The following is a 267,207-nucleotide window of genomic DNA, read 5'->3' as shown; positions in this document are numbered from 1 at the left end:
AACTTATGGGTGCGCAGTAACGCTTCCGTTTCCAACTCGCATAACATCCGACTTGCACAAGGGTCTGTGTAGGACGTGACCCTCACACAATTCGGGGGGGTCTGTACGCATGTAGATATGTACAAGTACACATCTGCAGATCAAAATGCGCATCCACACTCAGGACTCATAAGTACACATATACGTACAGAAAACATAGACACATTCACACGTTCACATGCATATCCATACTCATATCCACACGCAGATTTATACACAACACTAACATACACACATCTACACAGTGGCCTCCATAATGTTTTGGACAAAGACCCATCATTTATTTATTTGCCTGTACTCCACAATTTGAGATTTGTAATAGAAAAAAAAATCACATGTGATTAAAGTGCACATTGTCAGGTTTTAATAAAGGCTATTTTTATACAATTTGGTTTCACCATGTAGAAATTGCAGCAGTGTTTATACAGGGCACCATAAAGTTTGGGACACAGCAATGTCATGTAAATGAAAGTAGTCATGTTTAGTATTTTGTTGCATATCTTTTGCATGCAATGGCTGCTTGAAGTCTGCGATTCATGGACATCACCAGTTGCTGGGTGTCTTCTCTGGTAATGCTCTGCCAGACCTGTATTGCAGCCATCTTTAGCTTATGCTTGTTTTGGGGGCTCGTCCCCTTCAGTTTTCACTTCAACATATAAAAGGCATGCTCAGTTGGGTTCAGATCGGGTGATTGACTTGGCCACTCAAGAAATGACAATGTTTTAGCTTTGAAAAACTCCTTTAGCAGTATGTTTGGGATCATTGTCTTGCTATAGAATGAACCGCTAGCCAATGTTTTGAGGCATTTGTTTGAACTTGAGCAGATCGGATGTGTGTGTACACACTTCAGAATGCATTATAGTTGTATCACCAATGAAGATAAGTGAGCCAGTACCTTCAGCAGCCATAACACCTCCACCACGTTTCACAGATGAGGTGGTATACTTTGGATCATAAGCAGTTCCTTCTCTCCTCCATACTTTGCTCTTGCCATCATTCTGATATGTTAATTTTCGTCTCATCTGTCCACAAGACCTTTTTCCAGAACTGTGGTTGCTCTTTTAAGTACTTCTAGGCAAACTGTAACCTGGCCATCCTACTTTTGTGCTAACCAGTGGTTTGCATCTTGCAATGTAGGCTCTGTATTTCAGTTCATGAAGTCTTCTGTGGACAGTAGTTATTGACAAATCCACACCTGATTCCTGAAGAGTGATTCTGGTTTGTCAGACAGGTGTTTAGGGATTTTTCTTTATTATAGAGACAATTATTGTCATCAGCTGTGGAGGTCTTCCTTGGCCTGCCAGTCCATTTGCGATTAGTAAGCTCATCAGTGCTCTCTTTCTTCTTAATGATGTTCCAAACAGTAGATTTTGGTAAGCCTAAGGTTTGGCTGATGTCTCTAACAGTTTTATTCTTGTTTCTAGTCTTTTAATGGCTTCTTTGACTTTCACTGGCACAACTTTGGTCCTCATGTTGATAAACAGCAATAAAAGTTTCCAAAGGTGATGGAAAGACTAGGTGCTGAGAGCTCTCTTATACCTGCATTAAGGAGGCATTTAAACACACCTGAGAAGTCATGTGTCCCAAACATCATGATGCCCTGAAATGGGGGGGGGACTGTGTATAAACACAGCTGTAATTTATACATGGTGAAACCAAAATGTATAAAAATACCCTTTAATAAAATCTGACAATGTGCACTTTAACCACATGTGATTTTTTTCTATTACAAATCTCAAATTGTGTAGTACAGTGGCAAATAAATAAATGATGGGTCTTTGTCCCAAACATTCTGGAAGCCACTGTACATATGCACAGTTGGTTCACACATCCATGCACGTATACACATGCAGTACGCACACTCGTACGTTCACATTTGCACTTATATATGCACGCACATACACACGTCGCCACTCACATTCACACATTATACACATGCCCACACGTTCGTGCGTATGCACAGAATTACGTACACAGCGCATGTTCGTACATGCATACTGATCTGTGTACACACATGGAAACAGCAATGCACATGCACACACAAGTACATGGACATGCACATGTATGAAACCACATGTAGACATGCTCACACACTCGCATATATACACACACACGGAATTACGTGCATGCACACAGTATTTGCATGTACACAAATATATATAGAATATATAGAATTACGTGAAGCAGTCACGTAGACCAGTACATATGTACACACACCGCATGTTCACACACTAGCACATGCACAAACATAATTATGCACACGTCAATTCCTGCACTTAGATGCAAGATGTATACACGTACACATGAACTATGTACACAGCACTTGGTTGCACAAACTGTTGCAAGCACAGGTTCATGTACACACGAGTACAAGTGTAAGTGGAGATATGTGTGTTTACAAGCATGCGAGTGCATGCATGCGTCAATGCATATATCTGTGTAAATACGCGTATGCGAGTATGTGATCAGATTGACACTAGGATGGATCCCCCCCCATGACCCAACACACACTCTCTACCCACCGACAGAAGCCCCTTACATTTATTCCACTGTTTTTATACAATAATATACAAATATATATACAATTTGAACAGGGAGCTGCTGGGCCTGGACGACATACATTAAAGGAGACTCCCAGTACTGGGGTTAAATCCTTTTTTCTTAAACTGGATAATTCTGTTGAAGACATCCCCTGCTTTCCCTGTCCACACCAGTGCAGGTTGCTTCCTGTCCCTCGCCAAGTGCACGGGTCCACTCCAGGGGCCGGAAGGTGGCAGCCAGTGGTCAGTCTGAGGGACCGGCCATGCTTTGGTCACACTGGCACCGCCCAGCCCCTGGTGTTCACTTTAGCTCGTCTCAGACTGTGGGCCACAGGATGGCTGAAGGCCACAGAACGCTGACATCGTACGTCACAGTAGAGACCTTGTGCCAGAGCTCCTGCTGCAAGGTCCCGGACAGACCAGCACGGGTGGGGGTGGATACTGGATACCAACACTGGATACCGACACTGGATACACCACGTCCCCTCCAACCAGCTCACAGCTGCTACAGGGCATCTCCGACAGCTCGACACCCCTCACCCCATACAGAGGCCAAGGGTTCATGAGACACTTGATGCAGATGCTGGTTTACCAAAATGACACAAAGTGCTGGAGTGATTCAGTGGGCTGGGCAGCTTCTGAGTAGGAGGTGGACAGGCGACGTTTCAGGTTGGGACCCCTCTTCACGCGAAGTGTTATTCCACCCTCACTTCTTTGGGCGGCCCGGCTTCTTACGGCCCCACCAGCCAGAGCCCTGCCCTCTCCGCTGCCTCACCTCCTTCCTCGCTCTCGCCATGGTGAAGGTGATGCCGTGTGCATCCAGAAAGTCCACCAGCTTGTTCCGGGAAACCTTAATGCCGCTGTCTTTGAGCTGCTGTTGGAGGTCGGACAGCTCAAAGGGCTTGTACTGCAGGATGTCAGTGTAGAGCGAGGGGTTGGAGCGGATAAACTCCCTCATGGCCTGGGTAGTATCTCCCTCACGGACTGCTGCCTGTGACGGGGTGATCCCCACGTCCCCATCCTCAGAGTCTGTGCTGAAATTGTCGTCCAGTTCACCGGCCAGCAGCCTGAAAAACAGATGATTGTTCGTACAGTCAGACCAGCTGTAGTTCACTTTACCTTGGAGATACAGCATGGAAACAAGAGCTTGGTCCCACCGAGTCCAAGACACCCACCGGCTACCCGTTCTACCTCAAATACTTGGGATCATTTACAATTTTACCGATTAATATATTAACCCACATGTCTTTGGGATGCGGAAGGAAACCAGAGCACCTGGAGGAAACCCATGTGGTTGCAGCGAGAAGATACAAACTCTGTACAAACAGCAGCTGTAGTCAAGAAAGCCAAGTTTATTAGTTTAGAGATACCACACGGAAACAGGACCTTCAGCCCACTGAGTCTGCGCCGACCAGCAATCCCCACACATTAACACCATCCCACACCCACAATTTCTACATTTACCAAGCCAATTAACCTACAAATCTGTACGTCTTTGGAGTGTGGGAGGAAACCGAAGATCTCGGAGAAAACCCACGCAGAACACGGGAGAAACGTACAAACAGCACCTGTAATCAGGATCGAACCTGGGTCTCCGGCGCTGCATTCGCTGTAAGACAGCAACTCTACCGCTGTGCCACCGTGACCGCCCAGGTCTCTGGCGCTGTGAGGCAGCGGCTGTACCGCTGCGCCACTGTATGTCTGTCTGTCTGTCATCAACATGTATAGTCATCATTAATTAACATAGTCAGTTATCCCAGAGGTTTGGATTGATTTACCCAGCGTTGCCCACATTGGCTGGTGGCCGTATAACTTGGGAAAGACGTTTTGTGATTTGTTGACTTAACAACATGTGTCGGCAGGAGTAGGCCGGAGGTACACGTGACAAAGTATTGTACCTTACGGCGACCCACTAAAACTAAAACTAAGGACACAATAGGTGTGCCGTGAAAGTAACTACTTTGTCACGCAGTGGAGGCCGATATATGTATCGGCCTCCGTCCTTCACTCAGCGACACTGAATGCGACTCCTGGAAACCTGACACAGTTCTGGACATTTCACTGGGACTATCACAGCATCAGGTGAAAGGGGATGCTAGGGAGAGCTTTACATTTACACAAAAAGTGGTTGATTTCTAGAATGTGCTGTTGGAAGTGGTGGTGGAATCAGACACAATCGCAACATGGTTGATTACGCGGCGTTTAGGTAAGGTCCTAGTGCGACTGGCAAATGAGATTAGTTTAACTTGGAGATACAGCGTGGAAACAGGCACTTCGGCCCATTGAGTCCATCCCGACCATTCACTCAAGTTCTATGTCCTACAAAGGCCCCGGACCTGAAATGTCATCTATCCATGTTGTCCAGTGATGCTGCCCGACCCGCTGAGTTACTCCAGCACTGTGTCTTTTTGTAAACAGGCATCTATTTGTTATTCCATTATCCCTACACATGCGGGCAATTTACAGAGGGCTAATTAACCTCCAAACCCGCATGTCTTTGGGGTGTACGAGGAAACCGTAGCAAACCCACAAGGTCGCAGGGAGATTGTGCGTACTCCACACAGACAGCACACGAGGTCCCTTGGTAGATGGGTAAAATAGCCAGTGCGGACATGGCAGGTGTAGGAGCTGTACAACTCAATGATTCCACATGTTCAATACTCAGGAGAAAGATGTTTTGTTCAACCTGATTTCAGAAACAGGCTTTGAGAACAGATGCTGAACCTTGTAAGTAGCCTGATCCAGCAGTAGATGGACATACACTCTTCTCTTCAAACCAGCCCAGTGCCGAGGTGCAAGACCTCGCCGATCAATGGGTTGTATCTTTTCCTGCCCCAAAGTTTAACTCACCCACCTCTCTGAGCGCGAGGAGTCCCCGCTCGCTGCCGACGAGGAGGAGCTTTGAGACGAGGACAGCTGGTTGTCCACTCCGGTGCTGGTCGCTGCCTGGGGTCTAGCTGTCGCAGGACCACCGCCCCTCCCTCTCCGTCCAGCCGTGACCTGGAGACGTCCGTTGGAGGCCGGTTTGCTCCCATTTGCGGTCGTGGGTGTCGGGCGGTGTGCTGGCCCTTCGGTCGTCGATGGAAGAGCCTTCGACTGGTTCACTGCGCTTGTTCCTGGCCTGAGCTCCTGGCCCCGCGGCTGCGACGACAACACTTGCTTTGCTGAGCGGACAGAGTCCGGCTCCTCGCAGCGGTGCGTATAATCATAGATCTCTTTCAACTTCAAAATCATTTTCCGTTTCGGCAACGGTCGAACACCAAACCTGAAACAAAACCAAACACGTAACAGGCTTTGTCCCTCACCACCTTTCTTTTCCAGCTTTCTCCGTCTCCTCATTACAATCAGTCCAAGGAAAGATCCCGACCCAAAACATCGCCTATCCATGTCCTCCACAGATGCTGCCTAACCCACTGAATTACCCCAGCACTTAGTGTTCATTCTCTGGTTAGGAAGACCAGACCTGCACATATCACAGATATCTTGCAATTAATGACAAAGTACCATTTTTAGATTGTATCATTCTGGTTCAGGGACTTTAGCTCATCTTTTTGCTACTTATACAGAAGGTTCCATACCCCAAAAGTCACCCATCCATGTTCTCCAGAGATGCTGCCCAACCTGCTGAGTTACTTTTTGTCTTTTTTTGTAAATCAGCATCTATGTCTATCCCTCTGTCTATCAAAGGTTTCCTCAGTTTAATTGAGCGGGGTTTACAGTCACCCTCGTCTCTGACTCTCAGCATGGCTTTGTCTGGTCTGATCTGTTATCTTAACGTGAAATGGAGCAAACCAGCAGGTCAGGCAGCATCTGTGCAGGAAATGGACAGATGGTGTTTAAGTTCGGGACCCTTCTTCAGACTGAGGGTGGATCCAGTCCTGATTTGCCGCCTGTCCAGATCCTCCACTGGTGCCTGACCCGCTGAGTTTCTCCAGCACTTTGCGTTTTTCTCTAGATTCCGACACCCGAGCTTCCTTTTATCTGTTGTTTCACATTAATGTCATTATCCTGCTTCCCTGTGAAGCATCTCTGCTCATCTCTTCACCCGTGAAGTCTCTCTGCCCTCTGGGTGAAGAAACATCTCCTGAACCCCTGAGTGGTTAGTTAATTATTCACACAGACTATCAATGAGGAAAGCCGCATTCACTTACCTGGCCAGCTCTCTCTTTAGGCTGGGTGTGGCCATGGTGGAGTACAGTGGTTCAGGTGTGACCGGTGCCAAGGGGAGGTGACCACTCCGTCCGCTGACAGGCGCTGGAAACAGATGTAAACCAGTCAGCACAAATAGCAAAAGGGCGCCACGGTGGTGCAGCGGATAGAGCTGCTGCTTTACAGCACCGGAGACCCAGATTCCAACCTGACAACAGGTGCTGCCAGTATGGAGTTTGTATGTTCTCCCTGTGACCACTGAAAACAATGCAGTTTTCTCCAGGTGCTCAGGTTTCCTCCCACATTCCAAAGACCTACAGCTTGAAGGCTAATTAGTAGGCTAATCGGTAAAATAGTAAATTGTCCCTAGTGTGTAGGATAGCGTTAGTGTACGGGGTGATTGCTGCTCGGCACAAACACAGTGGGCCAAGAGGCCTGTATCCGCTCTGTATCTCTACAGTGTAAAATCGAAAGCAAAAATTGGATTGTTTTCTCTGGAGCGTGGAAGAATAGGGGGAGATCCAACAGAAAAGATAGGGTGAATGCACACAGGTTTAAGGTCAGAGAGGAACGATTTAATCGGAATCGAAGAGCACCTTTTTCCACTTCAGAGGGTGCTGCGTGTATGGAACAAGCTGCCATACAGTTGTAGATCAGTGTCACTCATGTTATGAGTCATACTTAGTAGCTACGCCCACTAGTTTAACAGACAGCTTTTCTGCCCTTTCTCTCTCACTTTTGAGTTGTGTGCTAAGATGAAGTTACCCGAGCTGTAACGCTAATAAAGTCTCTGGATCTTAATCACTGTGTGTGACTTAAGTTATTCCAACAGCAGAAGCTCAACAATAGTGGAGGCAGGTACATAACAGGATTTAAACAATATTTGTACAGCTACTTGGATAGGAAAGATTCACCGGAATATGGGTCAAACATGGGCAAATGGGACCATCTTGCTTGGCAACAATGAGTTGGGGCAAAGGCCCTGTTTATGAGTTGTATGACTCACTGGTATTTATTCCAAAAACTCAACGTTTTAGGCCCAGAGGTTCAGAGATTTAAATCTCCTGAACCCAAACCCAGCCGGTCTGATGTACTGGGGAGAGGGGTTGTGTGGGGCTGTGACACTGACCTGCAGTTTTGTGACTCGTCGCTCTCTGCCTGGATTCGGCAGGAGGCAGCATGTGAGTGGTTCCACTCAGCACTTGCGGAAACTCGTCGTCCTCTTCCCAATCTTTCCAGATTCTGGAATCCAGAAAGCTGGGATGCTGACTGCTGGGAAGAACATCCTCGGCAGCTGGAGGTGGGAAGGCAGTGATGGGGTTTGGCCTTCCTGGAAGCGGAGTGCTATTTCTATGCTGCCCGTTAGCGACGAGGTTCGTCTCCTCCCGGTTCTTGGGCCGACTGGCTGCCCCATGAGGAGACGTCTCTTCAGTACTGCAGCTTTCACCCTCCAGACGAGGGCTTCCCTCAGAAGGCCAGAACTCATCGTCAAAGGGCATTGGTGGCTCGGTGTCGAAAAAATCAGCTCCAGCGCCTGCCGTCTCCTCTTCCGTGTCGATGGCCTCCAGCACAGACCCGCCTGCAGCTGCCTTTCCCTCGGAGCAGGGAGACACCAGCGGTGTAATCTCTGGCGGAGATCGTGACGAGGTGTCCTCACTCTCCAGCTCGATAACAGAGGTCTGTGTGAGAGTGAAAGGGGTGAAATGAGGCGAATCGCTCAGTGACTCGCTGCTGGATAATGCCTCGGCTGAACCATCCAGGTCACCAACCAGCTTCCTCTCCTGAGAATGCGTCAAGACTCTCTTCTCTGGGCTCACTGTCACTGCCTCTGCTCTCCTCTGCCCAACACAGGTAGCGTTTGTCACAGTGGCCTCCTGAAGGACTGGCTTCTCTCCTCTTGTGCCCCTCTGTTTCTTTGATGGGGGAGAGTGCTTGTTCAGTGGCGAGCAGTGGGCGGACTCTGCTGACAGAGGGGTAGATGGTACCAACCACGAGCAGTCTGCGATCACGTCAGGCTCGTTCTGCTCACTGCTACTGCTCAGCCGCAGGGTTAGCTCACCGTCACCACCCACGTCCCTGCCTTGGTCACCACATTCTGCCGCCACGCTCAACAGCTCAGCCTTCTCTGTGCCGCCCGGCCTCGTGGGCGGAGTTCCAACTCCAATGTCACCTTCAGCCTCGGAGACTGATGCCATGGGTGGAGACGCCGATGGGCAATGGGCTCCGGTTATTTCATTCCCAACTAGTCCCGGTTCCTCATCAGAATCTATGACCACCACCTCACTGGACCTGCTGTGCAATGCAGGCGGACTGGAGTTGATGCTGATGGGCGACGCCAGCTCCTGCCTCTCGCGAGGTGGCATTGCCAAGGGACCACCAGGTGAGGGAGGGGCCGACTTCCAAGGCCACGGTCCATCTGAATCTCCTGGAGATATCTGAGCAGAGAGATCCCATGGCGCTCCAGGAGCGTCGCACTGCTCAGCACCGCTGGAAGGTGCCGAGATGATTCCCGATGTTTCATGGTGCGTGGGTCTGGGAGACAAGGCTGCTGCCGAGGCTGGACTGTGGAGTCGTCGTGTGCATTCCCCATCTATCTCTGGCGGTGACAGACCAACCACAGGGAGATCAGACACATGTGGACACGCGGTGGGGCTGTGAGTCTCACACGTGGGAGACATTCCGTTGATGCTGCGATTGGCAGGCGAACTGGTAAAAGGCTCCTCTCTGAACGGCTCGGGCTCACCAAAGCTCACTTCATGGGGCAGTTCCACGGACAAATCCGTCTCTGAAAAGAGGCAATCGCTGGTGTTGGAATTCACGTCAGCTTCAAGGCTGTTACACAAGCCTTGTGGCTGAAATGGTTTGACTTTGCAGGACACCTCTTGGTGTTTTGAAGGGAGCTGCTGATCACCAGCTCTTACATTTTCAATCACAGGAGATCCTTGGCTCACTGTCCTTGGTCCCTCCACACTCAGCTCCCTCTCTTCACAGACCTCAGCCTCTCCTTCAGTTCCACTGCTGCTGTTCTGCTCAAGCCTCACAGACTCTTTCACGGAGTTTCTCTCAGTTTTCCTCTGAGTTGCAGCAAACTGGTAGAGCTCGTCCAGCTCCTCATCACCAACGCCCTCGTCAGCCCCGTCCACACCATCGCTCTCTGCAAGCGGAGGAACAAAGGCAGGCTCTTCAACTTCATCCACCCACATGGACCTCAGCAGATCTTGCAACTTGTCCTCTCTACGTCCGTACTCTTCCTCTATCGTTGGCACAAAAGGATCTTGTTCCGAACTGTCTCCATCAGGCTCGGCCTCCACACAATAGGCTCTGCAGATCTCTTCCAACTCACTCACAGCAAACCTGATGGACACAGAGGAAGGTGTCACACAGAATCCATTTCATACCGAGAGCTTGTTTCACCAGCGAGCTGAGATCTAACCCCTTGCATCATCGGCAGGGCCAGGCCGTCCCCTGCAATGCCCATCCGGTGCCGCCGCCAGGACAACCCGCCTTTAAGGCCAAATTAAAACATTTTTAAGAACTTTGAACTTGAAGGGTACCTTGAAGTTTAGGTCACAATGTTATAGGAAAGATGTCGTAAAGCTGTAAAGGGTGCAGAGAAGATTTACGAGGATGTTGCCAGGACTGAAGGGACTGAGGTATAGGGAGAAGTGGAGCAGGGGCGTAGGAGGATGAGGGGTGATCTTCTAGAGGAATAGAGCAAGAGGAATAGATTGGGTAAACGCAGACTCTCTTGCCCAGAGTATGGGAAATCGAGAACAAGAGGAGTTGGGGTTGGGGGGGGGGGCAATAAACGAATTCATTATCAAATGACAAGCCATCAGCATTTCCAAATAACTGGATAGCAAATTATGAATCAGATTTAAAAGTTAATATTTCACCCATCTTTGATTACAGTTGACAAGGTTCTGGGAGTAAACATGTCCGCTAACTTCACATCTTGTTTACATACAATACAGGCCACATGAAAAACAGAAATACTTCCTTTCTCTCTCCTGTTAATCCACTCAAGTACTTTCAAAACTTGATCCATTTCTATTGGAATTTAGAAGCACAGTACAACACTGGCCACCAGTTTGTTCTGTACGCCCGATCAACGCCCAACCCTTCCTCAGACGTATTGAAACGTAACATGATCGTGCAGATTAACAGCAGCATTTCAACACTGACCTGTTAGCAAGTGCGTGGACATCAGCAAGCACAGCGGGTGAGAGTGGAAGGCTGGCTGTGTACAGGTAGTGCAGGAAGGAGAGGACAGCTGCTGCTGTAACATCGGGCAGCAAGAGTCTGCGAGTCTGGGCAGCATCATCCTCTTCCACCAGGAGCCCCTCATTGTGCACCTGCAAAACAGCAAGATGCCAAACTCAACCCGTGAATAACTTTAGAGATACATAAAGTCTAATAACAGGCCCTTAGGCCCACCGAGTCCGTGATGACCAGCAGTCAGCGCATACTCTAGCACTATCCTACACATTAGGTACAATTTACAATGTTACCAATGACAATTAACATACAAGCCCACGTCTTTGGAGTGTGGGAGGAAACTGGAGCACCCAGAGAAAACCCACATGGTCACAGGGAGAACAAACTCTGCAGACAGCATCTCCAGTCAGGATCAAACCCAGGTGTCTGTGCCAGTTCAACGGTGTGAACCATGGCGCTATAACGTCTTCTGTGCTAGTGAATGGTCAGCCATTCTCCACCCCCCAAAAGGTAGAGAGGTCCAGAACTAGAGGGCATACGTTTAAGGTGATAGAGTAAAGATTTAAGAGAGACCTGTGGGGTAATTCTTTGTCCTCACAGAGGATGGTGAGTATTTGGAATAAGCTGCCAGTAGAAGGTTAAAGCTGAAGCAATGATGACGTTTATTTAGACAAGTGCATGGACAGGAAATGGTTTGAAGAACATTGGTCAAAACTAAGCACATGAGGCTAGCTCAGCTCTAAAGCTCAGAGACACAACAAACTGCAGATGCTGGAATCTTGCAATGAACATAAAGAGTAACTCAGTGGGTCAGACAGCATCTCTGGAGAACATGGAGGCGATGTTTCGGGCAGGAACCTTCTACGGACCCAATGCCTCAACCATAAACTTTGCCTATCCATCTGCAAGACCCACTGAGTTACTCTAGCACTTAGTGTTCACAGCTATACAACATGGTCGGCATGGATGAGTTGGTCAAAAGGTCAGTTTCCATGGTTGATGACTCTATACATAAGTACTTTTAAACGAGCCATTTAGACTTTTCGAGATACAGCGTGGAAACAGGCCCTTCGGCCCATTGAGTCCATGCTGACCAATGATCACCCCGTATACCAGCACTATCCTACACACTAGGAACAATTTAGTTTTACTGAAGCCAATTAACCTACAAACCTGTACGCCTTTGGAGTGTGGGAGGAAACCGGAGCACCCAGGAGAAACCCAAGTGGTCACAAGGAGAACATACAAACTCCGTACCTACAGCACCTTGTCAGTATCGAACGCGGGTCTCTGGCGCTGTAAGGCAGTAACTCTACCACTGTGCCGGTTGCTATGTGATTCTTTGAGAGGGAAGAAATAATTTGGCGTTCCATTGACAGAAACAATTTCCTCACCACTTACAGTTTGCACGAGCTGTGGTGATCGGGCGTACAGAACAAACTGGTGGGCATACACCACCTGGCCACTGTCCACCTGCAACTGCACGTCACTCAGGTGAGGGTTGTTCACCATCGCTCCCAGGTCTGCCCTCAGCCTCCGCAGCTGCAATCAGAGCCCAACAAACCCAAAATAAGATCACTTCACAAAGAACATCATCGGTGACAATTTAGTCTGGAATCTCTCTTGCAAAGTGGTCAAAGCCACAGAAATCAATGGAGCACCATTTCATTTCAATACAATCAAACTGGTTTGCTTACTCCACACTGCGGGCTATTGACATGGCATCCTTCTCTCTGGGCTGGGACAAAGCCGCTTGGCACTATGTCATCTGTTGGAGACTCGCTTCCTGCGGGGTAAAACATTTGCAGTTAAAACATGGGTTTAGAATTATAGTAATGAGCTGGAATTACTTGCTGAACATTCAACATACATCCCACTTCCATCAGTCTGAAGAAGGGTCCCCGCCCGAGACACAGCCTGTTGATTTCCCTCCACAGATGTTGTCTGACCTGCTCAGTTCCTCCAGTACTTTGTGTTTTATTCAACCTGCACTTACTGCTCTCCAGTACTCAGTAGTGCTCTCCAGAAGTTAAACTGGAGTTTCTTTGAACTATTAAAAGCATCTGATAAAATGAACTATCACTGTCCAAGTCAGGGAAAGTCAAACAAATTAATTGGAGTTCAGACTCTAAAATAATTTATATTTTGAATAAGCATTAATCTCCCATGAGAATACAATTTAGTTTGATCATTCCAACAAATAGCTACTCTGCACAGTAATAATTATAATTTTGCTTCCTTAAACACAGTTACATATTTAAAAACACGTTATAATTATGCTTAGAGATTATGCACAGGCAGCACAGTTCGGAGCCACTGCCTCTCAGCGCCAGAAATCTGGGTTACATCCTGCCCTGAAGAACTGTCTATAAGGAGTTTGCATGTTCCTCCGGTGACCACCTCTGCGTACTGCGGTTTCCTCCTACATTTGTTAGTTAACTGGCCTCTGTAAACTGCCCCGAGTGTTTACGGAGTGGATGAGAAAGTGGGATAACATGAAACTAGTGTGAACGGATGATCGATGGTCAGCATGGACTCGGTGGGCCGAAGGGCCTGTTTCCATGCTGTATCTCTAAATTCTTATATAGATCAAGTATATAAAGTCTCTACGTACCGTTATCTTGCGCTGCCTCGCTGCCTGCTGCATTCTTCGTTTCAGACTGCCATTGTGTCAGCGTCATTCCCTCGCCTGCCAAGTCCATCAGATCCAACAAGGTGCATTCCTGCCGACTCCTCACCACGCGCTCTTCCTCTCCCTCGCTCTCTGGTGCCGAGGGCTCGCCGGCCAATTCTGGGTTGGGCCTGGGCACAGATTTTGTGGGGATTGCAGTGGATAATGTTGGTTCCTTACAAGCCTGGAATCCCGGTCTTTGTTCCTTCAACAAAAAACACACAGTACAATGTGTGTTAATTCTCTACCATGCTTCCCACTATCTCAGACAGCTTCCATTAGCTCATTCAAGGTTTTCTGACCACTGCTTTAAGTCTGTGCCACCAGGATCTGAAAGCTCTTTAATGAAGGAGCAATGTAGAACCTTGGATTCAGCTCAAAGCTGGAAAAATAAACCACTGGACAGCCCAGATTCTTTGGAATCTGAAGGCGGGTCTCGCCCCTTGTATATATGGACATCAGTAAATCATTCAACAAGGTTCCTTATGCTAGGCTGCGCTGAAACGTTAGATCATACAGGATCCAAAGAGAGATAGCTGAATGGATAGTAAATTAGCTTCATGGAAGGAAGCAGAGGGTGATAATGGAAGGTTGCTTCTCAGACTGGACGCCTGTGACCTGTGGCGTGCTTCAGGGTTCGGTGCTGGGCCCGTTCCTGTTTGTCATCTATATCAATGATTTGGATGAGAACAATCACGGCAAGGTTAGCAAGCTTGCAGATGACACAAAAGTGGATGGTTTTGCAGATAGTGGTTGTGAAAAATTGCAGCAGGATCTTGATCGATTGACCAGGTGGGCTGAGGAATGGTTGATGGAATTTAATAAAGAAAAAGGTGAGGTGTTGCATTTAGGGAAGTCTAACATGGGCAGGACTGGTAGGGCTCTGGAGAGTGTTGTAGAGCAGAGGGATCTAGGAGTGCAGGTGCATAGTTCCCTGAAGGTGAACATCGGGTGGTCAAAAGGCTTTTGGCACATTGGCCTTCATCAGTCAGAGTAGGGAGTATAGAAGTTGGGAGGTCACGTTGCAGTTGTATAAGACATTAGTGAGGCCACATTTAGAGTATTGTGTTCAGTTCTGGGCACCGTGTTATATAGAAAGATGTTGTCCAGCTGGAATGGGTACAAAGAAGATTTACGAGGATATTTCCAGGACTAGAGGGTCTGAGCTATGGGCAGAGGTCGAGTCGGCTGGGACTCTATTCCTTGGAGCGCATAGCTCACACCCTCTAGTCCTGGCAAAATCCTCGTAAATCTTTTCTGAACCCTTTTAAGCTTGACGATATCTTTCCTATAACATGGTGCCCAGAACTGAACACAATACTCTAAATGCTGTCTCACCAAGGTATTATACAACTGCAACATGACCTCCCAACTTCTATACTCAATAGAAACCAGAGCACACCGAGAATATCCACGCGGTCACCGGGAGAACATAAAACTGTGTACAGACAGCACCCGTAGTCAGGATCGAACCTGGGTTTCTGGCACTTGAAGGCAGCAATTCTACCGCTGCGCCACTGTGCCACCCATTTTTCAGCTACTGTGAAACTAGGTGGTGAGGCATCAGTACTTTGGCGGGATTTGCCTCACGTTGCTTCTTCTTCTTGCGTATGGTGTGCACAACCTAAAGTTGTAAAACAACTTGTTCTGTTTGATTTTCAGTTTGTGCACGCCAGGTTGACTGTATTCGTCGAAACACGATAGACCGCGTGAAGGTTGCAATCTCCCACCCCTCACGTTGCTCACCTGCTGTGAGTGCCAGGGGGTGATGGGAGGGACCAGGTCACTGGTGTAGAAACAGGCAGGTTCCCCGTCACTGACAACGGGCAACGCACTGCGACACCAGAGGCTGTTGTCTTCGGCTACCCCTGCCCGCACGTGCCAGACCCGCCGCAGCACCCCACCGGCGGAGAAAGTGCTGGTGGGGAGCCGTGGGGTCCTGCACGGCGACCATTCCTCTGACAGCAACAACGACAGCCGGTCTTGGGCCCGTCTGAGCGCCAACGCGGGGTCCTCCACCAGTAACACTGTCGGGCCATCTTTCCTCTTCTTCTGGCCTCTCCTGTCTGAGTTAGAGAAAAGAAACAGTTGTTTGCAATTTGTAAACAAGAGCCTGTTTCCGTGCCGTGTTACTCTATAACACAAAGACGAAGGTGCAATGTTGCAACAGTAACTGTTCAACTCTAGGGTGGCGCAATGGTAGAGTTGCTGCCTTACAGCGCCAGAGATCCAGGTTTGATCCTGACTACGGGATCTGTCTATACAGAGTTTGTACATTCTCCCTATGACCGCGTGGATTTCCTACGGGTGCTCCAGTTTCCTCCCACACTCCACAGATGTGCAGGTTTGTACGTTAATTGTAATTCACCCCTAGCGTGTAGTATAGTGCTAGCGTATGGGATGACCACTGGTCAGCATGGACTCGGTGGGTCGGAGAGCCTGTTTCCATGCTGTCTCTCTAAAGTCCTACCTGCAGCAGACACTGTTTTGGGTCGGATGAGGCGATGGATCTGCAGCCCCACAGTGTGCTCAGCCTCTTCCCGCCTCTCCTGCTCCAACAGAGATGCCGAGAGCGCCATGGCAACCATCGTGTTCTCGTCAATTTGCTGCCTGCTCTTCTTTGTTGCTTGACGCTCTTTATTTGAACCTTTCCTCTTCAATCCACCTGGTTGAACACTGGGCAAGGAGAAGAGAGGAACATCAGGCTTCAGAGTATAACACTCAATGGTTCAATCGTGCCTTTATCATCATGTGCACAAAGAGATTCTTTTTTGCATACAGAGAGTAAGATTATTGCCAACATGAGTACAACCCCAGCTAAGCACATAAGACATAGAAATAGCCCAGTGAGTCTCTCTGCACCAGTCAACAGGTTTTGGCATCATTTCAGTCCCAACTGCAGCTGGTTATGTGGGCCTATTATTGCCCTCAGTTCCATCCAACACTGAGCTCCAAGGCAAAGGGTTGTGGATTCAAATCCTACCACAGGCTCCGAGCTGACGCTTGTCGGTAATGGATGGAGAAACAAACTGTGAGAGGTACTTCAGTCCTCCTGTTTATTTGGTGGGATCTACGGTGGGATTGTTTCAAAATGTATAAGAGTTGGGAAGTTGTGTTTCTGCTTTGGCCAGCCCGCACCTGAAATATTGTGGGCAGTTCAGGTTACCCCACAGCAGGAAGAATGTAGAAGGTTTGGAGAGGATACAGAAGTGGTTTGTTGGGATGCTGCTCGGATTAAAGGATATTAGTTAGAAGGAGAGGCTGATCAGACTGGGATTGTTTTCTCTAGAATGGCAGAGGATGAGGGGAGACCTAATAAAAGCATATACAATTATGAGAGGCAGTTAAATAAACAGTGGCTCAGACTGCAAAGCCCACCTCCCCTGAATGAAGTTAAATAATTACCTGTCAGGAGGAGCTGATGGTTCAGGAGGCTGCAAGCTCTGTCTCTGGACAGCCTGCAGCAGTAACTGTGGTGAGACTTCCATTTCACTCGCACACCGCTTCAGGTGACTCACTCGCCCCTTGAAAGTTTTAAAACATTTGCCACAGATTGGACACTCAGGAACCAGAGGTGTGATGGCAGAGGTGACAGCAACTGCCTTCTTCTCTCCTTCATCAAGGCACCTGCCAGGTAAGGCAGACGGTAAGTAACTTCATTTCTGCTCACCAGACTGCGCTGTAAAGCCCCATGACTATGTCTGGCTTGATCAGACTTCTGAACCATCCTTCCTTATGCTGCTGTACTGTCATATTCTCCAACCAACCTCATTCTAGACATGGGACTTTTCCTCTGCAACTGTGTAGGAAGAAACTGCAGATATTGGTTTTTTAACAAAGATAGACACAAAGTGCTGGAGTAACTCATCAGAACAGGCAGCATCTCTGGAGAAAAAAGATGGGTAACGTTCAGACTCTGAAGAAGGGTTCCAACCCAATACATCACCCATCCTTTTTCTCCAGAGATGCTGCCTGACCTGCTGAGTTATTCCAGCACTTTGTGTGTGTTTTTTTTTGGAATGGGTACTACAATGCTGAGAAACTATATTCTACACTTTTCTCTCTTTGTTCCACCTTGTGTACTTGAGTTTTGCTTGCAGTCGTGTGCAGTGATCTCTTATTTGATTGGAGAGCACACAAACAAAAGCTTTCCACGGTACCTCAGTACACGTAACAATAAGGCCGCATTTAGAATACTGATTTCAGTTTTGGTCACCCTGCCACAGGAAGCATATCATTAATCTGGAAAGGTTGAAGAAAAGATTTACAAAGATGTTGCCAAGGCCTTGATGGCCTGAACTACAGGGAAAGGTTGGGCACGCTAAGATTTTATTACTTGGAGGGCAGGAGACTGAAGGTGAATTTTATGGAAGTATTAAAAAAATCATGAGGAGAACATATACGGTGAGTGCACAGAGTCTTTTACCCAAGGCAAGGACTATCAAGAACCAGAAGACATAGATTTATGGTGAGAGGAGAAAGATTTAATGGGAACCTGGGAGGGGCAATTTCATCATACAGAGGTAGATGGGTATATGGGACAAGCTGCCAGAAGAGGTAGTTGAGGCAGGTACTGCAACAACATTTACAAGACACTTGGACAGATATGTGTCTAGGAAAGGTTTAGAGGGATATGGACAGATGGAATCAGCTTACAAGGGGCATCTTGGCTGCATGTACAAGTTAGGCTGAAGGCCCTGTTTCCACGATTCATGATTCCATGATTCTAAACCTAAACTGTTTAAACTCTGTCTTTAACATGTCTGACGTTGTGCAGCATGGTGGCACATCAGTAGAGTTGCTGCCTTACAGCGCCAGAGCCCCTGGTTCAATCCTGACTGCGGGTATTTGTCTGTACGGAGTTTGTATGTTCTCTCTGTGACCTACGTGGGATTTCTCTGGGATCTCGGTTTCCTCCCACATTCAAGAAAGTCAGGAGTGTTTTATTGGCATATGTCCCGGTTTGTACGTTATTTGGCTTTGGTAAAATTGTAAATTGTCCCCAGTGTCTGTAGGATAGTGCTAGTGTACGGGGATCGCTGGTCGGCGTGGACTCGGTAGGCCGAAGGGCCTGTTTCTGTGCTGTATCTCTACACTAAACTAAAGGCATTCTCCCCTTGCTCAAATAAATTAAACCAGTACCAGGCCAATAAAGGTCAAACAAAATGGATGTGAATGTGTTCCCACCACCATAGCAACTGGTCCATTGAGATCATTAAACACCAACAGGGCAGCTCTGTAACAGTGGGCTTGGCTGCCAGGGTGCCCCTCATGCAAAAGCAATGCCTGGATTTATTTCAAGAAGGCTAGAATATAAAAACAGGGATTTAATACTGACGAAAGACACAAAAAGTTGGAGTAACTCAGCGGGACAGGCAGCATCACTGGAGAAAATGAATGGGTGACGTTTCGGGTCGAGACCCTTCTTCAGACTGGTTAGGGATAATAGAGAGAAGAGATATAGACGGTGATGTGGAGAGATAAAGAACAATGAATGAAAGATATGCAAAAAAAGTAACGATGATAAAGGAAACAGGCCATTGTAAGCTGTTTGAAGATGAGAAGCTGGTGTGACTTGGGTGGGGGAGGGATAGAGAGAGAGGGAATGTCGGGGCTACCCGAAGTGAGAGAAATCAATATTCATCCTGCAAGCTGCCCAAGCGAATTATGAGATGCTGTTCCTCCAATTGCCTCACTTTTATCCGAAGTAATACTGAAGCTCTATAAGGCACTGGTCAGTCCACATTTGGAATATTGTGAGCAATTTGGGCACCATATTTGAGGAAGGATGTGCTGGCTTTGGAGAAGGTCTAGAGATGGTGGACAAGAATGATCCCAGGAATGAATGGGTTAACTTACAATGAGTGTTTGGTGGCACTGGGCCTGTGCTCGCTGGAGTTCAGATGAATGATGGGGGACCTCACTGAAATGTACCGAATAGTGAAAGGCTTGGATACAGTGGATGTGGAGAGGATGTTTTCACTAATGGGAGAGTCTAGCACTAGAGATCATAGCCTCAGAATTAAAGGATGTTCCTTTAGGAAGGAGATGAGAAGGAATTTATTTTGTCAGAATCTGTGGAATTCTTTGGCACAGAAGGCTGTGGAGGCCAAGTCAATGGATATTTTTAAACCAGAGATAGATTCTTAATTAGTACGGGCATCAGGGGTTATGGGGATAAGGCAGGAGAATGGGGTTGGGAGGGAGAGATAGGTCAGCCATGATTGAATGGCGGTAGACTGGATGGGCCGAATGTCCGAATTCTGCTCCAATTGCTAATGATCTCACCTGTTGACGTGCTGCATGCGACGGACAGAGTTCATGTTGGAGAGATCTTTCTGACAGATCAGACAGAAGAAGAGCCCATTGTCCTCCAGTGTACAGGCAGAGGCCGCTCCCGATTCCTGCTGGAATCCCCAGGGCAAGGACACAGAGCTGGCCACACTTCCCTGCCAGTCATCAGCTGCAGACACAGGTAGAGGAGGCATTAACGCTGCATCAGAAACACCAGACAAACACAGCACAACAAAACACGTTAAAACACGATAGAATATTTAACAAACTGCAGATACTGCAGATGCTGCTGTAGATGGTCTATCCAGATATTTGACTCGGGTTTTAGTTTTGAACTTTGATCAGGTCTGAAGAAGGGCCCCGAGCCAAAATATCACCCGTCCATAGATGCTGCCTGACCCACTGAGCTTCTCTAGCACTTTGCGTTTCACCCCACTAATTAAATTTAACAGAGACAGTAAATTAAGAGATCTGAGAGATCAAAGGTGTACTTACGAGTGTTTGTTGCAGTGAGGGTCACTGCAGGTGGGTGACCCTGCCTTTCTCCACTGCCGGAGCTTGGATCAAGTGAGCCAGGAACCTTCCTCTCCACATCTTCATGGCTGGCCGGTTGCAGCGACCTTTCCTCATCGATACAGTGCCTGAGTCGCTCTGGCTCCTTCCTGCGAAACTGCTGCATGTTCCCCAGCACCCGTTCCTTCACGCCAGTGTGGCTAGGGGGCTGCTTCTGAGAACGGCTTGAAACCTTGGCCCAGAAAATGCCTGGAAAGGAGGCGCATGTCTCAAACAATCAGTCTGGGCAGCACAGTGGCGCAGCAGGTAGAGTTGCTGCCTCACAGCACCAAAGGCCCGGGTTCAACCCCAACCTAGGGTGCTGACTGTGTGGAGTTTGCATTCGCCCTGTGACTGCATGGGTTTCCTCCGGGTGCCCCGGTTTCCACCCACATGCCAAAGACGTGCGGATTTGTAGATTAATTGGCCTCTGTAATTTGCTCCTAGTGTGTAAGAAGTGGATGAGAAAGTGGGGTAACATAGAATTAAGGGTGATCGATGGTCAGTGTGGACTCAGTGGGCCAAAGGGGCTGTATCTCTAGTCTAAACGATTGCCGCTTGCCCACAAATTAATTGCTAGCACTTCCATGGGGGACAAAGTTGGAAAACAAGTGTGAGGATGGGACGTAGCCTTTCACGTGATAGGCCGGTACGTGAGGTTACCTGTCACGCCATCTTTAACCCTTTCAGTGCCGGGCTTCTGTGATGGTCGGGCGTTTGGCGCATCCTCAGGGGACACGTGGACTTCAGCGATGCAGCAAGAGACGGCTGGGTCGTGCATCATTCGTTCACCTCCCTCTGCCTGATCGTTGCTGGGGGTCTCGTCGCTGAGGCTTTTGCTCCTGATGACACAGCTCGGCACGCTGCCTGCCGCCTGGTGCCATTTTGAGCCTGCCTTTGCCGTGACAGACACTGGCGGGTCCCAGCTGACTGATTTGCAGCTTCTGCCTCCAGCCTCGGCCCCGCAGCCTCTCTTCCCCGGTGCAACAAAATCATCGTCAGATTCATCCATCCTCTCAGTGCGGGCCACGCTTACCAGGCGAGCGTACCAGGCCACCTCTCCAGACCATCTCTGCCGAGGTTCACCTGTGTCAGAGGCAAAATGGCAAGACTTACCATGTTGAAACGTGGCATCACTTTCCTTAATTACATAAGATGGCACCAGAGGTTGGCGGCTCTTCAAGTGCTGGTCCCAGAGGAGGATCTGTTTTCATCTGATACAATCTCCCCACTATTTAATCCCTTTTCTACCTGTAAACCTAGCACCATTTCTAATTGTTCTAATGACAGGCTCTTTAATTTCCCTTCAGATCTGCATTCTGTCTCTTCCACTTTGCTCTTCCTATTGTACTTGAGATTGACATGATTGTATTTATGTATAGCATTATCCAATCTGGTTGGTAGCATGCAAAAACGGATGGGTTTAAACTAAGCAGAGGGGAGGGGTGGAGTCAAGAACGTGGAAGCATTTGCGTGCAGTTAACTGGAAAGAGTGTGTAGGAAAGGCCACGTTTAAACTAACAGGACACGGGGTTGGGAACCAATGCAAGGAGACATAGGGCCATAGAAGGAGGACAGAAGCAAAAGATAGAAGGGAGATACGAAAAACATACCTGAAAGCTTTGTGCATTAATGCGAGGAGCATTCGTAATACGGTGGATGAATTAAATGTGGAGTTCGTAGCTAAGGAACATGATATAGTTGGAATTACAGAGACATGGCTCCAGGGTGACCAAGGCTGTGAGCTAAACATGCAGGGGCATTCAATATTCAGGAAGGATAGATAGAAAGGAAGAGGAGGTGGGGTGGCATTGCTGGTTAAAGAGGAGATTAATGCAATAGCAAGGAGAGACATTATGGGTAGAACTGCGAAATAGCCAAGGGCACAAAATGCTTGTTGGAGTTGTATACAGACCACCGACCAGCAGTAGGGAGATTGGGGGTAGCATCAAGCAGGAAATTAGGGATGCGTGTAGCAAAGGTACAGCAGTTATCATGGGTGACTTTAATCTACATATAGATTGGGCTAACCAAATTGGTAGCAGCACTGAGGAGGATTTCCTGGAATGTATAGGGGATGGTTTTTTAAACCAATATGTAGATGAACAGGCTAGAGGACAGACCACCCTAGACTGGGTATTGTGTAATGAGGAAGGATTAGTTAGCGACCACGTTGTGCAAAGCCCCTCAGCCATTTATGACTGAGATGAGGAAAAATGTCTTCACCCAGAGAGTTGTAAATCTGTGGAATTCTCTGCCACAGAAGGCAGGCAGTGGAGGTCAATTCACCGGGTGTTTTTAAGAGAATTAGATTTAGCTCTTAAGGCTAAAATCTATCTCTACTTCATCCATTGACTTGGTCTCCACCGCTATCTATGGCAACAAATTCCACAGATTCAGCACCCTCTGACTAAAGAAACTCCTCCTCATCTCCTTTCTTCTGGAACGTCCTTTTATTCGGAGGCTGTGGCCACTGGTCATAGATTCTCCCACTAGTGGAAACATCCTCGCCACATCCACTCTATTCAAGCCTGACATAATGAGGAACAGCTCAAAAAAATTTAAAAAAACAGTGTAACAAAAAGCCTAAAGTCCAGAGTGAAAGACAGCTGGCAATTGCCTGTGTCTGTGATGCTGCTGCCAGCAAGATTTCCACTGTAACTTGTGCAAAAGATCATAGACTGCACCTTGCCTGCTGCAGCTGCTGATGAAGGGCCTGGCGCTCAGGGTGAGGCGCAGGGAGGCCCGGGGACACTCACTTCACCATCTAAAGCTGAAGGCCGCAGGTTGCGGCTGCAGAGATTCAGTGGGGGCCAGGACGTAGCTGGCATCAGGGCCCCGCGCTCTCCTCTCCCGGACGCGCACTCTACCCTTCTACCTACCAAAGCTCTGCTATAGGATCTTTGCTACCTACCCTCACACTCTCAACGTTCCCATAGGTTTCATTTATTTCCCCTCTCCTCCCGCACCAGTAGTCGCTTCCCGTTGTGTTTCCGGCCGTTGCCCCGCACAAAGATGGCGGTGGTTTAGGGGGCACGTGATCGGACAGTCAGCTGGCGCGAGTGGTCACATGACGCGGGCGCGAGTGGTCACATGACGCGGGCGCGAGTGGTCACATGACGCGGGCGCGGGCGCGAGCGGGCGCGAGTGGAGCTTCTGGACTGCAGGTAATGCAGTGAGAGAGAGATAGAGTGTGTGTGTGTGATTGAGGGGGAAGCAAATGAGGGAGAGGGTACACAAAAATGCTGGAGGAACTCAGCGGGTGCAGCAGCATCTATGGAGCGAAGGAAATAGGTGACGTTTCGGGCCGAAACCCTTCTTCAGACTGATTGAGCAAATGAGCTGATTCAGCAAATGAGGGAGAGGGTCGGATGGGAGTGACCAAAGATCCTATTGCGGAGCTCTGCTATAGGATCTTTGGGAGTGACCAAGGTGTGTGGATAGACGAGGAGGAGAGGGAGGGAGTGAATGAGTGACTGAGGGAGGGGAAGGGATAAGAGGTTGGAAGCAAAGATCTCTCCGCTATAAGATCTTTGGTTGGAAGTGATTGAGGGGAACAATTGAGGGAGGGGGGCAAAGATCAGAGAACGGAGCTCTTTGGGGGAGAGACTAAGGGAGAGGAATGGAGGGTAGGAATGAGTGAGTGTGGATGGGATAGGGGGAGGGGAGCAGGAGGGATATAAGCAGAGGGTGTCTTGGAGTGACTGCGCAGGAGGAGTGGGTCAACAGGAATCAATGGGCAGACTGGTCTCCCGCATCTGAACACAGTCTGTTTGCACCCTTGGAGGCATGGACGAATTGGACGGAAGGGCCTGTCTACGTGCTGTATGTTTCTATGAATAATGGGAAAGGCAGAAACAGGAGTGAGGAGAAGAGGGAAGGAATAAAGGGGGGGGGTGAGTAAAGGAGGGTGAGGGATGGGATGAAGTTAGCTCTGTGGAGCCGCATGACTGCTGATTTGGAATATTGCCTTTAATCATTAAACTTTAAGTCGGGGACAAAATACAAACTCAGCAGGTCAGGCAGCATCGGTGGAGGGAATTAACCCCTCTTCAGACAGAAGAGGTCCATTCCCTCCCCAGATGCTGCCTGACCCACGGGGTTCCTCCAGCACTTTATGTTCCACTCCAATGGGCTTGACTTCCACTGTGGTGGTACCCAAGTCAGGAATGTCTGAAACAACAAACAAACACTCTGTTGGAGGAACGCAATGGGTGAAGCAGCATCAGCCAGACCTCAGTGTTTGCAGTTAGCCGGTGTCTGATACTGACCTGGGGCAAAATACACAGCGTGGGCCTGATTTCCACATTCAGCAAATGAGATATTGCTAATTGCTTGCACGGTACAAAGGTCATAGTTCTCTCCAAAGCTTGACAAAATGAGAATGGAATGAACTGCGGAGGATCACAAAGCACTGATGGAGTCTATTTGTCCCCTGATCTGAATCGCACAATCCCAGTCAAACTTGGATTGTTTTCTCTGGATCGTCAGAGGTTGAGAGGAGATCCGATAGATGGGTATAATATTAAGAAAACACAGATAGGGTAGACAGTCTGAACCTTTATCTGAGGGTGAAAATGTCAAAGACTAGAGGGTATAGTTTTAAGGTGAGATGGGCAACGTTTAAAGGAGATGTGCAGGGCAAGTTATTTTACACAGAGAATGGTGGGTGTTTAAATAATGTCATGTCCCTGCTCAGCCACTTCCATGGGAGGAGTTGGTTTTGTGTGCTGGGACTATAAATCTTGTTGCCTGTGTCGCTTTGACACCAGGAACTGCAGATGCTGGTTGCCAAAAAAAGACACACAGTCTGGGTGGAACTCGGGGGGGTCAGACAGCATGACTGGAGAACATGGTCAGGTGACGTCACCGATCCATGTTCTCCAGGGATGCTGCCTGACCCGGTGAGTTACTCCAGTACTTTGTGTCCTCTGTCTGCACAACTTGTTCCCTCATGACGTGGTTGTGGGTTCCTAACAGTTTCAGGTCAGGTCGGGGGCTTTCCCCCCCCCCCCCCCCCCCCACGGGTACCATGTAATCCCATGCGACCCGTGGGTCGGATAGTCAGCGTCTAAACAGTCTCCCCCACCTGGTTTGCCAGGTGAGGAGGGGGCTGTGGACCCCCAGCAGGACCAAAAACAAGACCTGACAAAGGGCGGATGAGCTTCTAGTGAGCCAACAGCCACAGTGCAGTAGAAGTTGCGATCACTGTCGTACATAGCATTGTAAGGAATGATGATAAAGCACACACACCAAAATCCTATACTTCCAGTGGCGGAAGTCAGCAGGAACTGGAGGACAGAGATATGTTGTGCGTCCGTCACCGTTCCCATTGGACACCAGCAGCACTGCGATGCTAATGCTTTCAATGGTGATGAATGAATGAATGAATGAATGAACAGTTTCATTACTTCTTGCACGCTGTTGGTGCCTCCCACAGATAATGCCATCCAATAAGTCGGTCTCAGATGCCCCCATTACCCAGTTCACGGACTGCCACATTCTGAGGGATCACAGGTTACAGAGGTGAGCGTGCTGTGTGCTACCCTAATCCCTGCCGCGTTCTAGTGCATTTTGTCCAAAAAACCCACTGTGTGCGAGAGATGGCAACAAGGTTGGGCCCAGACTTGTTGCCTGCTGTAGATGTGGAGACTGACGGGCGTCTCATCCACGACAGTGTTGTGGGAAACGCTCAGTAGGTTTAGTTTATTTACTGTCATGTGTGCCGATGTTCAGTGAAAAGCTTTTTGTTGTGTGCTATCTAGTCAGCAAAAGATGATGCATGATTACAATCAAGCCGCCCACAGTGTGCAGACACATGATAAAGGGAATGGCGTTTAATGCAAGGCAAATCCGATTAAGTTCCAGGAGCAGAATTAGGCCATTTGGCCCATCAAGTCTACTCCGCCTACTTCAATCATGGCGGATCTATCTTTCCCTCTCAATCTTCTTTTCCTGCCTTCGCCCCATAACCCCCGACATCCTTACTGTCAATTTCCACCATAAAAATATCCATTGACTTGGCTTCTACATCTGTCTGTAGCAATCCTCTCCACATTCACCAAAACCAGACATTTCAATATTGGTTAAGTTCCAATGAGGTCTCCCCTCATCCTTCTAAACTTCAGCGAGTACAGGTCCACTGCTGTCAAACGCTCATCATATGTTAACCCAATCATTCCTGTGATCATTCTCGTTATCCTCCTCTGGACCCTTGCCAATGCCAGCACAACCTTCTTCAGATAAAGGGGCCCAAATCTGTCCATAATAGAAGATAGTTCGAGGGTCTCCAATGAGGTAGATGGTAGCCCAGAACTGTTCTCTAGGCGTTGACAAATAAATAGACTATTGACTATTGACTATTGGTAGGATGGTTCAGAGAGCACACAATAGGCAATAGGTGCAGGAGTAGGCCATTCGGCCCTTCGAGCCAGCACCGCCATTCAATATGATCATGGCTGATCATCCCCAATCAGTATCCCGTTCCTGCCTTCTACCCATAACCCCTGAATCCGTTATCTTTGAGAGTCCTATCTAGCTCGCTCTTGAAAGTATCCAGCGAACCAGCCTCCACTGTCCTCCGAGGCAGAGAATTCCTCATCTCTCCATCTCCATTCTAAATGGCTTATCCCTTATTCTTAAACTGTGGTCCCTGGTTCTGGACTCCCTCAACATCGGGAACATGTTTCCTGCCTCTAGCGTGTCCAAACCCTTTATAATCATATGTTTCAATAAGATACCCTCTCATCCTTCTAAACAGCAGAGTATACAAGCCCAGCATATAACAGTCCTGCCATCCCGGGAATTAACCTAGTAAACCTACGCTGCACTCCCTCAATAGCAAGAATGTCCTTCCTCAAATTAGGGAACCAAAACTGCACACAATACTCCAGGTGTGGTCTCACTAGGGTCATGTACAACTGCAGAAGGACCTCTTTGCTCCTCTTGTTATGAAGGCCAACATGCCATTTGCATTCTTCACTGCCTGCTGTACCTGCATCCTTGCTTTCATTGACAGATGAACAAGGACCCCACAGATCCCGTTGTGCTTCACTTTTTCCCAACTTGACACCATTTAGATAATAATCTGCCTTCCTGTTTTTGCTACCAAAGTGGATAACCTCACATTTACTCACATTAAACTGCACCTGCCATGCATCTGCCCACTCACCCAACCTGTCCAAATCACCCTGCATTCTCATAGCATCCTCCTCACACACACAGCACCTGATTCCCATTGCAGACATTGGACTTTGTCAATAGAACGGGTGCGCTACAATGCTGAGAACTATATGCCGCAGAAAGATGCAAAATGCTGGAGTAATTTAGTGAGTCAGGCACCATCCCTGGCGAACATGGACTGGTGACGTTTTGGGTCGGAACCCTTCTTCAGACTGATTGTAGGGGGGCAGGGATGGAAAAGAAGCTGAGAGAGAGGAGGGGCAGGACAGAGCAAGGCCAGTAATAGGTGAACATAGGCAAGGGGGTTATTTGATAGGCAGGTTGTTGGACAAAATGTCTTTGCAAGAACTATATTCTGCATTCTGAATCTTCCCCTTTGCTCTACACATTAAGTGAATATGACTTGATTTTACTTATGTATAGTATCTGATGTGATTGGATAGCATGCAAAACTAAAACAAAAGCTTTCACTGCACCTCAGTACACGTGACAATAATGAACGCAAACCTTGTGTTTGTTTTCAGGGAGGATCTGTGGGTCCGAGAGGGGAAGATCCTGAATCCAGAGAAGTTGTTTTTCGATGAAAAGGGATTCGCTGATGTTCAGATCGACTGCAAGGGGAGCATCGTTGCCCCGGGATTCATTGACACCCAGATCAACGGTGAGCGAGCCGTCTACTGTGCCTCGGGAGAGCGGAGTTTTGTTTTAGTTTAGAAAGGAACTGAAGATACTGGTTTATACCGAGGATAGACACAAAATTCTGGAGTATCTCAGCGGGTCTGGAGAAAAAGAATAGGTGATGTTTCTGGTCGGAACCCTTCATCAATCTAAAGAAGGGTTCTGACCCTTCTTCCTGAGCCGCTGAGTTACTCCAGCATTTTAATGTCTATCTTAGTTTTAGTTTAGTTTATTGTCACATGTACCGAGGTACAGTGAAATCTTTTGTATTGCTTGCTAAGCAGTCCACGGAGAGCCTGTACATGATTGCAATTGAACCGTGCACATTGTACAGTTACATGAAAAAGGAAATAACACTAAGTGCCAGGTAAAGTCTGATTAAAGATAATCCCAGGGTCTTCAGTGAGGTAGATGGTAGGTCAGGACTGCTCTCTGCTTGTTGGTAGGATGGTTCAAAAAGCGCACACAGTCCTCATTCTGCACTGACCACCACCCCCCGCTATCCAACCCTCACCTTTGTTCGCTGGGACACCAATGGTTGCGGGAAGACCTGATAGAAGTATGTAGAATCACCAGAGGCATAAATAGGGTGGACAGTCAGAGGGTGGAAATGTCAAAGCTGAGAGGGCATAGCTTTAAGATGAGAGGGACAACGTTTAAGATGGGGGGGGGGGGGGAGATCATGGGCATTGCTGGGTGGGGATGGGGGGGGGGGGGCTGTTGCTGGGTGGGGGGTTGTGGTGTGGTTCCCTGCCTGACTGCTCCCCTCTCTCTGCTCCAGGCGCCTACGGCTTTGACTTCTCCTCAGCCACGGACAATGTGAAGCTCGGTGTCTCCTCCGTGGCCAGGAAGCTGCTCTCCACTGGTGTCACCTCCTTCTGCCCTACCCTCGTCACCTCACCCCCCTCTGTCTACCACCAGGTGGGTGGTGGGGCCACAAGCCCACCCTGGGGGGGGAGAAGGGGAGGGTGAGGGAAACAAGGAGGGCGAGGTGAGGGTGGGGGGATGGAGAGGGGGGGGGGGGGGGGGGGGGGAGGGGTGGAGCGGCAGGGGTGGAGCGGGAGTTTGCAGAAGATGGAAGGTGTGAGGGACGGGTGGGGGGGGCCGAGATGATTCGAAGGAGGTTCAATGGGACAGGGGAGGTTGGAGGGGGGGGGGTTGAAGAGAAGGGGAGGGCAGAGGTTTGGAGGGATGGGCAGAGTAGAGAGGGGCGGAGGGGATTGGCGGGGTCAGGCGGATTGTGGGGAGGAGGGATGGCCTGGGTTGGTGGGAGGTGCCGTGCTAGGGAAGGAGCGAAGGTGGGAGCAGGCGGAGGGAGGGGGGAGGAGGTGGGATTGTGGTGAAGCTCGGCGGGAGGTAGGGTCGGGCACTGGTGGTCGTGTCTGACGTTAATCAATGTCCAAACAAACCCCGTCTCCCAGGTGATTCCTCAGATCGAGGTGCAGAAGGGAGGGCCCGAGGGTGCGGGGGTTCTAGGTGAGTGCCCAGGGTGAGTGCCCAGGGTGGGGGGAGAGGAGTGGGGGGGGGGGTTGTGGGGGGGGGGAGGGAGGGGTGTGTGGGGGGGGTTGTTGGGGGGGAGGGACTGTGGGTGGGTGTGTTGGGGGTACAGGGGAGTGGTGTGGGGTGTAGGGAGGGTGACGTTAACATCACCAACAACCTGGGGGTGCGACAGGGCAACGCCTCCAGTGAGACTTGCTGGAGACTTTTATACAGCTGCGCTGCACAAAGCCTACTGTCGGTTGCATCACAGCCTAGTTAGGGAACAGCTCTGTCCAAGACAGCAAGAAATCACTGAATTGTAGGTGTAGCCCAGTCCATCACACAGACGCAGACTCCCCACCATTGACTCCATCTAAATTTCACGCTGCCTCGGGAAAGCAGCCAACATAATCAAAGACTTGTCCCACCCAGTCATTCCTTCTCCCCGCTCCTGTTGGGCAGAAGGTACATAGGTTTGAAAGCTCGCACCACCAGACTCAGGAACAGCTTCTTCCCCTCAGTTATCAGGCTTCTAAACTGTCCTTCCATAAGCTAGGGCACTGTCCGATTCACCTCTACCCCACTGCGGACATTGGACTTTGTCTCTGGAACTGATGCGCTACAATGCTGAGAACTATATTCTGCACTCTGTATCTTCCCCTTTGTACTTTAGTTGGACTTTATTGTATTTATGTATAGTATTAGTTTAGTTTATTGTCACAACTTTTTTGTTGCGTGCTCTCCAGCCAACGGAAAGACACACCTGCTTACAAACGAGCCGTCCACAGTGTACAGATACACGGCAAAGAGAATAACATTTAATGCAAGATAAAGTCCAATTAAAGATAGTCTGAGGGTCTCCAATGAGGGAGATGGGAGGTCAGGACCACACTCTAGTTGGTGATGGGATGGTTCAGTTGCCTGATAAAAGCTGTGAAGAAACTGTCCCTGAATCTGGAGATGTGTGTTTTTACACTCTGTACCATTTGCCTGATGGGAGCGGGGAGAAGAGGGAGTGTCAGATTTGCTGTAGATGGGTGCAGGTGAGAGTGATACACTGACCCTGAGGGTGGTGCCTTGTGCTTTGATGTCCCAGGTCTACACCTGGAGGGGCCGTTCATCAGCCGGGAGAAGAAGGGAGCCCACCCCGAGCAGTACCTGCGCACGTTTGCCCAGCGGGGCTTCCCCGACCTGCTGGACACCTACGGCTCCCTGGAGAACGTCATCATCGTCACCCTGGCCCCTGAGCTCCAGCGCAGCGGCCCCATCATCCAGGAGCTGGTGCGGCGTGGAATCCATGTCTCTCTGGGTAAGGGGGGTGTACTGCAGCCGGGGAGAGGGCCAGGGTCTGGGATCCGTTTGACCAACCCGTCACTGGGTGTAGGGTCTCCCTGGGTCTCCCTGTGTGGTAAGCTGGGGAGGATGTGTGTGCTGGGGGGGGGGGGGGAAAGGTCAAGGGGGGGGAGGGGGGTGGGGAGGGAGGGAGGGAGGGAGGGAGGGGCAGGGTTCAGCAGTGTCAGTACCAAAGACAGACACAAAGTGCTGGAGTAACTCAGTCGCTCACATCACAGATCAGGCTCACTGTCACGGGCACAAGTCCGTGAGCTACAGCTACTATGGAAATCTTGTTCGTGGCAGCATCACAGACACTTAGACTCAGACAATAAACAAAACAAATAGCACAGAAATCACGCACAAATTAGACATATATTTCTCTTAAATAACATAAATTATACAATAATCACGCAAAATTGTACCAAAATCACGCCCAAGTTACACATAAATACACAGTACAGCAGCACAGGTGGCAGGGCTGCTGCGTCACAGGGCCAGAGAACCGGGTTCGATCCTGATCTCGGGTGCTGTCTGTGTGGAGCTTGGATGTTCTCCCTGTGACTGTGTGTGTTTCTTCTGGGTCCTCTGGATTCTTTCCACAATCCAAAGACATGTGGGCTTGTAGGTTAATTGACCTCTATAAATTGCCCCTAATGTGTAGGGAGTGGATGAGAACGTGGAGTAACAGAACACATGGGTGATCGATGGTCGGCATGGTCTCGGTGGGTTGAAGGCCCTGTTTCCAATCTGTATCTCCAAACTGGACATAACATTTAAAAAGAAGATTGTGCAAAAGGAAATAAGACGTTACTGCAAAATCATTTTTATAAAAACAAAACCGATCCATAGTAGTGTAAGAAGTGATAGATGGTGGAATGTTGAAGGAAACAAAGTGCTGGAGGAACTCAGCTGGTCAGCCAGGGTGTGAAGAAGGGTCAAAACCCAAAACGTTGTCTGTCCATTCCCTCCACAAATGCTGCCTGACTAGCTGAGTCTTCCAGCACGTAATGTTGGGCAGTGCAAGAGGTGGTCTGTCGTGTTCTGTTGCTGAGGTGGGATTAGGGTTGTGCAGGTTGATTCAAGAACCTGATGGTTGTAGGAAAATAGCTGTCCCTGAACCCAATGGTGTGGGGTTTGAAGCCCACACTATCTCCTGCCCAACACTAGCAGTGAGAAGTGGACAGGGTGGGATCTTCCATGATAGGTGATGCCTTGAAGCGGTGTCTCATGTAGATGCTTCTCATAATGTGGAAACATTTTGGTATTCTTGAATGTACACCATAAGAATTCTCCCTCTCAACCCCATTCTCCTGTCTTCTCCCCATAACCCCTGACACCCACACTAATCAAGAATATGCCAATCCTCGCCTTAAAAATACCCAATGACTTGACCTCCACCACCGTCTGTGGCAATGAATTCCACAGATTCACCGCCCTCCCGTCCTGTACCCCGGGGGTGGGAGGGGCTGCCTGTGGTGGTGTGGGCAGCAGTGACGGCCGGTGTTTTTTGGTGACAGGGCATTCGGTGGCAAACCTGGTGCAGGCAGAGACCGCCGTCAGCCATGGGGCCACCTTCATCACGCACCTGTTCAACGCCATGCTGCCCGTGAGTCGGGGGGGGGGGGGGGGGGGGAGGAGGTGTCGATGGCCAGGGGTAAGAGAGGGGGAGGGAGAGGGAGATATTGGTGATGGGGAGAGAAGTGGGGGAGGGGAAGGGTGAAGGGGGAAGAGGCAGGGATGAAAGGGAGGGTGAGAGGTGGGGCAGGGAGGGAGGGGGTGGGCAGGGAAGGGAATGTCTGGGGAGTGAGATGGGATAGGGGGGTGGGGGGTTATTGTGAGGCAGGGTCTACAGATGTGAAGGGGTCGTGTGTTGAAGTTCCCTCAGTTGCGGGATAGTTGAGCTCGGCCCTGCTCTCTGACCTTTCCCCCCCTGACCTTTGCCCCCCAGTTCCACCACCGGGACCCGGGCATTGTGGGTCTGCTGACCAGTGACCGCATCCCCTCCGGCCGCCGCGTCTTCTACGGGATGATCGCCGACGGCATCCACACCAACCCGGCCGCGCTGCGCATCGCCTACCGAGCCCACCCCCGAGGTACCACCCCCTCCCCCGCCCGGCATCGCCCCCTCCCCCGCCGGGACCCTCCCCGTCTCCGAGGTACGTCCCCCCCTTGACCCCTCCGCTGGCCCTCTTATCCCCCCCCCACTGGACAGGCCCCCCCCCCTCCCAAGGTACCCCCCCCCCCACACTAGGCATCACCCCCCATCCCCTCTGGGACAGGCCCCATCCCCCCCCTAGAAGGTCCCCCCCCCCCCCCCAACTGGGACCCTCCACATTTCCCCCCCCCCCCCCCACTGGGACGGACCTGCTCATACGTCCCCCCCTTCCCCTTCTCCACCCCCCCCCCCCCTTCCCTGCTGTGTTCCTCTCCTATCCTCTCCTGTGGTTCCCTCCCCCTGGGCCCACCCCCTTCCTGCCAGGACCCTATCCCTCCTCTCCGACCATTTCCCTTCCCCTCGCACCCCTCCCCGCCTGTCCTACCTCTTTCCTCACCCCCCCCCCCCCCTTTTCCCCTCACCACGGACCAGCCCCCACATCAGATGTACGTACTCCATGTGCTCAACTTCATCAATCTCGACGCCGTACCACAGCTGCTCTGCTGGTTGTACTTGTCATAATCTGGGACCTGTCTGATGTTATCACCATATAAATCCATATCGAGGAGTCAAAGCAGCCGTCCTCCGATCCATCGCCCCCTCTCTGTGTAGCCGTACTCGACCGGTGAGGATGTCTCCCTGACCCCCCCCACTCACCCACCCACAGGTCTGGTGCTGGTGAGTGATGGCATCGCGGCTCTGGGCCTCCCCTCTGGCCGCCACACCCTGGGCCAGCAGGAGGTCGTCATCCAGGGGCTGCAAGCTCACGTGGCAGGTAGGTGGGGGGGGATGAGGAGGGAGTGCCTTAGACTGGGAGGGCTTGGGGGTGGAGGTGGGTGGGCAGGGCTGATCTGGAGCACCCGTGGGTGGGGTTTGGGTGGTGGTGGGTGGGCGGGGGGTGACCAGCAGCCCCCTTGGGTGGGTAGGCCAGTGGAAGTGGCTGGGTCGGAGGTAGCTGGGCGGGGGTTAAGTGGGGCACCCATGGGTGGGGGGTGTGGGTGGGTGGAGAGGGGTTTGACCTGGGCTGGCGGTGACCCCTGCCCCTCTCCCCCTCCCCAGGGACACAGACACTGAGCGGGAGTATCGCCACCATGGACATGTGTGTGAGGCACCTGGCACCTGCACCAGGTGGGGGGGGGGGGGGGGTCGGGGGGGGGGGGGGGGGGGGGGGGGGTAACCCAATGGCTGGGGGCGGGGCTTGGGGGACCTCAGGTGGAGGTGTGTGGGGAGGGAGGCATGAGGGAGTGGGTGGCGTGCGGGGCAGGAGAAGGTGCTGTGTGTGGGAGATTAAGGGGAGAGGAGGTGGTGTCTGGAGCATGGCTTGGGCTGTAAGGGTCAGGGGTGGTGTTTGAATGCTGGTGTTACCCAGTGGGTCAGGCAGCATCTGTGGAGAACATGGTTAGATGACGTCTCAGGTCAGGACACTTCTCCAGAATCAAGAAGGGTCCCAACCTGAAACATCACCTGTTTCTTTTCCTCCACAGATCCTGTCCAACCTGCTGAGTTATTCCAGCACAGTCAGTGTGCCTGTCCCTGGTGAAGGGCAGTGTGGCTGCAGTGGCGAGGCTGCCCCACCGGAGGGCAGCGATGCTCCACGTCAGACAGACCCTGGTCCCCGACTCGTCCCGTCAGGAGGTTTGATTCCCAGCGCGGCCACTCCTGCGCGGGTTTGTGGGTTAAACATCATCTGTAAATTGTCCTAAGTGTGTAGCGAGTGGATGGGAAAGTGGGATAACATAGAACAAGTGTGAACGAGTGACATTGGTCGGCGTGGGCCAAAGGGCTTGTTTCCGTGCTGTATCTTATAATCGAAGTGAGCTGCATTCTTGGCCGCAGGATGTTCGGTGGAGGCGGCTTTGGAAGCGGCTTCGCTGCACCCCGCACAGTTGCTGGGCATCGAGGGCAGCAAGGGAGCGCTGAACTACGGCACAGACGCAGGTGAGACAGCAGACCCCAGCCCTGGGGAATTACTGGACCCAAATACCTACCCTCGCTCCCCCTCCACCTTCCTTCATCCATCCTTGTCCTCATTCCCCTCCATCCTCCCTTGCTCCCCTAGACCTTCCCCTCCCTTACTGTTACACCCCCCCTACCCCCCCCACCCCATCACCTTTCCCCCACCTCTCCCCGCTCCCTCCCCCCCCTCTCCTCCCCCCCACGCCTTCACTCCCCTACCCCCCCTCTCCACTCCCCTACCTCCTCCCCCGCCTTCTCCTCCCTACCTCTTCCCCTCCTCTCCTCTCCCCAACCTCTCCCCCCTCCCACCTTTCCTCCCCAACCTCTCCTGCCCTCTGCCTTTGCCCTCTGACCCCCACCCTCTCTCTTCTCCCCAGCCCCGGCCCCCCTCAGAGAGGCGCGCGGTGCCAGTGAAATCGCAGCTTCCCGCGGGATTCTCCATGCTGTTCCCACTCACTGCTCACCTGATTTAAACTCCACAAACTTTAATTACTGCGATATCCTCCAGAAATAACACTTAATTAGAAATTAATCTGAAATTAGCAGGTGTGAGATGGGGGCCGCTGTGAAAGTCACTCGTTGAGGGCAGGGATCTGACGGGGATCAGCAAACTGGCAGCGTAGCTTTCTCTGGACTCTGACTCCCCCCCCCCCCCCCCCCCCCCCCCCCCCAGCTGCCCTCTGCCCTCCCCATGCTACCCCTTGACCCCCCCCCCCCCCCCACGCTTCCCCTTGACCCCTCTCCCATCGCCACTGCTGCCTTCTTTCCCCCCCCCTTGCCTTGACATAGACTGCCCTGGGGTCAGTTCCTGCCCCACTAGACTAGACGCAGTGAGGGGTGTCTGCCATGCCCCTCCCTAGATCCTCTCCACTCACCCCTCCCTCACAACACCAGAGACCTGGGTTTGATCCTGACTACAGGACGGCCTGTATGGAGTTTGCTCCTTCTCCCTGTGACCTCGTGGCTTCCTACCACTTTCCAAAGACGTCCAGGTTTGCAGGTTAATTGGCTTCTGTAAATTTGTAAATTGTTCCCAGTGTGTAGGATAGTGTTAGTACACGGGGTGATCGCTGGTGGGAGTGGACCCAGTGGGCTGAAGGGCCTGTAAACTAAACTAAACACTGTCTCAAGTGTTACTCCGGCACTTTGTGTCTTGAGTCTGTGTAAAGCTGTGGGCGGTTTCTCTTGCAGACCTGGTGCTGTTGGACGAGGAGCTGAACGTGGAGGCCACGTACATCGCCGGCGAGCTGGTGTGGACGGGCCGAAGGACACAGGGCGATGGGGAGACTGGCGATCCCCGGCTGTGACCCACGGACAGGCCCTCGCTGTGCGGCCCCGGAGGCAACGGACACCTGGGTGAAGCCCCCCCTTGCTCCCGCTGAGACCCCCACACCACACGCAGAGACGTGGGGGCGATCCCGGGCTCGGGACACCCACACCACTGGACACTGAGTGGACGTTGATTCTAATCAAACTCCTGAGGAATCGGAGAGATGGAAGGGGGGTTGGTTTTACCCCCGCCCCGGGCCACCAGTCTTTCCCCCTCCCCCACAAGGTTCCGTTCCCCGATCTGGCCACCTCCCAGTGTGCAAGGGGGAGGTCACTGCCGCCGATACAACCCTAATTGAGACCCCCCCCCACTAAGACAGCCCGCCCCTCCCATCCTGACCCCAGACAAGCTCACTGTCCAGAATCACACGACAGGCGGTGTGGGTGTGTGTATCTGGGTGAGGGGGGGGGGGGAGGAGGAGGAGGGGGGGGGGGGGTGGGGAGAAGGGAAGAAGGGGGAGGCTGGAAGGGGATATTCTCTCAATTTGCTCAGTATTTTTTATCCAATTAGATTTTTTTACATCTTTCACCACATTAAAGCAGTGATTATATAACAACGTCTTTTAGTGCTGGGGAGGGGGGATTGGTGGAGAGGGGGGTGCAGGGAGTAAGAAGGATGGGGATGGGGGGTGGTGGAGAGATGGAGGGGTTGGAGTGGGTTTGGGGTGAAGGGGAGGGTTAGGAGTGGGGGTGGTTGGAGTGGGAGGGTTGGAGTGGGAGGGTTGGAGTGGGAGGGTTGGAGTGAGGGGGGGGAGGAGGGTGAGGAGGGATTTGCCTCCATTTGCTCAGTGTTTTTATCCAAATGGACATTCTTCGATCTCCCACCACATTACATGCTAAATAAACAGCTGCTGCTGTCAGTGCCACACAGCACGGAAACAGACCCTTCGGCCCAACTTGCCCATGCTGTCCACGGTGCCCATAGCTGTTGATGACTGGGGAGGGGCCTGTGTGAGCGAAGGGGGGCACCGAGCGAGTGTGTGCAGGCACGTGAGATACTCGTGGCTTCTCTTGCTCCCTCACTTTCCCTCTCGCACATCCACAGAGCCTCACGCACATTCCCATGAAGCCTGGCACACTGGTGTGTCACACACCCTCTCCCTCAGGGCCTCTCCTGTCTTCAACCCCCGTCTCTCCCACAGTGGGATCCGGATCTCCTGGGCCGGCACCTCGCTCCACGGAATGTCCACATTCTCTGCCCCTGGTGGAGGACTGGATCATCGGACGTGTTTAACATGCATGTGGATAAATAATAGGCGGGGGGACAGTGGGTTTGTGGGGGAACGGACAGAGAGGAATTGAGGCCCGTGTAGATCACACTGTACGGTGAAGCAGACTAGAGGGGCTGAGTGGCCTATCCCTGATATAATCATGTGTACTCTGACTCTTCGTATACATTTGGACAGCTTCATGGACAGGAAATGTTTATAGAGGTATGGGCCAAACAGGCGTAGGATAGAACTGCAAATGCTGGTTTAAATCAAATGTACACACAAAATGCTCGAGTAACTCAGCTGGACAGGCAGCATCTCTGAAGAGAAGGAATGGATAACATTTCGGGTCAAGACCCTTCTTCAGACTGATCAAGTCTTCAACCGAAACCTCACCCATTCCTTGTCCCCAGAGATGCTGCCTGTCCCACTGAGTTACTCCAGCATTTTGTGTCTACCTTGGACCAAATAGGGCCAGGTGGGACTAGTGTGGATGGGGCATCTTGGTCAGCATGGGTAAGTTGGGCCAAAGGGCCTGTTTCCATGTTATATGACTCATTTATTCTACAACAACCCCCTAAGCTCTGATTTTGTTCACCAATCTCTTGTTGGAATCTCATTGTGAGGCTTTGGGAAATCCAAATCGTTTGATTTAAGGGTTCACCATTCTCCAATCTCATGGTACTTTTCTCGCTTCACACACATGTGCTGGCATATACACTGGCAGGCACATGTGTGGACATGCACACTGGCACACATATGGACACGCACGCTAGCACATGTGCTGAAACACTGGCACACATGTGACATACGCACTGGCACAGGCACTGACATGCGCACTAGCACACGCTAGCACAGACACGTGGACATACTGACACGCGCTCACTCATTGGGACAACTGCTGAAACACACACTGACACACGAGCTGAATCACTGGCACATGTATGGACACTGGCACATAAAGGGGCTTTTAGGTGCAAGGTGATTGGTGCAGAATAGGTTTTTAATTCTGAATCTCACTAAGTCGAGTGTTTAATTGTCATCTACACCGACAACGGAACAGTGACATTCTTAATTGCAGCAGCTTAACAGGCCTGGAAACACAATATACATAGATAACATAATAAACAACAAATAATTTATTAAATCTGAAGGAGGATCCCGTCCTGAAATGTCGCCTATTCGTGTTTTCCAAGGATGCGGCTGACGGGCTGAGTTACTCCAACACGTTGTGTTCTTCATTTAATTAATAGCTCCAATACTGTTGCAAAAAAAAAGCCCAAGTTCTTTAGTACAGCTAAAGATAGTTGTGTAAGAAGGAACTGCAGATGCGGGTTTACTCCGAAAATAGACACAAAATGCTTGAGTAACTCAGCGGGTCAGGCAGCATCTCGGGAGAAAAGGAATAGGTGACGTTTCGGGTCGAGGTCTTTCTTCGGACTGGTAGTTTAGCATTTTATTGTGTTCAAGAGCCTGACGGTTGTTGGGAAGAAGCTGTTCCTGAACCTGGTGGTTACGGTTTTCAGGCCCCCGTACCTTCTGCACGACGGTAGGAGTGAAATGAGAGCGTGGCTAAGGTGGTGTAGTCCTTGATGATGCTGGCTGCCTTTTTGAGTCAGCGCCGACTATAGATAGCTGGGTATATTTGATTCCTTAAATGCAATGTCAATGCACAGAAATATCTACAGTAAACAGGGGATGATTGTTTGCGTTGGGCGGGATTCAGCTGTGGAATCCTGCACCTTATAACCAGTAATCTTCTCAATGTGAGTGAATGAGTCTCCTGTGCAAGACTGACTGCTCTGAGTACGGCTGATTTGTTTGCTGTTCTACTGAGTGCAAACAGCCTCAGCCCCTCTAAAGACGATTGAAGGGCCCGTGACAAAGTCAAATTGCACCAAAATGATTTTGCTGTGAATTTATGCTGCACTGTCGTTTTCACCTGATGAGACTGCACTTCTATGGAATAGTGATGAGAGGGAATCACTGGAATTTGCAAAGCCCGGCCGTGTCTGTCAACGATGTGAAGACGATGTGTGGGCTAAGTTTTTGTAACAGGATCGCGGGTACCTGGAACGCACTGCCAGGGGTGGTGGTGGAGGCATATACGATAGTGGTGTTTGGGAGGCGTTTGGATGGGCACATGGAGGATATGCAGGTAATGGAGGGATGTGAATCATGTGCAGGCAGATAAGAGTTGGTTTTGGCATCATGGTTGGCACAGACTTTGTGGGCTAAAGGGCCTGTTCCTGCTCGGTATTCTATGTTCTAACCAAAGCTGGGAGATGGAAAGGTTCAGACTTGGTGGCACAGTTACAGGAACTGCTATCTCAGAGCGCCAGAGGCCTGGGTTCAATCCTGACCCTTGCAACTCTCTATGTGAAGTTTGCACGTTCTCCCAGGTGCTCTGGTTTCCTCCCACATCTCAAAGACATGCGGGTTTGTAGGTCTTTTAATCTTTAAAGATACAGCATGGAAACAGATTCTTTACCCCCCGGGTCCACGTCAACCATCGATCACCTGTTCACACTAGTTCTATGTAATCCCACTTTCTCATCCACTTTACACTGGTGGCAATTTAACCTACAAACCCGCACAACATTGGGATGTGGGAGGAAACCGGATTTGTTGGTAATTGTAGATTACCTTTACCTTTCCATGTCCTCTACGGATGTTGCCTGACTCACTGAGTTGCTCCAGCACTGTTTTTTGTAAGCCAGCATCTGCTGTTCCTTGTGTCTCCACTCCACCTTATCAGTGACTTTTATGCACCACATCCTCCAGTTTTACAGCTGAGTGAGCAAGCACACTTGTGATCTGTGGACCGGTCACTGAATTACAGCAAGTCAGGCGTGAAATAAGGAAGGTGAGTGCAGGGTTGTATTCGAGTGGGACTGGGAAATGACAGGAAGGATTCCCACTGAAGCAGAAACCTGCTCCGATTTTTAATTTCTCCAGTTCTGTAGATCAAGGAATGGTTACACATATATCCATGTCCTCTTGGTACTGCTACCATTGGGCAGGAGGTACAGAATCCTGAAGGGTCAGGAACAGCTGCTTTCCTACAACCGTTGGGTTCTGGCAGCATCTCTGGAGAAAAATGATGGGTGAAGTCTCAGGTCGGAACCCTTCCTCAGACCGGAAAGTTTCTCCAGAAAAGCTACCTGACCCTCTGAGTTACTCCAGCACTTTGTGTCTTTCTTCAGTTTAAACCAGCATCTGCAGTTTCTTCCTACACATTTTGTCTACACAACCTAAATCCTACCACGACAATGGAGCATCTTGTGGGCGTTTGTAATTCTAATTAGGTTTATACTCCAATGTCTTGTTTTTCTAACAATCTTTTTCTCGTCACTGTACCTTAGAATTAACGTATAAGTTATATTTTTGTGCATTGCCTGGGACTGTGTGCCAATGATGCTGATGCAAGTAAGATTATCATGTACCTGCACATCACCGGACATGTGCATATGACAATAAACTCAACTTCAGATCCAGATTGCCAACCGCACCTACACACAGGTATTAGTGATGACTTGAATAGAATTCAAGATCATTTGGGGTCAAGTCCTATCAAAGAAATGGTCAGAAAGCACACCAATGCCTCTACTTCGATTTAAACCAGTATCTGCAGTTCATCCGACACACCTCCACTTCCTTAGAAGGCTTAGGAAGTTTGGCATGTCCCCAACAACTCTCACCAACTTCTACACATACACAATGCAAAGCATTTTAACAGGATGCATGACTGCATGGTTTGGGAACAGTCCCATCCAAGACTGCAAGAAATGACAGATTATGGACACAGCCCAGGCCATCACCATCAAGAAAAAAAAAAAGAATGAGTCTTACCCCAGACACTCCCTCTTCTCCCTTCTCCCATCAGGCATGAGGTTCAGAAAGTATGAAAACGCACACCTCCAGATTCAGGGACAGTTGTTTTCCCCCAGCTGTTATCAGGCAACTGATCCATTCTATCACCAACTAGAGCAGTCCGGAACTAACATCTACCTCATTGGAGATTCTCGGACTATTTTTAATCGGACTTTAGTGAACTCTATCTTGCACTAAACGTTATTCACTTTATCTTGTATCTGTACACTGTGGACGGTTGATTGTAATCATGTATAGTCTTTCCGCTGACTGGATAGCACACAACAAAAAAGCTTTTAACTGTACCTTTGTACACCTGACATTAAATTAAATGCACATATGCGATATTGAAATGCTACATTTTGGCAAATATGGATAGGATGATTAACAAGGCAAATAATCACTTCACGTCCTTTGTTATTCAGGAGACATTTATTATATTGTTTACAGTGTACTATGTGCACATATTCTGTGTGCTGCTGCAAGTAAGAATGTCATTGTTCCATCTGGGACATATGACAATAAAACACACTTGGCCGTCTTGACTTAACATCAGAGACTGCAGATGCTGGAACCTTGAGCAAAAACCGACGGAGCAACTCAGCGAGTCAGGCAGCATGTCAGGAGAACATGGATAGGTGATGTTTTGGGTCAGGACCCTTCTTCCTACAGGGGCTCCCACTTAACTACCTGTGGAAGAAATACACAGACAATGTTCCAGGTCGGGATTCTTGTACAAATGACCCGAAACGTTGTCTGTACTTCCACAAATGCTGCCTGATCTCCGGAGTACCAACAGCACTTTGTGGTTTGTGATTCCAGTATCTGCAGTACCTTGTGTCTAAATAAAGAGGTGATGTGATGTAATTGAATGCCAGAACAGGCTAAGGGGGCATTTAGTCTTTTGCTATAGTATGTTCCCAATTTTGTGATTCAGGCATTTCATTTCAAAACAAGATGTAAGTCTGAAGAAGGGTCTTTACTTGAAATATCACATATTCCTTTTCTCCAGTGATGCTGCCTGACCTGCTGTGTCACTCCAGCATTTTGTGTCTATCTTTGTTGTTAAACCAGCATCTGTAGTTCCTTCTTGCACAAGAAGTGTAAGTGTTTCCCTGAGGGCTTAGTTATGTGAAGAATGTTGCTTTAAATTCCGCTCATGAGTGTAGTTTGGGCATTGCCGTTGCCTGGGATACCCATGTGCCTGGATGGAGAAGCGCACTTTGTGCTCATAGCTTTCTGTAGCCATGGCGATTTGCAGCACATCAGGAGGATCATGTTGGATGAGATCTGATGTAGTGATGGTGCTAACTTTACACAGGCCTACAATCTAATGCAAAATCAACACATTGGTCACAATACATTTTTTTCCATATTAATCAACAAATTCATCCACAAGCAGATCTATCGTGTTAATCATAGAAACATAGAAAATAGGTGCAGGAGGAGGCCATTCGGCCCTTCGAGCCTGCACCGCCATTCAATATGATCATGGCTGATCATCCAACTCAGTATCCTGTTCCTGCCTTCTCTCCATACCCCCTGATCCCTTTAGCCACAAGGGCCACATCTAACTCCCTCTTAAATATAGCCAATGAACTGGCCTCAACTACCTTCTGTGGCAGAGAATTCCAGAGATTCACCACTCTCTGTGTGAAAAAAGTTTTCCTCATCTTGGTCCTAAAAGATTTCCCCCTTATCCTTAAACTATGACCCCTTGTTCTGAATCACACAACAATGTTGCACAGTAGCAGGCTTTTCGGCCCACCGTGTCGGAGCTACACACAATGCAAAAATAATCTAATCTCCTTTGTCTGCACGTGATCCATATATCCCTCTATATCCAAGTGCCTATCTACAACCCTCAAACGTCACTATCATACCTGCCTCCACCACAGTTCCAGGCATCCATCACTCTGTCAAATGAAACCTGTTCCACTCATCTCCTTTAAACTTTGCCCAACACATTAAAGTCATGTCCTCAAGTCTGACAGTTCCACCTGGGAGAAAGGGGGAGTCTGGTCTGCGTAAGGCTGAGTTACTCCAGCCTTTTGTGTCTGGGCGTTATGGGTCGGAACCCTCTCCCTCTGTTATTCTGCACATTGTATCTTCACCGTTGCTCCACCTATTGTCCTTGAGATTGACTTGATTCTATTTATATAATATAATATGATTTGAGAGCATGCAAAACAAAGCTTTTCACTGTACCTCGGTACACATGACAATGATAAACCTAAGCCCGTTTCTTTGCTCAAGTTTTCGATCTGCTGGTTGACACAAAATGCTGGTGTAACTCAGTGGGCCAGGCAGTATCACTGGAGAGAAGGAATTTTTAAAATTTCAAAACAAACTTTATTCGAGAAATATATACAATTAGCCGATTAGGAAAGGGGGAGATGCAATGAGACCTGGGTGTCATGGTACACCAGTCACTGAAAGTAGGCATGCAGGTGCAGCAGGCAGTGAAGAAAGCGAGTGGTATGTTAGCATTCATCGCAAAAGGATTTGAGTATAGGAGCAGGGAGGTTCTACTGCAGTTGTACAGGGTCTTGGTGAGACCACACCTGGAGTATTGCGTACAGTTTTGGTCTCCTAATCTGAGAAAAGACATTCTTGCCATAGAGGGAGTACAGAGAAGGTTCACCAGACTGATTCATGGGATAGAAACATAGAAACATAGAAATTAGGTGCAGGAGTAGGCCATTCGGCCCTTCGAGCCTGCACCGCCATTCAATATGATCATGGCTGATCATCCAACTCAGTATCCCGTACCTGCTTTCTCTCCATACCCCCTGATCCCCTTAGCCACAAGGGCCACATCTAACTCCCTCTTAAATATAGCCAATGAAGTGGCCTCAACTACCCTCTGTGGCAGAGAGTTCCAGAGATTCACCACTCTCTGCGTGAAAAAAGTTCTTCTCATCTCGGTTTTAAAGGATTTCCCCTTTATCCTTAAGCTGTGACCCCCTTGTCCTGGACTTCCCCAACATCGGGAACAATCTTCCTGCATCTAGCCTGTCCAACCCCTAAGAATTTTGTAAGTTTCTATAAGATCCCCTCTCAATCTTCTAAATTCTAGAGAGTATAAACCAAGTCTATCCAGTCTTTCTTCATAAGACAGTCCTGACATCCCAGGAATCAGTCTGGTGAACCGTCTCTGCACTCCCTCAATGGCAATAATGTCCTTCCTCAGATTTGTCAGGACGGATGTCAGGACTTTCATATGAAGAAAGACTGGATAGACTTGGCTTGTACTGGCTAGAATTTAGAAGAGTGAGGGGGGATCTTATAGAAACTTACAAAATTCTTAAGGGGTTGGACAGGCTAGATGCTGGAAGATTGTTCCCGATGTTGGGGAAGTCCAGAACAAGGGGTCACAGTTTAAGGATAAGGGGAAAATATTTTAGAACCGAGATGAGGAAAACATTTCAGGGGGTATGGAGAGAAGGCAGGTACAGGATACCGAATGCCGAATGACCTACTCCTGCACCTATTTTCTATGTTTCTAATACATGATCCTTACAAAACTCCATCCGATATTCTCTGAGGCTATACATACATACAATACCGTTTCCCCAAATCACATTTAAACCCCACGCCTTTGCCACACATGTGGCCCACTGACGTGGAATCCCTTCCCTTATTTTGAGGGGCGTCTCCACCACACCCTGCCCCTCATGTCCAGCAGCGGAAGGACCCGAGACCGTGGTTGGGACCAAAGATCGTGGTTGGGACGTTTCGGGTCGAGGCCTTGGTCTCTCAACCTCCCCAATCTAATTGGACGGCGACCCTTTGACGTGCTTCTGATTTTCATTGGCTAATGTTTAGACGTCGTCGTGGTCATCCTCAACCTATCAGATTGCTTCACATGAACAGCGTCAAAGGCCATTGGCTGCCTGCTTCGCCGCTATTGGCGGCTGGACGGCATCGCTTCTTCCAATGGGATTATCGCCCTGGCCAATGACATCACAAACCTCAGCGCGATTGTCCAATCACGCGGTAGAGCTGCCTTCAGCGCTGTGGGCGGGAACCTGTGCGCATGTGCAGACTGGAGATTTAAAAATAACTGATGTTTCAAATTTTAAACAAATTTCACCTATTCTTCTGCAGACTTGACGGAAGTAAACCTTCAGCACAAATTCTGATGTTGGTTGGCAGAATCTCTGTCTTCCTTGCACAATTAGCACCGTTATTGTTCGCGAGCTGCGCCTGAGACTCCATTTCCCAGGTGGCGCCGGGGCTTCAGCGCATGCGCGTGTGTGGTTGTGCACGATTCCGGGTGGTGAGGGGTATGCTGGGACTTGTAGTCCTCCGTGCTTAACCGCCACTGAGCCGCCTCCTGTCGCCTCAGCCGCGTTCCGGAGGTGAACGGACCGGCAATTGGCGCCATAGCGCGGCACCGAGACGACGGACCCCCGTTTATTCTCGGGTACGGATTGAACAGGTCAGTGAGCAATTAGCCGCCCGGCGTCTGCTGGCGGCTCGGCAGAGCGAGCGGTCCTAGAGCCCGCCTCAGGCGAAGCAGCGCTGCCCGGCTTACTGAATATTGTGTGTGTGAGTGTGTGTCTGAGTATGTGTGAGTGTGTGTCCGAGTATGTGTGGGGGTCTGAGTCTGTGTGAGTGGATCTTGCCGTGTGTGGATAGGACTGTATTTTATGGGGCTTCGTGTATATGTATGTGGATCTGATTGTGTGGAGATCCCACTGTGTCTAAATCGTTCCCTGAGTGTGTAGATCACATCCTGTGTGTGTGTGAAATAATCTATGTACTGTATGTAAATCTTTGTGTGTTGGTGTTCATTTTGTGTTGTTATTCTGAGTGTGTCAGTTCATGTTCATGAGGGTGTTAATCTGACAGCGTCTGTAAATCGGATTGTTTGAATATCGTGCTCTATGTGAATCTGCAGCATCTATGGAGAACATTGATAGACAACTATCTGACTCTGTGTGTGTGTGTATGTGTGAATCCATGTTTTCTGTGTTAGTCTGACTGTGAATGTGTGTATCCGAATATGTATATGTGCCTGAATCTGATAGTATACGACATAGGAGCAGAATTAGGCCATTCGGCCCATTGAGCCTGTTCATCCACTCAATCTATTTTTTTCCTCGCAACCCCATTCTCCTGCCTTCTCCCCAAAACTTTTGACATCCTTATTAATCCAGAACCTATTAATCTAAATATCAATCAATATCAGTAGTATTTGTGTATGAAGGAACTGCTTATGCTGGTTTAAATATTTTATAGACATAAAATACTGGAGTAACTCAGCGAGACAGGCAGCATCTCTGGAGAGAAGGAATGGTTGACATTTCGGATCAAGACCCTTCTTCAAACTAATGTCAGGGGAGTAGGAGGTACATAGATAAGGAAGTGTAAGTTGGTTCTTGGACTTGGTTCTTAAAACAGGACAAAGGGAATGGAGATCAAGGATAATGTAGAAAAGATCATTGTTAGTTGGGAGAAGGTAACACCAAAGCAAACAGAGATGAAATGTAGTTGGAAACAGTAAGACTAGTCGGACAACTGGGATGGGGAAGGGGATGGAAAGAGAGGCAAAGCAAGGGTTACAAAGTTAGAGAGGTCAATGTTCATACCGCTGGGGTGTTAACTGCCCAAGCAAAATATTAGGTGTTGTTCCTCCAATTTGCGCTGGGCCTCACTATGACAATAGACAATAGGTGCAGGAGTAAGGCCTTCATGCCACACCACCATTCAAGGTGATCATGGCTGATCATCCACAATCAGTACTCCGTTCCTGCCCTTCTCTCCATAGCCCTTAACTCCGCTATCCCTAAGAACTCTATCTAACTGGAGGAGGCCCAGGACAGAAAGGTCAGTATGGGAATGGGAGGGGGAGTTAAAGTGTTTATTTGTGTTGGAATCTGACAATGTGTCTGTGAATCTGTTAGCATAAATATGTTTGCATATGATTTTGTGTGTGTATCTTTGTGAATCTTACTGTGTACATATGTATTTCTGTATAAATCTGACTGTGTGTAGACACAAGTGCTTGAGTAACTCAGCAGGCCAGGCAGCATCTCTGGAGAATCTGAATCCGCCATGACATTAAAACCTCCTTCTTTCACCTCCGCAACATCGCCAAAATCAGACCCTTTCTCACACCTCCCGCTGCTGAAAGACTCATCCATGCCTTCATCTCCTTCCGACTGGACTACTGCAACTCACTTCTCCTTGGCATCAGCTCCACCTACATCAACCGACTCCAACTGGTCCAGAACGCAGCCGCCCGACTCATCTCCCACACCAAATCCTGGCATCACATCACTCCAGTCCTCAAACAACTTCAGTGGCTTCCCATCTCCCACCGGATCACCTACAAAATCCTGGTCCTCACCTACAAAGCCCTCCACCATCTGGCCCCCCCATATCTCACTGACCTCCTCTCCCCCTACCAACCCTCACGGTCCCTCAGATCCACATCAGCCGGTCTCCTCTCCATCCACAAATCCAACCTCCGCAGTTTTGGGGACAGAGCCTTCTCCAGGGCAGCTCCCAGGCTCTGGAACTCCCTTCCCCAACTGGTCCGCAATTCCGTGTCCCTCACCATCTTCCAGTCCCGCCTCAAGACCCATCTCTTCACCTCTGCCTATCCTTAGTCCCACGTCCCCCTCCCTTTTCATCTGTGCTTGAATTGCCTCATATTGTGTTATGAATTGAATTCTGTCTTTAATTTGTGTACTAGTCATGTCTCTACTATTTATTTCATTCCGCATACATGTTTTTCCTCTACTTGCTAAATTTTTGTAAGGTGTCCTTGAGACTCTTGAAAGGCGCCCATAAATAAAATGTATTATTATTATTATTAGGTGTCCCGTGTCATGTTCTCCACAGATGCTGTCTGACCCGCTGAGTTACTCCAGCACTTTGTGTCTATTTTCGGTATAAACCAGCACATGGAGTTCCTTTCTACACATTGTGTGTGTGTTTGTGCATATCTAGAAACAAGGAACTACAGATGCTGGTTCTCCTGAGATGCTGCCTGACCTGCTGAGCTTCTCCATCGCTCTGTGTCTTCTCGTGTGTTTATATATGTATCTCTTTGTCTGTGTGAAGATGGTGCCAGAGTGTGGTGATTCCTTGCGTGCATGTTAGTGTACCTTACCACGTGTATGAGTTTGACCAAGTGTACACATTTGTGTGTGTTCCACTCTCTGTATGAGACAGACTGATTGTGTAAGAGAGAGAACAATTGTGTTGTCAGTACACATTATAATGTACAGAAACAACAGGTGTACCGGACAGTATTTGCGGAGTGGGAACTGGAGATAAAGATTTTAAGAAGGAACTGCAGATGCTGAAAAATCAAAGGTAGACTAAAGTGCTGGAGAAACTCAGCGGGTGCAGCAGCATCTATGGAGCGAAGGAAGTTCCTTCACTCCATAGATGCTGCTGCACCCGCTGAGTTTCTCCAGCACTTTTGTCTACCCTGGAGATAAATATTCATGTTGTCTCTCTGTTATATTTGCAAGACATTGATCTGAAACAGTAATTCTGTCTTTCTCCTCATTGTGTAATTGTGTAACGCTGGTTATTCTGTGTTGTGTTTGAATGGCCGGGAGAGGAATGTTTTGAATGACTGACCTGAGACAGCTACAAGCCAGTGTGCAAAATCTGTTCAGTTCCTCCAGCACTTTGTGTTGTGCTCAAGGCTCCAGTACCTGCTGTTCCTTGTGACCCTAGTACCTGTATCATGTATGTTGATGAGAGTGGGTAGAATTACACGTTTATGCACTTCTTTACCTGTGAAGTTTTGTATTAATGTGCTACTTGTGGGATTTTGTTCATTGCAAGACTTGAGCTAACTCCTAGTCACCATCTGTCTGTTCAAAGCTTTTCCTTACATTAGTGCTAGTGCAGTGAAAGAAGACATTGAGAATTCTCATTTGATTTTCATTATGGTTTATCTTAATCTATGCCTATTCTGATGCAAAAGCTGCAGCATGACGCGCTGATGTGAAGGCTAATGTGGATATATATTTGTTTAATCCAGATTTCAGACTGTGTTCCGGTTTTAATGCTCTGTAGCAGCGAGATGAAGGCTCCAGTTGAAGTAAGCTGTTGTAATTTGGACTGGCAAACAATTAATTTACGTAGACACAAATGTTAGAACTGTTGTTGTGTAGGGCAGGGGGAGAGGCAGTATGATTTGTGCGAGAGGTGCTGAGATACAGCATACCAGAGATGTGTAGTGAGAGATATCATTATACATAAAGTCCAGCTATTATCTTCCACCGAAGATAGATACAAAATGCTGGAGTAACTTAGTCACCCATTCCTTCTCTCGACAGATGCTGCCTGTTCCGCTGAGTTCCTTCAGCATTTCTGTGTCTACAGTGTAAACCAGTGCCTGCAGTTCCTTCCTACACTTATTACCTTCCACTGTTAAGTTTAGAACTGAGCTGACGTGGATACTGAATGGATATTATTACTGAAGTGGTTCAATGAATACAATGATTCATTATTCCATTGCTACTCAAAGAGGATTCTGTGTCTTCCATTCACTGACAAAGCATGTGTTTAATGACTTCAACAGTGGTGGTAAACTGCCTTTTTAACTGCAGCAGTCCACGGAGTCTCGCAATGTTTTTGGGAAGGGAATGCTGTGATTTTGAGACAATGGTGATGTATGTGGGAATGGTGTGGTTGGTAGCTGTGCTGCCTCTCTAGATGGGAGGGACCACTCGTGGGTTTGAGCTGTGCTGCTGTAAACCCTCAATTAGTTGCTGCATCGCAGTGTGGATGGCTCACAATACTCCCATTGTACACAACAGCAGCTTCATGATGCTCAATGGTGTTGAGTTTTCTAAGTGTCCTTGGTGTTATATTCACAATCCTGACTGATGTCTTGACAGTTGGAAAAGATCTGGGGATTCGGGAGACGAGTCCCTTACCTCAGAATCCCCAGCCTCTCAGCTGTTTGGTAGCCCTACTGTTTTAGATTGCTGGTCCAGGTACATTTCTGGTTAATGGAGACCATTTGGGATTTGAAGCTGGGGGAACTCAATAATGAAAACACAATTGAATGTCTTGGTTAGACTTCCCCTTGTGAGAGATGATGACTGGTGTTTTACCAGCCCAAGCCCATATGTTCTCCAGGTCTTGAGATACAGCACAGAAACAAGTCCTTTGGCCCACCAAGACCACGCTTACCAGCAACCATCCATTTACACTAAGCCTACACTAATCTAATGCAGCTTTATGCTCACTATGTTTTTTATATATCCCCCCTCATACTTCACTCCCCACATCCTAGGGGCAATTTACAGCAGCCAATTAACCTGCAAACTTGTACTCGTTGGGATGTAGGAGGAGACCGGAGCTCCCGGAGGAAACCCACATGATCATAGGGAGAACGTGCAAACTCCACAATAACAGAACCAAAGGTCAGGATCAAACCCAGGTGTCTGGCACTGAGGCAGCGGCTCTACCCGCTGCACCACTGGGGTGCCCTCCACCAACCCCTTTGTAAGGGAAACCCAGGCTGATTCTGCAAGGAATTGCGAATACCCATTTGTGATGATGGAGGAAAGATGATTGATGAAGCAGCTGTGGATGGATGGACCACTACTTATCCCCAGAGCAACCCAGCCCTCACTTTATCACAGATATTCCCTTCGTTTAGCTTAGAGATATTGTGTGGAAACAGGCCCTTCGGCCCACCGAGTCCGTGCCAGCCAGCGATCCCCGCACACGTACACTGTCCTACATACACTAGGGACAATTTTTACATTTATATCCCTCCAATTAACCTACAAACCTGTACGTCTTTGGAGTGTGGGAGGAAACTGAAGATCTCGGAGAAAACCCATGCAGATCACGGGGAGAACGTACAAACTCAGTACAGGCAGCACCCGTGGTCAGGATCGAACCCGGGTCACTGGAACTGTAAGGTAGCAGCTTTACCGCTGCGCCCCCTCATTCAATCTTCACCCACTCCATCCAATGTATACACCCACCCCATCCAATGTATACACCCACCCCATCCAATGTATACACCCACCCCATCCAATCTCCTCTCCCTCTCAAAACTGACCTTCTTTATTTCTCAATTCCGATGAAAGGGCTTTGAGCTAGAATATGAATTGTATTCCTCATGTTATATTTTTCCAACATTTCTTGTTCTATTTTTAAGTCTACCCATTGTTGAGCCAGGTCTCAAAGTATTGGATATCGCATCAAGAACTCAGCCTGGCCCACTATATAGTTAAAGGGGTGGGAGCCTACGAAGATTGTACAGGAATCTTTATATAAAGTGTCTCACAAGAGACTTGTTAGAGAAATTCAGATGCACGGTAGAAGAGGAAAGATAGCTGTGTGGGTTGTGTACTGATTGACAGCGAGTTTGTGTTGCTCAGACCGATTAGAAGTGGGCTCCCTCAGGATCAGTGCTGGTTCCATTTCCACTTCTTGACAGTTGGAATCTGGAGATTTTCTGACAATACAGGGGTGTGAGTTATGGCAGACAGCGGGGAAAATACTTCAGAAAACACTGACACTAAAATGCAGAAGATGCAATTAACAAATAAATGGAAGTTACAATATGAAGATAGACTGCTTAGCGTACCAATCCATGTTACAGGTGAACATTTACCTCTTTCCTATAAACCGCGATCATCTTTCCTTCAGCCACATTTTTTTGGTTTTGCTTTAATTCTTTACTTCAGGAGTGCGTTCCATAGTCACTGAAGACTGTATTAAGAAGGTTCCATTTGCTCAGTAGTCAGGATTATCATAAAAAGGAATCGGCTCACCCCATTCAAATCCCCAACCTGCTTTGTCATTCACTAAGATCATGGTTAATCTACCCTCAAATCTACTTACCTCTGCCTATAACCCTTGATTTCCTCCCTGTTTAGAATCTATCTCAGCTTTGAATATGTCCAGGCTCTGGGGCAAGCACTTCAAAACCTCACTCACTTTAAGAGGTCTTCCTCGTCATGATTTTAAATTGATACCTAGGAGTATAGGAAAGAACTGCAGATGCTGATTTAAATCAAAGGTAGACACAAAATGCTGGAGTAACTCAGCAGGACAGGCAGCATCTCTGGAGAGAAGGAATGGGTGACGCTTCTTCAGACTGAAAAAGGGTCTCGACCCGAAACGTCACCCATTCCTTTAAATTGATGCCCCTTGGTCTGAGACTGGGACCTCTAATATGGACTTTTTTACATTTAATTCTTTTCATACTATTTCTTCTGTAATCTATGTCTTCCTTGCTCATTGGAAACATTCTGACTCACCTTTTCCCAATCTGAAGTATTTCCATCAAATCACTGCATCTTCTGGTCCAATCTTTCAGTGTGCCTGAATTCTGTCATTCTTCCTGTCTGTCCATTTCCCTCCACAGATGCTGTCTGACCCTCTGACTTACTCCAGCTGCTCTCTTGTTTGTTTTACAAAACAAAAAACGGTAACTGCAAATTTCCTTCACTCCAGCTCCCCTCCTTTCCTGCTCCCCTGTCCCCTCCCCTCCTTGTTGGTCATGTATTTTAAGGATTTGGATGAGGATGTAGGTGGCAGCACCAACATTGGTGGTGTAGTGGGCAGTGAAGAAGGTTACAGCAGTATGGTCAACTGGGAAAGCTGGCAAGGGAATGGCAGATGGAATTTAACTGATGGGATAAAGTGATGTGGGAAATGGAAGTCAAACCAGGGCATCAAACACAGTGCATGACAGGGCCCGGTGGAGTCTTGTGGAACAGAGAGACCACAGGGTACAAGTACATGGTTCCCTGAAAATCAGAACACAGGTAGACAAAGTAATGAAGGAACCGTATTGTATGCTTGCCTTCATCAACCGAGGCACTGCATCCAAGATTGGGACTTCATGTTCCTGTTGTATAAACCATTGGTCAAACTACACTTGGAGTATTGCAGATAGACATAAAAAGCTGGAGTAACTCAGCGGGACAGGCAGCATCGCTGGAGAGAAGGAATGGGTGGCGTTTCGGGTCGTGACCCTTCTTCAGACTGGTTAGGGATAAGGGAAACAAGAAATATAGACGATGATGTAGAGACATAAAGAACAATGAATGAAAGATATGAAAAAAAGTAAAAGTAAATATGATAAAGGAAACAGGCCACTGTAAGCAGTTTGTTGGATGAATACGAGAAGCTAGTGCGACTTGGGTGGGGGAGGGATAGAGAGAGAGAGAGGGAATGCCAGGGCTACCTGAAGTTCGAGAAATCAAAACTAATACCACTGGGCTGTAAGCTGCCCAAGCTAAATATGAGATGCTGTTCCTCCAATATGCATTTAGCCTCACTCTGACAATGGAGACGATCGAGGACAGAAAGGTCAGTGTGGGAATGGGAAGGAGAACTAAAGTGTTTAGCAACCGGGCGATCAGGTTGACTCAGGCAGACTGAGCGAAGGTGTTCAGAGAAACGATCGTTCAGTCTACGTTTGGTCTCGCTGATGTATAAGAGTCCACATCTTGAACAACGGATACAGTAGATGAGGTTGGAGGAGGTGCAAGTGAACCTCTGCCTAACCTGAAAGGATTGTCGGGGTCCTTGGACAGAGTCGAGGGAGGAGGTATAGCGACAGGTGTTGCATCTTCTGCGGTTGTTGGGGTGGGTACCTGGGGAGGAGGTGGTCTGGGTGGGAAGGAATGAGTTAACCAGGGAGTTGCGGAGGGAGTCTCTGCAGAAGGTGGAAAGGGGTGGATATGGGAAGATGTGACTAGTGCTGGGATCCTATTGAAGGTGGCGAACATTTTGGAGGATTATGTGTTGTATGCGACAGCTGATGGGGTGAAAGGTAAGGACCAGGGGGACTCTGTCTATGTTTCAATGAGGGAGAGCAAGGGCGGAGCTGTGGGGTACCGAGGAGACACGAGTGAGGGCCTCATCTATGATGGGAGAGGGCAACCCCCATTTCGTAAAGAATGAGGACATCTTGGATGTCCTGGTATGGAACCCGAGTATTGCATGCAGTTTTGGTCAGCATGGTTTAGAATGACTATCGTTTAGATAATGAGGGTGCAGAAAAGATTCACTAGATGCCTGGATTGCAGGGATTGAGTTAATTGGAGAGGTTGAGTAGACCAAGGTTGCATTCCCTGGAGTAGAAGAGGTGGAGATGTGCCATACTGGAGGGATATAACTCCACAAGGGGTGTGGATTGGGGAGATAGTCAGACTCTGTTTGCCATGGTAAGGATGTCTCAAACTAGAGGGCATATATCTACGATACGTGCAAGGTGGTTTAAATGGCATCTGAGGGATACATTTTCCTACCGAGAGTAGTTTGTGTCTGGGACAAACGAGAGGAGGTGGAGGCAGGAACGGTAACATTGAAGAATAATCTAGACAGGAATGGACAAGGTAGAGAGGGACATGGAATGAATGAGCAAGATAAATATTAATGGGCATGATAGCAGAGAAGTGGGCTGAAAGGCGAAGAATATGATTTCCAGCTATCTCCTCCTCCTTCCTCACTCTCTCTCCTTCCCCTCCTGCCCCTTCACCCTCCCCTTCCCTCCTACAACCCTCACCCACCCACACCTCCCATTCCCCTGCCTCACCCTATCACGACTACCCCTTCAGTCCTCACCACCCTTCTCTCCCCCTCATTCTCCTGTCATTCTCTTCTCCTCTCACTGTCCTCCCCCCGCCCGCACAGCCCAGCCTCCTCCTCTCGCTCCCATTCCCCCTCCCTCCCACTCTCTCTCCCGCTGTCAGTCGGTGGCGCGGAGCGGCTGCTGCCCGGGTGCCGAGCGGCGGCCGGAGTCCTCGGGCTGCCCCGGGTGTGGGGTCAATGGGCGCCGCCTGCCCCGGAGGCTGAGACACGCGGCATGGCGCGGTGAGCAGAGCCGGGATCCGGGAGATGGGGACGTCCGCCTCCTCCATCGCCGCCGACACGGAGGCACGGGCCGGCCTCTCAGCCTCGGTGCCCCCGCTCTGGGCACCCGCGGTGTTCAACGCCCGCAGTCGCCAGCTCCAGCTGCCGAGGAGCCGCAGCAGGTAACCCGGGGCAGCCGGCGGGGCCGGGTCGGGGAGCGGGCGGGGCAGGGGAGAAGCTCCCGGGGTAACGGCCACCAACTCCGTCCCGAGCCGGGAATGCACGGGGCACAGACAGCAGATGGGGCAAAGTCTCGCATGCTCCTCCAAAGTCACTTGGAAGGCGAGATAGAAAATTCTGCCGATTTAAAAAGCGGGCTGGAGATAAAGGATGCTTCATTTATTTATATACAAGGTGTGGGTAAGCAAAAACAAAAATGACTCGGTCAAATCAGAAGCCAGGCAGAAAGTTAATTACAAGGAGTGATTGCCCAAAGCTGGAAGATGGAGCAGACCAATGCATTAAACATTGTGACTCGAGGAGCTGCAGTTGCTGGGATCTTGAGCAAAACACAAAGTGCTGGAAGAACTCAGCGGGGCAGGTGGGGTCTGGGGAGAGGGGGTGAACAGGTGACTTTTCGGGTCAGGACCCATCTTCAGACTAATTGTAATAGGAGGGGGGAGGGGAGAAGGCCTGGCAAGTAATAGATGGAGATACAAGGTGGGGGAACTGTAGGTACTGGTTTACAAAAACAAGACACAAAGTGTTGCAGTAACTCAGCAGATGAGGCAGCATCCCTAGAGAACATGGATATGTGACGTTTAGGGTCAGGAGCCTTCCTCAGACTGATTGGTAGGTGGATATGTAGGGGGGACAGAAGAGAGGTGAAAATGAGACAAAATGGTCTCAAATAAAGAAAGAAAAGGGGTGAAATTGAAATCCAGAGGGAGTAATATTGTGGAAGGGGATATGAGGGAAGGATGGGGTGTAGTATGGGATAAATGTTTGTACAGCGGGGTGGCTGGCAGGGGTGGGGAAAGATGGAGCACAGGAAAGAGAGGGGGAAGGGGGGCTGTTATTTAAAATTGGAGAATTCAATGTTCATACAAGGAATGATTGCCTAAGGCTAGATGATGCAGAGAGCCAATGAGTTGAACATGAGAGCCTGAATAATAGTTCAGAAACCGTGACTGGTGAAAAGCATCTTATTATCTTCCCCTTAAATGAGGTATTACTAGTATGATCTTTCTTGTCAAAATGTGCATTATGGGTCATGGCAACTAGTTTTGTTTTAATTTGCTATTATCTGGTGGCTATTTAGTGTGGCTGAGGGTAACAGTCTTGTGGAATGTGCAGGTATGTGATGAAGCCACTACAATAGTAACCGTTTTCCTTGGAAGGTGTATGAAGTGATCTTATCACATTTAATGCCTGCTTTGAATTCTAAGTTGTCATTTGAGTGTTGAAGCAATTAGCTAGTTTTACATTGCATTGTTTTGAGCATTGCTTTGACATACTGTGCTCCATGTATGAGGCTGTACAAACTAGAGTCATGGAAACATGCCCTTCAGCCCACCGCGTCCATGCTATCAATTTTCATCTGGGTTGATCCTGTTTCCCAGCACTCGCTCCCTCGCATTCAATGCCACAGTGTTTCAAATGCTCACCTAAATCGTTCTTAAAATATTGCGAGAGTCCTTACCTCCGCCACTCACTCGGGCAGAGTGGTGGAAATTCCAGCCAAACCTCTGCATGAGAAAAACATCTTCCTCAAATCCCCTCAGTCCCTTGCCTCTTATTTTAAACCTATGTCCTATGGTCACAGAGACCTCTGCTAAGATCGCCTCTTTACGCCCCTTTATTTTGTTCATCTTAAGGAGTTCACCTCGTCCTAATCTGCTCTGAAGAAAAGAAACCCAGCCCATCCTGGTGCATCACTCTGCTCCCCTCCTCCAGTACATCATGTTGTTCCTGTAATGTGGGGATCCCAACTACACACAATAACCCAGCTGCAGCCTGACTAATGATTTATGCAAAGATAAAGAACTGCAGATGCTGGTTTATACGAAATATAGACACAAAGTGCTGGAGTAACTCAGTGAGTCAAGCAGCATCAAAAGGATAGGGGTCTGAAGAAGGGTCCCGACCTGAAACGTCACCTATCATTTTCATCCAGCCATGCTGCCTGACCTGCTGAATTACGCCAACATTTTGTGTCTATCTAATGACATGCAGTGGTACCATAACTACCTTGCTCTTATATTCTGTGTTCTGTTCTGGCTAATAAAGGCAAAATCCTGGTTGCCTTCTTAACCACCTCAGCTGCTGCCGTCAGGGATTTCTGTACAGATATACCAAGCTCCCATTGTTATTCTGTACTTGTGGGCTCCGATCAGTCTTTATATAAATCCTAGCCAGGTCAGTGCTTCCAAAGTGTATCACCTCACCTCTTTATGTATTCAACTCATTTTGCCTTTTCTTTATCAGCTGATCAATTTCATTCTGTTGCTGAAGATTACTTTCGTCATTACCAACAACACCACCAATCTTTGTTTCATCAAGAACTTACTGAACATGCCTCCGACACATCATACCCAAATCATTAAAGTATTTAACAAAGAGCAAGGGTGTCAGCAGCAACCATTCCCTGGTCTACACGACTGATCTCAGTCTTCCATGTCCACTGTAAGAATGTCACTGTTCTGTTGTGGGAAAATACACCAGTTAAATACCCTCCACTCTTGACTCTCAATTCAGAAAAAAACTGTTCTTGATTGCCAGAATCGGTGGCCTGTAGCCATTCTTAATACAGTTTACTAAATTATGCAGTTAAAATCTGATCTGACCTGGGATTGCATGATAGTCTCCAAAAAGAGTCAGGAATGTATAATTGCTCATGTATTGAAAACAGAACTCAGAAATTCCTACTGGCAGCAGCTTAACAAGCCTGTTAAAGTATAACGCATAATGCAAAATAATAGTTAAAATTCAATAGATGAATACCCATAATACTAGCGCAAAAATTACCAAAATCCGTAGTGCAACTAAAGACATGGTCCATATGCTGAGGTTAGTGTGGTATAGTGTTCAAGAGCCTGATGGTTGGTGGGAAGAAGCTGTTCTTAAAACTGGTGGTCATTGTTTTCAGGCTCCTGTACCTTCTGCCTAGTGGTAGCAGTGAAATGAGAGTGTGGTCAGGGTGGTGTAGATCTCTGATATTGGCTGTCTTTTTGAGGCAACGCCTCCTATAGATCTATTCAGTAATGGGGGAAATGAGTTCCTGTGATGGACTGGGCAGTGTCCACCACTCTCTGGAATCTCCTTTGTTCACAGATGTTCGATTTGCCGAGCCATTCAGTCAATATTGGTCTCTACCATACACCTGAGGAATAGAGTATTCGTCAACGTAGCAAATCTACTCAATCTTCCCTGAAGTAGAGGTGTTGATGCCATATAGAGTGCAGTTGTGAGCATTGGTGACTCCTGAGTTACACTGTATTTAGTTAGGTTGCAGATTATTTTGGAATGTAGTAATCTATGTGTGACACAAAGTCTGCCTCACCCAGTAATGGGAAGTGACATTTGTGCAGGTTTCCCGTTAGTTAGTATTGTTTTGCTTCTGCTCTGGGAAGAATGTTTTTGTTTTAAGCGAAAATGTTTCCTGGAGTTTGTTTAGCTGTTTCCTTCTTCACAACTGTGGTTTTCACATGCTGCGTAATATCTTACTGTCTCAAAGGCTGAATGTATTATTGTCCAAACTGCTGTAATTTAAAAAAAAAAAGACTGTTTTTTAAAAGGCAAGAAAAAACATGCAATAAAGAAAAATCCCAAGTGGTTTTGTGTAAATATCTGATTAAATTGTACGTAGTTGAACGTGAAACCTTTGGATCTCAGCAAAATTTGTTTTCCACTTTTATAATGTTTTGAGACTAATTATTTGGACACCTATACAAGTCTTCTCCAGTGGATAGAGCAGGTCCAACTGTTCCGCAAGATACGACACGCATTGCTGTTAGCTCAACGCAGTTAGAAGCCTGCCATGACAAATGGCCTGCTTTTAACAAAATTACAGTTATCTTACCGGTGGTTCCCAGAACTCGTGAAGAAAGCTGTCTCCTCACGCTCAGGTGGTGGGAAAGTGACAGTTTAAAAAGCCGCTGGAAGTGAGCACTTGTGGGGAGTGGCGGGCTTAAGTGGAGCAGGTGACGGCGCAAGAGCATTTGGAGGTAGCGATCGTAATTTAGTTAATTATCGTAGGGCTCATCTTGCGAGGATGATATACGATTTGGCAACAAAATAATGAAAATAGCACTTTGAAAGCTTATCAGCAAGTGGAGATTAAGGATGAGGGAGCAAAATTTACAGCAGGCACCCACTGTGTGCAGAAAAAATACCTAGCCCTCTTCTGCACCCTCTCCTAAACTTCCACATCCATCCTGTAATGGGGAGACCAGAACTGCACGCAATACTCCAAATGCAGCCCAACCAATGTCTCACAGAGCTACATTGTGACATCCTGACTCTTATTTGCCTGTAGTTCTGGTCTCTTTATCTGAGAAAGGATGTTCCTAGCTATAATGAAGGTTTTCTGTACTGACTCCTAGGATGGCAGGACTGGCGTGTGAGGAGATATTGGGTCAGTTGGGCCTGTATTCACTGGTGTTTGGGAGAACAAGAGGGGATTTAACAGGACTGGACCACGAAACACAGGGCAGATGTTGCCGTGGCTGCAGAGCTCATGGCCTCAGGAGACAGATGTTCACTTCAGGACTGAGAGCAGGAGATGTTTCCACACCTGGAGGGAGGAAAACTGTGATATAAAAATCCTTTAACCTGCCGTCCTGTGGGATTCAGTAACACACTGTTTAGCAAAACTAGTGCTTTTCCTGAGAAAACTAAATGATTTTTCATTAAAACCATCTTTAGTGGGGAAGGTGTTTGTTTTGATCGTCATGTTGGTTGCAGTTCTGTTTCTAGTAATCTACACCAATTCATTGCTGAGTCTAGAAGCCAACCTGGCTGTAAATGAAAAATGCCGTACTCCATTTTTATATCAACCGTTAACTGCCTAAACAATGTTAAACCTCTCCCGTCCCAGGAAGTATACAATACTTGGTGTATGTGGGTATGTGAGCAAAGAGTAGGAGTAAACGGGTCCTTTTCACAATGGCAGGCAGTGACTAGTGGGGTACCCCAAGGCTCAGTACTGGGACCCCAGCTATTTACAATATATATTAATGATCTGGATGAGGGAATTGAAGGCAATATCTCCAAGTTTGCGGATGACACTAAGCTGGGGGGCAGTGTTAGCTGTGAGGAGGATGCTAGGAGACTGCAAGGTGACTTGGATAGGCTGGGTGAGTGGGCAAATGTTTGGCAGATGCAGTATAATGTGGATAAATGTGAGGTTATCCATTTTGGTGGCAAAAACGGGAAAGCAGACTATTATCTAAATGGTGGCCGATTGGGAAAGGGGGAGATGCAGCGAGACCTGGGTGTCATGGTACACCAGTCATTGAAGGTAGGCATGCAGGTGCAACAGGCAGTAAAGAAAGCGAATGGTATGTTAGCTTTCATTGCAAAGGATTTGAGTATAGGAGCAGGGAGGTTCTACTGCAGTTGTACAGGGTCTTGGTGAGACCACACCTGGAGTATTGCGTACAGTTTTGGTCTCCAAATCCGAGGAAGGACATTATTGCCATAGAGGGAGTGCAGAGACGGTTCACCAGACTGATTCCTGGGATGTCAGGACTGTCTTATGAAGAAAGACTGGATAGACTTGGTTTATACTCTCTAGAATTTAGAAGATTGAGAGGGGATCTTATAGAAACTTACAAAATTCTTAAGGGGTTGGACAGGCTAGATGCAGAAGATTGTTCCCGATGTTAGGGAAGTCTAGGACAAGGGGTCACAGCTTAAGGATAAGGGGGAAATCCTTTAAAACCGAGATGAGAAGAACTTTTTTCACACAGAGAGTGGTGAATCTCTGGAACTCTCTGCCACAGAGGGTAGTTGAGGCCAGTTCATTGGCTATATTTAAGAGGGAGTTAGATGTGGCCCTTGTGGCTAAGGGGATCAGGGGGTATGGAGAGAAGGCAGGTACGGGATACTGAGTTGGATGATCAGCCACGATCATATTGAATGGCGGTGCAGGCTCGAAGGGCTGAATGGCCTACTCCTGCACCTAATTTCTATGTTTCTATGTTGCAAAGCTTTCACACACACAAGGTGCTGTAGGACTGCAGCATCAGGGGAGGGAATGGACAGGCAAGGTTTTGGGTCGGGACCTTTTCCCAGCATGAGGGTGCGTTGCCAGCTTTCTCCTGCTTGCTGCTATCACAGTTATTGATGACCCTGAGGGAAGGTATCTGCCATCCTTACTGGGGCAGGTTGCAACATCTCCAGACCCACAGCAGGGTGTTCCTTTAGGAAGGAGATGAGGAGGAATTTCTTTAGTCAGAGGGTGGTGAATCTGTGGAATTCATTGTCACGGAAGGCTGTGGAGGCCAAGTCAATGGATATTTTTAAGGCGGAGATTGACAGGTTTTTGATTAGTTGGGGTGTCGGGTTATGTGGCGAAGGTAGTAGAATTGGGTTGAGAGGGAAAGACAGATCTGCCATGATTGAATGGCGGAGTAGACTTGATGGACTATATAGCCTAATTCTTCTCCTAGAACATGAATTGCCTTTCTTAATTGCCCATTTTGCCTATAACTGATGGCTCCCTGAAATGTGTAACTGCTTCCGTTCGAAGGCGAGGACGGGGCAGCAGTGCTGATCTTGCCGTTGAAAACCAAGCAGGGCATTACTTAAAAAACCTCCCTCGTTGTGGATGGTAGGTGGATAGGGATATGGGGAGGGTGAATCAGCCTTGGCTTCTGGCCTTGTGTCTCGTTACTAAGTCATCAGCAGAGCCAATTTATTGCCTTTTCTTTTGGAGATGTAATGGGAGCTGGGCAGAAGCAAACCGTCTGAAAGCAGTGCTGATCCCTGAAAATGATTGGGAATTTCACTGGCGACTGCAAGTGATCTACTGTGGCGTTGGATTTATCTGGAGTAAAACATTGATCGGAGGTCCCGGTCATTAATTTCTTGGATCTGGTCCAGGGGAGAGAGAGAGAGAGAGAGAGAGAGGGAGGCTGTGGGTGGAGTGGCTAAGTGGAAGAGTAATGAGAGGATGCCAGGAATCTCAGCTCACATAATGAACACAAAATGCAGGGTTCCACACACACTGTCGGTGAAATGGTTCCAGTAAATTACTAAAGAAAAATAGTCTTGAGTCTTTCAATTAAAACGGAGGCAAAATGTGTTGTTCTTCTTTTTACTTTGGCACGCTTATCATTCTAGAATGGGAAAACATAATTTTCTTTTCAAAGCTATAATTTACAGTTTCACGACATATTTCAGGCAGTTCAATGTTATATGTTTTTCTTTCAACGGAACTGATTGATTTTAGTGTAGTAAGAAATGTATCAGAATGTGCCGCTTGCCAAGGTACAAGTAATTCCATTGCACAGGCTGTCGAGAGAATTAATTCATTTGAAAACATTATTGTGATGACCTTTTGAATTAGTTATGATGTCTTTTTCTGTGATTCTGTTTCTCTCCCCCTCTGACTAAGTCTCCGGTATAAATTTTTTTTTTATTATTGCATTTCTTATCTAACAGTATTGCCCTGGCACAAGCTTTAGCTGATACAGTCACTGCTGCCTTTTGAAGGACAGCAGTGTCTTAGCCCTGCAGGATAAAAAGCAACGTTTTTTGTTAAAACAAAATTTTGCAATTAGATTAAACCCTTGAAGCCGTCTTCAATCTCGGATTTGTTCATGAGTTTATGATTTATTTCCCGATAATCAAGGGGAGAGATGAAAGATTGTGACTAACTTCTCGTTAATGTGTACGAGCCCTGCCTTCATCTCAATTTTAAATAAAAAATGAGCAGAGTTTAGAAATAAAACATGAAATCCTCACGGGGACAGCACAAGACCACTAGGTACCTGTTTGTACCTGTTTGGAATGACATTAAGTATCATTGTTGCTGAGTGTTATCCTGTGCAAGATATTAATGATGCGAGAGTGGAATTCTTGCTCATGAATGTTGAAGAAAGCTCATTACCTAGACAGCGTGGTTTATCCCCAACCTCCATTTGACAAAATGCAGACACGAGGAACTGCAGATGCTGGAATCTTGAGCAAAACGCCAAGGTTTGGCGTGATTCAGCGGGTCAGGCAGCATTTGTGGAGGGAAATGGATAGGTGACATTTCAAGTCGGGACCCTTTTTCAGACTGATTTTAATAGGGGGAGGTGGGGGAAGCTGGAAAAGAGTGGGGGAGGGGCAAAACCTGGCAAGTGCAATTTGGAGATTATAGGAACTGCAGGTACTGGTTTATAAATAAATACTCAGCAGATCAGGCACCATCTCTAGAGGGCATGGATAGGTGGTGTTTCCACCCTTACTTAATCTGAAAAAGGGCCCTGACACAAAGCATCACTTGTCCATATCCTCAACTGACGGTGGATGTAGGTGAGGGTGGTGTGATAGATGGATGAGTGGAGTAAGTCCATTGTGACAGATCTAGTGTCAAACTCTGACACAAAGTGCTGGAGTAACTCAGCGGGTCAGGTAGCATCTCTGGAGAACGTGGATGGACAATGTTTCAGCTTCGGATCTTTCATTCGACTGAGCAATTCAGCGGGTCAGACAGCATTTCGGGAGCACATGGAGCGGGTCACTTATCCAAGTTCTCCAGAGATGCTGTCTGACCTGCTGAATTACTCCAGCACTTTGTGCCTTTTTTTAAATAAACCAGCATCAAGTTGCTTGTGTCTACTCCGCTGTCAAACTCGGCTGGAATGGTAACTCCAAACTGCTGACATCATCTCTTGCGCTTTTGGTTTCTGTTTGAATGTGCATTTTCTTCTCACTATTTTCAAGCTTCATTTTAATTACATCGTTTGTTGATTGCAGGGAAGGGAAGATGGTATTTGATTTTTCAGACTCTGACCTATGGCATACAGTTGCAAAAGCTCATACTGGGGATGTATCACTTGTTTGGTTTCCCCTCCACTCTTCCGCTGTGCCGGCTCAAAATGGTGTGACCTTGCTCATCTTTTGTGGATTGTAATTGGGATTTAGTCATCAGAAGGAGGAATGTTTGAACTAAATCATGGCATGAATGAACACAGCTGGACTCTGTGCAGCAGCCCAGTGACATTTCTCACCTGCTGCTCGTGCTGTCAAGATGCACCGTCCCTGTCAGCTGCTCACAGTGGGGGGCGCCTGTCTCTCCCCTCGTAACTCATAATCTCTCCCAGCATTTCAGGGAGGGGAGAGTGAAAGGCAGGGACTACATTCACATGCAGATACAAGAGACTGCAGATGCTGGAATCTTGAGCAAAGCACAAGGTGCTGGAGGAAATCAGCGGGCCAAGTGGCATCTGTGGAGGGAATGGACAGACTGTGTTTTGGGTCGGGACCCTTCTTCAGTTTGATGGAGAGGAGGAGGGGGAAACAAAGCTGGAAAAGAGAGGTGGGAGTGGGCCAAGCTTGGCAAGTGATAGGTGGCTACAGGTGAGGGGGGTAGGGGGAGATGGGCGGAGTAAGTGACAAAGGTTAAAGGTGAAAAGGAGATAAAAGGATGTCGGGTACGGGGAGGAAGAGTGAAATGTGAAGCCAGAGGAAGGGTTGTGGTGGGGTGGGGGTAGGGGGGGGGGGGGGGGGGGGGGGGAGTGGGAGGGGAAAGATGGGGGAATAAAAGGGGAATGGGGATGAGAGATAAACGTGCCTTGTTAGTCTACCATTGCAAACAAAAAAATCATCCTTTCTTAACCTCTCTGTGCCAAGTCTGTTTGTTCTTTTCTACTTGTTTGTTTTTATAGATCTAATTTCTCATTCTCTACTAACAACATTGCCACTTTATTTATTTATGTTTTGATTGGATTTGCCAGACAGAACTGTTCTGTAAGGTGAGTAATACTTTGGAGCTACAAATCACTTCTTCCTTTTGAAAGTAAATATCAGTGTTACCTCGTTAAAGAAAGAAGCAAAGCATCTCAAACCCATATTTAATATTGTATTAAAAATAACTTCAATCCCGGCTATGTGTATTGTGTCTGAACGGTGAAACGGCGTGTATCTTCTTGGTAAAATACACAGTGCTGGAGGAACCCAGCGGGTCAGATTCAGATTCAATTTCAGATTCAATTTTAATTGTCATTGTCATTGTCAGTGTACAGTACAGAGACAACGAAATGCATTTCGTCAGGCAGCATCTCTGGATGGAATGGATAGGCAAGGTTTTGGGTCGGGACCCTTCTTCACTCGATTTCAGGTCAGGAGCCTTCTTGAGACCTGACCCAAAATGTTGCCTGTCCATTCCCTCCCTAGATGTTGCCTGACCCACTGAGTTACTCCAGAACCTTGTGTTTTATTCAAGATTCCAGCATCTGTGCTCCTTGGAGTTTGATGATACTTCAATTTTGCATTAACCTCGAGTTTTAAATATAAATGGATTACAATTTATATAGTTTTAAAAAACTGAAAGGATCACCAAACTATTATTTCCTCTTGGTTTGCACGAAGAGTGTTTGTGTATCTTACTCCCGAAGTTGTGCAAAAGTGCCAGTAAACATTTAGACTGGGAAGCCCTTCAGCTGGTGAGTTCAGTGGGGTTGGTTGTGAGGAACCTCCTGGAATGAGATGGTTTTCTCCAAGGCTTCCATGGAATTTCTTGTGAGAGCCTGTTCATTAAACAAATTTGGGCTCCTATCAAAGAGCAACAGTGAGCTATTTATTCAGATTCCAGAGCTCACGGATCTGATTTTTTGTGTGCAACATTTGCTTGTTAATAATGGCAGCAAGGTGTTAAAGATTGGTCCTGCGCTGCTGTACGAGAATTATATCCTGAACTTTTCAAGAGGATAAGTAATTATATTTTAATTCCTAGCTGTGTTAGCAATAGCATTTCAAACCTTTTTAATCTAAATCTTGTAATGAGGGAATTAATCATAAAGTGAGTTTCCTACAACTTTGTAAATTAACTCTCCTGCCCGGACCTTTTTCCTTTAATCTTCTCTCTCATTTGCAAAGTTTCCCCTTCTGGTAAGTTACCAGACATGATCTTTGTGGGTGTAGGATGGTGTTAGTGTACAGGATGATTGCTGTTGGCCTGGACTCGGTGGGCAAAAGGCCTGTTACTGCGCTGTATCTCTAAAGTCTAAAGTATACGATGCTATGAGAGGCATAGATAACGTAGACAGTCAGAAACTTTTTCCCAGAGTGGAAATTTCTAAGACCAGGAGGGCAGGGCTTTTTTTAAGTGGAGCAAAGTTTACAGGAGCTGTGAGGGACAAGTCTTTTTACACAGAAGGTGGAGGATGTCTGGCAGGTGCTGACAGGGCTGGTGGGTGAAGGAAAATATGGCAATGGTGTTTAAAAGGCTTTTAGGTAGACACATGGATATACAGGCAATGTTGGAATATAGATCAAGTGTAGGCAGGTAAGATTAATTTAACTTGGCATCATGTTTGGCACAAACATTGTTGGCCAAAGGGCCTGTTCCTGTGCTGTATTTTACTATGTTCTGTGTACAAAAATACAGGCAGGAAGATGATCATCTTTGCTGGTCACAGTGTGTATACCAAGTTTTTCTTTTAACGTCCAGGATAAATCCCAGCTGGCCAATTATTGCTTGCATCAGTAAATTGGGGCTTTGTACCTGTGGCAGTCCCACCTCGTGCTTTGTGTGATCTGGGGATGAGGATAGCAGAGGGGAGAGCGAGTCCACCCACGACTCCACTGAGACTTGGTGCTGTTTCTCGTAGAAACAACATCGCACTTTCTTATTTTCTCCCTTTCTCCTCCTGTCCTGCGACTAGTTTTTCTTTTCTCTCCATCTGGAGAAAGAGGAGAAAATACGTGACAGCATAGTGGCACAGTGGGTAGAGATGCTACCTCACGGCGCCAGAGACCTGGCTTCAGTCCTGACCTCGGGTGCTCTCCGGAGTTTGCACGTTCTAACTTTGACTGCATGGGTTTCCTCCAGGTGCTCCGATTTCCTCCCACATCCTCAAGAAGTGTGGGTTTGTAGGTTAATTGGCCTCTGTAAATTGTCCCTTGTGTTTAGGGAGTGGATGAGAAAGTAGGATAAAATGAAACTATTGTGAACAGGTGATCGATGATCAGCATGGACTCGGTGGGCTGAAGGGCCTGTTTCCATGCTGTATCTTTCTATCGACCAATCATTGGAGAAGGATAATGCAGAGATTGGGTTTCTAAGGGCAAGAGCACCAAGTGTCAGTGGAGTGTTCGATTCTAAAGGTAACGTTCAGCATAAAACGTTCTGCACACGTGACCATTGCATGTACTGATTCATCCTCTTCCTATCAAATGTGCTTGCTGAGTCCTGGTGGACAACTTTCTACTGATAAATGGTTGAATCTACCTCTCGTAGCTTCCATAAATGGCGTTTTGTTCAAAATATGCATGCCGAGACAATGAATTACCTCTTCTACATTCAAAGATGCATTCTATGTCAAATAGATATAAATTATAGAGACACGAGGAACTGCAGATGCTGGAATCTTGATTAAAACACAAAGTGCTGGAGGAACTCAATGGGTCAGGCTGTGGAGGGAATGGACAGTTGATGCTTGCGTCTGAAGAGGCTCCCGACCTGAAACATTGTGTCCATTCCCTCCACAAATGCTGCCTGACTCACTGAGTTCCTCCAGCACTTTGTATTTTGTTCAGGTCTCAATTATAACCATGTTGTCTGTAAAGAATCACCTTCTGCTGTCCCATTGATCGGTGATTGTTGTTGCCTTCATGCTGATTTCTGCCTGTAATTAGTGGAGTTTGGGATCAGGACATCTAGGCTCCTGGCATGAATCTATTTCGAAGCCTCTCCAGGGTGGAAGGCAGCGTGGTATTATTGATTGTTTTCTCTGTCTGTAGCGTTGTCCCTCTCTCCAAGCGCCTTGAATCGTGCACAGCCTCCGGAGATGTTGCACCTGAATGTGGCTTGGGGTTTTAAAACTGTTAATGAGCAAATAGAGCAGGAAGTTTGAATGTCTCTGGGGGCTGTTTGGTGTGTAAGAGTGTGGGGCTTTCGTCAGTTTAATCCAATCGAGGAAATATTCCAAAGATTCTGCTGTTCTTTAGTGTGCATTGCAGCCTAGCTGCTTGACTGCTGGATTCCTGGATTGAAGTGCATTTCTTTTCTCTTGATTTTGCAAAGCAAGGCAATGTTTTTGTTGAAATAGAACACGGGTTTCTATTCTGGAATTGGAGAGACTTCCAGAGACTTGGATGCTGCTATTTGTTTATTTACTGACCTATATTTGCTGCTGATATAGTTTGGAGATACAGCATGGAAGCAGCCCCTTCGGTCCATTGAGTCAATGCCGGCCATCGATCACCCGTTCACACTACTTCTATGTTATCCCACTTTTGCAACCACTCCCCACACACTAGGGACAATTTTACAGAAGCCAATTAACCCACAAAGCCACACATGTTTGGGATGTGGGATGAAACTGGAGAACTTGGTGAAAACCCTGACAGACATGGGAAGAAAATGCAAACTCCATGTCGACAGCACCCGAGTTCAGGATCGAACCTGTGCCCCTGGCGCTTTAAGGCAGGAGCTCTACAAGCTGCCCCACTGTGCCACCATTGGTAGAAAGAAGATGATTCCTTTCTGCAGGATCTTATTTCTCTTTGACAGCTACCAACGTGATGTGAAGTTCGGGCAGGAAACACTAGATCTTTATGGTCCACCTTGGCAATGTCATATCTGCAGAGAGCTCCCACAGAGAAAATACATAACACCCCGCTGTGAAACACTAATATTAAATAATGTTATTTTCAAATTTAAAAATTGGATCTTGTCTTAGGTCATGCCAGCACTTTGTGTGATTTTCTTAAATGATTCTTTTAGACAGGAGAAGGAATTTGAGCAATTGTGTAGTTGTTCACTGCCTGAAGAGAAGTGCTTTTGATAAAGCTTTCTGAGCCGACAGGTGTCTTGTTTGCAACCAAAATCCCTTCAACCCAGCTGTTGTGAAATGATTCTCCATATGGTTTGGTAATCCCAATGCTGCCTGTGAACATTTCTTGAGCTTTCGTTTAATGGAAATAATATTCTAACTTCTGCATTCCAAGTCAACGCTGTCATGAAAGAGTGAGCATGTGTTCTTGCCAGTTGTAGTAAAAAAGGTTTATTCTTGGTCAGTGGATAAGGCCAGCACTCACTGCCCATCAGGGAGAGGTAGTGGAGTACTCCGTGTTAATAGCTGCCGTCTGTATGGCAAGTACCATCCAGGGTAGGACAAGACCAGAAAAGGCTACTAAGTGCTGGAGTAACTCAGTGGGTTAGACAGCAACTCTAGAGGACATGGATAGGTGATGTTTTGATTCGGACCCTTCTGCAGACTGAGGCCATTCAGCTGCTGAAGTTCTCTCCTTGGCTGTTCAACTTTCCCAGGCTGGTAGTGAACTGGTTGGGTTTTCGTTTGCTAGCAGAATATGTTTAAATTATATTGCTTAAATTGATCAAACACAACGTGTTGGATGAACTGGAGGGTCTGAAGAAGGGTTTCGACCCAAAACGTTGCCTATTTCCTTCGCTTCATAGATGCTGCCTCACCCGCTGAGTTTCTCTAGCATTTTTGTCTACCTTCGATTTTCCAGCATCTGCAATTCCTTCTTAAACAACGTGTTGGAGGAACTCAACTGGTTAGGCAGCATCTGTGGAAGGAATGGACAGACACTGTTTTGGGTCAGGATACCGCTGCATTTCCCTTTCCACTGGAATCTGGGTCTAGACCCGAGATGTTGCCTGTCCATTCCCTTCTCAGATGCTGCTTGACCCGCTGAGTTCCTCCAGCACTTTGTGTTTTGCTTAAGATTCCAATGTCTATACTTCCTCGTGACTCTTGCTTACATTGGTTTCCCCCTAGTTATTGAACTTAAGCTCCTTGGAAGGACCAAGGTACCAAATGAACCAAATGTCCTTGGTTCAATTGGTACTTAGTCAGTCCTAAGGAGCTTGTTTTTCAAACCATTCCTCTGGCAGTGTTTCTGTACGTTTAAAGTAAGTCATATTTATCTCCTTTGAATCATTGTAATGTATTTGTGCCCTTTTGAAGCACGGTGACTGAGATGACATGTCGGTAGCAGTGGGTTGTAAAATATGTACTCTGTTGCCACAAATTTTCTTACATTTCTTCACATTCTATTGGCCTTCATTCCATGATAAGCGTGCTTATGGACTGCAAATTCCTTGGGACAATATGATTTTTATCAAGTGACGTTGTGGGTTTATTGTCGTATGCGCAAGTACGGTGAGGTACAGAGACGATGAAGAGCTTATCTGTAGCAGCATCACGGGCCTGTACACTTTCTGGTCTTTCCTGTAGACATGTTGCTTTAAAAAAAAAAAAATTAATTGCAAAGTATTCACTGCATGAGGATTACATTTCACTCCTCAATTTGTCTCTCTATTGTTGAACGATTGTGAATCCCAGTGCCATTCACTAAAGGCCTCTGTCCATCCTGTTCTCCCTATTTTAGCGTTAGTAGCAATCTAGCAAGATTTTGATTAGAAACAACGGTTGTGTAATCTCTGAGCCATGAGGTACTCCACCCAACATCTTCCTGTGTCTCAGTGCCAGTTTTATTAAGTCATCATTTCCATCTTGTACTCTTGCTTGGTATTTGTTGGATTTTAAGAACATATAAAGTACAGCAAAGGAACAGGCCCTTCGACACACAATGTCTGTGCTGAACATGATGCCAAGTCAAACTAATCTCCTCGGTCTGCAAGTGATCCGTATCCTTCCATTCCCCACATTTCCATGTGCCTATCTAAAAGCCTCTTAAACACCACTATTGTATCAGCGTCCATTGCCATCGCTGCCAGAGCATTGCAGGCACCCACCACCACCCTGCACATCTTCCTAAACTGCCCATCTCACCTTAAAGTTATAGCCCTGTCCCACGGTACGAGTTCATTCCAAGAGCTCTCCCGTGTTTTAAAAAAATCAAACTGGTGGTAAGCACGGCGAATGAACGTAGCGGGTACGTCGGAGCTCGGGGACGTCTCTTAGCGCTAACGGCAGGTACTCGGGAAGACTCGCTAACAGCAGGTAAGCACGGGAAGACTCGTGAAGATTTTTCAACATGATGAAAAATTTCTACGAGAGCCCCGAGTACTGACGAGTGGCCATTACCGTAGATCCCTGAGTTCGAATCGGGGCAAACTCGGGAGTACTCTTGGAATGAACTCGTACCGTGGGACGGGTTTAATGCCCTCAAGTCTTTGACATTAGTTTGATTAAAAGCCTAGGTATGGAAATTTATAGAGATACAATGTCACATTGGATTAAGCCTCGGGATTACCAAACCAGACGGAGTGTATTTCAGAGTTTTAATAGATTTAATAATACTTTTGTTCCTCTGTATGGTTTCAATATCCGATACCGCTTCTGCAAAGGAACTTTACTTGTTGTCTTTTTTTGTCAACAGCCAGTTTTCCACCAGTTGCTAATTCTGCTGGGATCTGGTTTCACAAATCCCAGGGTAACTAGTGTTTGAAGCCAAGGAGATTTGTCAGCAGCATTTTCCCATTATTGTGGCCTCTGGTTGTAGCTGTGTAATTGCTCGACGAGAAAGTGAAAGTGCCGACACAGCTCCTTAAGCCAGCTGTGCTGTTCAGCTGGATTTGAGTTGATACGCGTTGTAACCCTGTCCAGCTTTTTTTCTAGAATACAGCACAAGAACAGGCCCTTCGGCCCACTATCTATGCTGAATATGATGTCAAAGCAAATTAATATCCTCTACCTGCACGTGATTCATTTCCCTCCATCCCCTGCATATCAATGTGCCTACCTAAAAGCCTCTTAAATGTCGCCATCGTATGCGCCTCCACCACCACCCTTTGGCAGTGTTGCCTTTGCTCCACCGATGCTGCCTAACCTGGTGAGTTCCTCCAGCACTTTGTGTTTTACTCAAGATTCCAGCATCTCAAATTCCTTGTGCCTACTTCTTTAAATCTGAATTGGGTTGAACGGATTGTTTTGGAACTCTCTAATAGCGCGTACAGCAGGAATTTTGTGGATAGTTTGAGATACATAGAGTGGGCTATGTTGCTGTGGATACAATGAAAAGAAATAGTGGTGAAGACTGCAGAGCAGAAATAATTCACACTCACCACTGGTCTCTGGTCTGTTGTGAGCTGGTGCAGTGGGCTGGGGGTGGGCTGGGACATGCGACCAAGGGGGTGGGAGTACTGCAACAAGGGACAGAACGTTAACACGGACTCCAGCTGCTGCTGCCCAGCTGCCAGCAGGGTGAGAGCAGAGAAGGATTTGGCTGCAAAGCTCCTGGTTCAATATTGTGCCAACATGACATGTCACTGATGTGTGCAAGGGCTGCTGGCATCTGTGACACCAGATCCCAGCACAGTTAGCAGCTGAAGGAAGGGCTGGTGAAGCCTTGGCTGTTGACAAAAACATGGATGGTGTCAGAGGGACAGCTTTTTCACACAGGGTGGTGGGTATATGGAATGAGTTGCTAGAGGAGGCAATTAAGGCAGGCTCTTTAAAAACATTTAAAAGACCAAACACAAAGTGCTGGAGTAACTGCAGGTCAGGCAGTATCTGGAGGGAATGAACAGGTGACATTTCAGGACAGTTTTGACCCAAAATATCACCTGTTCATTCCCTCCACAGATGCTGCCTGACCTGCTAAATTCCTCCAGTACTTTGTGTTTTGCTCAAGATTTCAGCATCTGCAGTTTCTTGTGTCAACATTTAAAAGACAATTGGACAGGTTCCTGGATAGTAAACGTCTAGAGGGATATGGGCCAGCATGGACATTTGAGACTGGCTTGGATGGGGCATCTTGGTTGACATGGACGAGTCGGGCAGAAAGGCCTGTTTCTGTGCTGCATGATTGTATGACTGCGTGAAGTTCCTTTGCAGAAGGTTAATAGGATATTGAAACTGTAGGCAGGATTGCCTGGATTCTTTTGAAATTTCTTTCAACCTCTAACTTAAATCATCCGAGTAAGTGTTTGTAATTGAGCTGATGTGCGAAGGGCCGGTCTGAGCAGTGATGTCCCTTTACTGCACTATTACTGTCAGCCACAACTCACCCACCATATTTTCGATAATTCATATGTCCAGACCTGGCACAAAATTCTCCAGCTACACATTTGGAGGAATTTTCCCACACTTGTAATGTTTCCCTGCTGATATCCGTTAATAATCGCTCTTCTGAAGTGGTCGACACAATGCGCACATCTGTAACCTCGAGGGCATCTGATTGAGATAAAACCAGGCTATAGAGGCGGACAGGTAAAGGGATGAACTGATAGAATAAAATCAAATGACGTAATTAACTAGAAAGAACACACATGCACCAAGAAGCATTTGCAAGTACACGGGGGAACGCACTCACCATTAATAAATGTGGTGATCGTATCTGGCAGATGCGATCACCACATTTATTAATGGTGCGCGCGTTTCCCCGTGTACTTGCAAATGCTTCTTGGTGCATGTGTATTCTTTCTAGTTCCTATTTTAAAATGTTCTGAATTAAAGTAATATTGTTCCAGTTTTTGTGTCAAGTCGAGTCGGGTCACATTTATTTATATAGCACATTTAAAAAACAACTCTCGTTGGCCAAAGTGCTTTACATTTGTTATAAGAATAGCACAACAAAACAAACTACATACATATATACATGTAGCCTCACTCAGAGGACGTCAGGAAAGGCTTGGGAGTATAGATAAGCCTTTAGTCTTGTCTTAAAGGAGTCGATGGAGGGGGCAGTTCTGATGGGAAAAGGGATGCTGTTCCACAGTCTAGGGGCTGCAACCGCAAAGGCGCGGTCGCCCCTGAGCTTATGCCTAGACCGCGGGATATTCAACAGCCCCAAGTCGGCAGTGTCATTAGAGCTCTCTGTGTCTTTTGGCAGGGTGAAACTTCACAACCCTACATTATTTACTCTTGTTGTGTAACAATTGCAATTGAGACTGCTCTGAAAGTGTGTTCTGACTGTAAAGTGCTGAGGTATATGCTAAAATGTTCCTCTGACTCCTCAGAGAGCATGCGGAGAAAGGAATTGTACAGGCATTAGAGGGAAAATAATTTCCAGGGCTATAGGATTGCACCCTGGAAAGCCAGAATGAACTTGATTGTTTAAGAACTGAAAATGAGTGATTGTGGATTATACATTTGGATGATTTCCTCGTATTACTGCAGCAAAAACCTGCGCTTCATTAAAATCACTCAGCGCGTCTCCTCTGGGTTCAAGGATAGTCATCGTGGCCAGTGTAATGTAAGAATGACCTGCAAGCACGCTGCTTCACTTTGTTCCTCTGACTGCCATGAAATGTCTTCTGTGATAATTCCACCGCCTACTGGAAACATAATCAATTATTTGACTGCCAGGAGCTTTTGGTAACTTGTTTCTTTAAATGGAAGCTGTAAAACAAAGTCCAATTGATGTAATATCTTCAAGAACCAGTCTTGCGTAGAAGACTGGGAGGTCAGCAAAGGGCAGAACAAATGATTGCACCACCTGGTTACACCCTGGGATTATCCATGTCTTGAATTCTTTGTCCCTGCTCTACCAGCCAACAATTATTTTTAAAAGACCTCTTCCTAGCAAGACTCCCAATGGTGGAGGTGTATTGAACGGGCAAAATCTTCAACAGTTTTGCGACATCATTTTGAATTTGTACGCTGGAGCTGGGTATTCTGAAGCAGTAATACAGGGAAATCATCCATGATATATAAACTACCATTACTAACCTTAATGTTCTTAAAGAATTCTAGCTTACTCGGGTACAATTCTACCTGAAGGCCCTGGAAATTATTCTCCCTCAAATGCCTATACAACTCCTTTCAGAAAACCCTGAATTACTTGGTTTCGTCCACCCTAAAGGGCCTGTCCCACTTACGCAATTTTTTTCGGTGACTTGCCGGCACCCGTCATAGTTGCAGCAAGTGGCTGAACATTTTCAATATGTTGAAAATCCGGTGGCGACCAGAAAAAGTAATGACTCTTTGGGCGACTGTTCACGACCATACAGGCGTCACCCCGCAACATGTCGGCCACCTGCTGCGTCTATGACGGGTGGCGGCAGTCGCCGAATAAATCGCGTAAGTTGAACAGGCCCTTAACACGCAAAGAGTTCTGGATCATAATCACTCTCCCCGCCGCAAAATATCCATTTGTTTGCTGCTATTCCTCAGAGAAGAATATCTGATGATATTGTGGCAACACAAGGAGCTGCAGATGCTAGAATCGTGAATAGAACACAAAGTAACTCAGCGGGTCAGGTAACATCTCTGGAAGAAATGAATAGGCGACGCTTCAAGTCAGATCTCTTCCTCAGACTGGAGATGTTCAAATATTATTACCACTCTCTCATTAATTCAGGAAAAATAACCAGCTAATAAATAAAAATAAAACTGCTGGCACTTTCAAAGATGTCTGCACATCTCTTGTTCCAGCTTCCTGTCTTCATCTACACCCTCAAGAACCAGGCCAAATTCTTTATTGTCTTTCCGTGTTTATTCTGTGAAAAAATATAGGCTGCCAGAAAATGCGGATGAAATTTAGAAGTGTAAAGCACAACATTTTGCCAGAAACAGGATAATGAGCATTATGGAGAACACAGTGCTTTACTGAGCAAATGATTACTGGAGCATATGGCATCCTGGGGTAAATAAACAGAGCCATAGACTTCAACAACTGCGGTGTCAAGCGTGGGGTAGGCCACGATTGGAGTACTAGTAATTGAGCATAAGGAAGGACAGGTAAGTCCAAGAGAGGGTGCAAAAAGGATTTGGTAGAATGATTCCAAGAATGAGGAGTTTCGACAATAAATCAGATCCCACAAGCTTGGGATTTAGATAGGGATCTGAGATTTGGTAAAGGTGCGCAAGATCCCCCCCAGTGTCCTCCCCCCCCCCCCCCCCCGCAGTGTCTGCACCCCCCTCTCCGGGATCTGCCCCCTCCCCCCCCCCCCCCCCCCAACACAGTGTGCAATTCCCCCCCCCACCCCCCCCCCCCCCCCCACCGTGTCCGCCCTCAACACAGTGTTCAAACTCCCCCCCCCCCCCCCCCCCCCACACACAGTGTCCGCCCTCACAGTGCTCCTGAGATTGCGATTGGGGAAGATTGTTGGAATGTGAAGGGTGTTGAGGCAAATGGGAGTGATGCAACACTACTATCTTTGCCAAACAGTGAGGTGCTGCTGTAGCGGTCTATTCGACAAACGTAATGGTTAGGTGTCACAGTGTATGGGACTGCTCCCTGTGCAGGTGGATGTGCTGACTCTTCAGACTATGCCACCCTCAGCGCTTGGTTCAATATCCGTGTTCCTGGTTGGAGATTGGTTGCAGCGCAATTGTCACCTAAAGTGTTCACTGCGGTGGCACCGTGCCTTGTCCCTGTGTAACGGTCCGCTGCTGCTGCCAGAGGGACGAGAACATATTGTTTTTATTTTTCCCCATCTGGACTCTCTGTATCCTCCACGTGCTCCAGTTTCCTCCCACATACCAACGATGTGTGGGTTTGTAGGTTAATTGGCCTCTGTAAATTGCGCCTGGTGTGTAGTGGGAGTGGATGATAAAGTGGAATAACACAGAGCTAGTCTGATGATGATCAACGTGGACTTGGTGGTCCAAAGGGCCAGATTCCGTGCTGTATCTGTAAAAGAATTACTTGTTTACAAAACCCCAAGTACAGCCATTCTTATCTGTAGCAGGGGAACCCTTCCTGTGGCGAAGTGTTCTGAAATCAATATACTGCTTATGGGGGGTTGTTGCTTCCAAGGATGCAGTATGATTAATTCTGCAGTGCAATATACAGAGGTGGTATCTTAAATGCAAAAAATATGCCAAAATGATTGGAATATCAGCTCTGATGGAATGCACGTCCATTTTTACTAAGTTTGGAAGTGTCATGGGTAATTTTACCCTGAGCAAGGATTAATAAGCAGCACACTATTCATTCTGTATCCAGAGTGCCTGAAAGTTGCACTTTCTTTATTCTATTCTCAGTTAGTTTCACAACAGAACTCTGCATGAAGGACTCGTCGTCAGAAAATATTTTTGATGTGACTGAAACTGCAGAATAAGAGGAAGGGTCCCAACTGTTCATTTTCCACCTCAGATGCTGCCTGTCCCGCTGAGGTCCCGTCGTCCCATTGCAAACAATGATATAAATCTGATGTTCCTTCTCTGTAACTTCATGCCTTTTTTTTTTAAGATCTAGGCTCTGTATGTTTCTTGATGTGTGTCACATTCTCTGCTGTAGTCCTGTTTTCTCTGCTGTGCCTCAGTGGAATATTTTTGAACTTTTTTCCCCCCACATGGTAGAGTACAAAAGCTATTCCTGTTGATTTATTTGAGGCCCATTGGGATTTTGGAAGTTTTTGTAATACGCAGTACAATATGTGATGTCGGTCGAGGGCACTTGCTTTTTGTATGAGTCTTGTAAACTGGGACTGATATCTTACAAACCGGTTTTAATTAACACACTCCCTTGGTAAAAAGTAGTGATGACTGAGCAATGACTAATGTTAAACTAATGACAAACGTACCATCTGTTAGTACAGCCTTATGTGGTGATAACCTTACATGAAAATCACAGTGAAAGGAAAGATCATGGCAATGTGATGAAAAATTGTCAAGTGATAGGCTTGAATTACCTGATGACATTTTAAACTTAGCAAGAGATGATGAGCACAGCTTAGTCTTTTGTTGTTAAATAAGATGCACCAATTATGTATGGTTTTGTGAAGACACAATGAACTGCAGATGCTGAAATCTTGAGCAAAACACAAAGTGCCAGAGGAACTCAGCGGGTCAGGCAGCATCTGTTTCACATTGAATCAGTCTGCAGAAGGATCCCAACCTGAATTGTTGCCTACACGGATGCTGCCCGACCTGCTAGGTTTCTCCGGCACTTTGAGTACAATTATATGCTTTACGCATCAGGTAGATTGCATATGTCATGTACTGTGAGTGTACTGAATTACCCAGGAACCCTTATAAAGAAGCCTCTGGCTGGTCAACTCGTGTATTAACAAGGTCGGTGTGATAGGATTAAATTTTCCTTTGTGTAGGAAGGAACTGCAGATGCTGGTTTAAAACAAAGATAAAACACAAAATGCTGGAGTCATTTAGCGGGACAGGCAGCATCTCTGGAGAGAAAGAATGGGTGACGTTTTGGATCGAGACCCATCCTCAGGCTGAAAATCAGTCCAAAGAAGGGTCTCGACCCGAAACGTCACCCATTCCTCCTCTCCAAAGATGCTGCCTGTCCCGCTGAGTTACTCCAGCATTTTGTGTCTATCTTGTATTTTTCTTCCTTTGATTCTCAAGGTTCATAACAGGATGTCTGGGTAGACAATCTGTTTCCTGGTAAGCTGGTGTCCACAGTGGAAAGTTGCACATTAATTTGGGAATCCCAGTGTGGGATGGTGAAGGTGGTGGGGGAGGGAGGGGGAGATTATATTCCTCCAACCACGATTACCACAGTGATCTTTATACAAATTAACAGGAAGTGAGTACATCAAGAGCAAGGTTATTTAGAGTATTTGCAAACCCAAGTTTACTTTAGGAATTCTTCAGGACTGGCTCGAACTGGAGTGGGTGTAGCTGATAATGTGCTTCCTGTTCATTCAGATAAAAGTTTCCCCTGGCTTTCCTTTCCTGTCGGGGATAAATGAGCTGGGCATCGAGAGAAGGTGCATCTCCATCGCCAGCTTGTATGGAAACAACCAAAGCCTTTCATCTCATTTGAGAAACTTTCCTAGGTCCACGTTTAATTGTCCCCAGGTCAAAATGCATCAATTTCTCTTCTTTTCTTGAATTAAATACCCACCAAATTAATATGTTAAACAAATAATGGTGATGACTGGTGTGTGGGACATTTGTGCTCTTGCTGTTGTGTTTGATTGGGTTGATGAGATTGTTGTCAGTATTGTTCAATCTCCGTGTATAACGTGAGCTGGAACCGTTTTGTAACGACTGTCCTGCTCTACCTCTCCATGACAAAATCCAATAAGCTGCTGGTTGAACAGCATTTAGTCAAGTTGGGATCCTACACTCTTGTAAATTGATGAAAGCTTTCTTTCTACACTGGCACAAAAAGAAAGGAAATGTAAAGTTGTGTATTAAAGGGGGAGTTAAATTCTTAGCCAGCCAGGTAGGACCTGTGGTGCAGACTCACTTGATTAGTGTTTCCTGCATTTTCTACATTTTGTTTTAATTTCCAACATCCATATACATTTTTTGTATTTCTTGTATCCATGCTATATCTTTCAATTCATCTATCCCTCTGAGGGGAATAGATTGGGTGAATGCACAGAGTTTTTTTACCTGGGGGGGGGGGTCGGGTCAAAAACAAGAGAACATAGGGTTACGGTAAGAGAGACAAGATTTAATAGGAACCTGAGGGGGCAGGTGGGGACAGGCAATGAGGAGGTAGCTGCAAGAGGAGGTAGTTGAGGCAGGTATTATAACGAAATGGAGACTTGGACAAGTACATGGATAGGAAAGGCCTAGAGGGATATGGGGCAAAGTTAGATGGGGCATCTTGGTCAGCATGGATGAGTTGGGCCGAAGGGCCTGTTCCCATGCTGTGTGACTATGACGCTCCCTTCACTTTTCCTTTCTTCACTCACACACATCATCTGAATAGAAGCAACTTTGTATCTGCAGCCAATTTAACTTTAACTCAGCCAAGCAAGCCAGAGAATAGGTTTGAGAGCAGTGTCTGTGCAGAACTGCATTCTCTGTGCATCAACGCTTCTTGTATGAAACATAGTGTGGACATGGCAAGATGGAGAAAATGTGGCATGGGGTTTTTTTTTAAACATATTTTCTGCCCTGGCTCATTCGTTGATCATTTTACTGTCCAAACTGGAGCCAATCAATCCCTAATCCTTTCCCTTACTTCTTTGTCCCTCTCCATGTAATCTATGAATAAAAATCTGACCAGAAGTTTAATATGACTAGTTTGTGAAGAGGAATAATTTTGTAATCTTTGCTCGGTGGTTGTTATTTTAGCAAATTTTTATCTTTTTAACTTTCTCTTCTAAAATATGTCATCTTGATTTTTCCCAAAATGTATCATTAGATATAAATGGTTTGTTAGTATAGGTACAACGCTGTTTTTATCTGCAGTAGTTTATAGTTCTGCCACTTGAATTTATGTTGTGAAATTCTCATGCCTGTCAAGGGCTGTCAGTTTTGACTGAATTGAAAACAGCAGCCGATTTGAATTTGCAGTAAGTGGAAATGGATGTCACAGGCCAGTACAGCACATGAACAGGCCATTCAGCCCAAAGTACATGCTGAAAATGTAATTTAGTTTGAGTCTAGTTTAGTTTATTGTCATGTGTACCAAGGTACAGGGGGAAGCTATTTTGTCGCATGCCATCCAGTCAGCAGAAAAACGCTACAGATTACAATCAAGATGTCGACTGTATAAAAGAGTAAAGCAATTGTAATGAATAATTGCAGATCCACTTCTTGGACCAGCACACACAGAGAGTTGCCTGGTTTCAATGCTATCTTGGGAAAATGATGTCTAGATAAACTAATCTCTGCCTGCACATGATCCATATCCCTCCATTCCCAGCATATCCAAGTGCCGATCTAGAATCCACTTAAACGCCTCTATCACCACCCCTGGTAGTGTATTCTAGGCACCCACTATCCTCTGTAAATAAAAACTTAACTCGCACATCTCCTTTAAACTTTGCCCCTTTCCCCTAAAGCAAGGGTTCCCAACCTGGGGTAAATACCCAGGGGGTAAATGTGTTGATTATGGATTTGTACATAATGTTTCTCATTGACTGACTGTGTTTGGTTCTGGTATCTGTTCATCATTAGATGTTCATAAATAAGTGAAATAATATTGTTATGTGCTATTATAGTTGCCAGGGGTAAACAGGATGGAAAAAGATTGGGAACATCTGCTCTAAAGCTATTCCCTCTGGTCTTTGATGTTTCCACCCTGGGGAAAAAGGTTCTCACTGTCCACCTAATCTCTGCCTCTCATAATTTTATATACTTCTATCGTGTCCTTTAAGTGTCTTGAAACATTCTGTCCAAATTACCAACCTCCCCTGCCAACTGTAAAACGTGCACATGCGTCCTGTGACTGTGTGGGTTCCCCCTGAATTTCTTCCCCCCATCCCTAAAACATGTGGTTTGGTGAGTGGAGTGTTGATGGGAGGGTTGGGAGAATAACAAATGAGATTAGTGTAAGTGTGAGCATGATGGGTAACATGGATTCAGTGAACTGAAGGAGTTGTTTCAAATTGGCCACTGGTTTCAATTCAGTCAGAACCAACAACGCTTGACAGGCATGAGAATTTCACAAAATAAATCAGAGCAGAACTGTGCATATGAAGAGATGTTTCTATGTCGCATGATTCAATCCAGGGAGATGTTTATTTCATCTCAGTTTTGAACAAATTAAACCATTTGTGTTAAAAAATGTGTTCATAATTCAATACAAAATTCAAGGAAGGTTTAGGCCGTTTCTGAATTTGGTGAAGAAATATTCTGCTGAGACTATGAAAGAGCACTCCTTTAACTTTTTTTAATTGATTTTCATTCCTTTAACTTGCATCACCGTGTTCAGCATTAGGATGGGAGCTGAAGATAAACAATAAAACTGAAGTTGCAAGTAAATTAATTAACTTTTTTTTGTAAAATTGTAGATATGCGGGGACACTGCACTTCACGTCCACAGAGCGACCCATTGCCCCGGTAGGCAGGATTGCTGCCTTTCACACAGCAAGGTGAGTTTTTACACTTTATATCAAATGATTGCTCAAAAACTGAAATCACATTGATGGAATTGATGCCATCCTGTAAACCAGATTGAAGATAGAAATGACACAAAATGCTGGAGTAACTCACCGGGTCAGGCAGCATCCCTGGAGAACATTGCAGGATGACGTTTTGGGTCAGGAGCCCTCTTTAGACTGATTGCAGGAGTGAGAGGAAAGAAAGTTGGAAGAGTGGCGAGGCAGGACAACGTGTGGCAGGTCAGAGGTGAGCATAGGCGAGGAGGAGTTTTGACCAAAGATCTTATAGCGCTATAAGGTTTTGACAGGCAGGTGGTTGGACACAGGCGAGAGAGGAACACAAAAGTTTAGATAGGTGCGAGACGTGAAGCTAGAGGATTGATGAGGTGCGAATTGTTATGGAATGAAAGTGGAGAGGGAGGGGAGGAGAGCGATAGGTGCAAGGCCAGCCTGGGTTCAGTGGTGGGGATGAGGGGGATGAGGAGGGCAGAGATGACCCAAAACTGGAGAATTCAATGTTCATACTGTTGGTCTTCTACATCTTCTACCGTGTGGTCAAACTTGTTCTCAGATTTGTTTCCATGGTCACTCTGGAAAAATGCACAAACTTCAAACGTTGAAAAAAGGCTACAAATTCTGCCAAAGGGAACCTGGCAATTGTTCTTTGCTTAGGGTCAAGGTAGAAACGCTTTTCCTTATCTCCTCTCAGGTCTAACTACTTTAAATCTTGTCTTCTTGAGGTTCTCTTCTGTTCATTATTCCTAGGTCTCTCATAATTGTATACACCACATTTAAGTCGGTTGTGTTCCAAAGAAAGCTACCCCAGTTAATGCAGTCGTTCCTCATAGGTGTATTGTTCCAGCCCCGGCGATATCCATTGGTGTCACAGGATCACACAACACTATTGTTTCCTCATACATCTCTCCCTCATGGGCAGCTCAGTTCACATTCTTCATTTGAACTTCCTCAGTGTGCAGTTGGAGTAAGCCTGGGGTTGACATTGGGATAATTACCTCTCCTCTTTTAAGTTCCTTTAAATTTGGCTGTTGCCTAAATTCTTTCTTCTATCCTTGAAAAAGCAGCTCATTTTGAGACGTTTTGAGCCTTTATTTTGTTTGATAAAATATTTCGTTTTTTTCAACTTAATTTTACGTCTGACTTGCTGGGGTGTTGGAAGTTTTCTTGGGATTTAAGCCCTGTGTGTAATGCCTTAATTTCTAGTGGCACAGTATTGAATGGAGAAATGACACATTTAAGTTTGAGAGTAAACATGATGATCAGCATGATGATCATGTTCAACATGATGTGTTTGAATGTCAACAACAAGGACATATCACCCTCCGAGGTGAAATACTGTGGATGTCTGGTTTCTGAAGTTAAAAGAGGACAATTCTGAGAAGGCTGAGTATCATCAGTGGGGAGAGAAATAGGAAATGTTCTAGGTTGGTGACCAGGACTTGTCTCTATCCCAGGAGAAACATCGCTCAATTTGTCGCTTCTGCAGTTATAACAGTCTCACTGCCAGCTCTTACCCTGATATTTTAGAGAATATCAATTGTTATTATATGGAGAACACAAGGCAGGGTATTTTTCATAAAGTGTCCCAGATAGCTGTTGAAAAATGCAAAGTCCAAAAATGTGATTAAGCCTGAGAGTGTAGAAAATATTGAGTCATAAGGAGAGATTTTTTTCCGGGGCGTGAAGGAAGCGGGGGAGGTGATCTCAAAGGTTTATAAAATGATGAGGGACATGCACAAGATGGATGGTCAAAGTCTTTTCCCCAGGGCAAGGGAGTCTAAGACTAGAGGGCATAGGTTTAAGGAGAGGGGCGAGATTTAAAGGGAACATGCGGGCCAAACGTTTGACACAGATTGTGGAGAGTTTATAGAAGTAGCTGCCAGAAACAGTTGAGGCAGGGACCACTACAATGTTTATCAGACGTTTAGAAAGGTTTGTGAATGGGAAAGGTTTAGATGGACAGGAGAGGCAAATTGGACCAGTCAGAGAGGCAGCTAGGTGGGGCGTGGATGAGGTGGGCTGAAGGGCATGTTTCACTGCTGTACGACTCCTGAGAGTCCATGATCATTAAAGGGCGTCAGGCATCACGTTCAGCTGGAGCTTCTCGGGAAAGATGCACAGAACTGGGTGAGGATTTGAAATTCCAGCCATGGGTTGGCTGGACCCAGTGGAGAACGCAGAGGCAATGGCATGTTTTCAGTAGAGGGAAATAAAGCAGATGGAAAAATAATCCAGCTATGAACTCCCCCCTCAGAGTTTAAACAATTTTCCAAGCCCAACCAGCAGTGTGGAAATCCAACAGCCTGACAAAGTCAACACCAGAATCTTAGCTTGTAGGTATTGTTCAGACTCCTCCGTCACAGTCCCAGTTAGTTCAATCTCACTGGCAGACAGGCGCTCCAACGCAGTGGTATATGTAGACACAAGAAAATGCAGACGAAGATTTCCAAAAAAACGCCGCAAGTGCTGGAGTAACTCAGTGGGTCAGACAGCATCCCTGTAGAACATGGATAGATGACGTTTTGGATCGTTTTGGGTCTGAAGAAGGATTCTGACCTGAAATGTAGTCTATCCAAGCCTTCCGGAGATGTTGCCTGCCCTGAGTTATTCCAACGGGTTTTTTTAAGTGGTGTATGGTCTTGGGAGCTTTCAACATTGATTCCACACACCATGATGTCTTGGAGCTTCAGGCCGTACACGGAGAAGGAAAGCTTCTTCTGTTCACCACCTACCATCCTCCCTCAGCTGATGAACCAGGGGGCGGAAGGCCACAGGCTATGGTTTGAGTGGCCGACCTCAGTGACCTCCAACAGTAGCATCACACAGCAGCAGCACTAAGCTGGCTGATTCTCAAAGGACATTTCTTCCAGATTGAGTTTCCAGCATCTAGTGAATGAACCGACACGAGAGATAAACCTACTTGACATTCTTACCAAATACATGCAGGATGTCCATTTGTCAATGGTGGATAGGTAAAACTGACTTCTGGAGTGCTAGCCCCGTCTCCACGCTGAGAAAACACCTCAAGCTGTGGTATGGCACAATGGCACAGCGGGTAGAACTGCTGCCTCGCAGCAGCAAGACCTGGGTCCTTTCCAGACATTGGATGCTGTCTGTGTGAAGTTTGCATGTTCTCCCTGTGACCGCATGGGTTTCCATCGGGTGCTCCGATTTCCTTGCACTTCCCAAAGACGTGCGGGTTGCAGGTTAATTGGTCTCTGTAAATTGCCCCTCGTGTGGAGTGAGTGTGTTTGAAAATGGGATAACATAGAACTAGAGTAAACTGGATAGTCGGCATGGACTCAGTGGGCCAAAGGGCACTGTATCTTTCAATCAATCAGTACCTTGTGGGCACCAGAAACATGGCATGTGTACTGTCTCGGTGAAGTCGACTATTACGCCACAATCGTTGCACATTTGTACTTGTCTATGATTGTGCTTATCTATAGCATGTTTTTATTTGATTGTATGCAAAACAAAGAATTTCACTGTACAAAGGTACATGTGACAATAAAATATCATCATCATCAAATGGGGTAAACCTAGGTCTAACAGATCAAGACTGGACATACATGAAGAATGTACATGACCTGCTGGTCTGGCTGCTCTCTCTACCATTGCCGTCCAGTCAGGGGGTCTACTCTGGGTTCATGAGTGCTGAAGGGAGAGCGAGGACGGCATCAGGCGAGGAAATCAAACTCTGCAGAAGCGGGAAGTCTGAGCAAATGTACAGGAGCCCACACTGAGCGCTGAATGCAGGGCACCAGATAAGAAGCAGGGTAAGAATCACTTCTTCATCTGGAAGGAGTGTTTGAGTCCCGGATGGTGAGAGGTGGAAGGATGGGTGTTGCATGTCCCGCTGTTCCACGGTTGATGCAGTTGGTGGTGATGGAAGAACGGACCAGAGTGTTGCGATGTGAATGCTGACATGGAGAGGTTCCACTTACAATATCCTCCTGCTCATTACATTGACTCCTGGTTGTGCTTGGGAGGGTGTTCATCATGACCTTAAACTCATTAACATGCATGAGTCTGAAGGGTCTCGACCCGAAACATCGCCTTATCCTTCGCTCCATAGATGCTGCCTCACCAGCTGAACTTCTCCAGCATTTTGTCTACCTTCCATTTTTTTCAGCATCTGCAGTTCTTTCTTAAACATGCACGAGCTAATATTTTTATAAAATTTAACTGGACTGATGCCTCTGGTAAAGTTAGAAAGGTATCCTCCAGTGTTTCACTGGGAGATAATATTGCCTTGTCCAGCTTGTAAAACAAAGTGCAGTCATTCATTCACAGTTACACGCAGTGTTAGTTTCAGCTGACATTCACCACAGAGTATTGAGAAAACAGATCAAGCCTGCCAAATCCACTGTCTCCTCCCACACCAGCTGCACCAGTGCCATGAGAACCCTGCGAGGAATAATTTTAAATCACTCCAATTGAATACAAGGTAAGGATACAGATTCAAATCGTGGAGGAAAGCATAATCTGAAGGAAATTCAGCTGCAAATCATGAGAAGAGCAATTAAGCCACATAGGGCCTTTTGCATCATTCAGTAAACCCAGTGTAAACCTGGGTATCTGAGGAAGAGCGAGCAATATGGATCTCATCTAAAATGCCCCATTCGCAAATAAATCTTTTACAGCTTGCTGTCACGGCCAAGGATTGATCAACATGAGGACATGCTGCAACATTGTCAGCCCCCAATCCTATTGTTCAATTAAAATAAGCATTCACTGCATGGAATTGTGCCCTCATTAGAAATCCAATAAAAAGTGGGGAGAGGTTTATCTGTTGCCGTTGAAGGTCCTATATCATTCCACCTTGAATTAAACCCTTGATTAGGGGAAATCAAGAACCAGAGGATGTAAGTTTATGGTGAAAGGGAAATCTGAGGGGTAACCATTTCACACAGAAAATGGTGAGTATACGGAAGGAGCTGCCAGAGGAGGGGGTTGAGGCAGGTACTATAACAGCATTTAAAAAACATTTGGGCAGGTCCATGGATGGGAAAGGTTTAGAGTGATAAGACCAAATGCGGGCAAATTGGACGTGTTTAGATGGGGCATCTTGGCTGGCATGGACGAGTTGGGCCGAAGGGTCTGCTACCATGCCGTATGACCCTGACAGAGGGCGATATCCAGTTGGGACCAATTAAAAAATAATTCCGAAATAGAGCAAGTCCTTTGGGACCAATTCATAGCTGCCTCTATCCTGATTTTTAAACATCATGACACTCGGGGAGGGTTTTGGTGGGTGCATGTGTTTGCCCGAGCATAAGCATGAGCAGCCGTTCAATATTTAAAACCAGAGCAGAAAATGCCTCGGGGAAACTGCAAATGACAGTCAGAATAACGCTGTCAGCTGAATTATTTTCCCCAAAGTACTGCAGATAAAAGCACAGCGCAGGGAAATCCACAGACATGTCAGATAGTCATCTCCAAAGATGCTTTTCCTCCCCCATCCAGCTGACTGGGATCATCAACATGTGGGCATCACTAGAAAGAAGTTTAAATTGTGATTAACGCACATTACCTGTACATCGTCACATCACATCCGTTGGATTTACATCAAGTCAACAAAACATTTAAGTTTTAACTTTTCTTAAAATTAAAATGTTGAAGAAACATTCAGACAGGTGCGAGGGTAGGAAAAGTGTAGAGAAATATGGGCCCAACGCAGACAGCTGCGACTTAGATGGGGCATGTTGGTCGGCGTGGGCAAGTTGGGCTGAAGGGCCAATTTCTACGCTCTTTGACTATCACTCTATAACAAATAAAGATGAATGATTTATTTACCAATAAACATTGATATTAAATATAAAACCAGACAAGAAAGAGCCAGGGTGATGTGGGTGGGGTGGCAGTTACTATGAGCCCGATGCCTGCAATCTCGCCTCAATAGTCTATAGGTGCAGGTGTAGGCCATTTGGCCCTTTGAGCCAGCACCGCCATTCAATGTGATCATGGCTGATCATCCACATGAAAAAGTGTTTCCTCATCTCCATTCTAAATGCCTTACCCCTTAAACTGTGGCCCCCCAACATTGGGAACGTTTCCTGCCTCTAGAGTGTCCAAACCCTTACTAATCTTATATGTTTCAATAAGATCCTCTCTCATCCTTCCAGCGTATACAAGCCCAGCCGCTCCATTCTCTCAGCATATGACAGTCCTGCCATCCCGGGAATTAACCTTGGCTACACACCCTCAATAGCAAGAATGTCCTTCCTCAAATTAGGGGACCAAAACTGCACACAATATTCCAGGTGTGGTTTCACTAGGGCCGTATACTGGGGCAGAAGGACCTCTTTGCTCCTATACTCAACTCCTCTGGTTATGAAGGCCAACATGCCATTTGCTTTCTTCATTGCCTGCTGTACCTGCATGCTTACTTTAATTTCAAGGACCTAAGCAATCGTTCCAGGTGCGACAGAGGTTTACCTGCATCTCCTCCAACCTCATCTATTGCATCTGCTGCTCTAGATGTCAGCAGATCTATATCGGTGAGACCAAGCGGAGGTTGGGCGATTGTTTCGCCGAACACCTCCGCTCGGTCCGCAATAACCAAGCTGACGTCCCGGTGGCTCAGCACTTCAACTCCCCCTCCCACTCCATCTCCGACCTCTCTGTCCTGGGTCTCCTCCATGGCCACAGCGAGCAGCACCGGAAATTGGAGGAACAGCACCTCATATTCCGTTTGGGGAGTCTGCATCCTGGGGGCATGAACATCGAATTCTCCTAATTTTGTTAGTCCTTGCTGTCTCCTCCCCTTCCTCAGACCCCCTGCTGTCTCCTTCCATCCCCCAGCCTTCGGGCTCCTCCTCCTTTTTCCTTTCTTGTCCCCCCCGCCCCCCGCCCCCGATCAGTCTGAAGAAGGGTTTCGGCCCGAAACGTTGCCTATTTCCTTCGCTCCATAGATGCTGCTGCACCCGCTGAGTTTCTCCAGCTTTTTTGTGTGCTTACTTTCATTGACTGATGAACAAGGACCCCCAGATCCCACTGTACTTCCCCTTTTCCCAACTTGACACCATTTAAATAATAATCTGCCTTCCTGTTTTTGCTACCAAAGTGGATAACCTCACATTTATCCACATTAAACTGCATCTGCCATGCATCTGCCCATTCACCCAACCTGTCCAAGTCACCCTGCATTCTCATAGCATCCTCCTCACAGTTCACACTGCCACCCAGCTTTGTGTCATCTGCAAATTTGCAAATGTTACTTTGAATCCCTTCATCTAAATCATTGATGTATATTGTAAATAGCTGTGGTCCTAGCACGGAACCTTGCGGTACCCCACTAGTCACTGCCTGCCATTCTGAAAGGGACCCGTTCATCCCTACTCTTTGTTTCCTGTCTGCCAACAATTTTCTAACCACTCTACCCCCAATTTTCTATCCATGTCAGTACTTACCATGTGTCCTAATTTTGCCCACTCATCACCTATGTGGGACCTTATCAAATGCTTTCTGAAAGTCCAGGTGTACCACTACATCCACTGGCTCTCCCGTGTCCATTTTCCTAGTTACATCCTCAAAAGATTCCAGAAGATTAGTCGTATATGATTTTCCCTTCGTAAATCCATGCTGACTTGGACCAATCCTGTTACTGCTATCCAAATGTGCCGCTATTTCATCTTTCATAATTGATTCAAGCATCTATCCCACCACTGATGTCAGGCTAACTGCTCTATAATTCCCTGTTTTCTCTCTCCCACCTTTCTTAAAATGTGGGATAACATTAGCTACCTTCCAATCCACAGGAACTGATCCTGAATCTATAGAACATTGGAAAATTAACACCAATGCATCCACGATTTCAAGAGCCACTTCCTTAAGTACCCTGGGATGCAGATCATCAGGCCCTGGGGATTTATCCCATTCAGCCTTCAGTCCCATCAGTCTACCAACACCATTTCCTGCTTAATGTGAATTCCGTTCAGTTCCTCCACCACCCCAGATCTCTTATCAAATCCGGTTCATTACACAACACTAAATCCAGAATTGCCTTCTCCCTGGTAGGCTCCAGTACAAGCTGCTCTAAGAATCCATCACGGAGGCACTCCACAAACTCAATTTTTGGGGGTCCTGTACCAACATGATTTTCCCAGTCTACCTGCATGTTGAAATCTCCCATAACAACTGTAGCATTACCTTTACGACATGCCAATTTTAACTCTTGATTCAACTTGCACCCTATATCCAGGCTACTGTTTGGGAGCCTGTAGATAAGTTCCATTAGATTGTCCCTTTACAATTCCTTAGTTCTATCCATACTGACTCCACACTGTTTTAATGTCACCCCTTGCAAGGGACTGAATTTCACTCCTCAGCAAAAGAGCTACCCCACCCCCTCTGCCCACCTGTCTGTCTTTTTGAAAGGAGGCATACCCTTGAATATTCAGTTCCCAGCCCTGGCCCTCTTGCAGCCATGTCTCTGTAATTCCCACAACATCATACTTGCCAATTTCTAACTGAGCCTCAAGCCTCATAGTCAATTGCCATGCCGTTACTTGGAGGCTCATCGAGGTTCGGCATGACTCTTAATACTCTTACAAACATCTACAGATGTACTGCAGAAAGTATCCTGACTGGTTGCATCATGGACTAGTACGGCAATTCCAATGCCCTGGAATGCAAGAGTCTGCAGAGAGTGGTGGGCAGCAACTAACTTGAGGCGCTGCCTATCATCAAGGATCCTGCACCATCCGGGCCGTGACCTCTTTATTGCTACTGGTTGGCAGGAGGAACTGAAGCCTCAAGTCCCACACTACCAGGTTCAGGAACAGCTACTTACCTATCATCAGGTTCATGAACTGACCTGCACAACCCTGGTCTTTCCGCGGCAACGGAACACTACAGCCTCTTGAACTACCACAAACTTATTTTGTTTTTCTAATTAATTTTTTGCACTCTTGTCTTGCCCTCTCCTTTAATTTCATTAATTCTATCGAATACTCAGAAGTAAACCTGTCCAGTGACTTGATGCTGTTGCTTTCCAAAGCCAGCAGAGGCTAGAGCTGGACCAAGCCTTGGCATCGAAACGTGTTGATAGGTAGTAACATGTGGAGTGCTGGTGCTGCAGTAGTAGCACCTTTGTCTGAGTTTGATTCTGACCTCTGACTCTGTGTTTGTGAAGTTTGCACATCCTGCCATGCTCTGGTTTCCTCCTGCATCCCAGAAACATTCTGATGGGTTTATTGTCCGCTGTCAAATACCCATAATGTAGGTGTGCTGCAATAGAATCAGCAAACTGCTGATGGGAATGTGTGAGAGAATGGTGCAGGCAAATGGGATTGATAGGATTGCATTGAGAGCCAGCAGAAGCTTGATGGGCTGAATGGTTTCCCTCCTTGCTGTGCGGAAATATGGAACAGATGATAATTTGGTAACTGAGAAAACAAAGGTTAATTTTAATCAAATCAGTTTTTCATTTGACCTTTAGTGCATGATGTTTGTATACATCTTGTGCCTCTATTGATTTTCTGAGCATTATAGCAGGAATTAGCCAGGCAGAACAGCAGTGCATCTGTTCAATTAGTAATGGTCTGCATGTTCATTACTGTGGGACGCAAGCAATGTAGCAAATGCACAGGATCTTAATCCATTCTCATCCATTTCACTTGCTGTGGATTCCCGATGTTTTTGAAAGTGGAAAATGTGCTTGAAATTTATCAGATTTATTCCTGCAGGCTCTTTCTGCTGAAAATACAACATTTGCTTGTTGGAAAGAACTGGTTTTGAAAGAAAAGGCTTGTTACACCCTGGAATATTTTAATTTGTTTTTTCTGGATCGGGATGTCGCTCACCTTGCCTCAATAGCAGAACACACCTCTTGGACTTGTTTTCTAATTACATTTTGCACCGATGTCTTGATTTTTTTGTGCCGTTTTGTTTTTCACGGTCTTTAATTTATGTGTATTTTATGTTTTATGTATTGTCTGAGTCAATGTGCCTGTGTTGCTGCTGCAAGCAAGATTTCCATTGTACCTGGTCCTCACCATACTTGTGTATATGACAAAACTTGACTGGATGCCAGCATTTATTGTCCATCCCTAATTGCCCCTTGGAAAGTTGGTGCTGAACCTGCATCTTGAACTGCTGCAGGCCTTCTGGAAAAATTACTCTTACAGCGATATTGAGGAGGGATGGACCCAGCAACGATGAAGGAACGACAAGATGTTTCCAGTTCAGGATGCAGTCTAATATGGAGAGTATCTGCAGCTGGTGGTGTTGTTCTCATGTACCTGCGGCCCATGCCATTTATACTGGAAGCAGTCACATATTTAGAAACATAGAAAATAGGTGCAGTAGGCCATTTGGTCCTTTGAGCCAGTACTGCCATTCAATATGTTTATGGCAGATCATCCAGAATCAGTACCCTGTTCCTGCTTTCTCCCTTCATCCCTTGATTCCGTTAGCTCTAAGAGTTATATCTAACTCTCTTGAATACATCAAGTGAATTGGCCTCCACTGCCTTCTGTGCCAGAGAATTCCACAGATTCACAACTCTCTGGCTTAAAAAGTTTTTCCTCATCTCAATCTTAAATGGCCTATCCCTTATTCTTAAACGGTGACCCCTGGTTCTGGACTCCCCCAAACATCGGGAACATGGTTCCTGCATCTAGCCTGTTCAAATCCTTAAGAATTTTACATGTTTTTGGCATCTTGCATGAATTTGGGAAAATGTTGTCAGAGTTCTGGGGTACAGCAGGTGCACACATTCAGGCTGCCCTATGGTGGGCCACCTCTGGGTACAGCTGCTCCACACATTCAGGCTGCCCTATGGTGGGCCACCTTTGGGTACAGCGGCTCCACACACTCAGGCTGCCCTATGGATCTTGCAAAACCAAAGTGAATGAAAATGCTTTCTAAATCTTGCTTTATTGAACACAAGAGGCTGCAGAGAGTGGTGGACTCAGCCTCCCCACCATTGATGGCATCTACATGAGATGCTGCCTCAAGAAGACTGCATCCATCATCAAGGATCCCTGCCATCCAGGCCCTGCGCTCTTCTCCGCTGGGCAACCTGACTGACAAACATGGTTGACCCGGAACTAACTGCTCAGTTCAGGGCACTGACAATAAGTGCCAGCATTATCAGTAATTTAAAAAAAACTCTGCAGAGACACATCTTTAAATATCAGGAATACTGTTAACCATGAATTGGTCTCTTCCAGCTGAAGGAAGAATGTGTGCGGAGGTGAGATGCTGTTGTAAGCTAGATCTGGTAAAGATGACAAGTGTTTCTGCACCAACTTGTAATGAGTTTTGTTGCTTTCCCCCTTGTTACCAAGTTGAAAGAAGTTGAATGAATGCACTGACTCACTTCCTCGGCCTCGTGGGAGATTGAAGCAGCTTGCCTGTTTCATTCCCTCAGTCGGCTGCCTGCTGTTTTCCAACAAATCTTACGATTGAGATTAACAGTTTGCAACCTCCCCTGTGATTTTTTTATTTAATTAAGTTCAAGCAATTATGTGGAAAAGGAATCCTGCAGTCGGGTCAGTGTGGCAGCAGTCTCCGTGCTTTACACTGTCATTCTGTGTTGGGCAACGTTGGCTGTGAGCTGCTGTTTATGCCCCAAGCTTTTGAGAGAAAGTTCGCCAACACAGGGAGTCTCAGTGTGACTCTATCTGTTGATCAGGGCCTCTCGTGCCGGTAGCGGGGGGAGTGTTTGTTTCCGTTTCCATTCCTGTTGCTAGCTGCAAGATCAAATATCCCACCGGGAAGAATTATCTTCCCTTTTTTGCCCGTGATCTAGCCGGCCGACTGGCTGGGTTATACAGCATGAAGTGAAAACAGATGCTATTGCGAGTGTTAGGGCAGGTGCAGCACCATCTGTGGACGGAGATTTGGGTGAGTGGCTGATCCTCAGACCATGCAGAGGCTGGCTGGCGAGGGAGCTGCAGCCATTATAGGGCAGCAGCAGCCTGAAGCCCAGGGTGGATTCATGCAACACTGCAGGAAGCTTGGCACTTTCCCATGGAAAAGGCGAGATAGCCTCACATTTACAAAGAATTACATCTGGGAGAAGTGAGGTTAGATTACAGTGATCTTTAGGGGCAGAGTTACACAGCGTGGGAAAAGGCCCTTCAGCCCAACTCGACCATGCCAACCAAGTTGTACACCTGAGTAAGTGCCATTGTCTACATTTGGCCCTAAATCTTTCCCATTCATCAACCATCAAACCATTGAACACTGCAAACGCCAACTAAACTTTGAACTACAAACTGTCGGTTGCACTAACTTTGGGCTTATGATTTGTTTTGCACTAAGAATTTTGTTTGTTGAACTTTTTTTTGTTAGTTGTATTATATTATCTGTTGAGTGCTGTTTACAGACCTGTTATGCTGCTGAAAATAAAAATTTAATGTTTCCCTTTTGGACCATATGACAATGAAACTCTCTTGACTCTTGATCCATGTACTTGTCCAATGTCTTTTAAACATTGGTTTTGAACCCACCTCTACTACTTCCTCTGGCAGTTCATTCCATAAACTCTCTGCCTTCTGTGTGCAAACATTTGCTCCTCAAATCTCTAAATCATTTCCCTCGCCCTAAATCTCAGAAGTCCGGTGAGAAAACTTGGAAGAGGCTCGAGGAAGAGATTTTTCAGGTTATTATTATTAGTGTTCCCAATATTCCAGTTAAGAGTTCCAAGCTGTGTGCTCCGGTCACAATGTGATGTTACCTTTGTGATTTGAGCATGTGGTAGACGCGCTATGAAACACACTAAGCATTCACTCCCTCTACCAGTGGCGTACAGTGGCAGCAATGTACCCCATCTACAAAATATAATTCACCCAGAATGAATTAATTTCAATTTTCAGTTTTTTTTCCTATTAATGCTTTCATTGTAAGCATTGGTGCAATAGAAATGCTCTTTTCTTAACGTTCTTACGTACTTTCATTTTGAAAAACCTCAGTAGATGTCAGTGCTTCACTCTCAATGAAGCCTTGTCGACACGTGGAATGTTAGGTTGTTGGCATTGAAAACCCATCCCGTAATTGCCCATGACTAACCCATGTTGAACCACTACCTCGTCCTTGGGGAATTCATTTGGTGAAGGAACCCCCATTGTGCAGTTAGGGAGGGAGTTACAATATTTTGACCTGGCCTCGCTGGCAGAAAAGCCAATATGTATGGGCCAAGAATTGGACAATGTATTCATGTGTCTGTTATTTAAGAGAGTCAAGAGTGTTTTATCGTCATCTATACTGGCTACAGAACAATGAAAGTCTTACGTGCAGAGCATAACTGTCCTTTAAACACAATACACATAGATAATATTTAATATACAAATGTTCATTAAACCAAAAACCATAATTCTAGTGCAAACATAAACCTCTGAATCTCTGGTGCAACCAAAGACAGTCCATAAAGTACATGGATGTGTTTACTGTGGTGTCGTATTCAAGAGCCCAATGATATTTTGGGAAGAAGCTATTTCTTGAACCTGGAGGTCATGGTTTTCAGACTATTTGCCTTCTTCCCAATGTTAGGAGCAAAATGGGAGCATGGCCAGGATGGTGTGGGTCTTTGATGATAGTGGCTGACTTTTTGAGGCAATGCCTACTCTAGATCTCTTTGATGGTGGGGAGGTGAGTGCCTGTGGTGGCTCGGGCAGCGTCCATCTCTGTGTAATCTATTTTGTTCTTGGGAATGCGAGTTGCTGAATCAGACTCTGAATCCACCAGTCAGTATTGTCTCGATCGTGCACCTGCAGAAGAGAGTATTTGTCGACAGCGAATACTTATCTTGGTGCCACAGATTGCACTGAGGGTTGCACTGAGTAACTGCTTGGTATTTTGTGAATTGTCCGAATCTTCTGCTGTGGAGGGATGGATTTTCCAGTGGTAGATGCGGTACCAGTGATGCAGGTAGCTTTGTTCTATAGCGAGCAAGGTCTTCTGTTTTATTATGTTTGTTAACCTAAGTTTCACTCATCCCATAACACTGAAGTTTAAGTATTATTGCCTGCAAGGAAATACAAAAGTCAGTTCCTGCAGGGCCCACAATTGGAAACTGGATCAGGACAAGATCATCTTTATAACAAAGGTACACAAAAATGCTGGAGAAACTCAGCGGGTGCAGCAGCATCTATGGAGCGAAGGTAATAGGCAACGTTTCGGGCTGAAGAAGGGTTTCGGCACCGAAACGTTGCCTATTTCTTCGCTCCATAGATGCTGCTGCACCCGCTGAGTTTCTCTAGCATTTTTGTGTACCTTCGATTTTCCAGCATCTGCAGTTCCTTCTTAAACATCTTTATAGCAATATTGGTTGAAGGCTAAATATCGGTAAGGACACCGGTAGGAGCCTCCCTGTTCTCTCGTTAGATATTACTGCACTTTGTTGCATCCACCAGGGAGGCAGAGGGTGCCTTGTTTTACTGCCTTCAGCAGTCAGCACCAGGTTGGCCCCAGTTCTGTATTGAGAGTGGAATCTCTTGAGCAGGACTAGAACCTACAATTTTCAATGTGGAAATGAGAGGGTGACTTCCAATGTCGAGATGAGGGGATGACCTTCCAAGCTGGAGCTGAGACAGTTGTTTCTTTTTGATATTAAGGGATTCTCCTCTCTCCTAAAGTGCCACTTGACCCTAATCTCTGCTTTATAACAGTAATTGTTCACAGAATTAGCAGAACTTTAGGTTTAGATTTATTATTGCCACATATACCGAGGTACAATAACATCAGATAGTATCATACATAAATACAATCAAATCACACTCGAGTTGATAGAGCAACGGGGAAGATACAGAGTGCAGAATATAGTTCTCAGCTTTGTTGCACATCAGTTCCACAGACAATGCCAATGTCCACAATGAGGTAGTGACAAATTGGACAGTGCCCTAGCTTATGGAAGGATCGTTTAGAAGCCAGATAACAAAGGGGAAGAATCTATTCCTGAGTCTGGTGGTGTGCGCTTTCAAGCTTCTGTATTTTCTGCCAGGTGGGTGTGGGGAGAAGGAATGGTGGGGTGGGATGACTCAACTTGAGTACAGCGATTTGTATTGAATTTGCTTGCCACTAATATGTTACAGGCGTGGGCGGGCGCTGATTGCTACAGTAACGAAACATTACAATGTTTGCTAGAGAGTACAAATTGCAGTGTAACCGCAGGGGATTTCCTGCTGTTCCCCTTCTCACCCCAAGATCTGATCATCCTCTTCCCTGATCACTGCTGCTTTGACATTGGATAAACATTGATTCAGATTCAGATTCAACTTTAATTGTCATTGTCAGTGTATAGTACAGAGACAATGAAATGCAGTTGGCGCTATGAGCAGAAAGGATTGTGATGGTAAACATATATACTGCCATCTTTTTATTGGTTCCTATGAAAAATGAAGGGCCGAGGCTTAATCATTTATAAATGTTATCTATTATAGTTTATGTTACGCATTGGGTTTAAAATTCAATCGGGGATTAAAATATGACCCAGGCTGTTTGCACATTATGAATGAGCATAAACCATCTTAAGCTTTGAATAAATCTTTCATAATTTCAGTGATGTGATTTTTCTTTTACAAGCTTATGAAGAAAAGTCATGTGGACATAGACCAGACATCAATTGATTCAGTCTCAGTAACACAAACACAGTGGATAAGGGAATGGTTTATGGTAATAAAAGCAGTCTGGACACTAGTTTTGAGTGGCACACTTCTCTTTTCCAGCTTTCTCCTCCCACTACTCAATCAGTCTGAAGAAGGGTCCCCACCCAAAACATCATCTGTCCATTCCCCCCACAGATGCTGCCTGACCCACTGAATTCCTCCAGTACTTTGTGCTTTGTTCAAGATTCCAGCATCTGCAGTCACTTGTGTCTCCATGGAGGGGGAGCAGGGAAGGAGGAATCACAGAGTGGGAGCAGAGAGGATTCATAGAGGATCTGGACCCAAAACGTCATCCATTCCTTCTCTCCAGAGATGCTGCTTGTCCCGCTGAGTTACTCCAGCATTTTGTGTCTACCTTGTGTCTCCATGGATACTAGTTTCATTCCTTGTCCATGTTATGGCATTGGAGAGATGAGGGTGAAGGAATACTATATCATATGGTTGGTTAGATCTGGACTGCAGTCGACAGCGGTGAGAAAGCAGACTGGTGATTTCATGTATGTTGTTCTGGAAGGAACCTGCCATGTACAGCCAGAGTCATTGCTTGATAGAAAACTGGCAGAGTGCTACTTGGTGTAGCAACTGGATTGTGAGATGTTTAAAGAGCACTCCTTCTCAATTGACATGAATTGATGGTGGACTGAATAGCCACCTTCTGTGTTGCAGCAATTCTATGAAATGTAAAATGAGGTGTGCCAAGAATAGTGTGGCCCAAGGTTTTCTACATTTTGTTCTGTCAGTCACAAATGATGTTGTGGTCTTAATGCAATAACGTCTAAAGTCTGCAAATGCACAAGTCCAGCACACAGGTTCATTAGCGCTACAAGGTCACAGGGAGAACGTGCAAACTCCATATAGACAGCAAACGAGATCTTTAATCCATGCTGTATCTTTCAATCAATAAATGAATAAAGTAAACCTTGCTTTCCCCCCTCTCTCCATCCTTTCCCAGTTCTCCGGCCAGTCTGACTGTCTCCGAGTACATTTTATCTCTGTTTGTTTTGTTGTTAGCTTCTCCCAGCTCGCAATGTTCTACATCTCCATTCCCTTTGTCCTGTTTTTCACACCTCACACATCCTTATCTCCCTCTACCCTGACATCAGTCTGAAGAAGGGTCTCGATTCGAAACGTCACCCATTCCTTCTCTCCAGAGATGCTGCCTGTCCCGCTGAGTTACTCCAGCATTTTGTGTCTATCTTTGGTTTAAACCAGCATCTGCGGTGCCTTCCTACACATGAATAAAGGATGGCGTGTGAGCAAAGGCCTGCGAGACTGGCAGTGGCTGAGGGTAGTAAGGACTGGAATCATCAGAAGTGAAATGGAGAAAATTAGCTACTAATGCAAATGTGTAATAGGCAGTACATAATGTTCATAATCTGAAGCATGTTGGGGGATCCCTTTAAATAACAATGATGATGTCAAAGCACCATCTCTTCCACTGCCACATTTCCCCCTTTGAGGCTGATGTATAAACTCTATACCAGCTGCTATCATGACATATCTGGGTAAAAATGCAAATCCTTAACATTCAAACATGTAAAGCTCTTGCATGTATTGGTTCTTCTTCTTGCGTATGGCGTGCACAGCCTAAATTTGTAGGACAATTTGTTCTAATTGATCTTATTTGATTGTGCATGCCAGGTTGATTGCATTGGTTGAAACAGGGCAGACCATGTGAAGGTTGCAGTCTCCCACACCACATGTATTGGTTCTTGGCTGGAGTCTCTGGAACCAGGAAATAACTGTTTTATAATGAGAGGCAGCCATTCAGCATGGAGTTAGGAGAAAACATTTTGCGGAGAAGAATTATACATGCTTCTATCAAGTCTCCCCTCAATCGTTGTACCAGAGAAAACAATTTGTTTGACCATCCTCTCCTTGTAGCTGCTTTTGCTTTGCTGTAAATAGTTTTGAAGTGTTTTGAGCTTATTAAATACACCATGGAAATGGAAGTCCTTTTGCATTTGACCTTTCTGCTCCTGGCTGCTGTTTCTGCTCTACATATCCTCCTTGCCACTAAGTTAATCCTCCCCCAAAGGTGTGTCCTACTGTTCCTTTCTTCCTTGATTTTATTTCCAGATTTCTATGTTTAAATTCTCTAACTTAGTGGTCACAATTTTTGAAAAGTATCAACTGGATTCGCAAACAAATTCATCTTCTAGATTTTTCATTTTTTATTTTTCACCTTTTGCCTGTTGGCTTTTCTCAGTTTATTGCTTGATCCTGAGAGAGTCATTCAGCACAGAAACAGGCTCTTCGGCCCAACTTGTCCATGCCGGCCAAGATACCATATCTAAACGAGGCTCATTTGCCCATGTTTGACTCATAAGCCTCTGAGCCTTTCCTATCCATGTACCTATCTAAACGGCCCTTAAGTGTTGTTATTGTACTTGCCTCAAGTTGTGGCAGCTTGATCTATATATCCACCATCCTCTGTGTGGAAAAAGTTGTCCCTCAGCTTGCTTTTTAATCTTTCCCCTCTCAACTGTGTCCACTAGTTCCTGATTCTAATTACCTGGGAAGAAAATTGTGTGCATTCACCCTGACTCTGCACCTCGGTAAGATCTAAAAGATTGGTGAAACGGTATATGCAAAGGGTTTCAGATATTAGTGGTGTTTTAACTGTTTGGATTTGATGCACGTTTCCTAATATATTGGATGCAAGTAGCTCAGTAATCCTTAGGAAGCTGCTTCAGACCCCATTTGCTGCACTCATGCCTCTAGTATGGACCATTACACTTCAAGGCCTCTGTGGTGCTGTCATTCATCAATCACTACGACCACTGCAGTGCTACTTGGGTATGGCTGTAATTGATGGCTTCTCAAAATAACAGCCAGTGCTCGCATAATTCGAGATTCATAACATGCTAATAATAAATACAGGTGGTTTTTCCTTTCATACGGGTATTGACTGATTCCTCTCTGCTCCATTATGGGCATAAGACTTTGTCTCTGGAACTGATGCGCTACAATGCTGAGAACTATATTCTGCACTCTGGATCTTCTCCTTTTCTCAATCCATTGTAATTTAGTTTGATGTGATTGTATTTAAGTATAGTATTATCTGATCTGATTGGATAGCTTGCAAAATAAAGCTTTTCAGTGACAAATACAAACTGAAACCTAAAGCCAGACCGTCATGCTACAGGTCTGGCCCCATAGACCCTGTGTCACCTGGCCCCTGATCTATTATTCAGTGAGATGGCGGGGGATCCAAGCCTAACGATATTGGTGTTGGCATTGGTTTATTAATGTCACAAGATGCAATGGAACATTTTTGTATTTGTGCTATCCAATTAAATCAGATCATACTATACACTTCATGGACTATCAAGCCGTACACATACAACAGTTGGAGAAAAGAGGAAAATGCCAGAGTGCAGAATATAGTTTTAAGCATTGTGGCAAAACAGTTCCAGAGAAAAAGTCCAATGTTCACAATGAAGATTTGGAAGATTGGAACTACATCCTTATGGAAGAACTGTTCAGAAATGTGAGTGCAGAGGGGAAGCTGTTCCTGAATCTGGTGGTGTGAGCACTCTAGCTTTTGTATCTTCTGTCCTATGGGAATGAAAAAGATATTTGATAATGTTGGCTGCTTTCCCACTTTCCTGCTCTCCACATACAATTTCACTCTCGCTCTAGCTCTATTTGATAGGCCTGGTGTTTAAAGAAACTACTGTAGAGCAGTTATCTATGTTTCACTGGGGAGAGACAGCCTTTAGGTGTAAAGTAAATGGAAGTGTGACTCAATGCCCAAATGTCACTGCAAGTGGGTGCTGAAATGCTGACGGAGATCTTGAGTCTTCCTGATGAATCAAATGATCATTCTGCTTATACAAAAGCTTAGAAGAAATATGTTCTGGTACATTGCAATGTGCTGTGATAACACTTAGTTGTGATACATTTTCAACAGTCATAGAGGTCAGAAGAAGTGTACTGTAGGTTACCCCTCGAAGAGCCATAGCAGGATGCATCACAGAACCGCACCTACCCTCAGCCGCCCATTGACACTATCCCATTTTTAAAATATTTCCCAGATTCTCTTCAACTCTCTCCAGATTCTACCACTCACCTACACGTTAGGGGCAATTTACAACAGCCAATGAACCTACCAGCCTGTATGGGATGCGGGAGGAAACCACTCACTCACTCACTCACTCACTCACTCACTCACTCACTCACTCTCTCTCAGACGTGCACATGGGCAAGCGCACACACGCGCCCGGATTGAACTGTGTCATTGGCGCCGTGAGGCACTAGGTCTATTGGCAACGCCATCGGGTCGCCTGATGAGGAATGATTTCCCGTGACATAATAGTTAATTTCCTTGACTACAGCCTGTTTCCCACGTCTTTAAGGGAGTGACTACTTCACTGGCCCTGGCTAGCAGAGAGCATCTTGGCTCCAACGTCTTTAAATTAAAGAAAGCTGTGTGTCTCAATGTCCTGTTGTGTATTGAAGCACTGCACAGCTGGCCAGAACACTCAGACAGCCGTGAACCCGAAATCCAGTTGTTTATGGAATAACGTGGAACGGGTAAATGCAGCTGGATCCCGACCCAAAACGTTGCGTGTCCATTCCCTCCACAAATACTACCTGACCCGCTGAGTTCCTCTAGCACTTTGTGTTGTCCTCACAAATAGTGTGAATTGAGGGGAGTCATCTAAAGGGCCTGTCCCACCTGGGTGTCATTTACGTGTCATTTATGCGACACCATTTACGCGTCACGACACACGAGTGATGCATGCATGGCGTGCATTACACGCGCATGGTGCGCGGTGACGTAGGCAGTGATGCGCGGTTGCGCGCGGCGCCCCAGGATTTTGGGTTTCACAAAATCTTCGTGCGCCTCCTGCGTGAAGCACAAATGACGCCCAAGTGGGACAGGCCCTTAACAGAGCAACACAAGACACACGGTGGAGGAGTTAACTCAGTGGTTCAGGCAGCATATCTGGAGAACCTGGATAAATGATGTTTTAGGCCGGGATCTTTTGCAGTGAGTCTACACAAATCTGGCAGAGTAGTGAGTAACCAGAATCCCAAAAGGATCTGGTTTGTGTTTTTCAGTGAGAGTTGAGGCAGAGTTGGGATGAATTTTATCACAATAATTCCCTGTTTGTATTCTGGGAATGCAGTCACTTGCAGAGGCTGCTGCTGTGCTTCAGATGGTCTGACATTTCCCAGTGGCTGTTACTAGCGGAGTTCATGAAATAAGGCAGTTTTATAGGATGTAAGTCTTCCAGCACAAGCTTGTAAATATTTATCCGTACTGAGCTGCCGTTGCTGGTCAGCCAACTCTGGCACCGGGAACCTTGAATACAAGTGTGGAATAACTTCCAAATGGTTGAATTTTGTTTTTGTTGAGAGCTTCCTCGTTTCTCTCATTGCTGCCGTATCCGGGACACCACCTCTTCCTCATTGTTGAAAAATTAAATGTCCAACATTGACCTTGACATTGTAAATGTGAGGGGAAATTATCAGAAAGGTGGTGTGGGGCTTTTTCTTTGATCAGACATTTCCTTGGTTATAAATATACTGGAGGCAGGATGCATGAATGTGCAGGGTGGTGGTAAGTCATAACAAAGTCTTCAGGCAAGGTCCACCTAGAATTGGCACACTGAATGTGATTTTGTTTGTAGGTTTCTCTGAAGAGGTGCACTTCACTCTGCTCACACAGGCATAAGGCTTAACCCAAAGGCAAGGCTGCAACACTATTTGAGGAGCTGGACAAAAGGGGAAACACAGCAACTGATGGTCTGAACTTGCTTCTCGGTCTAGTTTTCTGCACATTATGAGCAGACTAAACAGAATTCCAACACCTCCATTTGTATTGTGCATATAGTGTTGATTTTGGCTTCATGATTTAGCGTTTAGGGATACAGCATGGAAACAGGCCCTTTGGCCCTCCAAGTCCCATGCCGACCAGCCATTACTCGTACACTAAGATACAAGATAGATTTATTCATCACATGTGCCAGATGGCACAGTGAAATGAAATTCCCATACAGCCATACAATTAAAAAAAGGGACACAACACACTATAGGGTTTGACATAAAACATCCCCACACAGCAGAATCAAAGTTTCCCACTATGTGGGAAGGCACCAAAGTCAGTCTCTTCCTCCATGTGATCACACTTATGTAACCCCATGTGATCACACTTTCACATCCTATACACTAGGGGCAATCTATAGAAGCCAGTTCACCTACAAACCTGCGTGTCTTTGGGATTTTAGAGGAAACTGTAGTACCCGGAGGAAGCCCACGTGGTCACAGGGAGAGCGTACATACTCCACACAGACAGCACCCGAGGTCAGGATTGAACCGGCTCTCAGGCACTGAGAGGAAGAAGCTCTACTGCTGCACCACTGTGATGCCCATGTTATGTTGAACAAATGGTTGAATAGACTCTGAACCTCACAGGATTAATTCTCCAAATTACTTTTGCTTGGTCGTTTTTACAAGGCTTGACAGGATCGATGCAGCGTTGGTGTTTCTGCTGCCAGGGGAGAATTGAGCCACAAATAACGATAGATGCTAGATTCTAGAGAAAAACCCAAAGTGTTGGAGGAACTCAGCAGGTCAGTCAGCATCTGTGGAGGGAATGGACAGGTGATGCATTGGGTTGGGGCGATTATTCAGCACGGAACAGATGTCAATTCTGGCATTTTTCTGAATCGATTGCCATCTCTCTGTTCGCCCCAGATCATCGCCCTCTATACCTGTCCTACACTGGGCATCTGTCTATCTGTATGTTCAACATCTGTCTGTCTCTTTGTGGCACTTTCTGTCCTTGCATGTTGATGTTGGCGGTTTCTATCGTTCTTGCTCTCTCATCCACTCCCACCCCTCATTGAAGTTGAATGAGATAACCTTGAAGACTGACTTCAGATTATCAGCATTTAAAATCCACCTCCTCGCTGTCGAGAAACATTTGTAAATGTAATTATTTATTAAAGCTCACGGTACTGAGAATTCCCTGCAGCACGTTAGAATGCTCTCGATATAAGGGAGATTAATAGTTTGGGGGTTGATGAATAATATTCATACGAAGGAGTGGAGCTTTAATGAGATTGTGCTGTGGGAGGAGGTTGTGTCCCTTCTGGGATTGGGAGTTAAGCCGAGGGAGTCTTGAATGTGAATTATGCCGAGTAAATGTTGGGCTTTGCATGTTCATCAATAACAACAGTGACCTGTGTGGTGGTGGACACGGTACAACATCTTTAATACAGCAAAACATCACAACGCCTTCTCGGGAGTGATGACCAAACATAACTTGATGCTGGAACCTAAAGAAGGTAAGATGGTTGTGTTGGATACCGGTCATCCCAGTTCCAAGGCATCAGTGCAGGGTCCCGTGGGGAAGTGTCCCAGACCCCACTGTCTGCAGCTGCTTCACAGATGATCTACTTTCCCCTGTAAGGTCAGAAGCCTTGATGTTTGCTGAAGATTGCACAATATTAAAGTCATTCACAGCTGCTGAGGAAATGAAGCAGTCCATGGCTGCACACAGTAAGACCAGGGCAACATTCAGGCGTGGGCAGACACAAAATGCTGGAGTAACTCAGCGGGACAGGCAGCATCTCTGGAGAAAAGGAATGTGCGACGTTTCGGGTCGAGACCTTCTTCAGACTCTTATCCACCCGAAACGTCATCCATTCGTTCTCTCCAGAGATGCTGCCTGTCCCGCTGAGTACTCCAGCATTATGTGTCTACCTTGGTCTTAAACCGGCATCTGCAGTTCTTTCCTACTCATTCGGGCGTGGGCTGCTGGTCGGTGGCAAGAAACATTCAAGTTGTGCAATGACCATCTCCAGGGACCATAGTTGAGGCACAGCAACTGCAGATGCTGGTTTATGAAGAAAGACACATAGTAACTCATAGTAAGAATGTTGCCTGGGTTTCAGCAACTAAGTTACAGAGAAAAGTTGAACAAGTTAGGGCTTTATTCTTTGGAGCGCAGAAGGTTAAGGGGGGACTTGATAGAGGTTTTTAAAATGATGAGAGGGATAGACAGAGTTGACGTGGAAAAGCTTTCCCCACTGAGAGTAGGGAAGATTCAAACAAGGGGACATGACATGAGAATTAAGGGACTGAAGTTTAGGGGTAACATGAGGGGGAACTTCTTTACTCAGAGAGTGGTAGCAGTGTGGAATGAGCTTCCAGTGAAGGTGGTGGAGGCAGGTTTGTTTTTATCATTTAAAAATAAATTGGATGGTTCTATGGATGGGAGGGGAATGGAGGTTTATGGTCTGGGCGAAGGTATATGGGACTAGGGGAGATTATGTGTTAGGCACGGACCAGAAGGGTCGAGATGGCCTGTTTCCGTGCTGTAATTGTTATATGGTTATATCGTAACTCAGCGGGTCAGACAGCATCTCTGGAGAACATGGATAGGTGATGTTTTGAGCCGAGACCCTTCTTCAGACTGATTGTAGGGGGGGGGGGGGGGGGGGGGATATTAGTGATAGGGGGTTCGTGCTTGGCAGATGGTTGGATAAAGTCCAGAGATGAAAAGACAGAAAGTGTGAGATAAGGATAGAAGATGTGAGAATTGTGAAGCCAGCAGAAGGAATATAGGTGGAAGGGAACGTGGGGAAGGGGAGAAATGGGTCTGAATCCAAACTGTGGGCCAAAGGGCCTGTTCCCGTGCTGTACTGTGTTACATGTTCTCTGTAATGATCACTGCAGTATTCACTCCACAGTCCACAGCAGAAAAACTGTGTGAAATCTGGGTGCGAGTGATCAGCGCGCTTCTCAGTGCCTGCAGTCTGTGCATCTCCCCACAGCTACCCTCCATAAATGTGCCTATAAAAGGGAAAAGAGTGGCTTGATGGTACTGAAAAGATATCATCGTATCTTGTGGGTTTTAGTTGTCTCTGCTCGGAGTAATTAACCAAATGCCCACAGTAACAATTCTGCACTAAAGAGTAACATTCAATTCCAGTCCTTTCTTTGTTTCAGTAATAACTGCACATTAGATATTCTGTGGAACAGTGCATTTCTTTCCCTGCGAATGGGAAAATTACTTTTGAAGGCGGATGCAAGCTGTTAGTGTCTGCCTTAAAAGCATTCTTGTGGTCTTCAGAGATAATCTTCTGTGCACCGTGGCACAATACAGAGGCGACTGGATTACACACATAATGAAGTCTTTAATCCTCTAGTTTTGTTCATCATGTGAGTTCTGCTTCAGCCCTTTGCTCTCCTCCTCCTCCACCTCCTCCTCCCACCTCATTGCCGGCTATTGACCATTTCATTCTAGGCGGCAGCTTAAGCCTGAAATGTTGCCTTTGCTATGCAAATGAGAGCTCAGTGTGTGAAGGCTGTGTACTCCATCGTGTGGAGCCTACTCACAGATGACCCAAGTTCAGCAACCTGTAATTATTATTTCATGCTACAACGAACAGCACCCTCCTTTCAATTTGCTTCCCACTGCTGGATTTTTTTCCTTTAGGTTGTCATTTCTTGCTGCCATCTAGCACTAAGTGGCCCGGGCTCACTGGTATCTCATCACCATGTGATGGAGGCAGATACCAGAGTGGCATCCCAGAGGCTTTTAGATTGCTGCATGGATATGTAGGGATATGGATCACGTGCAGCCAGGGGAGATTTGTTTAATTTGGCATCATGTTCAGCACAGACATTGTGGGCTGAACTGTGCTCTACTGTTCTGTGTCTTATGAATTTCAAGCTCTGCCACATACTGTGTCCTGAAATCCCTGTGCTGGAGCCAGACCTGTCCTGGGTAATTGCAAATGCACTACTACTGGCGTCTTGTGCAGGATGATGTGTTAACTGCCTTGAAAAAGGTCAGTGCCCTTATTTTTCAAAGTGGAAAATAAAATCAATAGTTGGACTAACAGTAAAATCTTGCATTTATATAAGAGCTTCAATGTTGTAAAATATCCAAGGTCTTTTGTGGGATCACCAAGCTGCGTAAGAGATGGGACAGAAGGCCAAACACTTGGTCAAAGATTTATTTTTCAAAGGTCTCCAAAAGCTTCTTGGTTGCCACTCAGCTACAGGGGGGGAGCGTAAGGAAGATGTCAGGCCCAACAGCCTCACAGGCTGGCGGTACTCCAACTACATTTTGGTTTTCTGAGCAAAACAAATTGTTGGAAGATCAGTAGCATCTCTGGAGTCTGAAGAAAGACACTGATCTGAAACGTCGCCTTTCTGCATTCGACTGAATCTTAAATTATTGGTTCATCTTTTGGGGAAAGTAAACAAATATTCACAGTTTTCTTAAACTCGAAGAAAATACACAAATTACTGCAGTAAACACTTTCAGACCGAAGAACTGTCCTGACACGCTTTGTGTCTTGTTTTGGAAATCAGCATCTGCAGTTCCTGGTTTCAACATCTCTGGAAAAAGCTTGCTTCACTGGATGGATTTAAGAGAGAGTTAGATAGAGCTCCAGGGGTTAGTGGAGTCAAGGGATATGTGGAGAAGGCAGGCACGGGTTATTGATAGGGGACGATCAGCCATGATCGCAATAAATGGCAGTGCTGGCTAGAAGGGCCGAATGGCCGCCTCCTGCACCTATTTTCTATGTTTCTATGAGATATGGAAGGGTAAGGTGTGAAAACGACAGATCAAATCAGCCTGTGATCTAGGCTGATTTGTAGAATGGTTCATTGTTGGCTGAGGGGACGGTGACAATGAGCCATACAAACAGTAAAATTAATCAGGAGGACAGTAAAACTAGTCCGAGAACTAGTTAGAGAAATCAATATTTATACCATAATTTATTGGATTATTGACCTTTGGATTTTGTGGTGTTGCGTTAATGGGCCTGTAAAACTGCAACAATGAGAATTTAATTGTTCTGTTCCCGGTCCATGGGATAATTAGACATTCTTGACTAAAATCTTGAACGTATGGTTATATACATTGTGTGAACTGCTCATGTCAGTGAACATAGCAGAGCTGCAGAGCAGCGTTCTGTGGTGGGATTTGTGATCTCTCTGGGCTTGCTCAATGAACGAAGCAGCCCTTTTTCATGTGTGTCTATTTCCGGTCAGTTCCAAAGCTAATTTATTCCCAGACGGGTTTCGCTTAATCTCCAGGACGCAAGGATGGGCAGAGGGGCTAGGTGAATGATCTATACGGTCGCATCGGATTTTGGGCCTGTATCCATGTGCTGTAAGACTGGAGAGCCGTCTGAGTCCAGATGGAACTATCCCTGAAGTTCTCTGAAATCTTTGAACCTTGGGAGACAGGTAGTCGAAACCAGGATGGATTAACACATGTTCAGTAACACAGTAACACTAGTGTTGAGCAGCAGTGCGTGACTGCATTCACGTACAATTATCTTGTACATTGAATGATCTGAAATGAGTTTGAACACTCATTTGGTCAGCACGGCCAGATTGTTTCAGGATAGCAGTGATTGAAGTGTGTCTTGTCACTGGATGTGTTCATGGGAGGGATGGGGATGATGGAGGAGTGGAGGTGGAGGGGGGGGTGGGGGTGGAAGGGACATGGTCATCCCTTAGTTTGTGTTGAATTCATTCATCTAATTGAGGACAGCAGTTGAAAGACACAATGAAACTCTGTAACATAAGGACAAGGCAAGGAAAATATTGTTAGCATTTCTACTCTTTTGCACCATTTAGTAATTGCATAGAACACAGAACAACGCAGCACAGCAAAGCTCCTGTCCCACTTAGGAGACCTAAACAGCAACCTCTGGTGACCTTGCCCGCCACCCAAAAAAAAATCAAGGTCGAGGTGACCTGCAACCTCCTACCACCTCCCACGCATATGTTGAAAACCTTTCTCGACTATGAAGAAAACCGGCTTCGACTAGACCTGCGACTAAAAAATTATCGATTTTTAAAACGGCAACCTATTTTTAGTCGAGGCCGGTTTTAAACATGATGATTAAAAAATAGCAGCAACCTAGACGAAGCCTCGACCACGCGGAAACCACTTTTGACCATTAGGGAGAGTGACCAAAACCTCCGGTGACCTCGTGAAAACCTTGGGTGGTGGGCAAGGTCACCAGAGGTTGCCGTTTAGGTCTCCTAAGTGGGACAGGGGTTTAATAGGCCCATCATCCCACAAGGTCAGTGCTGAACATAATGTCGAGATAAACTAATCTGGTCGTCCTACTCGTGTTTCATATCCCTCTTCCAGTATATCCATGTACCTATCTAAAAGCCTTGTAAACACCACTATTGTATCTGTCTCCACCACTACTCCTGGCAGTGTGTTCCAGGCACCCACCACTCTCCTGGGTCAGTACACTCCTGCTGCCAAAACCTACACACGTCCGCATTCACGAGATTCAAGGACCACACCATGCCGCACGGGTTCAAGTCTGGCTCAACCTAGTAAGTGAAGCTATTATTTCTTGCAAGTGAAACCAGCATGGCCCATACGGTCTTTGGCTCTTGCAATCTGTTTGTAAACATGTTGTCATTTTACAGAGAATCAAATCAGGCGAGTGCAAGAGAGAATCAGGCCCTTCGGCCCAACAAAAACTCGTCTCCCTCCATTTGTGTATCATACCTTTTTCATGCATTATTTACTTCTTCCTTTAAATGTGTCTTTGCTTTTTCACCCCTAATATGCAAATGGGAACTAGTCCAGAATGCAAACGTGTCCAACACAGGCAAATTGGGCCAAAGGGCCTGTTCCATGCTGTATGGCTCTGGATGGCAAGGTCCACATCTGGGATGAGCTTCAATATCTTTTTTTTCCCCACTCCATGCTGATGCCTGCAAATTCTCCAAACATTGAATACCTCTGATTCAAATGATGTATTTTGTTATATCTGTGAGCAGAACTTTGATTGAAATGCAACCAGAGTAATTTTGTTTAAGGCAGTAACCGGCTCAAACTGATTTATTTCCGTGTCAGGACAATAATATTGAACTGAGTTTTTAATCTTTCTGCTGTGGCATCTGGGCAGATGGGTTAATGGGCGAGTAAATGAGGTCATCCTGCCAAGATAAGGTCATGTTCCTCAGCTGAACTAGCTGGGACGTTCAAGATATATTCTTTGCGATGTTGGGGAGCCCATCCCCTATTTTGCACCTTGAAACATTTGTTTTTTTCATCAAGGTGTACGAGATGGGGTTTTTTACAACAACCCCACACAAGAATGACAAGTTTACAAGAATGATCCCAGGATGAGTAGGTTAACCTATGATGAGTGTTTGTCGGCAGTGGACCTGTCCTCGCTGGTGTTTAGAAGAATGAGGAAGGACCTCATTGAAACATACAGAACAGTGAAAGACTTGGATAGAGTGGATGTGGAGAGGATGTTTCCACTAGTGAAAGAGGACTAGAGGTCATAGCCTCAGAATGAAAGAACATTCTTTTAGGAGGAGATATTTCTTTAGTCAGAGGATGGTGAATCTGTGGAATTCTTTGCCACGATAGGCTGTGGAGGCCAAGTTAGTGGATATTTTTAAGGCAGAGATGGACAGATTCTTGATTAGTACGGGTGTCAGAGGTTATGGTGAGAAGGCAGGAGAATGGGGTTAGGAGGGAGAGATAGATCAGCCAAGATTGAATGGTAGAGTTGATGGGCTAAATGGCCTAATTCTACTCCTATTATTTATGACCTTATGACCCCATAGTTTCATGGTTTTCTGAAACTAACGACTTTGTCCCATTCTTTATTTAATTATATCAGTTTGTCAGTTACCTTGACAAGATTCAAGCTTTCGTTTTGCATCAGTGATCCAGAATCGAGCTGTCGGTTTGGAAAGCAGTCGGTTCATGGGAACACTATTACTCATATTCAGGCCCTTCCAAGTGTGTGGCCACTCTTAGTGTGCTGGTCCCAGAGCAAGATTTACTATCATCGGAAACAATCGCCCCACTCTTTCAAATCTATTTTCAACATAAATCTCTCATAACTTCTCACTGTAGTAGAACGCTTCTATGCCCTGAAATGTTTCTCTATGCTCTACACTTCAGTTTGGCATGATTGTAGTCATGTATAGTGTCATTTGATCTGACTGGATATCAGGCAAAACAAAGCATTTTAATGTACTTCAGAACACGTGACAATAATTAACCTAGAATGTTACCACTGAGGTAGTGATGGTGAATGGCCTTCTGGAAGATAGACAGCGTCTCTGGTGATGATCTTCCCACAGCGCTGTTGGAGAGGAGCCCCAGGACTTGGTAAAGTAACAGCAGGTCAGGATGGAGGAGATGCTGCAGGTGATGGGGTCCTCAGCACCTACTGGACTGACGCTGCTATGTGTCAGTCCAGTATCTTCCAATCTACCTCACTGTGGACCTTGTTTTTTGTTTCTCTGTAACTGCAATGCTGTAACACTATATTCTGCACTCTGGTATTTTAATCCCTGCACTACCTGTTGTACTTGTGCATGACTTGATCGTACTCATATATATTATGATTTGATTGAATGCAAACTATTATCTCGGTACACATGACAACAGTAATAAATCAAACCAAATTAATAGTGTTGCAGCTGTGGAGAACATGCCGATATAAAAAAGCATGAGGGCCACAGGCAGGTAGATTGGGAGATCGGGAATTCATCCTTCGTGTGTGAGAGATTGTTCAGGAGTCTGATGACAGCAGGGACGAGGCTGCTCTTGAATAGCAGATGATATGGCGCACTTATCCCCTGTGCAAACTGTGTTCAAGGTATTTAATTGATATGGCTTCCTTAAGCTTTTACTGATCTGAATAAGGTGCACGCTGGAGATGAGCCAGCCGTGTGGCATGTAGTGTGGAGCAGATTACGGCGTGGTGTCACTTCAACTCGTCCTCGGTCAACATATTGAATGAATGCAGCTGAACAGATCAGTGAACTTTTACAGCTTCTAACAAGTGAGTGGTTTTCTTTTGTTACTGCTTTTGGTTGAGCTATGCTAAATTTATTTCCCCCCTTCCCCATTGCTTGCTGCAGTGATCTGATGAATGTATTAGCAACCTCTGGCAACAGAGAAGAAAGTGGCTCTGCTGAGTGCCATCAGCAACACTTCTGTCACCAAACTTCTGAAGCAGAAGATGAGTTCCCTTTTTTTGGAAGGTGCGCTGTCAGCGGCCGCTGTAATTACTGAACTGAGTATCCTGCAACCTCACACTGCCCTCTGCCTTCTTGCGTGCAAGGAGATTTTTATCATTCTTCAGGAAATTGCAGTACCTTAATAATTTAAAGGCTCTCTTCTTTATACCAATTGTCCTTGTCCTTCTCGCTAATGGAAGTCGCAGGTTTGGAGGTGAATTGCCGCAGTGTATCCTGCACGCAGTGATGGGCAAGAAGACAAGGGTGTGTGTTTTCTGCACCCACGTCCCAAAGGCGTGTGGGTTTGCAGGCTAATTGGACTCTGTAAATTGCCCTAGTGTGTAGGGAATGGTAGAATCTGGCGGACATTGACAACAATATGGAGAGTTGGGTTAGATGACATTAGATTAGGGCACTGGATGGTCAGCAAGGACTCTGTGGCCAAAGGGCTTGTTTCCATGCTGTTTCTCTCCAGTAAAAATATACCCATGGCGGCAGGAGCTGGCACAGGATACATTGCCCAAGAGAGAACACTCTCACTGCCAACACAACCAGTGCTGTTCACTCTTTTCACCGTGTTAGATGACAATCTCATCCATATATCAGCAATGGGCAAGGATGAAGTGTATGAAGTTATAGTTTTCTCCACATTTGCTCTGATCACAACTAACTTCATTTTCCCAAACACCAGAGGGAATGCCCCTAAATAATTAAAACTCAGTAGCTGAGCCCTTCTACCTGGTTCTTTGATAGAAGGCAAATCATTGTTCTAAGTGCAAGCAAGCCTATTGTGCCTGCAAAATTGTGGGATGTTCAGAGCACATACAGACTTGCGTGGTCCTCACCCTAATACTGAATGCCTTAGCAACTGCTGCATGCAATCTGTTACTACTTGCAATGTTTTGTCAACATGTACATCATACATCATCACATCCTGTGCATCATCACCATTTAGTTTCTGTCTTTAAACACTCTTAGATTGCATAAGTTGTGTTGCTTCAAGATTCTGACACTATCTACAGTACCCATCAACATGACTTGCACAGACCCCGTCACATCACTGCCGTTTACTGGAGCCTCTCAGCTCCAGGTTGGTCACAGTACAACAGTGACACTTCAAAAGTATTTTGTTGGTTGTTTAGTTCTTTGGGACATTGGAAAGTATTTGATTTGAAAGATCCATCACCCGTTTACACTAGTTCTATGTTATCCCACTTTCTCATCAACTCTCTGCATGCTAGGGTGAAGCAGCGAAAAACTTTGTTTAGCTTGTTATCTGAACAAATCCCTATCATACACAAGTACAACATGTAGTGCGGAAGAGAAAATAAACGGAGTGATACAGCTGCTGTGATAAACAATTGTGCAAGAGCTGCAACAAGGTGGATTGGAAGATCAGGAATTCACCACAAGCATTTGAGAGGTGCCTTCTCGAGTCCGATAACAGCAAGGATTACCACTGCTCATTAAAGTGGTGACATGCTTTCAAGCTTTTGTACCTTCTACCCAATGGGAGAGGGGAGAAACCGGGGTGTGAGTGGTCCTTGCCACAGACGACAGTGTCCGTGTGGTTAGTCTGAAACCGAATGGTTAAAATCAGCTGGCTGTATCCATCCCATTGGCCCTATGCATATTCATGTATATTCATTGCGTCTTTATCAGACTAGTCTGGTAGTCTTACAGATGCTGGCTTACAAAAAAAAGACACAGTTCTGGAGTAATGGCAAGTCAGGCTATCCCTGTCCCTCTCCCTCTCCCCTCTCCCTCTCCCTCTCCCTCTCCCTCTCCCTCTCCCTCTCCCTCTCCCTCTCCCTCTCCCTCTCCCTCTCCCTCTCCCTCTCCCCTCTCCCTCTCTCCCTCTCTCCCTCTCCCTCTCCCTCTCCCCCTCTCCCTCTCCCTCTCCCTCTCCCTCTCCCTCTCCCTCTCCCCCTCCCCTCCCCCCTACCCCTTGTTGCTGACCCCCATCTCCAGCTCAGATCCTCATTCTGGGTCTTTTGCACAGACATATACAAGTTCAGGAACTCGGAACACAAACTGTTTTTGTCAAAGCTTTCAAGATTGATCAACTATGTTTGTGCTTTGTTCACATGGGAACAGAGTAGAGTAATGAGGCTATCATTCCGACCCTGACTCGGGAACAATCCAAGTATTTTCCCTTTCTCGATGAAAGCCTCAACTAATGTGTGTAATGTGAACTGAAAGCTTGAGGAAGCCTGCACTGATGGCAGAATCTACCAGCTGAATGCATTTGATAAGTGGTCGGAACTGCGGTGCTTCTATATTTTGTTGGAGACTTTAGTTCCTTGTTCCCATTGTTAGTACACCTGAAGATATTCACTATTAAAACTACCTTTGAATTCAGCATATAATTTAAGGTTTCTGTCTCTCCCATCCATAGTACTTGCACGGACTGTCACAAACTGATCTAGATAGCGGTGATAATCTCTCGCCGTGGCAATTTTTAGTCAGTAGCAGGTAGAAATTACAGTAAATTACCAAGCTGAAATAGTAAATTGCCATTCCACTGCCTGATACCACACGGGAGGTGTTGCTTTGTTCCTCTCGCTTTGAAATGTGATTCAGGCTTCCACTAGTCAATAAAAATTGCTTTGCTGTGTGATTATTGCCGTTCTATGTCATTACTGTAAAAAAGGACATAAACTACAACTGTTCAAATTTCTGTTCCATAAGTGTTTTTCTCAGCAGATTGGAATGCCACCAGGGAGGTCCACATTGCCGGGCCGTCACTGAGCGTTCTGGCCCATCAACGGCCTTGCCTCGCTAGTAATCACTTGGGAAGCTTCATACACGGCACCATTTATATATCATTATTTCGAAAAGTTGTTTCGGTCAAAGAAAGAGCAAAAGCCTGCCTTTTATTGTTAAATATTTCTGGTAGTCTGGTAGTCTTCTGTTCCGCAGTATACACGGACAAATGTACAAACAGATCTGCTGAATATATCCAGCATCTTTCTGAGCACAGTACAGCCCTTTAATCCACAGTGTCTGTTCCGAACATGATGCCAAGTTAAATCAATTACCATCACGTACAGGTGGAGGAGATTAATTTATCATAGTATCTGATGAAGGGTCTTGACCCGAAACGTTGCCTATTTCCTTCGCTGTATAGATGCTGACTCACCCGCTGAGTTTCTCCAGCATTTTTGTCTACCTTCGATTTTCCAGAATCTGCAGTTCCTTCTTAAATATCATAGCATCATGTTTGGCATGAATATTGTGGGCCAAGGGGCTCGAACCTGTGCTCTACTGTTCAATGTTCTTGTCGAGGACGCACTGGAAATAGTCAGCAGGCCAGGCAGATCCGCAGGATCATGGGAAATAATAATAATAATAATAATCTTTATTTATATAGCACTTTTCAACAAAACCAGTATTTGAACCAAAGTGCTTTACAGAGATTGATTAAATTAATTGAACAGATCAAATGTCAATAAATCCATACAAAACAAAAAGAGAAAAAAGAAAAAAGACACAGAACAGTACACTATAGAAATCAACATAAAACGTCCCCCCACAGCAGAATTCACTGTGAGGGAAGGCACTAAAAATATCCAGTTCTCCCCCTCATAGTCCACCCGAGGTCGGGGTCAATATGTGGCCTCCTCAGCCAACTCGATGTTCTCAGGCCCTCTGCCGCGAAGCTGGATCATCAGCGTCGGGTGAACATTCTTCAGCGGCCTGGATTGACACTGACACTGGCGAACTCGGACACCAGGCCCCGCGGTGTTGAAATCCAGTGCCGCCCGCCTACAACTGCTGATGGTAGTGGAATAATGAATTCTGAAGTGCATAGACACATCCTATCAGTTCAAGTTCAAACAAATGCCTCAAAACTCATTGGCCTTCGGTTCATTCTACAGCAAGACAATGATCCCAAACATACTGCTAAAGCAACAAAGGAGTTTTTCAAAGCTAAAAAATGGTCAATTCTTGTGGCCAAGTCAATCACCCGATCTGAACCCAATTGAGCATGCCTTTTATATGCTAAAGAGGAAAATGAAGGGGACTAGCCCTAAAACAAGCATAAGCTAAAGATGGCTGCAATACAGGCCTGGTAGAGCATCATTAGAGAAGACACCCAGCAACTGGTGATGCCCATGAATCGCAGACTTCAAGCAGCCATTGTATGCAAAGGATATACAACAAAATACTAAACATGACTACTTTCATTTACAAGACATTGCTGTGTCCCAAACATTATGGTGCCTTGAAATGGGGGAACTATGCATAAACACAGCAGAAATTTCTACATGGTGAAACCAAAATGTATAAAAAATGTGACATTTTGACACCTTTAAACATATTACCAAAAGAACATTTGCTGCAGTTATGTCCTTTGGCCATCTCTTGTCAGTTAGTGTAATGTTTAACCTGTCAGATGGGTATAGTCGTCTTTAACAGCTATTATCATAAAATGCCTTAAGAAATTTCCTTGCAACCTGTATATTTTGTTGTGGATAAATTATGTGGGAAGCGAGAGTGTTTCTGTACCAATAGCAATAACGACCCATGCTGTGGCCACGTCATGATAATTTTCGGTCTTTCACAGAAAACATGCTTACATCAATCTGTAGAGTGCATGGTTAAGCATATATGTTACCATGGTCCAGGATTTAATGACACAGGTTGATCATACGTTGAATAATCCAAACAAATTTTTGTTGGGAAGTGGAAAGAAATAATAGAAATTGCATTAATTGCAATGTGTAAAAAGAGTTGAGATACTGTATTGCAACTTTGCTGCATGGCATTGTGGTATATATCATGTGAATGTTTAGTTTGTGACTTTATTTGAAGCAGAAATAATATGTGAATGCTTTATTGAGCATCATTCCGACTGGTAACAACGCACTTCGTTCGAGCACATTATCGCATGCATCTTAAATTGACCACCTAAACTGTCATTTGGCAACCTAAAAAGCTGCCTAAGTTGCCCGGCTGGCAACAGGGAAAAAAAGTTAAGTGAGAGCCCTGTATATGGAGAGGTTTTACAGGCTGGGTCTCTATTCCTTGGGGCACAGGAGGATGAGGGGTGATCAGAAAGAGGAACATAAAATCATGAGGGGAATAGATCGGGTAAATGTACAGAGTCTCTTGCCCAGAGTAGGTGAATCGAGGACCAAAGGACATAGGTTTTAAGATGAATGGGAAAAGATTTAATTAGGAATCTATGGGGTAACTTTTTCCACACAAAGGGTATTGTAAGGAACGAGCTGTCAGAGGAGGTAGTTGAGGCAGAGACTATCGCAACGTTTAAGAAACAATTAGACAGGTAGAAAGGACAGGTTTGGAGGGATATGGGCCAAACGCGAGCAGGTGGGATTCGTGTAGCAGGGACATGTTGGCTGCTGTGGCCAAGTTGGGCTGAAGGACCAGTTTCCATGCTGCATCATTCTATGACAATGAATCTACTCAACTATAAAATGACCTCCCAATTTCTACATTCAATACTGATAAACGCCAACGTGACGAAAACCTGCTTGAGCACCATATCTATGTGTGATACCACTTTCAAGAAACAATGTACACGCAATCCTAGATCCTTCTAAAGAGTGCGATTGGTTACTGGATTAGTAATCCAGAGATTATAGCGTGCTCTGCAATAGGATCTTTGGTCCAGAGACTCAAATTCAAATCCCACCTTCAAATTAAATCCAGTTCACAGTCTAGAATTTTAAAACATTGGTAGTAACAACCACAAGCTATTTTCATTCAGAATTACAACGCAATGCTATGAACATTGAATCTTTCAATTTTTTAGGTAGCTGCATAACCTCCCCACCTTATAACGCCCCACTTCCTCCCCTTCCCCTGTGCCCCACCTGGACTCACTACTTTATCTCCCCAGCCCCTCCCCTTCCAACTACATTCCTTCCTTCAGCTTCATAGTTTGCAACTCTTCATTTATTTGATCTCACTCCTTCTGCCTTTCAATTCTCGCCTTTGTCCAACCATCTACATATTAAATTACCTTCAGCCATTTTCTTGTCTCATGGCATTCCCACGTCCACTGTTCACAAATTGGCAATTATTAATGGCGGTATAGTGACAGAGCGGAAGAGTTGCGGCCTTACAGCGCCAGAGACCCGGGTTCGATCCTGAATATGCGTGCTGTCTGTACGGAGTTTGTCCGTTCTTACTGTGACCGCTGGCTTATTTCCGGGTGCTCCGGTTTCCTCCCACATTCCAAAGACATGCAGGGTTGTAGGTTAACTGGCTGCTGTAGATTTTCCCTTGTTTGTGAAAGTGGGATAAATGTGGAACTTATCATGGAACATTTAAGTTCTATGAGAAGTGCATGAGTGATCGTCGGTTGGCTCAGCCTCAGAGGGCTGAAGGGCCTGATTCCACACTGTAGCTCTAAACTACACTCATCTAAGCTCCTGTCCCTAGAGAGCAAGTTACTGTATATATTGATACATAACTAATTCTGTCAATGGAACACGCCAGTATTTTATTGACCCCTGATGTGGAACATCCTCAGGAGGTCAAATGGCTGAGCCTGGCTTATTGTGAGAGAAATAGTTCATGGAAATGAAGACTGTGCAGTCACATTGAACATCCCACCTCTGCTGTTCATGATAAATGGAACATAATCAGTGAAGCAGCGGAGGGTGATTGAATCTGGGACCCTGCCCTGCACAACTTCTCAACTGATGTCATGGTGGAAATGGTGGACCTCTAAAAACCTTTCTGCTTTAGGCTAGGGATGACCAGCCATTGCACAGTTTTCCTCTTGATTCCTACTGACTGAAATTTTATTGCGGTTCATTTGATGTCTTGTTGGTCAACTACCACTGGGATGCCACCTCCTACCAAGATGTGGTCAGATCTGCAACTGACTGGTGTCACGGAGGTGGAAGTGGTGATGTCACGGATATGTGAATAGTCGCACTCGCTCTCAGACATCACCGGAGAAAGGATGGAGTGGCGTTTTCAGGGATGGAGTTTGTGAGGAGAATTGAAATTGAAAACCGTGGTTCTTTCCATTGCCTCAGTTGGTGAGACCCAACTCAGAACATCGCCTGTCCATTTCCTCCACAGATGCCACCTGACCCGCTGAGTGCCTCCAGCACTTTGTGTTTTGCTCAAGATTCCAACATCTGCAGTTCCTGTGTCTCCTTAGTTGACTCGTGGTGTCACATGGTTGCATTTGTCCCTCTGACCATACAGATCATGGACAGATGAAGTTTTGTCCCCGTACAGTTTCTGCACCGCATTTTGTGTTTGTCAAGTTGTTTACTGGCTTTAGTAAAAGCGTCAACCCAGAGTCCCAGCATTCATATACCATTTACACATCAACACCACTAATTGGAAAAGCTCACCTCCCAGCAAGTGCTCTGCCATTCACGTTTGGGATAAAACAGATTGTCATTTGGAATCTGTTATATTAGAACCAATTTGATTTGGCTGAATATCCGTACATATTCATCCCTATTGGGATGCAATACTGACCCTTTGCAAGGCACTGGTCAGACTGCATTTGGAGTATTGTGAGCGGTTTTTGGCCCCATATCTGAGGAGGAATGTGCTGGCATTGGAGAGGGTCCAGAAGAGGTTTATGAGAATGATCCCAGGGATGACTGGGCTAACATATGATGAGTGTTTGGCGGCACTGGGCCTGTACTCGCTGGGATTTAGAAGGATGTGGGGGATCCTCATTGAAACTCGCCGAATAACGAAAGGCCTAATTAGAGTGGATGTGGAGAGGATGCTTCTACTAGTGGGAGAGTATCGTACCAGAGGGCATAACCTCAGAACAAAAGAACATACTTTTAGAAAGGACACGAGGAGGAAGTTATTTAGCCAGAGGGTGGTGAATCTGTAGAATTCATTGCTTAACATGGATGTGGAGGCCGTCATTGGGTATTTTTAAGGCTGAGATTGACAGATACTTGATTAGTCAGGGTGTCATGGGTTGTGAAAAGGCAGGAGAATGGGGGTTGTGAGGGAAAGATAGATCAGCCAAGATTGAATGGCAGAGTAGACTTAATAAGCCAATGGCCTAATTCTGCTCCTGTTAATATAATTTGTTCCTTCATGGTCATATGTAAAATAATGAGTTAGGAGAATTGGAGCACAAAACGTAAACATCGTAAACGGATTGATCTTGTAGCAGTAATATTGTAATCAAAGTAATAGGAAGGCAATCTGAGTAATGGGTAGGTAATCCACGATAATGGTTCCCTTAGGTGCACCTCCACAGTGCCCTTGATTAGCTTTGGTGTCTTTAACCTGCTCTGATAACATGCCATCATTGCATGACTTTTTACCACACTGGTGAGAGCAGTTAACTGGATGGCATCACAGCTGAGATTTCTCATCATAAAATCAACAGTTGCAGCCCTGACAGCTCGTCTCCCCTCCTGGGACTGTGCTCATCCTTGCCAACACCCCTGAAGCTAATCATTCTGATCCTTTAGATGCTTCTGTGAAGGCCATGAATCGAGCTATGAATGTGGCAAGGCACTGCAGAATGCTGTGCATCTCTCGATTGAGGATGTTGAACATAGAACATGCAAATATACAGCACAGGAACAGGCTCTTCAGCCCACAGTGTCAGGCTCTTCAGCCCACAGTGTCTCTGCCAAACACAAAGCCAAGTTAAATTAATCTCATCTGCCTGCACGTGATCCATATTCCTCCATTCTCTGCATATCCATGTGCCTATCTTAAAACCTCTTAAACCCCACTAACATATCCCCTTCTCCTGGCAGCACGTTCCAGGCACCCACCACTCTCTGTGTCCCCACAAATCTCCTTTAAACGTTGCCCCTCTTGCCTCAAAACTATGCCCTCATGTCTTTTTGGGGGGTGGGTTTAAGTTAATCTATAATTTCATCTCTTTGATCGTAGACTGGGTAAACAGAACCTTTTTCCCCAGGATGGAAATGTCAAAAACTAAAGAGCATAGCTTTACGGTGAGGGGGACAGATTGTAAAGAAGATGTGCAGCGCAAGTCTTTGACACAGAAGATGATGGGGGCCTGGAATACAATGTGGGGGTGGGGGTGGAGGCAGATATGATAGTGATGTTTAAGAGGCTTTTAGATAGGCGCATGGACATGCAGGGAATGGAGGGATATGGACCCCAGGCAGGCAGAGGGGATTAGTTTAACCTGGCATAATGTTCAGCACAAACATGATGGGCCAAAGGGCCTGTTCCTGTGCGGTACTGTTCTATATTTTAAACATTTACAGGTATTAATAGATGAGTGCGATTTGTCTCTTGTTCCCCCTTACGTTTGGCCACAGTTGAGAGCAGCCTTGCAGAATAATTGGATTTGACAGTCTTTCTGTTTGTCTGCCCACCCCCTGAACCTTGCAACGTGTCTACAACGTGTGTGGGCAGCCACAGGTGAGGGAGCTCTGGTCTTGACTCATTCAGTTCTATTTTTAGAGTCTTTAAACCCATTATAAACATCTTGTGGACTCTTCCCCCATTTTGACATTCAGTATAAATGGGTTCCATTAGTACAATGACCAATTCCATTATTTGGCTGTTTGGCCCTCAGATTCCCCCTTGTCTTTGTACTCTATGGACCAGTGTGGTCATGTGACCGGACTCTGGATCTGCATGTGAATACTGTGCTTCAAGTCAAATGTGTGAGAAGAAGTACATCTTCAGTTCAGTAAGGAGGTGTGAAGTTGGAACAATTTTGCATGCACTGACTGTAATGTTCCTATTGCTTTTGGGGAAAGAGTGGGAGGACTTTGGGCCACAACAGGTCAATGGGATTACTTTCAGATTGTTGGTGATATTTTGAGTCAGAGCGTCATACAGCATGGAAACAGGGTCTTCAGCCCAACCAGCCCATGCCAACCAAGATGCCCCATCTTTGCTGCCTCTTACTGTTTGCGCGTGACATTGAGGCTGAATCAGCTCAAGTGATGGAGCTACGACTTGCTGGCACATGAATTAGCACTTGTGTATTTTTGTTGCCAGGGTAATATGTTTTTCAAAATTAATGCAATCATTTTTGCCAATGTACGTTTATCTCACAAATTTGTTTGGATTAATAGTGCAGTTTGATTCTCATTTTATATTATAGTTTCGAGCAGCCAAAATTAAATTAACCACTCTTGAACAAATGTTGTGATAAAGTGGATTGGGAGGTCAGGCTGTGACAAGATCGAGACCGGATGTTCTTCATTCAATACTTGTCGAAGGTGTGCTGTTCCACAACATTGTTGCTGCTGGCTTCTCCCCACAATCTAGTTCATCCCATCACAGAAAGAATAAGCCATTACAGGATGGATGTAGAGGCTTTTTGGAGAGGGTGGGGAAGAGGTTTACCAGAACAATGCCTGGATTTGAGGGCATTAACTACAAGACAAGGTTGGAAAATAGATTGTTTTCTCTAGAAAGTCAGAGGTTAAGAGGAGACCTGATAGAAATATATAAAATGATGAGAGGCATGGATCGGGTAGACAGAATATTTTGCCACGGTGGAAATGTCAAAGACTGGAAGCCAATGCTTTAAGATTGGAGGAGGAAAGTTTAAAGGAGATATGTGGAGCAATTTTTTTTACACACAAGAGCGGTGGGTGCCCGGAAAGTGCTGCTATATGGGTGGCGATGGGGGCAGGTACGGTTATGCTGTTTCAGAAGCTTTTAGATAAACGCATAGATATGCTGGGAATGAGGGGGAGGGGATAGCATCACATGCAGGCAGAGGAGATTAGTTTAATTTAGCATCATGTTTGGCACAGATATTGTGGGCCAAAGGGCCATTGACGAGAGGGAAAAGATGCCTTTAAGTGAAGAATGGTAAGAATGCCTCCAGGTGATTTGCAATGTCCATGTCATTGATTTATGATAATTTTTCTGGTGATGTGATTTCCCTTGGCATTGTGATCAGGCCCTTGGGCTTGCTGTACTGATCGATCAGATCCTGACAACCGGCCCACCAATTTTCATAACCTCTCCATTCAGCTATCGATCTTGATCTTCAGCATACAGTGACTGAGCATCCACAACCCTCTGCGGTAGAGATTGATCGAGTGGATCTGTGTTGCACTGACTCATATGCAAGTGAACAGAGGCTACAATTGCATTCAGTTACTCCAGCACTGTGTGTTTTGTTTTGTAAACCAACGTTTGCAGTTCCTTGTGAAAATGATTGCCACCCTGATTGCCTTTCCATACCTGTATGTTTTGTTTCTTTCTCATGAATCCCGACACCAAAATCCCTTTGTATGCCAACATTTATTCTATTCGCAAGAACACAAGATAATAAACAGTCAAAATAAGTACAGGACCGAAATCTAATTCCACGGATTACCCATCCCATTTGAATCAAGATTCAAGATTCAAGATACATTTAATCGTCACATGTGCCAGATGGCACAGTGAAATGAAATTCCCATACAGCCATACAATAAAAATAAAGAACACAACACACTATAGAATTTGACATAAAACATCCCCACACAGCAGAATCAAAGTTTCCCACTGTGTGGGAAGGCACCAAAGTCAGTCTCTTCCTCCACTGTTCCTCGTGGTCAGGGCCTCCCCAAGCCCTCCGCAGTTGCAGCTACGGGCGGCCCGATGTCCAGGACCGCTCGCCGGGGTGATACAAGTCCGACGTCGGGGCTGCGGGACGTCCTCAGCGGCGTGGACACCAGAGTCGGCCCCCTCCTACCGGAGTCGGCGGCTTCCAAAGTCCGCAGGCCGCGCCGGGTGGAGACTGCTGCTGGAGACCCTCTGCAAGGCGCCCCAGGACTCCACGATGTTGTTCAGCGCCGCCCGCGTTGGAAGCTCTCCGCACCAGAGCTCCACGATGTTGGAGCAGTGGCCCAACGCTCCGGAGCTCCAAACGGCGACCCAGGTAGGCATCGCCCGCTCCGCTGTGACTCCAGCGTTGCGCCGCCGCTGTAGCAGCCCCGGTCCGGTTCCAGGTCCCCGGCAGGAAAGGCCGCTCCAATCCAGCTGGTAGGCCGCGAGGTGGGGGGCGAGGACGCGACTCGGAGAAATAGTCGCATCCCTGCCAGGAAGAGACTAGGAAACGGTTTCCCCCTTACCCTGCCCCCCTCCCCCACATAGAAAAGTTAAAGTTACCCCCCAAAACAGACTTTGGACTAACTGAAAATTAAAAAAAAGATAGAAATGATTGACAGGCTGTAGGTAGAGGCTGCTGCCAGTGCAGCACCCCTAGATTCAGGGTTAGAATAAGCAATTCCCCACAATATATGAAATGATTAAACACAACGTTCTCGAAATTACACGTCTCGGGGGTAGTTTGTTTAACATTTCACTGCAAAGGTTAGGGTGGGATGAAAACTCTCAAGCTTGTCTCCGACATTTAAGTAGTTTTTTTTTCTATTTTTATGAGCATGTTCATCTGCAAGGCATGGCCTGTGACAATGCAGAACGGCGGCAGCTTCTGATTTGTACACAAGATATTTGAAAGAAGTTGAATGAGGCACGTTTGCCAAAATATAAAGTGGTTCAATGTACAGTGCACTTCACGGTCAGATATCCAAGCCTGAACTATGTCACAACTTCCAAACTTGGGTGCATTTCTTCACTTCCAAGATGGTGAGGCATGGCTACAGTTGGCTGGTGAAATTAACTCGGCAAATTAAACTGAAGAACACAAACTTGTACTTGTTCCTGATCATCAGGTCCACATGAGCCATGCTGTGATTATAGTCTTCTGATAGCGTCACCCTGTCGTGGCTGCGATTGTCAGCGGTGTAATTAGACAGCTAATGAACTTGGAAACTTGCCAACACCACGGCTTTAAAAATAAAACAACTGTGTGCTTTTTCAAGAAAGATGCTGAGCAGAGAACTCGAGTTAATCGAGTAGGAAGTTGTGAAAAAGTTTCAAAATAAAGATGGAAACTGCTGAAAATGCTCAGCGGACGAGGCCGCAACAGTGGAGAGAAAACCCAAGTGGAGGGCAGCAAATGTCAGCCCATTCTTTGAGAAAGATGGGGGAGAGAGACGGGGGGACCACAGGCCCCTGTTTGGAACTTAGAAAGAAAGATATTGCAGCAGTAAGTTGGTGAGAGTGTCAGGGAAGGGTGACTAATTCACACACAGTGTCTCAGATCGCTGAAGGCCAGTTTCCCAGGTGATTCAATAGCTCCAGAGCCAGCTGGTTAATAGATTTTAATTGAGACAGTTAGAATGTGAGAAAACAAACAAAGCACAACATGAAAGCTGTAAAGTGCCTGTCAGTTTCTGTATCTGTGGGGCATGCGACTGGTTACAGTGCCAAAGATTTGGAAACGTTTGATATCATCAATTGGCTGTTTCTGGGTCAGAATCTTGTTGAAATGTCAAATACTAGAGCAGACGGCTTAAAGGTGAGAGGGGCAAGGTTTAAAGTTTATATGCAGGGTGTTATTTTACACCCGAGGGTGGTGGGTGCCTGCAACGCACTGCTGGGGGTGGTGGTGGAGGCAGATGGATTGGCCATGAACATGCAAGGAATGCAGGGATATGGATCACATGCAGGCAGAGGAGATTAGTTTATCTTGGCGTCAGGTTGTGGGACAAAGGGCCTGTTTCTCTGATAGAACCACTATCCGATGTCTACTTCCTTAGAAGTAGAAAGACTAAGAACATCTCTGCTTCCTTAGAAAGCCTCATCCTGTTCCCTGGCATTACCATAGACCACGATAAAAGAATCAGCTAGTACTGCCAACTTCTCCGTCGAGCAGAAGGTACAGATGTCTGAAAGCGCACACCATCAGATGTCGGAACAGCTTCTTCAAGTCAAGTCAAGTCAAGAGAGTTTATTGTCATAGTTTAAGGATAAGGGGGAAATCTTTTAGGACCGAGATGAGGAAAACTTTTTTCACACAGAGAGTGGTGAATCTCTGGAATTCTCTGCCGCAGAAGGTAGTTGAGGCCAGTTCATTGGCTATATTTAAGAGGGAGTTAGATGTGGCCCTTGTGGCTAAAGGGATCAGGGGGTATTGCGAGAAGGCAGGAACAGGATACTGAGTTGGATGACCAGCCATGGTCATATTGAATGGCAGTGCAGGCTCGAAGGGCCGAATGGCCTACTCCTGCACCTATTTTCTATGTTTCTACGTCATGTGTCCCAGATAGGACAATGAAATTCTTGCATTGCCACAGCACAACAGGGTATTGTAGTCATAAATACAGATCAGATCAGTGTGTCCATATACCATAGAATATATATATACACACATCAATAAACAGATAAAGTGCAATAGGCTGTTATAGTTCAGAGTTTGTTTGAAGTTGTGTTTAATAGTCTGATGGCTATGGGGAAGAAGCTGTTCCTGAACCTGGATGTTGCAGATTTCAGGCTCCTGTACCTTCTACCCGATGGCAGCGGAGAGATGAGTGTGTGGCCAGGATGGTGTGGGTCCTTGATGATGCTGGCAGCATTTTTGAGGCAGCGACTGTGATAGATCCCCTCGATGGTAGGGAGGTCAGAGCCGATGATGGACTGGGCAATGTTTACAACTTTTTGCAGCCTTTTCTGCTCCTGGACGCTCAGGTTGCCGAACCAAGCCACGATGCATCCGGTCAGCATGCTCTCTACTGTGCACCTGTAGAAGTTCAAGAGAGTCCTCCTTGACATACCGACTCTCTGTAATCTTCTCAGGAAGTAGAGGCGCTGATGTGCATTCTTTGTGATTGCATCAGTATTCTGGGACCTGGAGAGATCTTCGGAAATGTGTACGCCCAGGAATTTGAAGTTCTTGACCCTTTCCACCATCGACCCGTTGATATAAACAGGACTGTGGGTCTCCATCCTACCCCTTCCGAAGTCCACAATCAGTTCCTTGGTTTTGTTGGTGTTGAGAGCTAGGTTATTGTGCTGGAAACCATTTGGTCAATCGGTCGATCTCACTTGTATACTCCGACTCATCCCCATCAGTGATACGTCACACAACAGTGATGTCGTCGGCGAACTTGATGATGGAGTTTGCACTATGTCCGGCTATGCAGTCATGAGTATAGAGTTAGTACAGCAGGGGGCTGAACACGCAGCCTTGAGGTGCTCCCGTGTTGATTGTTATCGAGGCTGACACATTTCCACCAATACGGACAGACTGTGGCAGTAGAGGATCCAATTGCAGAGGGATGCGCAGAGAATCAGATCTGAGAGCTTGGTAACCAGCTTGGATGGGATGATGGTATTAAATGCTGAGCTGTAGTCCGAGCTGTAGTGGGTCCAGGTTTTTGTCGAGGTATGAGTTGATTTGCGCTATGATCAGCCTCTCAAAGCACTTCATCACCACAGACATTAGTACCACTGGTCGATAGTCATTGAGGCATGTCACCGGTATTATCCCCTCTGTTATCAGGCTTCTGGACAGTCCTTCCATAAGCTAGGCTAATGTCCGATTCATTGAGGACATTAGCCCCATTGAGGACATTGGACTTTGTCTCTGGGACTGATGCGCTACAATGCTGAGAACTATATTCTACACTCTGTATCTTCCCCTTTGCTCCACCTATTGTACTTGAGTTTAACGATTATATTTGTGTATAGTATTATCTGATCTGATTGGATAGCATTTAAAACAAAGTTTCTCACTGTACCTTTGTACACGTGCGATAATTATTCTAAACCTCTAAATCCTACTGAAAGTTGCCCTGGACCATCAGCTAAAACATCAGCTGACACACCCAACATCTTGCTCTTGTAGCTGTCACCAGCTGATATACCTTCTTGGCCCAGGCACTGAATATTCTGCAGCTTCCCTGTTTCCACGGTTATTGTACCTGGACTCATCCAAGAGCATATTCTTCTCCCAAGTGCAAGCACTTATTCATGGAGCTGACATACAGATGATGCATCTTTCACGCATGGCTGATAAATAGTGTTTTTTGGTGGTGCCTACTGCTGTGAGAAAATAAAAAAGTTACATACCTGCTCTGTAGTTGATTTAGAAATGCAGGAAGGAATCACCGCTGCAGGCTTGGTGAATTGCCCAATGCAGCAATAATTTGAGCATCTGCTTGTACAACGTAGATTGTTGAAGTAATGAATCAAAGTTGTTTTGTGGAAATCAAACCATGAAAGTATAATCAAAATGCCACAAGTGCAGTTAATAACCACAACCAAACATCACTCTTGTCACGGCTATTGCTGTGATATTTAGATTTCTGATATATTTTCCATCCGTAAATCAAAAAGTCCACAATTTATGCTGAGAGTGAGGAGAGAGGGTGCAAGCAATTCCTTTACACAGCAAATATACTTTAATTTAGTTCTGATACAGCATGGAAACTGGCCCTTCAGCCCACCGGGTCCACGCCGACCATCACACCAGCTCTATGTTATCCTACTCTCTCCTATCCACTCCTTACCCACTGGGGGAAATTTACAAAGGCCATTTAATCTACAAGCCCGCACGTCTTGGAGATGTGGGAGGAAATCACAGCACCAGAAGGAAACCCACACGATCACAGGGGGAACGTGCATTCTTCACACAGAAAACTCTCGAGCTCAGGAATGAACCTGGGTTTCTGGTGCTGTGAGGCAGCAGCTCGACCCGTTGTGCTGTTCTTAAAGTTGCTACACTGAGAAGTGGCCCAATCAGTATTTGTGGCAATGATTAATGTAGCTTTTTAAAAATATATATATAAAATGGTCAGCGTTTCAAGGTTATGGAGTGGGTGCTGGATTTTAGGTCGAGTCTGAAGAAGGGTTTTGACCAGAAACATCACCTATTCCTTTTCTCCAGAGATGTTGCCTGACCCGCTGAGTTACTCCAGCATTTTGTGTCTATCCTAATTTCAGGTTATTCAGGCATGATCTGCCTGATAGGCATCACCTGTGATTTTGTAGTTAGTCGACTCTCAAGGCAATTTGAGATTGATATTTGCACAAAGGGGCAATATGGAATTTAAAATACTGCTGGGTTGGAAAGGTTGAGATAATCTGGTTTAGTTTAGTTTATTACTGTCACATGTAGTGTACTGAGGTACAATGAAAAGTTGTTATTGTGTGCTTATCCAGTCAAAGAAAAGAATACACATGTTTACAATCAAGCCATCCACAGTGTACAGATAAAGGGTAAAACTTTTAGTACAAGATAAAGACAATTATAGATAGTGAGGTAGATGGGAGGTCAGGACCACAGTCTAGCTGGTGAGAGGACGGTTCATATGCCTGATAACAGCTGGGAAGAAGCTGTCCCTGAATCTGGAAGTAAGCATTTTCAAAACTTCTGTCCTGCTTGCCTGATGGGAGAGGGGGGTAGAGGGAGAGACAGGTCCTTGATTATGCTGGTGGCCTTGCCGAGGCAGCATCGAGTATGGAAGGAGACAATGGAAGGGAGGTTGGTTTGGATGACGACCACAACTCTACAATTTCTTGCTTTCATGGATGGAGATGCTCCCAAACCATGCTGTGATGCATCCGGATAAAATGCTTTCTACGATAATGATACTCAGATCAATGAATCTTCAAACGTTGACACTGTTTGTCTCTCCACAGTTGCTGCTTGACCTGACATGTTTTCCCCTAGTTTTGCCTGTATTTATTTGACTTCCAGCAACTGCTGGATTTTTGCCTTTGTGTTTCTGCAGAGCTTTGATTGTGTGTCTCAGAATGTCAATAGTGATTTACTGTTCATGAAATGGTTGCAAAGCAGCACATTGGAAATAATTTATTTGCAGTTTTTGATACAAAACCACGGAGCATCGATCTAAAAGGGCAGACAAGGTTTCAATTCCACATTTTTCCCCTACGCTCCTACAGCATCGCACTGGAGTGTGAGATAGATTATTGTGCTTAAATCTCTGGAGTGAGATTTAAGAGTAGTACTTTCTGACTTGGAAGCGAGAGATGTGTCCCACTCTGTACATTGATTTGAAGCAATCTGGGCATTGTGAGAATCACTGTGGAAATGCAAGCTATTTCAGGTTTTCATTCAGAGAAGATAGTGGTCATAGTTTTCCGACTACTGTACTTGCTTCCTGATGGTAGTAGCAATGCCTCCGACAAATTCCTTTTGTGGTGAGGAGGTCAGTACCCACGATGGACAGGGCAGTGTTCACCACACTTTGTAATCGCCTTCATTCCTGACCATTTGAGTTGCTGAACCAGGCGGTGATGCAACCTGTCAGTGTGCTCTCTACTGTCCCCCTGTAGAAGTTCAGGCGAGAATTCATCAACAGACCAAACCCCCTCAATCTTCTCAGGAAGTAGAGGCGCTGCTTTAGGTTTTTTACACATCTTCAGAGATATTCACGCGCGGAAGCTGGAAATTGTTGACTCTCTCCACCACTGACTTATCGAATGACAACAGGTTTGTGGGTCCTCCACCTTCCTCTTTTCTAGTCAACAATCAGAAGGGATATGGATTGTGTGTGGGCAATTAATAGGAAATTAATTTAACTTGACATCATGTTCGTCACGGACGTGCGAGGGCCGAATGGCCTGTTCCTGTTCTGTACTGCTCTGTGTTCCATGCAGAGTCTTTAGTCGATCCAAACATGCTTCTTTTCTCAATGATGTTGGACTCTTTTGTTTGCAGTGTGTTAGAAGCCATCATTCAGAACGTACGGTTGTTATCCAGAATGCTGCTCATGCATGAGGTTTGTAATAAGATGTGATAAAGAGCATCATTGGTAGAATAGAGACATCATCAAGCATCCAGCCTGTGCTGGTTGGCAGTAGCTACCGCATTAACATTCAACAGGACTTCAGTATTAAATACCATTTAGTTCAGCACCATTAAATCCATTGAGCAAAATATATTTAGCAGCTTATGAATTTGCAGAGCTACAATCCACTTCAAGTTGCGATTACGGTGTTAGAAAGAGTTTAAATCTGATAATGAAATGTTTCACTACGTGACCAATGATAACATTGATTTAACAGTTGGTAGTACCGGGTTTTCTCTCTTCCTCCTTTCTTAAAGAGTGGAGTCACGCTTACTGTCCTCAAACAATTCCAGAATCTGTAGAATCTTGGAAAACGAGAAACAGAGCAGCCACTTCCTCTAAAGCCAAAACATAAAATGCTGGAAGAACTCAGTGGGTCAGGCAGCATCTGTGGAGAAAATAGACAGGCAGGTTTTCAAGTCACTCCCTTTCTTCAGACTGCTCTCTGAAGCCAGCTCTTTCTCTGAGTTGTGGATCATCAGATCCCTAGGATTTATCAGCCTTCAAGTTCACCACTTCTCTAATACTATTTCTTGTTTAAGTTCCTTTAGTTCCTCATTCCCAGTAAACCCTTGACTACAATATTAGGTTGTGTGTGATTACTTCCGTGAAGGCAGGGACCAAGTAATTGTTGCATTCCTCTGCTGTTGCCTTATTTCCCATTACAAATCCTCCTGTCTGTCTGCAAAGGGCCCATTTTGACCTGAACTTGTCTCTTCCCTTTACATACCTAGAAAATCTCCTGCAGATTGCCACTATGTTTCTTGTTGGTCAGTACGTATTCTATCTTGTCTTTATTAATCACTTTCTTGGTCGTCCAAGAAGGCTTCTCAAATGCCACCAGTCATCGGGCCACTGCTTCTTCTGACAACTATATAAGCATCCTCTTGATTCATCTTTCATTTATTTTCTTCAGCAACCTTTTTCTTTTGTTTATTTTGTGCCTTTCAGGGGTTTATATTTTGCTATGTGTGCATTATTTCTATAAATGCAAACATTGTGACTTCCAACATATTATCCTAATCAATCACAGCCACCTCTCCGCTCACATTTGCACACATTCCTCTGTTTAGATTTAAGATTATAATTTTGCATGGAACTACTTTACTTGCCGAGCCATTGTAACGTTCTATCACATTCTGGCCATCCTTCCCCAAACTCCTATGACAGCAACCTACTCTTCGCTGCATAAAACAGGATCCAAAGTTACATTCCCCTCGCTGGTTCATCAGCATTTTGATCTAAACAAGTGTCTTAGATATTTACATAATTTACATATCAAATTACAGCATATGCATCCACACAGCTAATAATATAGAATAAACGATTATATAGACTATATGTAGACCAGGTTATATCCTATATTGAAGACTTAATGTATTGACTATAATGGTCAATATAAAAATATTGACCATTATAGTTATGGTCTATATAAAAATCTATAACCTAGTCAATATGCAGATTAAAGTCTCCAGTAATAATGTTATTACCAATGTTGTATTCATTTGCAATGTCTTGATTTAAGCCATACATAATATTACAACTGTAAATAACTTCTATCAATGTTATTCTAAATGTTATACTCGTGTTAAAAATAAATAAAAGGATAAAACAAGCCAATCAATTCACCATTGGTTGGCGGCTGGAACTGACAATCAGTGCCAAAACTAATAGACGTTGGATGTGAAGATTGATAAGGAAAAGCTTTATTAAAGTTAAATGATCTTCGACTAACCTATTTGAGTGATTTGATGAGGCAAGACAGAGGGTTGGTTAGGGGAGTGTGGTTAATGTGGATGTGAACGTTTTGAAAGACATTTGATAAAGTAATGCATAATCAGCTGGGCAGCAGATTGAAGCCCATATAATAAAGGTGACAGTCTGGATGCAAAATTGGCAATATTACCTAATGGTGCTCCCCAGGGATATTTTAGGAGAACTATTATGTATTAGGTTCAGGTTTAATATTGTCACATGTACTCTGGTGTACGATAGATAGAGCAAAGGGGAAGATACAGAGTGCAGAATATAGTTCTCAGCATTGTAGCATATCAGTTCTAGAGACAAAGTCCAATGTCCGCAATGGGGTAGAGGTGAATCGGACAGTACCCTAGCTTATGGAAGGACCGTTCAGAAACTTGATAACAGAGGGGAAGATGCTGGTGATGCGAGCTTTCAGGCTTCTGCACTTTCTGCCGGACGGGAGCGGGTGAAGAAGGAATGACTGGGATATTAATCTGGCAGATGACACAAAACTTGGAAATGTTATAAAGGGAAGAGTGGATGGTAATATACTTTAAGGAGACTGGCAGATTATGAGATGTTCGCGTGAAAATATACACTGTCTCTCAAATGACATTTTCCTTAATTCCAGTCTTTGATTCATTCATTACCTTCCAAACTGTCATATAGATCCCTTCTCTTCCAACTTGGCCTCTTTCCCTTTTAAATTAAATCAAGTTTAAAGACTCTTTAAACTAATTTTCATTGTAAAAATTCAGTAAATGTAGAGATCGCCTTTAATATAAACAGCTTAATGACCAGAGGTGTCGGCAGTGAAGTACATATTCTCTACCAGAAAGTTACACCTAAATTCCCTTGGAAATGCCTTTTCGTTGGCTTATTCTGGTGAGCTGGTTCATGTTTGTCATTTTAAGCAAAGGACAACAGAGTATTTACCCAGGAGGAACCCACGTTCCTCTGTCCGTTGAGGGTGCTTTGTGTAATCCAAATCGCAGCCATGATCTGAATTTGGATTGGTGATGATGAAAGGATGAAAGAAATGTCATTTTATAAGGTGGCATTGATTTGTGTGTTTTCACATTTCAAGACTGCACCAAGCCAATGTGGGAATAGAAGCATATATAATACCTGGTAGAAGTATATAAAACGTATGAGGCTTCGACAGGATACGCAGTCAGAACCTTTTTTCCAGGGTGGAAATGTCAAAGAGTTGGGGATATTAGGTTTAGGGATTGAGGGGCAAAGTTTAAAGGAGATATGTGGGGCAGATATGTTTGCCCAGAGGATGGTGGGTGCCTGGAACATGCTGCCAGGGGTGGTGGTGGAGGCAGATACGATGGAGGCTTTGAGATAGGCACATGGATATGCAGGGAATGGAGTGATATGGACCACGTGCAGGCAGAGGAGATTAGTTTATCGTGGCGTTGTATTTGGCACGGACATTGTGGGACGAAAGGCCTGTTCCTGTGCTGTGCTGCTCTGTTATGTTCTACTTTGACAACTGATGTTCAATCAGGACACGCTGGCGAAAAGATAACGTTGCTCACTTGATGAATAACTTACGTTTGCTACATAAATCCAAGATGAACTCCTTGCTGGAGGTGGTTTTTCAAAGGTATCCAATCATCGGGGTAATTGTGTCCATTTCCATATGAGCAGTTTGCACATCAAGAGATAATGTTGGCTGTCATTGTGTACAAAGGGATTTGGGAGGGATGTGGCACTGGCTGCGGTTCACTGCTGACCATAAATACCTGACATTACTCTCTCGCCTGATGCTGACTGAATCTCACAACGCAGGGCACGATCCGAGAGATGCTCACCAACTCTTGTCCCAGTTTATCAGGCATCAAATCTGCACAATATTCCCACAGTCTTGTCCTTCACATTATTATCTGTACACTTGTGACAAAATTGAAGGGATTGGGTGATGGCATTATGACTCACTGTAAAACAGAATGAAGTCATTGAATAATACAGCATGGAAACAGACCCGTCGGCCCAACTTGTCCGTGCCAACCAGGCTTTAGAGCTGAACTAGAAAGGTAGAAACCTAGAAAATAGGTGCCAGAGTAGGGCATTCGGCCCTTCCAGCCAGCACCACCATTCAATATGATCATCGCTGATCATCCAAAATCAGTACCCCGTTCCTGCTTTTTTACCATATCCTTTGATTCCGTTAGCCCTTAGAGCTAAATCTAACTCTCTCTTGAAAACATCCAGTGAATTGGCCTCCACTGCCTTCTATGGCAGAGAATTCCACAGATTCACAACTGTATATTTACAATATACATTAATTATTTAGATGAAGGGATTAAAAGTAACATTAGCAAATTTGGCAGTGTCTTCTTCTTTCGTGTCCATCTTCCATGTTTCAAATGTTAATAATAATAATAATAATACATTTTATTTATGGGCGCCTTTCAAGAGTCTCAAGGACACCTTACAAAAATTTAGCAGGTAGAGGAAAAACATGTAAGGGGAATGAAATAAATAGTAGAGGCATGACTAGTACACAAAGTAAATACAGAATTCAATACAAAACACAGTATGAGGCAATTAATGCACAGATGAAAAGGGACGTCACGTGGGGCTAAGGATAGGCAGAGGTGAAGAGATGGGTCTTGAGGCGGGACTGGAAGATGGTGAGGGACACGGAATTGCGGATCAGTTGGGGGAGGGAGTTCCAGAGCCTGGGAGCTGCCCTGGAGAAGGCTCTGTCCCCAAAACTGCGGAGGTTCGACTTGTGGATGGAGAGGAGACCAGCTGATGTGGATCTGAGGGACCGTGAGGGTTGGTAGGGGGAGAGGAGGTCAGTGAGATAGGGGGGGGGGGGGGGGGGGGGCAGATGGTGGAGGGCTTTGTAGGTGAGGATCAGGATTTTGTAGGTGATCCGGTGGGAGATGGGAAGCCAGTGAAGTTGTTTGAGGACTGGAGTGATGTGATGCCAGGATTTGGTATGGGTGATGAGTCGGGCGGCTGCGTTCTGGACCAGTTGGAGTCGGTTGATGTAGGTGGAGCTGATGCCAAGGAGAAGTGAGTTGCAATAGTCCAGTCGGGAGGAGATGAAGGCATGGATGAGTCTTTTAGCAGCGGGAGGTGTGAGAGAGGGTCTGAGTTTGGCGATGTTGCGGAGATGAAAGAAGGAGTTTTTAATGACATGGCGGATGTGAGGCTCAAGGGAGAGGGTGGAATCAAAGATCACGCCAAGGTTGCGGGCCTGGGGAGATGGGGAGACAGTGGTGCCGTCGATGGTGAGAGTGGGGTTATTGATTTTGCTGAGTGTGGCTTTGGAGCCTATGAGGAGGAATTCTGTCTTATCGCTGTTGAGTTTGAGGAAATTATGTTGCATCCAGGTTTTTATAGCTGACAAACAGGAGTTGGTTATGGGAGAGGGGGGGGTTGTGGGGGGATTTGGTGCCAAATTAGATCTGAGTGTCATCAGCGTAGCAGTGGAAGTCCAGATTGAAGTGGCGGAGTATCTGACCAAGGGGGAGGATGTAGATGATGAAGAGGAGGGGGCCTTGGGGAACGCCTTGAGTGACTGTGGCTGTAGCAGAGGTTTGGTTGTGGAGAGAGATGAAGTGGGATCTGTTGGAAAGGTAGGAACGGAGCCAGCTGAGTGCAGAGCCTTCAATGCCGTGGCCTTTGAGTCTGGTGAGCAGGATGTTATGGTTCACTGTATCGAAGGCTGCGCTCAGGTCGAGGAGGATGAGGATGTTGAGGGAACCAGTGTCAGCAGAGGTGAGGAGGTCGTTGAGGACTTTGAGGAGAGCAGTTTCTGTGCTATGGAGGGGGCGAAAGCCAGATTGGAGGGGTTCAAGTAGGTTATACGCAAGGAGGTGGGAATGAAGTTGCGACACAACGACACGCTCCAGGGTTTAGAAAGAAAGGGGAGGTTTGAGATTGGGCGGTAGTTAATGAGAGAGGAGGGATCAAGACCAGGTTTCTTTAAGATTGGTGTAACAGCAGCAGTTTTGAAAGCGGAGGGGACAATTCCTTGGGACAATGAGGAGTTGAAGAGATTAGTGAGGTAGGGGCAGAGAACGGGAAGGCAGGACTTCAACAGGGGAGTGGGGAGAGGGTCGAGGGAGCAGGTAGTGTGTTTGGAAGAGCTGATGAGTTTGGAGATTTCAATTGGGGTGACCAGGTCAAACTGGGAGAGGAAGCAGTGTGGAGGAGGGGTAAGGAGGTCAGTGGAGATGTTGAAAGGAGGGGCCTTGGTAGGTGGTGGAGTAGATGCTGGGGAGTCGGGTACAGGGGATAAAGATTGATAGGTGGTGCTGATTTTATCAGCGAAAAAGTGGAGGAATGAGTTGCAGAGATCCGGAGTAGAGGTAGGGAGAGTGTTGGCTCGAGGCTTGAGGAGGTTTCCCACTGTGGAGAAGAGGGTTCTGTGGTTTAGGCAGGGATCGGTGAATATGGAGGAGAGGTAGGCAGATTTTGCAGCAATGAGAGCATCTTTGAAGTCAGTGAGGTGGAGTTTGTAAGCTTCAAGGTGGACTGTGAGAGATGATTTCTTTGTAAGTCGTTCGAGTTGGCAACCTGTCTGTTTCAGTTTACGAAGTGCAGGTGTGTACCAGGGTGAAGATGTGTTGAAAGTAACGGTTCGAGGTGGAGACAAGGTGGAGTTGAGATGGTTTGTGAGATCATCAGGTGAGATGGGGGTTGAGTCCAGGGGGAGAGTGGTGGAGAGCAGGTCAGAGAGATGGTGGGGATCAATGGATTTTAGATTACGGAAGATGATTTCTCGGAAGAAGCAGGGGCGAGGTGTCAGAGAAGGGATGGTGAACCGTATAAGCTTATGATCAGAAGAGGGGGAAGAGGCAAGGATGGAGGTCGAGTACCGGTTGATTTGTGGAGCAGACCAGGTCAAGGATGTGACCTTTGTCATGGGTGGGAAAGGTGACGTGCTGAGTGAGAGAGAAGTTGTCCTGTAAAAAGGCGAATTCAGATGCGGGCTTGCAGGTGGGGGAGTCCATGTGAATATTTGTCACCAAGTAGCAACAGACGCGGGGAGAGGGATGAGGCAAGTGTGAGGAGTTCAGTGAAGTCAGATAGGAAGGAGGGGTTTGGTTTAGGTGGCCGGTAAATGAGGATGACTGTCATGGAGGAAAGGGCTTTGAAGGCGAGGAATTCAAATGATGCTACGGGGGGGGAAGGTGAGTTCTGTGATCCGTTGTTGACATCGCTGTCATCGTTCATCCTGAAAAGGATGCAAGCTTCTGGCGACAATCAGTGGAAGCCATCACTTGTTGCAATAGATGATGGTGGTAACAGAATTAGCTAGGAAACATCCAGTTTCCAGCCCCACGGCGTGGACGCTTCTGCTATGGTGGCCGTGTGAACTGTGAGGAGGATGCTATGTAGATGCAGGGTGATTTGGACAGGTTGGGTGAGTGGGCAGATGCATGGCAGATGCAGTTTAATGTGGATAAATGTGAGGTTATCCATTTTGGTGGCAAAAACGGGAAGGCAGATTTTTATCTAAGTGGTGTCAAGTTGGGAAAAGGGGAAGTATAACGAGATCTGGGGGTCATTGTTCATCAGTCACTGAAAGTAAGCATGCAGGTACAGCAGGCAATTGAAGAAAGCGAATGACATGTTGGCCTTCATAACAAGAGGAGTTGAGTATAGGAGCAAAGAGGTCCTTCTCAGTTGTACAGGGCGCTCACCTCACCAGATGAGACCACACCTGGAGTATTGTGTGTAGTTCTGGTCTCCAAATTTGTGGAAAGACATTCTTCCTATTGAGGGAGTGCAGTGAAGGTTCACAAGGTTAATTCCCGGTATGGTGGGACTGTCATATGTTGATAGAATTGAACGGCTGGGCTTGTATACTCTGGAATTTAGAAGGATGAGAGGGTACTTATTGAAACTTAGAAGATTGTTAAGGGTTTGGACACACCAGAGGCAGGAAACATGTTCCCGATGCTGGGCGAGTCCAGAACCAGGGGCCAAATGGCTTACCCCTTATTGATAAGCCATTTAGAACGGAGATGAGGAAAAACGTTTTCACACAGAGGTTTGTGAATATGTGGAATTCTCTCCCTCAGAAGGCAGTGGACGCCAATTCTCTGGATGCTTTCAAGAGAGAGTTAGATAGAGCTCTTAAAGATAGCGAGTCAGGGGATATGGGTCAGGGAAGGCAGGATCAGGGAACTGATTATGGATGATCAGCCATGATCACAGTGAATGGCGGTGCTGGCTCGAAGGGCCGAATGGCCTACAACTGCCCTATTGTCAATTGTCTATTGTCTCTGGGTGAAAACGTTTTTCCTCATCTCAGTCCTAAATGGCCTACCTCTTATTCTTAACGAGTCCTATTTACTTACATTTATATTTTAAGCATCATCTCCACAGCATCCTCTGGCAACTCGTTCCATACTTGCACCATCCTCTGCATGCAGAAATTGTCCCTCGTGTATCAATGAAATGTTTCCTCTCTCACCTTAAACCTACATTCTCAGCTTCTGGATTCCTTGACCCTGGGAAGAAGACTGATTATTCACCTTATCTTTGCCTCCCATTATTTTGCACACTGCTGGTGACCCGAAACGTCACCTATTCCTTCGTTCCATACATGCTGCCTCACCTGCTGAGTTTCTCCAGCATTTTTGTCTACCTCCAGATTCAGGGACAGTTTCATCCCAGTTATTATCAGGCAACTGAACCATCCTATCACCAACTACAGAGCGGTCCTGAGTCACCATCTACCTCAATGGAGACCCTCGAATTATCTTTAATCGGACTTTATCTTGCACTATACGTCATTCCCTTTATCCTGTATCTGTACTCTCTGGACGGCATAATTGTAATCATGTGTAGTATTTCCGCTAACTGGATAACACACAACAAAACATTTTTTCACTGTACCTCGGTACACGTGACAATAATAAACTAAACTAAAAGTTATGCCACAGTTATTGGATTATTTCTGGAGTTTGCACTCAGTATGGAGCCTGGCGTTTCAAAAAGCAGATATCAGTGGAAGTTTGTAACAGATTCAACAGAATAATGTTGGGGCTGGATGACTTAAATTATAAAGTCAGGTGGCATGGTGCGAGCACGTTTCCCAGACAATGCAGAAGACCTGAGGAATGATTTAAGTTTTGAAGATGGTTGAAGGGTAGGTGATTGGAAACGATTTCCTCTGGAGTGACATTCAGAACAATAGGTTAGATGCTCAATACTAGAACCAGGACATGCAGAGGTGATGGAGCCACAAGGAACCGCAGGTAATCGTTTAAAAAAAAAAAAGGCAAAGTGCTGGAGTAACTCAGCAGGCCAGGCATCTCTGGAGAACATGGATAGGTGATGTTTCGAGTCCAGACCCAAAACGTCATCTATCCATGTTCTCCAGAGATGCTGCCTGATCCACTGAGTTACTCCGGCACTTTATGTCCAGTTTTCATGCAGGAACTTCACATAAAGAGCCATGGAATCCTGGGAATCCTGTCAGCAACTTCCCAACAACACAAAATACAAAACAAAAAGGATAGGTTATTAAGAGATGATATTGAGGGATGTGAAGCCGTTACAGGTAATTGGAGTCACGATGCGAGTCAACCGAGGTCTGATTGATTGACAGAACCATACCAGAGGGCAGGATGGCTTCCGCTGTTTCTCCAACTGATTGCATGCCGTCCCCTGACACAAACCTCCTGACCTTCATAATCCGAGGCTTGTGAGAATGTGAACCCTTCTCTAGCAGCTGTGCGCTAAATCAATACGGTGGAAACTCTGCTTTTAAGCTTCTGACTGAGGCACAGGAAAATAAGTCAGCGTGGTTAATTTTCCCTTGCACCAGAATAGATCATAAAGTTTTTAAGAGGGAACTGCAGATGCTGGAGAATCGAAGGTTACACAAAAAAGCTGGAGAAACTCAGCGGGTGCAGCAGCATCTATGGAGCGAAGGAAATAGGCAACGTTTCGGGCCGAAGAAGGGTTTCGGTCCGAAACGTTGCCTATTTCCTTCGCTCCATAGATGCTGCTGCACCCGCTGAGTTTCTCCAGCTTTTTTGTGTAACCTTAGATCATAAAGTTAGTGTGTTAACTTATCCAAATCAATCTCACAGTCCAGGTTCCCACTCCTCATGGCTGGCGAGTTCCTACATGTGCCGCTGTTGAAAGTCAGTTACGTTTCTCTGTGATGTCTCTTGTTTTTTTTCTCTCTCTGCTGCCTCCTCCGCAGCACTTACAGTTAAACCGTAAGTTTATCAGAGTACTGTTGGCTACCTGGAACAAAAACATCAGCTGTTGGAAGAACTCGAAATGGGTCGAGCAGCATCTGTGGAGGCAAAGGGGTGCTGATATTCATCCACAGATGCTACTCAAGATGTTGAGTTCCTCCAGCAGTTTACCTTCTGCTCTAGATTGCAGCATCTGTGGTCATTTGTGTCTCCATAAATTGGTCTGTCTGATGACTATGAACCCAATAAAGAGCCAACACTTCAATGATGAGAGGGGGTTAGAATTGGAAATCTTCTTTTAGTTTCAGCACAGGAACTGACTCCACTTCACTCCACAAATGTTGCATCCAACCTTCCAAATCAACATGGATCCCATTTGCCATTATCTTCAGGATCAGTCTACCATGAGGTACGTTGTTGAGTCATTTGGCCCTTCCTCCTGCTGCTTCCCATGCTTGCGTGTTCAGTGATCATGAACAGTGCAAGGTGGAGACACGGAACTGCAGGTGCTGGAATCTTGAGCAAAACACAAAGTGCTGGAGGAACTCAGTAGGTCAGGCTACATCTGTGGAGGAAAATGGACAGACGACGTTTCAGGTCAGGACCCCTTCTCAGATTGGAGTCTGAAGAAGGAGCCTGAGCCAAATCATCGTCTGTCCATTCCCTCTGCAGATGGTGCCTCTGGGTTTCTCCAGCTCTTTGTGTTTGACAGCAGAGTGTAAACCAGCAACTACTGGGGGAACTCAGCGGGTCAGGCAGCATCTGTGGAGGGTACACAAAAATGCTGGAGAAACTCAGCGGGTGCAGCAGCATCTATGGAGCGAAGGAAATAGGCAACGTTTCGGGCCGAAACGTTGCCTATTTCCTTCGCTCCATAGATGCTGCTGCACCCGCTGAGTTTTCTCCAGCATTTTTGTGTACCTTCGATTTTCCAGCATCTGCAGTTCCTTCTTAAACACAAGCATCTGTGGAGGGAATGGACAGGGGACGTTTCAGGTCGGGAGCCTACTCCAGACTGATGCACCGCACCACCTTTTTCTGAAAGAGCTTTCCTTGCCAAGCCCTTGGGTGCCTCACTGAAGCCGAATTCTTCTCATTTTTTCTCCTCCAACCACCCTTGCTTGAGGTTTAAGCCGTCTTAGCCGAGAATAGTAAAGTCAAGGTGAACCCCATGTTTAAATCTTGTTAAGTTAGTGTTGACTTTGAATGGAAGGCAGAGTGGTAGTGATCCTGGAACTGTGCAGATCCATTCTGGAAGGTCTCTACCATGGTTCCTCTGCCAGTCTCCTGGCGGAAGGAAGGGGAAGCTTGGCTGCGTCTTGTGCGGAGTGTCGCAGTGCAGTGGTACAGCTGCATACCTCGGAGGGATAGACAAAATACCCATTTTATTGTAAATTAATTGCAAGGACTGATGCGCTTCATTCATTGTCTTTTAATTTCTCCCTGTTTCACGGCCACCTTGCCTTTTCAGTCCCTTGTCACGGGCTCGGTTTTGCAATCTTCGCTTGAATTTGCACTCGCTGTTTGGCTTCAGGCAAAATAAAAGCTGGCACAGTGTGCCTGTGTCAGAACATGAACAAGCTCCCAGATTCCAAACACAAAGTGACTCGGCGTTGATTTAATTGGAGCTCTGGGTGGCTCTGATCCACAAACACAAGTGGGACGGACTGCAGCTGCCTCGGCCACCACTTGGTGTGGAGCTCGCCAACACCGCACACCTTTGCAATTTGTGTAGCTCTGACATGGGTGTCATTATCTGTGAGGGCCTCCTTTAGTTACATAACTTTATGGGATGCAGGCATCAGTGGGAAAGCTAGTATGCATTATCCGACCCGGACTGCCTTTGAAGAGGGTGGAGATGAACCTTGCAGTTCTGGACAAAGCGCTCCAACAGTGTTGTTCGAAAGGGAGGGCTGGCATTTTGTGCTGTTCTATGTTCAATACATGCAGGCAAAGCAGATTAGTTTAATTTAGTATCATGTTCATTACAGACACGGTGGGCAGAAGCACTGTCCTTTGCTGCACTGTTCTATGTTCTATAAACCCAGCAGTAATGCAGGAGAGGCAGCGTACTTCTATGTGTGACCTGAAGGGAGCCCTGCGGGTAATTGTGAACGTGGTTTATATAGAATTAGTGTGACTAGTGATCGATGGTCGGCGTGCACTTGGTGGGTGAAGGGTTTGTTTCCATGTTTTATCTTGCAATAAATCATTTAAAAAGCCGACAGCTCTTGTCCTTTTTTGTGGTAGAGGTTGTAACCTTAGTAAATCCCTGTCAGTGAATTGGCTTTGGTAAAATTGTAAATTGTCCGTAGTGTTTAGGATAGTGCTAGTGTATGGGGATCGCTAGTCAGTATGGACTCGGTGGCCTGAAAGACCTCTTTTCATGCTGTGTCTCAGAGTAGGTTGAGCAAGTAACTGTCATGCATTTTGTTTGGCACACTGACTTTCATCCGTAAAAGTATTGAGCACAGGAGGTGGGACATCATGCTACAGACGTGGTGAGACCACATTGCGGTCATACAGCACAAAATCAGGCATTTTGGCTCAACTACTCCATGTCATCCAAGCTATTTCCATTTGCCCATGTTGACCAATATCTCTCTAAATCATTCCTATCAATGTATTCATGACAGTTTTGGCCACCTTGCTCTGGGAAAAATGTCATGAAGCTGGAAATGGTGCAGGAAAAATTGAGCGGGATATTACTAGGACTCGAAGGCTTGAGTTATAAGGAGAGGCTGGAAAGGCTGGGATTTTTTCCCTGGAGCACAGGTGGCTGATGGGGGACCTTGCAGAGGCATACAAAATCATTAGGGGCATAGATAAGGGCACATCATCTTCCAAGGGCAGAGGAGCCCAGAACTAAAGGGCATAGGTTCAAGGTGAGAGGGGAAAGATTTAAAAGAAACCTGAGGGGGGCAATTTCAGCATGCAAATGATGATGTATACATGGAATGAGCTGCCAGAACAAGCTGTAAATGTGGGTTCAATGGCGGCCCATGAAAGACATTTGGACAACAAAGAAGCAACTCTTACAAAATCTGTCAATGTGCAGCTGGTTGAGAGGCCTTCCCGTCACCAAGGCTAGTATAAATGTAAAACCACCTTCATCTGTATGGATAAAGGGCCTTGGGTCTTGTTTTTACTGCTAAACTATTCAAAGACCTTTAGGTCATTTCCAGGGGCTTTAGTATATTATGGATATTGAAACAATATCACGTTCCGGTCTCTGCAACTCCCTTCAGTCCAGCAACCTGATCATATCTCAATCCTTCTCCAACTCTGGCTTTGTGTACATCCCTACTTTTCCTCATTTCCAACACTGGAAGCCTTCGGTTACCTGGGCACCAAGACTGACAATCCCCTCCCTGAACCTTTCCATCTCGTTGAAGCCCTACCCACGGCACCTAACCCCCAGCTCTGCACTGATATGTCCTTCGGCCATAATGTTGCTTGATGAGGATAGGTTTGGCAACACTTCTGTGAAAAGCTTTGGAATATATTGCTAAATCAAGGTGCTAATGGAGTTCCTGTTTTAATTCTCTGGAAATGCGTGTAGGCAATTTGACTAGCAGCATGCACTTACAGTATAAATGCATTAACGTGCTCTATTGTATTTCACACACATTCTGACAAGTTGCGCTGAGGTGTAATACATTATAAGCTGTTGCATATTTATATCTCTAAATATCAAAAGGTATTCTCTCTTCGTTCAATTAATGTATTTATGGTCACGTATGTCGTTCTGGGACCCACATCCCATAAATTAATTGGTGCAGTAAGTTGATGGAATTTGCAAGTGGTATACTATAACTACAATTATATAATCAAGGACTTTTGTTTAATCAGACTGGATATAAAAAGGTCTACTAAATCTTTCAGCATCAGCTCTTTTGCCCCTTAGGGCCTGTTTATTAATTCGTAGCTTTCATAATTTACTTTTTGCATAAAACGTGATGCATTACGTTGAGGCAGTGCCTCCTCAGTCAGGTTGACGACAGAGATCTCACATCACCCTCAGCAGCTCTCCCAGAGTCTTGGCTAACATTCCTCCCCTTGCCAGCAGGACCAAGCGCAATTAGTAGATCATTAGCAAAACACAAAGTGTTGGATGATCTAAACGGGCCAGGCAGCATCTGGGGAGCTGAAAGAATGCTTCAAGGTGGGACCCTTCTTCAAACTGAGTTCCTCTTGTACTTTTAGTTTTGCTCAAGATTCCAGCATCTGCACTTTCTTGTACCCCCATTAGTAGAGGCCGGATCGCCGCGTCGGGGCCTGGCCGAAGCCTCGCGGGTCGGAGTCTGGGTCTGCGGAGCGGCCGACAGAGCCCGCGGCTGGGGCCCAGGTCGGCACCTTGGAGGTGTGTAGTGGGGCAGCGGCAGTGGTGAGGCCTCACAACGATGGGGCCTCGACGGCGGTGGCGATGCCTCGCTGGTCGACCCGTGGTTGATGGGAGCGTGGAGGACCACCGTGAGGGGGGTGGAGGGAGAACAATGGGGGATCCGGCGTGGGGGACCCCCATGAGGGAGGTGGGGGGGAGAACAAAGGACAATGGGGACCCGATGTGGGGGAACTATGGGGGGGGGGGGTTGGGGACAAAAGGGGGAGCCGGCGTGATTTGTAACTTTGTCAGCGCTGTAGGTGGCTGTTATTTGTATACATTGTGTATGCAAGCAAAGAATTTCACTGTGACAAAATATTCACATTCCTAGATCATCAGCTTAACTCTTCCTGATGATGGTCTGAGCCTGAAACAGGTACACCGTTTCTATCCCCACAGAGGCTGCCTGACCTGCGTGTTTCCAACATTTTCTGTTTTTATTTCAGAATCCTAGCTTCTGCAGATTGTTGTCAATCTCTCTGTGTGCAAAGTGACTTCTTTACAGGTACTTAATTTCCTTAAAGATCACTGGACTTTGCAATGGTTTGAAATGATCAAGTGTAATGTAAATGCAGCAAATCTTTAAAGTATACTAGTCCAAGTGGGACCCGTTGGGTCCCTGTCACACGGGAGGCCTGGTCCCCCAACACAACCTGTTCTCGAAAGCAATATTCCACCACTCTTTTGATTGGAAAAATGTATATATATATATATACTGAGAGGGAGAGAGTGGTCGTGCTATTGAGCGGGGAGGGGGGGAGAGAGGAGGAAGAGGAGGAGAGTTGGAGAGGGGACAGAGAGAGGGGGGGACAGAGAGAGAGTGGGGGTGAGAAAGAGGGAAGAGAGAGGGGGGGAGCAGAGGGGAGGACAGAAGAGGGTAGAGGGGAGGGGCGTCCCATTGTGATGTTATTTTTGGCAGTTTGCAGGCAGCTTGAGAGCCCATTGTGATTGGTGCACTGTGAGAGGCATTGTGACATCATCAGTGGACGGTCTCTGAGAAAACGGTTTTGGCTTTTTTTGAAACTTCAAATCATGAATAAGTTTTGAAATATAGCATGAAATCTGAAGTGAACCTGGTTACGCCGTGGAGGGGAAAAAACTGAGTAGGATGTGTGAAAATGGGAAGGCTGTGACCTAGTGTTTGGAAGAAAATAGGAATTAACCAGATTCACTCACACACACACAAACAAGACGAAGAGTTTTAGTAATATAGATAAGCAGGTGCCATGTGCAGCTCCAGGCAGATTTTTCACAGGTCAGCACGTGAATTAAGTTGAGTATATGGGATAGGTGGAAGGATTTAAAATCTTATACAGTATTTGGGAATTTCTGCAAGGTTTAGTGCTGACATTTGAATTTGTCAGCAGTTAATTCACAAAATCATTATATTTAATGACACAGCCTATTGTGCAATATGCTGGGCAAAGTTATAGTTTAGCAAAGCAAAACCTAATGTGTTGGAGGAGCTCAGTGGGTCCGGCAGCAGTTGTGGAGAAAATGAACAGATACCGTTTTGGGTTGGGACCCTTTTCCAGTGTGAAGGTATGTAGCACAAAGCCCTCAAGTGACTGCCTTTACTGGTCATAGGACTTGTCTGGTATATATGTCATAGAGGTGTAGAGTTAAACAGCATTGGAACAGGCCTTTTGGCCCAACATGTCCATGATGACGTAATTGACATTCTGGGCTAGTCCTGCATTTGGCCAATTCCCTGCAAACCCTCCTTTTCTGCACTGACCTATTATGTCTTGTTTGTGTGGCAATGCACTTGATAGGCCAGGAAACTTGTAAAGTGTAGCTCCCTTGATCAGATGGTCAATCAACAGATAGCTTGTGGCCCATAAACAATGGATGGTTGGTCTCCAAGCTGTGAGATCGCCAGGCGACAGCATCCTGTCATTAGCATTACAAAAGCAATTGCAGCTGGATGCATGTGACCCCGACATGCACTCACCACATGTGCTGCACGTTTGCGAGTGTGATAGCTGCCTCCCCTGCAGCGGGTTGTGCCCTGTGTTGGTTTTAATGAGCAGCTGTGTGTGAAGTGGCAAATCCCCGGCACTTCACAGCAAAGCCCCTTCACCTTATCAATCAAGAGGCGCTGCACCATCCACGCAGCTTATTCAGAGCCCTCAGCACAGTATGAACTTATTTTCTAATAACTAACTGGCATTTTAGAAATGCACAGTGACTTTCTATAACATTTCAGCAGGCATTGAAACACCAGCAGAAATCAATTGAGGTTTTGTGAATATCTAAATAACGTGGCATCAGAAAATCTATCAAAAATGAAAATACATTAGTAATCAGTTGTGAAACAGTTACTTTATTGTCACGTACCTGCAGAGGCAAATAAAATGTAGAATATTTCAAAGATATTGGGGCAGGTATATGGAGAGAAAGGCCAGAGGGGTATATGAGCCACTTACAGGCGAATACGAACTTGTACAAATGTTGAGTGTTCACAGCCCTGTATTTAGAGGGTTGAAGAACTGCTGAGTCAGCCATTCACCTCCCACAAAGGGCTTAATTAGGAAAGGAAAAATAGATTATGAAAGAAAACTGGCAGGGAACATAAAAACTGACTGCAAAAGTTTTTATAGATATGTGAAGAGAAAGAAATTAGTTAAAACAAATGTAGGTCCCTTGCAGTCAGAAACAGGTGAATTGATCATGGGGAACAAGGACATGGCAGACCAATTGAATAACTACTTTGGTTCCGTCTTCACTAAGGAAGACATAAATAATCTGCCGGAAATAGCAGGCGACCGCGGGTCAAATGAGATGGAGGAACTGAGTGAAATCCAGGTTAGCCGAGAAGTGGTGTTAGGTAAATTGAATGGATTAAAGGCCGATAAATCCCCAGGGCCGGATAGGCTGCATCCCAGAGTACTTAAGGAAGTAGCCCCAGAAATAGTGGATGCATTAGTGATAATTTTTCAAAACTCTTTAGATTCTGGAGTAGTTCCTGAGGATTGGAGGGTAGCTAATGTAACCCCACTTTTTAAAAAGGGAGGGAGAGAGAAAACGGGGAATTACAGACCAGTTAGTCTAACATCGGTAGTGGGGAAACTGCTAGAGTCAGTTATTAAAGATGGGATAGCAGCACATTTAAAGTGGTGAAATCATTGAACAAAGTCAGCATGGATTTACTAAAGGTAAATCATGTCAGACGAATCTTATAGAATTTTTCGAGGATGTAACTAGTAGAGTGGATAAGGGAGAACCAGTGGATGTGTTATATCTGGACTTTCAGAAGGCTTTCGACAAGGTCCCACATAAGAGATTAGTATACAAACTTAAAGCACACGGTATTGGCAGTTCAGTATTGATGTGGATAGAGAACTGACTGGCAAACAGAAAGGAAAGAATAGAAGTAAACGGGTCCTTTTCAGAATGGCAGGCAGTGACTAGTGTGGTACCGCAAGGCTCAGTAGCTCAGGGACCCCCAGCTATTTACAATATATATTAATGATTTGGACGAGGGAATTGAATGCAACATCTCCAAGTTTGCGGATGACACGAAGCTGGGGGGCAGTGTTAGCTGTGAGGAGGATGCTAGGAGGCTGCAAGGTGACTTGGATAGGCTGGGTGAGTGGGCAAATGCATGGCAGATGCAGTATAATGTGGATAAATGTGAGTTTATCCACTTTGGTGGCAAAAACAGGAAAGTAGACTATTATCTAACTGGTGGCCGATTAGGAAAAGGGGAGATGCAACGAGACCTGGGTGTCATGGTACACCAGTCATTGAAAGTGGGCATGCAGGTGCAGCAGGCAGTGAAGAAAGCGAATGGTATGTTAGCATTTATCTCAAAAGGATTTGAGTATCTACTGCAGTTGTACAGGGTATTGGTGAGAACACACCTGGAGTATTGTGTACAGTTTTGGTCTCCAAATCTGAGGAAAGACATTCTTGCCATAGATGGAATACAGAGGATTCACCAGACTGATTCCTGGGATGTCAGGACTTTCATATGAAGAAAGACTGGATAGACTCGACTTGTGCTCGCTAGAATTTAGAAGATTGAGGGGGGATCTTATAGAAACTTACAAAATTCTTAAGGGGTTGGACAGGCTAGATGCAGGAAGATTGTTCCCGATGTTGGGGAAGTCCAGGACAAGGGGTCACAGTTTAAGGATAAATGGAAAATCCTTTAGGACCGAGATGAGAAAAACATTTTTCACACAGAGTGGTAAATCTCTGGAACTCTCTGCCACAGAAGGTAGTTGAGGCCAGTTCATTGGCTATATTTAAGAGGGAGTTAAAAGTGGCCCTTGTGGCTAAAGAGATTAGGGGGTATGGAGAGAAGGCAGGTACAGGATACTGAGTTGGATGATCAGCCATGATCATATTGAATGGCGGTGCAGGCTCGAAGGGCCGAATGGCCTACTCCTGCACCTATTTATCTATGTTTCTATCCCCCCAAACTGCTGTAGAGCCTGTCATAATCCAGCTGGTGGTGGGTGTGTTGTGCTGCTCTACCTACTCGAAGCTGTGCACATTGAAAAGGCAAGTTTGGGAGAACTGATTTTACTTCATTTTATAGAGAACAGTGATGTCTTTGCTATATATTTCTCTATATTAGCTTTGAAATCAATGTTCCAGTTCCTGTGAAGACCCTGGAAGTGGGTGGCAGTGGTTCAATTCCTCACATTTGAACGTCCACACATAATAAACCAGTGAAGGAAAAACAAATGCACACAGTTGGAGCTGCCCAAGATTCGGAGACACAAGGAAATGCAGATGCTGGAATCTTCGGTAGAACACAAAGTGCTGGAGCAACTCAAGCGGGCCAGGCAACATCTCTGGAGGACATGGATAGGTGACTTTAAGGCTCTTCAGACTAAAGAAGGGTCCCAACCCAAAACGTCAGCTATCCACACTCCAGAGATGCTGTCTGGCTCCAGCACTTTGTGTTCTACACAAGATTATGGCCTCTACAGGTGGTCGTGTCTATGTGGTGAGGTGTCATGGTTTATGGTCTGTGGTGTTGGGAGGGATGGGCTGTGGTGCTGGAGTCTTATCGAGTCCACACACAAGATTAGAAGTTGTTCAGCCAGAGCTGAACACACTTCTCGGCATCTGCCTACAATGGTGTCTGTCTTGTCGCTTCTCGTGCGTGGTGGTGGAAACAGGGCCGCGACGTGAACGCTCTTTCCTTGACCCCGGTGCTGGAGTGAGGGGACCTCAGGGATGCTCAGGAACCCAATCATTTGATGCTGTCATACTGTGTTCAGATAGCGTGAGATACTGCCAGTCACCCACTGATTGGCAGGATTTACCCAACTAGTATGGCTGATGCAGCATGTTTGGATGTGCAATCTGTTCCTTCTGAAGAAGGGTCCCGATCTGAAACATCGCCTGTCTACATCCCACTGAGGTGTGCAGGGCATGTTTTTTTACACAGAGAGTGGTGAATATCTGGAACGTGCTGCCTGTGGTAGTGGTGGAGGCAGATATGATAGTGGTGTTCAAGAGGCTTTTAGATCGGCACATGGATATGAAGGGAATGGAGGGTGGAGAATGACCTAATTCTGCTCCTATGTCTTAATTCTCTTATGGAATATGGATCACCTGCAAGTAGATCAAAGTTGATCTTGACATCATATTCGGCATTGATGTTGTGGCTGCTCCTGTCATGTTCTATGTTCTAATTCTTTGCATCTTGTAATGAGCAGTAACAGTTCGCCCTACATCTCAGATGGGGAATATCGTGGAATATGTGGAATATTCTGTTGTGCTGCAGCAAGTAAGAATTTCATTGTTCTATCTGGGACACATGACAATAAAATACTCTTGACTCTTGAAGGGAACTCATCAGTGCAATGGCAGTGCTCCAAGGAGTAGTGAGTCACACCTCCTTAAACTGTGGCTGCTGCTTGACAAACCATCTTGACATCTCAATTCTTCACTGAAAATCTGTGGTGCTCTGCATGTGGTTTATTAGCATTGAATCAGAAACTCCATTAAAGCAACAACTTGCAAAATATGAAATTGGACACTTTGACAAGCGAATAAGAAAATGGATGAGTACAGTTTGTAGTCTGCAGCTCAGGTTTCTGCAGTTCCATCTGTGTCATCTCCATTTGGACCAAGGATGTTTGGCCAATTACCCCATTTTGCTGCACAGTACTACTTTTGTGATACTCTTTTAATAGAGAATTGCCATTGACTGATAGAAAGATACAGCATGGAACTAGGACCTTCGGCTCACCGAGTCCATGCCGACCTTCAATCACCCATTCACACTAGTTCTGTGCTATCCCACTTTCACATCTACTCTCTACACAAAGGACAATTTGATGTTGGTTGAATATAAGTCATTCAGCAGGTCACTGGGGAACTTGTAGGTGCAGATCAGGTTATCAGTGGGTTCAAACCCATAATCTGGGCGGATAACTCAGTACAGACTTGGGAAGTGCTGCCTGCCGTATGGATTGAGTGTTGATCCTCTAGTTTCCTTTTGCGGTGGCCCTGCCTGATTACAGAGGCACAAGAGACTGCAGAAGCTGTTTGACCCGCTGAGTTCTCTCAGGGTTTGTTTTGCCCTGCTTCATTATGTCCTGATGTCCGTTCGCACTGTAGTTCCCAGTAGCGGGGGGTGGGGGGGGGGGGGGGGGGGGGGGGGGGGGGGGGGTACGTGCAATGAGCTGCCAGAGGAAGCTGTAGAGGTGGGTACAATTACAATGTTTAAATTACATTTGGACAGGTTCATGGATGGAAATGTTTTGTAGGAATATTGGCCAAACGCAGACAAATGGAACTAGTTCAGGTTAGAAATAAAGCATGGAGACAGATCATTCGGCCCACCGAGTCCACACCGACAACCATTGATTAGCGATGTTACAAAACCTACCGTCAGCAGTGCTGCAGATCTGCCACTGGCTGTGTGTGCGACTCTGGAGCCTTTGAGTGGGGGGGGGCAGGATTAAAATCCAGGTTTGTATTGCTTGTCGGAGAAGGATTTCCTCGGGCTGCTAGTCGATGAAGAAAAATCGATCGGACTTCCGTTCCCGGTTTTATTTTAATATATCGCTGGACAATTTAATCGTTGGATTAAAATAAAAAGTGACTTCTAACGCCTTCAACGCCACGGATCGCAATATCAGGACAAAACAAATGGTAAGTCGTATATTTCACATATAATCTTGCTTCTTGGGGTGGCTTTAGTCTAATTTTACGATGCGAATATGTTATTTGGGCCTCATACGAATCAGCAGTGCCTTTCCCGCCGATATGTGCTTAAAATTCACGGCAACAGCAACGTTCCAATCGATCACATTCCAGAAACACCCACTCGCAAGATAATTTAAATCCTCTTTTCTTTTGGACAATCATGTCATAAATCGTCTATATTTTGAGTCATTGTCTATCCATAATCTATATTTTTATACTAAATATCCATGACAGATTTAGTCACATGTATTGTACAAAAAATAATAATTTAAATTATATTGAGAGTGGATGGGTCTAGATTATTTGGATACTTAGGCTATTTAAAATGTTTAGTGTTTTCTTAAGAAATGGATAGATGTTTAGATCTAGTAATTGAATTTAGATGAATTCAATTGATTTGATGAAACTGATGAATATGATTTTTTTGTTGGGTATTTACTATTTGTTTTAGCGTTTTTTTTCCTTTACATTTTAAACAGATGTCTCCGAAGAAGAAATGCAAAATTGTCAATCCATGCCCAGCAAGAGACTGATTTAGACAATATTCGCAGAGATTATCCGAATTTAGACTTCTCCCAATGTGATGATCTACAGGACATTCGTAATGGGAAAGAAGGGCAGAAAGGCATGTCATGCGTGGTTTCAAGATCAAAAACTTGTAGTTTACAATGCCAAAATTGAAAAGTTGAGGAAAAACAAGGTGTACAGAGTTGTTTATTGGTTACAATCTGAGGAGTATAATGATGCTACTGATTATGATATGCCAATGTACCAGCTAGCAACTGATCTTCTCCATAAAGGCATGGTCTATTGCTAGAAATTGTAATTTATTTACCTATCTGCTACGGACTTACAGCATATAAGACAATAATATTAAAGTTCTGATCTTGAGAATATCATATTTTTGAATTTTCAAGGCAGTCTGGGTGTTTATTACTATTTCCGTCACAACGGTCAATTTTGTAATTAGCTACAATTAGGTAACTAACTAATTATATGCTTTCATTTCAGGTCATCCAAGTAAGATGTTTCATATTTGTTTCAGAATGCTTCAATCTATAATAACTGAAAATTTCATTCAGTTCTCTTAATTTTTATGAAAGTTGTGGGCTTTTTAACTGTCCTCGATCACAGCTTTTGTTTTAAGTCAATGGAAACGCAATAGGGAACAAGATGCTAATTTCCGAGTATAAAAATGACCATAACTTTTTTAATACTGAAGATATGAAAGTGAATTAGGCATCAAATTAAACTTTGTTTTATGCTTTATCTGATGGGATAAATTACAGACTTGATTTTTAAAATCTCAAAATTTTGTAACATTCCTACATTGATCACCCATTCACACTTGTTCTATGTTATCTTACGTTCTTATCCACTCCCTGCACAACTGAAGCAATTTACAGAGGGCCAAATTAACCTACAAACACGCACATCTTTGAGATTTGGGAGGAAACTGGAGCACCCAGAGGAAAGCCAAATGGTCACAAGCGGTACATGCAAACTCCACACAGACAGCACCCTAGGTCAGGATCGAACCCTGGTCTCTGGGACTGTGTCACTGTGAGGCCAAATTGGGATAGACATATGTTGGTTGGCGCGCAGGGCCTGTTTCTGTGCTTAATGACTTTACTTCCCCTGGATTCTCCTGCAGTTCCATCTGGGGTCATTTCAGGTAATCAAGTAACCAATCAGTACATCTACTGAATTCCAGCCAGTAATGGCCCTGACTTGCTTTTCCCTTAGTTTACTTTCACTTTTCATTTGTGCTCCTCACTGCCCTGAACTGGCAATGGTGGATTTACAAAATGGCATGTACAAGTTTAATTCATGTAACATCTTCAAAGTGCCATGAAGGATTATTGCACTACAGTTGAACATTAATTACCCTTATCTAAATCTCCAAGACTAGTTGGATGGAGGTTTGAACAGGAAATAATTGCTTTCTCTGTCCTCTTAGTCACTACCTCTGATGTATTCCTTCTGCATGAATTTATGTTTCTCCCCCCCACTATCACTCTCTTGCACACACTCTCAGACTCACTCTATCACTCTTTCATACACTTTCACACTCACACACTATTCCTCTTACTCTCATTCTCTCACTCATGCATTCTCTATCTCTCACATTCTCACTCTCTCACTTGCTCTCTCACTCACTCTTGTACACTGTCATGCATTCTTCTTCTCTCTCTCTTCCCCCTCTGTTTCAGGAAGGATATTGATAAGTTGATCGATGAATCTAGTAACCAAGTTCAGTCAGAAACCTGACTACTGTGCTCAGGGAGTTGAGGAGTTAACCAGAAAGAACAGTGATCAGTGGGTTAAACAGGAAGTGTTCTCTTCTAGTCAACCTCTATCGTGCTTCCATTCCTGCCCTTCAGGTTAAACACACACACACTGTCTGGGAAAGCAAGCAGTCTAAAGTGTGCTGTGTGAGATTGTTTAATATCTTCCCGAGAGCAGCACCAGTGAGGTAAGTTCACAGTAATTAATATTCCAGCAGTCGACAGGGAGTTTGTGCGTCAGGTTGCTGCTTGCTGTCTTTAGTTTTGGTTCGGGTAGGAGTGGAATGTAGAATGAGGAGCAGGTTTCAACCTTGCTGAAATTTGACAGTGACAGACAAAATTGTTACTCATCTTTGTTACTCAATCTTTTACTTACTCTTTTACACAGGGTAGGGGAATCAAGGACCAGAGGACATAGGCTTAAGGTGAAAGAGAAAAGATTTAATAGGAACGGAGGAGCAAATTTTTCACACAGAGGGTGGCGAGTATATGCAATGAGCTGTCAGAGGAGGTAGTTGAGGCAAGTACTAGAGCAGCATTTACAGGTAAAAGGATAAGAAAGATTTAGACATATATGAGCTAAAAGCAAGCAAATGGGATTAGACTAGGTGGGACATCCTTGTTGGCAAGGACAAGTTGGGCTGAAGGGACTGTTTCCGTGCTGTATGACTTTATGACTATCTATTTCCTCTTCCTGCATCTATCCTGTGAGTCATTTGATTAAACTATTGTCACGTAATCAGTTAAAGGTTAGGATTATATATTGTGGCCGAGAATTAGTGTTAGTTAATTGTTGTCACATGTACTGAGATACAGTGAAAAACATTATTTGCAAGCTATCCAGTCAAATCTAACTATCTGGAACTCTCTGCCACAGAGGGTAGTTGAGGCCAGTTCATTGGCTATATTTAAGAGGGAGTTAGATGTGGCCCTTGTGGCTAAGGGGATCAGGGGGTATGGAGAGAAGGCAGGTACGGGATATTGAGTTGGATGATCAGCCATGATCATATTGAATGGTGGTGCAGGCTCGAAGGGCCGAATGGCCTACTCCTGCACCTAATTTCTATCTTTCTATCCATGAGCACTATCAATGGTTTAATAGCTACATTGAATGCAACCCTGTTGCTTGGCACTGAGAACCCTGCTACTTTAACAACTTAGAAGTCTTGATTTAGTTTAGAGACACAAGAGACTGCAGATGTTGGAATCTTGAGCAGAACACAAAGTGCTGGAGAAAGTCAGTGAGTGGTGCAGCATCTGTGGAGGGAATAGACAGGCAAATTTCGGACTGATTAGAGTAGTGGGGGCAAAGTTGGAAAAGAGCGGTGGGGTAGGACAAAGCCTGGCAAGTAATAAGTACATTTATTTTCAAATTTGACCCCTGAGATCATTTTATAGGTCAATCAAGTTTAGTAAGTTTAAACTATCATTTATTTTTTTTAATCAGAGAGGCTTGACAGGAACTGGAGGAAAGGACATTAAAGGATCAGTAACTGAGTGACAAATCTGGAACCACTGGAGAGTTAGAGAGAATTAAAGAACCGGCGACATTTTGATTGATTGGGTTAAATTGATTGATTGAAAGATACAACTGCACCACTGTGCTGTCCAGAAGTGATGTGAAAGAGGTTGGAAGCACATAGGGATTTATTTGCACGTTTTTGACGAGACTGGTTGTTTGGACATCAAAGGGCATGATGAAATAAATGGTCAGTTCTGCAATGCTTGTTCATAAGTTCTCAGAGCAGAATGCCATTCGGCCCATCAAATCTACCCCGTCATTCCATCATGGCTGATGGATCTTTCCATCTCGACCCCATTCTCCTGACTCCTCCCCTTAACCCCTTCCTAATCAAGAATTTGTCGATCTGCACCTTAAAAATATCCATTGACATGGCCCCCACAGCTGTCTGTGGCAATGAATTCCAGATTCATTGCCCTCTGACTAAAGAAATTCCTCATCTCCTTTCTAAATGTATGTCTTTTTATTCTGAGCCTATGGCCTCTGGTCCTAGACAACCACCAGTGGAAATATCTTCTCCATGTTCACTTTATCCAGGCCTTTCACTATTCGGTAAGTTTCAATGAGGTCCCCCCCTCATCCTTCCAAACTCCAACGAGTACAGGCCCATGGCCTTCAAAAAAATCATAATTTTAACCCAATAATTCCTGGGATAATTCTCACAAACCTCCTCTAGACCTTCAACCACGGCAGCACATCCCTCCTCATATTGACTACCAGAGCACATAGCACAGCAGAACTGAAAGCCATGTCTTGAATTGTGTTGATTTCAACAACATACAAGCATAAAGCATTTACCTCTGCCCATTCCCATCTAGCAGAAGGTAGAGAAGCTTGAAAGTGCACACCACCACTCAGGAAGGGTTTTTTCTCCTCTTATCAAGCTTCTGATGGGTCCTTCCAGAAGCTGATGACCTACCCTCTACCCGAATACAGACATTGGACAGGTCTCTGGAAGAGATGCGCTGCAATGTTGAGCTATATTCTGCACTGTATCTTTGCTCTGCCTATTGTACTTGAGTTTGACTTGGTTGTATAGTATTATCTGATATGATTGGCTACCACGCAAGGCAAAGCTTTTCACTGTACTTCGGTACATGTGACAATAAAGGATTACCTTATGAAGAAGACATCACAAATGGCTGTTCAGGAAGTTAGCTGATCTCAGCCAGGGAGTGATGGAACTGAGCAGAGGGACCTGTTCCCCATCATTGTTGGCCAAGCATGTGGGGAACACTGTGTTAGAAGGAACTGCAGATGCCGGCTTCAGAAAAGTAACTCATTGGGTCAGACATCTCTGGAGAACATGGATAGGTGACGTTTTGGGTCAGGATTGGCATGGTTGGTCAAAGGTTAGAGATGAAAAAGGCATGAGATGTGTGAGATAAGGATAGAAATGTGAATTGTGAAGCCAAAGAAAGGAACAAAGATGGATGGGGATAGTCGGAAGTGGAGAAATAGGTGTGAATCCCACCTTTCCCAGTCTTCTCTCTCACTTATAGTCAGTCTGAAGAAGGCATGTTCTCCAGGGATGCTGCCTGACCCGTTGTGTTACTGCAGCACTGTGTATTAGACCCTGTTGAGGGCAGGCTCGGTCCTTGTGTAAATTTGCTAAGATGCCTGACACAGTGTGCGCTGCCCCAATGACCGGCCACGTGTGAGTGGTTGTGGCAAAGATGACAGATTTTGGTGCTTTGGAAAGGGTGGGGAATAGTTTTAGGACAATTACCAGCATCCCAGACTGCTGATTAATGGTTGCCTATGTTATTTTTCCCCGGCAGTGCTGTGCGACAGCCCGGCGATATGGCAACGAGGAGCGAGTGGCCGTGCACCCGCTGCACCCTCCTCAACCCCAGCGTGTTGCGGCAGTGCTCCATCTGCGAGGCCCCGAGGGAGCGGCCCGACTTCAGCGACATCCTGCGCCTCAGCACCGAGGAGCAGCAGTGGCCCTGCTCCCGCTGCACCTTCAGGAACTCCATGCACAAGGGGCAGTGCGACGTGTGCGACTCGCCGCAGACCCCAACGCCGCCCATGCCTCCCCTCGCCGCCTCCAACGGCCTCTCTCTGGGCCTGGCGGCGGCGGCGGAGCAACGGGGCTGCGGCCTGCAGGAGCCCGGCCGCTTGGCCAACGGTGACGCCAACGGCAGCAGCTGTGAGGAGATGGCGCCGGACGAGACGAAGGCCTGGGCCTGCCAGCGCTGCACCCTCCACAACACGCCCTCGGCCAACTCATGCTCGGCATGCGGGGGGCCGCGCAAACTCTCGCTGCCCAAGATCCCACCCGAGGCCCTGGTGGTGCCCGAGGTAATGACGCCCGTCGGCTTCCAGCTGCCGTCGGGCCCTCCAACCCCGGCCGCACCCCAGCTCAGCGACCCGCCCGAGAGCGACCCATCGCCCGCACGCCACGCAGCCATCGACCCTGACAGCCCCAGGTCCCCGGTGCTCAGCCCGCTCTCTCCCTTGGTGCAGAACAACCCGGTGCCCCGCAGCCGCAGGGAGGTGCCGCCAGCCGCCAAACCCAAGCCCCCGCCGGCGGACCCCACTGCCCAGCCCGCTCCCAGCTCGTCGGCCCCCGCCGCCAGGGCCACGGCCCAGGGACAGGTCAAACCCACCGCCAAGCTGCAGGAACTGTTCTGCACCAAGAGGCTGAGCATTCTGGACGAGGAGATGGAGGTGTCGCCCAGCCAGTGGAAGTGTACGTCCTGCTCCCACGTCAACTCCGCCGCCCTGGCCAAGTGTGAAGCCTGCAAGGTGGCCAGAGCCGGAGACATCATTGACCTCACCGGAGACTCGGTCAGATTCACCCCCTTCAGCCCCTCCAGCCCAGACTTCACCGTATGGACCTGCTCCAAGTGCACTCTGAAAAATCCCACCGCCGTCCAAAAATGCACTGCCTGTTGTACGTCCAAGCTGCACGGTTTCCAAGAACACGGTCACGGCGAGCGAGGACCCAGGTGCCCCGAGTGCAGCGTGGAGAGGGCTGTGAGCGCGTCCGCCTGCCCCGCATGTGGGAGCCGGGCGGCAGCCGCACGCAAGCCCATCAAACTCTTACCCGTGCAGCAGCCCTGCTCCCGGGAGAAGCCCAACGAGTGGTCCTGCCCCGCCTGCACTCTCCTCAATGACTTGAAGGCAAAACATTGTGCAGCTTGCCACACTCCACAGCAGTACCTGACGCTGAGGAAAGGCTCCAAGCCATTGAAGAGGAGGGAGAGCATTCTGGTGGAAGCACGGAGGAAGACCGACGAGGGCGAGGCCAAGGAGTTGTGGGAGAACATTGTGAAGTTCTGCCAGGAGGTAAGCCTGGTTTCTATAGCGAGTGTACAGTGTTGCAGGCACATCATGCGTTACCACTTGTGACTTGTCAAACACGTATCTCTTCATTCACGTTGAACACAGAACAGGTCAGGACAGGCCCCAGGATCACAATGTCTGTGTCACACATGGTGCCTAGTTAAACTAATCTCTGTTTGATCAATAGTTTTCTATTCCCTGCACATTATAGAACAGGACAAAACAGGAACAGGCTCTTTGACTTACAATGTCTGTGCCAATCACGATGGTGTCCGGTAAAACGAATTCCTATGCCTGTAGGTGATCGACATCCCTCCATTCTCTGCAAATACACCAAAAAGCCTCTGAAATGCCACTATATCATCTGCTTCCACCACCACCGTTCCATGTGTTCCATGCACACACCACACTCTATGTAAAATAAATGCTGCTCCTTTAAACTTAGTCCCTCTCACATGAAAGCTATGCCTCCTAGTCTGACATTTCCACCCTGGGGGAAAAGGTTCTGACTGTCTACCCTATCTATGCCTCTCATAACCTTATACTTCTCTCAGGCCTCCAACATTTAAGAAAAAAAACTATCCAAGTTTGCCCAAACTCTCATCTCTCCTTACAGTTAATACTATAGGATCTTTGGTTAATACCCTCCAATCCAGACTGCAATCTGGTGAACTTCTTCTGCACTCTCGCCAAAGCCTCCACCTTCTTCCTGTAATGGGACGACCAGAACTTCACACAATAGTCCACATACAGCCTAAACAAAAGTCCTATAAAGCTGCAACATAACTTCACTGACTCTTATACTCAGTGGCCTGACTGGTGAAAGCAAGCATACTGTAAGATTTCTTTACCACTCCATCGGCTCATGTTGATCTTGTATTGTGCAGATTTGCATGGTATGGCACACACTCATGGCGGACTGAACATGTTCCCATAATTCACAAGAACACAGGAGAATATATAAATAGCTGCAATCGATTACATGGCTGATCTCCCCAATTTCCATAAGCCTTTGTAACATCGACTGGTAAAATAAATCTATCCTTCACAATCCTTTGAACTACTTCTGATTTTTACTTCCCTTTTAGTTTTGGAGATATATGCCCTTCGGCCCACCGGGTCCATGCCAACATGAACTTTCTGTGTAAAAGTTGTCACTCCTGAATGATATTCCAAGTTGCTTCTCCTTGTTCTGGGCTTGTTCGCTGGAGGACTGGTTGTTTGTTTATCTTTCTTCTCAACTCCTTTAATCAGTGTAAGCACAGTTGCATCACCTCTCCCATGGTCAAGGCAATGTCTTGTCTGTGCTGTATTTTATCTCTGATTCTGGTGCAGAGTCCATTCAGTGAATAGAGAGACCTTATCAAGCTCAATGAGGAAGTGTGTTGTGTTTGTGGATGAAAGAAAACCATCGCCAGCAGCTTAGATTCAAATGGAGAAAGCATGAGTGACTTATGATAGCCCTGTTTTATCGTATATACCTGACACCACTACTGATCAATATTTTATTGGTACAGGATCTAAAATTTGAAATGTATTATATTGTTAATCATTACATAATAACTACCAAAACTACTATATACAGTTTTGGTCATCTAGAAGGGAAACCGGCCCTTTATCCCAACCCAAACACTTTGGTCTCATTTGTCTGCATTTGTCACATATCTCTCTGAACCTTTCTTATCCGTGCACCTGTCCAAGTGTCTTTTAAATGCTGCATGGCAATTTCCTCAACTCTTCGTTCCATAAAAACTTGGAGCGCAGGGGGCTGAGGGGGTGATCTTTTAGAGGTCACAGAGTGATACAGTGTGGAAACAGGCCCTTCGGCTCAATTTGCCCACACCTGCCAACAATGCCCCAGCTACACTAGTCCCACTTGCCTGCGCTTGGTACATATCCCTCCAAACCTGTCCTGTTGCCTGCGCTTGTGTGAAAAAGTTACCCCTCGGATTCCTATTAAATCTTTTTTCCTTAACCTTGAACGTATGTGCTCTGGTCCTCGATTCCCCTACTCTGGGCAAGAGACTCTGTGCATCTACCCGAACTTTTCCTCTCATGATTTTGTACACCTCTATAAGATCACCCCTCATCCTCAAGCGCTCCATGGAATAGAGACTCAACCTCTCCCTATAGTTCACACCCTCTAGTCCTGGCAACATCCCCATAATTTTTTTGTGAACCCTTTCAAGCTTGACAATATCTTTCCTATAACATGGTGCCCAGAACTGAACACAATATTCTAAATGCAGTCTCACCAACGTCTTGTACAACTGCAACAGTACCTCCCAATTTCTATACACAATACTCTGATTGATGAAATGCCGATAGCCTTTTTAACCACCTTATCTACCTGTGACTTGACCTTCAAGGAACCATACACCTGTACTCCTAGATCCCTCTGCTCTGCAACACTATCCAGATGCCAACCATTTACTGTGCAGGTCCTGCCCTTATTCGACGTCCCAAAATGCGACACCACACACTTCTCTGTAGTAAATTCCATCAACCATTCCTCCACCCACCTTGCCAATCGATCTGGTTCCTGCTGCAATCTTTCACAACCATCTTCACTATCTGCAAAACCACTAACTTTTGTACCATCAGCGAACTTGCTAATCTTGTCCTGTATGTTCTCATCCAAATCATTGATGTAGATGACAAACAGTAACGGGCCCAGCACTGAACCCTGAGACACACCACTAGTCACAGGCCTCCAGTCCGAGAAGCAACCTTCCACCATCGCTTCTTTCTATGGAGCCAATTTGCTACCCATTCAGCTATCTCTCCTTGGATCCCATGCGTTCTAACCTTCCAGACCAGTCTACCGTGCGGAACCTTGCCGCATGCCGTAGTGAGATCCATGTACACAACATTTACAGCTCTGTCTTCATCGACCTTTTGGTCACATCTTCAAAAAATCTATCAGATTTGTGAGACATGACCTCCCACATACAAAACCATTCTGACTATCCCTAATCAGCCCTTGTCCATCCAAATGCCTGTGCAACCTATCCCTCAGAATACTCTCTAGTAACTTTCCAACTACAGATGTTAAGCTCACTGGTATATAGTCCCCAGCATTTTCTTGAAAAGGGGCACAACATTTGCCACCCTCCAGTCTTCCGGCACCTCTCCTGTATTTTCTGGACGACTCGTAAATTTCAACCAGGGCTCCCGTAATTTCCTCTCTAGTTTCCCCGCAATGTCCTCGGATATATCTGATCAGGCCCTGGAGATTTGTCTACCTTCGTACACGACAGTACCTTCAGTACTTCTTTGATAATAACACTGACTGCTATCAAGACACTTCCAGTGACTGCCCCAATTTCCTCCGTCCTACTGTCTTTCGCCCCGGTAAATACAGAGGAGAAATACTCATTATGGACCTTGCCCATCTCCTGTGGCTCTACACAGAGGTGACTACTTTGATTCCTGAGAGGTCCGACTCTCTCTAGTTACCTTTTTCCCTCTTATGTACTTACAAAATCTTTTGGGATTGTCCTTAATGCTACCTGCCAGACCTATATCCTGGACGTTTTTTGCCCTTCTGATCTTTTTCAGTTTACTCCTTAGTTCCTAAAACTCCTCCAGGGATGCACTTGATCCCAGCTGCCTATCCCTGTTCCATGCATCCCTCTTGTTTTTGACTAATGTCTCAATTTCCCTCATCAACCAAGCTTACATTTGCCTGCTTTGCCCTTCACTCTGCAGGAACGTACATATCCTGAGCTTTCGTCAGCACAATTTTAAAATCATCCCACTTGGCCGATGTTCCTTTCCCCTCAAATAACCTGCTCCAGTTAATTTGAGCGAGACCTTCTCTCATACCCTCAAAGTTGGCCTTACCCCAGTTGAGTATTTTAACATGCGGACACTCTCCATGCTATCCATAATGTGATGTACAGCACTTTGTTGCAGCTATGTTTGTTTTTAAAGTGCTCTATAAATATTATTATTATTATTATTATATAACTATCTTAAACCTAATCGAACTGTGGTCACTGGTCCCAAAAGGCACCTCCACAAGCACTTCATTAACTTGCCCTTCCCAATTTCCCAATACTAGATCCAGCCTTGCCCTCTCATGTGCGGGGGCCTCTACATACTGCTTAAGAAAACTCTCCTGAACAAGTTTGAGGAATTGCACCCCATTTAAACCCTTCATGCTATGATTTTCAGAGGTTTATATTGGGAAAGTTAAAATCCCCTACTACAACAATCTTCTTTGACCTGCAGCTGTCCGCAATCTCCTGGCATATTTGTTCTTCTAATTCCTGTTGACTATTCGGTGATCTGTTGTATACTCCCAACAAGGTGACCATCCATTTCTTGTTCCTCAGCTCCACCCATATATCCTCACTAGACGAACCGTCCATAATGTCACCTCTGAACAGTGCCGTGACATCCTCCTTAACCAACAATGCAACCCCCCCCCCCCCCCTCTTTTTCCCTCACCCCTGTCTCTCCTGAAGCTCCTGTATCCCGGAACATTGAGCTGCGTTCCTGCCCCTTCCTCAACCAAGTTTCAGTCATGGCTACAAGGTCCCAGTCGCTCGTACCTATCCATGCCCTAAGCTCATCTGCCTTACCCGTCAGGCATCTTGCATTAAAATACGTGCAGTTTAAACCAACCCTCCTTCCTCACTTTCCGCCTTTCACCTGCCTGTTCTGTCCACTAACCTTTCCCACACCACCCACCCTCCATACCAACTTCTAGCCTATCACCTGCCTCTGACCTGTACGAGATCCCACTCCCCCCGCCAATCTATTTTGAACCCTCCCGTGTAGCATTAGCAAACCTGCCCGCTAGGATGTTGGTCCCCCTCCAGTTTAGGTGCAACACGTCCCTTTTGTACACATCACCCCTGCCCCAGAAGAGATCCCAATGATCCAGAAATCTAAATCCCTTCCCCCTGCACCAACTCTCCAGCCCAGCCATCCATTTCCCCTATCTTCCTGTTCTTATCTTCACTAACACAAGGTACTGGAAGCAATCCTGAGATCACTATCCTGCAGGTCCTGCTTTTCGGTCTTATACCCAAACCCATAAACTTGTGTTGTAGAACCTCCTTCCTTTTCCTACCTATATCGTTCGCGCCAACATGTGTAAGATCATTAGGGGAATAGGTAGGGTAGATGCCCAGTATCTTTTGCCTGGAGTACGAGAATCAAGAACCAGAGGACTTAAGTATAAGGTGAGAGGGGAAAGATTTAATAGGAACCCGAGGGGCAATTTTTTCACATAGTGGGTATATGGAATTAGCTGCCAGAGGAGGCAGTTGAGGTAGGCACTATAACAACATTCAAGACATTTGGGTAAGTACATGGATAGGAAAGGTTTAGAAGGATATGGGCAAAAATATTTGGGCAGGCAGGACTAGCATAGAAGGGGCGTCTTGGTCTGCATGAACAAGTTGGGCCGAACGACCTGTTTTTGTGCTCTATGACTATTCACCAGCCTGTGTCTGAAAAATTTCCCCCCCTCCTATTAAATCTTTCCCCTCTCATCTTAAACCTCTGCCCTACCTACAAACGTTCCAAGAATACTAAAGCCATGAATTACGCTGAACTAATGTACCCGAGAACTTCAGAGGATGTCTTGCAGCGAAGCTCAAGCAGTTCCAAGCTGCTCACCAGATTCAGCTTTGTAATGATTTACAGGGATTAAAGGGTTTAGCTGTGAAACAAATATTACCAAGTGATTGTGTGCTGTTGATAATGTTTGAAAAGCTAATGTTATAAGATCCACTGAATAAATCACCCTCCTGAATCTATTGTCCCAAGGAGAGCTGTTACGTTGCCGTTCCTGTAGCCTCCACAAGTCCCCAGTATCACAGTGACTTAACAGTCTCTGTTGCTGATGTAGTGACGCACACACCACAAATGCTGGAACCTGGAGCAAGCATGAAGGGTCTCGACCCAAAACGTGTGTCCACAGATGCTGCTTAACCCGCTGATTTTTTCCACAGTTTGGTTCTTACTCTGCTTCTGATATTTGAGCAAAATGTGACTATGTACATAAGAGAGAAAACAGTAGGGGGTACAAACAAAGAACTGCAGATGCCGGTTCTTTATTTCACAGAAGGACACAAAGTGCTGGAGTCACTCAGCAGGTCGAGACCCAGAACGTCACCATTCCATGTTCTCCGTAGATGCTGTCTGACCCGCTGGATGAGTTACTCTAGCACTTCGTGCCCTAAAGAGTAAGGGGTATTATTAACAGGCATAGATGAAGGTCGGGAGAGGCTTGTACTAAGCATGAATACCAGCAAGGGCGGATGGGCCAAATAATTTGTATCTGCACTATGTAAATACTATGTAATGTTTTCACAGAATCCAAGTTCACAACTTGTGCTTTTTGTAAACCAGTGTCTGCAGTTCCTTGTGTCTCACAACTTGGAATGTTTACTCTGGAACATCGGAGGTTGAGGAGAGACTTCATAGAGGTTTTTTAAACTATGAGAGGCGCGGATATGTTACACACATGGAGAGGGTAGACAATTAGAACCTTTTTTTCCAGGGTTGAAATGTGAAAGTCTAGAGGCATTGCTTTGTGAGAGGGGCAAAGTTTAAAGAAGATGTGTGGGTCAAGTTTCTTTACACCGATATATGGAACACAATGGCGTTGGGTGGAGGCAGATACAATGGTGGCATCTAGGAGGCTTTAGATGGGCACATGGATATGCAGGGAGTGGAGGGATATGGATTACATGCAGGCAGAGGAGATTTGTTAAACTTGACATCATGTTTAGCACAGACTGTGTGCCGAAGGGCCTGTTGTTGTGCATACTGCTGTATGTTCAGATATAAACAGTGAATAACTGAGTTGGGCAGATCACGGTCATGTACAGTGCCCGGTATTTTTTGATGAATAACCAAATGGTACCATCACCACATCCCTTCCCTGACGATTCAGGTTCTTGCTGAGTCTGTCCTCAGCATGTTCAGCTACTTTCCCATTTAGTGTCCAAGAATTTACTGTGGATTTTTAAATTATAAATGTTAATTGCTACATATACACCCTGCGATAAGGTAATTGCTTAGGGTCCTTATGAATAAATGTCATCTTGCTGGTTTTAAAGGAACACATGAGAGAAGATTAAAAAAAATCATGTTTGCAACTCTACTAATTAAAATTCAAATGTAGTCCCAAAAATCTCTTTTGCTACCTCCACAGGAAATTACAACATGAGCTGCAACATACTCACTGCAACATGCTCACTGCTATGCCCTCTGCATGATTCTGGGATAGCTGAAGGGTAGTGAGAGCCCTTTTGTTGTGCTCCGTACTATCCTTTGCTAGGACATGGCACCTCGAACCCAGGCAGTACCCTAGTCCATGGAGTTTGCACGTTTTCCCTGTGACCGTGTGGATTTCCTCCGGCTGCTTCGGTTTCCTCCCACATTTCAAAGATGTGATGGTTTGTAGGTTAATTGGCTTCTGTAAATTGTAAATTGTCCCTAGTGTGTAGGATAGTGCTAGTGTATGGGGTGATTGCTGGTTGGCACAGACTCAGTCGCCGAAGGGCCTGTTTTCACATTGTATCTCTAAAGTCTAAAAGTAAAGTCGAATGAGAGGAATAACGCCACCATTTCAAAATAAAACTTGTCATCAAATTTACTGACATGATTTTTATACAACCTGTCCCCACCTCAGCTTTCTCCCGCCCCCAACCACAATGGGTCTGAAGAAGAGTCCCAACCCGAAACATCATCTATCCAAATTCTTAAAAATAACAAACCTCTCCATAAGTTGAAATGTCTTCATCTAATAATATTTATTAGGCGGTTTATGTATTTTTAGTGGTCAACCATTTATAGACTTTTCGACATTAGTGTAGTGAAATTGTGGCTCGGGAGGAACTCATTCACATGTCCTTACTAGAAATAAAATTGTAAAACTGAACAGTTCCCGCGAATGAAGAATAATGGGAGTGAGTTACGGATCATAATGTTCAAGGTTTGTTTATTGTCACATGTACCATTTTAAGGTACAGTGAGATTCAGATTGCCATACAGTCATGCCAATAAACAGCAACAAGACACCCAAATCAATTTTTAACGTGAACATCCCTCCCCCACATTCCTCACTGTGATGGAAGGCAAAAGAAGTTCAATCTTCTCCCCTTCTTTGTTCTCCCGCTGTCAGGGCACTTGAACCTTCCGTTGTCGGGGGGATCTTGACTTCCACAACTGGCGGTCGAGCCCTCTGCATCGGGGCGATCAAGCTCCCGCATCACGGGGATCTCAGCTCCCCGAGCCAATTCCAACTAATATTCTCCCCACACCAATGTAAATTTTCAAAAATGATTGCGATCATTTACGCTATTGTATTGGGGATGTTGGGTTGTGCAGTTGGATGCCATTTTTGCCACATTGTCACCCTGACCCTGCACATCAATGGAATTACCTTTGGTGCAAAGCACCCTTGGATATCAGGAGGTTGTGCAAGGTCCTACCGCAACGCAGGCCACATCAGATTGTTCCATTTTCAGTCCTTTTTATTAATTTTTGAATTTGCTTTCTTGGTTATTGATATTGGTTCATTGGTAAATAGGATGGAAATCTTGCTTGCAAGCTATCCAGCCAAATCATTCTATACACAAGTACAATGAAATGGTACACAAGTACAACAGGTAGTGCAGATAGGCTGTGGGCGAAGCATCAAAAATGTGTCTAGAAATCAGTTTTCGTGAACCAAGTCACCAAACTACATGAAAATTTCCACAGATTTAGATGAAATATAATTGAGAAGGAAGTCATAACTCGTCATTGCCAAAAGTTGCACATTAATTAATTAAACTAATTAGAAAATGTGATCAGGGAAAGTAAGCGCCATCTAGTGGCCAATGCCCATATTACACGATGGGCAGCCTATTTCCGTGTTGCAGTCCATTTAAACTATATACCATTATACCTATATATATTCCAGATAGTAATATAGGTATAATAATATAATATGTTTTAGTTTAGTTTTTGGTTTTAGAGAAACAGCGTAGAAACAGGCCCCTCGGCCCACTGGATCTGCATCGACCAATGACCACCCATACACCAGTTCCACCCTACACACTAGAGACAATATACAGAAGCCAATTAACCTACAAACCTGCACATCTTTGGAATTGGTTAATGGACAAATGTGCCCAGGAGCAAAGGCGGCAGTCCAACACTGTGGAAGGAAACAGAAGGCTGCTGCGATTATGCTATAATGAGTTATAAATTTAAATTGTGTTGCTATAAGTCTGGCGCCAGGCAAACATTCCCAAAAGAATAATCAGGGTGACTTGTGGGCAGATCTCCTTCCGGCCAGCACTGGGTGTGCCTCTCTCTGTGGAGCTCTCGTGGGTTATTAACAATTGGAACGATCTTGTCCAGCATCCTGTCACCCTGCCAGGACACACTGCATCCACCTCTCCACAGCTAATTTGATGTCACCTGTGGTGGTAAATTGCTTGGAAGCACCAAGGAGAGAAATCCCTTTGAGGAAGAGTTGGTCTTCTCTCCAAAAAAAAGTGACAGTGCTTTGATTGCTGCATCCGTGCCTGTAGTTTATCAAGCTTGGATAATTTGTATTTGTTAACTTATGCATCAGAATTCTGGCAGGTTTGTTGCAAATGGATCATACTCTCTGCAAAAGCTCTCTTAGAATTGATATAATACCCTGTCAAATTAGCTGCAAAGGCAATTTGTCACAGTGTGTAATCCAAACTATTCCTCACCTCTGAACAAGCAGCTCATCCCAAGCAGTCAGTTCTCAGCACAAGAGATGAGACGTTAATTAATCACTGAAGCAGACAGTGTGCGATAATGATGGTGGATATATCAATATTAGTGCTTACTATGAGGATGCTCATACACCTTGGAATGTGCTGACTTATATTTTTTGATCAGCCTGCTGTATTAATTTTGAAGTTCTGTGTCTGACCATCACAAATCACTGATGGGAAAGATTCTGATGCATCCATTGCATCAGTCGATAAACATGAAGCCGCTTCCCACTGCCGAATTACTGCCAAATTGTAAGAATGGCAGCATTTCAATTGCAATCACAGAATTTCTTTGCGGGAGCACTGCTAACACTGATCAGATTTCAGATGTGTACCAACAGAACGCAACATTTGATTGAATGCATTTGAATCCACAAGGAGAGGCTTTTAGATAGGCATGTGGATATGCGGGGAATGGAGGGATAGGATCATGTGCGGGCAGAGGAGATTAGTTTAACTTGACATCATGTTCGGCACAAGCAGCTATTCTGTTGAATATGCTGCATGTTCCACAGCAGAGAGTAGTGCTGTATCCTTCTAACTTCTAAAATGAGATTAATAATGAGATCTAGCAACAGGTCAGGCCTGTGGGACGAGGAAAAGTGCATGTGTGCATGCAATGCTGTGTGCCAAACTAGATTGATTAGGCAGTAAACAAATCGAGCTCTTTGCTCTTGCACTTCCTTTAAATCTCACCACTTGTCTCACAAACGCATGCATGAACACATATATACCCACACTACATTGAAATGTATCAGTATGCTACACAAGTGTCTGAAGTAGCCTGTGTGTGTGTGTGTTGGACCAGTGGGTCGGCACTCATGACTTACCTGTGGTGATGTAAGAGCAGTTCCTGAAGCAGTTCATTCAATCCTCGGTTGTTTCTGACGATGGTAGATTCATCTCAGTATCACCTCGCCAGCATGGGTGGGCTTTGGAGATGTTGTAACTTGGTGGCTCCCTCCAGCATGTGGAGGTGTGTCAGCACCATTCCACATCTGCTACAGATCTCCTGGCCTGTTTGTTGCTCACATTTTGTATTTATTGCCGTATTTTTGATTTCCACAACAACATTTATGACAGTCTGGCATAATTTACAGGCAGGATCGTTCTGGAGGCAGACTGCAAATCAATAAATTAATTTAATCTAGTTTCGTCACCCGCCACAGTGGGATTTAAATTTACTGACTCTGGATTGCTAGTGAAACCACCGCACTCCAATACTTAATGTGTGGCACAGTGGTTAGGCTGGTAGCGCCACTGCCTCACAGCGCCAGAGCCCCGGGTTCCTTCCTGACTTCAGGCAATATCTGTGGAGTTTGCACATTCGTCCTGTGACCACCTACCTTTCCTGCCAATGCTCTGGTTTCTTCCCACATTGTAAAGACGTGCAGGTTTGGAAGTTAATTGGCTGCTGTAAAATATGTAGGGACTAGATGAGAAAGATGGATAACATAGAACTTGTGTGAATGGGGAGTGTGTGTCTCTGTGGGCCGAAGGGCATGTTTCCATGCTATGTCTCTAAACTAAACATGCGTTGAGAGCACTGATCCTGCCCGGCCACAATGATTTTGGAGCCTGAATTCCATCCTTGCATCTGTCAGGAAAAGTTGCTAATGCATTCCGGAGGGTTTTTTTGGTTGAGGTCGAGATTGATTAGAGTCTGCAAACAGCCAGCTTTGGGCAGATCCAGCAAACAATCAATTTTTTCATCACAAAACATTTTAAATACTCCCCTTCTAAAAGCTGTTCAGGGAATGTATTAAACAGTTAAATCACGATTCAATTCATGAGTTCTATTATTGAATCAATGTCTGCTTTGTTGCAATCAATTGCTGTGAATCAATAATAATATTCTTAAAAACAGTGACAAAAATCGATAATAAGACAATCATTGAAGATGTTATTAGGAAGATTGATTCCCATCATGGGTGGATTGGATTCTAAAGTCCTCCTACATAAATATTCTACATTAAACTTCTCAGGGAGTCAAAAGGTGAGTTTCTTTTGACCCTGAACTTAGTGAGTGTCTTTCATGTGGAAGATCACACTATGGAAGAGGATTAGATTGATTATAATAATCCAGTAGAGTGGTGGGAGAGTTGATGAGAACCAGCACTTGCCTGAAAACATGCTTTATATGAGGTAAATGGGAGAAAAGAAGTTGAGGGGAGGAACAGCATACAATTGGGCAAGGTGATTGAAGCCCCCCCACCATGCTTGGACCAAAGAGAGGTGAGGAGTGCTTTAAATGCTAGAGTAGGCGCAGCTAAAGGCAAAGGCAAAAGCTGTGTAAGGGAACACTCATGAGGGAAAAGGAGGAATTTGGATGTTGTGGGAGTTTAATGTAAATAAGCATGGCCAGGGTAAAATGAGATCCAAGAAACTGGAGATGCAAAGCACAAAGTGCTGGCAGAACTCAGCGGGTCAGGCAGCATCTGTGGGGGGAATGGACAGACAACATTTTGGATCAGGACCCTTCCTCAGACTGATGGAGTAGGAGGGGAGAATGCTGTGAAAGAGGTGGGAGTGGGATTAAGGCTGTCGAGTGATAGGTGGATGCAGGCGACGGGGGGGGGGGGGGGGGGGGGGGGGGGGGATTGATTGGCAGATAGGTAGAGTAAGTGACAAAGGCTAGAGGTGAAAAGGAGGCTAAAGGGAGTCACATCAGGAGACAGTGGGATGGGGTGTGGGGCGGGAAGAGGTGGGACAGAGTGAGAAATGCGTGCTCACCTAAATGGAGAGGAGGATCAGGAAAGACAGGGGGGTGAATAGGGGGATATATTACTTAAAACTGGAGACTTCAATGTTCGTGCCAAGGTAAAGATGGCATACAGGTAACTGTTGGTAATTGTTGAGGAAGGAATAAAATTGCTGGGGAGTGGGAGAAGAGCTTCTATCAAACACCTGCCTTGCCTTTGTTTCAATGCTTCAACTTTCACCTTTGTTTTAGTGCTCCACTGTTTTGTATTGGTCTGCATAACAGTCCTTGGAGACAACTCTGGAATTACTGTTACCCGCTCCAACATGAAAACGAATAATGGGCAAATCTAATCTGACGATGAAGAAGCACTGATATTGGAACAAAGAGCTAACCCGTCTAAGAAATAGCTTCAAACCCTTCAGTCATGTTGTTCAAATGCTCCTGCTTTGTGTGGCCAGTCTGTCTGAGGACAGGATGGCTAGTTTTGCAGCTTTGGAGGGAGGAAGTGTCATGGAGTCTCCAATGTCTCAGCCTACAACTGTCTCCTGTGAGAGCACAGCACTGCCTCGGCACTGCCCGGGTGGGAAATCAGTGGCAGGTTGCAACCCACAATCTGATTCAGAGGCAAGAGTGTTACCACTGAGCCACTTTAACACTTCTCGATGGGTCAAAGATAAACAAAAAAGCCAATTAAAAATGACCGAATGTCAAATGCAACCTTATAGGACTTTGGTTAGACCTCATTTGGAATATTGTGTGCAGTTCTGGACATCCCATTACAGGAAGGATGTTGAAGCTTTGGAGATGGTGCAGAGGAGGTTTGCCAGAATGATGCCTGCTTTAGAGGGTGGTGGTGGGTGCCTGGAACATAATGCTGGGGTGGAGGTCGAAGCTGATACAACACTGATATTTAAGAGACTTTTGAATAGGCACTTGGATATGGAAAGGAGGTATATTGATCATGTGCAGGCAGATAAGAGTTTGCCTTGGCATCATGTTCAGTATAGGCATTGTAGGCCTTGTGGTCCCGTTCCAGTGCTGTACTGTTCTATGGTCTAACCAGTGCTACATAATGCAAAGTGCTGGAGTAACTTAACAGGTCAGGCAGTATCTGTAGAGGAAATGACAGGCAACGCTTCAGTTCGGGACCCTTCTTCAAACTCAGAAGATGGATGATGAGCAGGAGAGTAGCAGGAATCACAGAGGGAAAACAGTGAGAGAGGGCCTGAAATACTCCTGTCAGAAGTAGGAGTAGTACTTCAAAGTCGACATACCTTGAGGAGATGTTGTAGTGGACACAATTTTAACCTCCATTATCGTGCTGTAGGTGCTTCGCTAACATCATAAATTTGCTTTAGCAACAGTTAGGTACAGTTAATCACTTCTCTCACCACGATCGCTGTTCAAAAATAAAAGCTCACCCATGTAAGAGAGATAAAATGAAAACGTCTCTCAGAGTCGAGTCTGGAATAATCTTCCTGAAACGATAGTGGAAGCAGACTCTTTGAATAATTTTAAGGCAGAATTAGATCCCTTATTACCCCTTTGAGAAGCAAGAGGTTACCGTAGTGATGTGGAGTCGAGAGCACACTCAGATTATTGAAAAGTGGAGCCCAAGAGGCTGACTAGACTTCCGCTCCTAATTTGTGTGTCGTGTGGTTCTCAGACCTGTCCCATCAGACAATATCAGCAACGACCAAGTTCCATCGTTGTCCCCATTTTAGTAGAAAGGTCCCGACCTGATACGTCGCCTGTCCATTCCCTCCACGGATGATGCCTTACTGAGTTCCTGCAGCACTTTGTGTTGCCAGCCTCAGCCCGTCCTTGTGCCTCCCGCTGTTTGTCTGTTTTCATCAGTTTGCATTGCGGTAAACTTCCACCTATTTCTGCTTATTCTTCTGAATTACCTAACGCTTGCATATACTCACAAAATGTGTTCAGGGACGATGTGGTAACGTTAGCCTCGCACTAGCTGAGTATGCTGAGATCTGCAAACTCAATTGCAGAGGATCAAAGCAGCTTAGCGCGAGTCTGAACTGCTCCCATCGTGCCTTGGGACAGCATAATCCAGGGCTAATTTGATTTACGTAACAAGTTTATTAAAGCAGTTCACTAACAATTCAGTGGCTCCTTCCTGCAGAGTGCACAAGGGCAGGACTTAACTGAAGTAAAATACTTGCGATGGAGAGAGTGCTGCCCAGATTGGTTCGTGGGAGAGTGGGTTTAAGACTAGAAACTGCAGACTTGAACTCTGCTGAGTTGAGAAGAATGAGAGGTCGAACCTCAATTGGAATATTGTCCTCAATCGTGGTCTCCTCACCTTAGCAGACATTAGAGAGGACCCAGGAAAGAATAGTTCCTGCCTGAGGGACTGCAGTTACAGGATTTAGGGAGTCAAGTAAAGGGTAGGACATATGCAGTGAATGGTAGGTTAGGAACAGACAAACCTCGAGTTCAAGTCCATGGCTCCTTGAAAGCAGCAACATAGGTCAATAAGGTGGTGAAGGAGGCATACTGCATGCTTGCCTAAGTAGGTCGAGGCACAGAATATAAAAGTTGGGTTTCTACGCTGCATCTTTGAAACACACTTGTCAGGTTGCACTTGGAGTAGTGTGTGCAGTTCTGGACGCTGTCTGTAGGCAGGATGTGTTGCAGAGGAGAGAGGGCAGAGGGGATTAACCAGGGTGTTGCCTGCAGTGAGGACTGTAGTTCTGGGAAGCGAGTGGACAGGTGGGGTTTGCTTTCATGGGGGATGGGAGCAGAATTAGGCCATTTGGCCCATCAAGTCTACTCCACCATTCAAGCATGACTGATCTATCTTCCACTCCTAACCTCATTCTCCTGCTTTCTCCCCATAACTGCTGACACCCTTTCCCTGTCACATTTCTGAGCCACATAACTTGACCACTCTCAAAAGTTAGAGGATGGGATTTTTCTTTGAAGAGAAGGATGAGAGAAGATTTGATAAAAAAAATATTGGTCAAAGAATGGGTGGACAGAGTGGAAAGTGGGCTATTTACTTTGATGGAGGGGTTGAGGATAAAAGGTTATGGGTGTAAAATAAAGGGAAGGGAAATCTAAATGAGAGGAGAGAAATTTTACCTCGTTGTCTCCCACAAAGCATGGTCAGCATGGAAACAGGCCCTTCGCCCATCTCGTCCATACTGACCAAGACACCCTATCGAGTTTTTATTATTGCCACACGTACCGAGGTACAGTGAAAAACTTTTTGTTGCTTGCTTTCCAGTCAACAAAAAGGCTAGTCATCCACAATGTACTGATATCCAGTCAAGCCATCCACAATGTACAGATAAAGGTTACAACATTTAGTGCAAGATAATGTCTGATTAAAGATAGTTCAAAGGTCTCCCATGAGGTAGATTGGAGATCATCTTAACTAGTCTAATTTGCCTGTTTTAGGCCCAATTCCCATTAAACCTTTCCTATCCATTTATCTGTCCAAATGTTATTCTACATGTTGTTATAGTAGCACCCACTGATTCTGGAGTAGACTGCCTGCAGAAACGCTGGGAGGCAGCTTCTGTAGTGGCACTTCAGCAGGGAATCCCGGTGGAGGGACATTACATTTCTGAGGCGAACAGGCCGGCCAGTGGAACAAGAGAGTTGCCCTGGTGTGTAACCAATAGACAAAAGGTGCAGGTGTAGGCCATTCGGCCCTTCTAGCCAGCACCGCCATTCAATGTGATCATGGATGATCATCCCCAGTCAGTACCCCGTTCCTGCCTTCTCCCTATATCCCCTGACTCCGCTATCTTTAATAGCCCCATCTAGCTCTCTCTTGAGAGAGAATTCCACAGACTCACAACTCTGTGGGGAAAAAGTGTTTCCTCGTCTCCATTCTAAATGGTTTACCCCTTATTCTTAAACTGTGGCCCCTGGTTCTGGACTCCCCCAACATCGGGAAGATGTTTCCTGCCTCTAGCGTGTCCAAACACTTAATAATCTTATGTTTCAATAAGATACCCTCCCATCCTTCTAAATGAGAGTATGCAAGCCCAGCTGGTCCATTCTCTCAGCATATGACAGTCCCGCCATCCCAGGAATTAAACTTGTAAACCTACGCTGCACTCCCTCAATAGCAAGAATGTCCTTCCTCAAATTAGGGGACCAAAACTGCACACAATACTCCAGGTGTGGTCTCACTAGGGCCCTGTACAACTGCAGAAGGACCTCTTTGCCCCTATGCTCGACTCCTCTTGATATAGAGGCCAACTTGCCATTCGCTTTCTTCACTGCCTGCTGTACCTGCATGCTTACTTTCATTGACTTGATGAACAAGGACCCCCAAATCCCGTTGTACTTCCCCTTATCCCAACTTGACACCATTATATAGTAATCTGAAAGTTTTTGAAGTGTGAGCATATCGGGCATATCGAGCATCAGTGTGAGCATATCGGGCTGAATGGTCTCCAACTATTGTGGAGATGACAATGCTTTGCAATAAATATAACGTTGCTCATTCTGGTCACAGTAACACCTTTCTGAAGGTTCGTAAGAAATTCAGAGCGGGCAGTCCGTGGCAAAGTGCCCAGCGAGTGGACAGCTTGATAATCGCAGCTCAATTTTACAGAACGATTCCCTCTCAGCATTTGAATAAACACAAACAAATTGTGCCAAGGTTATCTGCGTTCAAAGTGTGCCGGGCATATAATTCATACGTTTCAGAGCAGGCGAGTGCCTCTTTGCAGACTTAACAATATTTGTTGTAATGAGGCGTTGTCTTGAAGGGACTTGGGGCATTTATCATTGCATGATAAATGCACAAAGGCTATCAGCAAGCGCCCTAACCAGGAAACTGATAAATAATCAATGTTTGTGACAAGCTGTACCACAGATCATGCTCATGTAAGATGAATTCAAATCTACAGGGCTGCATGCAGCACTCTGCATCCAGGGCTGAATCTCGCTCTGCATAACACTCTCAAAACCTGATGTGATTACCTCACTGTTTTACGCCCCAGTCGCCCTGCTCCGTTTTCCTCCTACGTACACTCATCTCCCATCCCGAGTATCCCATTTCTCTTTTATCTCCACTTTTTCCTCCGTTCCTGCCTCCTTCCACCCACATCCCTCCCTCCAGCTTTACATTTCACTCCTACTCTCCCCTCCTTATCTGGACACTCTTCTGTCTCCCTCATCTTTAACCATTGGCAAATGGTGGAGTAAGTGGCAATCACACAGCTCCCTCTCACCTGTATCCACCTATCACTTGTGCCAGGCTTTGTCCCACTGATACTCCTCTTTTCCAGCTTCCTCCCCCCTACCCCCCCCCCCCCCCCCCCCCCCCCCACTACATTCAGTCTGAAGAATTGTCCTGGCCTCAAACGTTGCCTGTCCATTCCCTCCATAGATACTGCCTGCCTCGCTGAGTTCCTCCATGACTTACTGTTGTTCATAAGTTCTAGGAGCAGAATTAGGCCATTCAGCCCATCAAGTCTATTCCGTCATGCAATCATGGCTGATCTGCCAATCCCATTCTCCTACCTTTGCCCCATAACCCCTGACACCCTTTACTAATCAAAAATCTGTCAATCTCCGTCGTAAAAATATCCAATGACTTGGCCTCCACAGCCGTCTGTCGCAATGAATACCACAGATTCACCACCCTCTGACTAAAGAAATTCCCCTCATCCTTCTAAACTCCAGTGAGTACAGGCTCTGTGCCGTTAAACGCTCATCATATGTTAACACAATCATTCCTGGGATCATTCTCATAAACCTCCTCTCGGCCCTCTCGAATGCCAGCACATTCCTCCTCAGATATGGGGCTCAAAACTGCTCACATTACTCCAAATGCGGTCTGACCAGTGGCTTATAAACCAGCTGTAAAGAGGTGAATGAACTCTGATTCTCCCCTGCCAAGTAAGAGGATTGGTAAATTATCAAGCTTTGTCCTGTCCCCACTTCCCTTCCAGCTTTCTCCCCCCACCACAATCACTGAAGAAGGGTCCCAACCCAAAACATTCAGCTGATTAGTTGTTTTGCTGGAGATTTTGCTCATATAAATTTTAAGAAAGACAGTCGGTAGAACATAGTACAGTACAGAATGTAGGAAGGAACTGCAGATGCTGGTTTAAACCAAAGATAGACACAAAAAGCTGGAGTAACTCAACAGGACAGGCAGCATCTCTGGAGAGAAGGAATGGGTGACGTTTCGGGTTGAGAAGGATCTGAAGAAAGTCTCGAGCCGAAACGTCGCCCATTCCTTCTCTCCAGTTATGCTGCCTGTCCCGCTGAGTTGCTCCAGCATTTTGTGTCTGCCCATGCCTGAATGTTGCCCTGGTCTTACTGTGTGCAGCCATGAACTGCTTCAGTTCCTCAGCAGCTGCGATTGACTTTAATATTGTGCAATCTTCAGCAAACATCAAGGCTTCTGACCTTACAGGGGAAAGTAGATCATCTGTGAAGCAGCTGAAGACAGTGGGGTCTGGGACACTTCCCCACGGGACCCTGCACTGATGCCTTGGAACTGGGATGACCGGTATCCAACACAACCATCTTACCTTCTTTAGGTTCCAGCATCAAGTTATGTTTGGTCATCACTCCCGAGAAGGCGTTGTGATGTTTTGCTGTATTAAAGATGTTGTATCGTGTCCACCACAACACAGGTCACTGTTGTTATTGATGAACATGCAAAGCCCAACATTTACTCGGCATAATTCACATTCAAGACTCCCTCGGCTGAACTCCCAATCCCAGGAGGGACACAACCTCCTCCCCCAGCATAATCTCATTAAAGCTCCACTCCTTCATACCGACTCGAAACGTCACCCCTTCCTTCTCTCCAGAGATGCTGCCTGTGCCGCTGAATTACTCCAACTTTGTGGGTCTATCTATAGTACAGCACAGGAACAGGCCCTTCGGCCCATAATGACTGCTGAACATGAAGGGATGTCAGGACTTTCATATGAAGAAAGACTGGATAGACTCGGCTTGTACTCGCTAGAATTTAGAAGATTGAGGGGGGATCTTATAGAAACTTACAAAATTCTTAAGGGGTTGGCCAGGCTAGATGCAGGAAGATTGTTCCCGATGTTGGGGAAGTCCAGAACAAGGGGGGTCACAGTTTAAGGATAAAGGGGATATCTTTTAGGACCGAGATGAGAAAAAAAAAATTTACACAGAGATTGGTGAATCTCTGGAATTCTCTGCCTCAGAATGTAGTTGAGGCCAGTTCATTGGCTATATTTAAGAGGGAGTTAGATGTGGCCCTTGTGGCTAAAGGGATCATGGGGTATGGAGAGAAGGCGGGTACAGGATACTGAGTTGGATGATCAGCCATGATCATATTGAATGGCGGTGCAGGCTCGAAGGGCCGAATGGCCTACTCCTGCACCTATTTTCTATGTTTCTATGATGCCTGCACATAATCCAGACCCCTCCATTCCCTGCATATCCCATGATAATGTGGCTCGCAGTTCCTTCCTGCCCCTCCCACCTGCAGTTTTGGGTGTGTGCTCTGAGCACGTCACTGCTTTACCCGTGTTGGATAACTGAACATCACAGAACAGCTTTATTTGTCAACCAGCATCTGCAGTTCCTTGTACCACAGGGCGGCTGGTCTTTGCCCGCATTTACACAGGATGTTTCTGGGATTTCCTATCGTGACAGAAAGCTGTGAAGTTGTATCAGAGCATAGCTGAGAGCAGAGACGACCACAGAGAGAAATGAAAAGGGCTGGAGCCACAGTGCAGAAGGCAGCATGGTTGCCCGAGGCATTGCCATCAAGACGTTTGTTCTTGCTAATTGGGAATCGTTAGACTGAAAGAGCCCTCATTGAAACAATCCCTTTACATCGCAGAGCTCTGCCTATTGCCGAGAGTGAGGGGAGGGAGCTGAACGGCCCTAGGTCTCGGCCTCTCTATTCTTCAGCAAGATAATGAGCAAAACTAACGGAATGTCTTAGTTTACATTGAGCAAATTAGTGAGCAAAACGCAAAGTGACGGGGGAACTCAGCAGGTCAGGCAGCATGTGTGGAGGGACTGGAATCCCCAGCCGCTGCCTGACCCTCTGAGTTGCTCCAGCACCTTCTGTCTTTTTTTGTAAACCAGCTGCTGCAGTTCCATGTATCCACAGACTGGGTCTGGGTCTGCTAGAGGTTAGAAGAACGAAAGATTAACTCTCAATGTCTCATAAGGTGATTTGGAGACATTCAAAGTTATACGGGTCATGAAGATGGTGCAGTTTAGGCCGCGACTCATTGGGCGACAGAACGGACCCCCAAGGGCCTCGTAGGGAGCTCCTGCTCCATCTGTAATAGAACACAGAACAGTACAGCCCTGACTTATTGTGGCCTTTCCACACCTCCAGTTTATCCCCACCGCCCCCCCACCTCTACTTTCAAACTAAAGGGTTCCGATCCGAAACATGGCCTGTTCGTTTTCTGCAGAGATGCTGCCTGACCCGCTGAGTAACTCCAGCACTTTGTGTCAATCTTTGATATACACCCTCTTCTGCAATTCCTTCCTACACAGTAGTTCATAGGAACAGGCCCTTCAGCCCACAATGTATTTGCCAAACATGATGCCATGTTACACTAATCTCAATATACTTCCATTCACTGCATATACCTAAAAGCCTCTTAAACGTCTCTATTCTACCCTTCAATTTATGGAGAACACTCAAGGAATGATAAACCAGTTTGTCAGAATGTCAGAGCCATTTTACTGATGTCTGAGAGTGGTGGTTTGTATTCTGCCGAGACTTCCCTAGCCTGTGAAGGAAATATTCAGAACTGCACTCATGACAGCTGAGATTTTGTCAAAATTATTCTGACCTTTATTTATCCTTGCATTATAATCATCTTTGTCATGGTTATGGCATGAAATTCAAGTAAAGCCAATTGTTGTAAATCTGAAATAAAAATTCAATTACCTGTTCGTGGACCAGACCGATTATTACCTCCGTCATGTTGTTTTAAGTTGCCTTTTCCCCCCTAATTGAGAAGGCACTTTGCTTCAGTCAGTCCACAGTGCGGCACAATGGCGCAATGGGTAGAGCTGCTGCCTCACAGCGCCAGGGACCTGGGTTCTGTCTGCACCTCAGGTGCTGTCTGTGTGGAGTTTGCATGTTCTTTCTATGACCTCAGGTGCTCCAGTTTCCTCCCACATCCCAAAGACGTGTGGGTTGACAGGCTAATTGGCCTCTGTAAATTGTATATAATGTATAGGTGAGGGGTAGAATCTGGGAGAATTGATGAGAGCATGGGGAGAAAAAAGTGTAAATGGGTGGTTAGAATGAACTGCTGATGCGAGGGTTCAAAAATAGACACAAAGTGCCGGAGTAACTCAGCGGTTCTGGCAGCATCTCTGGTCAAATATGGACAGGTGCCATTTTCGGTCGGGACCCTTCTTCAGACAGATTGTAGGTATTACACTGTGTTCATCTTTCTTCCACCTCTCCCCCCCCCCCCCCCCCCCCCAAAACCATGAGTCTGAAGAAGGGTCCCGCCCCAGGACAACACCTATCCATGTAAATGGATGATTGCTGGTCAGTACGGGCTCGGTAGGTCGAAGGGCCTATTCCTGGTTCTCTGAGAAACATGTATGATGTATGGGGCAGGAAGGCTCGGAATCCCCATCTCCTCCCGGTGAAGACTTCTGCCCAGACCGGGACCTGCGTTAGAAATCCTCCTCCGCAGCAGCTTGCTGGGCAGTTTCAGGGACTGGCACATAGGGAGCTGCTCGGGCAAGGATGATATGCCCTGAAGGACAAGACTGGGGGACTTTTTTTGTGAGAGTCTAGCCGCTGAGAACAACTGGCTAAAGGTGTGACCTTTCAGTGAAGACCTCAGTTGACTGACAGCGTCCAACAGATGCGGGTGGCAGGTCTGCCACGGGCTGTTACTGGGCACAGAAGCCCTGTCACCTGCTGCCCTGGCGGGACGGCCACCGGTCAGCGAATGACCCATGGTGCCCGTTCCTGTGCTTTGAGGCTGCCCTCAGCAGCGGGGGAGACAGCAGCAACAGTAACTCGCTACAGTTGTCTCCGCTCTTTATTGGCACAGACGTGATTGATCTGACCTGGCAGCATCAGTAATGACCAAATGTCAGCAGAAAGTGGTTCCCACTCAATATAACTGGTTTTGATTGAATTAATTGAAAGATACAGCACGGAAACAGGCCTTCAGCCCACTGAGTCCACGCTGACCATCCATCACCCACTCACATAGTTCTTTGTTAACCCATTTTCTCATCCACTCCCTGCACACTGGGGAATTTATAGAGGCCATTTAGCTTGCAAACCTACACGTCTTTGGGATGTGGGAGCTGGTGATTGCTGGATGCCTCTGCATCTGACCTGCCGCAGGGCCTTTCCCCTGTCCATGCTGTCCTCGGTGTGACTCTCCAGGGCAGGCCTTGCCGTCACACGTGGCCTCACCAACACAGACTGCACAACCCACATCGTAGAACACACCTCCACAGGGCTGCAACAAATGCATCAAAGTCAGACTGATGGAAAGGACATATACAAGACGGGGGGTGGGGAAGAGAGGAAACTAGTTCTCACATTTGTGGGGACGAATGAGTGTTTGTGCATTGGAGTTTGAATTGAATAATATTGTGGGAGCTTATTCATATTTCTGGGTGTCTATAAATTGGGCATTTGTGACCTGGGGATCAGCCTGTATGTGGCAGGCAGCCCCCTCTGCTGGCCACTCTCATCATTGCCCATTACAGTTCACACAAACCAAGCTACCAGTGTAAGAAGGAACTGCAGATGCTGGTTTAAATCGAAGATTGCCACTAAAAGCTGGTGTAACACGGCGGCACAGGCTGCATCTCTGGAGAGAAGGAATGGGTGACGTTTTGGGTCGAGATGCTTCTTAAGGGTCTCGGCCCAAAACGTTACCCATTCCTTCTCTCCGGAGGTGCTGCCTGTCCCGCCGAGTTACTCCAGCTTTTTGTGTGTAGCTAGCAGAGTGATGGTTTTAAAACATTTATTACCAATTCCTGGGAATGGAATCGAAAGCTGTTGATAGTTGTATTCAGTAAGAAGCAGAAGCGCATGATAGTCCAAAACACAAATTGCTAGAGCAACTCAGCGGGTCAGGCAGCATCTTGTGTGTACATGGCATCTTGACAGGAATGGACTGGTGACCTGAAACATCCCCTCCACAGATGCTGCCTGACCTGCTGAGTTCCTCCAGCACTTTGTGTTTTGCTCAAGAGTCCAGCGCCTGCAGATCCACATGTTCCCAGGGTAGTCATCCATCTCCTGCCCCTCGCTGATGTGTCGTGTTCTGGAACCCAATGCTGTTGGCTTCAGGACCGCTGGCTGTCTCGAGCACTCCTTTGTGTAGCGTAGAACTGTGATGTAGTGCAGTTTAGATCAGCCTCATCCTCAAGTGGACAGATTTATTGGGATCCGCTTTGCACCCTAACCCCCAGCGATTCAATTTGTGTGTACATGGCTCTCATTATCAGGACGAAAGGCAAATCACTCTGGCTGTGCAGGAAGGAAAACCTTCAGTCATGGTTCTTGGCAATGAGGTGTGGCTCCTTCCTCTGCTCCTTACTTGTGAAGAAATGAAAAGGGTGCATGGGGAAATACTAAAACACTGAGCTCTTCAGTAGTCTAGCATGATTTGCTGTTTAACAAACCTAAGTCTTTGGCAAATCATTAAATGTTCTTCCTTCTCTGAAAAAACCTCCTGAACCCTAATATTCCTTCCTATTCTGTGAGACGGTGCAAATTTACCTCCCCAAGAGATTATACTTTTTAACGAGGAGTGAAAGACAGGAACCCAACACCTTCTGTGTAAAAAAAAAAACTTGCCCCACACATCTCCTTTAAACTTTGCCCCACTCACCTATAAAGTTGTGAGAATCACAGAAAGAGTAGCCGGTCAGAAGCTTTTACCCAGATTGGAAAAGGCAGAGACAAGAGGGCAGATAAGAGTTGGTCTTGGCATCATGCTTAGCACAGACATTGTGGGCCAAACGGCCTGTTCTATGTTCAGTGTAACTTTTACTCAAGTGTTAAAGTTGCTGAGGTTTTCCTGTCTGCTGTTCTAAATTAATATTATACCCCTAAATCTATCTTGTTTGAAGACCCTCTGTTGTTAGTGCATTTGTACTTTGAGCTGATTAATGTTGTATTTGGAGAATTTACACCTCAATAACACATTTCTTGTAATGTAATTGATGTTCTTGCTTTTTAGGACTGCACCTCATTTAGTGCATTCCTGGCAGTTAATGGGTGCTGTGTCATCAGTTTCACTCCCAACACATGGGTGCCAGGCTTGCAGGCTCCTGCTGCCTGAGCCTTTAGTTGTGCTTCATCATATTCCTTAAAGAAACATCGTTTGCGGCTAAATTAAAACCGAAAAAGACACAAAGTGCTAGAGTAACTCAGCGGCATCTCTGGAGAACATGGATAGGCGATGTCTTGAGTCGGACCCCTTCTTCAAACTGATTGTGGTAGGCGGGGAGAAAGCTCTAAGAGAGCTGGGGGTAGGATAAAGCCAGGCAAGTGATGTGAATTCAGGTGAGAGGGGTTTTGATTGGGAGATATTTGCACAAAGGCCAGAAGTGAAAAATGTGAGATAAGGATAGAAGAGGGGTGAAATATGAAGGGGGAGAAATAGGTGCGCATCAGTTGCAGTGGTCAGGACCCTTCTTCAGACTGATTGTAGGAGTGGGGGGCAGGGCCAAATGCGTATACAGAACACTGAAATTATTTCTTGCAGCAGCTTAACAGGGCCGCAATACATAAACGCAATACACATAATGTATAATCATTTTCAGGAAGCTCAATAAATTAATAATTGTAATGCTAATAAAAAATGACCAAAGTCTGTAGTTCAATGAAAGACACTGTCCATAGACGTTCATAGTTGCTGAGGTTAGGGTTGTGCGGTGTTCAAGAGCTTGATAGTTGCTGGGAAGAAGCTGTTCTTGAACCTCGTAGTCACGGTTTTGCAGGCTCCTGATGGTGGTAGCAAGATGAGAGTACGGCAGGGTGGTGGTATGGAGCTATTGGTGCTTTTTTGAGGCGATAATGATTGAATAATAATTAACGCAAATATAAAATGTAGAACAGTACAGCACAGGAACAGTCTCTTCACCCACCATCTTTGTGCTGAACATGATGCCAAACTAAGTGAACTCATCTGCCAGCACATGTCCATATCCCTCTATTCCCTGCCTGTTCATATGTCTGAATAAAAGTCCTTTCAACAGTACTATCTTATCTTCGGCCGCCACCACCCCTAGGAGCACACTCCAGCCACCCACCACTCAGTGTGTAAACAAAATCCAGCCCTGCACGTCTCCTTTAAACTTCCTGTCGAGATGTTGGGAGAAAGTGCCCAATGCCCAAGAACGGAGGCTGCAGAGGGTGCTGGACATTGCCCAGTCTGTCACGGGATCTACAAGAAGCACTGCCTCAAGAAGTCATCTATGTCATCAAAGACCCACACCACCCTGGCCACTCGCTGCTAAAGCAAGGCAGATAGATTCTATCCTCTCACCAACTAGAGAGTGGTCCTGACCTCCCATCGACCTGATCGGAGACCCTCAGCTGTCTTTAATTGGACTTTACCTTGCAATAAATGTTATTCCCTTTATCCTGTATCTGTACACTGTGGACGGCTTGATTGTAATCAAGTGTAATCTTTCTACTGACAGCATAGCACACCACAAAAAAAGCTTTTCACTCTACCTCGGTACACGTGACAATAAACTAAACTAAACTAAACTAAGGTCGGGAAGAAGGTACAAGAGGCTGAGAGGCATGGACTCCAGGTTTAAGTGCAGCTCCTTGCCAGCAACCTTCAGGCTGTTGAACACTGCACAAGGTCAATCACCACCGCACCTCAGCACCAAACCTTGCACTAGGGTGGAACTGTGTACTGTGGCTTCCATGGTTTGGTTTACCTTGCATAACTGCTAATTTATTTATTGTATATTTATTGTTGAGTTGTTACATTTAATCTGCCTGTAAAGTTGCAGCAAGTCAGAATTTCATTGATCTGATCCTGGTGATAATTAAACACTTGTCTCTCGACATTGTTTTTGATTGTTATCGATTTCCTATTAACGTGGCAAAGTGGCACAGCAGGTTGAGCCGCTGCCTCAGCACCGGAGGCACGTGGTTCAATCCTGACCTTGTTTGCTGTCTATGTGGAGTTTGCACATTCTCCCTGTGCGTGTAGGTTTCCTCCATGTACTCCGGTTTCCTCCAGCATCACAAAGATATGCGGTTTTGTCCGTTAATTGCCCTCTGAAAATTGTCCCTGTTGTGTAGGAAGTGATTAAGAAAGTGGGATAACATGGGACTAGTGTGAACGGGTGATCGAGGGGGTCAGCGTGGAAGGGGTGGGCCGAAGGGTCCATGCTGAACCAATCAATCAGTGACGACCCTGTGCTCTCTTTCAGAACCATGTGAATTTTGTGGACGACAGCTTTCCGCCGGGCCCGCAGTCGGTGGGCTTTCCTGACGGAGACAGCGTGCAGCAGCGGGTGAAGCAGTGGCTGCGGCCCCATGAGATCAACTGCACCACTTTCAAAGACCGCAACGTCAAGTGGTCCATCTTCAGGACGCCGCGACCCTCCGACATCTCGCAGGGGCTGCTGGGCAACTGCTGGTGAGTGTGGAGGTGCCTGGGCAGAGTGTGCGGCAGCGTGGCTGCACCGTGCAACCCACTCATGCTCAGGCACGGATAGCTTCTGCCTTGTTGCTCACAGTTCACAAAGGTGTGCGCAGGTCACGCTGAGCCTCGAGCCCTCTCCCAGCACCGGCTAAACCACAGGTGCCCACACTCTGCTGGCAACTGGAGCAAAGGCAGTGGAAAACTCCCAGTTCCATTCCTCCAGCCTGAAGGCACAGATTCGGACTGAACACAGTGGTGGCACAGCACCAGAGGCCCAGGTTTGATCCCGACCTCACGTGCCGTCTGTGTGGCGTTTGCACGTTCTCCCTGTGACTGAGTGTTTCCTCCGGGAACTCCGGTTTCCTCCCACATGCGTGTATGTAAGTTAAATGGCCTCTGTAAATTGCCCCTAGTGTGAACTATATTCTGCGCTCTGTATCTTCTCCCTTTGCCCTACCTATTGTATTAGTGTTTGGCTTCATTGTATTTATGTTTACTATTATCTGATTTGATTGGATAGCATGTAAAACATAGGTTTTCACTGTAGCTTTACAATTATAAACATAAACCTAATGAGAAAATGGGATAACAAAGAACTAGTGTGGACTCGGTGGGCCGAAAAGCCTGTTTCCATCTCTGAACTAAACTGGATGCTGCGAAAGTTATTGGAAGTCCTGCCTTTGTCGGCCGTGATGAAACAATCATGGTACATGGGTGGACTAGTCCTCTCGCTGTGTGGGGCAGTACGGGGAGTAGAGGCCAGGCCAAGCCCAAACTGAGGACGAGGGAATAGTCCGTTACCCCTGGCCATGGCTCACTTCCCCAGACACTGCACAATGGGTGCTTCTCCCCCTGGTTCACTTCCCATTCCTACAGAAAGGGAAACTTCACCTGACTTCAAAAGCTCCCCACTGATGCTGAATTCAAATCATGAGACAGGGTGGCTAGGTTGAGTTTTGAAACAAAATCTTCAAATGTATAGAGCATTTTTTTTTAAAACGGGATGTTTGGGCCAATCAGCATCAGAAATATGGGGACGTTTTTTAATGGGAACTTCTTTGTTTCACTTTTAATTGTTGCTTTATTTTCAATAATGCCTGACCAACTTATTTCAAGTGTTTTCTGACTTTGGTTGATTGAAAGAACAGCAGGGGAACAGGCCACTCTGCCCATCAAGTCCACACCGACCATCGATCAGTGGACTAGTTCTGTGTTATTCCACTTTCTCATCCACTCCTTATACACTAGGGGCATTTTACAAAAGCCAATTAACCCTCAAACCCACACATCCTCGGGATGTGGGAGAAAACCAGTGCACCCACGCGGTCACACGGAGAACATGCAAACTCCACACAAATAGCACCCGAGATCAGGATCGATCTGGGGTGTCTGGCACTGTGAGGCAGCGGCTCTCCACTTTATTTCACTGAGCCCGCTTTGCCACGGCATCACGTGGCCCATGTGTCTCGTCCCCACGCTGGGCCTGCTGGTGACGGCTGCTCTCGCCCCGTTGCAGGTTTCTGAGCGCTCTGGCCGTGCTGGCTGAACGGCCCGAGCTGGTGGAGAGGGTGATGATCACTCGTGCCCTCTGCCTGGAGGGGGCCTACCAGGTACGGCTGTGCAAGGACGGCACATGGATAACCGTGCTGGTGGATGACATGCTGCCCTGCGATGAATACGGTTACCTCCTCTTCTCTCAGGTAAGAGAACTCTGCTGCCTCCGTCTGTCTTGTGCAACAGTATGTGATCCAGGATGAAAGCTATGGTACATACATGGGACTGTATAGATCTGTAGTGGTATAGATTAGGAATGGTATAGATATGCAATGATATAGATGTAGTGGGGGGGAGAAAGCTGGAAAAGAGAGGGGGCGTGCCAGCCTGGCAAGTGATTGATGGATACAGGTGAGGGGATTGGATTGGTAGATGGGTGGAGTAAGTGACAAAGGAGACAAAAGGGTGTCAGATAGGAGAGAAGAGGAGTGGAATGGAAAGCCAGAGGGTAAAGGAGCAGGGTGACTGGGGCTAGGACCCTCGAGCCTCTTGTACCTCGACATGTTGGAGTGACATTCCATTGTATGTTATATGGTGTTTAAACCCCAACAATGGCATTTGTGGATTAACAATGATTAAAATACCTTATGTGGCCTGAAGAAGGGTCTGAACCCGACACATCACCTATCCCTTGTCTCCATAGATACTGCCTGACCTGCTGAATTACTCCAGCTTTTTGTGCCTATCTTCGGTGTAAACCAGTATCTGCATTTCCTTCCTGCACACAATAGCAAGATGTACATTGAACCTCACTGCACTTGTACATCCGACAATAATCTCCACTTCACATGATTACCTGTGACATTTATCCTGAACCTTATTCAGGTGCTGGTTTGAGAGCATTGGGTTGTGGAGACAGAAAGCACGGAAAGAGGAGCTTCCCAGTTGACCAAGCGTTCGTGTCCACCAATCCTACACCCCATCTACTGTATTCTCCCCACATTCCCATCAACTTTCCCCATCTCACCTAAACACCAGCTGCAATTTACAGCAGCCAACCAGCACGTGCTTGACGAACCCACGCGGTCACGGGGAGAAGGTGCAAACTCCACACAATCAGCGTCAAGGTATTGAACCTGCATCTCTGGAGCTGTGAGGCAGCAGCTCTACCCGCTGCGCCACATTCCTTGATGGGGTAAACACTGGGGTAAACACGTGTTACGAGTGCCCAATGTCCATGTGTAGGTCAGTAGTTGCACAGATTACAGAGATTGATGTTAGAGGATACTGTAACTCTCAGCGTCATGCTGCAGGACGCTAAAGGCACTACATAAATGCAGGATGTTGTTGTGTCTGAGTGCTGGTGAGGCTTGGCGTGTTGTTGCTGTAACGGGTGTGTGTGACAGGCGCAGAGGAAGCAGCTGTGGGTGGCGTTGATCGAGAAGGCTCTGGCCAAGCTGCACGGCTCCTACTTTGCGCTGCAGGCCGGCCGGGCCATCGAGGGGCTCGCCACCCTGACCGGTGCCCCGTGCGAGAGCCTGATGCTGCAGGTCAGTTCCACCAACCCCCGCGAGGAGCCCATCGACACCGACCTCATCTGGGCCAAGATGCTGAGCTCCAAGGAAGCTGGGTAAGATCACACCCATCAGCCCGGAATGGGCAGGCAGGGTGCTTCACTGTCTGATGCCCCAAAGTACAACTATCAACTTCTTATTGCAGCAGCACAACAGACTTGGAAACATGTAAAACCCGCAATAAACACACACACACGAGTTTATATACACACACACACACACACACGTGTATATATACACACACACACACGCGTATATATACACACACACACACACACACACATATATACACACACACACACACACACACACACACACACACACACACACACACACACAAACAAACAAGCAATAATAGTGCAAAGACAAAAAATAATGCCACCTAATCTATGTAGTTCGGAGCTTATTTGGCGGTTGCAATGCTTAATAGCCTGATGGTTGTGGAGACATGTGGCATTGAACATAAAACAATACAGCACAGGAACTGGCCTTTAGACCCACTGCGTGCTGAACATGATGCCAAGTTAGAGACACAAGGAACTGCAGACACCGGAATCTTGAGAAAAACATAAAGTGCTGGAGGAACTCAGCAGATGCTGCCTGACCCATGGAGTTGCTCCAGCATTCTGTGCTTTGCTCATGATGCCACGTCAATCTCCTCTGCCTGCACACGATCCATGTCCCTCCATTCCCTGCATATCCATGTGCCTATCTGAAAGCCTCTTAAACATGACAATTCTATCTGCTTCCAGCACCACTCCAGGCAGAGCGTTCATGCATCCAGCACCCTCTGTGTCACAAACTTGCCGCCCCCCCCCCCAACCCCCCCCCGCATTCTCCTGTCCACTTTGCCTCTCTCACCTTAAAGCTGTGGCCTCTAGTCTTTGACATTTCCACCCTGGGAAAGAGGTTCTGACTGTCTACTCTATCTGTGCCTCATATAGTTGTATAAACCCCCATCAGTTCTCCCCTCAACGTCAGGTTAATAGGTGCAGGAGGAGGCCATTTGGCTCTTCGAGCCAGCACCGCCATTCATTGTGATCATGGCTGATCGTCCCCTATCAATAACCCGTACCTGCCTTCTCTCCCCATATCCCTTGACTCCACTAGCCCCTAGAGCTCTATCTAACTCTCTCTTAAATCCATCCAGTGATTTGGCCTCCACTGCCCTCTGTGGCAGGGAATTCCATAAATTCACAACACTCTGGGTGAAAACGTTTTTTCTCACCTCAATCTTAAATGACCTCCCCTTTATTCTAAGACTGTGGCCCCTGGTTTTGGACTCGCCCAACATTGGGAAAATTTTTCCTGCATCTAGCTTGTTCAGTCTTTTTATAATTTTATAGATGTCACCTCTAGAATAACCTCAGGCACGCACTGGGTCTTAAAGTTTGTACTCTCTCAGTCCAAATGTTTCTGTCAACGTCCTCGTCTCTGTCTTGTCAAACGTTCAGATTTCTGATGGGGGCTTCTTGCGGAGGTGGCAACATGAAAGTCGACGACACGACGTACGAAGCCACGGGCTTGCGGCCTCGCCACGCCTACTCCATCCTCGACGTCAGAGACGTGCAAGGCTACAGGTGAGCGGCAGGGAGACCCAGCACCGGGCACAAAGCCTCCACCTCCTCCCGGTAACCACCCTCAACACCAGCTGAAACGTCTCGACTCCTCATGAAGGCATCGGCTATTTAACTCCTGACCTTTCTATCTGTGGTCCTATACATAAACTTCATCAGCATAGCTCCAGCTTCACCACACTCCTCCTTGCTCCTTATCTGACAGCCTTTTCATCTCTTGCCTTTGTCCTGCCATCTGCCAATCACCCCCCTCCTCTTACTAGATTTTGTCCCATCCCTACCCAGATTCATGCCCCCTCCCCCCCTCCAGGTGGCAAGTGTGAGGGGAGGGTGGGGTGGGGTGGGTGAGAGGTGGAGGGGGGGAGGGTGGGGAGGGGAGGGGAGGGGGGGAGGGTGAGAGGGGGAGGGGGGAGGGGGTGTAGAGGGGAGGGTAAGGGGGGGAGGGGAGGGTGAGAGGGTGGGAGGTGGAGTGGGGAGGGGAGTGGGGTGAGGTGGGGAGGGGGAGGGGAGGGGTGGGGAGGGTGGGTGGGGAGGGTGTGGAGTGGGGGAGGGGAGGGTGTGGAGTGGGGAGGTGGAGTGGGGGAGGGTGGGGGGGGGGGGGAGGGGGGGAGGGGGAGGGTGGAGTGGGGAGGGTGTGAGGGGAGGGTGGAGTGGGGAGGGTGGGAGTGGGGGGTGAGGGTGGAGTGGGGAGGGTGAGTGGGGGGTGAGGGGTGAGGGTGAAGGGGTAGGGAGGGCAGGGTGAGGGGTGGAGTGGGGAGGGTGAAGGGTGGTGAGGGTGCAGTGAGGGTGTAGGTTGGGGAGGGTGAGCGGAGGATGAGGGTGTGGAGCAGGGGCAGGTCCCGTGTGTCTTTCACGCCTGTAAGGTATTCTCGTCCGATGTAAGGCTTCGTTGTGACTAGCACAAAGGACAGGTCCACACCGGGTTTGTGTTCCAGAGCAAGAGCACGTTTATTCTGCAATCATTGCCTTTTATCTTGAAGGTCACTTGACCTCAGTCACGAGGCTCATGCACGAGTTTCTGGTCCTGAGCTGCTGTCTCCGCTCAGGCTGCTGAGGCTGCGGAATCCTTGGGGCCGATTCTCGTGGTGCGGCAACTGGTCGGACGATTGGCCGCACTGGCCGCAGCACCTGCGGCACGAGCTGATGGCACACGGCAGCAGCGAGGGCGTCTTCTGGATCGAGTACTCCGACTTCATCAAGTGAGTGAGGACAATCCATGGGGAGGGCACCATTCATCCTTTACCGCACCCTCCATCTCACATCACAGCTACAGGGAGAGGTCGAGCAGGCTAGGACTCTATCCCTAGGAGCACATGAAGCTGAGGAGTGATCTATGGAGGTGTCTAAAATCATGAGGGGAATAGATGGGATGAATAACAATAAGATGGGGCTGCTAGCAATGTTAATCAGGGTAGAGGAATAAAAAACAAGAGGACATAGGTTTAAGGTGAGAGAATGATTTAATAGGAATCTGAGGGGCAACTTTTTCACACACAGGGTGGTGGGTTTATGGAACGAGCTGCCAGACGAGGCAGGTATTATAATATTTAACAGGCATTGGACAGGTACATGGATAGGAAAGGTTTAGAGGGATATGGTCCAAATGTGAGCAGGTGGGGCTAGTATTGACTTGATCAGCATGGATGAGTTGGGCCAAAGGGCCTGTACCATTCTGTGACTAATGCCTTTGGACACATTACTGGGTTTTGGGTAACCACCAGGTTCCATTTCAGAACTTTTCTGTTCAACCGTTCCCCGTTACGTTTCCACCGATGGCCACAGCACTGCCTCTGAAGTGTCTCCCCATCAGAGTGGCTCACACTGGGCAGCACATGCAGCAGTGAGGGGAGTCCTGCCGGTTCATCCATCCGTTTACAGTCGTGGTCACCAGTGGCTGCATTTGTTGCCAGTCCCAAACTGCCCAAGACCAAGAGGGGGCAACAAGAGGAGGCTATCGCAGTGCAGGGAGGGGACATCTTGAGAGGAGATTCCAGCAGGAGAGTTTGCGGTCACAGTGAGAGAAGAAAGATGCAGCGATGGCAGTGTGTGTTACCACCCTGACTGCATCAAGCTGTCAGTGCCAACCGTACATTGCATTCTACACCGTTGCAGTGGATGGTGCAGGAGCCGCACTTGCATGGTCCACAATGCAGAGCTCATGTATGGGCTGTTAAGCAACGATAATCAGAATCTTTTTAAGTTGCTGTCAGTAAAGCTGAATAAATAAATATGAAAAGCAGACTGCTCTTGTGTACCTCGGTACATGTGGCTATAGTAAACCTAGACTTAGATATCTTCTATCTTCAAAGCCAGGTGTTTGGGACCTGTCCAAGGCAGAGGCTGGACACACTGACCGGTGTTAGGCGGGGGAAGGGCTGGGAATCTGGACATTGGGCACCTGGGGGTAAACCAACAAACTACACACACTGGAGCTGCTGCCTCCCTGGTGCCTCTCTCTCCTCCCGGTGCTCCGGTTTCCTCCCACATGCTGAACATACCCGGGTCTGTGGGCTCATTGGCCTTCTGTAAAGTATCTAGTGTGTAGGGAGTGGATGAGAAAGTAGGTTAACATAGAACCAGTGTGGACGGGTGATCATTGGTCAGCTAGGAATACAAGGAATGCTCACACGTAATTCAAAATTGTATTTGATATTTGAATCTTGTGCACATTGGGGACCCCAGGACTATCTTTATTCAGACTTTACCTTGCACTAAACGTTATTCCCTTTATCCTGTATCTGTACACAGTGGACGGCTCGATTGTAATCATGTCCAGTCTTTCCACTGACTGGATAGCACACAACAAAAAGAGTTTTCACTGTACCTCTTTACACGTGACAACAAACTAAACTAAACTAAACATGGATCAAACTAACCGACACACTGGTTGCTGAACCTGCAGCCAATCCATATTGTGAAGTTGCAAGGGTATGGACTCGGTGGGTTTCTGTGTCGGGTCTTTCAGTCAATCAACCTTTTCCAGTCCTGCCCCCCACCCCCGACTGATTCGCATCCTAATTGTGCAGGTATTTTGATTCCGTTGACATCTGTAAGATTAACTCTGACTGGCACGAGGTGCGACTGATGGGGACGTTCCCGAACCGAACAAACGGCCCGGTGACGGTGACGGCACTGACGGTGCTCGAGCTCACTTTCCTGGAGTTCCAGCTCTTCCAGGAAGGCAGCAGGTGTGCAACAGCCCCTTCCCCTTGAGCGACCCTCACCTCCCCTCCCCTCCCCTCCCCTCCCCTCCCCTACCCTCCTCTTCCCTCTCCTCCCTGCACTTCCCCTGCCCGTACTTCCTCTCACCTCTCCTGCCCTCACCACCCCTCCGCTCACTTCCCCTCCCCTCACCTGTGGGAGTGGGGGATGGAGATGGTAGAAATAGTGGTGCACAGGGTGTGGGTGGGTGTACAGGAAAAAGGAGGGAGTATTACTTGAAGCAGAGTAATTCAATATTCATGCCGTTAGGCTGTAGGTTACCCAAGTGCAATAGGAGGTTCCTCCGGTTTGCGTGTGGCCTCACTGTGGCTGCTCCTCCAATTTGCACAGTCAGAGTTGTTAAGTCCCCTTACGAAATAATTTGTGGGTTGCAGTGGCGTTGCATGTAATGTTGTCACCCCTTGCAGTGGCGGACTGGGTCTAAAAATATTGGTTGCCAGGAGACAAAGGGGGCCCACCCACAACTACAATGCTATAATTTAACAGGGGCCCACTTGCCATCACTTGCTATCACTTCATCAGGGGCCCACTTGCCATCGGGCAAGCTAACACCCTGGCCACTCCGCCACGGACCCCCTGCTCTTCTCCATACAATGACCCCACTCCAAGAAATGAGAATTAAAATAGTGCAAATGCTGGGAATCTGATATAAAACCTGTCGCTCTGGAACTACCCAGCAGATCAGGCAGCATTTCACGAATGGCAACCAGAATCAGTGTATCAGGTCAGAGCTGAGGAACGTTAGATAGTGGCCGGTTGCAGAGAGGAGAGAATGAGAATCACCGTGAAGGAGCTTCCTCTCTGAGCAAAGTAAGCAGCACAGTGGTGGCGGGCTGAGCCGCTGCCTCACAGTGCCAGGGACCCAACTTCCATCCTGACCTCAGTGGAGTTTGCACATTCTCCCTGTGACCACGTGCTCTGGTTTCCTCCCACATTCCAAAGACGTGAGGATTTGAAGATTAATTGGCCTCTGGAAATTGCCCCCGGTGTGTAGAGAGTGATGAGAAAGTGATATAAACTCAATCCCATGTTGTTTAAGAAGGAACTGCAGATGCTGGAAAATTCAAAGGTAGACAAAAGTGCTAGAGAAACTCAGCGGGTGAGGCAGCATCTATGAAACCCACTGAGTTTCTCCAGCACTTTTGTCTACCTTTATACTCAATCCAGTTCACTTTCGGCCCACTTGCCCTGTGACCTCTGACCCCCTTGCACCCTAGGCGCTCGGACACGTCGGACAGCCACCTGCTGGACCTGTGCATCATGGTGTTTCGAGCTTCCTTCTCCAGCGGCAACAAGCTGGCCCTGGGCAGGCTGATGGCGCACAGCAAGCGGGCGGTGAAGAAGTTTGTGGGTTGCGACGTGGCGCTGGAGCCCGGGGAGTACGCTGTTGTGTGCTGCGCCTTCAACCACTGGCAGATGTCCATGCCCGGCCTGCCCTCTCCGTCGCCTTCACTGTCCCCGGCAGCAGGTGAGGCCCACCGCAGCATCCGCAGCACAACACAGGAACAGGCCCCACACTTGATCCACGTCCCTCCATTCCCCGCAAATGCATCGGCCTTTCTAAAAGCCTGTTAAACACCACTATCGTATCTGTCTCCACCACCACCCCTTCAAACTTTGCCCCTCCTATTAAAACTACGCCCTCTACTCTGTGACATTTCCACCCTCGGATGAAAGGTTCTGCCTGCTCTGTGCCTTTTCGTTATTTTAGGCGCAGTAAACTCTTGTTTTTTTAACGGACCCACCGCCTCCCCCCCCCCACTGACCGTCCCGGCTGCCAGCCCCCCCACCCCCCCCCCCCCCCCCCCCCCCCCCCCCCCCCCATCCTCCATCCCTACTGCCCTGGCCATTGACAGCCCCGGCCAAGTCGCCAATACCTTCCACATAGTGTCTTCACCAGCCGCCGCACTGCCCGCCTGGCACAGCTGTTGTTGCGGTTCACAACAGCGCTTCCCTCAGGCCGCTGCCACCGGCAGGACACACTCGGGTCAGCGTGGGGCTCCCTCCCCTCTCTCCAGTTGCCGCTTCTTCCTCTTGGCCGTTCTCGCCCCCTCCCTCAGAGTCGCCCACACACTCCACCAGGCTGACCAATTTGTCATTCCACGCTATTCCCGATTGGCCCAGGCCCATCGCAACTATTCTGACCCATGTTTCTGTCCACATGGTCTCACATGAAACCCCTGGTGCAGTTGTGATTGGGCCACATCCAGGTACAACCTCCACACACGCTCGCACCTCGCTAGAGAGCCACTGAAATGGGACCAGCGTCGAGGTCGGCATGGCCAAGTTGGGCCGAAGGTCCTCTCTCCGTGCTGTATTACTCCAAACTAATAGTAGCACTGATACTTCCTCAACTTCAAATGCTCAAGTTGGATCTAGAGTCACACGACACGGAAACAGGCCCTTAACCCCAACTCGTCCATGTTGTTCAAGATGCCCCACCTGTGATTATCCCTTTGACCCGTATCCCTGTTAACCTGTAACCTGGAGTGAAGTGATGTTTCATGTTGTGGCACACAGCTGCAATACTCATGTTGAACACAAGGTGCTGAAGAGCGGCAGAGGCTCAGACACCATCTCTGGAGGACGTGGCTACGAACACTGCGTCCTCCACAGACGGTGCCTGAGCCGTTGAGTTGCTCCAGCACTGTGTGCTCTGCAGAGTGACAGATCCTGCCACCCCTCGTGTCTCACATCACTCACGCGGCCTTATTCCCTGCTCCAGGAGTTGCCAGCCCAACCAGCAATAGCCGCAGCTTCCCAACGCACACCTCCAGATTCCGGACGTTTCTTCCCAGCAGTTATCAGGCAACTGAACCATCCTCTCACCAACTAGAGAGCGGTTCTGACCTCCCATCTACCTCATTGCAGACCCTCGAACTATCTTTAATTGGACTTTATCTTGCACTAAACATTATTCCCTTTACCATGTATCTGTACACTGTGGGAAACTCGATTGTAATCATGTATTGTCTTTCCAGTGACTGGATCCCACTCAACAAAAGCTTTCCCCTGTACCCCGGTACACATGATAATAATAAACTAAACTAACATGTAGCAACATTGGAACAATTATATTCTCACATGCAGCAACATAACTGTCTGTAAACACAATACCCATAGATAACATCTCATCAACAAAAAGAAATTCAATAACTTAATATCCCTAGAAAGTATTCCTAGACATACTAAGTCCCCACAGTCTTCTAAAGTAGAGGTGTTTATTATTTTTTGATTATACTGATTATTTGAAAGATACAGCATGAAAACAGATCCTTCATCTCACCGAGTCCTCACCAACAACACCCTCAGTCTGAAGAAGGGTTTCGGCCCGAAACGTCACCTATTTCCTTCGCTCCATAGATGCTGCTGCACCCGCTCAGTTTCTCCAGCATTTTTGTGAACACCCTCAATCACCTGCTCACACTAGATCCATGTTATCCCACTTTCTCATCCACTCCTTACACACTGGGGGCAATTTACAGAGGGCCAATTAACCTACAAACTCGCACGTCTTTGGGATGTGGGAGGAAACCAGAGCACCTGGAGGAAACTCACGAGGTCACAGGGAGATCGTGCAAACTCCACACAAGCAGCACTCGTAATCGGGATAGAAGCCGGGACTCTGGGGCTGTAGGGCAGCGGTTCCACCTGCTGCACCGCTGCGTGTGACGGAGTGTTTGTCTTTGTGCAGGGTCGCGAGGGCATGACGTGCTACTACCTGACGCACGGCTGGGCGGGGCTGATCGTGGTGGTGGAGAACCGGCACGACAAGTTCTACCTGCACGTGTCCTGCGACTGCTCCGACAGCTTCAACGTTGTATCCACCCGCAGCAGCCTCAAGACCACTGACAGCGTGCCGCCCCTGCACAGGTAGTGACCAGGGCTGGGGCAGGGACTGGGGCGGGCACATGCAGCCGGACCACACCACTCACCGGTATCACCCCACCACACCGCTCTGGCTCATTGGGGACTGGCAGACCCCCTGGGGGAGGGGAGTGGCCTCCTCTCTTCCAGAGCGGGAAGCGGCAGGATGGAAGGGTGAGAGAGGGAGAGACTGGGTGGTGGGAGACAGGGAGAGGGTGGGTGACCAGAGCTGGAGAGACCGTGGGGCAGGAGGGCAGCTGGCGATCGGCTGTATGGAGCGCCTGGGTCCAGCAGTGTCGGGGGGGAGGGGACAGGACTCTGCATCACCACTGACGGGGGAGGGGGGGAGGCAGGGGGCCAGGGGAGGGGGACGTGCAGACGGAGCCAAGGTGGGGGGAAGGTTGAGGTGCAGCCCAGTTGAGCCAGGATGGGGGAGGTAGAGGTGGATGATGATGGATGGATGGAAGCAGACAAAGGGGGTAACAATAGAGGTGGTCAGCAGGAGAGCCGTGAGTGGGGGGAGAGGGAGCGGGGGCTGCGGAAGAGGGGCAATGCTTTTGCGATCTGATGTGCTTATCTCCTCCCCCTCTTCCCCCCCCCCCCCCTTCCCTTCACCTCCCTCTTCCCTCCCTCCCTCCCCCTTCTCCCAAACCTTCTTCCCCCCCCCCTTCACCTCCCTCCCCTTCCCTCCCTCCCCCCCCCCCTCTCCCTTCTCCCAAACCTTCTTTCCCCCCCCCCCCCCCCCCAGGCAGGTGTTGGTGGTTCTCTCCCAGCTGGAGGGGAACGCTGGTTTCTCCATCACCCACCGGCTGGCTCACCGCAAAGCTGCGCAGCACTCGCTGGGGGAGTGGGCATCGGGCCGTGGCACCCACTGCCCCCCCCTCACTCCCGAACGTGGCCGGCCTGCACACGCCCCGGCCACTCTGACCCCCCCCCCGGCCTCTGACCCCCGACACCATCTGACCTCCGCTCCGGCCCCTCTGACCCCATGGGGGCGGTCCTAGCTACAGCCTGCAGCATCGCTACCCCCCGTCTCTGTAACCCCCCGCTTTGGGCACCAGTTTTGCCCCCAACCTACCCCCCACCCCCTCATCGTGCACCCCTACCAACCTATCCCCTTTCCCAGGATCTCCCTGTCCTCGCCATCAGCCCCTCTCTGGAACCTGTCCCACCCCCACATTGGGATCCCCTACACAGGACCATGAGACCCCCCCCCCCACTTCAAATCAGAACTACTCCATCGCACTGTTACACTGACGGGCTGAATCACTCTTGGATCTGCACTGAAAGCCTCATGAAACCTGCTCCCTCCCCCCTCTCTACAGCCCCCAGTGTGGGTCCACTCCCTGATCCCCCCCAACACCCGGCAGCCCCAGCCACACACGGGCAGCTCCCGTCTCCGACCAACAACCAATCTCTCGGTGAACGTTCGCGCCACTATGGCTGCCCGGCTCAGTCCCCTCTGCACAGGGAAATGTAACAAGAGACAGCACCTCCCCTCTTCCCACTCACTGTTACACTGGTATCCTTGCTGAATGAAAGAGTGTGGAGGATGTCTCAGTGAGCCTCTCTACTCTGGGCTGATCTCTGATCTCTGATGTGGGGATCAAGACCAGGCTGGGCAGAGTGCCCCTGGTCGCAGACGCCAATCCCCACTGATCAACTCTAGGAGCCCGATCCAGGGTTAGAAACGCCCCTTACTTTCCACACCTCAGCCAGAAAATCACTGTGGACAGTTCTTCACTGATTTTCTTTTATACCTTAAGAAACACTTGAGAAAAACTTGAGAATTTACAGCCCCTTCTGGAAACAAGGAGCAGGTTTCTGTGGTTCCTCGGCCCAAGAGCGATCCCTTGACTGGGTCTCCCCCACCCACGGTGTGTCCGGAGCACAGACCCTGATGCTCCCGGCAGAGCCAGCATTGTGAATTCCCTACAGACCCGGCAGCCCTCTCCCCCCCATCCCCCCCCCTATCCCCTCCCCTCCCCCTCTCCCTTCCACCCCCACAGCCTCCTACCCCTCCCCTGCCCCCACCACAGCCTCAGCCAAGGGGAGTTGCTGGCCGTGACCCTCCGCAGTGGGCAAGAGAGACTCCTCAGCCGTGACTTCAGTCTCCTACAACTGGAAAACTAGAAAATGGAGAATTTTATGGATTTTAGAGTCTATATATATATAAAAATATATATATAAAATATATATATATGTATCATGTAGTTTCAAAAATCTCAGGTTCCAATGGACCAAATAAATTTTGTTTTTTAATTATTGACTTGTAAACTTTGTACATGTGTCTGTCTGTGCGGGTGTGTGTGTGTAAGTGTGTGCGTGCGCGGGTGTGTGTGTGCGTGCGCGGGTGTGTGTAAAATGTGTGTGTGTGTGTGGGTTGTGTAAGTATGAGTGGTGTGTGTGTAAGTGTCTGTGTGTGTGCGTGTGCAGGTGTCTAAGTGTATGAGTGCAGGTGTCTGTAAGTGGGTGTGGGTGTGTGTGTGCGGGTGACTGTGTGCGGGTGTGTGTGAGTGCGGGTGTCTAAGTGTGTGTGTGTGTCTAAGTGTGTGCGGGTGTCTAAGTGTGTGTGTGCCTGTGTGAATGTTCAAGTATATTGTCACATCCACAAGTACAGTGAGTCATGGGCCTGTCTCACTTAGGCGATTTTTCAGCAGACTGCCGGCGACTGTCAGAGTGGAACACACACGCACACACGCACACAGACACAAACACAAACAAATCGCAAAGGTGGGGGCCAGGGCAAGCGGGGGTAGCGCTGTCTGAAATTCACACGGTGCAAAGCCAAGGTGATACAGACACACACCGCGATGAACAGGAAAGTTAAGACAGCTCGCACAGTGTATGGTAAGTCTTTTAAAAAAGGGGGGAGAAGGAGTGGAGACACTTTTAAGAAGCCAGACAACTTTTAATAAGCCAGAGATACACAGCTGGTAAGTTTGGCGGGCATTTAACATTACCGGTCGGTTATCCTTGGTTCTGAAAACTCGTGCTTACGTTTTTTTCCCCAATGAGCCAATGAAAATGACCGGTCATCAAAGGTGATTAACTAAAACTACCTACGACTACCTACAACTACATGGCAACCCCACTACAACTGCACCTACGACTACAGGATTATCGATTTTCTCCATGGCGACCAATTTCTGGTCACAGAAAAATGTTCAACATTTTGAAAAAATTTCGGCGACCAAACTGAGGCCGCGACCAGTTCCCAGAATGCGGGAACTCCTCGCGACCATGAAGGAGACTCACCAGAGACCACCAGAGAACATGTGGCGAGCGCAGAGACTCCTGCACTCGCCTAAAAAGTCGCCTAAGTGGGACAGGCCCATTACAGGTACAATGAAAATCTTGCTTGCAGGAGCATCACTGGCAGATAGTGTCAGACAACACAAAAATAAATTAAATAAATAACAGAAAATTCTAAAGGGAAGAAACTGCAAAAAGGACACTTGTGCAAATACATAATTAGAAAAAGCAACTGTAAGAGGTAGTCCGTAGAGTTAGGTAACTGGGAATCGCTTGAACCTCCAGGTTGGTTTGTACAAATTTTATTCTGCAGTCACAAGTAGACATCGGTGCAAGTTGACATGACCGGTGATTGGATCCCTGCTGTCACTGCCACATTCCCCACAGCCCATACTCCCATGACCAACGAGGCTGCCAATTGGCCGACTGCACTCTCCATGTAGAAATCAACAAACAGTACAGGCCGGAAAACACAACTGCTGTCAGTATGGAGGTTGCACGTTCTCCCAGTGACCACGAGTTCCCTTTCGATGCCCAAGTGTTCACCCACATCCCAAAGACGGGCAGGTACATTGATTGGCCACGTAAGTTATCTCTCGAATTTGTGGTGGGGGTAGAATTGTGGGGGAGCTGAGTGAGTACAGGCAAATGGGACTTTGAGATTGTACTTGGGAGCTCAAGATTCAAGAGAGTTTATTGTCATGTGTCTGAGATAGGACAATGAAATTCTTGCTTTACTTCAGCACAACAGAATATTGTAGGCATAAATAAATACTGGTACAAACTTGATGGGCTGAATGGCTTTCTTTATATCTAAAGGTAGTATGAGAACAGCTATCTTCTTCTATACTATTACTAAAACTCTCATCTTGTCCTCTTCCGGTTTGCGTTGTTTTTAAATTTGTGCAAAAATGTTACCCTATGTCGCTAGTGTTATTCCGCCACCTTATTTGCTGTTCTCCTCTGCTCCAAGCGCACCAAGTTTTGTTCTGACCGGTGAAATATTACAAAAGTTATTGGTCTGTTATTCACTGGGCCAGCGACGCCCCTTCCGGCACCCGCTGTCAATCACTAGCGCGGAGAATAAAGCTGAAGGAGCGGAGTGTGGGCTGTGTTCGCGGGCAGGGGTTGTGAGCACGACAGGCGCTGGGGACGGGAGCCGCTGAGTGAGTCCGGAGCCGGGTCCTGGAGCCAGTGAGTGTGGCCGGAGCCGGGGCCCGGTGAACCCCAACCCCTTGGTAAGGCCATCAAAATGGCCAAAAGGGACTTCTGCTCCAAGCTGGAGGATGAGACGGATGTTCGGCAGCTGTGGCGGGGTTTGAATGCAATCACCTCCTACAAGGCAAAATCAGGAGGCAGCTCCAATGTCAACGAAGCATCACTCCCTGACGAGCTCAATGTGTTTTACGCACGCTTTGATAGGGAGAACACTGATGTGCCTTCTCAAGCCCCCATTCGCCATGATGGCATTATCTTTGGGCATTACGGTCACAGTCACAGAGATCGACGTCAGAAAATCCTTCAGAGGGGTGACCCCTCGGAAATAATTCGCCAGAACTTGAACTGAGAAGGTGGATTAAGGATTTGGATGGAGCCATTTCAAGTATCCATTGCCTTCCACTGAAGCTGCTTTTATTTTGTATATACAGGAATGCAAAGAGGCAGAAGCGATCTTCCTCTCCTTGTCTCACTGCATTTTAAAATGACTGCCGTCTTTGTCGGAGAATTTGATCTGAACTGTCCAACTTCGCTTTGAGACCCCTTGTGCAAAGATCCTAGAGGAGCTCCTCTAGGATCTTTGCCCTTGTGTGCAAGCTTTCGTCCGGGCAGTCCCGGGACCTGCCGCCAGTCGGCGCCTTGATTCAAAGACCGCCTACGGCCAGCGGAGGGAAGCGTCGGCGGCGCTGTGCGTCCGCCGGTCCAGTAGGAGGGCGCTGCTCCTGGAGGACCGGCCCCGCCGCTGCAGCTTCCGCTCTTGTCCAATTGCGTTCGTCAGCGGCAAGAGCCGCCCTTTGACCCCGCGTGTCCTTGACTCCGGCGACTTCCGGCGAGAGGAGCCGGTCGGTGGAGAATGGTGAGAGTGAGGTGGGGGAGGGGAGAGAGTGAGGGGGTGGGTGTCGGGGAGGGGAGAGTGGTGGGTGTTGGGGTGGATGTGCTGGTCCTGGGGGCAGGGAGCAGCGGCCCCGGCGGGTGGGGTCGGTTCGGTACCCCCGGTGTCCGTGCCCTGGGCCGGCAGTGACTCTGACTCTTCCCCCCCCTGCCCACAGGCCCGGTACCTCGCTCAGATCATCGTGGTGGGCGCCCAGGTGGTGGCGAGAGCGTTTGCCCGAGCGCTGCGCCAGGAGTTTGCCGGTGAGCAGCGATGTCGGTCAGTTCATGGTCCGGGCAGAAACTCCCCCCTCCCCCACGTTGCTCCACCTCCATGGATCAGGACAGCACAGGAACAGGCCCTTCGGCCCACAGTGTCTGCTGAATATGATGCCAAGTTAAACTAATCTCTGCGTGCATGTGGTCCATATCCCTCCATAGACATGTGTCTTATCTTAAAGCCTCTTAAAACCCACTATCAGTTCAGTTTAATTTATTGTCACGTGTACCGAGGTACAGTGAAAAGCTTTTTGTTGCGTGCTAACTAGTCATCGAAAAGACAATACATGAATAAAATCAATCCATTACTATCGTATCTGCCTCCACCACCCCTGTTCCAGGTGCCCAACACCTTCTGTTTAAAAAATACTTGCTCTGCATTTCTTCTTTAAACGTTGCATCTATGTCTCTTGTTTTGTTATAAATTTCATGACATTCGGATTTCCCCACAATTTCCAACATTCCAGAGAAACAGTCCCAGTTCCAAGTCCATCATGTTCTGTGGAGGGCTGGCGGCTTTAACCAGATACATTGCAATTGCCGCCCTTCCAGTGCTTTCATCATCTAATTAAAAACAAATCCAATTAAAAACGGCACAAGCCGTTCAGTGTCAGTTTGTAAATCGCCAGTAGCCCCTCTCGCTGTTCCCTCCAGCATCTCTGCAGCTATATTTCTTTAGTTTCAGTTTTAGAGATGCACTTTTAGAGGTCCACTGAATCCACACTGACTAATACACACTACACACTAGAGGCAATTGACAGCAGCCAATTAACCTGCAAACCCGCACCTGTTTAGAATGTGGCAGGAAACCGGAGCACCCGGAGAAAACCCATGCGGTCATTGGGAGAACACAAATTCTGTACAGACAGCAACTGTGGTCAGGATCGAACCTGGGTCTAAGGCAGCAACTCTGCTGCTGCGCCACTGTGCCGCCCTTCTCTGGCACAGCGGGTAGAGCCAAGCTCGATCCTGATCTTGGGTTCCCCCCTAGTGTGAAGTTTTCACGTTCTCCCTGTGTCCATGTGGGTTTCCTCCGGGTGTTCCGGTTTCCTCCCTCATTCCAAAGACATGTGGGTTTGTAGGTTAATTTGCTTCTTTAAATTGCCACTAGTGTGTAAGGAGTGAATGAGAACATGGAAGAACATAGAACGAGTGTGTGCAGGTGATCAATGGTCGGCGTGGGCATGCTGGGCTGAAGGGTTGATGTCTTTGCTGTATCTTTCAATCAGTCAATCTCATGGGGGGGGGGCAAGGGGTCCTGTTGGGGGTCTGTGTGGGGTTCTCCCTGGGGTTCTGTGTGGGGGTGTGGCTGTTCGGTGACATTACGTGTTCCCTGCAGCCAGCCAGGCAGCGGCGGAGACCCGGGGACGAGCTGGGCAACAGTCTGCCGCAGCCTCCAGCATCTCAGGCTTGTCGCTGCAGGAGGCCCAACAGATACTCAACGTGGGCAAGCTCAGCGCAGAGGAGATTCAGCAGGTGAGGGGAGGGGAGAGAGCCAGGGCGAGGTGAGGGCATGGCCTGGTGGTGACTGAGATGACTGGACCCGTCTGCCCGGTGACTTCATACTGGGCTGGGGCCACTGAGGTGTGGCACCAAAGAGGGGTGTACTCTGTTGAGGGGAGGGGCGAGATCAAGGTGTGGGGAGAGAACGAGGCTGGGGGAGGGTTTGGGGATAGATTGAGACGTGGCGGAGAGGGTGGGGAGAGATTGAGGCATGGGGGAGGGGGGAGACCGAGGTGTGTGGGGAGCACACAAACTTGGTATTAGGCTGACATTGAGATTCTAACCATGATTTTTTTTTCCTTTTGAGACAGAATTACGAGCATTTGTTCAAGGTCAATGATAAATCTGTGGGTGGATCGTTTTATCTGCAATCCAAGGTAAGGTTCTGGGCTCCACACATTCCCCTGTACACTGGACCTATTACTGATTCTGGTTCCAATTCCCCTGGAGATTATCAGACCCTTTGGTCGGTGGAAGGAAACTTTGTGCTTGGTTTCACTGTTAACTACACCTTTATAACCATCTCGCCCCAGAACTGAAGTGTTTTAACTTTCCCAAATAGATGGGGCTGTCATAGTGCCAAGGACTAAGAGGGGGTGAAATTTGTTAAATGTGTTCAGGAAAGTATCCATGCGCAATATGTAGAGGAACCACTAAGGGAGAGGGCAAAGCTTGTCCTTCTCTTATATAAGCGACCACAGTTCCATTAGTTTTAAAACAGTTACGGATAAGAACAGGGCAGGCCCATTAGTTTAAAATTCTGAATTGGGGAAAGGCCGTCTTTGATGGCATTAGACAGGAACTTGCTTAACATGATCGGAGGGCAAAGGGACGATCAAAAATGGGATACTTTTAAAAGTGTGATGACAAGAGTTCAGTGCATGCATGTTCCTGTTCGATTGAAGGAAGCCTGGATGACGAGAAAAATTGAGGTTCTAGTCAGGAAAAAGGAGGAGGCAAGGGCCAGGTATAGGCAGCTGGGATCAAGTGTATCCCTGGAGGAGTTTCAGGAACTGAATACTTAAGAAGGAAATCAGGAGGGCAAAAAGCAGGTAAGAGAATTTGCAGATAATTTGAATGAAAATAATTGTATTAAGAGAAAGTGGGTAACTAGAAAGAATGGGGCTCTTCAGAAACCAAAGCCGTCATTTCTCAGTGGAGTCGCAGGAGATGGGACGGGTCCTCAGTGAGTATTTCTCCTCTGTTTTTACCATGGACAAAGACAATGAAGACTGGGGCACTTGAGACAGTTAATGGAAATGTATTGAGAACAGTCCGTATTACAATCGAGGAGATGCTGGATGTGCTAAAGCATATGACAATAGATAAATCTCCCGGGCCTGATCATATAAATCTGAGGACACTGTGGGAAGCCAGAGAAGAAACTGCTGAGCCCTGGCTTAGATGTATGAATCATGGATGAGTTGCCAGAAGACTGGATGGTGGTTAATGTTGTGCCTCTATTGAAGAACATGTTCAAGAGACAGCCTGGGAACGATAGACCAGTGAGCCAAATAATCTGTGGTGGGCAAGGTACTGGAGAGGATTCTGAGAGATAAAATATATATGCATTTGGATAGATAGGGACTGATTAGGGATAGTCAGCATGGTTTTGTACGTTCTGCATGGCAGGCTTCATGGAACGAAGCAGAAGGTGGTGGTGGAGGATTGTTTTTTGATCTTGAGGCCTGTGACTAATGACGTGCGTCAGTGTTCGGTGCTGGGTCCATTGCTGTTTGTGGTTTATATCAATGATTTGGATGATTAACAAGTTTGTAGATGACACTCAGGTGCGTCACGATCATACATGGTGAAGGCGTTCATTAAGGCAAGCAGCAGCTGAAGCTTTGTAAAACTCAAACCTTTAACTTTTCCTGTCAATTTTTGCTGTTGCAGGTGGTCAGAGCAAAGGAAAGGCTCGAAGAGGAGCTGCACATCAAAGCAATGGAGCAGGAGAGGAAGGAACAGACCAAGCGGTCAGAGACATGACCCTCGGATATCTCCCCCTCCCCCCCCGGGCCACCTGTGGTTTGCTTCATTACTGCGTAACTTCCACTGGATATCCAGCGGTCTTTGCTCAGTCCCATGTTGACTGAGGACTTGGATCTCACTCGCTTCCCTGAACTTGCTGGACACCTGTGAATACTTGCTGCATGGATGAAATACTTTGTGATGCGACATCGCTGTTAGTCCAACTGCTGGTCTGTTCCACTCCCACAGCCATTTTAGGTAGGAATATTACTAATTGGACTCTTCCGTTATGTTACTTAGATTGGGTCAGTGTTTCCAATGGGAAGTGGATGCAGATGAGATCATGTCAACCTTCAGTCATCTTCAGCTAATAAAGCAAAGCCCTGGGTTTGAACCATTGTAAACAGAATTGCCAACTCAAGAGTGTATCACAGCGAGACCCTGGACAGTGATGGTGAGCAAAACTGTCTACCTTGTGGAATATCATCTTGCAAAATTCTGTCATTGTAACTTAATTGTAAATAAAATTCTATTTCCAAAATTTACTCCATCAGACAAATATATTTATAAAAGGCAGGGCACGGTCTGTGGGCTGTTCCTTGCGTTGGAAAACATGCTGAAGTTGAGGGACTTTACAGCTCTGCCCCTCCCACACAGGGCAAGATGAGTTGGATCCCATGGTATAGATCACGTCAAACTATTTAAGTCTGGAGCACCTGATGTCAGGTTTTTAGTTTGTCTTTTAACTAATGAAGTGTGCGGGAAATTAAATGAGTTAATTCTTTACAAAATACAAAGTGCTGGAGAAACTCAATGGGTCAGGCAGCATCTGTGGAGGGAATGGTCAGACATTTTGTGTTGGGGCCCTTCACTCTGAAAAAGGGACCCAACCCGAAACATCACCAGTGCATTCCCTCTATACAGATGCTGCCTAACTTGCTGGGTTCCTTGTGCACATTGTTTTGCTCTGGATTTCATCATTCTTGTTGATCAATCCTTTGATGGAAGAATGGTAAATATTGCTATGTCTGCCAACCAGAGGCTGGCACCCCAGTTCTTGCCCCATTTCACCCCATGCCCGTTATTGCCCTGGTGCAGTGCCTTCAGCTTCCCCAAGCTCTTCCACCTTTATGACCTGACGTTGATGGGTTTGATGATGTAGCCGAGGTCACGACTCTATAGGGTCTTGAGTAACCTGCGGAAAGTTTTGTTGGCAACTCTGAAATTACGTTTGCGAGTTTTTCAATTATTTAATTAAGATGACAGGGGCCAAAGTTTAAAGGAGATAAGTGGTGCATTTTTGTTGTTGCAGAGGGCGGTGGATGCCTGGAACAAGCTGCCATGGGTGGCAGTGGAGGCTGAGACAATAGTGCCATTTAACAGGCTTTTAGATTGCCACATGGATAAGTCGGGAATTAATCGCAAGCAGGCAGAGGAGATTAGTTTAACATGGCATCAACCCCTGCACAGACTTTGTGGGCCAAAGGGCTGTTTGTCTGTTTAATAATTGAGTGTGCTTCTGTCCTCTGTTCGAATGCCTGATTGCCTTGATACATGAGCGAGTGTTTGAACTTGGAGAGGTGACTAATTGGCTGACTGGTTTTGGACATCTCAACCATAAGCAGGTAACAATAGAAGGTGTAAGAAGCTCGGCCTTGTGATTAAGGGTCAAGAACAAGAGCCCTGATTGGGCACCGACCAAGTGACAGGTAGAAACCAACACAATTTGTAAATTAACAAATTAAACTTTATTGTCGTTTTCCCTCAAGTTCTAAGTCCCTGTGACGGTGACTTCAGTACACGACGACACCTTGAGCTTATAAACTAATGCTACCCAGTGAATCTCCATCACAGAGCCACTGACTCCGATTGTACTGTGAAAAAGGCACTTGGAACGTGTTTAAAAATACTGCTGGGACAATGAGGAATGTCAAGTCGTCTGATCGAGACCCAGTTGGGTCTTGTCCGATAAGTATCCGCACCATACAATGGACTGTTAACAATCCTTAATCACTATTGTTTAGCTTATTAATACTACAGGATGGGAAGGGGCATTTGGTACAGATAAGTCCGACCCTCTCGGGTCTGGGTTCATGTAACGGTAGTATACAGTGTGCAGCCTGCAGAAAGATAAACTTTTCTTTGTCTTAGAAATAGTAAAATTAATAAGCGGCTTATAAAGTTTGACAAACATTTGACGGGCAGCACACAGGATGTACGCTTTGTCGGCCACTGCTTCCCCTGGCAACAGTACGGCGCTCTCACCAACAACTGGTCCAGTGGCTCCAGGGCAACTGTTTGCCACTGAACATCAGCGTGGCTGATCATCCACACGTCGTTCTGCCCAAGGGACAGGATCGGTGGGTGAGTTGGAAACCAACCACTGCTGCAGGTTTTGAACTCTGCTTTACTGGCTCTCAAACTGAAAACAACATTTATCTATATAATCAACATGTTTTATATATATATTATATATATATATATATAGTCAATAACAAGCTACAATGTCCCATGGTGCTTCATGGGAATGTTGGCACACATCTAACATCAAGCCATACATGATGTTGGGTCATGACCAGACACCTGGCCGCGGAGGTAGGTTGAAGGAATGTCTACAGTGTTTGGGGAACCAGGCCTGAAGAACGGAGATCTCGGACATGAGCAGAACCAGAGGTGAGTACAGCGATAGGGAGAGGCGAGGCTGAAGAGGAATTTGAAACGTGGATGAGTAATTTAAAGGTTTGGGTGCCGGGTGGGATTTGGGGTTAGTTCGGACAGGCCCAGCGCAAGCTTTTCTCAAGGGTACAAGCTGCAAGTCTAGTCATGTTGGAACTGTCACCTGGAGGTTAAATAAAGGGCAAATCAGGGTTTTAGTAGGAGGCGAGCTGATGCCTGTTGCAAGATGTGTGGTGCACGTACAGTTGTAGGGACCTGGAAAGTGTTGCCGGGGGGGGTTGGTGGAGTCAGATACCATAGTGACATTTAAGAGGCTTTTAGATAGGCAAATGGATATGAAAGGAATGGAGGGATATGGATCACGTGCAGGCAGAGATTAGTTTAACTTGGACATTGTGGGCTGAAGGGCCTGTTCCTGTACTGTTTCATGTACAAGTTGTACGTGTGAGTTTGTGAAGAGAACATTAAGTAGTGTACACCCAGCGAGCCGGAGGTTAAAGATTCTGTCTCTTGGGAGTCCTGGGCTGCTCTGTTTAACAAAGCTAAATGTTGCCGTGTTTAGAGAAGGCAGTGGAAGGGAACAGCTAGATGGCAAACATTGACAACAGGAATTTACAGGACGAGGCTAAAGGGGTGTGGAATTATGCAGGGCTGTCAGTGGAATTAGGTCAGGAACTGGAACAATGATCACCTGTGCCCTAGACTTAGCGTTTTATAACCAATCACTACAAAGAATAAATTACCCTCAAACCTGAGCAAAAGTCCTAGGAGACTGCAGGAAGTGGATAAATACAGTTAAAATCCGTCAATTCAGACACACCTTAAATAACAAATAGGAGATTCCATAAGTGTATAAAATATTTACCGATAGCTGTGCATGTCACCCACACTGGGGGCAAGGTACTCAACACTTTCCCTCTCACAGTTGGGGTCAGAACAGACACGAGGCTGTATAAGGTTACTATTTGTCACCCTGTACATAACCAACTGTAGATTCCAGATGTAGATTTGTGCAATTTGTAGTCCCCATTTAACCTTTTTTGTCAGACACTTTGCAAGTGTGAAGTAGTGACAAAAATCACTGCTCCAGTTGCTGAGTCGTGATATTTAGCAGCCATTATGGGCACTCCAGTAAAGGGGCTGAATAAGTACAGCTGGCACGACTGAAACAAAGCCTAAATATCCCCCAACCCCCGAGTGATGGACACGGCACAGGGTGATCTACAGCCCCGAGACACATCCACACTCCCGCTGGACGATCCTGACAAGGTGTTCCCTGTCCACAATAATAGCTGCCACCTCATCCCTACTGACCCCTTCCCGCGACACCCCAGTCCTGCTCACCCCTATCACTGACAATTCCACAACCCCCCACTGCCTCTTCCTGATCCAAATCCCTACCCACTGTATGATTCCAAATCCAATCATTCACAAATTGGAATTGAAGTCTCCAACAATCTCATGATGATCATTTCAAGTCAAACCACAATTTTCTGGACAAACTCAACAGATCAGGGAGCATCTCGAGCAAATGAACAGGTGATATCTAATGTCAGGACCTCTACATACTCAAAATCCTAACCAGAAGCATCTGTCCATCCCACCACAGATACAGCCTGACCCACCACGTTCTTCCAGCAGTTGTGTTGAGATTCCAGCATCTGCAGTTCCTTGTATCTCCACGATCATTTCATGCTTCATTTGTTGACAGGTTTCTAGTATCAATGAACAATCCGAATGATCTGTACAAAACAAAGAGATCTGTACTGATTTAAAGCGAGGTGGGAAGTGTGTGCTGAAGTCCTCAGTATCTCCAGGGTCAAGGTGGTCCTCTTGCTGCTCCTAGCACTGGCTCAGGCTCTCGTCCTGCAAGGTGTGGGCAATCGCCGAGTCTTCATCTCATCGGGACCGTCTTCAGGAAGCTCTGGGCACCAAGTTGCCCTCCTCTTCCTGCAACAGACCCTGCTCTACTGCAGAAGAATTCAATATCTTGCTCGCCCCCACTGCTCAGTTCGAGTACGTTACTGCTGGACAAGAGGTGGAGATGTTGACTAAGGCAGCTGCCAGCACACCTCTGTGTTGGGGGAGGGGAATATGGGAAGGGGGTGGGGGGGGGAAGAAGAGGGGAGGGGGGCTGTTCAGTTCACCACCGCAGGTTTGAGGAGGACGGAGCCGGGGGGGATGACCACCCAAGCCGCGGGGAGGGAGTCAGCTGTCGGCAGGGAGGCCATTCGGCCCGATAAGTCTATCACAGCTCCAGGGTGCATGGAGAAGCCTTCTGCCGGTGGCCTCAGTCGCCCCTCCAGTGAAGGGAAGCCTTTCACTTTGCCCTCCTGTCTCCGACAGGCTGCTGCCCTGGGTTTGGTGGTGGCTGGCCGCTGGGGGTGGCTCTGGGGTCCGGCCACCAAGGACATCAGTGGAAGGCCGAGAGCACTGGCAGACACCGGTGACACCAGCGGTGTTTTGGCCAGGTTTATGGGAGTGCCGTTGAGGGAAATGACGGAGCTGGGCACGGCGGTGAAGGGGGAAGAGGCCACGCTGCTGCTGGTCAAGGGGCTGAGGTCCAGTGGGGCAGGGTGCATGGGTATGGGCAGAGACCCCCTTAGCCCCTGCAGGGGAAGGTTCCCGAAGATGGCGGCAGGGTTGGGGATGATGATCTGCGAGCCGCTGAGGTAGGGCATGTCCAGCCCTGCAGGATTCTTCACCACCTGCCGCAGCTTCAGCAGCCCCTGCTGCTCCGGCGAAACAAAGTGGCCGTGGGCCTTGATGTGCTTGCGCAGGGAGCTGGGGTCTGTGTACCTCTTGTGGCAGCCCGGCATCTTGCAGTAGTACGGTTTGTCCACGTAATGCGTCCGGGTGTGTTTGAAACGGTCGCTGGAGTTGGAGTATCGTTTGTTGCAGCCTTCGTAAGGACAGATGTAGGGCTTCTCACCTGCAGAACGGTGACACCAACACATAGATCAGTGCAGCACAGGAACAGGCCCCAACGCCCACAGTGTCTGTGCCAAACATGATACCAAGACAAACTGATCACTCCTGTCACACATGATCCATATCCATCCAGGTTCTATTAAAACCCTCATAAACACCACTATCGTATCTGCCTGCACCACCACCACCCCTGGCACTGCTCATACTCAATCATCCCCCCCCAGCCAATCTTCAGTTACAGTCTGACCCACCTTTCCCATGACATTTTCAGCCCCCTGGCCAATTCCTTCTCCAACCCCACGACTGACCCCATGACCCCCGGCTCTCACCTGTGTGTGAGCGATTGTGGATTTTGAGGTTCTCCAGCCGGGAGAAGCTTTTGTTGCAGGTGGGACAGCGATGAGGCTTCTCGTTGGTGTGAGTCCGAATATGGATCAACATCTTGTACCTAGTCGGGGAGATAGAGTTGGTCAACCCAGCACAGATCAGAGCATTCCAGCTGCCCCCGAACTCCCATCACAGGTGAAGGAAAGGGCTCCCATCTCCTCCACAGCGATGGTGGCCACAACATCCAAAGTAAAGATACATTGGTGGGAGCAGCCTTCCTCTCTCTGCTCGTCGCTCAACCCCACAACCTGCATGTGGATTATTTTCCAGTTTGCAGTACAACCTTCTACTTTCACCCTTGTTCTTCAATCACATCTGATCACCCCAGCACAGACTCCCTGCCCTCATCCTTCTGCCTTCTCTGCACGCCACCACGATAGAGCCATACCCAGCAGGACAGGGCTGCTCCTGGGGCAGTGAGAAGCTCATGAACAAAGGACCATCGACAAGGTCTTTGTTGTCCACAACTCTCTTCCCACCCTCTACAGATGCACTGTAGAAAGTATCCTATCGGGATGCTTCACTGCTTGCTTTAGCCTAAGCCTTGCAACCTCACCCCCCCTCCCCCCTCCCATTGCCTCTATCTGCACCATGCTGCCTCACAGACTTGTCACACCCCAGTCATCTCTTCTCCATCCTCCCATTGGGTAGAAGATGCCCACAATCTCCAAACTCTCCCCACGCTGCACCACCCTCCCCTGTGGGGATGGGGGAAGGGGGCAGGGAGTGGCCAGTACCTGGCGTTGAAGCCCTTGCCCCGACGGGCACACCCCTCCCAGAGGCAGCAGTAGCCAGTCTCCTTCTCTGGCTTCACATGGAAATCATTCACATGGTCAACCAGGTCCTGGAGCGAATCAAACAGCTGATTACACTGCAGGGGTCAGAGAGCAGAGTGGTCAGAGAGAGGGGGGGGGGTGGGGGGTGGGGAGAGGAGGGAGGGGGGGGGGGGGGGGGGGAAGGAGTGGACAGCATTTTAGTACATGTGACAACAAAGTACCATCCAACCATTTAGGCTGTGGGCCGAGGAGCTTTTTTCGTTCAGGTTCGTGGCCCAACTCACGGAACTACCTACATTTTTAACATATTGTGCAAAAATATTATATAAATCATTCCTGAAACTCGTCAAGACCAAAACCAGCACATTTCTAAGAAATATGAGAAATACCTCAAATTTTCTGAGTAGTAATTGCCCAATCAATGCACGTTTGACATTGTGGTCGGACGCAAATTTACCAATCCCGCGCTTTGTTTTATGGTCGCTAGGCAGCGAGGACCCTGGGATCATGGCTGCCTCCTCATTACATCAAAACAATTACAAGGTTTCCAAGAATAAAGGTAATGCTCACCTTGCTGATGATTTTGTTTTTCAATTGATTTATCTTTATAAAGCTATGATGTAAACTGTTAAATAAAAATGATAAATAACAAATGTAGAGCTAGGGTTAGGATTAGGGGGTCAGTCGATCGGGCTTGTCGGTAGGCAGATGGATACTGTGGAGGATCGGCCGGGCCTCGGTGGGTGGTGAGTGTTGGGCCGGGCCTCTGGTGGGTGCTGCGAGGGGTTGGTTGGGCTGTCAGGCTGCCGGTGTTGCAGCAAGCGTGCGGGCGGGCTGACGGAGCCAGCGCTATGGGGGTGCTGAAGGCGGCGTGCAGGGCAGTGCTGCTCCCCACCATCACCACCAGAACGCCATGCTGGCCGAGGTGGACACGCTGCGGGGCCACACGTACGGAGCCCGCAGCCGGTCCCAAAGCGGCTCCAGCTCCAGCCGTGGGCAGCTCTAGAAGGGGGGCGAGTTAGGGTTAGGCATTTCCCTGTCAGTGGAAGATGCCTTAGCCTTCCCCCAGCCTCGCACTGCCCCAGTCCCACTTCAGCCGTGACTCCCACTCTGCACACTGCGGCAGTCTCATTTAAAAAAACCTCACAATTATATTCATTATATTATTTTTATATATAATTATACATAATTCTATGATTATAGTCAAATTCACAAGTCATATATTATGTGTGTGTGCATATACACACACACACACGCGCACACACACACATGTGTGTATATATATATATATATACATATACACACACACATATATACATACATATGCACATACATATATACACACACACATATACATACATATGCACATACATATATATACACACACACATATATACATAGACACACACACATATATATATATATATATACACATATATACATACATAAATACATGTGTGTGTGTATGTATATATGATAATATATGGTTTAAAGTCTGAAGAAGGGTTTCAGTCTGAAATATCAGTCTGAAGAAGGGTTTCGGCCTGAAACATTGCCTATTTCCTTCGCTCCATAGACGCTGCTGCACCCGCTGAGTTTCTCCTGCATATTTGTGTTCCTATGGTTTAAAGAGACTGCAACACGGAAATAGGCTCCCCATGGTGTAATATGGGCATTGGACACTAGATGGCGCTTACTTTTTCGATCTCATTTTCAAATTAGTTTAATGAATTAATGTGCAACTTTTGGCACTGACGAGTTATGACCTCAATTATATTTTATCTAAATCTGTGCAAAATTTCATGTAAATCCGAGACATGGGTCACAAAAGTTGATTTCTAGACACATTTTTGATGCTCGGCCCACAGCCTAATTGCACCATTATTCTTGGTTGGAAATAACAGGATCAAGTAGAGACTCCTAAAGCACTCCAGTAGTTACATTCTTGTAGCCTGAACATGCCCCATTTATTCCAGCTCATTGCCTCTTGTGATAACCCTTCACCGTTCCTAAGCTAGCCAAGAATATAAAGTAGGATAGTAAAAGCTTCTTTAGGTATGTAAAGAGGAAATAACTAGTTAAGACCAAAGTTGGACCCTTGAAGACTGAAAAAGGTGAATTTATTATGGGGAACAAGGAAATGGCAGATGAGTTGAACAGGTACTTTGGATCTGTCTTCACTAGGGAAGACACGAACAATCTTCCTGATATAGTAGTGGCCAGAGGATCTGGGGTGACAGAGGAACTGAAGGAAATCCACATTAGGCAGGAAATGGTGTTGGATAGACTGATGGGACTGAAGGCTGATAAATCCCCAGGGCCTGATGGTTTGCATCCCAGGGTACTTAAGGAAGTGGTTCTAGAAATCGTGGATGCTTTGGTGATAATTTTCCAATGTTCTATAGACTCAGGATCAGTTCCTGTGGATTGGAGGGTAACTAATGTTATCCCACTTTTTTAAGAAAGGTGGGAGAGAGAAAACAGGGAATTATAGACCATTTAGCCTGACATCGGTGGTGGGGAAGATGCTGGAGTCAATTATAAAAGATGAGATAGCCGAACATTTGGATAGCAGTAGCAGGATCGGTCCGAGACAGCATGGATTTACGAAGGGGAAATCATGCTCGACTAATCTCTGGAATTTTTTGAAAATGTAACTAGGAAATTGGACAAGGGAGAGCCAGTGGATGTAGTGTACCTGGACTTTCAGAAAGCATTTGATAAGGTCCCACATAGGAGATTAGTGGGCAAAATTAGGGCACATGTTATTGGGGGTAGAGTGCTGAGATGGATAGAGAAGTGGTTGGTATACAGGAAACAAAGAGTAGGGATTAACGGGTCCCTTTCAGAATGGCAGGCAGTGACTAGTGGGGTACTGCAAGGCTTGGTGCTGGGACCACAGCTATTTACAATATACATCAATGATTTGGATGAAGGGAGCACAATCTCATTAAAGCTCCACTCCTTCATATGAATGTATTGCCGTTCTATGTCATTACTGTAAAAAAGGACATAAACTACAACCGTTCAAATTTCTGTTCCATAAGTGTTTTTCTCAGCAGATTGGAATGCCACCAGGGAGGTCCACATTGCCGGGCCGTCACTGAGCGTTCTGGCCCATCAACGGCCTTGCCTCGCTAGTAATCACTTGGGAAGCTTCATACACGGCACCACTCTGGAGTTTAGAAGGATGAGAGGAGATCTCATTGAAACATAAGATTGTTAAGGGTTTGGACACGCTAGAGGCAGGAAACATGTTCCCGATGTCGGGGGAGTCCAGAACCAGGAGCCACAGTTTAAGATTAAGGAGTAAGCCATTTCAAACAGAGATGAGGAAACACTTTTTCTCACAGAGAGTGGTGAGTCTGTGGAATTCTCTGCCTCAGAGGGCGGTGGAGGCAGGTTCTCTGAATGCTTTCAAGAGAGAGCTAACTAGGGCTCTTAAAAATAGCAGAGTCAGGGGATATGGGGAGAAGGCAAGAACGGGGTACTGTTTGGGGATGATCAGCCATGATCTCATTGAATGGCGGTGCTGGCACGAAGGGCCGAATGGCCTACTCCTGCATCTATTGTCTGTTGTCTATTGTTCCATGCAGACACATGGCCCTGTTATCTGAGCTCTTCTGCAACAGGCGTTTCTGGGGCACCTAGTTAAATGTCTGCTGGAAATCCAGCTACACTCTATCTGTAGATTGAGAATATCCAAGAGGCCGGTTATGGGAGACAGATGTTCGAGTCGTGATCTGACATCCCATGTAACGGAGAATGTGGGAGGCATGTTTCCATCCCAGGCTGGATGCCAGGGTTGAGCACAGACACTGAGCCACAGCTGTCACACGAGGGTGCGTTCAGGGACTTGGCAGCAGCAGCTGTAGACAGTGCAGGGACGGAGCCCACCAGAGCCACGGGTCCCTCAATGGGGGGGGGGGGGGGTCCCAGGCTCGGGCGGGTGAGCTTCCAGTCTCTCTGCCACTGTGATGTGTGGGGACGGGGACTCGTCACCTCCACGGGTTAGATTGATAGATACAACATGGAAACAGGCCCTTCGACCCACCGAGTTCATGCTGACTATCGATCACTCGTTCAAACTAGTTCACGCGAGTCTGAAGAAGGGTTCCGACCTGAAATGTCTACTATCCCTTTTCTCCAAAGATGCTGCCTGATCTGCTGAGTTACTGCAGCATTTTATGTCTATCTTCTCACACTATCTTTTCCTGTCAATTCATTCTCCTGCCTTTCCACATGACAATGACCCTATTCTGCAGGGATATTGAATATCCATCTATTCCCTACATTTCCATGTGCCTGTCTAAAAGCCCATGTTATCCCCCTTTCACATTAACTTCCTCAACGCTCGAGGCAATTGACAGAGGGCTAATTAACCTACAAACCCGCATGTCTTTGGGATGTGGGTGGAAACCGGAGCACCCAGAGGAAATCTATGCAGGGCGAACAGGCAAACTCCACATAGACAGCACCCGACGTCAGGATCAAACCCATGTCTGACGTGTTAATCAGCGGCTCTACCTGCTGTTGAACACAACACTGTACCGTCCCTGTCACCACACACAGGCGCCCAGCTACAGCACGTACCTTGCGCCAGTGACAGGCCAGCTGTTCCAATGGCAGATCCAGCAGGTTGGGCATGTCCTTGGGCGGCGACACCAGCATGGAGGAGGGCAGGTGGACCGGGCTGGAGGAGCCCAGAGGCAGGAAGAACTGGAACGTCTGAGAGCTCGGACTCCCCTCCAGGAAGCGGGGCGTCAGGGCATCCTGCAGCAGTGGCAGATAACTTTAACTCACCCGCAGCCCCTCCTTTGTTTCAACTTGTATAACAGTACAGGTGCACAACCTTTTATCCGGAGTTCTGGAAACCGAAAAACTCCGAAAACCAGCCATTTTTCCCAGGATGTCGTCTGCACACCAAAGCTCACGTTTGGCACCAAACTTGTCCCCGAAACGACCCACGGTCAACCCGTACTATGCCACCAGTTAAACTAATAATTGCTGCCAGTTAGTTTGTACATAAGTTCATAAGTCGGGGACACAGGGGCAGGAGTTCCGCAGCCGACATGGGGCTGCAGCCCGCGCGGTCCGGTTGTAGCTCCGACCCCGGCAAATCATTCAATCCATGCCCGCAGAGCTCCGCGAATGTTGGGATCGGCGGCGTCGCCGCTGGGATACCAGCGGGGAGCGGGCAATCCTTACCGGGTCGCCGTGCGGTAAGCTCCGGAGCGCTGTGGCTGCTGACTCCCAACATTCGCGGAGCTGGGACTGCGGGCGTCCGGCCGCGGGCTATTTGGAGCGCCGCGCAGCCAGGGGTAGAGTTAACCGGAGCTCCAATTCCCAGACATGGGAGTTCCTAAGAATTAAAGTTTCCCCCTTACCCCCTATAAAATCCCTCCAAAGCCTAACATTTATGCAATGACCCCCGGTCTCCTGTACCAGCCGCTCTCCACCACCGCCGCGCTACCTACCCCATTGAAACGAAAATGTCCGAAATCTCCTGGAAGGCCTTGTCACTGCACCATCACAGCACCAGGCCCCTCAGCTCACAATGTCCTTGCACACGATGCCAGTTAAACTAATCTCTGCCTGTACATAAGTTCATAAGACACATGCAGGATTAGGACATTCGCCCATCGAGTCCCGCTCCATCAAACAAGAGTCCCTATAGCCATTCTCCAGCCTTTGTGTGCTATAGGAATATAATAGAATCCCATTCCATGTACCCCAAACTACTCCTGCCTACATGGAGTGAAACCATCTCATACAGGAGTGAACCTTGATCCCAGAGGCCACGCAGAGCTCTGTTTGCTTCTCGTTTATCATCTACATTACTCAACAAATTAACTTCAGCATTCGTTGGATTTGATATAAAGCTTTGCCTTTCTGACTGCCTACCCTATCTATGCCTTTCAAAATGTTATATGTTTCTGTCGTCTGCTCCCAACCTCCAGCATTCGAGAGAAAACAATCCAAGTCTGTCCACCCTGTCCCTGTAGCTAATACCCCCTAGACCAGGCATCACACTGGTAAACCACTGCATCCTTTCCAAAGCCTCCACATTCTTCCTATAATGGAGTGAGCAGAATGGCACGTAATACTCCAAATGCGGCCTGACCAAAGTGCTATTGAGCTGCATCACATTCTTATACTCCATGCCCTGGCCAATGAAGGCAAGCATACCGTACACCACCATTCCCACTCTGTCCACTTGTTGCTTCTCTCGGAGAGGCATGGACTCGCCGGTGTTTGTGCCGTTACCCTGGTGTCTGATACTCACGGTGCTGACACCAGGAGACGCTTCTCCTCCGTCCTGCAGGTCGTCGGGCAGCAAGGCCGAGGGGGGCGGAGAGTCGAGGCCGGAGCTGGGGGACAAGCTGAGGTCCACGATGGACACCGAGCTCCGGGCGGGGGAGAAACGGGCGTCTTGCTTCTCCTGAGCCTGGTGCAGGATGAACGGACCTGGAACAAGAGCAAGGGTGTGAGAGCAGGGCAGGGTTATAACGGCGAGGATGGATGTCACTGGCAAACACAACCACAAGTACAGGGCCTATTAACAGAAGGAGCAGCCATGAGGAAACATCAATGGTGTCCATGGTACAGCTGGTAGTGCTGCTGCCTCACAGCGCCAGAGACCCGGCTTCGCTCTTCACCTCGAGTGCTGTCCGTGTGGGGTTTGCACAATCTCCCTGTGACCGCATGGGTTTCCTCCAGGTACTCCAGTTTCTTCCCTTATCCTAAAGATATTCAGGCATCATTCTGCACCCTTTCCAAATCCTACATATCCTTCCTGTAATTCGGTCACCATACCCGCGCACGATATTCCAAATGTGGCCTAACTAAAGTCCTTCCATAAGCTAGGGTACTATCCGATTCACCTCTACCCCGTTGAGGACATTGGACTTTGTCTGTGTAACTGGTGCGCTACAATGTTGAGAACTACATTCTGCTCTCTGTCTCTTCCTACCCCTTTGCTCTTCCTATTGTACATGATTTTGACGAATGTATGCAATAGTTTATCTGATATATTTGGGTAGCATGAAAAATAGTACAACCGCAGTACCCTTAGTACACATAAACCTAAACCCATATCATGATATCCTGACTCATACTCAAACTATTTGACTCAGAATGGTCTACACCGCTCACACTGTAACCTGTGGATCAGCGGAAACAGGGAGGGTACACCAACAAGATGTCACAAGACACCAAGAGCTGGAGTAACTCAACAGGACAGGCGGCATCTCTGGAGAGAAGGAATGGGTGACGTTTTGGGTCGAGACCCTTCTTCATCACAGCACAGTTTTGTTCAACCAGGGATGTTACAAGCCTCACCATTGTGTTGGTTGTGGGGAGAGGCCGATGCAATGATAACAATCCCATCATCGGTCATCTTCAGCTCCCTCTGGGCACTGCTCTCCTCCATTGTCTCATAGCCCCTCTGCCTCTTGCCCCTCATCATCCGGAGCTTGGAGATGCTGAGCTTCAGGTCCAGGGGTTCGTCCAGGGAATGCATCGTCACGCTGGTGGTGGCACGTCTGATGGGGAGTGCCCGAGGCAGCAGCCAGGTGGGGAAACTCTACAGCCTTAGAACCTGGAACCAGAACAGCAGACGGATCACACAGACAGCGACAGGAACTTTATGATGGTGCTTTACTTTTAGTACCCTGGCAAGTTTAATTTAGTTTAGTTCAGAGATACAGCCAGAAACGGCCCTTTGGCCACTCAGTCCACACTGACCATTGATCATTAATTCACACTAGTTCTATGTTATCTCACTTTCTCATCCACTCCCTACACATTAGGGGGCAATTTACAGAGGCCAATTAATCTTGCATCTTTGGATTGTGGGAGGAAACCTATCTGCTTACAGGAAGAACATGGAAACGCCACACAGGTAGCGCCAGGGATCAGGATCGAACCCAGATCCCTGGGTCTGTGGATCAGCAGCAGCTCTACCCACTGTGCCATTCTGCTGCTATTAAATATAGTAAACCCTGCTGATAGGTGAAGTTGTCCTTTCAATTTCATGGGTCTCGATATATGGGTAAATAAGAGGCCTAATAAGAGGGCACGAAAAGCAATAAAACAATCTCAGTTCATCTCATTCAGGAACTGCTACTTTTCCACAACTACCAGGTTCTTGAACCAACCTGCACTACGCTAATTCTCTCTCAGCAACAGAACACTGCGGGCCACCCCTTGCACCACTATGGACTTGTTTTCTAATAGTGTATTCTTACATCAATGTCTTCTGTTTGCAGTCTATTATTTTAACTGTCATGCAGAATTTGTGTCATTTGTGAACATTTTTAATCTATTTTTAAAATATACCAGACCAAGTGCAGACCCGTTGGGCCTGTTCCCCCAACGGGCGGTTGTGGGGTGGGGAAGGTGGCATGCAGCGTCACACACTAACTACCCCCCCCCCCCCCCCCTCCCACACCCATGCTAATAATAGAGGGGAGGAGGGGGGGGAGAGGGGAGAGAGAGGGGGGGGAGATGAGGGGAGAGGGAGGGGGGAGAGGGGGAGGAGGGGAGGGGGAGGAGGAGAGAGGGGAGGGAGGGGGGGAGGGGGGGGAGGAGAGGGGAGGAGAGGGGAGGGGAGGGGAGGGGAGGGGAGGGGGGAGGGGAGGGGAGGGAGGGGGGAGGGGGGGGAGGGGAGGAGGGGGGGGGAGAGGGGAGGAGAGGGGGGGGAGAGGGGAGGAGAGGGGAGGAGAGGGGAGGAGAGGGAGGGAGAGAGAGGGAGTGAGGGAGGAGAGGGGGAGAGAGGAGAGAGAGTGTGTGAGTGTATATGTGTGTGTGTGTGTGTGTGGAGGGGAGGAGAGGGAGGGGAGGGGAGAGGGGAGGGGAGGGGAGGGAGGGAGGGGGAGGGAGAGGAGAGGGGGGGAGGAGAGGGAGGGGAGGGGAGGAGAGGGAGGGGAGGAGAGGGAGGGGAGGAGAGGGAGGGGAGGAGGGAGGGGGGGAGGGGGGGGGGGAGGAGGGGAGAGGGGGGGGGAGAAGAGGGGAGGGGAGGGGGGGAGAGGGAGGGGAGGGGAGGGAGGGGGGGAGAGGAGAGGGGGGGGGAGAGGAGGGGGGGGGGAGAGGAGAGGGGGGGGAGAGGAGGGGGGGGGGAGAGGAGAGGGGGGGAGGAGGGGGAGGGGAGGGAGGAGGAGGGGGGGAGGGGGGAAGAGGAGAGGGAGGGGGGGAGAGAGAGAGTGTCTTTTTACTTCAACCCAAACCCAGGCAGTGCTTTCTTACCTCTAACCATATTTTCATTTTCAAACCAAATTAAGGGTACTCACAGTGCTGTAGACATTTGTCAGTGTCATTCAAAGCTCTGATTTAGGCACACCACTTACAGAGACTGATTGAGGCACACCACTTGCAGAGACTGATTGAGGCACACCACTTACAGAGACTTATTGAGGCACACCACTTCCTGGTTTTATAGTCCCTCCACCTCCCTCCAGCAGGGGCAGCAGAGAGAATGGGGAATGTTGTAAAAACATTAATATCTCTGTCAATTTTCATCGACGGGAAAAATCCTCAGCACACATGCGGCGGAGGGGGGCTCTGAGCGAGGTGGCCAAAAATGACAGCCGTAGGTGGCGGCGTTCTCTCGGAAACCGCAGCACAGAAAGCCAAAACCGATCAAGAACAGAGTTTTAGTAATATAGATAGATAGATGTCTACCTGCTTGTGATACAGCTGTAAGCAAGATTTTCATTGTACCTGCACCTCCCTGTACTTGTGCTTATGACAATAAACTCAATTTGACGGGATGTGTTGGTTGAAGTTTAAGTTGTTGTTATAAATATTGCCCAAGGCATTTTACAGAGAGCTGAGTAAATGTTCACATGCAGCTAAACTTGCTGAGGAGACTGATTTAACATCTCTCCAGGACAACTCACCCTCAAATAATGTCAGAGACTAAGGGGAGACCCAAGAGAAGTATATACAATTGTGAGAGGCATAGATAAGGCAGTCGGTCGGAACCTTTTCCCAAGATGAAACAAATCAGACATTAAAGGGCAAAGTTTAATGGGGATGTGCAGTGCAAGTTTTTTTTAAAACACAGAAAGTGGTGGGTACCTGAAATGCGCTTTCAGGGGTGGTGGTCGAGGAAAATATCCACCAACCAGTGGCATTTAAGAGACTTTTAGATAGGCACGTGGGTACCGAGATACTGGATACTGAGTTGGATGATCAGCCATGATCATATTGAATGGCGGTGCAGGCTCGAAGGGCCGAATGGCCTACTCCTGCACCTAATTTCTATGTTTCTATGGTATGGAGGGATATGGACCACGTGCAGCCTGAGGAGATTAGTTGGTATGTTCGGCACAGACATTGTGGACTGAAGGACCCGTTCCATGTTTTATGTTAATTGTACAACATTTCTAGTACCAGCCGGACCATGGTTACTCACTCCCATATCTCTTTTATTCTTCTCATTCCTCACTTGTGGGCGGCCCAGCAGACTCCTGTAATCTACTTCCAACGTCGAGTTAACATCAGATTCAGATTCAGATTCAATTTTAATTGTCATTGTCAGTGTACAGTACAGAGACAACAAACAGGCCCAGTTAATCTACGTATAGGTCACATTGACCAGCGTGGGGTAATGCGCTGTGATAATCTCTGCCCAACTCCTCTCTCCTGCCTCTCCACAAACCGCAACCTGGAGCCAACACACCTCTGATCATGGGCTACACGTGGGCCAGGCACTTGGAGAGTTGTATATCACACTGACCTGCAGTGGCTCCAGTTCCAGGCATCAAACACTAGCATGCTCTGTTTGTTTGAGTACTTTTGATCGGTCATCCGGCGAAGATTTGTGTTCCCATAGCCCCATCAGGACAGCAGTGGGTGGAGCAGGTGGAGTTGCCCACTAGGCCCAACCTCACACCCTCGGCCCCACACTCCCATGCAGTGCCGCAGGAGACACAACAAAGATTTACAGACTGCATGGATGAACTCCAAAAATTGTTCATCCCTCTCTGGCAAAAAAATAAAATGGGGAAGGTGGCTCCACCGTGGCGAACAAGGATAGTGTTAAATCCAAGGAAAAGGCAAATAAATTGGCCAGAGGAAGCAGCAAACCAGAAGACTGGGAAAAATTTAGAACTCAACAGAGGAGGTCAAAGGGTTTAATTAAGGGGGGGGGAGCATGAAAGAAAGCTTGCAGGGAATAGAAAAACTGACTGTAAAAGCTTCTGTAGATGTGTAAAAAGAAAACGATTAGTGAAGACAAATGTAGGTCCCTTATAATCAGAGACAGGTGAATTTATAATGGGAAACAAGGAAATGGCAGAACAGTTAAACAAGTACTTTGGTTCTGTCTTCACTAAGGAAGACACAATCTCCCAGAAATACTTGGGGACCGAGGATCTAGTGGGAGGGAGGAACTGAAGGGAATCCACATTAATCAGGAAATGGTGTTAGGTAAACTGTTGGGACTGAAGGCAGATAAATCCCCAGGGCCTGATGGTCTACATCCCAGAGTACTCAAGGAGGTGACCCTAGAAATCATGGATGCATTGGTGATCATTTTCCAATGTTCTCTTGACTCTGGATCAGTTCCTGTGGGCTGGAGGGTAGCCAATGTAGCCACTTTTTAAGAAAGGAGGGAGAGAGAAAACAGAATTATAGACCAGTTAGCCTGACTTCGGGTAGTGGGGAAGATGCTGGAGTCGATTATTAAAGATGTTATAGCAGCGCATTTGTAAAGCTGTGACAGGATCGGTCAAAGTCAGCATGGATTTATGAAGGGGACATCATGCTTGACTAATCTTCTGGAATTTTTTGAGGATGCAACAAGTAGAATGGATAAGGGAGAGCCAGTGGATGTGGTTCATCTGGACTTTCAAAAAGCCTTTGACAAGGTCCCACACAAGAGATTAGTGTGCAAAATTATAGCACATGGTATTGGGGGTAGAGTATTGACATGGATAGAGAACTGGTTGGCAGACAGGAAGCAAAGAGTAGGATTTAATGGGTCCTTTTCAGAATGGCAGGCAGTGACTAGTGGGGTGCCACAGGCTCGGTGCTGGGACCCCGGTTATTTATAATATATACTAACGATTTAGATGAGGGAATTGTTTGTGTCATCCAAGTTTGCGGATGACACAAAGTTGGGTGGCTGTGTGAGCTGCGATGAGGATGCTATGACACTGCAGGGTGACTTGGATAGGTTGGGTGAGTGGGCAGATGCACGGCAGATGCAGTGTAATGTGGATAAATGTGAGGTCATCCACTTTGGTTGCAAGAACAGGAAGTCAGATTATTATCTGAATGGTGTCAGATTAGGAAAAGAGGAGGTGCAACGAGACCTGGGTGTGCTTGCACATCAGTCACTGAAAGCAAACATGCAGGTACAGCAGGCAGTGAAGAAAGCTAATGGCATGTTGGCCTTCATTGAGAGAAGATGTGAGTTTAGGAGCAAGGAGGTCCTACTGCGGTTGTACAGACCCTGGTGAGACCACACCTGGAGTATTGTGTGCAATTTTGGTCTCACAATTTGAAGGATATTATTGTTATTGAGGGAGTGCAGCGTAGTTTCACCAGGTTCCCGGGATGGCGGGATTGACATATGATGAAAGAATGAGTCGACTGGGCTCGTATTCACTGGAATTTAGAAGGATGAAAGGATATCTTATAGAAACATACAAAATTCTTAAAGGATTGGACAGGCTAGATGCAGGAAAAATGTTCCCGATGTTGGGGTAGTCCAGAACTAGGGGGGGGTCACAGTTTAAGAATAAGGGGTAGGCCATTTAGGACTGATATGAGGAGAAACTTATTCACTTGAACAGAGTTGTGAATCTGTGGAATTCTCTGCCACAGAAGGCAGTGAAAGCCAATTCACTGGATGTTTTCACGAGAGAGTTAAATTTAGCTCTTGGGGCTAAGGGAATCAAGGGATAATGGGGAAAAAGCAGGAACGGGGTACTGATTTTAGATGATCAGCCATGATCATATTGAATGGCAGTGTTAGCTCGAAGGGCCGAATGGCCTAGTTCTGCACCCATTTTTCTATGTCTATGTTTCTAACATCCCAAGCGTAAAGTAGTCAATGGGGTTATCCTGTCAACGGTTTAACGCATCTTATAACGCAGGAATGCTCAAATGTAGGATTCACAGCAGACAAATTATTCCTCAAGCTTCCATCAACAACACGACAAGGAACTGCACATGCTGGAATCTTGAGCAAAAGACAAGGTGCTGGAGGACCTAGTGGGTCATGACCATTGTTGCCTGGACCTGCGTGGGTCAGGCAGCATCTGTTGGGGGAATGGGCAGGCGATGTTTTAGGTTGTGACCCTTCTTCAAACAAAACCTGTTTGTATGCTCCGGTCACTGGTGGATTAGTTATCACCTCCATTACTCGTTCAGCATCTGGTGCCCAGGATGGAGATGAAGACCGATGGATGGATGGATGGGATGGATGGCGCGGTGTGCACTGGATGGCCTATCGTTGGAAGGGAGATATTAAACAACTCCAGAGGTTTACAATGGCCAATATTGACCAAATTGCATTAATTCGTTCAGAGGCCGAGGGGATTCCTGACTGAAGTATATACAGTTATGAGAGGCTTGGGTAGTGTACACAGTTTAAACTTTTTTTCTAAAAATCAGAGGTTGGGGCAAAAGATTAAAGGAGATATGCAGGGCTGGTTTTTGTTTTACACAAAGGGTGGTCGGTGCCTGGAATGCACTGCAGGGTTGAGGGTAGAGGCAGATACAATAAGAGACTTTTGGAAAGGCAAAGATATGCAGGGCATGGAAGAGTATGGATTATATGTGGGCAGATAAGAGATAATTTTGGCATCACATTTGGCACAGACATTGTGGGCCGAAGGACCTGTTCCTGTGCTGTACTGTTCTATGGTTTTGGACAGAAAGCAACACAATACTTACATCTTAGAACACAGAATAGTACAGCACAGGAACAGCCCCTTTGGCCCACAATCCCTGTGCCAAATTAAACTAATCTCCTCTGCCTGCATGGGATCCATATCCCTCCCCCATTCCCCACAAATCGATGTGCCTATCTAAAAGCCTCTTAAACACCACTATCGTATCTGCCTCCACCACCACCATCCCTGGCAGCACATTCCAGACACCCACCCCTCTGTGTAAAGTAAAACTTGCCTCACCAACTCCCAGCGTAGGGGAATGAAGAGGTTTGGGGTAAGAAGAGGAAGATAAGAAACCTGAGGGGCAACGTTTTCATGGTGGAAATGTGGAATGAACTGCCAGAGGATGTAGTTGAGGCGGGTACAATAACAGCATTTAAAACAGGTACATGGATAGGAAAGGTTTAGAAGGCTACGAGCCAAACGCAAGCAGGTGGGACTAGTGTAGATGGGGCATGTTGGTCGGCATGGATGGGTTGTTTTCGAGCTGAATGACTATACGACTCTGACCACCACACACGGAAGAATGCCTCAGTGCCTTTAGAAGATTCTAACTTTATGCTTTAAGTCGGTCCAGCAGACAGAGGGTTAAGTAAGCAAGCAGATACTCTGTGCATACGGGAGCAGGAAGCCGGCGCAGTCCCTGTGGAGGAAGCCTGGGAGGAGGGGTGTACACGGCTGTGGAATGCCGGAGCCCGGGAGGAGCGGTCCCCTCCCCTGCCCTGCCCTGCCCTCCCACCCACCCAGCCAGACTGTGTACACATCAGCCCCATCCCTACCGCCCGGTGTGTTCTGCACCAGCCCTGGACGAAGTGTCAGTGAAACGTCACACCTTGTACACGCTCTCCAGTGACACACCGCTGCTGCTGTGGCCTCCCGCAGCCTGCACCGGCACCAATGCAGTCCGCCACCGCATCACAGGCAATCCTGTCCGCATTGAGTGTGGGCCCTGGCTGGGAATGAGGCAGCGGTGCAGTCAGAGGGTCTGGGGTGACATCCACACTCTCCACTTCATCGCATTCCTGCGTGTTTATTTAAACAATCCCATCGACTGGGGCTGCTCAGCTGATGGTAAAACATGCACCGAAACCTTTGGTTGCAGGAGGGGACTGCTGCACTGGAGGGTCGCAGCCCCTGCTCAGGCCATAGCTTTAGGAAGGGGGCTGCAAAGATATCTTTGGGGGGGCAGTGTCCCGGTCGTGGGTCACTGCCCACAGATAATCCCTGGGATATTCCTTCAGTCTGCACACTGGCCACTGTTCCCCCAATTCCACAACGGGAGAACAGAACCAGGAACACGGCCAGACGCTGCACCGAGAGGGAGTGGCAAATAGGAGGGAGGGGGGAGGGGGGGGGGGGGGGGGGGGGGGGGGGGGGGGAAGAGAAGCAGCGGAGAGGAGAGGAGAGGGTGGGAGAGAGGGAAGGGGGGGAGGGAGGGAGGGAGGGAGGGAGAGAAGTGAGTGAGGGGAGAAGGGGAGATATGGAGTTGGGAAAGGGTTTACGAAGGGGCTGAGTAGGGAGTAGAGGGGTTGGTGGGAGGTGCAAAAGGGGGGGGGGGAAGAGGAGAATGAGGATGGAGGGGGGGGGGTGTGGCAGAGATGAAAGAGGACAGGAAGAGAGAGGGGATAGGGTCATGAGGAATAGATCAACATCTGTGGGGAAAAGAGTCAGTGACAAGGGGCTCTGGGGGAGAGGGATCGCTGAGAGATGGTGTGAGGGAGTTGGATTAAAACAGTGGGGAAACAGGCAGTGATACGGGGAGGAGAGTCACTGAATGATGTGTAAGGAAGCAACATCTTAATCTTTGACAGTTTTGTTTTTAAAGCCCAGTATAGTTCAGAAAGGATTGTATAAAATGCTATTGGTCTTTGAAAAACTTCAGAAAATTGTTTTTCTTGCATGTTTCGTGGCTGAGGGAATTTAATGTCTGTTATAAAACAAACAGCTGTGAGGAATTACAAGCCTAGCTGTGTCCAGGGACAGCTCTGTGAAAAGGAAGATGACTGTGGGTCTGTAACTTGCCCAGCAGTGTGCCAAACGCCTCTCCCACCAGGACTGTACATCATCGGTATTCTCCACCCAGAGCCGCTTTCTGGGCTGAACCCCCCTCCACACCAGGCCCACGGCCTCCACCTTCCCCACTGTGACCTGCAGAGACTCTGACTGCGCACAGATAGATTCCAGAAGGTTCTCTGGGCTTTCTCTTCACCTAATCGGCAAAGGAACTACAATGAAGGAAAGGTTTGCGATTCATAGCAGAGGGCACCGCAGGGCCAGTGTGGCCTTGATCCTTGGAGGGGCGGCAGTGAGGAGAGGACTGTCTTTAGATCACCACTGCCTGGAGCTGGAAGCATCGCTCCAGATTCCACCCCTTCTGTGAGCCACTGTTATTGGCAACACAAGTGTGAACTACTGAGGGGTGGGTGGGGTGGGAAAGTTCACAGGTACCCAAACATCATCCTCACAATTCAGAAATTAAAACCTGCTCGACCCAGCACATGGTCAGGACAACTCCTAGACTCATACAGTGCATCATCACGGCTTCCTGGAGACACAAGGAACTGCAGATGCTGGAATATTGCACAGAAAAACCGATGGAGGAACTCAGTGGGTCAGGCAGCATCCGTGGAGGGAATCGACAGGTGACGTTTCGTGTCTGGGCCCTTCTTCAGACTGATTGTAGTAAAGGGCAGTATTCAGCACTCCCAATGTGTCCTCCTGTACATCGGCGAGACCAAGTGTAGACTTGGCGACTGTTTCACTCAACTTGTGCTCGGTCCGCCAAGGCTGGCTGGATCTCCCGGTTATTAACCATTTTAACACACGGACCCATTCCCACACTGACCCTTCTGTCCTGGGCCGCCTCCATTGCCAGAGTGAGGACACACGCAAATTGGATGAACAGCGAACGTCGAATTTGTCAATTTCAAGTAATATCCCTGCCACCCTTTCTCTTTTCTGTGTATCTCACCCCCCCCCCCCCCCCCCAATGTGTAAGCATTTCTCCCACCATCTGTCACTCTCCAGTCATCCTTTCCCCTCCATGCATATTTCTCATTCCAAAGAAACCCATATTTCTCTTTTATTCCTTCACTCGCCTTCCACCCACATCGCCGTCCCTGGCTTAACATTTCACTTCTCTCCTTTTCTGACACCCTTTTGTCTCCTTTTCACCTCCAGCCTTTGTCACTTACTCTACCCACCTGCCAACCATTTGTATCACTTGCCAGGCTATGTCACATCCTCACTTATCTTTCTCCCCTGGACTCCAATCAGTTTGAAAAATGGTCTGGAGAGATACAGAGCTCACAGATGCCTGGGAATAACATCAATGGGGATGCAGTCAGTGACACAGGGAAAGTTCAAGTGGACAGTCGACATTAATAATTCCATCTTTAGGATGTAGTTTGATATACAAGTTTGGTTTCGAGCTTGTATTGCCAATTGTTTTTACAGTTTGGCCAAGAAGGTGCAGTGAAAGTTCCTGGTAGAAAGTTAGGTATGGCCCCAACCAGAAACGTTGCCTGTCCACTCCCACCAACGATGTTGCCTGAACCACTGAGTTCCTCCCTAGGTTTGGGACTACAATTGGCATTGCATTCAGGTGAACTCCTCATGGAGTGTCTCCTCGAAGGTTGAGGAGATCCAGCCCCACACCGAATACTCTATCAAACTTCTACAGGTGTGTGGTAGAGAGCACACTGGCTGGTTGCATAGCATGGTTCAGCAACTCGAATGGCCAGGATCAAAGGAGGTTGCAGACACTGCTTGATCTATCATGGGATCTATAGGAAGCATTCCCTCAAGAAGCAGCTAAAATCAAAGACACATACCACCCTGGCCATGCTCGTATTACATTACTGTTGTACTGCTGCAAGTCAGAATTTCATTGTTCCTTTTTGCGACATATAACAATAAAACATTCTTCACTCTTAATCTTGCCACTACCATCAATTGCAAAGCTTGAAAGCACCCACCACCAGAATCAAAGTTAGCTTCTTCCCTTATCATTCTTGTGAACTCGTGCCTTAAGAATGTATTCACGTTCTTCCAATCTACCTTATTGCAGCCCTTGTACTTTTTTTTATCTGCACTTTCCCTGTGGCTGTAACATTGTACTTTGCACTGATTCCTTTTGATCTGGTATTTTGTTGGTTCACATGCTTGATCAATGATGTTTTATCATTAATGTTTTATTATTATTAATGTTTAGTGTTTTCCGAGTCATTCGTAACTGTCACTGTATGTCATGTTGTTACTTGTGGGGCGGAGAACCAAGGCAAATTCCTTGTATGTGAATACTTGGCCAACACACCTACTTACTTAACTTACTTCACAGTTGTACAAAGAGAAAAACAACAAGAGTGCAGAATATAGCGTTACATTTACAGAGAAAAGTGCAAGGGCCGCATTGAGGTAGGTTGGGAGATCAGGACCACACCTTTAGTTTAGGAGAGGAATGCTCAGTAGTCTGATAACAGCGAGGAAGAAGCTATTCTTGAATCTAGTGGTACATGTTTTCAAGCTTGGTACCATCTGCCCGGCAGGAAAGAGGAGAAGAGGGAATGACTGGGGTGGGAGGATCCTTAATTATGTTGGTTGCTTTCCCAAGGCAGAATTTATGACTTTCAAAAGACATTTGGACAAGTAAATGGACAGGAAAGATTCAGAGGGATGTGGGCCAAATACCAGCAAATTGGACGAGCTCAGACTGCCAACTTGTTCGACACGGACAAAACGGGATGAAGGCTCGTTTCCATTCTCTATGACTCTATAAGAGAGCCCAGCATAGAGCAAGGGAACCACAGGACGGTAGGCGAGGAATATAGGGAGGCACAGTGGGACAGCGGCAGAGTTGCTGCCTCACAGCACCAGGGACCCTTGTTCAATCCTGAACTCGGGTGCTGTTTGTATGGAGTTCATAAGTTCATTTATTGTCACATACACCAATTGGTGTAGTGAAATTCACTGGCCAGGTCAGTCATACAATTTAATAAAGTAACAGACTCAAAAAAACACATTTTGACATAAACATCCATCACAGTGACTCCTACACATTCCTCACTGTGATGGAAGGCGAAATTAAAGTTTGTACGTTCACCCTGTGACAGCGTGGGTTTTCTCTGGGTTCTCTGGTTTCTTCCCACACTCCAAAAACTTACAGGTTTGTAGGTTAATTAGCTTCAGTCAAATCGTGTGTAGGATAGTGTTAGTGTATGACGTGATCGCTGGTTGGCGCAGACGCAGTGGGCCAGAGGGCCTGTTTCCATGCTATATCGCTAAAGTCTAAAGAATGGGAAGACAGAATAGTCCCAGCCAAGTTTCACTTGCCTTCTGTTGCCGCCGACCTTCCCAATCCAGGGATCCCTGATGTGGATCGTGATGGGTACTGCTGGGATACACCATGCACGGTAGAGTTGCCAGTTGCTGCAGTTGGCGATGATAAACTAGAGGAAGGTTCCAGAAGTTCGTGGTGGACCATAGAGTTGGCGCAGGCGTGCTGGGCAGCCGTGTGTGTAGCCCAACAGGTGCGTAAGGTGCCTCTGATCTGGTGCACGCCCTTGACTCACCCTTCCAGCAACATTCCCCAGCAACCTTCAAAGTCTCTTGCAAGACGTTGGATTTGATACAAGACAGGAGGCGGGAGCGTCAGAACAAACGCTCTGCCACAAAGGGAACATTACATGAAGATTTGAGGATATCACATTGTAAACTCCAGTGTGGAAACTAATGATTGATTTTCCTTTTGACCTGGGGGGGTGGGGGACGGTGAAGAAATGGTCTTGTTCCATGAGTTCCTCGCCCAGGATTGTTATGGGAGGGGGGGGGGAACCTTTGAATGGCAAGGGGGGGGGCAGGCCTGGTGTTGGGGGGGGTCGGATGATCTCAGCTTTCTGTTGTAACTGTACTGTCAACCTGACCCTGGGAACGGAGTCCTTGGACCGGTGCCTGATCCAAAGGTTTTGGAGAATGCTCCAACGTCCCTGTGAAGTGAGTGCCAGCGAGTTAATAGTCAAGGATGCGAGAACCTTGGACCTGGCAGCTTTGGAAACACTCTCCAACCCACACACACACACACACACACATTAGTGTGCATGTGCGTGCATAGGCACACACGCAACCACAGATATAAAGCGTCAGGCTGCACAGAAATAGGCCCTATGACCCACAGGTTGCCAAGGGAAACCTTGCACAAGGTCGTTCTGTCATTCAATACATCCTACAGACCAACGATTCAATATAATAATCCTACCCTTATTAGGCTCATATAAATGGGGATTTGATTCCATCTGCCATTATTTCATCCAATCCACAATATTGTTCCTTAGATCATGACTAACTTCACCATCAACATCATCACCAATGTTTGACCTGAAATCGACCCGAATAGTCACCTATTGCTTCGCTCCATAGATGCTGCCGCACCCACTGAGTTTCTCCAGCATTTTTGTCTACCTCCGATTTTTCCATCATCTGCAGTTCTTTCTTAAACTCTTAACCAATGTTTGTATCATCTGCAAACTTACTGTTTCCGCACTGTATCTCTAAAGTCTAAAATCTAAAGAACGGGAGGAATTGATGTATACAAGAGACAGTAAGAAACATTGTATTTATTGGAGACACAAAGAAATTCAGATGCTGGAATCTTGAGAGAAATACAAAGTGCTTTAGGAATTCAGCAGGTCAGGCAGCATCTGGGGAGGGAATGGACAGTGATATTTCGAGTTGGGACCGTTCTTCAGATCCGAAATGTTGCCTGTCTATTCCCTACACAGATGCTGCCTGACCAGATACGTTCCTCAGGCACTTTGTAATTTACTGTATGTATACAGTTTATAATTACATTATACTCTGCGAGCTTCACGTGAAGAAGGAATTTCATTGCACCTTGATGTATATGGCAATAATGTAATGAGTGCAAGTACCAGCACTGATCCCCATGCCAGACTCACTGTCACCCTCTCTCCCATTACCAAGCCAACTCTGGATCCATTTCCCAACTTGCTTTGGGATTGGACCAGCTTTTCATTTGGACCTTACCAAAGACCTTCCGGAAGTCCATGAAAACCACATCAACCACTCTGCCCTCCATTAGTTCTTAAAAAATAGTCAATTTGTTAGTTCTTAAAAAATAGTCAATCAAATTAACCAGACAGCATCTCTCATTGGTACACAAAATTGCTGGAGAAACTCAGCGGGCGCAGTAGCATCTATGGAGCGAAGAAAATAGGCAACGTTTCGGGCCGAAACCCTTCTTCAGACTGATCAGAGCATCTCTCATTGTCTGAAAAGTCACCTATTCTTTTTCTACAGCGATACTGCCCAACCCGCTGAGTTACTCCAGCATTGTGTGTCTATCTTCGGTATTAACCAGCATCAGCAGTTCATTCCTACCCATTCACTCATTATCAAAGCCATACTGACCATCATTAATCAATCCTTCCCGTTCGAAGTGGAGATTGATCTGGTCCCTCAGAAACCTTCCCCATCAATTCCCCAACAGAACATCAAACACCACAACACAGGAACAGTCCTTGCCAAACACAATGCCAAGTAATCTCATTGCCTGCACGAAATCCATAACCCTGCATATCAATGTGCATATCTTATTTAAACACCCATGAAACGCTACTATTGTACCTTCCTCCACTTCCACCCACAACAGCACGCTCCAGGCACCAAATACTGACGTTGAACTCACTGGCATGCAATGAGTTTAGTTTAGTTTAAGGATACAGCATGGAAAAAGGCCCTTTGGCCCACCGAGCATGCCGCCCATCTATCACCCCTTCTATGATATCCCACTTTCTCATCCACTCCCTGCGCACTAGGGGCAATTTACAGAAGGCCAATTAACCTACAAATGTGCATATCTTTGGGACTTCGGCAGAACTCCGAGCACCCGGAGAAAACCAACGCGGTCACAGAGAGAACGTGCAAACTCCACAAAACACATATAAGGTCAAGACCGAACCCAGGTATCTGGCACTGTGTGGCAACGACTCTACCTGCTGTGTGGCCCAACAACCTGGCTTATTCCTGCTGCCTCTTGAATAAAAGCTACTGCACTCACTGACCTCCAGTCACCTGGCCTCTCACAAACAGCCAGAGACGATCGAATAATCTCTGTCAGGGTCACAGTAACCTCTTGGAAAGTACAAAGAACTGCAGGAACTCGGCGGGTCAGGCAGCATCTGTGGAAGGGACGGAGAGATGACATTTCTACAGACTCCTTCTGTGAAACGCTCTCACTGTGCCCCTTTGCAATTCCTGATGTCTGAAGAAATCTATCAGTTCAGGATCACTGATGAGCAGATCTTGTTCAAGTTACCAAGCAACTGTAATTTGTCTTTGGTTCATCTCCTTTGCTCTGCTTGCCCAACTCGAGGCAACTTCAGCCCCAATTAACATCCAGCAATCCTTGGGAAGCCAGCTGCAAGTGGGCAACTACGTCAATATTTTGAACTACAGTCTGAGAAAGGAGCCTGGCCCAAAACGTCATCATTCCATGTTCTCCAGAGATTTTATGGATTACTCCAGTATTTTAGGTCTTTCTTTGGTATAAACCAGCATCTGCAGTTCCTTGCTATTACTCCTGTATTTTAGACCCAGGGTGCAGTGGCAAACACACTGTTCTGCTGATCATGGGTAGTACCAGGAGGAAGGGACAGAACACTCTGGCGACACTCCTACCTCACCCGGCTCTCAGCAAAGGGTGATATTTGATGGATGTGTGTATAGGAAGGGTTTAGAGGGAAAGGGGCCAAATGCAGTAAATGGGAGTAGCCCAGATGCTAACTTGCTCAGCACAGAATTGTACATTATAGGAACAGGCCCTTTGGCCCACAATGTCTGTGTCGTGGGACTAGCCCAATTTGTCACCTGGTTTCGCACAGAACACTGAACAGTACATCACAGTAATAAGCCATTCGACCCACAATGTTTCAGTCGTGGACACTATGTCATCTTGTTTAGCACAGAATACTGAACATTACAGCACAGGAGCAGGCTCTTTGGCTCACAATTCTGTGCCGAGCAGGATGCCTAGCATGGACAAGGTGGGCTGAAGGGCCAACATCCGTGCTGTATAGCTCTAGGGCTCTAAAACCATTTTGGGCATTGCAGAAGGACTGGACTGGGAATCAAATAGAAATCTCCACTGGCATTTCACTGAAGAGGCAGCCCTGATTTTTACTTGGGTGGGTGTTCAACTCACCCCCCTGACTCGATAGTGTCACCCCCGAGCCGGAGCAGAGAGGGCAGTGCCCTGTGGACCGGCCTCGAGACTCCCAGCTAATCCGGAGAACTGGCAATCCCAGGCGCCAGAGGCAGAGGGGGTGGGGAAATTATAAATAAATGTCTTGTACAAGCAAGGTGAAAGGGAGACAAAGGGGCAGTGGGTTTGCAGGCAGTCAGTCTGCTGAGAGGAGAGAGAGGACAGTCAGTCATGAATGGTGGATTATTTTAGTTTCTGAACTGGGAGCTGGCAAACAGGAAGCACTGTTTCCACAGTCAGGGCCCAGCCAAGGACTCCCCTCTCCCTTTCCACTGCGCCTGCTCAAAGACACACACTGGGCGAGGGTAGCAGAGAGTACTTCCTCAAGGTGGGCTCAGCAAAAGGGAGGCAATTAATAAATAACCCGTACAGGTAAATAATAAGATTGGGGGAGTGGCGCTCAGCCACAAGACACGGGGAGAATGTAATGGCTACACATCTTGAGTGCTTACCTTGTAACTGGCACTGATCCAAGCAGTCCAGACGCTGTGGAATTCTGCAGCCAAATGCCTTCCAGCAATCAGCAGCGGAATTGTGAACCTGGCCTCTCGTTTGAACTGAGGCACAGGGACATGCGATTCCTACTGCGACCAGGCAGTGTGAACGGCCACAGGAGATGGCCTCACCGAGCGGTTCAGATATAAAAGTGCAAAGGTGCAAACTGAGACGACGACATCCCACCTTGGTTTGAGTACTTGATCTCTAAACATTCTTTGACCTGTCCGTGCTAGTGAAATATGGATTTTGTTTTTTTACTTTAGTATGGAAATAGGACCTTCAGCCCACAGAGTCCACACTGACCATCAATCACCCATTCACACCAGTTCCATATTATCACACTTTATCATCTGTTGCCCATAATTACAATTAACCTACAAACGCATGCATTTTGAGATGTAGGAGGAAACTGGAGCATCCGGAGGAAACCCACGTGACCACAAGGAGAGCATGCAAACTCCACCCAGACAGCGCCGGAGATCAGGATGGAACCCGAGTCTCTGGTGGTGTAAGGCAGCGGCTCTAACCACTGCACTACCGTGCTGCCCCTCAGATGGCTGATGAGACATGTTTCCGTCAACGCGAGGCTTCGTGAAGAGACATGGGGAGTGGTGCAGGCCTGCCAGGGTCTCGACGTGTCCGCTTTGTTGGAAGGTGACGTTATCACGTGGTGACGTTGGGCAACTCTAACCAGTTATGGCAGCGTTTATCCACCTTATTACCTTTGCGGAACCCTTGAAATAATTTTCATGTCTCAGGGAACCCCCAAATAAAAATTATATATCTCTATTAATATCTTTCTTTCTTTTTCATAAACTTAAAGTTCATAGGGCAAACATAATATATTTTACTGATAACTGGTTGAAGCAAAAAATAATTTACGTTTTTCTCAATTTTATTGACAATGCAAAAATGAGCTGCGTGCCAGGAAGCACGGACACGACTGATGGAGACCGTGCATGCGCCGGTACTCGAGTGAGTCACTTGATGATACATGAATCCGTCACGTACAGCTCCTGTCCACTGACCACTGAAGGCCGTTTCACACTGGCATTGTTTAGACATTGCTAAATATGATGTTGCAAAATATGCTAAATAGACTTCGCTAAGTATGCCATGCGTGTATAATAAAATTATGAATATGAAATTAAACACAAAAATGACTCCAAAATGCATTATGATTAGCCTATTCATTAATATTTCTCTCAGAACCCCTAGCGACCTCTCATGGAACCCTGGTTGGGAAACACTGATTTATGGGCATAGCAACCTGTAACAATGCAAACTACCAAGACGATCTCTGCAATTGACATTTGTGCAGAGGTACTTTGTCAAGTAATGGGATGACCACTGCCACAGAGAGCTCCAACACCAGCTATCAGGAGTGGGACACCAGCATTTGGCAACAGTGTAAACTCCTCATCGAGACAATAGACAAAAGTCTCTCTGAAGCAGCCAGCACTGTATCTCCACGATGAGATTGTGGCAAGGTTCAGACTGGCTACTCCACACTTAATGCATGGCCACAGACATATTTGTTCCCTCAATCAATATTTGCATATCCAGAGAGCCATCCCTTGGTAAAGTGGTAAGGGAATGCTGTTTTAGGTGTCTGCATTCCTAAAAAATAACTGTTTGCGTTTTCATAAGCGGTCTTGTTGGTCGATGTGTGGTCCCAATTCAAGTCTGTGATTCTATGGAACAACTCGTCTGCCCTCCAAACTCCCTCACAGTGGTCAGGCACTGAAGATCATGTCCACAAGACACGGCACTGGACACGGAGGAGGTGGCTCAGTGTCTGGGAGCAGATGATTGAGGAGAACCCTAGCGCATATGACAGTAATTACAACCAAACTTGTTACCATTCTTGATCACAACTGAGAGGTTGTGAAATATGGAAGACAAGGTTGTGAGTTTACGAGCGGACTTCCTCTGCACCTCCACAACTTACAGCACACAGAGTGGGGCATGCATTTCCCTAGATGAAACGGTACAGATAAACATCCCACACACCCAGAACAGGAGTGCAAGGAGATTGGTCTCTCCTCTCACATCATTCATTAACATCACGCTCATCCAATCTTGTCCTCAGCATCACCTTCGTGTTCCATCCCCATCCTGTTAATAACTCCCTTGTGGATCAAATGTTGACCAACCTGCACCTTCAATATATTACACTTCCACAGCCCTCAGGGTTGTCAAAGATTCACAACACTTTCAGAGAGGAAATTCCTCATCTCGAATGGGCTCCACTTACTCTGAAACTGGCTCATGATCTAGATAACCCCACCAGGGGAAAGATCCTTGGGTTCCACCCAGTCAATCCCTGCAGAGTCTTATATCTACCAATAAAATCATCTCCCATTCTTGTCAACAAAAGTGTTGGCCTACCCCTTCTTCATCCAATAAATCCACTCCCTGAACCTTATCTGCACTGCACCCAAACCAAGTATACAATGCCATAAATATGGAAGCTAAGCCATATTCCTGATAAAATTACCTCAAAACCTCCAAGCTTTAATAATCCCCCTCCTCGCAACAAAGGCCTTCCTAATGCCTTACTATTCTTGCACTCACCGTTTCACACATTGAGACCCCAGACGCATCTGTGCTGCAATGTTTTATAGTTTCAGTCCTCAAATAATAATTTGCTTTCTTAGTCTTCCTTTTCAACGTAGACCCACTCACATTTTCCAACATTGTATGAGATCTGCCAACTTCATGCAAGTGAAAGAAAACAGAGCTCAAAATATAGTGTTACAGCTGCAGAGAAAGTGAGATTAAATAAAGTGCAAAGATAACAACTAGGTAGATTGGAAGATTGGGAATTCATTCCTAGCATATATGAGAGTCTGACAACAGCAGGAAAGAAGTTGTTCTTGAGTCTGGTGATACACGCTTTCAGGCTTCTGTATCTTCTGCCTGATGGGCGAGGGCAGACGAGGGATTGACTGGGGGCAAGTGGTTCTTGATTACATTGGTTGCTTTGCCGAGGCAGCATGAAGTGAAGATAGAGGTGTTGGGGAGGGGGGGAGCTGTGTGATGGACTGGGCAGTGTCCACATTTCTAATGGTCTTGGGCAGAGCAGTTACCAAACCAAGCTGTGATGCATCTGAATAGGACACTTTCTATTGCCTCCTTAATCATCACACACACACAACAATCCTAAATCAAGCTTACGTTCCTTTTATAAATAAAGAACATGCTTTGTCTTTGCTCAAAGATTAATTAGCTTTAAATGAAAATATTTGAACAGTCTGGAATAGCTGCCGGAATAGTTCCAAACATTCAGTGGTGAGTCTGTTCGAGAAATTCAGACAGAGGACCTTTTGGTCAATCACAGATCCTGGAATATACGACCGGCTTGGAGTTTTACTGACTGTTGCAAGTTATATAGTGAAACAGGCGTTAGCCCAGAAACTCCGACATGTGGCACCACTTATTTTAATGCAATACTATTGAAAATGCATTCCATGGAGCGCAGCACAAGAACCAGTTCAGGAGACACGAGAAACTGCAGATGATGGAATCTTGAGCAAAAAACAAGGTACTGGAGGAACTCAGCGGGTCAAGCAGCATCTGACAAATGTACCTAAAATGTCTATGTCCATTTCCTCCAGCACCTTTGTTTTGCTCAAGTTTCCAGTGTGTACAGGTCCTAGTGTCTCCATGGAAGCCTGATATTTTGTGCTCTTTGCACATAGACAACATTTCAGGATTGCACCCTTCAAACATCGCCTATGCATATCCTCCAGAAATGTTGCCTGACCAGCTGAGTCACTCTAGCACGTTGTGTTCTACATAAGATTCCAGCACCTGCAGTTCCCAGTGTCTACATTTTGTTCTCTTCTCTAGGTCATTAATTGAGGGCCAAGAACTGATCTCTGGGTTATTGCACGAGTTACATCCCTCCAGCCTTAAAAATCATCCACTTGTTTCAATTCTCTGTGTTCCATGTGACAGCAGGTTCACCACACGATTGAAAAGAGAGGCTGCACCCTTCATAACACATCCACAAGTTTTCAACAGTTAAGAGCGTTTAATTGTCATATGTATGGAAAGAGAAACAATGAAATTCTTACTTGCAGCAGCACAACAGGCCAGCAAACACAGTACTCATAGATAACTTAACGAACAAATAAAAAAAATTAAAAATTAAAAAAACAATATTAGCAATAAAAAGTCTGAAGTCCCTAGTGCAACCAGGACAGCTCCTAGTTTAGTTGGTGTTTATAGTTTAGTTTAGAGATATAGCGTAGAAACAGGGCATTCAGCCCACTGAGTCTGTGCCGAACAGCAATCATGTACACTAGTTCTATCTAACACTTTATGAAGAATGTTTTTTTACAAAAGCCAATTAACCTAAAAACCTACACGTCTATGGAATGTGAAAGGAAACTAGAGCACCGAGAGAAAACCCAGTCACAGGGAGAATGTGCAAACTCTGGACAGACAGCATTCGTAGTCAGGATAGAACCTGGGTCCCTGGTGCTGCAAGGCAGCAATTGTACCGCTAATCCACTATGCCGCCCCAATGGATAGTGTTCAAGAGCCTGATGGGGGTTGGGTACAGCCAACCGTGCTGTTCTCCAGGGCATGTGCGTACTCCTGGATGGTTGGGCGGCACGGTGGTGCAACAGTAGAGTTGCCGCCTTACAGCGCTTTCAGCACCAGAATCGCGGGTTCGATCTTGACTACGGGTGCTGACTGTACGGAGTTTGTACGTTCTCCACGTGACTGCATGGATTTTTCCCGAGATCTTTGATTCCTCCCATACTCCAAAGACGTACAGGTTTGTAGGTGAATTGGCTTGGTATAAATGTAAATTGTCCCTAGTGTGTGTAGGATAGTGTTTGTGTGCAGGGATCACAGCGTAGACGCGGTGGGCTTTTCTCTCCTACTGGCAAGATACAAGGGGTTAAAAGTGCGTACCACCAGATTCAAGAACAGCTTCATCCCCACTGTTGGACCCTTGAATGGACCTCATACATGTTAGCGATTAATTCCCTATCTTCCAGTCTACCTCGTTGCAGCACACGTTTTCTGTAGCTGTAACACTATATTTTGCTCACTGGTACTTTTCTTTTTTCACTATTTGCTGGACATGTGTATGCCTTGATTATACTCATATATTTTATGATTTGACTAATATCCACGGTACACATGGCCGTAATAAACCATTACTGGTGCACTGTGCAGTGGCAACTTTGTGACTGTAGTGGTGCTACTTAATATCTGGGCCACTATATTTTCATTCTGAGAAAATATAAAAATGTCCCATGTTCTCTCCCAGTTTATGAGGGAGGAGTTAAGACAGGCCTCCAACTCAGGCTACACCCACTGCCTTGTGGAAAGGAAGAATAGGAACAATGGCCATCTAGATTTCCCTTTCCACTGACCCCAAGCTGGAAGATGAATGTAGGCACCCACTCTGCAGTTCCTCACTGATGTCCCGTGGGAGAAGCTGCTGCTATCATCTCTCCCACACTCCCTTCCTAGAGATGCGGCCCCACGTTACCTCCCTATCCCATCCCAGCCCTGCACCCCACCCCCACCCAGCACTCCCTCCCTCTCGTGCTCCCTCCCACCCTCAATAGTCTGGTAACAGTGGAGAAGAGTCTGATGGTATGCGCTTCAAAGTTTTGTATCTGTGGGAGAGGGGAGAAGAGGGAATAACTGGAATGGAATTGATCCTGGATTATGTGGTTGCTTTTCCGAGGCAGCATAAAGTGTAAGGTGGGTATCAAGAGAGTGTTTAATTGTCATATGTACCGAGAACGGAACAATGAAATTCTTACTTGCAACAGTGTAACAGGCAATATACATAGATAATATAATAAAATCAAATTTGATAAATTAATAACCCCAATACTAGTGCAAAAAAACCTCAAAGTCTAGATGGTGTGATGGACTTGAATAAGCGAGTTCGGTATTCCGACTGCGCATGCCCAGATCATAGGTCACAAGCGACAAACAGTCTCGGGCATGGTGGTGCTGCATTGTGTGCAGGCTTGCATTTCATCCGTGGTCGGGGTTGGGCCCAGCTCTCTGTCGCTGCCAGTGCTGTTGAGTTGCTGCTGGGCCGTCCCCATCCCCTCCCCGGTTTCCCATCCCTGGCCGGAGGTGTCCGGGGTGACCCTGGGCTGGCGGGGTGGCCCCGGACATGCAGCTGGCGTTGCAGCCGCTGGCTCCAGCTCGGCTCTGCCTGTCCCGCCGGGTTGGCCGGCAGCCCTCCACCTCCACCCCCCTCCCCTCAGTCCAACACCGAGATCCTGCTGAAGATGGGCAGCCACCAGCCCTGCTCAAAGACGGGCAACTCGGAGCTGCTGCTGCTGGAGTCGTCCTGGTCGGAGAGAGAGTCTGCGGACGGGCTCCTGCCGGCCATGGGCAGGACGGGCGCCCGCTGGAGCTGCTGGTGGCAGCAGCAACTTCCTCTTCCTCCCTTGCACAGCCCTAAGTCCAGAGTCCGGTCTAGCACCAACACCAGGTCGGGACTGATTGCCGGGTTGGAGGAAGCCGACCCCAGGCTGGCACTCTGGCACAGGCGAAGCTGGGGCCCTTGCTTCTCCTCGGGGTTGTGGATGAAATGGCAGCGGATAGTGTAGGGGCAGAAGCCGGTGGTGTGCAAGGTGCGGCACGGCTCCCTCTGGTACTTGGGAGGGAGCGCAGCTCGGCCAGGCCGTGGGCGAACTGGCACGTCGTCGTTGCACCCCATTGGGAGTCGGAGTGGGGTTGGGCTGGAGTTGACACTTCTCCGCGCTGGCTGTGGGCCTGGGGGCAGGTTTCCCGTCGGTCCGGACGTCTCCGGCCTGCCCCCTGAGCGGGGATGGGACATTCGAGTGCGGTGGGGAACGGGGACGGTCCAGTGGCGGTTCGGCAGCGCTTGTGACGCCAGGGCATGGGTTTGATCCTGGCGGAGGAGGAGGCGCGGTTCCGAGAGCCGGTCCAGTCTCTTCCACCCCCCCCAGGTCTCCCACTCATATCTGCCCCCTGACAAATACAAACTTGAAAAAAGACAAGAAAAGACCCAAACTATACACTAAATTTACAGCGCATCCTTTGATTTTTATTTATATTTCGTTTGATCTTTGACAAATCCCATGATTCCTTGCATTTTCGGAATACCAAACTCGCTTATTGACAAGACACAGAAAACTGGGGAACTAAGAGGTGACACAGTGGCGCAGCGGTAGAGTTACAGCCTTACTGCACCAGAGACATGGGTTCGATCCTGACTACGGATACTGTCTGTACGTAGTTTCTCCCTGTATCCGCGTGGGGTTTTTTCCGGGTGATCCAGTTTCCTTCCACACTCCACAGATGTACAGTTTGCAGGTTAATTGGCTTTGGTAAAAATTGTAAATTATCCCTCGAATGCAGGATGGTGTTAGTGTACGGGGATTGTTGGTCGGCATGGACTCTGCCGGCTAAAGGGCCTATTTCCGTGCTGTATCTCTAAACTAAACTAATAAGGTAAATAGAATTAATGTATACTAGTATAACAGACAGCAGTGCCATGGTGGGCTGAAGGGCCTGTTTCTGTAAAGCTCTATGATTCACAGGCACACACTAACCCCGAACTGCATGGTATGAACGGATTGCTAATAATCAGAAGGGACTGCATTGAACAGTGCTCCGTGTGTGGAATTCCTTTATTTGCAGTCTCAGTGTGGCCGGGTGCACAGTGACCCACCAGCACATGCGAGTGAGCTGCAGGGTTTGTCTAGCCTCTGGCAAAGAGACAGAGTAAACACTGAGGTTTGCCGAGCTATGTGCTCAGCTGACAGGGGACTACTCCCAACACAGGCTCCTTTTCATCTCTCCCAAAGCAGCGATGTACCCGACCCATTCCAGTACGCTGCTGCTTCCATCTCCAAAAGGATTTAATTAACAGCAGCGGAAAAGGGCCTCAGTTCAACGCTGGGCTCGCCACACAAGTAAAAAATCTCACGCACATGGTAAAATAAATCTTGGTCGCCGCTGGTTTGAAATAGATACCTGTTCAAGGGCATGGCGACAAGACAACCAAATTGTACCTTCACACAAGGTCCTTCCCCATAAAACAAATGAACAAGAGATCTGCATTTCTATAGCATTTTTAATAATCCTGAGACATGCCAAAATGCTCTACAGGCAATGAAAACCTGTTTGAGCAAAACACATAGTACTGGAGAACAACACAGTGAAGCAGTAGGTAGAGCTGTTGCCTCAGGTTCTATCCTGACCCCTGGTGCTGTGTGTTCACCCTGTGACCACGTGGGTTTCCTCCAGGTGCTCCGGTTTCCAGGTGCTCTCTGTACCTCAGTACATGTGACAATAATAACCCTAGTCTGTTTGAAGTGCAGCCATTACAGCTGTGCAGTAAACCCAGCAGCCACTCTCCAAAGGCTCAAAGAGTTCTGTGGATATTGACCAGGTAAAGTGCCTCTCGGGGAGTGGGCTGGGCAGAAGTTGGCCCTCTGGGTGTATTAAGGCGGCACGGTGGCATAGCTATAGAGCGCCAGAGACCGCGTTTGAGCCTGACTACGGGTGCTTGTCCGTACGGAATTTGTACGTTCTCCCCAAGACTTGCATGGGTTTTCTCCGAGCTCTTCAGTTTCCTACCACACTCCAAAGATGGACAGGTTTGTAGGCTAATTGGTTTGGTATAAATGTAAATTGTCCCTAGTGTGTGTAGGATAGTGTTAATGTGCGGGGATCGCTGTTCTGTGCGGACTCGGTGGCCTGTTTCCGCACTGTATCACTAAACTAAAGTCTATGAGCACAAGATCTCTCTTCTCTGCCTTATAACCGTGGTTTTTTAAAGTGCTGTAGCAGACGACTCCATCCATAGTGCACAGCCTTGTGTGAAGACAGACAAAACAGTTAAACCAAGGTCCTGTCTTAGATACGTCATCATCTCACTTGCTATTTTGCGGACCTATTTTGAGTGTTTTAGATTAGTTTTAGAGATACAGCTTGGAAACAACCCCTTGGTCTATCATGTGTCTGCCGACCAACGATCACCCACACACACACACACGTTCTACTCCGACACACTGGGGCCAATTTACAGAAGAGAATTAACCCACAAACTTGCACAGCTTCGGAATGTGGGAGGAAACCGGAGCACCCGGAAAAAACCCACGCAGAGAATGTGCAAACTTCATACAGACAGCACCCATAGTCAGGATCAAATCCAGGTCTCTGGTGTTGCCAGCAATGGCTGCCTCGCCAACAGTCTATCTGTCCCTTCCTTCGTTGTTGTTTTAATAGTATGTTAAATGTATGTTTTTAGTGTTCTTTAGCTTGTTTTATGTGGGGGGAACCTTTTTTAATCTATTACCTCGATGGAGATGTAATTTTTTTTACCCGTATCGTATCTTCGTCCGCACTGCGGCCTAACATCGAGGAGTTGGTGGCCTCTTGCTGGAGACCGTCTTCGGGAGCTCCAACTGTGGGAGCCTGCGGACTTTGACATCGTGGGTCTGTTAGAGACCGACATCGGGAGCTCCAAGCTGCAGGAGCTCCGACCGCTTCTGTAGAGGTTCGAGAGAATTCTCATCGGCATACTGAATTTTCCCAGATGCCAAAGAAAGGAAAAACTCTGAGCGTTTTGTTGATCATCAAATCAGTGTGAAGGGACCAGGTTGGGTTGCTGGTGATATGGATGACTAAGTACATGAAGCTGTTGACTATCTCTACAGCAGCTCTGTTGATAAGGACAGGGTTTGTTCACCCTCCTTAGGTCAATAACCAACTCTTTAGTCTTGTTGATATTTATGACTAGCTGATATCCTGGCTCCATGACACGAGGTTCTCGATCTTCTTTCCCTACCGTCTCATTGTTGTAGATCCGACCAACAGTGAACTTAAAGATAGAGTTGCGATGGTCAAACACTGCACCTTTTATCATACCACTGGCTAAACACATTCAAGAACCAACCAAGAATCCCATTATTGGCTCCCTTCGCAGTCACTTGCCCTGTGGCACGGTCAGGTGGAAGCCGAGGGAATGACTTTCGGTCACACAGCCTGTTGGACTCTCGCTGGGAGAACTGACCCCCCGCGCCAAGCTCAGCATGTCCCGAGATCCATCGCCCCGGGTAGATTGCTGAGCAGATACGCCACAGAAAGTGTGAAGAAGGGTCCCGACCCAAAACGTTATCTCTCCATTCCCCCCACAGTTGCTGCCTGATCCGCTGATTTCCTTTAGCACTGCATGTTTTGCACCAGAGTATTAACAAGATTTTAAAAGGTTTAAATTATAAATATTGATTTGCATGATCTTGATTTATCATTGTCGTAGCATGGAAACAGGCCCTTCAATCCAACTAGCCCATGCTGACCAAGATCTAAACTAGTCTCCCCTGCCAGCATTTGGCCCATCTCCCTCTAAACTTTCCTATTCATGTATCTATCTATTCAAACTTATACTGTTGTAGAGGCATCTCATTAAGTTAGAACCCAAAGCACATCACAGGGACAGACCCATCAGCCCACAGGCTGAACATGATGCCAAGTTAAACTAAACTCCAAGCCTGCAAGTGATCCATATCCATGTGCCTATCTAAAAGAATTTCATTGTTCCATTTGACAATTAAACACTTTCAACTCTCGTGACTCTTAGCCCACAATGTCTGTGTCGAACATGTTGCCAAGACCAACCCTTATCTGCCTGCACTTGATCCATATCCCTTCATTCGCTGCATATCCATGTGTCTATCCACAAGTCTCTGAAACACCACTATGAATGATATCAACTCCGCCACCACCCATGGTAGCACATTCCAGGCACTCCAGCTTGAACAAGTTAGATGGTTCAATCTGCCGATGCAGCTTCATTTCCTCAGGTTCTTGTTTTATTTCTAAGAGGGAGTATAATGTAATCCGAGCTCCGCCAGGCAGCCCCACCACCCCCCCCAGACAGCCAACCGGGATGTGCTCTTGATCATACTGTTTTTTTTAACATGTTCTTAAATATTAGAGAAATAGTAATCAGTCTCCGCTCTTCCTGGCTGCTGCAGCTCACGCCAGACTTACACAGACTGAGAGGCAGCGTTTCACCATGGGACCATTCTTTACGTTTGTGTCCAGACAGTTTAGTCAGCTGTCTAGCCGGCTGACTAAGGGGGGGGAACAGGGTAATCACAGATCCTGTACTCTCCAAATTCCACACACATCTGCATTCCAATACTAGCTAACTGGAAGGAGGTGAAGAATTCTCCTTTTCCAGGTCTCGCAGCAAGGTTTTTGCTCCAAACTGTGCTTCAAGAAGTTCATCATGCCTTTAACTCCTGTGCAGAGACAGCCTGCTGGCTCCCAGCCAGGAGCTCCCCAGACTGTAGGTGCCGGGGAAGAATGGGTTTACATTTGCCACTGCTCCTCATTATCTAACTCTGTACTGGGCAACGTTGGCGAGGTACTGGCGAGGCATCTGTTGTACAGCTGGAAGCACTGCTGCCTCACAGCATGAGAGACCCGGGTTCAATCCTGACCTCGGATACTGTCTGTGCGGAGTTTGCACCTTTTCCCTGTGACCATGTGGCATTCTCTCAGCATCCTGGGCAACATTTACACTTGCAAATACCATCTCTAAAAATTGACTACTTCTTATCATGTGATATGTGTAGATTGTATACTACCTGCTGTGCTTCTTTTAATAGCCAAGTCAAGACTGTTTCATTGTAAACACAAAATGCTGGAGTAACTCAATGGGTGAGGCAGCATTTCTAGAGAAAAGGAATAGGCGACACTTCGGGTCGAGACCCTTCTTCAGACTCAAGTCTGAAGACCCAAAACGTCACCCATTCCTTCTCTCCAGACATGGTGCCTCACCCGCTGAGTTACTCCAGCATTTTGTGTCAATCTTTGATTTAAACCAGCATCTGCAGTTCTTTGTTACACTATTTCATTGTCTTAAGTACCGACATCAGAACAATTAAATATTTACTTGCAGTAGCTTCACAGGCCCATTAAGGCAAAATCACTGATAAAACATAATAATCTCTTTTTTTTTTAAATCAATAAATTATTAACCATAATACTAGTACAAAACCCAAAGACAGTAGTGCAACGACAGTCCATAAACCAAAGCTTTTTACTGTACCTCAGTACATGCATGGTACACTAAAAGTGCATTGATGCTGGGATTAGTGTTGTGTGATGTTCGAGCAGCCTGATGGTTGAAAGGAAAAAACTGTTCTTGAACCTGGAGGTCACAGTTTCCAGGCTCCTGTAACTTCTTCCCAAGATAGGAATGAAATGAGAGCATGGCCAATGTGCTGTGGGTCTTTGATGATATTTGCTATTTTTTTAGGATTCCCTTTACTATAGCAGCCAGTGTTTTTTTGTGACGGCATGCACCGGCATGGTGTACCGGCACCTCTAAAATGTTATAAACTAAACTGTTGTACAGCCGTAAGCTCTATGTGAACTGTTAAATGTGTACCGGTCCACAGAAAGAGCACTTATAACAACAAATATATTTCAAGCAGATTTGGAAATAGGAAGAATAAACTATACGGCATTTTCTAAAACTATCTCCAACTCAGGAACAGCTTCTTCCTCTCTTATCAGAGTACTGAATGGTTCTCCTATATGCCAGGGTCCCGATCTTTCAATCTACCTGTGGACATTGGACTACATAATGCCACAATGATGAAAATTATACTCTGTATGTTTCTCTTTGCTCTACATTTTTAATTTGGTCTGATTGTATTGATGTATTGTATTATTTGATTCAATGGGATAGCACTCAGACAAGGGCTTTTCACTATTTCTTGTGTGGCAATACTAAAACAACACCAAAATGTTCTGTCGTCACTGTTCGATAATCACCATTGCATTGTAAGGAAGCACGCAACTGATCTGTACACCAAAAACTCACCAAACGAATAAAATGGCCAGATTGTTTGCTGCAGTCATACTGCTGGAGGGATAAGTGTTTGTTCAGGACACAAGACAGATGTAGTAAATAATCATTGAGACTTCTCACATATACACCAGACGGCAGTTAGAGCCTTCATTTAAATGCTCTGGGATTGTGAAAGATGCGAGGTGAATGCAAGTTATACCTTTCATTGTCCCACTGCAACATAGAAGTTGGTATAGTGCAAGATAGAAGTGGACTACAGTATAGCATTGAGGACGTCACAGTGTAACACCAATAGACTACAGTACAGCACCAACAGCCAACTACAGTCTATCTGTGAGGTAAATGAAGTAACACTGGAAGTTCACTTCAGTGCAACACTAGGAAATCACTACAGAACAACATTGGCATAATATATCAGAATGCTAGGTGTGGGCTGCAGTATTATAGTTAACATAGAACAGTGCAGCACAGGAAAAGGCCCTTTGGCTCACAATATCTGGCAGAACATGATGCTAAATTAAACCAATTATTTCTGCCTGCACATGATCCATGTCCCATCATTCATGCATATGCATGTGTCTATCTAAAAGCTGTTCTCTCGTGCACCACCATCACTGGCAACCCTCACCATACTGGTGAGTTGTGTTCCTAGTAAAATAAGCCACCGTGATTTTGGGTAATGCAAAGTTGTGTCATCTGTACATATGTCAATAACTAAAGTTAGAAAATAAAATGCCTCTAAACCCCACTATCTTATCTGCCTCCCCCACCACCCCTGGCAGCACGTTCCAGGCACCCACCACCCTCTGTAAACAAAACTTGTCCCACATATTTTCTTTAAACTTTCCCCCTCTCCTCTTTAAGTTACTGTATGTTCTCTAGTTTTTGATATTTTCATCCTAGCGAAAGGGTTCTGACTATCTACCCTATCTATGCCTCTCATAATTTTATAAAGTTCTATCAGGTCTCCCCTCAAACTCTGAAGCTCCACATTTGCCCAAACTCCTCTAATGCTAAAGCAGGAATGGGAATGGACTGGTTGGAAGAAACTGCAGATGCTGGTTTAAACTAGATAGACACGAAATGCTGGAGTAACAGACCAGAGATCTCCAGGAACATCTCCAGAGATGCTGCCTATCCCGCTGAGTTACTCCAGCATTTTGTGTCTATCTTCTGAAAATGGACTAGTTGGTTACATGGTAACTGAAAATGGGTCATCAGACAGAACAGTGGGCGGTGACAACATATAGTGGCCATCAGTATGACAGCGAGAGTGGTATGACTGGGAGGGTACAGAGAAGATTTTTGTGGATTTTGCCAGGACTTGGGAGCCTGAGCTACAGGGAGAGGTTGGGCAGGCTAGGACTTTATTCCAGTGAGTACAGGAGGATGAGGGGTGATCTTATAGAGATGTACACAATCATAAGAGGAATAGATCAGAGGTATAAACACAGTCGTTTGTCCAGTGTAGAGGACTTGAGAATCAGACGACATAGGTTTAAGGTGAGAGAGGAAAGATTTAATAGGAAACTGAGGGGTAGCAAAAGGTGATGGGCGTATTGAACAAGCTGCTGTGAGGTAGTTGAAACAGGTACTATCACAATGTTTAAGCCTTTAGACAGGTACATGGATAGGTTTAGAGGGATATGGGCCAAACACAGGCAGGTGGGACTAGTGTAGATGGGGCAGGTTGGGCCAAAGGGCCTGTTTCCACGCTATATTACTCTATGGTCTTCAGTATAACACTGAAAGTAAACTGCTGTACAACTAGATCATCGCTACAAGACAACAGTTTGGGCCACAGTGGCTATCAATACATCACCGGGAGAGAACTAGTGTCTTTAGGGAACGGGCCACATTATAACACCTACAATGGATGATAATTAAACACAAGAGCCGGCTATAACACAGTCTTTGGCACAGGTTACATCACAACACTGGGAATGGAATGTAACAATAAGCACAAGGTACAGTATTAAAGGTGGGGAGGGGGTTGACAGTCGAGCACCCAGACATTGTAACAGTGGGAGGTGGCGACAGTACAGTATGGGGCGGGATGAGGGGCCACAGTGTGACACTGGTGGGGTGCAGGGGTTATGGACCATCCCAGGGAGGGGGGAAAGACATAGAATTATAGGGCGGGAGACTGCAGAATGCAGTGTCATAGATGGAGGGAGAGAAAGTGTCCCGGGAGGGAGGGGGAGACAGTGTCCCATGAAGGGGTGAAACCGGTGTCTCGGGGAGGGGTGGAGGGTTGGGGAAGACACCGTGTACCGGTGGGGAAGAAACTCAGGGTCCCGGGAAGAGACACCCGGTGTCCCGGGTCTGACCCTCCCTCCCCCGGGGTGCGCTAGTCCTACCTGCTCCGGCCGGGGGTCCGATGTCCCGAGTGCTAGAGCCGTGGCCCGGGGGGAGGCGAGCAGCAACTCCCGCCGCTGTCACTCTCGCTCTCCGCTGCTGCTGCCGCACCGACCCGCCGTCCCTCTGTCCCGGAGCTCCATGGCCGGCGCGGGGCGCATGCCCGGCCGCCCCCTCCACGCCCCACACTCCCGGCCCCCGCCGTTGAAGCGGCTCCGCCCTTTGTCCCCGTCTCTCCCCCGGGGGCAGCGAACCCTGCAATGTCCATCAGTCGATGCGTCCTCCTTATTGCACGGTTGCAATTCACAGTAAGAAGCAGCAGACCGCCCTCGTTTAATTTGTATTTTAACAAAGCGCTCGGATCACACAGCAAACCCGCCCTGGAGTCGGGTTTATTCCTTCAGGTGTGGTCTGTGTCTGGTCAATGTCTCGCCTTGGAGTATTCTGTTCTTTGTGGCTATTTTTTTCCCTTTTGGTAAGATTAATACTTATTGCCAGCATCTGCAGTTCCTTTTGTGTCAATACTTACTGCCATCTCTAATAGTCCTTGAGAAAGTCCGGCTGTGCCTTGTTGACCTCGGTGAAGGTGCCCCATGGTGCTGTTAGGAAGGAGGTTCCAGGACTAACACTTGGAAGGATGCTATGGTTCCAAATGAGGTTTGTGCATAACCTGGTGATGGTGCTTCCATGCATCTGAAGCCCTCGTTCTTCTTGGCGAGAGAGGTCATGGGTTAATGAAAGATAGACACAGCAAGTCAGGCAGCATCTCTGGAGAAAAGGAATAGGTAGCCTTTCGGATCAATCCTTCTTGTTGGAGTGATGGTGGATGGGATGAGAATCAGGTGAAAAGCTTTGTACTGGAGTTGTGCTCATCTCTCGATACCTCAAGTGTTCCATCACTTGTGCCTTGAAGGATCAGGAGATGAGTTTCTTGTTGTGTGCTGCCCGGCTAACCTGCTCCTGCTTGCTGGTCCAGTTGAGTTTCTGGTTAATGGAGGCCGGCACCATGTTGAAAGTGTGGCAGGGATAGACACAAGGTGCTGGAGTAACCCAGCAGGTCAGGAAAGATATCTGGAGAAAAAGGATGGGTTATGTTTCAGCCCAACTTACCCACACCGCCCAACATGTCCCATCTACACTAGTTCCATCTGCCTGCATTTGGCCCATATCCATCCAAACCTGTCTATCCATGTACCTGTCTAATTGTTTCTTAAACATTGCAATTGTCCCTGCCTCAACTACCGTATCTGGCAGCTCGTTCGACACACCCACCACCCTTTGAGTGAAAAAGTGACCCCTCAAATTCCTATTAACTCTTCCCCCCCTTCACCTTAAACCTATGTTCTCTGGTTCTCGATTCCTCTACTATGGGCAAGAGACTCTCTGAGTCTACCCGATCTTTTCCTCTCATGATTTTGTACACCTCTATAAGATCACCCCTCATCCTCCTGAGCTCCAAGGAATAGAGACCCAGCCTGTTCAACCTCTCCCTATGGTTCAGACCCTCAAGTCCTAGCAACATCCTCATAAATCCTCTCTGTACCCATTCCAATGACAACATCTTTCCTGTAACACGATGCCCAGAATTGAACACAATACTCTAAATGCAGCCTCACCAATGTCTTGCATAACTGCAACATAACCTCCCAACTTCTTTACTCAATACTCTGACTGATGAAGGCCAATGTGCCAAAAGTTTTTTTTGGCCACCCTATCTACCTGTGACACCACTTTCAAGGAACCATGCACCCACACTCCTAGATCCCTCTGTTCAAAACACTCCCCAGAACCCTACCATCAACTGTAGGTCCTGCGCATGTTAAATTGCAACACCTCACATTTCTCTGTATTAAATGCCATCTACCATTCCTCAGCCCACCTGGCCAACCAATAAAGATGCTGTTGCAATTTTTGATATCCATCTTCACTTGCAATACCACCCACTTTGTATCATCTGCAAATTTACTAATCTTTCTCCAAAGATGCTGCCTGACCTGCTGAGTTACTCCAGCACGTTGTGCCTGTCTTTGGTATAAACCAGCATCTGCAGTTCTTTGTTTCTACTTGATAGTGTGGTTAGTTGACAACGATACTGTCACTGAATGTCAAGGGTATATGGTTAGAAATTCTCTTCATGCAGTTGGGTATTTTTGTGGTAACATCAGCCATGCCTGAACATGGTCCAGTTTACTGCTTCTGGCAATGGGCTGCTTCATGTGAATGGAACTGATTACAGTGGTGTCAACAAAGCACATCTCCTCCGCATCCAACTGTGATGGGGGAAGTTGTTGATGGAGATGGTTGGTCATGCCACACAGTTCCTGATGCTCCAGTGTGTCTGTGTTTGTGTGTTGTCAGAGTCCATGTGCTTGCAATGCTGCAGCCAGGACCCTCGTCAGATAGTGTAGATACACTTAGTTTCTCTTCCGCAGATGCTGCCTGACCTGCTGAATGTTTCTGGCTTCCAGTCACCATAGTATTTTTAAATTTTAGCTACAAAAAAAGTATGTTTGTTTGGCGTTTGCAATACAGTGTATTATGCAGTGGTCCTGACCCAACACATCACCTGTTCATTTCCCTCCACAGATGCCACCTGACTCACTGAGTTCCTCCAGTACTCTGTGTTTTGCTCCAGCATCTGCAGTTCCTTGTGTCTCCTGGGTATTATTGAATTTAGGCTGCTTTGGGACAGATGTCTCCTCAGAGAACAAGCTTGTTTTACTGAGAATTACTAGGTCATCTGCCATCCTAGTGGTCAACAGAATTGACTTTACTTACCTGGGTGCTTGGCAGGAACTGCTCAACACAAATAATAGGTACTCAAATTTCCAAGAATTTTTCAGTTGTTCATTCCAGTCAAGAGCGTAAATCAGATTCAATTCAAAGAGTAGATAGACGCACAAAGTTGGAGTAACTCAGCGAGTTTATTTCTATCTTCGGGTTAAACCAGCATCTGCAGTTCCTTCCTACACAAGAGATTAAAGATGTTTAATTGTCAAATGTACTGACAATGGAACAATCAAATTCTTACTTGCAGCAGCTTAACAGGCCCATAAACACAAAGCATGCAGATAAATATATAAATCCACTAAATAAATAACCTAGGACAGTCCATAGAAGTTGATAGTTACTCAGGACAGTGTTGTGCAGTGTTGAAGAGGCTGATGGTTGTTGGGAAGAAGCTGTTCTTGAATCTGGTGGTCACAGTTTTCAGGCTCTTGTACCTTCTTCCCAATGGTAGGAGTGAAATGAGAGCGTGGCCAGGGTGGTGTGGCTCTTGATGATTCTGGCGTGCTCTTTAGGATGTAGATTGTGCTGGCAAGGCTAGTGTTTAGTGCGCATTGACAATATGCCCCCTGAACTGCAGCTTGCTGGCCATCTCAGTTCACCACATTAGTGGATCTGACATCACGTAGAACTTTGACAGGAAAAGACAGCCAACGACATTCCTGGAAGGACATTAGTTAGGCTGAAGAATTATTTTACAAGGAGAGAGAGACTGGCTTTTGCAAAAAATAGGAGGCTGATGTAATGTTTAACTGAGGTTAAACTTAAGAGATGCTTATGCAGTGTGAATGGGAGAGGGGTACTTGGTAGAGGGGTCAATAACAACATAGGTCTAGGTTAACTGGTGGAAGGAATGGAAAGCAGTGAAGGTAAATATTTTTTCACTCAAAGAGTACTGGCACAACATAAGGGCGGTGAAGGGAGGAAAATGGATGAGCCCTTGAGAAGTTGTTACCTACATGATGATCAAAGTGTATCAAATTGTGAGAGGCATAGATAAGGTAGACAGTCAGAAGCTATTTCCCAGGGTGGAAATGTCAGACTAGAAGGTATAGGTTTAAGGTGAGAGGGGCAAAGTTTAAAGGAGATGCGCGGGGCAACAGAGAGTGGTGGGGCCTGGAATGCACTGCTGGGGATGGTGGTGGAAGCAGATATTAAAGTGGTATTTGAGGGTCTTTAAGATAGGAACATGAATCACATTGGAGATTAGTATAACTTGGCATCATGTTCGGCGCTGACAGTGTGCACCGAAGGGAATGTTTCTGTGCTTTTCTATGTTTTAAGGCTAGGTCTGAGAGCGGGGGTGGCTTAAATAGACCTGTTTGTGGCCATAATGTTTCCTCTGTCCCACATATTTTGATGATTCTGCGATAATTTTTTATATCACCTACTTCAAATAGCTCTGATCAGAATGTGACGGGCAGGATTGACATGAGGTTAAATCAGAATTATTTAGTACCTTATCTATTAGAATGTAAACATGACGTTGCCAGAGTCTCTTCGTGTTACATTAACTGTTTATATTTTAAGCAACAATTTGCAACTTTAACAAATGCAGATAAATAAATTGCTTGGGTCACTACATAACCCTCCCCCTCTCCCTTCTTCTCCCATTTAACACCCACCATCCTCCCACACCCCCATCCCCTCCTCTGTGCCCCATCTGGACTTGTACCTCCACTTTTACGTAAATTCCTTCCTCTATCTTCACAATTCACACATCTATCACTTTGTCTCACACCTTCTGCTTCTGTTTTTTTCATCTTGTCCAACCATCTGCCTATCAAACAACTCCTTGTCTGTCCTGGCCCTCCTCTCCCCAACCCCACGCAACAATTGGCCTGTGGAAGGGTCCTGACAAAGAAATGTCACCTATCCACATTCTCCAGAAATGCTGCCTGACCCGCTGAGTTACCCCAGCACTTTGTGTCTTCCAGAGATTCAGATTAATTGACTACCATTGGTGACATGTTCATACCTTTTTTCTCTCTGCACAGGTGCTGCTTGACCGGCTGAGTATTTTCAACATTTTTTCTTCTTATTTCATATTTCTGCCTCATCAGTAATTTGCCCACGTAGCTGTACTAGCATCAGCTGAGAATCAGCTGCAAAAAACTCCTGGTCAAAAGCTTATGGATTTTTTCAACTTAAGAGAGATGAACATATTTAAAGCCTGATTCGATGACACTGTGAATGCAAAAATAAAGAAATGTACCAAGTGTATTATATTTCCTCCATATATTGAATGAATAAAGTTTATTTTTTGAATAAATTAAAAAAACATTCCTGTGCCTTTCTTGGAGATTTTAGATGAGATATTAAATTGAGACTTTACTGCTCTCTTAGATGGATAATGGGGACTAGAGACCCAAGGAACTGCAGATGCTGGAACCATATTCTGGAACAAAACACAAAGTGCTGGAAGATCTCAGCTGGTCAGGCAGCATGCGGGGGGTGGAAGGGGATTGACGGGAACGGGGACATACATGGCCTATCAGGTTGGGACCTTTCTTCAGACTATCGGGAACAGGGAAGTTATTGAAGGAACAGGAATTCCTACGGCAGTTTGTTTTTTGTGCTCAAAACTACATCATATGCTGTCTCTGGTGTCTTTAGGGAAGTTCTTATGGTGCACATCAACTCCTACCTCGACAAGAACCGCGACCCACTACAGTTCGCATACCGCCACAACAGGTCAACGGAGGATGCAATTTCACTGGCTCTCCACATCGCATTGGACCACTTGGACAATAAAAACACCTACGTCAGGCTGTTGTTTATAGACTACAGCTCGGCGTTTAATACCATCATCCCTTCCAAGCTGGTTACGAAACTCACGGAACTGGGTCTCTGCGCACCCCTCTGCAATTGGATCCTCGACTTCCTCACCCACAGACCACAGTCTGTTCGAATTGGCAGAAACTTTTCATTCTCAGTGATAATCAGTACGGGAGCCCCTCAAGGCTGTGCTCAGCCCCCTGCTCTACTCACTCTATACTCATGCCCGTGTAGCCAGACATAGTGCAAACACCAACATCAAGTTCGCTGACGACACCACTCTTGTCGGACGAATCACAGATGGGGATGAGTCAGAATATAGAAGTGAGATCGACCAACTGACCAAATGGTGCCAGCACAACAACCTGGCTCTCAAGGAACTGATTGTGGACTTTGGTAGGGGAAGGATGAGGACCCACAATCCTGTTCACATCAATGGGACAATGGTGGAAAGGGTCAATAACTTCAAATTCCTGGGCGTGCATAGCTCCGAAGATCTTTCCTGGACCCAGCACACCGAAGCAATTATAAAGAAGGCACATCAGCAACTCTACTTCCTGAGAAGATTATGGAGATTCGGCATGTCGAAGAGGATTCTCCTAAATGTCTACAGGTGCACGATAGAGAGCATTCTGACTGGTTGCATCATGGCCTGGTTCAGCAACTTGAACGTCCAGGAGGGAAAAAGACTACAAAAAGTTGCGACCACTGCCCAGTCCATCACCGGCTTTGACCTCCCCACCATCGAAGGCATCTATCGTAGTCGCTGCCTCAAAAAGGCAGCCAAAATCATCAAGAACCCACACCATCCTGGCCACACACTCATTTCACCATTGCCATCCGAAGAAGGTACAGAAGCCTGCAAACTGCAACGTTCAGGAACAGCTTCTTCTCTTCAGGAAGAAGTTCAGGAAGAATCTGTTCCTGAACCTGGACATTACAGTTTTCAAGCTCCTGTACCTTCTTCTTGATGGTAATGGTGAGATGAGTGTGTGGCCAGGATGGTGTGGGTCCTTGATGATTTTGGCTGCCTTTTTGAGGCAGCGACTACGATAGATTCCTTCGATGGTGGGGAGGTCAAAGCCGGTGATGGACTGGGCAGTGGTCGCAACTTTTTGTAGTCTTTTTCGCTCTTGGACTTTCAAGTTGCCGAACCAGGCCATGATGCAACCAGTCAGAATGCTCTCTCCCGTGCACCTCTAGAAGTTTAGGAGAATCCTATTCGATCCTGTGCTGCAGCAAGTAAGAATAAACAATAAAACACTCTTGACTCTTGCTTAACTAGAGGCCAAGATTTATCCCATATCCAACATAATCAACACAGGTCCTCTGGTCATTATAACTGCTGATTGTGGGAGCAGGTTTTGTGCAAATGTACTGCTAAATTCCTAACATACAAATAGTGACTACACGTTAATACCATTTTTAGTTGACTGTTAAGAACAACGTAATCGATTGTGAAATGTTCTGCATAAATTTTCCTGAAAAAAATTAGTACATGGTTTAAAAATAATCAGTTTGATCGAGTCAGGAATCATCCATTTGGATAACAAATCCTCAGATTGTTGCATTTGGTGCAGGACAGTGGAATGCTGCTGCACGGCTGGGATCAGCAACTAATTGCAGCTGATGAGGGGGGGAGGTCATATGACAAGGCATCCTGGGATATATCCAATCACAGCTGGGACCAAAATCCGGGAGCAACCTCCTCCAACCCTCCACAGCATTGCCACCGTGTGGCTCCGGAGAGCAACGTTCATGCTGCTGACACACACAGATCAGATCAGAGGCATCTCCAATCCCATGCTGTCAAGAGCATGAATATTCCTTGCCTCTCTCAACTCTGTGATGAAGTAGGGGTAGAGGGTCCCAACCCGAAACATCGCCAATGCATTCTCTCCACAGATGTTGTCTGACCTGCTGAGTTCCTCCAGAGCTTCCTGTATTGCTCAAGGTTCCAGCAGCTGCAGCTTAATGGTGGCACAATGGCACAGCGGTAGAGTTGCTACCTTACAGCGCCAGAGGCCCGGGTTTGATCCTGACTGCGGGTGCAGTCTGTACGGAGTTTGCACATTCTCCCCGTGACTGCATTGCATTTTTTCCGGGTGTTCCAGTTTCCTCCCATACTGCAAAGATGGTACAAGTTTGTAGGTTAATTGGCTTCTGTAAAAAAGAAAAGAAAAATTGTCTCCAGTGTGTGTACGATAGTGCTAGTGTACGGGGTGATCGTGGACTCGGTGGGCCGAAGGGCCTGTTTCCGCGCTGTATCTCTAAAGTCTAAAGCTTCTTTGGTCAGCCAAAGGAACATGTTGCGTTCATTATCTATGCCTCCATCGGCCCATAATGTCCATGCTGAACATGATGCCAAGTTAAACTAATCTCCTCCTGGTATGTGATCTATATCCCTCCATATCCATGTGCCTATCTGAAAGCCTAAAAAATGCCACTATTGTAACTGCCTCCACCACCTGTATACCCCATACATGCTCTCATAATTTTATATACTTCCATTCCTTATCCCCTCAACCTCCTGTGTTCCAGAGAAAACAATCCAAGTTGTCCAAACTTTCATACAGCTAACCATCTCTAATCCAGGCACTGGTTAAAAAAAAAAGACACAGTGCTGGAATAATTTAGCCAGTCGAGCAGTATTTCTGGAGAAAATAGATGGGATATTTCGGGTCAGGACCTTTCTTCAGATGACTGTGGTGGAGGAAGAAAGCTGGAAGAGAAAAGGGCAGGACAAGCATGTCAAGTATGTTTGCATCGTGGTAAACCTCTGCACCCTCTACAAAGCCTCCACATCCTTCCTGTAATAGCGACTTGAACTGCACGCAAATTCTCTTGTGTTATTACATCTGCCTGGTGGTGTGATAACCAGAACTGTGCAGTCTTCCGTCTGACGGGTCCCTACTCAAAACATCATCTGTCCTGTTTACGTGCTGTGTGACTTGATGACTCTATTCCAGCATCCACATGTTGCTATGTTGTTATAGCACAATCTGCCTGCTGTACTCGGCTAATAAGCATGTGTGTACATTCTCAATCACTTTATCTATTTTATTGATCTGCGGACTTGCACTCCACAAACCCTCTTTTTCTTTGCACCATTGGAGAATGACCTGTTGTATCCACTTGTGAGAACAGACTCTGCCTTGTATTTATCCAGCAGGGAAACAGCCCCTTCGGCTCAACTTCTCCATGTCACCCAAACAGTCGGAGGGCCGTGGTTAGAGAGGAAGAGGCTGGTAGATCCTGAGGCCAGGGAGCTGGAACGTGCAGGAATGTTGAGCCTACTGGAGCAGTGTGGAGGGCACGGTGTAAAGGTGTGTCTGACAGTGCAGTGCATCCTCGGAACGTCAGCGGGAATGTTGGCTCAGGTTTTGTGCTGAAGCTTGAAGCATTAACCACCTGACCTGGAGGTGAGGGCACTGTGCACTGAGCCAAGACTGGCTCGTCAAGGAACACCTGGTCTCCACTGAGGAGGAAACATTCCAGGCATAAGTGGGAGTGCTGGAAGAATGGTGCCATCGGTTAGTAAGATTAGAGAAGAGTTTTAAACGTGTTGTGAGAAAGAGGAGGAAGTGAAGGGGTATAGTAATGAATGGAAATTCAGTGAAAACTATCTGGACAAATCCTAACTTATGTAGAACCTTTCAGTTGTATGATAACAGTGGAGAAGAAACCGTTCCAGAATCTGGGGGCAATCAATGGTGGCAAGGAGTTATGAGGGGGAACTGACTAGGCAGGGCTAGCTTTCATTGGAACAAATAAGACTCAGAGACATTTAATTAAGATGTATGAATTTGTGTGCAGTTCTGTTCATCAATCATTTGCAGCACATTTAATTAATGACTAGGAAATACATAGAAAGTAGGTGCAGGAGTAGGCCATTCGGCCCTTCGAGCCAGCACTGCCATTCAATGTGATCATGGCTGATCATCCTCAATCCCGTTCTCCCCATTTCCCTTGATTCCGCTTGCCCCAAGAGCTCTATCTAACTCTCTTTTGAATGCATCCAGTGAATCGGCCTCCACTGCCTTCTGAGGCAGAGAATTCCACAAATTCACAACTCTCTGGGTGTTGACTTAAATGGAACAAGCACAGTACACTTGTCCTAAAATATTAAAGAGAGTTGTAACTGAGTATGACGGAATATCTCTGATTGGTATTAGTATTGATTTACTATTGCCACGTGTGCTGAGATACAACAACAAGCTTCTATTTGCTTGCTGTTCAATCAAATCAGGTCACACTATCCATGAGTGCAATCAAGCCGTACACAAGTACAACAGGTACAAAGAGAAAAATACCAGAGAGTAGAATATAGTGTTACAGCTTTATAGCTGTGACAGAGAAAATGTCCACAATGAGGTAGGTTGGAAGATCGGGACTGTACACGAGCTTATGGGAAGATTCTTCAGTGGGCTGATAACAAAGAAGAAGATGCTGTTCCCAAGTCTGGTGGTACGCACTTTTAAGCTTTAGTGTTCCTGATGGGAGAGGGGAGACGGGGGGGGGGGGAATGAATGGGATGAAGAAGGTTGTTGATTATGTTGGCTGCTTTCCCCAAGACAGCATGAAGAGTAGATGGAGTCGATGGGTGGGGGTGGAGGCCGGTCTGGGTGATGGGTTAAGCCAAAACTCTCATTTGCAGCACATTTGACCAGGAAATGACTTGAATGTTACATGCTCAGTCTGAGGGCCTGTAGTAAAATATTAAGAGAGCGGTAACTGGGTGTGACTGAATTATTATCCCTCTGCAGCAATAAATGGAGAGAGAGTGGTTTAACACAATTCTCACGGACAGATCAGAGCTCCCTGTGTTTAGCTCCAAGCAGCATAATAACACCTTTCGCAAACTAATAATAATAATAATAAATACTTTATTGATCCCCTCAGGGAAATTCAGATGTCCAGAAGCCCCCAACCAACAAACCCACAGATTCAAAACGAACGCAGACAGAAAATACATAGAATACACTGTGGACACTACCTGAGAGCAATAAATACTTAAAAAGACCAATAATTAACAATTACTGAGGATACATTGGGAGAATGTACAGAAATCTGAAAACCGTGACCACCAGGTTCAAGAACAGCTTCTTCCCAACAACCATCAGACTCGTGAACACTTCAGAACACTGACCTCAGCTATGAACTTCTATGGACTATGTTTAGTTGTACTAAGGACTTAGGGTTTTTTTGCATTAGTATTTTGATTACTAATTTAAAGATTGTTTTTGTTTATTATACATTATCTGTGTGTATTATGTTTACAAGCCTGTTATCATGCTGTAAGTCAGAATTTCATTGTTCTGTTTTTGGAGATCTGCTTTGTCCTGGGTTTAGTTTAGTTTATTGTACATGTACCGCAGTACAGTGGAAAGCTTTTGTTGCGTGCTAACCTGTCAGTAGAAAGTGGATATGATACAATCGAGCCATCCAATGTACAGATACATGATGAAGGTCTGTTGGAGTATTAGTTTGAAAGAGTGGAGCGATTGTAATGTGTGATGGCAGATCCACTTCTGGGACAAGCACACAGGCTTGGGCACCATCCAATAAAAAAACTTCACAGAAGTCATAACGTGCCTCAAGTCAGAAGTTCACAAGAATTTTATTTTCACTGAAATATGGATGCTTGGTTCCTCTGTCTGGGTGGAGGGGTGAACACACAAGGCTACAGAAGGGAACAGATGGAGTAACTCATCCAAAGTTCTGCCACTTCTAACCCAAAGGCCCCAACTAGAAGTTCACAGTCTTCCGCACAGGGTAGAATTCTAAAACTAGATGGCATAGTCTTATGTTTAAGATGGAACTGCAGATGCTGGAAAATCGAAGGTAGACAAAAATGTTGGAGAAACTCAGCGGGTGAGGCAGCATCTATGGAGCGAAGGAAATAGGCAAAGAAACCCTTCTTCAGACCAAAGATACTAGAGGAGCTCCTCTAGGATCTTTGCTTCAGACTGATGTGAGGATGGGGGGGCGGGAAGAAGAAAGGAAGAGGTGGAGCCAGTCGGCTGAGGGAGAGCTGAGAAGGGGAGGAGAAAGTAAGGACTACCTAAAATTAGAGAAATCAATGTTCATACCGCTGGGGTGCAAACTGCCCAAGCGAAATATGAGTTGCTGCTCCTCCAATTCGGCCCTTCGAGCCAGCATTGCCATTCAATGTGATCATGGCTGATCATCCACAATCAATACCCCGTTCCTGCCTTGTACCCATATCCCTTGACTCCACTAACTTTACGAGCTCTATCTAACTCTTGAAAGCATCCAGAGAACCGGCCTCCACCACCCTCTGAGGCAGAGAATTCCACGGACTCACAACTCTCTGTATGAAAAAGTATTTCCTCATCTCCGTTCTAAATGGCTTACCCCTTATTCTTAAACTGTGGCCCCTGGTTCTGGACTCCCCCAACATCGGGAAATGTTTCCTGCCTCTAGTGTGTCATTCCAAAGAGGAAGAAATATTCTAAGGGGAGTAAGAGGCAACCGTGGCTGACAAGGGAAGTCAAGGACAGTGTAAAAATAAAAGAGTAGTATAACATAGCAAAGACGAGTGGGAAGCCAGAGGATTAGGAAACTTTTAAAGAGCATCAGAAGATAACTAAAAAGGCAATACGGGGAGAAAAGATGAGGTACGAAGGCAAACTAGCCAAGAATATAAAGGAGGAGAGTAAAAACTTCTTATGTATGTGAAGAGGAAAAAATTAGTTAAGCCAAATGTGGGTCTCTTGAAGACAGAAACAGGTGAATTTATTATTGGGAACAAGGAAATGGCAGAGGAGTTGAACAGGTACTTTGGATCCGTCTTCATGAAGGAAGACACAAACAATCTTGCAGATGTACTAGTGGCCAGAGGACCTAGGATGATGGAGGAACTGAAGGAAATTCACATTAGGCAGGAAATGGTGTTGGGTAGACTGATGGGACTGAAGGCTGATAAATCCCCAGTGCGTGATGGTCTGTATCCCAGGGTGCTTAGGGAAGTGGCTCTGGAAATCGCGGACGCATTGGTGATCATTTTCCAATGTTCTATAGATTCAGGATCAGTTCCTGTGGATTGGAGGGTAGCTAATGCTATCCCACTTTTTAAGAAAAGGCGGGAGAGAGAAAACGGAATTATCAGATTCAGATTTATATTCAACTTTAATTGTCATTGTCAGTGTACAGTACAGAGACAACGAAATGCAGTTAGCATCTCCCTGGAAGAGTGACATAGAATATGATTTCAATAAATAAATCTATTTACATGCATACAGTCATAGTGTTTTTCCTGTGGGAGGAATGTCGGGGGGGGGGTGATTGGCAGTCACCGAGGTACATTGTTGAGTAGTGTGACAGCTTCAGGGAAGAAGCTGTTCCTGGACCTGCTGGTCCGGCAATGGAGAGACCTGTAGCGCCTCCCGGATGGTAGGAGGGTAAACAGTCCATGGTTGGGGTGAGAGCAGTCCTTGGCGATGCTGAGCACCCTTCGCAGACAACGCTTGCTTTGGACAGACTCAATGGAGGGGAGCGAGGAACCGGTGATGCGTTGGGCAATTTTCACCACCCTCTGCAGTGCTTTCCGGTCGGAGACAAAGCAGTCGCCATACCATACTATGATACAGTTGGTAAGGATGCTCTCGATGGTGCAGCGGTAGAAGTTCACCAGAATCTGAGGAGACAGATGGACCTTCTTCAGTCTCCTCAGGAAGAAGAGACGCTGGTGAGCCTTCTTGACCAGAGTTGAGGTATTGTGGGTCCAAGAGAGGTCATCGGAGATGTTGACCCCCAGGAACCTGAAGCTGGAAACACATTCCACCTCCGTCCTGTTGATGTGGATGGGGGTGTGCGTGCTGCCCCTAGACTTCCTGAAGTC

General features: G+C 46.9%; 6 protein-coding genes across 10 annotated transcripts; 4 read left to right on the top strand and 2 right to left on the bottom strand.

The window, feature by feature from the left end:
• Positions 1-1,646: 1,646 nt before the first annotated feature.
• On the bottom strand, positions 1,647-23,522 carry slx4 (SLX4 structure-specific endonuclease subunit homolog (S. cerevisiae)). Of its 3 annotated transcripts, XM_055651549.1 has the most exons (16): positions 23,374-23,522; positions 23,151-23,341; positions 21,127-21,549; positions 20,407-20,673; positions 19,906-20,080; positions 17,023-17,244; positions 16,088-16,293; positions 15,364-15,683; positions 13,561-13,822; positions 12,644-12,732; positions 12,348-12,488; positions 10,914-11,083; positions 7,858-10,082; positions 6,731-6,833; positions 5,434-5,844; positions 1,647-3,646 (listed from the first exon to the last, which is right to left on the bottom strand). In XM_055651549.1, the coding sequence occupies exons 3-16, from the start codon at positions 21,473-21,475 to the stop codon at positions 3,286-3,288; spliced, it is 5,301 nt and encodes a 1,766-aa protein (XP_055507524.1). In that variant the 5' UTR covers positions 21,476-21,549; positions 23,151-23,341; positions 23,374-23,522; the 3' UTR covers positions 1,647-3,285. The 3 variants fall into 3 exon arrangements, with proteins under 3 accessions (XP_055507524.1, XP_055507523.1, XP_055507522.1); XM_055651548.1 differs by lacking the exon at positions 23,151-23,341 and having other exon boundaries at positions 23,378-23,513; XM_055651547.1 differs by having other exon boundaries at positions 23,151-23,490.
• Positions 23,523-23,606: 84 nt separating this feature from the next.
• On the top strand, positions 23,607-36,982 carry amdhd2 (amidohydrolase domain containing 2). Its single transcript, XM_055651546.1, has 12 exons — positions 23,607-23,630; positions 25,904-25,989; positions 28,170-28,306; positions 29,105-29,244; positions 29,745-29,799; positions 30,899-31,111; positions 32,655-32,743; positions 33,086-33,230; positions 33,960-34,067; positions 34,352-34,420; positions 35,129-35,230; positions 36,440-36,982. The coding sequence occupies exons 2-12, from the start codon at positions 25,907-25,909 to the stop codon at positions 36,553-36,555; spliced, it is 1,257 nt and encodes a 418-aa protein (XP_055507521.1). The 5' UTR covers positions 23,607-23,630; positions 25,904-25,906; the 3' UTR covers positions 36,556-36,982.
• Positions 36,983-55,345: 18,363 nt separating this feature from the next.
• On the top strand, positions 55,346-198,332 carry LOC129707117 (calpain-15-like). Its single transcript, XM_055651907.1, has 12 exons — positions 55,346-55,652; positions 82,232-82,312; positions 158,684-160,196; positions 187,068-187,276; positions 188,799-188,982; positions 190,183-190,406; positions 191,805-191,930; positions 192,908-193,126; positions 194,954-195,115; positions 196,367-196,617; positions 197,875-197,914; positions 198,320-198,332. The coding sequence occupies exons 1-12, from the start codon at positions 55,516-55,518 to the stop codon at positions 198,330-198,332; spliced, it is 3,159 nt and encodes a 1,052-aa protein (XP_055507882.1). The 5' UTR covers positions 55,346-55,515.
• Positions 197,923-200,977, top strand: LOC129706908 (calpain-15-like). The gene is made up of 2 exons (XM_055651545.1): positions 197,923-199,022; positions 199,765-200,977. The coding sequence occupies exons 1-2, from the start codon at positions 198,856-198,858 to the stop codon at positions 200,018-200,020; spliced, it is 423 nt and encodes a 140-aa protein (XP_055507520.1). The 5' UTR covers positions 197,923-198,855; the 3' UTR covers positions 200,021-200,977.
• A 3,228-nt stretch (positions 200,978-204,205) lies between these two features.
• pam16 (presequence translocase associated motor 16) lies at positions 204,206-208,653 on the top strand. Of its 2 annotated transcripts, XM_055651544.1 has the most exons (5): positions 204,206-204,345; positions 204,539-204,623; positions 205,978-206,114; positions 206,453-206,518; positions 208,038-208,653. In XM_055651544.1, exons 1-5 carry the CDS (start codon positions 204,343-204,345, stop codon positions 208,128-208,130), a joined length of 384 nt encoding a protein of 127 aa, XP_055507519.1. In that variant the 5' UTR covers positions 204,206-204,342; the 3' UTR covers positions 208,131-208,653. The 2 variants fall into 2 exon arrangements, with proteins under 2 accessions (XP_055507519.1, XP_055507518.1); XM_055651543.1 differs by lacking the exon at positions 204,539-204,623 and having other exon boundaries at positions 204,273-204,345.
• A 4,248-nt stretch (positions 208,654-212,901) lies between these two features.
• Positions 212,902-253,959, bottom strand: LOC129706904 (zinc finger protein GLIS2-like). 2 transcript variants are annotated; one of them, XM_055651535.1, is made up of 7 exons: positions 253,781-253,959; positions 222,224-222,482; positions 221,169-221,350; positions 219,476-219,655; positions 214,844-214,977; positions 214,049-214,167; positions 212,902-213,720 (listed from the first exon to the last, which is right to left on the bottom strand). In XM_055651535.1, exons 2-7 carry the CDS (start codon positions 222,402-222,404, stop codon positions 212,927-212,929), a joined length of 1,590 nt encoding a protein of 529 aa, XP_055507510.1. In that variant the 5' UTR covers positions 222,405-222,482; positions 253,781-253,959; the 3' UTR covers positions 212,902-212,926. The 2 variants fall into 2 exon arrangements, with proteins under 2 accessions (XP_055507510.1, XP_055507511.1); XM_055651536.1 differs by lacking the exon at positions 253,781-253,959 and adding an exon at positions 229,622-230,076.
• Positions 253,960-267,207: the final 13,248 nt, after the last annotated feature.

Source organism: Leucoraja erinacea, chromosome 20 (assembly GCF_028641065.1).
Source record: "Leucoraja erinacea ecotype New England chromosome 20, Leri_hhj_1, whole genome shotgun sequence".
Lineage (NCBI taxonomy): Eukaryota > Metazoa > Chordata > Chondrichthyes > Rajiformes > Rajidae > Leucoraja > Leucoraja erinaceus.
This window is presented reverse-complemented; position numbering and strand designations above follow the sequence as displayed.

Coding starts and splice junctions, on each gene's coding strand:
- LOC129706904 (XM_055651535.1), bottom strand. CDS start 222,404: ATGCATTCCCTGGACGAACCCCTGGACCTGAAGCTCAGCATCTCCAAG. Junction 221,351..222,223: donor TCCCCACAACCAACACAATG/GTGAGGCTTGTA, acceptor CTCTTGTTCCAG/GTCCGTTCATCCTGCACCAG. Junction 214,168..214,843: donor GGCAAGGGCTTCAACGCCAG/GTACTGGCCACT, acceptor CTCCCCGACTAG/GTACAAGATGTTGATCCATA.
- amdhd2 (XM_055651546.1), top strand. CDS start 25,907: ATGCCATCCAATAAGTCGGTCTCAGATGCCCCCATTACCCAGTTCACG. Junction 31,112..32,654: donor TGGAATCCATGTCTCTCTGG/GTAAGGGGGGTG, acceptor TTTTGGTGACAG/GGCATTCGGTGGCAAACCTG. Junction 32,744..33,085: donor TGTTCAACGCCATGCTGCCC/GTGAGTCGGGGG, acceptor TTTGCCCCCCAG/TTCCACCACCGGGACCCGGG.
- LOC129706908 (XM_055651545.1), top strand. CDS start 198,856: ATGACGTGCTACTACCTGACGCACGGCTGGGCGGGGCTGATCGTGGTG. Junction 199,023..199,764: donor AGCGTGCCGCCCCTGCACAG/GTAGTGACCAGG, acceptor CCCCCCCCCCAG/GCAGGTGTTGGTGGTTCTCT.
- pam16 (XM_055651543.1), top strand. Junction 206,115..206,452: donor GCGCAGAGGAGATTCAGCAG/GTGAGGGGAGGG, acceptor CTTTTGAGACAG/AATTACGAGCATTTGTTCAA. Junction 206,519..208,037: donor CGTTTTATCTGCAATCCAAG/GTAAGGTTCTGG, acceptor TTGCTGTTGCAG/GTGGTCAGAGCAAAGGAAAG.
- slx4 (XM_055651549.1), bottom strand. CDS start 21,475: ATGGATGAATCTGACGATGATTTTGTTGCACCGGGGAAGAGAGGCTGC. Junction 10,083..10,913: donor GTCCACGCACTTGCTAACAG/GTCAGTGTTGAA, acceptor TGTGTCCATCAG/GTTTGCTGTGAGTGAGTTGG. Junction 5,845..6,730: donor CTAAAGAGAGAGCTGGCCAG/GTAAGTGAATGC, acceptor GTTTTGTTTCAG/GTTTGGTGTTCGACCGTTGC.
- LOC129707117 (XM_055651907.1), top strand. CDS start 55,516: ATGGGGACGTCCGCCTCCTCCATCGCCGCCGACACGGAGGCACGGGCC. Junction 160,197..187,067: donor TTGTGAAGTTCTGCCAGGAG/GTAAGCCTGGTT, acceptor GCTCTCTTTCAG/AACCATGTGAATTTTGTGGA. Junction 187,277..188,798: donor GGGCTGCTGGGCAACTGCTG/GTGAGTGTGGAG, acceptor GCCCCGTTGCAG/GTTTCTGAGCGCTCTGGCCG.